The following is a 268,278-nucleotide window of genomic DNA, read 5'->3' as shown; positions in this document are numbered from 1 at the left end:
CAAGCTCGTCTCCAACACCCTATGCATCCTTGAACTCCTGAGCCTCCTGCCTCCACCTCCCCAGTACTGAGATTACTGGAGTTGTACCACCATGCCTGGCATGGCATTAGCTTCATTAAAGCTCAACACAGCAAAGTAAGAGTTATTTTTTAATAGTTTTAGATTTATTTTATATGTGTGAGCTTTATGCCTGCGTGTATGCCTGTGCACCACACATGTGCCTGGTGTCTGCTGAGGTCGGAAGATGGCGTCAGGAGACTCGGACTGTAGTTACAAATGGTTGTGAAGCACCTTAGGGATGCTGGAAAGTGAGCTCCATGCCCTTTAGAAGAGCAGCCAGTGCTCTTTTTCTTTCTTTTCTTTCTCCCCAACCTCCTGAAGTTGTTTGAGACAGATATCTCACGCTATAGCTTTGGCTAGCCTGAATTCCACTATGTAGATCAGGTTGTCCTCGAAGTCACCGAGATCCCCATGCCTCTGCCTCTACCTCCTGAGTTCTGGGATTAAAGGCACATACACCATGGCATCAGGCTAGAGGAGTTTACTTATTTATTAATATCATCTATAATATCATTTATAATATCATCTAATAAAGATGACACTTTGTGTGTGTGTGTTAGGGTGCATGTGTCACGACCACAGCATCTGTAATCCTATTCCTAACAAAACAAGAACAGGATACCAAGCTTTCATTAGCCAGCCTGCCTAGCCACTCAGTGAGCTCCTGGTTCAATGAGAGATCCTGTTCTCAAAAATTAAGGTGTGAAGACCTTGAGGAAGACTTGCAATATTCACCTCTGATCTGTGCGAGGGCAGACAACGGCTCAGTGGTAGAGCCCCCTGCCTAGAATCCCCCAGTGAGGAGCTGGGGGCGTGGCTCAGTGGTAGAGCCCCTGCCTAGAATCCCCCAGTGAGGGGCTGGGGGCGTGGCTCAGTGGTAGAGCCCCTGCCTAGAATCCCCCAGTGAGGAGCTGGGGAAGTGGCTCAGTGGTAGAGCCCCCTGCCTAGAATCCTCCAGTGAGGGGCTGGGAGTGTGGCTCAGTGGTAGAGCCCCTGCCTAGAATCCCCCAGTGAGGGGCTGGGGCGTGGCTCAGTGGTAGAGCCCCTGCCTAGAATCCCCCAGTGAGGGGCTGGGGTGTGGCTCAGTGGGAGAGCCCCTGCCTAGAATCCCCCAGTGAGGGGCTGGGGGCGTGGCTCAGTGGTGGAGCCCCTGCCTAGAATCCCCCAGTGAGGAGCTGGGGGCGTTTCTCAGTGGTGGAGCCCCTGCCTAGAATCCCCCAGTGAGGGGCTGGGGGCGTGGCTCAGTGGTAGAGCCCCTGCCTAGAATCCCCCAGTGAGGGGCTGGGGGCGTGGCTCAGTGGTAGAGCCCCTGCCTAGAATCCCCCAGTGAGGGGCTGGGGGCGTGGGTCAGTGGTAGAGCCGCTGCCTAGAATCCCCCAGTGAGGGGCTGGGGGCGTGGCTCAGTGGTAGAGCCCCTGCCTAGAATCCCGCAGTGAGGAGCTGGGGGCGTGGCTCAGTGGTAGAGCCCTTGCCTAGAATCCCCCAGTGAGGGGCTGGGGGTGTGGCTCAGTGGTGGAGCCTCTGCCTAGAATCCCCCAGTGAGGGGCTGGGGGTGTGGCTCAGTGGTGGAGCCTCTGCCTAGAACCCCCCAGTGAGGGGCTGGGGCGTGGCTCAGTGGTAGAGCCCCTGCCTAGAACCCCCCAGTGAGGGGCTGGGGGTGTGGCTCAGTAGTAGAGAAAGCTGCAAAGATTCTGACCCCAGACCAGATGCCTGGAAGACACAGAAAGCAGCCAAGCTGCCTGGAAAGGTTTAGACCACAGTCACTTGGAAAGGACACTCTCCAACATGCTGAGCTGCCTACAGGCTGTTCAGCGTGCTCCAGGATCCCAGCTTTGATGACCTGTCACCCATACTGAGGTGGGCTTTTTCGTGATGTAGCTGTCTTTGAGGCTTTTCTGCTCTTATAAGTAACCCTAATTAGATTCATTGTTCACCAAGTTAGACGTGGGTGGTATCGGTACTTTGACCTATCATGGGTTTCCTATCTAGGGTGAGTAGATATGTGTGTTGCATCTCCCTAGGAAAAGTTTTCTCACAGAACATCTTCACATGCACACACTTGTGTACTAATACCACATACATACACACATATACAATATTATTCTTATATTGATGAATATCTTGAATATTGATATGTTATTCTACAGCAATAGAATACTCGCATAACCCAGCAATTCTATCCCCAGGTTTGCACCCAAGAAAACTGAAAACAGACGGACAAATATTGATATATGAATGTTCACCACAGCAATATTTATCGCAGCCACAATATGTAAAGAGCCTGAACAGCCACCAACAGATGAACAAGTGGACAATATGTGATATATCTTTACAATGGAATATTATTCAGTCATAAAAAAGGAATACTGATATATACCTCAGCATGGCTGAATCTTAAACACATGATGCTATGTGAGTGATGTCACACACAGAAAAGGTCACGTGATCTATGAGTCCATTACATGGCATGTCTAGAGCAGGCAAGTCCATAGAGACAATCGGGGGGTTATTGGTGCCAGGTACTACAGGAAGGCAGTGCTAAAAATGCCTTAGAACTAGGTAAAGATTGCGACTGAACAGCATTGTAAATGTGATCCAATGCTTCTGGCTCACGCACTTCAAGATGATTAACTTCATGTTATATAAATTTTACCTCAATAAAACAATTTTAAGCAAAGGGCTAAGGAATAACTCGAATGAGAAGCAATGGTGGCTTTTACAGAGGTGGATGCAGTGGTTAGAATCTGCATGTGTTCTCAAGGTAGCAGTGGCAAAATTCACTGATGGATCGAATGGTGCACGTGGAAGGGAGGGAATGAGGAGAGTCTACAGTGATTCTGGAGGGGTTTTGAATCAGGAAAGTAGCTGTCAAGATGAAATTTCCACTTAGTAAGATGAGAGGAAGCTAGATGGCTGGGCAAAGCAGGGAGACTGGCTGTGGAAATGCTGGGGCTATCTAGTAGACTTCCACTGGAATACCAGGGAGTAAAGTGAGGATTACAGTTCAGGAGTGAGGTCCAGCCAAGAGTGGGGGGTGGGAGAGAAAGAGAGATAATGGGAGATATATTGGCTAGATTACATAGGTGATAGATAATAGACTATAGAGATATTAACATGTGACAGGTGAGACAGACTGATGGTAAATGATAGCTAAGAGAATAGATAGATGATAGATGGTTATAGAAGATCGATAGATGACAGATTATATAGCAGATACAGGAGATAATTGATGGTAGAATATATAATAGATAGAGATAAATAAATAGGCAAGTGTGTAGAAGAGAGAGATTAGAAAGATGGATGGAGACACTAGAATGGAAAGATAGGTGCATGGGTAGGTGGGTGGGTGGATGGATGAATGATACAAAACTGGTACTGGGAAGACATCTCAGTAGATAAAATTTTCTAAAAGATTTATTTGTTTTACTTTATGTATATGAGTATACTGTAGCTGTTGTGAGCCTTCATGTCGTTCTTGGGAAATGAACTTTTAGGACCTCTGCTCGCTCTGGTTGGTCCCGCTTGCTCCAGCCCAGAGATTTATTTTTCAATATACATAAGTACACTGTAGCTGTCTTCAAGCAGAGTCAGATTTCATTACCGGTGGCTGTGAGCCACCACGTGATTGCTAGGATTTCAACTCGGGACCTCTGGAAGAGCAGTCAGTGCTCTAACCTGCTGAGCCATCTCTCTGGCCCCACTTGCAACATTCTTTAGCTCACATAAAACACAACTAAGGTAACACATGGATGATGTCAAAGACTCGAAGACTGGAGAGATAACGATTCAGCACGCTGTGGTTGCAGTGATCCCTACAGGTGTGTACAGGTGAAGGGAGAGAGTTGCTAACATCAAATCCACCAGGGCCAGCAAGAAGGCATAAGTGCTAAAGGTACTTGCTGCCAAGCCTGACAGCCTGAGTTCGATTCCCAGGACCCACAAGGTGGGAAGAAAGAACCAACTCCCAGAAGTAGTCACCAAAGATGATAGCATAGACTAAACACCCACAGTCCTTGACAGTGAGAAAGGGGAGGTCTGCCAAAGAGACAGAAAACTCAGAGGAGTGAAGCTCTCACCCATACAACCAGGAGAAGTCGAAGCCTAATTCTGTACTTGCCTAATACACCAGTGACCCTAAGTTCAATCCCTAGCATTGCAAAAGATAAAAGGAAAGGAGGGAGATGGTGGGGTGTGGCTCAGTTGGTACTGTGCTTCCTAGAACCCACAGAGTCATGGGTTCCGCTCCAGGCACGGTAGAAACCTGGCATCTTTGCTTTCTGTTTCTGTGATAAACACTATGACTCAAAGCAACCTTGGGAGGAAAGGACTTGTTTGGATTATACATCACAGGTCACAGTCTATGGTGAGTCTCTGGTGAGCCTTAGCTTACCAGGGACCCCCTGAATGAACCACACAGAGCCGGGAATCAATGCAAACAGCAAGAGGAATTTATTGTTCCCGTGCACTGGGGCTGTCCCAGACCCAAAGGAGAAACGGTGACCCCTGGCGGGCCCGTTCCTGGAGTTTTTATATGGTTTCCAGGGGTGGAATAGAGCATCAGCAACTAGGCACAATATGATTGGCAGAACAGTGCGCCCTTTAATCTGCTCTGAGCTGACCTCTTAACTATCACAGAGGAAAGTCAGAGCAGGAACCTGGAGACAAGATCTGAAGCAGAGACCATGGCGGAGCAAAAAATGCTCAGTTTGCTCAGCCCGCTTTCTCATGCAAGCCAGGATCCCTTGCCCAGGCAGGGGTGGTACCACTAGGCCCTCTCACATCAATTATTCACTAAGAAAAATGCCCCAAAGACTTGCCCATGGGCTAATGTGATGATGGAGACAATTCCTCAGTTGAGGTTTCCTCTTCCCAGAGAATGCTAGCTCATGTCATGATGACAAACAACCCCCCCCCCAAAAAAAAAACCCAAAAAACAAAAAAGCACTCAGGAGCACACCAGGCATGGTGGCTTTTGCCTATAATTCCAGCATTTTAGAGGTAGAGGCAAGAGGATCAGAAATTCAAACATTCATAGTAAATTCCAGACTAGCCTGGGCTACATGAGACCCTGTCTCAAAATAAACAAACAAAAGCTCCGTTCTGCTTGTGGTGTTTCCTCCTTGTTCCTCATACCTCAGTTTCTCCACATTTGTAGAAGGATACACAGAAAGCCCCTTCCTCCACAAACCCAAGGCTGGAAGTACAGCCACAGACAGAACACCAAAGAGATGCTGCCACCCCCACCCCCATGTGCTGTGATGATTTACAGCAGCAAAGATCAGAGGCAGTGTCTATCTGCACATGGAATGACACAGAAAATATACAATGGAGTACTAGTCAGTATGGTGAGAAGCAAAATGTAGGGCTGAAGAGATAGCTCAGCGATTAAGAACACTCGCTGCTCTTGCAGAGGACCTGGGTTTGGTTCCCAGCACCACATGGTGGCTCCCAAACGCCTGTCACTTCAGTTCCAGGGCATCTGAACGCACATGGCACATGCACAGGCACAGGCACACGCACACACACACACACACACAGGAAAAATAAATAACCCATTAAAGAAAGGAGGTTGAGAAGAAAGGAGGGAGGGAGGGACAGAGGAAGGAAGGAAGGAAGGAAGGAAGGAAGGAAGGAAGGAAGGAAGGAAGGAAGGAAGGAAGGAAGGAAGGAAGGAAGGAAGAAGAGGAAGAAGAAGGAAAGAAAGAGAGAGAGAGATACAGTGGCAGATGCATGTGGTCACAGCATTTGTCAAGTAGACGCAGGGAATCTGGAGGAGGATCAAGTAGTAAGTTCAAGGTCAACTGTGGCTTCCAGAGACTGGGTTTCAAAAACCAAGCAAACAAGAAGAAAAAGATGACCACGGTGGTAGCCTGGGGTGGGTAGGCCAGCACAGTAGCTGTCAACTGAAGGACAAGACTCCTGCAAGTGACTGTGAGGAAAGGTACCAAGGACCTAGAGCTGCTGATTTGAAGTGAGTAAACTTGTAACCTTGTGAGGCGATTTGTAACCTTAAGGCCCCCAAAGAAAGGGTCTGCCGATGGCCTGGCTGGTGCTTGGGAAAGCAGAGGTGTCTAGGGCAACCGCAGGGTTTCTGGCCAGAGCAACTGGCAGAGTTTGGAATTGATCCCAGTGGCAGTTAGAGAGTCCCGGAGAGATGTTAGGACTGGGATGGGGGTGGGGACTCAGTCAGATGCCAAAACAACCAAGGTGGCAGCCAGTGCTGAGAGACAAGAGAAGGACTCTAGCGCTGGCTCTGCCTCTAAATTCCTGTGAGCTCCAGGGCAAAAAAAAAAAAAAAAAAAAAAAATCCTCTCTGCCCATGCCTGTAATCCCAGCATTTGGGAGGTGGAGGCAGGAGGATTAGGAATTCAAAGCCAGCCTTAGCTACACAGCAGGTCCAGGCCAACCAAGGCTATGAGACCTTGTCTCAAAAATGGAAGACTTCTCTTGACCAGTATTTTTCCATCTTACAAAGAAGTCATTAGGAACAAACCCATGGGCTAGGGCCCAGTGTCTATCTACAGTCCACCTCCATAGGAAGGGTGTTTACCTAGTATGTGCAAGTTAGGCGGTGTGTGTGTGGGGGGGTATTCCATACCCACGATGAGTTAAAAGCAGGGAGGGGCTGGAGAGATGGCTCAGCAGTTAAGAACCCTGGCTGTTTTTCCAGAGGACCCAGGTTCAGGTCCTCACACCCACAAGGTGGCTCACAATCATTTGTAACTCCAGTTCTTCAGTTCTGGGTATCCAGCCCTCTCTTCAGGCCTCCTAGGGCACTCCTTGCATTCCATACATAGACATATATGCAGGCAAACACCCATACACATAAAAGACCCTGTCTCAAAAGCACAAGGTAGAGAGTTCCTGAAGAAGAGGCAGTTGGCCTCTGGGCTCCACACACCTGCATAAAGACAATTAGAAAATGAATTTTGGCTTAAGGGTAGGACAGAATTTCCAACCATTTGGGAGCCAACCCTAAACACACTTCCATCACTTCTCTTTGTTTTGCTTCAATATTAGACAAGATCCCACATAGTCTAGACTGGTCCCCAACTCATTACATAGCCAAGGCTAGCCTGGAACTCTTGCTCTTGCTGCCTCAGGCTCCCAAGTACTAGGATTACAGGTCTGTGCCACCACACACAGACAATTATGAGTCTATAGTACATAGGCCAAGCAGTGTTCTGGGCACAGATGACAATAAAGTTAAAGTATCAGCTAAATCTGAAGAATGATGAAGATGCTCTAATGTTCAGCAAAGATTCAGTTCTTTAAAGCATACGAGCATCTATACCTTGTCATCAGTGTGTGAGTTTGCTCTCATCTCTAGCAAGTGGTGAAAGTACACACGGCATCTAAAAATAAATCGTTTTATATTTAGTATTGGTAAATGCTTGATTTGTGTACATGCTGTACGCAAATTTGTGTACTGTTCCTGTATTCCCATGCTCACATGGAAATTCCTCAAACCTTAAGGCACCACTGGTGGAAAAAGTTTGGGAATCTCAAGACTGAGCTGGGCATAGTACTTCATGCTGTAATCCCAGGCCTGGGAGGCAGAGGCAGACTGATCTTTGTGAGTCTGAAGCCAGCGTGGTCTACACAAGGAGACTCTGTAAGAGAGAAGAAGAGGAGGAAGAAGAAAAGGAGAAGGAAGAGGAAAAGGAGAAAGAGGGAGAAGAGAAAGAAAAGCGGAGGAAGGAGGAGGAGGAGCAGGAATAGCAGAAAAAGGTAGAAATGGCTCTAGATAGAACAAGATGCAGTAGAGCATATACATGCAACCCCAGCCAGAGGACCTGGACGCTCACTTGTCAGCCTCAGCTATTTAGGGAGCTCAGGCTAGCCTGGGTTACATAAGGCACTCTCAAAAATCAACACGCGCGCACACACACACATTCTCTCTCTCTCTCTCTCTCTCTCTCTCTCTCTCTCTCTCTCTCTCTCTCTCTCTCTCTCTCTCCCTCTCCCTCTCTCTCCCTTGACTAAGGTAGAGGGAAGAAGGAGACCTATATTTTCATTTAAAAAATATTCGTGTTCAGTTTTATGCTTTACATTACAACAAAAAAATAATTCCTTTTAAATATTTATTCAGGGGCTGGATAGATTGCTCAGCTGTTAGGGGCACCTAGTGCTCTTGCAGAAGACTTGAGTTTGGCTCCCAATACTCAGAGTGGCTCACAACTGTCCCTAAATCCAGTTTCAGGGAGAATCCAACCTCTCTGGGCACCAGACACATATGTGGTGCTCATACATACCTATGAGGTAAAACACTCTATGACTATCATAATTTTTGTTTGTTTGCTTGTTTGTTTGTTTGTTTGTTTGTTTTTGAGACAGGGTCTCTCTGTATAGCATTGGCTGTCCTAGAACTCGCTCTGTAGACTAGAGTGGCCTTGAACAGAGATCTGCCTGCCTCTGCCTCCCTGGGCTGGGATTAAAGGTAGTTAAAAATAAACGTATTTTGGGTGAAGAGTTGGGGTTCGTAGAGATCAAATGACAATCTCAGAACCTGATTTTCTCCTTTCATTATGAGGGTCCCATGAATCGGACTCTGTCACCCGGCTTACCCAGGGCCTTCACACACTGAGTTACCTCTGGAGCCGAGAAACTAAGTCTTTAAAGGGAGTTCAGAAAGTTTGCAAAGCCCTACACCACACAGACCTGCCTCTCCCAAATCCCGAAATGTATGATATTCACTGCAGCTCAAATTGAGCTCTTTGTTTTGCTGGCTTAGGCTGGTGAAATCCTCACCACACCTTCAGCACCGTTATGATTCCCATTTGACAGATGGTGACAGACTAGGAAAGAGCCCAGGCTGGGGAGAGGTCACCCAGCTGGGAGGGAGAGGAAGGGGCGGGGCCAGGCTCTCCCCTGAGCCTGCGCATTTGATACCTGCCCACTTGCCCACTAGTCCCGCCTCTCCAGATCTGCTCCCACCTACACCAAGCGCTCGGAGCCAGCCAGTCCTTAGAGGCCCCTTAGAACTGCTTAGCGCATCCTCCTTACGTCCCAGCCAGCGGTAACATCATCCCCCGTTTTGCAGGCTAGAAAGCTGAAGCCTCTCATCCCAAAACAAAAAGCTGCAAAGTCTCTCCAAGAATCCACCAGGCTGCCCACTCCTCCAAACTCCCTCATTGAGAAGCAGAGGAGAAAGATGGCTAAAAATGGGTCCTTGGCTTCCTGGCTTCAAATGCCATCCTTTAAAAACGGTGCTCGGCTGGGGCCTGGTGGTACAGTCCTGTAATTTCAGCCAGGTACTTGGGACGCAGAAGCAGGGGAGTTGTTAGTTGAAGACCAGCCTGGGTAACTTATTGAGATCCTGGGTCAAAAAACAAAAAGTAAGCCTGGTGTAATGGCTCCTGCCCTTCTGCCGGTAGTCTCTGCACTAAAGAAGCAGAAGCAGGAGGATCTCTGTGAGTTACAGGCCATCCAGGAATACATAAAGAGAATAGAGAGACTTTGTCTCAGAGAGAGAGAGAGAGAGAGAGAGAGAGAGAGAGAGAGAGAGAGAGAGAGAGACTGAGACTGGAAGTATCATTCAACCAAAGAGTACTTGCCTAGAATCCGCCAGTGAGGGGCTGGGGTGTGGCTCAGTGGCAGAGCACCTGCCTAGCATCCCCCAGTGAGGGGCTGGGGGCGTGGCTCAGTGGTAGAGCCCCTGCCTAGAATCCCCCAGTGAGGGGCTGGGGGCGTGGCTCAGTGGTAGAGCCCCTGCCTAGAATCCCCCAGTGAGGGGCTGGGGGCGTGGCTCAGTGGTAGAGCTCCTGCCTAGAATCCCCCAGTGAGGGGCTGGGGGCGTGGCTCAGTGGTAGAGCCCCTGCCTAGAATCTCCCAGTGAGGGGCTGGGGGCATGGCTCAGTGGTAGAGCCCCTGCCCAGAATCCCCCAGTGAGGGGCTGGGGGCATGGCTCAGTGGTAGAGCCCCTGCCTAGAATCCCCCAGTGAGGGGCTGGGGGCGTGGCTCAGTGGTAGAGCCCCTGCCTAGAATCCCCCAGTGAGGGGCTGGGGGCGTGGCTCAGTGGTAGAGCCCCTGCCTAGAATCCCCCAGTGAGGGGCTGGGGGCGTGGCTCAGTGGTAGAGCCCCTGCCTAGAATACCCCAGTGAGGGGCTGGGGGTGTGGCTCAGTGGTAGAGCCCCTGCCTAGAATCCCCCAGTGAGGGGCTGGGGGCGTGGCTCAGTGGTAGAGCCCCTGCCTAGAATCCCCCAGTGAGGGGCTGGGGGTGTGGCTCAGTGGCAGACCACCTACCTAGAGTCCCCCAGTTTGGGTGTGGATCGGCACTAGCTCTCTTGGTTACCATGCACAAGGTCATGGATTCTCTTCCTTAAAAAGCCTTAGTAACTAGGTGGCAGCATTCTCTCCAGGCCTGTTTCCTTTTCTGCAAAAGGAAAATCATAATAATAACCTAACCATATAGCCATAGTTAAGTCTTAAAACAGCAGTCCATCCCCCTCAGTGTTAGGACGTGTTCCCAGCAGCCCTGTGTGATTAGATTGTTTACCCCCAAGTTTGTTTCAGAGAAAGAAAATCCATTGCATTTATTCACATTAAGTTAGAAACTGGGAAGGTTAGACTATGTCTGCCTCCATTTCACTTTTTTTAAAATTATGTTTTATGTGTTGTGTGCATGGATGGGGGATGGGAAGTGGGAGGTCAAAAGACAACCTGCAGTAGCCACTCCTATAATGTGGGTCCCAGGGATCAAATCCAGGTCCTTAAGCAGGCTGGCAAGTGCTGAGCCCTCTCACCAGCCCCAGCACGGACTTCTTGCCACCGAATTACAGTTTGATCCTTTACAGTTAAGCATAAATGGGACATTTTCTGAATTAATAAGACACAGAGAGGGTAAGGTTATAGCCGAGTCACCCAGCATGTCAATGACAGACTCAGGCTCCCGTGTGTCCAGTTTGAAGCCCACCTGTGTACCAATGAACTCCTGCATACAGCAGGTTGAAGCTGTCTTTCTCCAGCATGGTGTGGGTCTCCAGTGGCCCTGGTCCCTGGACCCTGTCCAGATTGGGTAACCATCCCCCTGAAAGCACTGGGGTGGCACAGATGAAGGGAGAGGGTGCAGCCCCCTCCACCTACCTCTGATTGGGGCCTTGCAATCCCCCAGGATTTGGTGCTTGGAAAGCTGACGTTGGGTTGCTATGGTGATGGGTTTGGGGCGGTTGCCATGACAGCAGAACTAGCCTTGGTTTAAAAATATCTAGGAGGAGGTTTGTGTTTGTGTGAGTGTGAGTGCCCGACCAACCATGCTGTTTTGTGTGGGTCCAAACAGGAGTGTTTGGGAGGGCTGGGTGGGACTGGCACTGCAGGCATGACTTGGGGAACGGGGTGGGGGCATCTCAACACACAGCAGCCCAAGTGTGCTGTGTGCACTTGTCGGTGAGTGGTCCTTGAGGTCCAGTCATTGTGTATGCCAGACTTTGCTGGCCCTGTCTCCAGATGTGCACAGCACCCAGCTTATGTTAGGCTATAGCGAAAGCCACTCAGTTTAGACTCCCCATGGCACTGACACGTATACCTTATGTAAGCGAGGTTGTATGTTTCTTGTGGCTTTGATCACGTATGTTTAACTTCTGGGGTGGAGGTTTGGGGGAACAAATTTGGAACAGTGAGTCTGAATACGCCTACATGGGACATATTTGGATATTAGATGTCCCTGCTTTGATATTAAATACACATCTATCTATTTGTGCGTGGGAGCTTGTGCTGTGGCTTTGGTCTGAATGACTGAGTGTGCATTATAGATGTATGTGTGCGCGTGTGTACAGATGTGTTTCGGTAGTCCTCTCCTGTCAGTCTTTCTGAATCAGTATGAAATATGTGCCCTGTGTGACTGAGTACGTATTTTAGTGGAGAACTTCACATTCAATTCTGCAGATGTTGGGAGATGGCATCTGTGTAGTGTGGGTCTGTGAGATTCTAAGGTCCTAAGGTGTGGATCTCAGCCCAACCTCAGTATTTCCCTGCATCCCCTCTTGCCTCTTCTCCGTCTCCATGGCAACCAGCTCCTCGGCTCCCTCCAGGAAGATAGAGGGGGAGGATCCAGTCTGCAGTGGACCACAACCCCCTCCCATCCCCCTTGGCTGAAGTGACAATGGGGGGAGGGGACAGATGGGCGTCCACCTCATCCACCCCAGGCCATCTGCTGCCTCTACTGTCCTGGAGACCTGAGAGCATAGCATGGGAGGGGCAGGTGGGGTGGAGGAGATCCCAGTGCCACAGACTTCGCCCACCCCCAGCTGCCACAGTTAGCCCTTCGTGGACCCCTCTGGGGCTAAACTTGCCTCTGACCAAGCTAGAAAGGAAGGAAGCCTTGGGGACCAGAAATCCAGGGAGCAGAAAATGCATATATCTGAGAACACAGAATATTGGCAACAACCCACTCCGAGAAGAACCTCCTATGGCTTCAGGCTCTGGACTTAGACTTGTCCTCTGTCCAAATCCCAGTTTTCTCTCTGTCTAGCCGTGTGCCCTTGGAAAAGCCTCTCTGCAAGCCTCCATTCTGTCATCTGAAAAAATCAAAATCTTCTAACGAGTGACCAGAATGATAATACTTACTCTACAAAGCACTAAGGCTGTTTTGTTCTGTGCTGTGTCCCAGGGTCTAGGGCAGTATCTGTCACTCAGTGGGTGGGCCATCAGTACTGTAGATAGGACCTAGCGCCAGTCAGGCTTCTGTGGCAGTTACTTGCTTTAACTTGATTTCAGTCGCAGGAGCCCGACAGCAGCCTTAGGTCCACTCTACATGGAGAGATGGACCATCCAAAGGGGGAATTTCCTTGCTGACAGTCAGATGACATGAAGGTACATTTCTTATTTGACCCCTACCCATTGTTTCCTCTTCTTTTCTCTTTTGTTTGTTTTGTTTCTTGTTGATTTGGTTGTTTGTTTTTTTTTTAAACAAAGGGTCTTACATTGTAGCCCAGCTTATCCTTAGATTCAAGGCAATTCTGCCTCATCCTGTCAAGTAGTGGGATACATGAGTGAGTGCCCAAGCTTGGCTGCTTCGGCTTCCTAAGACTCAGTGTCCTCATCTGTAAGAATACTAAAAGTATATCCTATCGTTTTTCCCTGTGGGATTCAAGTAAGAATCTCTTAGAACCACTCCTGGCACATGGCAAGTGCACAAGTGATGCTCATTAGGAGCAAAAAGGTAGCTAGAGATGCCATGCACATCCCTCTAATCCCAGCGCTTGGGGGGCCAGGGAATGGAAGCAGGAGAATCAGGAGGTCAAAGTTAGCCTGAGCTACATAGTGAGTTCAAAGCCAGCTTGGGACATATTACACTCTGTCCAGCCACGCCCCTCCGCAAATAAAAGGGTGAAGGGTAAGGAAGGAAGGCGTGGAGGAGCCTCGCGGTCCTTATTATACCCTGCAGGGGGGGTAGTCAGGTCTGTAGCGTCCAAGCGTGATGGGCGTGGCCCAGGCTTCAAGGGTGGACCAATGGGGGCGATGAAGGGCGTGGCCTTGACTGCCATGGGCGTGACCTTGCGCGGGTGGGAGGGGCCAGGACGCGGTAGGAGCCTAGCTGAGAAGATGCTCGGGCCAGCAACCACCACCAGCAGCCCCGTCTCTGCTGCTGCCCTCGCCCGCCGCCCCCCGGGCCCCCACTAGCGACCGCCTCCGCTTCTTATCTCCGGCCCCCCGCCCTGAGCAGGGCCTTGGGAGGGGGGCTCGGCCCCTCGCATCTGTGGGGAGCCCTCAAGAAAGGGTACAGAGAGGGTGCCCTGTCTACACCTCTGAACCTCACTGGCTCAGCCAAGTGACCGGCTTCGGTGATCTTTGAGAGACCAGGACCCCACCCCTCAGTTCTCCATCCCAGACCACCCCCCATACCCTCTCCACCCTGCTCCCCTCCGTCCTCCAGCTCTGTCAGCGCTTCCCCCCCCAGCCCCCTCCCGCTTCCCTCCCCGCCGCTCCCCTCCCCCTTCCTAGCCACCCCCTCCCCTCCCCCTCCCTCCCCTCCCCCTCCTCCGCCCCCCCACCATGAGGATGATGGCCGCCGGCGCGGTGCACGGCCTCTTCACGGCCTCCGCGGCCCCGCAGCCGCCGCCGCCCCCGCCGCCGCCGCCGCCGCCGCAGCCCCAGCCTCCCCAGCAGCCGTCGCCGCCGCCACAGCAGCCGCCGCCGCCGCCGCAGCCGCCGCAGCAGCAGCAGCCGCCGCCCCAGGCCCCCCCCATGGAGCCCGAGGCCCCGGATTCCCGCAAGAGACCCCTCGAGACGCCCCCCGAGGTGGTCTGCACCAAGCGCAGCAACACGGGAGGTGAGGCAAAGCTGAGGGACCGCGGCGTGGGGCGTGGGGGGGGGGATCGCGCGCCGAAGGGGGCATCGCTGTCCTCCATCATCCCCCCCCAATCCCTGGCTGGCAGGTGCAAGTGCTCCAGGGAGGGGAGGGGCACCCCTCCCCGAGTAGATGGGGACCCGGACGGACCCCTTTCTCTTGTCGCGGAGGCCCCGGGGGCTGAGAGCTTTGTCTGCGACGAGAGGGGCTGGGGGGGGGGGAGGGGGTGGTAAGTGTCCTTGTGGTCTATGAGGGAACCAAGGATGAGGGGCGTGGGTCCCTTCTGGGCCAGTGTGTCCTTGAGGGGTGTGTGATGTGACCCTTTCGGGGCAGGGGTGTTCCCTCGAGCTTGCGTGTCCCGGTTGGGGGAGGGGAAGGAGTAGAGTCAGGCCTGTGGACCGAGAGCTTCTGAGCCTCACTCCCTGGGGATGTCCTGAACAAGGGTTGTCCCGGAAAGGGGCGGGTGTGGACACTATGCAGGACCGTGCATGGAGACAGGCTGGGTGGGTGTGTTGGGTGACATGGAAGAAAGGGTGGGTGTGTAAAACTGGAGGGGAAAAAGATGGAAGGCTAGGACAGGTGTGTATCCGTGGTGGGTCGTGTAGGGCCTGGATATGTGACATTAAGGGACCATGGATGTGACGGGGTAGGGGGTGTGAGTATGTGTGTAAAAGAGAGCCGGATGTGAGGTCCTCCAAGGGAAGGTGCTTACCAGCCCGGAGGGGGCTCTTGTCCTGTGACATACCAGTGAGAGGGGGTGTGTAACATGCAGGGGGGTGTGTAGGGAGGCAGAAAGGATGGACTCTGGGTGTGAACCGTGAGAACATTTGTGGACCGGGGAAAGGGGTTCTGTGTGGGGGATACCGCTGTGTATAGGGTGGAGTGGAACCAGGAGAAGCTGGTGCTAGGATGTGACATGGAAAAGGGTGTAGGTGTGACTCTAGAGAGGCTGGGTGTGACACATGGAGGTGTGCAATAGTGACATCAGAGGGGGGTGTGTAACTGGGGGGGGGGATGGGGGATGAAAAGGGAGAGCTGGGGCTTGTGGTTCAGTGAAACCCATGGAGGGTGTGTTCCCAAGGAAATCGAAAAAAAAAAAAATGGAGTTCCAAGCGACTGGGGACGTATGATTAAAACACCCTGGAGCTTGGAGATGTGTGACACCCAAAAGTGTGTAGATGTGTATAAGACAGAGAGCTCTGTGTAGAATAACTGGGTGTGTCACGCTAGAGATGTGGGGGAGATGCAGGGTGTACAAGAGCGGAGGACATGTGTGTGTGCACACGTGTATGAGGCAGCTCAGTGTTAGACGCCTCGGAGATGTGTTAGCTGCACAAAACGGGCCCTCTACGTGTGCCATCCGGGAGAGGTGTGCACAGCAGAAAAACACAAGCCAAGCACAGGACTCCACTTACTACCCTCGATGTTAGGGAACAAGTAGGGCATGGGAGAAGAGGGATCCTCGGGGCACTTCGGATCTCTGATAAGGAGACCCAAAAATATAATATACAGATTGATTCTCCCTCATGAGTGCCCTGTACAAAATCCCCTCCTAATCTCGTTCTTGTCTTCAACAAACAGTATAATACCCTCCAGCCTGGCTTAGGTGCCCACTTCCCACCCAGGCATATGCACAGGCTCCCACTTCTTGCTCTCACCCCCTCACCTCAAGCCAGGTGGGACAGGATCCCAAGTTCCCTTGGATACATGGGAGGGTGCTCAGCAGAAATTGAAGGAAAGGGAAGTTGGGGGAGGGGTGGAAGAGAATTTCCTGCCTATCTTCCTGCACCCACCCCCAACACACGTATGAAAATGTCCAAAGCCGACTTCCTTTCTTCCTTCCTGCCCTGCTGCAGTTGCCAGTCCCAGTAAGGCTCAGGGACCCAGATTTGGCTAGGCTAGGCGGCACATTACAGCAAGCAGCTGCTAAGGAAGGCCCCTTCAAGTGCTGCCCTGTGGCGCTTACTGCCATCGGGCAGGCACCGAGATCTGGGTGAATTTCCCAATACAACCCTCAGAAGACATTATTTGAGGTGCGTTTCTACCGGTGAGGGAAACTGAGGCTCTGCGAGATGAAACATCTTGTCCAAGGTCGAAGGCTCCTAAGTGGCAGGGTCCAGAATTTGTTGAACCCTGGACTGGCTGGTCTGCTGGGATTTCAAGGCTTCCTTCTACATTGCTGAAACTAAGGGACCATGACTGCAGACCCTTCCTCACCTCCAAACCATGTATGAGGAAGCAGGCCAGGAGATACAAAAGGGCAGTCCTCTATTGAAAGGGATGGCCTGGGGCAGGGCAAGCGGTAATGACTTTGATCTCGAATTTTCTGGTTCCTTTCAATGGGGGACGGTGGTGGCTGTGGGACACTTGATCCACCCCTGCCCCTTTCCAAGCTTCTGTGTCCCCTACTTTCCAATACAGACATGGCAATAACTACATTGATAATGTCATAATGGCTGGCAATATCAATGCTTAATGCCTGACATACAATTGCATCTCCTTCTCCCAATGTGCTATGATGTTTAAAAAAAATAAATTATAATAGTGGCTAACATTTATGGTGCCGGGAAGTATTATGGAAAGTGCTGAACATGGGTCATTGAGTACTTCCAATTCTGTTAACCATCTTTCAAATGAACAACTGAAGCACAGAACTGGAAACTTGGGCATGATTCTTCCATTCAGCTAAGAGGAAGCAGGATTTGAACTCGGACACTGACTCTGCCATGTGGACAGATTCTATGGTGAATGTCCTGTTGAGAGAAGGACTCTGAGTGATGAGGGCCTCACAAGTGAGAGCAATGCATACAGACCTGACTCTTGCCCCCCTCCTTGTTCTTAGGGGCAGTGGAAGACCAGGAGATAGTGATCCCTCTGGCTGGTGTCTGGACACCTGGCTGACAGGTGCCATTGGGAGGTAAAAGAAATATTCAGGGCAAGAGGATTCCAGTAGAGAGACTGGGAGAAAATATGACTCAGGGAGTTATTTGAAGAAATAAAAGAAACTACATGTAATCCCAGCTATGTAGAGGCTAAGGCAGGATGATTTCAAGGCCATCCTGGGCTACATAGCCAGACCCTCTCTCTCAAAAAATAATGATAAATAAATAAAGTGAATGAACAAATAAAAAATGAGGCTGGGGATGTAGTTCAGCTAGGGAGCCTTTACCTAGAATCCCCTAGTGGGGGCCTGGCCTAGAATCCTCCAGTGAGGGGCTGGGAGCGTGGCTCAGTGGTAGAGCCCCTGCCTAGAATCTCCCAGTGAGGGGCTGGGGGCGTGGCTCAGTGGTAGAGCCCCTGCCCAGAATCCCCCAGTGAGGGGCTGGGGGCATGGCTCAGTGGTAGAGCCCCTGCCTAGAATCCCCCAGTGAGGGGCTGGGGGCGTGGCTTAGTGGTAGAGCCCCTACCTAGAATCCCCCAGTGAGGGGCTGGGGGCGTGGCTCTGTGGTAGAGCCCCTGCCTAGAATCCCCCAGTGAGGGGCTGGGGGCGTGGCTCAGTGGTAGAGCCGCTGCCTAGAAACCCCCAGTGAGGGGCTGGGGGCGTGGCTCAGTGGTAGAGCCCCTGCCTAGAATCCCCCAGTGAGGGGCTGGGGGCGTGGCTCAGTGGTAGAGCCCCTGCCTAGAATCCTCCCACCCCCTGTGAAGGGTTGAAGTATAGCTCAACAATCAAATACTTGCCCAGTGTGCACAAGGCACTGAGTTGCATATCCAGTACCAAGGTCTGGGGAGGAAACCTGCCTGGTAAACTTAAGAATGTCCCCAGGAGAGCCCGCCTCAAGGTGGCTCAGCTGGAATAGGTGCTCACTGCATAAGCCTGGTCATGTGGCTGGGATCCCCGGATCCCGTGTAAAGTGAGAGGAGATGTCCACATGGCACATGAGCCCACACTTGCATCATGTACACACACACACAATAATAAAAAAATAAATTTAAAGGAGTGGCACCTATAGTGCAGACCATAATATTACCTATATTCCCACCTCTACTGCCTCACCACCTGCAGGCAAAGGTGTACCTCACACCCCAGGAGCTCCCCACCCAGATCTCAACCCCAGTAGCCCTTACCCACAGCACAAAGAAAAGGTCACCAGGACAAGAGCCCTGGCGAAATGAGGCTGCAGAGATGGATGGCTCAGCAGTTAGGAGCACATGTTCTTGCAGATGACTCTGGTTCAATTCTCAGCACTTACATAGTGGCTCACAAGCGATTGTAACTACAGTTCCAGGGACCCAGTGCCACCTTCTGCCTCCCAAGAGCACTAGGCCCACATGCGGTGCACATACCATGTTGGCAAACATTGCTTTAAGATTTATCTTATGTCTCTGAGTGTTTTGCTCACCTGGATGTCTGTGCACACTGTGCTTAAGCAAAGCACTTACTTATACACGTTTTTTAAAAAAAAGAGTCTCGGAAGGAAACCTTGCTAGGTCCAAAGCATATCACTGCCATGTGCTTGGTATGGGACTCACAGCAAGTGGTGCCAAAGGTCCAAGCCTCTGTCTTCCCTCTGGAAAATGGGGACAGTAAATGGTTTGAGTCTCAGTCTTCCCTCTGGACAATGGGGAAAGTTAGTTTCTGCTCTGGATAAAGTGACTGGTCTGGGTGGTTCTGTCTAGTTACTGAAATTCCCTGTGAGAGCTAGACATGGTGACCCATGCTGGACATCCCTCCCAGCATCCATGTGGATTCTGGAGATCCAACTCCAGGCCCTTGCTGGCATACACTGGCACTGAGGGGCCCTTTCTTCACCCCATCATAACTCCCGACTCGGCCACCAAGAATCTGGAAAACTAATCAATCCTTTATTTATTTATTTATTTATTTATTTATTTATTTATTTATTTATTTGTGGTGTTTCTTTTGAGACAGGGTCTCTCTGTGTAGCCCTGGCTGTCCTGGAACTCATTCTGTAGACCAAGCTAGCCTTGAACTCGAGATTCACCTGCCCCTGCCTCTGCCTTCCAAGTACTGAGATTAAAGGCATGAGCCACCATGGCCTGGTAGACTAGTTCTTTTTTGAAAATTATTTTTTATTATTTTAAAGTGTGTGTGTGAGTGTGTGTGTGTGTGTGCACATGGTCACGTGTGTGGATGCCCTTAGAGCCGTGGCACTCCCCTGGACCTGGAGTTACTTTGTATGTGCTCTTAACAGCCTTGCCATCTCTTCAGTCCCAGTTTTTGAGTTTTTTGTTTTGTTTTTGTTATGGTTTGGTTTGGTTTTTGGACATTTAAGAGGGAGTTGCCCTAAGGGGGCTTTACCCTGATTTTTGTTTGGTTTGGTTTGTTTACAATCGCATTGCATTTATTCATTCAAGCTGAGGGCATGTCAGGTCAGCTTGTAGAAATTGGTTCCCTCCTCATTGTGGGTCCCAGGCACCAAATGCAGGTCATTGTACTTGGTGACAGGTACCTCCATTTAATAGCCATCCTGCCAGCCCCACCTTAACCCCCTCCTTTCTTCTTCTATTTTGGAATGCTAGGGAATTGAACCCAGCACTTTCAGGCAAGTGCTCTACCCCTGTGCTCCAGGCTCACTGTGCACCAGTCTCTCAGTCCCTCTAACAGCATCACACCTTCAGAATGTTACCCTGAACAAGCACAATCCAGATAGGCTGCTTTTCTGCACAAACTGACACATGATCATTCATGGAGGGACCCCAAATGCCTGATATCCCACCCCTCCCCAGCACATGCTACCACACCATACCCTCGATGTCCAACAACACCACCCATGCTTCCGGTGACATTCTCCATCCTATACCCTGGTCTCCGCTTACTTTCATACAACATGTCAACTCTCCCATCGCAACTCCCACAAGAACAGGTACCATAAGGACGACACCCCAACTTTGATTCTCTCTAGGTATGGTAGAGGGAAAAAACAACCTCTCTACGACGTGTGCATCTTTGACTCCGTGTGCATATGAGTATGGGCATGTTGTGTGTATGTGCATGTGTATGTGTGCGTATGTGTGTGTGTGTGCATGTGTGTGGTGTGCCCATTCATTTGTGTCTGTGCATGTGTTTGTGCATGTATGTGCATGTTTGTATACATCCATGTATGTTCCATGTGTGTGCATGTGTGTGTCTTGTGTGGTGTGTGCCTGTGCATGTACACATGCATGCATGTGTGTGTGTGCATGCATGATGTTTCTGTGCATGCATGTGTTGCATGTGTGTTTGTGTGTGTGCATGTGTGTGTGCGCATGTGTGCATGTACATAAGTGTTTATGCGTCTGTGTGTGGTGTGCATGTGTGTATGTATGTGTGTGTATATGCGTGGTGTGTCTGTGCATGGATGTGTTGCATGTGTATCTGTAGGTGTGTATGTGCACCTGCGTGTATGCATGAAGGCCAGAAGAAGATCTCCCATGTCCTCTGTTGTCAGTTTCTGTCTAATTCCTTTGAGTTGGGGTCTCTACTTAAATATGGATCTCATTTATTTTTGGTGAGGCTGACAGCAGGCAAGTGCTAGTGAGCCTCCCATCTCTACCCAGCGCAGCGCTGGGCTAAAGGCATACTTGAGTGTAAGACTTTGTGTGTAGGTGCTAGAATGCAGACTCCAGTCCCCATGGCTGCACAGCAGATACTTTTAACCACTGAGCTATCTCTCCAGCCCGAAAGGTTATTTGGCTTATATGTGTGTGCATGTGCGTGTGCATGTGCCTGTGTGTGTGTGTGTGTGTGTGTGTGTGTGTGCATGTGCGTGTGCATGTGCCTGTGCCTGTGCCTGTGTGTGTGCATGTGCCTGTGCCTGTGCGTGTGCATGTGCCTGTGCCTGTGCCTGTGCCTGTGCCTGTGCGTGTGCATGTGCCTGTGCCTGTGCCTGTGCCTGTGCCTGTGCGTGTGCATGTGCCTGTGCCTGTGCGTGTGCATGTGCCTGTGCCTGTGCCTGTGCGTGTGCATGTGCCTGTGTGTGTGCGTGTGCCTGTGCCTGTGCCTGTGCCTGTGCCTGTGCGAGTGCGTGTGCGTGTGCGTGTGCGTGTGCCTGTGCGTGTGCCTGTGCCTGTGCCTGTGCGTGTGCCTGTGCCTGTGCCTGTGTGTGTGCATGTGCCTGTGTGTGTGTGTGTGCATGTGCGTATGCATGTGCCTGTGCCTGTGCCTCTGTGTGTGTGTGTGCATGTGCGTGTGCATGTGCCTGTGTGTGTGTGTGTGTGCATGTGCGTGTGCATGTGCCTGTGCCTGTGCGTGTGCCTGTGCCTGTGCGTGTGCATGTGCCTGTGTGTGTGTGCCTCTGTGTGTGTGTGTGTGCCTGTGTGTGTGCCTGTGTGTGTGCCTGTGTGTGTGTGTGCCTCTGTGTGTGTGTGTGCCTGTGTGTGTGTGTGTGTGTGTGTGTGTGTGTGTGTGGTGTTTTGTAGTAAGATAAGAGTTTTGCTATGTAGCCCTGGCTGACTTTGAACTTGAAGCAAACCTCCTGCCTCTACCTCTTTAGTACTGGGATTACAGATATGTGCCACTGTGACAGGCTGGGCTCTAATTTTATCACTGGTGATCCCCAGAGAACTAAGCCACCTTACAGGACTCTGGGACAGTGTCCCTTTCTTACCTTGAGAGTCCAGATCCCTTGGGTAAACAAAGCCTTATCTGCAAGGCAGGGCACTCACTGGTTGAGTGTGCATCATTAAGAGAGGCAGGCATAAGAGGGAGAGTTGGCCAGGGGCACGGTAAGCAGAAGGAGCCAGCCAACCCAGATTCGCCTTGAGATGGACGCTCTTGATACTGTCGCCCTGGGGGAGACAGGCAAGAGGGGCATGGTAGCTTTCCTCATGGACTTCTCTGTCGCTGTCACTGGGAGCTGTGGAAACCTCAAAGGAGCTACTAAGAGTAGGCTGGGAGTGGACGAGTGTGAGTTCTGGCCTCCGGCCTCTCTTCTTCACGGGCACAGAAAATTTGACATTAGCTATTGAGACAGGGAAAGGTTTGCAAGTCTAGGGGTTCCAGGTTCAGCTAAGGTCAATGTCTCTGCCTTTGCTATAGGAAACAGAAGCATGGCTTCCTCCTAGAAGAGGCGGGGTTCTCTGGTGTGACATGCCCCAGACAGGAAGGATAGAGCACAGTAGAGAACTCCAGAAGTTAAGAGTTTTGAGTTTCTACAGGCAGAAGGGCTATGACTGTTGGTTTTTTTCTTGACTATCATAAATTTACATTGATACACCTGCCAAATTATAATTTACTGGCAATGGTATTTAAATCTCATCGCCCCTCTTTTGGGTCAGGGGGTTGTTTTCTCTCGGTTCATTTTTTGGTGTGTAAAACAATGAGTTTTAGCCGGGCGTGGTGGCGCACGCCTTTAATCCCAGCACTCGGGAGGCAGAGGCAGGCGGATTTCTGAGTTCGAGGCCAGCCTGGTCTACAGAGTGAGTTCCAGTACAGCCAGGGCTACACAGAGAAACCCTGTCTCAAAAAACCTAAAGCAAAACAAAACAAACAAAACCTGCAATGAGTTGGGGTTTAACGGTTTAAATTATATGTAGTCATTCAGTGTGTGTGTCTGTGTCTGTGTGTGTGTCTGTGTTCCTGCATACTCGAATGTGTGCGGTTATATGTGGAGGTCTGAAAACAGTGGTTCTCTCCTTCCACCATGTGGGCCTCAGAGGTCAAACTCAAGGTTTAGGCTTGTTGGCAGATGCCTTTACATGCCAAAGCATCTTGCAGGCCCCTCATCATGACATTTTTGTAAGTAAATCATGGTAATTTGTTCATGCTTCCCCCTCAGTTACCTTCCCTTGTTCCTCCCTTCCCCAATACCAATGATCCTTTTGATTTCATATCATACATGGAGGATACAGGATGGATGGATGGATGAATGGATGAACAGATGTTACATACAAACATATATACATACATACTTAATACATAGATAAATATTTTTTAAAACAGGGTCTTACATAGTCTACATTCTCCTTGTGCTCTGTAAGTGGCCTGGCATGACCTTGCTCCTGATCCTCCTGCCTCCAATTCCCAAATGCTGACATTACAAGTGTGTGTGACCATGCCCAGGCTATGTAGTCCTAGGGACCAAAACTTAGGACATTATGCATGCTAGACAAACAAACTACCATTGAGCTACATCCCCAGCCCCAATAATCAGAGTCTACATCTCAGAGAAGCTCACTATCTTTTGCTTTCTTTGGGGTTTTTGTCTCTTGCATTTCTTCTTAGAAACAGCCTCACTCACATTGGGTAGGCTGTCCTGTCCTGTCACTCTTTCTGTAGTCCAGGCTTGCTTTAAACTCCTGATCCTCCTGCTGATGCCTCACTAGTGCTGGGATTAGACGTGTGCCCTGTTGTGGTTTCTGTCTCCTTTCCACCACAGTTGTTTGTTTTAATTACATTTATTTAGTTAATTAGTTGTTCACTGTGTGTGTGTGTGTGTGTGTGTGTGTGTGTGTGTATGTGTGTGTGTGTTCAAATGTGCGCATGCACACCCATGCCGTGGTGCACGGTAGAGATCAAAGAACAGCTTGAGAAGTTGAGGAACTTCCACTATGAGGAAGATCAAGGGTTCGAACTCCCATGGTCAGACTTGGAGACAAGCACCCTTACCCACTGCACCTTCTCCACAGTCCAGGTTTCTTTGGATGGTTTGTTTGTTTGCTTTTTGTTTTTGTTGTTGTTGTTGTTTTAGCAGAAACTCTGCAATTCAGGCAGGGCTGGACATTCCAAATACTTCAGCTTCCCGAGTGCTAGGATACAGGACATGCACAGTCATGCCTGGCTTGAAATTTTTTGAGCCACCTCACCAGCCCAGAATTTCCCCCCTTTAAATAAATGTGTAATGTGTCTTAAAAGTAGTTTAGGGGAAAAGGTACCGACTGTGTGGACTGGACTATATTCCCACCATCTAATGCAAGCATGGTCACTGAGCAGGTGTTCAAGGAGGGCTTGTTGCAGAAAGGGAAGGAAGAAGAAAAAGAGAAGGAAAGATATCATGATTCAGAGGCACATAGTAGGGCAGAAATCAAGTACATGGCAGAAAAAAAAGCTAAAGAAAGCTAGCAAGATGAATCAACGGGTTAAAAAATACTTCCTGTCAAGTCTGATGACCTGAATTCACTCTCCAGGACCTGTACAGTAGAAAGGAGAGAATCAACTCTCCAGAGTTTTTCTCTGACCTCCACACTCACGCGATGACATCCATGAGTGGCACACACACACACACACACACACACACACACACACACACACACGTACGTCAGGGGACATGAACAAAATACAGTGACAACACTTTACAAAGGAAGAGATTCCAGACAGGAGCTCAAGCACAGGGTGGCCTTCATGTCACAAGGCCTTCTCTAGACAGGATGAGAGAGTGCAATGCTGGCCTGTATATAATTCCAGGCACTCTGGACACTGAGGCAAAGAGGATCTTGAGCTGAAGGTCATTCTGGGCATCTTAGATCTTAGCTCAAAATCAAAAACTAAAAAAAGAGCTGGAAATGGAGCTCTCTGGTAGAGTACTTGCTTCAAATATACCCATTCTGGGGTCTGGGGGCGTGGCTCAGTGGGAGAGCCCCTGCCCAGAACCCCCCAGTGAGGGGCTGGGGGCGTGGCTCAGTGGTAGAGCCCCTGCCCAGAACCCCCCAGTGAGGGGCTGGGGGCGTGGCTCAGTGGTAGAGCCCCTGCCTAGAATCCCCCAGTGAGAGGCTGGGGGCGTAGCTCAGTGGTAGAGCCCCTGCCTAGAATCCCCCAGTGAGGGGCTGGGGGTGTGGCTCAGTGGTGGAGCCCCTGCCTAGAATCCCCCAGTGAGGGGCTGGGGGTGTGGCTCAGTGGTAGAGCCCTGCCTAGAATCCCCCAGTGAGGGGCTGGGGGCGTGGCTCAGTGGTAGAGCCCCTGCCTAGAATCCCCCAGTGAGGGGCTGGGGGCGTGGCTCAGTGGTAGAGCCCCTGCCCAGAATCCCCCAGTGAGGGGCTGGGGGCGTGGCTCAGTGTTGGAGCCCCTGCCTAGAATCCCCCAGTGAGAGGCTGAGGGCGTGGCTCAGTGGTAGAGCCCCTGCCTAGAATCCCCCAGTGAGAGGCTGGGGGCGTAGCTCAGTGGTAGAGCCCCTGCCTAGAATCCCCCAGTGAGGGGCTGGGGGCGTGGCTCAGTGGTAGAGCCCCTGCCTAGAATCCCCCAGTGAGGGGCTGGGAGTGTGGCTCAGTGGTAGAGCCCTTGTCTAATATATAGGAGGCTCTGAGTTCAATCCAATGAATAGTACCACAAAAAAAAAAAAAAAACAGGTGAGATTGCTCAGCTAGTAATACACTACTATGTGTGATGATTTAAGTAGAAGGAAAGAACTGGCAACCACAAATTATTCTCTGACCTACACATGTGCTACACACATGCATTCACACAGAGGGTGACCTACACATGTGCTACACACATACATTCACACAGAGGGTGGGCTAAAAGACAGTTCAAAGAGAATGTTCCTCTTCCATAAAGTAGGGCACAGCACTGGGCAGCCCAGGGACATAGAGTTCCCCTCTTTCTCCTTCCTCCCAACAGAATGCCCAAACCTTAAGCACTGTTTCCACTCACCAAGCCTAGAGCACCCATTAAGTGCTGGGCACTGAGCTGCATTTTACTACAAGCTCTTCAGAGGCTAAGGCAGGGAGATCAGGCGTTCAAGCCCTCCCTGAACTAGATAAAGACAACTTGTCTCAAAACAAAGAAAAGAACAAAAACAAGTCCCAGTGCAATTGGTGGTGCGCGTCTTTGATCCCAGCAGTCAGGCGGCAGAGGCAGAGAGGCAGAGAGGCAGAGGCGGGAGAATCTCTGAGAGTCTGACACCAGCTGGTTTACATAGTGAGTTCCAGAACAGCCAATCTCAAAAACAAACGGTGGATTGTGGGGGTCACAGTGACATATGGCATGTATAAATGCTATGTTCACAGAACATCCGAGCTACTTTCCAGTTTATCCTTGAATGATTCCATCCCTCAGAAGTCAGTGCAACTGTTTCCCCAATTTTACTGTTAGGATATTAAGTCCCAAAGAAGCAGGACAACATATGCAAAGCCATCCAGATTTTATTTTCTTTCTTTCCCTTCCTTTTTCCTTTTAACTTTTTTTTCTTCCTTTCGTTCGTTTGTTTGTTTGTTGTTTTTCAAGACAAGGTTTCTACGTGTAGCCATGACTGTCCTGGAACTCACTCTGTAGACCAGGCTGGCCTCAAACTCAGAGATCCACCTGCCTCTGCCTCCGAGTGCTGGGATTAAAGGTGTGCGCCACGACCGCTCTGCTCCAGTAATAAGATTGACACTACATTTGGGATTGTCTGCCTGCTCCATACGGAACTCCCCAGCTAGAGCCTCAGGGGACAGAGGGCAGAGGGAAGGAGGTGTGGATGTCCCCTGCTTTCAGAGACAATAGATAATTTTGAGCCTCAGAAAGGAAGCGGGGAAGCATAGTTGTCATGGTGTAGCCTGTCATTCCAACACTTGAATGACTGAGGCAGGAAGATTATAAATTTGAGGACAGCCTAGGATACATGGCTAAGCTGCATCAACAAAGAGGGGAGTGGGGAGAGAAGGAAAGTGAATTGAGCAGGGGTCCAGATGATGGATGAGAAGGCTCCCTGGGGGAGTCAGGGGAGGTTAATTACCTAATAGGCTTAATGGTCTGATTAGGCCATTTTAAGAGGATTGCTGTGGGCTCAATAAAACCCTTTTATTCTTGACTTCCTCTTAGTGCTTAGAAGGACAGGTCCAGCCACTGTGCCCCGCACTACCCTATAAAACATATTAGGGGCCCAGAACCCTCACTCTGAAGGACCTGTGCTGAGGTGGGGAGAACACCTACCCATCCAGATCAACTTTGTTTACTTTATGAAGTGCTAGGGGAGGAGCTAAGGACCTGGAACACAGTAGGCAGGGCTCTACCCCTGAGCCACGCCCCCAGACCCTCCCTGGGGGATCCTAGGCAGGGGCTCTACCACTGAGCCACGCCCCCAGCCCCTCACTGGGGGATTTTAGGCAGGGGCTCTACCCCTGAGCCATGCCCCCAGCCCCTCACTGGGGGATTCTAGGCAGGAGCTCTACCCCTGAGCCACGCCCCCAGCCCCTCACTGGGGGATTCTAGGCAGGGCTCTACCACTGAGCCACACCTCCTTCCTGGTGGATTCTAAGCAGGGGCTCTACCCCTGAGCCACGCCCCCAGCCCCTCACTGGGGATTCTAGGCAGGGGCTCTACCACTGAGCCACGCCCCCAGCCCCTCACTGGGGATTCTAGGCAGGGGCTCTACCACTGAGCCACGCCCCCAGCCCCTCACTGGGGGATTCTAGGCAGGGGCTCTACCACTGAGCCACGCCCCCAGCCCCTCACTGGGGGATTCTAGGCAGGGGCTCTACCCCTGAGTTACGCCCCCGGCCCCTCACTGGGGGATTCTAGGCAGGGGCTCTCCCACTGAGCCACGCCCCCGGCCCCTCACTGGGGGATTCTAGGCAGGGGCTCTCCCACTGAGCCACGCCCCCGGCCCCTCACTGGGGGATTCTAGGCAGGGGCTCTACCACTGAGCCACGCCCCCAGCCCCTCACTGGTGGATTCTAGGCAGGGGCTCTACCACTGAGCCACGCCCCCAGCCCCTCACTGGGGGATTCTAGGCAGGGGCTCTACCACTGAGCCACGCCCCCAGCCCCTCACTGGGGGATTCTAGGCAGGGGCTCTACCACTGAGCCACGCCCCCAGCCCCTCACTGGGGGATTCTAGGCAGGGGCTCTACCACTGAGCCACACCCCTAGCCCCTCACTGGGGGATTCTAGGCAGGGTCTCCACCACTTAGCCACACCTCCCAAACTACAAATAACACTTCTCTTTTATCTGCTCTGGGAGGCAGCTTTGTTCATCATGCTGCCAGTTGGAGAGTCTGTGTTTGATGGTAAAAATAGATATACTATATCTGTCTTAGTCAGGGTTTGTATTCCTGCACAAAACATCATGACCAAGAAGCAAGTTGGGGAGGAAAGGGTTTATTCAGCTTACACCTCCAAACCGCTGTTCATCACCAAAGGAAATCAGGACTGGAACTCTTACAGGGCAGTAGGAACTTGGAGGCAGGAGCTGATACACAGGACATGCAGGGGTGCTATTTACTGGATTGCTTCCCCCTGGCTTGCTCAGCTTGCTTTCTTATAGAACCCAGGACCACCCGCCCAGGGATGGCACCTTCCACAATGGGCTGGGCCCTCCCCCTTTGATCACTAATTGAAAAAATGCCTTACAGCTGGATCTCATGGAGGCATTTTCTCAACGGATGCTCCTTTCTCCGTGATAACTTCAGCTTGTGTCAGGTTGATACACAAAACCAGCCAGTACAACATCTGAAAGGAAAAGTTGAAATTTCTGGGGGACAAGAAAAGCCCTTAAGCCTTGGGAAGCAGATTGGCCCAACCCCCTTTCTTTTCCCACTTTGTCCCAAGCCTAATGTACACTGTCACATGGTGTAAGGGACACAGATGTGCTCTCTGCTGATGTGGTCCATATTGGCCCTATGTGATAAATTGCTCCGGATAGATTAAGCTAGGTGTGGGGGAGGGGGCTCTTCAGTCTTCAGCATTCCAGGGAAGGTTTTGAGGATAGGTGGAGATCCTGAAATGAGGCGATAGAAGAGGAAATGCCAGGCCAAGAGTATCAGCCGGGCCCTGACGTGGGTCGGGGCAGGGAGTATTTGAAGAAATAAAAGGACAGTGAATCTCAAGCCCACAGGCGATGAGGAAGTGAGGCCAAGTAACCGATCCACATCACTAAAGGCCTTGAGAGAAGCTTGCAGAGCTTCCATCCTGGGAACACCTGGGGCTAACAATTTGTTTAGGAGTGACCTTAAAGATATACCTCAAGGTTGCATTAGCTAAGTGGTTTCCGCATGACTGCATTGCCGAGGACATTGGTCTATAAGAAATAATGCCTAGGGGTCAGCAGGATGGCTCAGCAGGTAAAGATGCTTGCTGTCAAGCCTGATGACTTGAGTTTAATCCTTGGGATCCACACAGCAGAAGGCGAGAACTGAATTCTACAAGTTGTCTCCTCTGAGTAAAGCCTAGCCCAGTCAGTGAGTTCCAAACCAATAAGAGATTCTGTCTCGAAAGCCAACAACGACATCCCATCTTGTCCTCTGGCCTCCACCCATATGCAAACATGCCTGCATACATGGATGCAGCCCCCAACCGTGCACACAGGGAAAATCTCCAATCCAGCCCTCGCCCACTGTCCCCCACCTTGTGCTTCTAATGCCCGTCTCCTTCACCTTTGCCCTACATTCTGCTCCTGTCACAGGCATCTCAAAAACATGTCTTGTTTTTGAGATTGGGTCTCACATAGCCTCAGACTCACTGTGTAGCTGAACATAACCCTGAACTCCTGCCTCTGTCTCCCAAGTGCCGGGATTGCAGATGCGCACCATCATACTTGATTTATATGGCATCGAGGATGGAACGCAGGGCTTTATGAATTCTGGGCAAACACTTGGTTGTATCCCCAGCCTAGAAGAATATTCTTTAAAGAAAACAAAACAACAACAACAAAAATGAAAAAAAAACAAGCCACTTAAAAATATTTCAAAAAGGTGGGCATGGTGGTACACACTTTAATCCCAGCACTTGGGAGATAGATGTCTATGAGCCTGGTCTATATAGTGAGTTCCAGGACAGCCAGAGCTACATAATAGAGAGACCCTGTCTCGAAACAAATGTAGTGTTTTAGCTTATTTTTGTATCTGTGTGTGTATTCACATGCACCCACATGTGCCATGGCACACTTTTACAGATCAGAAGACAGCTGACAGGAGTCCATTCTCTCCTTCTGCAATGTGTGTCCTGAGTATTGAACTGAAGTCACGTCACGTCAGGCTTGGCCGTAGACTCCTTGCACCACTGAGCCATCTTGCTGGCTCCAGAGAAATATTCCCAAATCTTAAATTACTTCACACCCCATCGATCCCTAGTTCCCACTTGCAGTAAGAGTCAAAGGCATCCCTGTGGCCCACAAGCCTCACCAGTCCACCATCACCACCGACTGCCTTCTCTCCTTCTTCCTTCCCCTCACTAACACACACGCTGTCTCCTTGACTTTCTCAACAGCTCACATACCATCCCACTCGGAGACCTTCACTCCTGCCAAGGTGGCTCAGCTCCTCCTCCAAACCTCAATGACAGTAGCCCAGGATATGACCTCCAGAGCAAGGCTGAGGCCACATTTCAGCTCTGTACTCTGTCAGCTCCGTGACTCTGAGATGATTCCTTAGTCTTATTTCTTCATCTGTAGAATGGGTTTCTTTGCACGAACAGTGTGAAAATTAAAACAACCAATGTCTGTAAAGAACTTCCAGTGGAATCAAGTGTTTATCAGGTGCTGCAGTTGAATGGTGAATAAATATGCCTACTCAGAGCTGGGCCTGATGGCCAGAGAGAGAGGCATGCTGCCACCTCATGCTCTGAAGGATGAGGCAAAAGAGTCCCCAAGTTCAATGCCTGCTTGGGATACAGAGTGAGTCAAAGCCAGCCTTGGGCAACCTGGTGAGATTCTGTCCCTAAATTAAGAAAAGGGCCTGGGTAAAGCCCCTGCTGAGAATCCCTAGTGAGGGGCTGGGGGCGTGGCTCAGTGGTAGAGTCCCTGCCTAGAATCCCCCAGGGAGGGGCTGGGGTGTAGTTTGCTGATAAAGTATTTGCAAGAAAGCCTTGGTTCAATACCCAGTACCCCAAAATAGTAAACAAAGGTGTTGGCCTTTCCTGGCCCTTGCATCTGGCCTCACACTCAACTGCCCCTCCCCACCCCTTTTCCTGCTTTTTTTGCTCTCATACTATTCTGCTTCCTCCCATCTTGCATGAACTATAACATGGCTCCTTTCTAAAAGAATGTCATTGTCTGAGCTCTAGCTTAGGTTCCTCAAATTCTCATGGCCTTATTTGCACACAAAATGAAGAGACGCTTTTGCTGTTTCCTTCATGGCTGTTTCCCCCACGCTGATGCCAAGGATGTACACAGTAGTTGTTTGTTGAATGAATGAATGAATGAATGAATGAACCAACCAACCAATCCTGGGGATTCGGCTTAGCTGACTAGAGTGCTTGCCTAGCAAGCGTGCAATCCTGGGTTCCATCCCTGGCACCACGTTAAAAACAACAACAAAAGAAGCATGGTTAGGAATTCCTGTGATCCCAGCATTGGGAGATGGAGAGTGGTAGATCAGGAATTCAAGGCCATCCTCAGCTATATAACTTGAAGCTAGCATGGGCTATGTGAGAGCCTGCCTCAGATAGATAGATAGATAGATAGATAGATAGATAGATAGATAGATAGATAGATAGATAGATAGAATGTAAGTCAGGCATGGTGATGTACACCTTTGGTCCCATCACCAGGGATACTGGGGCAGATGGTTATCTGTGATCTTGAGATGAGCTTCCTCTATAGAGTGTGTTCCAGACCTGCAGAGCTACATAGTGAGACTTTGTTACAAAAGGGGAAAGAAAAAGAAGTGAATGAATGATGGTCTTATGCTATCTTTCTAACTGCTGTTGCCATAGTAACAAGCCTTCCTAAAGTGGGACCCCTCCCTCGCTCATTCCCTCCCACCCTGTATGCCCTGCAGAGGAAGGCGAGTACTTCCTGAAGGTGCTCATCCCCAGCTACGCAGCCGGCTCAATCATCGGCAAAGGTGGCCAGACCATCGTGCAGCTCCAGAAGGAGACGGGAGCCACCATCAAGCTGTCTAAGTCCAAAGACTTCTACCCAGGTAAGCCTCAGACCGGCCAGGTCCCTGAGCTGGACTTCTCTCTTCTCCTTTCCTCTTTCCTGAGCCCTAGGTGTGAAGAAGGATTGCGTTAGGGACAGTTAAAGTGATGGAGGAGGGCTACTTTCTCTCCCCTTAAAGAGCCTGAGCTGCCTGCTGCCCAAGGGGCCTGGCCTGAGCAGATGGGGGTGGGGGCAGGGCCAGACAATGAGCTGTTGCATATTCATGGAATCATTTGCATTATGCCAGGCAGTTGTGTTCCTTCCCACACACCTGCCGCCTCCGGACAGTCAGTTGGAGCAGCCAGGGTGGGGAGGATGGCAGGTGTCAGGGCTGGGTGGGGGCAGCCCTCTGAATTACTCACACCCCTCTGTCCATTTGGATGTATTAATCTAACTTGCATCCAATATACTCTGCTCTGAGTTATTTGGGAAAGGGGGCATTTTAAAATATTTTTCTTTCATTTTTTTCCCCTTTGAGTTAGGGCTTCACGTAGCTGAGAGTGATCTTGAACTCGTCATTCTGCCTCCGCCTCCCAAGTGCTGGGGTTATAGATGCGTGCCCCATGCCCGCTCTGTTTTCTTGGGGGCGTTTCGAAACAGAGATGATCTTACCCTGTAGCCCATTCTTGCCTATAGTTTCCAGTTCTTCCCCTGCCTCCCAGTGCTGGGATCACAGACTCGAGCCACTGTGTCCTGCCTGATGCTTCTCACACAGCTGTTTCTGCCCGGCTCATCTTTTGTGCCCTTCTGCCTCTCTCTGCTCTTGTCTCTAGGGACTTGTCTGGGTATCTGCATCCCCTGTCTTCTGAGGCTCTCTCTCATTCAGTCCATCTGTCTGTCCTTGTGTCTGCCATCCCTTTCTGTCCTCCCATCTACCCCCTGCTTCCCACCACCACCCCTGCCTTAGAACTTCATTTGACCCAATTTAACATCGGCCCTGAGGTCAAGGAGAGGGAGTCAAGCCATTGCAGGTGTTTGCTCCCCTCTTTGGCTTCTGCCTCTGTTCACTTGTCTCTGCTTCCCTTTAGGTATCTCTCTTGGAAAAGTCTCAGCTTCCCACGACTTTTCCTTTCTTACTCAGCTCAGCCCAACCCATTCTCTGTCTCCTCCTAGACTCCATCTCCTTCCTTTTTTTTTTTTTTTTTTTTTTTTGGATAAAGTCTTATGAAGCACAGGCTAGCCTCGTATGTACCATATAGCCAAGGATGACCTTGAACTCCTCCTGCTTCCACATCCAACACGTTAGCATTACAGGCTTTGGCTTCTTGTATGCTAGGCACTCCTCTACCACTGAGCTACATCTTTAAACTACTCTCTGCTCTAAGAGCCTTTCAACTCTCTCACTCCCAAGAGCAAAGCCTGAGTTTTGGCCTCTAGGAATCCTGGCCAGGCACCAGAACTGCGTCCAGCACACAGTCCACCACCAGGGCTACAGCATCCTTAATCCTCTTGGATTTTTAAAAAAAATTTTAGGTCAGATACCAGAGATGTAGCACAGGGTTTGGATTCTCTCTCTCTCTCTCTCTCTCTCTCCTCTTTCCCTTCTTCCCTCTCTCCTCAACCTTCCCTTTCTTTCTCTTCCCTACCTCCATTCCCCCTTCCTTCCCTCTTGTAGTCCTCCCTTCTATTTTCTTCCCCATCTTCCCTTCCCTTCTCTTTCCTCCCTCCTCCCTCTCTCTTCCCTCCCTTTTGTCCTATTCCTTCTCTCTCCTTCTCCCCCTCTTCTACTTTTCCCTCCCTCCCTTTCCCTCTCTTCTCTCTCCTTTTCCCTCTCCACACCCCTGTCTCTTCCCTCTTCCCTTCTCCCCTCTTTCCCTGCCCTCCTCTATATTTCTGTCCTCCTCCCTTCCCTCCCTGCCCTCTCCCTGCCCTCCTTCCTTCCCTGCCCTCCTTCTCTCTTTCCCTGCCCTCCTTCCCTCTTTCCTGCCCTCCTTCCTTCCCTCCCTGCCCTCCTCCCTTCCCTCTTTTTCTGCCCTCCTCCCCTCTTTCCCTGTCCTATACCCTTCCCTCCCTGCCTCTCATCTCACTAAGCTGCTTTGACCAAGAGTTTAGAGAAAAATCTAGTAACCCAGGCGCCCCACCTCCTTTTCTCGGCCATCCTGGCCCAGTTTCCTCTTTGCCATTCTAGCCCACACCGTGTGGGTGAGACCTCTCTACCCAGGACATCTGTCTGAGGACACTTAGCTCTATGCCTCTGCATCACATTCTGTGCTATGAGAGGGTGACATTCCCTCTCCCCAGCTCAGTGCCTCACCCAGGGCCAGGCTACTGGGACACCCACAGTCTTTGATGCTCTTACACTACCACATATCGTGTCCATGAGCAAACCAATGTGAGCCACTTCTCTGTGCATCTCACAGCCAGACAACCAGCACCTGACATGGACCATGCAGGACCTAGAGAGCCTGGTGCCTCAGTCAGGGACACGGGGTGTGGCTTCTTCTAACCCGACCCTACATCCATCCCTAGAACTCCAGATCACACAGTTGTTATGGCTGCGTGTCTGTGAGGTGTATTTCCTTGGGCCCCTGATTGATGACCTTTCATTAAGTCACCCAACACACATTCATTCTCTATGTCCCCAGTTGGACAGACGTGGACATAGCAATAAGAGAAGTCGATTTGTTCTTATGGATCTCAAGCTAAGGAGAGAGACCCAGAGTCACTGATGATAACCCAGAATGCCCAGGGCTAGAATAGGAAGGTCAGAGAAAGATGGGAGCTGAGACAAAGTGTTTGGCCCAGACTAGAGAGGACAGAGTTGCCCAGAGGGGAAGCCTACAACGGTGACCAGAAGGTGAGCTAAGGAAGGATAAAGAAGAGACTCGAGCCACACAACAAAAGCTGGGAGATGGTTTGCTGGAAGGTGAGGCTGACATGTTGAAAACAGAAGAGAAAGGACAGCAGAGAAACTAAGTGACAGTATCAGGCCTTGGCTAGGCATCATGGCGTGGGCCTGTGTTCCCAACAACTCAGAAGGCTGGACTTGGAGGGATCACAGGTTGAAGGCCTGCTCTGGTAACTTAGCAAGACCCTGTATTAAAGGAGGGGGCGGGGCATGGCTTAGAGCCAGAGTATTTATTTGCCTAACTTAGAATCCCCCAGTGAGGGGCTGGGGGCGTGGCTCAGTGGTAGAGCCCCTGCCTAGAATCCCCCAGTGAGGGGCTGGGGGTGTGGCTCAGTGGGAGAGCCCCTGCCTAGAATCCCCCAGTGAGGGGCTAGGGGCGTGGCTCAATGGGAGAGCCCCTGCCTAGAATCCCCCAGTGAGGGGCTGGGGGCGTGGCTCAGTGGGAGAGCCCTGCCTAGAATCCCCCAGTGAGGGGCTGGGGGCGTGGCTCAGTGGGAGAGCCCCTGCCTAGAATCCCCCAGTGAGGGGCTAGGGATGTGGCTCAGTGGCAGAGCCCCTGCCTAGAATCCCCCAGTGAAGGGCTGGGGGCGTGGCTCAGTGGCAGAGCCCCTGCCTAGAATCCCCCAGTGAGGGGCTGGGGGCGTGGCTCAGTGGTAGAGCCCCTGCCTAGAATCCCCCACTGTGTGGCTCAGTGGTAAATTCACTTGCCCAGCACATGCAAGGGCTCAGTCCCCAGTAACAAAAACCAAAGAACCAGTGTTGGGCTAAGGATTCAGTACATGCACTTGTCTGTTTCACAAAGCTAAACCTACCCAGCCTTTAGCCCCAGAGGGAAGGCGTCAGAGCATGAAAAAAAAAGTGCCTTATCTTGGTAATGAAGCCCAAAAGCTCAGGTTCAATCTTCCGGATCTTTCATGATTAAGTGAAGAACTGAAAGGCAGTAAGTACTGACGCAAGCCACAAACACTCCTGACCACTTCCCTCATAAAGCTAAAATGCCACCAGAGCTGGGGCATGTGTAAAAAGCTCTGGGCCTGACTCCCATAGGCAAAACACAAGGTGTGTATGGCGATCTTCATAACCGTTACTGATTTATAACATAGCTGCACCAAAGTGCAGCCTCTTAAGCATCTACCTAACGACTTTATTCATGTTCCTTCTTAACTGTCAGAGCCTCAAAGCTGGAGAGGCGGCTGAGTGACCAAGAGCACTGGCTGTTTGTCCAGAAGAACCAGGTTCAGTTCCCAGCCCCCCCCCCCCACATGGTAACTTACAGCCATCTCTCAGCTCCAGTCCCATGGGATCCAACAGCCCCTTCTGGCCTCCATCCAGGCAAACGCTCACACGCTTACAAAATCTTCAAAAGCAAAGCTGCAGGGCTGGGGAGATGGCTGAGCAGTTAAAACCACTTACTGCTCTTTCAGAGGACTTGAGTTCAATTCCCAGCACCCACATCAGATAGCTCACAGACACACACCTGCAACTCCAGTTCTAGGGCATATGGTACTCTCTTCTGGTACACACACTCTCTCTCTCTTCTGGTACACACACTCACACACACACACACACACAGGCACCCCAAAACAAGTCTAAACCAAGCACAACATTTAAAAAAATAAAATAAATAAAAAGTAAAAGCAAAGGCTTTGCTGTGCATGATGCCCCCCATGGTTGTTCATTCACGTGTGCGCATGTACACACGTGCACTCATACACTCACACATGCATAGGGCTAACAACTCAGTCTCAAATTTAACACGGAATGAACTGAGATTTAGAGCACAGAACCCACACCAGGTATGGTGGTGTATATGTGTCATCAAAATATTTGGTAAGCTGGGGCAGGGGGATAGCAGGTTCAAGACCAATCTAGGCTACCTAGCAAGTCATTGCTTCAAAGCAAAAACAAAACACAAAAAATAAAACGGCGGAAACTTGGCAAATATGGGTACCTGAGTTCGAATCCTAGACCCCATGGCAGCCGGGTGGGGTAGGGTATGTAATGCCTAACGCTTCTGTGACTACATGGGAGGCAGGTAGAGGAGAATCTCCAAGTGTTTGTGGGAGAGTTAGTCTGTCCTACTGTGTACTGGGGAAGAAGACACCCTACCTCAAATGAAGTGAAAGGCAAAGGCCAACAGGTGAGGTTGTCCCCTGAACCACACATACACACACACACTCTGTCTCTGATGATTCTGTACCATAGGTGATCTGGGACAAGACCAGAGTTCTCCATGTCCTTAGCTGGACATCAAGGCAGCTGAGCCATGGCCTACCTCCTGTGTCAGCGAACAAACTGAAACCAAGTCCTCAGAACAGTGCCCAGCGTTGAGTGTTATGTAACCCCCGGCTGTTATTACAGGTCACTTCTTAAGGATTTAACAGTCCCCTTACCGAGCTCTTGTGGACCCCAGGGAAAGAACTACATGGGGGTGGGTATACACAGACTTCCTGAGTTAGAAGGAAGCCCTACAGAAATGACGACCCTGGCCACTTCTCCCATGCTATCCTCTGGGTTGCCCTTCTCCCCCACCACCATCCCCACCCTCATTCCTAGCCCGATCCACACCCTTTCCTATTTACACCCAGACAGAGGCAGCCTACAGCTGACTCACCCTTGGCCCAGACCGAGCTATTGTTCTTGGGTGGAGTGGGGCATAAAAGTGAGGACCATGTTGCCGAGGGCAAGGGCAGGAGCTGTTAGCATCACGGTTGGCCAACAGACAGGGACACCCCAGACCCATGACAGCGTCGTCAAAGGGCCAGACTGAGAGATAACAAGGGCAGGCCAGGATTGTACACCTGGCACACCGCTCTGAAGTGCTCCACAGACAAAGACACTCAGCACTAAGTGTCCCAGACACACAGGCACAGGACCTGGCACACATTCAAAACCTTTTACAGACCCAGGGAGCTGACCATACAAGCTGAGTCCCTCCTGGGGACAGAGGTGCTCACACATCACATTAAAGAAGCTCAGGCACCCCAAGGCTCCCATATTCACACACAGGTCAGGTGCAATTGAGGGTTCCTTGTCTCTAAAGTGTACAGGCTTGGAAATGTGCACATGCCATCTGAGCAGCCTCATACAGACATTTACGTCTGTCTGTATCCTCATCAATCCAGTAAAAGGATGGTGACTGAGTCCTCTGTGTGTGCGTGTGTGGATGCAAACCCACACTGCCAGTGGACAGGGTTCAGTCACTCCACAGCCTCTGTGGCTTACATGCTAATAATGTCTTCCCACTTCAAGCCTTGTTACTCCAGTCGTTGTACTATATTACCTGTTTTGGTGTGTGTGTTGCTGGGGATTGAATCCAGGAACTTATACAAACTAGGCAAGTACCTGACTGAGTTATACCCATAACCCCTATTGGGAGATTCTGGGCAAGTGTTGGTATTAGGAGTCTACTTCTGAGTCACGCCCCCAGCCCCTCACTGGGTATTCTAGACAGGTGCTGTACCACTGTTGAGCCACATCCCTAGCACCACATTGCAGAATTCTAGGCAAGGGCTCTACCACTGAGTCACGCCCCTAGACTTACCCTCGCTGGGGGATTCTAGGCAGGGGCTAAACCATAATCCAGGACACAGTGTGTTTCTATTGCAATCTCTTCTGGACTTTCTCTTAGACACACACCCAGAATGGTCATCTCTCCAACCCTGCCCAAGTACACAGAGCTACTCTCACAGCTCCCTGAAGGCAGCTCACAGGTACACACACAGATTGAAATGTCACCCATCATCGTTTCCCTCCGGTGCATATATTTCAGCATCACCCAGCTACTCTTATCCCCTTCCCCAGTACACACATACAGAGAATGCCAGGTCAGACCTGCCGCCAGTACCTGGAAGAGCTCCAGAAAGGGCAGCTGGCAACCCCACCCTCCATTTCTAGTCTCTTGGTCCCTATTTTTTAAAGAGTTGCCTTTGACCTAACCTGCTCTTTCCCTAGCCACACCCCTGCCCTCCCCCACACCCAGCCCTCCATCTGGTGGCTCTAGGCTTGCACTCTGGCCTCTCTTCTGCCTCCCCCATCCCCCCACCTTTCCCCCATCCTCTCCAAAAGCCCAGAGGCCAGGCGCTGTAGGCTTTCAGTGGTTGCCATAGCAACCTAGCCTCATCCCTCATCCCCCTGGGGGTGGGCTGAGGACCCGGCCAGCCAGACCGATAAGGGGGTTCCAGTTACTGTGGCAACCGTTTCGGGCCTAAGCTCTCTGCTTCTGGAAGGGGGGTGAGCAGCGAGTGAATGGTTACCACAGCAACCAGGGGGAGCCCATAAGAACTGGGAAGAGGCAGCTGAGCCCTACCTCCCGTGCCCAGGGCTGCTGTGGGCACTTAAGCATCATTCTTCCATCCCCCCGGGTTGTTCTCCGGGAGGGAGATAAAGTACAGATTATAAAACAGGGATTCCATTCATTCTCTGAGCTAGCTACCCAGCATGGACCAGTCGCCCACATCAGCTGGCCCAGGCCTTGGCCTTTCCATTCCATGAAATGGAGCCAGTCTGTCAGGAATGTCTCCATTGCTGTCTGATGTGTGCCCTCTGTCCCTTCCTTAACAGGAACTACAGAACGGGTATGCCTAGTACAGGGCACGGCAGAGGCCTTGAATGCTGTCCACAGCTTTATCGCAGAAAAGGTCCGAGAAATCCCTCAAGCGATGACCAAGCCTGAGGTGGTCAACATCCTTCAACCCCAAACCACGATGAACCCCGACAGAGCCAAGCAGGTCAGCTGGGAACTGACAGTGGGTTTCTGTAAAGCTGGTGAGGTTCTGTGAGAGTTGTGATTCTTTCGGCAAATGCCTGCAAGTGGTTGATATTCGGAAATCAGCTCTAACAGTCTAGAAAGGGCTCCACACTGCTGGTAGTGGGCTGGATTCAGAAGAACTGGAGACCAAGGCTGGCACTCTCCCATTCACCCATCCTTCCGGAGGTGCCCTACCTCCTTTCCTTTTCACTCTTATCTCTCAAAGCAACCTGCCTCCTACTTCCTGTGTTCACCGGAAGTGATTTCACTGACAGCCCAACCCCTCCAGAATTTTAGAAGCAGACTTTTTATCTCCCTCCTCCCTAGTACCCATTATGGGGATAGAGATAAGTGTTTTGCGTGGAGAAAGAGAGGCTGGTCCCCATTTTATCCAACCCTGTCTAGAAAGGATGGAGAAGGGAAGGCTGCCTCTCCGTTGCCTTAGTTACCAGAAAGCAGTGGTGTAAGTGGGCGTGGCAGAGAGCGGACCAATGGCTTACCGAGCCTTTCTGGTTTCCTTGACAATGTCGCGCCTGGGACAGGTGGGCTCTTAGGGAAAGTCCCTGGATTTGGCGGTCTTGGGCTTTTTGGTTTGGTTTGGGTTTTTGTTTTGTTTTGTTGTTGAGGTCCCGATCCACTGGGGGTTGCGGGGAGAGAGGAACGCAGGGATGGTTACAAGCTCTTCCGGTTCCCTATTCACTCCCAAATATTTATGAGCTCTGGACACAAAAGGAGAAAAGTCCTGTGCGGGCTAGCAGGGCGTCTAAGAGAGCTCCTTAAAGCCAGACTAGAAAGCAAAGGCTTGGTACTAAGCTGAGAATCTTAAGCCCTGGCATTGAGGAGACCATAAGCCTGAATTCTCCCAAACTTTTGGGGACACGATGGGTGGAGAGCCCTGGAGGAACGCGTTCCTTGTAACTGCTCCCCACCAAAAAACCATTACAGCTTTGAGGCTCGGTGCGCGCGGCTGCTGTCCTTGGTGCTGAAGAGGCTGTGCTCCTAGAGCCCAGCTAGGCCTCTCCAAAATGCCTGCACACCCATCGGGCGTAGATTCCACGCAGGTCAGAGAGACTGTACGTGGCCCCTTCCCTCCGCTTTGGTGTGACCACAAAGGAGTGAGGGTTCATAGAATGTGGACGTTGCGTGGGAAATGGGGTCAGTACCATTTAGGCCCTACACCCAGAACCAGGATCTATTATTCTTTATCTTATCATTCCAAGGCTTCATTCAAAAAAAAAAAGTGTGTGTGGCTGGAGGCCCTAGCTGTGGAGTCACATTTCAGCTGGATCTTCGGCTCTTTCTTCCTACCTTTTGGCCTTGAGCAGTGACAAGATTGTGATTGCTTGTTACCTGGTTTTTCTCATTTGTAAAATGAGATTATTATGGTATAGATTCGTGGATGGTGGTTAGTTCAGTAGTGTTTGCAAAAAGTATTTAGCTTGGATACCTAGTGCATAGACAGTTCTAACAACATGCACCGGGCATGGTGGTATATTGTAATCCAGCATGGGGTGTTGGAGGCAGGAGGATGGAGAACATTTCAGGCTATCCTGGACTGCATAGCAAGACTCTTCTCTCCCCCTCAGAAACACAGTGTCAGCTGTTCTGGATTTTGGTTTTGAGACAGGGTCTATACTATATCCAAAACTGGCCTTGAAGTCACAATGATCTACCTGCCACAGGCTTCTGTGTGCTGGGATTAAAGGCATGAGCTATCATATGTGGCTTTCTTTCCCTTTTTTCCCTTTGCCGTGCACATGCATGCGTGCACATGTGTGTGTGTGTGCGCTTGTGTATATGAATGAGGGTTTGTATGTGTACAGGTGCACAGCATGTGTGCACAGGTATATATGGGGATGTTCAAGGATAATGTCAGGTGTCTTCCTCCGTCTTTCTCCACTTTATTTGTAGAGGTGGGGTCTTTTGCTGAGTGACCAGACTAACTAGCCACCTTGCCCTGAGGATGCCCAGTCTCTGCCTCCTCAGTGCTGTGATTACTCACGGTTCCCACACCTGCCTGGCTTTTGCCAAGATGCTAGCAATTCAACCTCTGTCTTTGGTACTTTAATTAACTGAGTCATTTCACAAACCTTTTTTACTTTTTCTCTCTCTTATCTTTGGACCTAGGGCTTTTTTTTTTTTTTTTTTTTGGAAATTAAGGCTGGCCTTAGATTCATGAAGTAGCCAGCGCTAACACTACCCACCTCCTAAGTGGTGAGATTACAGATCTGCAGCCCCATATCCTGTCTATGAGGTGCTGGACATCTGTCCTAGAGCTTTGTGCATGCTAAGCTCAAAATCAACCCATTGATATACCACCTCAGACAAGCTACAGAGCTTTCTCACATTGTGGGGTATGGGAGGGCTAGAGAACAACTAGAGGGAAGTGGTTTTCTCCCACTACCAAGGGTTTCGAGGACGACGTCAACCTTAGAGCAGCAAGTGCCTTAGCCCATTGAGCCTCCTCAGTGGCTATTACAGGACTTGTCTTTAAAAAAAAAAAAAAGGATTTATTTGTTTTTATTTTATGTGAGAACACTGTCGCTATCTTCAGACACACCAGAAGAGAGCAGCAGATCCCATTACAGATGGCTGTGAGCCACCATGTGATTGCTGGGAATTAAACTCAGGACCTCTGGAAGAGCAGTCAGTGCTCTTAACCTCTGAGTCATCTCACCAGCCCCTACAGGACTTATCTTAATCCAGACTGCCATCCACTTTTCTTCTTTGGACTTGCTGTATTTAGGCATGTTTGCCTCCTTTTCTTTTCTTTTTTTTTTTTCTTAAGGTACAGCATCAACAGCCAAATGTTTTCAAGATTTAGGCAGTAAGGGCAGTGGCTCTCTGAAGGACCAGTATTTTAACACAGACAGGACAGCCCTTGATCAGCCTCATCCAATTCTTCTCCTAGGGAGCACAAACCGTTTCCACATCATGCAGGCATCTCAACAAAAGAAGCTATAACCCTCTGGAAGCTGTTGGCTTTCGAAGGTGGATCCCGTTCTTAGTTTATTCTTTTTATTTTATTCTATTTTGTTTGACACAAGGCCTCTCTCTGTAGCCCAGGCTGACCTGGAAGCCTCCACGTAGCTCCAGGTGGCCTCAATCCCAAGGCCACCCTCCTGTCTTAGCTCTGAAAGTCCTAGGTTACAGGCATGAGCCACTGTGCTACCTGCTATACAAAAACTTTTTAGAAAATTCCTGGCAAGTGCTGGCTGCCACCACCAGGCTGACTGTCCTTGATAGTTCCGCTTTGGAATTTTCCATGAGCTTGTAAATCCCCAAGGCAGATAATGGAGTTCCTCTGGCCTCTCAGAACTGCTTCCAGGGCTGTGCTCTGCGACTCCAAGGTTCTAGGCACATCAGGTACACACCTGTAATCCCATCACCTGGAAGGCTGAGGCAGGAGAATCTCAAGTAGTAAGACCCCTTTAGTCCCAGCACTCAGGAGGTAGAGGCAGGCAGATTTCTGAGTTCGAGGCCAGCCTGGTCTACAAAGTGAGTTCCAGGACAGACAGGGCTACACAGAGAAACCCTGTCTTGGAAAACAAAACTCAAATCGGTTCTTCTGTAAGCATAGATTGTTATTTTGAGATCTGGCTCCTCTCCTTTTTAAATATCCTTTCTCACATTTATTTACTTGTGTGTATGCACGCATATACCATGGCCAAAGGTAGAGGTCAGGGAACAACTTAAGGTATCGGTTTTCTTCCTACCACGTGGGTTCTGGAGATCTAACTCGGGCTTGGGCTTTCAGGCTCCATTCCTGTGGATGCATCTCATCATCTCATAGGCCCAGGTTTGACTCTGGTCACTGCGCTTCCACTGTGACCAGGAAATGAAAAACCTTATAAAAGGTTCAAATATGTTTTTAAATGATTTATTGGTTTCACTCAGGTTTTGCTCAGGATTCTATTTCTGGGATAAAACATTGACCAAAAACAATTTAGGGAAGAAAGGGTTTACCTGGCATCAGAGAAAGCCAAGGCATGAATTTGACAGGAGAAATTAAAGTAGAAACCATGGTTCCAGCTGATGATAAGATGTAACCATAGGAATATGGATTGCACTAACCATGACACGTAGAAATATAGTTTGCACCGTGACAATTTACTCACATCTGCAGTTAGCCAGGGCTGCTGGCCCACGCCTGTAATTCCTGTTACTCGGGAGGCTGAGGCAGGAAGGGGCTGAGGCTCAGCACCATCTACATAGTGTGCTGGCCAAATTAGGGAGACACTACCTTGTAAGAGTAAAGAGGAAGGCTAGGGGTGTAGCTCGGTGGGAGAGCATCCGCCTAGCATGCCCTAGTGAAGCCCTGGCTTGAGTGCCCACTACCAGGCAAATCAGGGACATGTGCAGCCCAGAGGCTTTAGTGTGTGCACAGAATTTATTTTAAACACAGAGTATCACTCTTGTGGACCAGGCTGGCCGTGAACTCTTAGAGATCCACATTCCTCTGCCTCCCAAGTCCTGGCATTATAAACACGTGTGCCATCATGCCCAGTTACAATGATTTATTGTTTATTTTTTGTTTACTTATTTACATCCAAAATGCCACCTCCCCTCCGGGGCTCCCCCCTCAGAGTCTCTCCCCCATCCCCCATCCCCTTTTCCTCTGAGAGGGTCCACCCCTCAGGTATCCCCGACCTTGTTGCATCAAGTCTCTGCAAGATTAGGCACATCCTCTCCCACTGAGGCCAAACAAGGCAGCCCTGTTGGGGAATGGATCCCATGGGCAGGCTACATTGGGGGACCCACATGGAGACTGAGCTACATATGTGCTAGGGCCTCAGTCCAGCCCGTCTATGCTATTTGCTTGGTGGCTCAGTCTCTGACAGCTCCCAGAGGTCCAAGTTATTTTTCTGTTTGTTTGTTTGTTTCTTTTCTTTCTTTCTTTCTTTTTAATTTTTGTTTGTGCTCATTAAGTTTTGTTTCATTTTATTTCCTTTTGAGATGAGGGTTCACTATGTAGCCCAGGCTACCCTTGAGCTCATGAGCCAACCACTGAAGTTCCTGAATGTTAGGATTACAGTCATCTGCCACTCTTGGCTTCCAAAAGAAATCCTTCAAAACATTTTTCTACACTCATCAGGGGAAAGTGTGTGTGTGCTTGTACTGGCGTTGGTTCTCTCCTTCCACCACGTGGGTCCCAGGGGTGGGACTCAGCTCCTCAGGCTCAGTGACAAATCCACTGACCCTCCAAAGAAACCTTGATCCCCTTAGCCGTTGCCCCCAATCCCTCCCCCAGCTAATTCCTTTCCTTCTCCCTAAGCCATCACTAGTCGTCTGTGTCTACAGATTTTCCTGTTCTGGACACTTTAGAAATGCTTAAGTAATAGAATATAAAATCAATCAGGGTGTGGTGGTGTAAACCTACAATCCCAGAACTCAGGAAGAGGCAGGAGGATCAGAAATCCTTAGCTACATAGTGAGTTCCAGGACAGCCTGGACTATATGAAACCACGCCTTTTCAAACAAAACAAACCTAAAGAGCTGGAGAGATGGCTGAACAGTTAAGAGCAGTGGCTGCTTTTCTAGAGGACTCAGATTTGATTCCCAGCACCCACATGGCTATTCACAGCCATCTGTGACAACAGTCCCAGGGGATCTGATGCCGCCTTCTGACCTCTGCAGGCACCAGGGCATGCACATGGTACTCATATATACATGAAAGCAAAATACCCACACACATAAAATATCAATATATTTTAAAGTAGAAGATTCTGTGGCCAGCCAGAGCTACCATTGAATTCTAGGATATTTCTACTATTCCTGCGAGCAGTCACCCCAAGCCCTGCCTCCCATCCCTGGCATCCACTAACCTACTTTTCCTTTGATGTGAGGTGAGAAGCATGCGAAGGCCATAGCAGAAAAAGTGCCCCCCCCCATTGCTCTCCATTTCACTGACTTTAGGATGTCTTACCAAAGCCGGCAGCTCAGTGGCTAGGACGACTGTCCAGGAAGTTCCTGGGGTCTGTCAGTCGGCCTCAGTGCTAGGATTGCAGCACACATAGCCATGTCTGGCTTTTTACGTAAGTGCTGGAAATTCAAACATACCTCCTTCGGCCTAGACAGTTGGCTCAGCTCTTCAGAGCTCAGTCTCTGTTCTGGAGGACCTGGGTTCAGTTCCTAGCACCCGCCTGGCATCTATCAGCTGCCTCCAACACCAGTTCAATATCCCAGTACTAGAAAGTAATGATGTTATCACAGTTCACACCCAGACTCCACAAAGCAATAAAGCTAGAGTGATTCCCCAGACTATTTTTGGTTTGGAGCTTTTTTTTAAAAAAATTAAGTATTACAGTGCAGGCTAGGCTAGCCCAGAACTCACTGTGTTGTGCAGTCTGGTCTTGAACTTACGATCTTCCAGCCTCAGCCTGAAGCCAGCCTGGGCTGAGAGGGGGGAGAAATGGAAGGAAAGAGGAGGAGAGAGAATTGTGTAAAGTAAGATTTGGAGTTTTGAGGGAGGTACTGGGAGGCGGGGGGCTAGGAGCCAGAGCTCACACAGGCAGAAGTTGGGAGGAATGGTGCAAGCTTGGGACAGTCACAAGATGGGCTTCCAGTAAGCCGACAGGACGTTATTCATAAACGTTTACCTGCCGTAGAAGAGGAGACATCGGAGGTCCCAGAGATATGGGCCAGGCTTTCTGAGGGACCGTTTCTGACAAAGTTTTCCCCGAGACAGGGTCTTGCTTATGCATTATGTATATTATTATATATGTGTGTGTGTATAAATATATACACAGAGAGAGAGAGAGCGCTCAGGCTGACCTCAAATTTGACATCCTTCTACCTCCACCCAGTAGGATGCTTGGAATGCAATCATGGAACACACTACGCCCCGCCAAGTATTTCCAAATTTTCTTTTAGGAACTAGTAAGGCTGTCATGGCGTTCATCAGAGGACCGCAGTGGGCCTGCTGATGGACCCTAGAGGAAAGACAAAACAAAAAACAAACAAACAAAAAACGCTGAAGTGATTTGAGACGGCTGCGCGCCCCGTTCTCCCCCGCGCAGACTCTGTCCCTTTCTCCCCCCCTCCCCACGCAGGCCAAGCTCATCGTCCCCAACAGCACGGCAGGACTGATCATCGGTAAGGGAGGAGCGACCGTGAAGGCGGTGATGGAACAGTCCGGCGCGTGGGTGCAGCTGTCGCAGAAGCCCGAGGGCATCAACCTGCAAGAGCGCGTGGTGACCGTGAGCGGCGAGCCGGAGCAGGTGCACAAGGCCGTGAGCGCCATCGTGCAGAAGGTACAGGAAGACCCGCAGAGCAGCAGCTGCCTCAACATCAGCTACGCCAACGTGGCGGGGCCCGTGGCCAACTCCAACCCCACCGGCTCGCCCTACGCCAGCCCGGCCGACGTGCTGCCCGCCGCGGCCGCCGCCTCTGCCGCCGCCGCCTCGGGTCTGCTAGGCCCCGCGGGGCTGGCGGGCGTGGGCGCCTTCCCCGCCGCGCTGCCCGCCTTCTCGGGCACCGACCTGCTGGCCATCAGTACGGCGCTCAACACGTTGGCCAGCTACGGCTACAACACCAACTCGCTCAGCCTGGGCCTCAACTCGGCCGCCGCCTCCGGCGTCCTGGCCGCCGTAGCCGCAGGCGCCAACCCCGCCGCCGCCGCAGCAGCCAACCTCCTGGCGTCCTACGCGGGGGACGCCGGGGCGGGGCCGGGGGCGGGGGCAGCACCGCCACCGCCACCGCCCCCCGGAGCGCTGGGTTCCTTCGCTCTGGCCGCCGCTGCCAATGGCTACCTCGGTGCGGGCGCGGGGGGCGCGGCTGGAGCGGGGGGCGCGCCCCTGGTGGCCGCCGCGGCTGCGGCCGGGGCTGCCGGCGGCTTCCTGACGGCCGAGAAGCTGGCGGCCGAGAGCGCCAAGGAGCTGGTGGAGATCGCGGTGCCCGAGAACCTGGTGGGGGCCATCCTGGGCAAAGGGGGCAAGACGCTGGTGGAGTACCAGGAGCTGACGGGCGCGCGCATCCAGATCTCCAAGAAGGGCGAGTTCCTGCCCGGCACGCGGAACCGGCGGGTCACCATCACGGGCAGCCCCGCGGCCACGCAAGCCGCTCAATACCTCATCAGCCAGCGGGTCACCTACGAGCAGGGGGTGAGGGCTTCAAACCCACAGAAAGTGGGATGAGGCCTGTGGTGTGCGTCCCCACCCCCTCCCGCTCCTCTTCCCTCCTCTTCCTCCTCTCCCAACTCCCGCCAGACTTCAGCTTGGTGTGACTCCTGCTTGGCTTGGGATGGGGCTGGGGTAGGCCTGGCTGCACCCTCCCTTCTGGTAGTCATAGGCAGGATTGAGTGACGGCTGAGGAGGGGGCTTTTGAGCCCCCTCCCCAGCCTTGAATTGACCCCCCTCCTCCCTCCCTCCCTGTGCTTGACTGGGCCTGACCCACCTCTCCCGGGGTCCAGGTCTATGTGATATCTGTATATATTGCATTTTGTTGATTTTAATAGAAAACAAAGCGTTATTTTCTCTTTCTTTCCCTCCTTTTTTTTTCTTTTTAACTTTTTCTTCTTCTTTTTTTTTGATAAGGACCCCCCCTCTCCTTTATAAGATTTTTTGTTGTTGTTGTTAACATATGGGAGGAGGGGAGGGAGCCTTCAGGTCACCTGGAATGAGGTGCCTCTCCCAAACACAACATCCTGCCTCTCTGATTGCAGTTCCAGAACCTGGGGAAGAGACCCAAGTAGGAGTAGAGGTAGCCACCCAGGAGTCAGAGCTGAAGTGAGGGGTTTCAAACATAGACGCTCACCCCGGTCCGAGCCCCCAGGATCCCCACATTTCCTCAGCTCCTCTCTCCCCCTGCAGTATTCCCTGGAATGGAAGTGTAACTTTCTTCGTTGAGCAGAGATATTCCTGCTGGGAATGACTCCAGCTCTGGGATGCTTCAGGTCCTGTGAGCCACACTGTTGTGAGAGGCCCAGAAGCAGCTGGCTGTAGCTTCTTAGGGCTCTTCCTAGAGGAACAAGGGTCCCTGTTGTGATGTCACTGAATCAAGTATTTACCGGGTGCTTCCAGTAACTCCCTATGATGTCATAGGAAATATTTCCTCAGAGGCTGCTTCCGGTACTGGTTAGAGAAATCGGTACTGGTTAGAGAAAATCATTTCCTGTGAGGTCCCAACAAAAGGCCTCAAAGGTCACTTCTGTGATGGCAGAGGCATGTACTTCCTGTGGAATCTCGAGGTCACTTCCAATGGCATCATAGGGATGATGTTGCTTCCGGTGTTGGACAGTGGCCAGTCCCTAAGATCCCCCCCCTCCCTCTACACTCCTCTTTGGTGGGTGTTGGCCCTGGGTGAGGGGGAATCCTTAGGAAGAAATGAGACTTGGGTTTAACATGGAAGATTCTAAGGGGGGAAAAAAAAATCCTGTCAGGGTTATCTCTGTCCAGACACGCTATCTGTGAACTTGCCTTGACAGGCACGAATGGGAGACGAAGCTAGTGAAATATGAATGATTGCTAAAGATCCCCCCTTCCCCACCCCTGCCTTTTGTGTGCATGCCTGTGTCTACGTGGTTTCATTTCATTGATGGATGAGCCAAATGTATGGTGGCTCTGTCAGGCCAGTATGATCTGGTGTAGAGTTCAGTGAGCCTTGCAAAGTTTAGGGTATCTCGGGCTGAAATGCCTTGCGCGGTCTGCCAAATTTGAAGCTTGGCGGCTTCCAGGGAGCTGGTGTATGTTGACGATCTTGATCGGTCAGAAATGTTCCGGTGTGCTCAGCCTTATTAGACTCAGAGGAGCTAGGAGATTCTCTGGAAGTAGGACAAACCAGGCTACCCTGGGAGTTGTCTTGGGAGTGGCTCACTTGGCATGGTGGCTCTGGTCAGCTCTGAAGAGTCAGGGCCTGAAAAACCTATAGACTAGGATTGCTGAGACATCCCCCTGTCCCCTAACATCGCCTCCTCTCTGTTGGAGAGCACCTTCAATTTCCTCCAACCCCAAGCAGGGTCCTCAGAGCCCTGGCTCCATCATCAGCATCTCTGGGGGAGGGACACCCCATGCCCGCTCCCTCCTCCATCCATTCCTAGGTCTTCCAGACCCTGCTCTTCTCCATGGCTTTGGGGATATCTGGCCTCCTTGTTTCTATCCCTACAAAGGAGCTGGGAGGAGAGAGACCACCCAGATGATGCCTACTACAGCCCTCAAGCCTGGGAGGGCCCCTACCCCGTGCTAGAGAGCCACCCCAAAATCAAAATGTGAAAATCCCTAGAAAGCAATAGCCTTCGAGGTACCTCGCACTGACTCCCCTTCCCCCAGCCCTTCCACAGGAATGGGAGGCTATGGCTTGAGCACTGGGGTGACTTTTTTTCCACGTCCTCATCTCCCCAGTGAGGGGCAGGCCCCATTTCCTTGACACGCCCCCATCTCCCACCTCCTATCGCTGCTGCCCCTTTATCCCTAATCTCCACCCTGAGCCCAGATGGAGATTTTAGTGCCAAAACAATTCTTGATACCACTTTGTACATATCTTCTACAGTTGGGGCTGCTGAGATTGGAGGTGGGGGCCGGCCCACAGGGCCATTGCTCCCCTCCACCTCTTAAATGACCTTACAGTATTTCATGTAGCTCCACCTGCATGTGGGTAGTAAAGTATCTAGCTGGAATCCCCCCCCCGCGCCCGTAAAACCCTCAGGCCCCATGAGGAGGGGAAGGAATAGGGGTGAAGCAATGTCCAGGATGGGTAGGTGGGATAAAGACACTATTTGTAAATCATCTGTGCCCTCTCTTGGGCAGCCTGCTTTCCATAAGCCCATTGGCTGGAGTCTGGGTCCATTCCCTGTGTGACATGCCCGTGTTCTCAGGGATCCATTCCCCCACCAGCCAGGGCTATCTGAAAAGTAGTTTGCTAGCTTAGTAAGCTGGTCCACTCACCATGTTGGTGAGGAGTGGCACACCTCCCCACCCGCATAGTACCCTGGGAAATTCCATCATCTTCCCTATCCCTTGAAAATCCCTTCTGAAATCCAACCTCAGTCTTTCTGTGCTGTAGTTGGTCCAGAAGGGATACATAATGCAGGTCAGGGATGAGAATTACTTTTAAAATAATAGTAATAACAAAGCTCATTCCCCGCCCCTTCTGCCTGTTAGCCAATCAGATCGCAAAGGATCTGACCGGCCTCCTTGCATCCCACTCTTCAGCACCAGTAGGTGCTTAGTTAGTAAGTGTTGCCTGCATTGAACTGTCTCATCTGCCCTCCTGCTTCCGATACCCCCGCCCCCAGCATTCTCCTCTGCCTCCCTAAGGCCCACTGGGTTTTCCTCTTGTGGTTGCCCCTCCCCCACGGTTCTCTGTCCTGTCTCTACCTTTGTCTGTATTCTTCCCCTCCTGAATTCTCGACTCTCATTTCCCCTTTAAAAGCAAAAAGTGCCAAACTTCCTCGGAACTGAGCCGATCTGGGGTGGGGGGATGAGGATCTTAGATGGAGGGAGGAAACCGCCTCTCTTAGAGGGGGGGGCCTTAAGAGGCAAAGAAAACACTTTAGGATGCTGAGCTAAATTGGATCCCCTTCCTCGTTCCTCTCACCCTGAGTTTTTTCTTAGAATCTTTATAAGAAAAAAAGAAAAAGAAAAAAAAAAACATTTTCAACTAACCCCTACTTTTTTGGATTCCTCTCCCCCAAATTCCACCAGCCAAGGAGAACCCCCTTTGCCTTTTTCTGGGCAAATCCATTGAAACTGGGGATGGAGAGACAGACTCCACCCTCTTTTGCTAGCCCAACGGGGTGGTTGCTGGGGAGGGACCTCAAAGCATTTATGACAAGAGGGGTTCGAAAGTGCCAAATTTCACCTTCTTCATCCTGTCTTGGGCAGGGCTCTGAGCCAGCCTGCCCGGTCATCAGCTTTGCCCTCTCCCAGCCATCTCTCCGTGGGCGGGAAAATTTTGCCGCAATAATTAGCAGGGCAGGGATCGGAAGGCAGGGATTTTGCAGTCTCTGTCTGTACTGGACTTGGAGGTGGGAATTATGGGAGCGTGGCAAGAGTCTTTAAAATGGTTGGGGACCTATACTCGGAATATTACGGTACCACTTGTTTTCCCACGGTATTTTTTTTTTTCTCTCCACTCTTGACCAACCAAATCCCTTGGAATATCGGACCTCCGTTCCCACCTCAGTTCTGTTTCTTCAGCCCGTCCCTGTGGCCAGCACCATCCTTATTACTTAATGGCTAGCTGGTCTCCAGCTACTTGAAAAAGGAGGTTCTCCCTTGCATGGACTCTTGCTGTTTCGAGTCTAACAGGTTAATTTGCAAAAGCGCTCACCAGAGCAGCGGTGAAGGTGGCGATCTAGGCGTCCAGGATGCTCCACTAGGTTGTACACCTGTCGGACAGCCAGACAGGCCTTCTGCCCAGGGCATCAGCCCCAAGCGCCATCCGGAATTGAGGCCGGCGTCGTCAAAGCCTGAACTGGTTGTCACCATGGGGGAGCACAGAATCGCAATACCCTGGTCGGGCGGGGGGGGGGGGCAGAGAAGCCTGGTTTACGCTTTGTGGAGTGTGGACACCGAGCCTTGCGGTCCGAGCCCTCTCTCCACCACAGTCAGCGGTCTCGATGCCCCAGCTGGTGTGTCCGTTCCATCGGGTCCCCAAGGCTATCACCGGAGGCATAGACAACCTCCCGCTTAGTGGCAGGAGGGAGGGAAAGTCTCTGGAGGGTGGTGGTGGTGAAGACTGCTGGTTTTTAACCCTTCTCAGACAGTCTAGGACACTGGTCTCCTTAGAATTAATATAGGGAGACCCTCCTCCTTCCTCCCTTCCCCCCTCCCCCTCCCACCCCCCACAAAACCACCAACCTCTCATCTTCTAAGTGACTCCATCACCACCGGCCACCACGGGAACCTGCGGCCTCATTGCTCCAGCCCGCCCCACTCGACCGTCAGACTCGCTCCATCGAACTCTTTTAATTAACCCTTTCTGTGTTCATCCCACGGAAAACCTGTGTGTCTGGCAGGGAGGCCGGGGGGTGGATGCTAAGGGCAGTTGCTACCTTCCCTCCATCTCCTCCCAGCGCCCATGCCTCCCCATGCCATGCCCCAATCCCTATCCCTCACCCCTTAGGATCCGCCTCCCCTGGGGGCACAGGGATCTTCTAGAAATACCTTTGCAGTTTGGCTTTGCAAAGGCCGGCCTAGGGGGCGTGGCCTCCCCATCGGAGCGCTCACTCTGTCCTCCCCGTTGCCCCCACCCACTCCCCACGCCTTCATTGTAAATAGTCACTTTTGTACTTGGTTTGAGCCAGGCGACGTGGGGAGTCTCTCTCTCTCTCTCTCTCTCTCTCTCTCTCTCTCTCTCTCTCTCTCTCTCTCTCTCTCTCTCTTATTTGTGTTGGCATCTCAATTCCTGGAGGCATGGTCCACATCCCGGTTCGATTTGGGAGAAACCCAAGGTGTGCCCCGCCAAAATGTTAAGGATCTCGAGAGAACAGTATTAACTCGATAGAACAGTATTAACTGGTGGGGTGCACAGGTCCTCCGACCGGGAGGAGGGAGAGGAAGCCTTTGTTCTTGAGATCCTGTGAAATGGGTTCGTCCTCCGAGCTCTCTGAAGAACCTTGGTGGAGCTGAGAATTGAATCTCTCCTCTGCTTCCTCTGTTGGAGGCTGGCTCAAAAACAATGGCTTTGGGATGGGGCAGTCTTTGGAGAATTGACTGCTGAATTCTTCCTGGGACCTGAAGCTAACCTCTGGTAGGCTTGTTTTCTTGCAAAGAGGTAGATGAACATCCCTCTCCAACCATTAGAGGAAAGGTCCAAGCCCCGTGGCTGGCCCTGCCTGCTGCCACTCTGCCGCATTATAGTTTGCGGGTGGGATGGGCAGTGAAGTGGCCATGCCTCCAGTTTCTCCATTCAAACCCCTCTTAACTGATTTCCTTCCATCCTCTTTGACCAGCGCCGCCGCCCACTTCCTCTCTGCCACCTCCAGAAGCTCTTGGCTGGGGTCACCGCACTCTCTTCCCTATCCCCCCATCGCCATGCCTGGGCCATGCCCACATCTCCCACCCACCCACTCACCCACCCCCAGTGTCCGTTGTGTGACCTAGTGCACCATGTATTAGCTTCCATGGACCCCCCCCCACCTACCCACTCCCCGCTCCCACCACACCCCTCCCCCACCCCTTCTCCCTCGGCGACTTCACCTTTTTTTGCCGCGATAAACGTCATCTCAGCATCTGTGTCTAATGTTGTCTTTTTTGCTTGGCATCACACACGCCTTCTTAACCCATCCCCTTCCCTCTCCCTCCTCCCTGACACCTCCACCCTCATCCTCAACTCTTTTCCCCTTTGTCCCCCATCCCCCACCCAGGGCTCTGGGCATTTAAGGGAGGGGGGACCTTTAAGGATGGTCTCAGAGGAGGGAGGGGTGTGTTCTCTGATTTGGGCGAACAAATGAGAGTAAGCATGGCCAAAGAAAGTAAGTGTTTCAAGGCTGAACTTGTCCATCCAATATCCAATCCTGGGAACCAGGGTCACCAGCAGCCACACATACACAGAACCCACAGACAGCTCCTGGACACCCGTGTCCACAGGGAGCAGCTCCTCGACTCCAGTAGCACCAGAATAGCCCCGGGGCCAGGTGCTTGGAGCGATGCAAGACCCCACCTCAGACCCCTGAGATTTTGCCCGTCTGAGCCACCAACCTTGCCAACTGTAGAATGAAAAGGTTTTTTTTTAAATGTTATTTCTACATCAATTGTTTATGCTTGAATTTAATACATCATTCACTTTTTAAAGGGTTTATTAAGCACCTATGTGTAAGGCACTGTTCTAAGTGCCAAAGTTAGAAAATGAACTAAACAGACCCAAACATGTCTGCCTTCAGGGAATGTGTGTTCTACTGGAATCCAAATTCTTTCTTAACCTAAAGCCTGGCACACAACACACACACACACAGAACACATCTGGGGGTTTCAGCCATCAGCCAGAGGGGTAAGTCTGGCAAACAGAGAACCAGTTCCCAACCCCTGAACAGCATTTGCGTGGGAAACTCTGGCTTGAGAAAATCCAAGATGGCACCAGGCGTGGCAGTGCAGGTTTGTCATCACAGCACAGGAAGAGAAAGGGGAGAGGATTGAATAGCAAGAGCTGGAAGTCAGCTTGGGGATTCCTGAGGGCTGGTGGCCAACCTGAGCCGTAGCTAATGAGTTCCCAGCCGGGCTGAGTTACATAGCAAGACCCAGTCTCAAAAAAGCTAAAGAAAAAGAAGAAAAGAAACCCAAGATAGGGTCTGGTTGCTATCGCAAGCAAGCCTCCATGGGCATGGGGTAGCCACAGCCAATTCCCAACATGCACTGCTCCTTTGTGTTAACTGCCTCTCCCCCTGGATGGGTTGAAAGATGCAGCCCCGGAGAAGATGCTTAACAAAAATGACCTGCATTTTAAAAGTTAACCATGAAGCTCGGCAGGTGAGGTGCCAAACAAGGAAACCTGACATGGAGACAGATTGTTGGAAGTGTGTAGGCTGCATGTTCTACAGGGGGTAGAGATGGGGGATACGGCCCAGAACACCTCCTATCCTCTCTGGGTCTGAGTCTCCACAAATAGAAAGCATCCTTCATAGGTGTACTTACCTTCTGGAATATCCTATAAGGATGTGTCAATCACTTCATCAGCGTCTAACAACACTGCTTAACAGGCAGTGGTTACCTGGAAGCTCCCCAGCTATAAAAAGCAAAAACCAAGAGAGGAGAGGGTGGGAGGAGAGAGGCTGGAGACTCCGACAAAGTAAGAGATCCCGATGGGGCTGAAGAGAAGTGCAGACCTGAAAATGAGTATCAACTGCTTAAGGAGGTTTCATTCATGCATGTGTTTATCCATTCATCCCACAAATGTTTGTAACCAGAGTGCAATGGTACAGATTTATAATCTCAGCTACTTGGGAGGCTGAAAGAAGAGGTTTGGAAGAAAGCTCAAGGCTTGTCTGGGCTATAAAGCAAGTTTAAGAATGGCTTGAATGCTGGGCAGTGGTGGCACACACCTTTAAGCCCAGCACTTGGGAGGCAGAAGCAGGTGGACTTCTGAGTTCGAGGCCAACCTGGTCTACAGAGTGAGTTCCAGGACAGCCAGGGCTACAGAGAAACCCTGTCTTGGAAAAAAAAAAAAAAAAAGAAAGAAAGAAAGAAAGAAAGAAAGAAAGAAAGAAAGAAAGAAAGAAAGAAAAGAATGGCTTGAACAATTCAGTGAGAGCCTATTTCAAAATTATAAATACAAATTTGGCTGGTATATAACTTAGTGGTAGAGCCCCTGCCTAGAATCCCCCAGTGAGGGGCTGGGGGCGTGGCTCAGTGGTAGAGCCCCTGCCTAGAATCCCCCAGTGAGGGGCTGGGGGCGTGGCTCAGTGGTAGAGCCCCTGCCTAGAATCCCCCAAGTGAGGGGCTGGGGGTGTGGCTCAGTAGTAGAGGCTGCAACTATCAAGCTTCAGTTCCCAGGTTCAATCCTCAGTGCAGCTTTGAGAAGCCAGGCATGGAGGCTGTGCTCAATGGTACACACAAGCAGATCTCTGAATTTGAGGCCAGCATAGTCTAATTATCGAGTTCCAGACCAGACACAGCTGCACAGCATAGTGTGGGAGAAGGGGGGAAGTATAAGCAGGATGTGTGGGTGGTAAACACCTGTAATCTCAGCATTTTCCCGGTAAAACAAAGAGGATTTTCAGTTCAAGGGCAGCCTCAGCAAGGTCAAGGCTAACCTAGTCTACAAAAGACTTTGCAGGGGTGGATGCACTAAACACATAACCATCAGAACTGTATGTATCAGTTCTGATACATACAGCAATCTATATCTGCTCAACTCCCAGCACACAGTAGGTCCTCAAACCAGGAATCACGGGTTCCTATGGTCCTGGCCTGACACTGTCAAGAAGGTATTTGGAGGCAGGGCTACTTTAGAAAGAATGATTTCCCACCTAGAAGTGGGTGGGGCACTATGGGGTTGGTTCCTCTTCTGCCTTTGGGCAGCTCTGCTGACCTTTCTGGCCTTGGAGATGGAAAGAGGAGGTCAGGGCCAATGTGAGTTGATAGTTGATGGGCGTAGAACAGCAGAGGCAGGTGATGTTCCTGAAGTGAGATGGAGGAAAATTGCAGAGAAGTTGCCTGGAGCAAAAGAAAGAATGCAGGGATGGCAGCAGGAGGGAAAGAGATTGTCCAGGTGAGTGTGTAAAGGGCACAGTAGTGTCAGGCCATCCTGGGCAGTACACTGGGTACAACCCCAGCAACACTGTAAGACCCTGGAGGGGGCGGTGGGGATGACAGGTGACAAGAAAAGAAAAAGGTGAGCTTCTACTTGCCTTAGGTGACAGGAAGTGCTGGCTGTCAGCATGACAAGGGCCCACACTACACTGACTGGAGCAGCAGGACTTCCAAGCTGCCTTTCTCGCTAGTCAAGCTTCCCGCTAAGGCGTCTGATTGATGGGGCCAAACTCAGACCACACAGCTTCCTGGGAAATGTAGTTTTAGCCTTCTGCCTCAGCAGCCCCTGCCAGTGTACTAGCCCTTCGAAAAGAGCTCCAGTTTCGCCACATTTCTGCACGCACTCTCCCTATCCATCCATTTACACCTGTCTCTCACTTTCAGTCTTTCTGTGAATCTCTCTCTGGTTTTAGGTTGGGTTTTCTCTCTCTCTTTCTCTTTTCTTTCAGAATATACTTTATTCTTTGGCAATTCCATACTTATATACAATGTATCTTCATCATACCATTCCCTTGCCTCCCTCTTCTCCCACAACGCCCTGGACAGGATCCCTCTCACCTTAATGCCCTCTCCTTTTGGTTTTGGGGTTTTTGAGACGTGGTCTCACTCTCTAGCCTAGGTTAGCCTCAAGCCATCCTTCTGTCTCAGCCTCTCCATGGTTAGAATTACAGACTTGGGCCTCTTCTCTGAGCTGTTTTTGTTTGTTTCTATTATTTACAGATTTAAAGACTATTTTTAAAAATTATTTTTCATTGTTTTTAATTAGGTGTCTTTTAGGTGTCTGTGGGTGAGTGTGTGCATGTGAGTGGAGGTGCCCGGTGAAGAACAGGAAGTTCTCCTAACTGCCGAGCCACTCCCTTCAGCGCCACCACCTCCTTTTTGAAACAGGGTCTCAGTTCTCTTTCTGAATCCCTGGCTGGTCTAGAGCTAGCTCTCTCTGTAGACCAGGCTGGTCTGGAAGTTGCAGGGATCTTCCAGCCTCTGCCTCCAAAAAACAGACATCAGCCGCTGCACCAGGCCCTGACTCCAGCTCCATTACTGAGTGAGTCTCCCTCTTCATCTTCATCCCATTTTTAGGTGAACCCCAATCTCAGAGCTCTCAGAAGAAGATAAGGGACAGGGCCAGGGGAGGGAGAGGATTGATAAGGGGTGCTCTGGGCTGGGTTTCCCAGCTGAACTCCCTCTACCTGGGGGATAATCAAGACTCGGTCCCAGAAGGAGAACCAGAGTCCAGTGAGCGCCTAGCCTGGACTAGAGTGGCTAATGGAGTGAAGAGCTTTGGGTCAGAGCCAGACCCTTAGTCAGCAAAGTATATGTGAACACTAAGCCCGCCTTATGAAGCCTACGACCACCTCCATCCTATGCCCTTCACTCAATTAAACTTAAATATTAAGTATTTAGTAAGCACCTGCTGGATACTGGTACTGTTGTAGATAGTCAGTGTGCAGCAAAGATGGAGGGGGGAGCTAGGGAAGAGGAACAACAGACTAGCAGGATGTAGTACCTCACACCTGTAATTCTAACACTGAGAAGGCTGAGGCAGGAGGATGGCCTTGAACTCAAGACCAAGCTAGGCTACCTGTTGAATTCAAAGCATGCAGGGGATCTGACACCTGTTGGCCCCCACAGCACCAAATGTGAAGACTTCAGTCCAGATCCCTAGCACCCATGTACATTCCAGGCAGGAAGGGGGACCTACCTGTGATCCTGCACTTGAGAGATGGAGGCGGGACTGCTGGGGTAAAAGGGCTAGCTAGACTAGCCGGATTGGTGAGCTCAACATCCACCCAGAGACTCTGCCTTAGCAATCCAGAATACCTGCCGTTGACTTCTGATGGCCACAGGCATGCATAAATGCTTGCCCACACACACCTGCACGCATGTTGCGCTCATACACAGGTTTAGACACATAGGCACATCCATACACAAACGCAAAGGAGAAAAAGTACAGGAGGGAGGGCAGGTGGCCTCCCTGGTCTGAGGTTATAGGTATGAGACCCCAGACCTAGCTGGTTTTCCTTTGGAAGGAAGAAAGAGGGTGTCAAAGACTGAAGGAAAAAAGGAAGGGATACAGAGTGGGGAGAAGGAAAGATGGAGGGAGGAGGGACACAGCTATGAAGTGGAGATAAATAAACACATGGAAGGACATCGGGATGTCTGGTGGTAAAGCTGGAGATGCTTTCCCCAAAGCCAGAATTTGATCCCTTTAAAGGAAGAAACAGACTCCATACAGTTGTCAGCTGACCTCCGCGTGTACACTGTGACACGCGTGCGCACGCACACACACACACACACACATGAACACACGTAATTTACTCAAACACAATGCACACACCCATATGCAATACATACATACACACAATGCACAATGCAATGTATAGACACAATGCACACACATGCAGTGCACACACATGATGCACACATACACACATGCAATGCACACAATAATAATAAATACATTTTTTTGAAAAAGATGAGACCTAGAGTCAAGACCCTGGTTGCAGCTAGACTTAGAATCAAGAGGGAGGCTAAAAGTACGTCCAAGGTCAGGGCCAAATTTTGATTGAGGCCTGGACTAAGAGTAGAGCCAGGGTCAAGGTCAAGTTGAAATGATGGTCAGGGCCTAGGTTAAGGTTTCAGCTTAGGGTATAGCTAGGTTAGGTCCATCAGATAAGAGTGGGAATGGAGGAGCTGGAGAGGTGGCTCAGCGATTAAGAGCACTGGTTGCTCTTCTAGAGGTCCCAAGTTCAATTCCCAGCACCTACATAGTGGCTGAGAGCCATCAGTAATAGGATCTGACTCCTTCTGGCATGCATTAACTGAGCAAGCAGTGGACATCACTCCTCCATAGTCAAGGCAGGGGGACGCCTGTTCCAGGCCAGCCAGGGCTAAATAGTGGGACCCTGTCTTTAAAAAAATATAGAGAGAGAGGGGCTGGAGAGATGGCTCAGCAGTTAAAGCACTGACTACTTTTCCACAGGTCCTGAGTTCAAATCCCAGCAACCACAACCATCTGTAAAGGGATCAGATACCGATTTCTGGTGTGTCTGAAGAAAGTGACAGTGTACTCACATACATTAAATAAATAAATAAATAAATAAATAAATAAATAAATAAATAAATCTTTTTTAAAAATAGAATAAAATAAACAAAGAGGATGTGAAGCTAGGACTAATGTAGGGTAGGGAGAGATGTCTGTAGAAGGTTAGGGCTGCCCTCTTCCTTTGGCCTTTTGAGTCGGAGTCTCGCTCAGCTCTGAAGCCCAGGCTATCCTAGAAGACCAGGCTATCCTAGAACTCTGTAATGCAAGCTGGCCTCAAAGTCCCATCAGACTGTCCTGCCTTCATACTGCTGGAACTACAAGAGTGAGGGAGCATGCTTAGCTTTTAAATACAACTTATTACCAGAAAGTGCCAGGTAGCCGGAGCTGGCCCGGAACTCACTCTGTAGAGCACGCCGGCCTCGAACTCATACAAGATTCACCTGCCTCTGCCTCCCGAGTGCTGGGGTTGAAGGTGCACCACTGTGCCTGACTTTTATTGTTATTCTTTCTAGTCTTGTATTTTTGAGATTTATTTATTTTTAGTTTATGTGTATGGGTGTTTTGCTTACACATAAGTCTGTGCATCATGTGTCTGCAGTGCCCACAGAGGTCAGAAGAGGGCACTGGACCCCCTGGAACTGGAATCATAGACAGTTATAAACCACCAAACTTCTCAACAGCTGAGATAGCTTTTTGTTTTCTCTTCTTTCTCTCTTTCTGTCCTTCCTTCCTTCCTTCTGTCCTGTTTTGTTTTGTTTTTTAAAGGGTATCACTATAAAGCCCTGGCTAGCCTGACTCACTATGTAGACCAGGGTAGCCTGCCTCTGCCTCCTGAATATTGAGATTAAAGATGTGCCAATATGCCCAATTCTCCTTAAAAAAAAAAAACAAAAAAACAAAAAAAAACCCAAAACCTAAAACCAATAGGTTAAGTGTAATTTTCCTCTTTTTAAACTTTTTTTTTTTTTTGAGACAGGATCTCACACTGTAGCCCAGCTCATACACTGGTCTCAGATTCATAATTCTCCTGCCTCAGGCCCTTGAGTGCTGGGATTATAGGTGTGCCTCACAAGACATCATTTATTTTATCACTTTATTTACTTTAAGCTTTTGCATCCTAAAGACAAGGCCAAAGACTTGCCTGAACCTTAAAGCCTACTCGACAAACAGCAGCAAACTCATAGAAAACTCAAACCTCCAGTCGCCTGCTCGATCCCACGGCCTAGGGAAACTCTAAGAGTAGACAAGAAACCCAACCAGTGGACAGGGTGATCTTCTACAGCGCTCCAGAAGCACTTTGCCTCCAGGATGTGGCTCTCCAGAGATGCTGTCAAAAGACAGATCACAGGGCCTGCCAAGATGGCTCACTGGGTGGGTAAAGGCAATTGTCACCAGCCATGATGACTAGAGCTTGAATCCTGGCACCCACAAAGTCAGAACAAACTCCCCCCTCCAAGTGTTCTCTGACCACCATGGTTTACACACACACACACACACACACACACACACACGGAGAGACACAGAGACAGAGAGAGACAGAGAAACAGCAACAGAGAGAGGGAGGGAAAAGGGAGAGAAAAAGAGAAAGAGAATTAAATACAGTTTTTCTAAAAGAAAAAGAAAGAAAGAGAGAGAGAGAGAGAGAAAGAAAGAAAGAAAGAAAGAAAGAAAGAAAGAAAGAAAGAAAGAAAGAAAGAGGGAAAGGAAAGGAAGGAAGAAAGAAAGAAAGGAAGGAAGGAAGGAAGGAAGGAAGGAAGGAAGAAAGAAAGAAAGAAAGAAAGAAGGAAAGAAAGAAAGAAAGAAAGAAAGAAAGAAAGAAAGAAGAAAGAAGGAAAGAAAGAAAGAAAGAAAGAAAGAAAGAAAGAAAGAAAGAAAGAAAGAAAGAAAGAAAGGAAGGAAGGAAGGAAGGAAGAAAGGAAGGAAGAAAGGAAGAAGGAAGAAAGAAGGAAAGAAAGACAGACAGTTTAGGGCCAGAGACACAGCTCAGCCATTAAGAACACTGCTCTTCCAGAGGAACTGGGTTTGATTCCCAGCACCAAAATGGTGGCTCACAACCATCTGTAACTCCAGTTCCAGGGGACCTTCTTCTAGCCTCCTCAGGAACATACGTGGTACACAGACATGCATGCAGGCAAAACACCCATGCCCATAAAATGATGAAATGAAAAACATTGTAAAATTGTTTGTAAAAGAATGCCAATTCACGTAGAAAGCAAGGGCAGACAGGAAGAGTTCTGCAGTGGTCTCAAGACATTACCCTCACGGCTTCTGCTTTGCTGCTGCAGATCCCAGCCTGGAGATTCAGAAGGCCCTGGTACAAAGTATACCGTGTCAGCCTTTACTCCTCTAAAATTTAGCAGCTCCTCAAAACCTAGGGTATCTGAACCCAGAGGTATGGCCTGTAGCTGCTCGAGGAAACTGAGCCAGAGGATCTCAAGTCCAAGTCTCACGTGGGTCACAGAGGGAATTCAAGGTTAGCCTGGTCAACTCACTGGAAACTTGTCTCAGAATTAAAAATCAAAGGTGGTCTGGGGGCGTGGCTTAGTGGTAGAGCCCCTGCCTAGAATCCCCCAGTGAGGGGCTGGGGGCGTGGCTCAGTGGTAGAGCCCCTGCCTAGAATCCCCCAGTGAAGCTGGGCAGTGGTGGCACACGCCATTAATCCCAGCATTTGGGAGGCAGAGACAGGAGGATTTCTGCGTTTAAAGCCAGCCTGGTCTACAGAGTGAGTTCCAAGACAGCCAGGGATACACAGAGAAACCCTGTCTTCAAAACAAAACAAAACAAAAAAACAAAAAAGAATCCCCCAGTGAGGGGCTGGGGGTGTGGCTCAGTGGTAGCATACTTCCCTAGACATTAGCAAGGCCTCGGGCTCCATCCCCAGCGTTGAATACAAACATTCAACATTAAGGAGACTAGGCTGATAGGAAGCACAGTAGCCAAATCACACTGGAGAAAGAGGGGTGGTGTTTTGTGAACAGATTTCTGTGGACCCAGACCTGGAATTGACCGGAAGGCATTGCTTTGTGCTGGGGGATTGGAGGCCTGAGACCGTAGGTCTATGGGCACAACTAAAGGACCCTGGAACAGGAGAAAGGACACCAGTGCTGTTTAGCTCAGGGATTGAAGGACTGGATCGAGGACCTGGTTGAGGAGCCCAAGACCTACAGCAGAGGTTACCTTGGGCCTAATCCTGAGCACTAAACAGGACTGAAGACTTCAGGATAGCTTCTCCATTCTTTGAAGCCCAGAGGTCATATTAGCTAGCTAGCTTGCCCCTTGTACCCAGTCTGTACCTTCCAAACACCCAAATTACAAATGAGTTGTCACACCCACCTAGAATTCACATGGATGTTGCGGAACTGAACTCAAGTCATCACACATGGGTGGTTTCTTAGGGTTTCATTGCTGTGAAGGGACATGATCAAAGTAACTCTTCTGAAGGGAAACATTTAACCAGGCCTGGCTTACAGTTTCAGAGGTTTAGTCCGTTATCAGTGTCCAGGCAGACATAGTGCTTGAGGAATTGTTCTACATCTTGATCCGCTGGCAGACAGAAGGGGACTGTCCTCTGCAGGCAGCCAGGAGGAGGGTCTGGATCAGAGACTTGAGCATATATATGAGACCTCAAAGCCACCTCCACAGTGACACACTTCCTCTAACATGGCCACACCTCCATCAATAAGGCCGGACTACCTAATAGTACCACTTCCCATGTGCCCAGCATATTCAGACCACCACTCGTGGCAAGCACTTGATCCACCGAGCCTCTCCCCAGACCCCATGGAGAGCTTTATGGAATTTAACGCACCCTGTGTCCTTATATCCTCACAGAATCCAATGAACTGGGAGGTGGAAAGGAAGAGACAAAGATGTTAAGATACTTCTAGGTGCACCACTTGGGAGGCAGAGGCAGGTAGATCTCTGTGAGTTCAAGGTCAGCCTGGTCTACAGAACAAATTCATGGACAGCCAGGGCTACTCGGAGAAACCCTGTCTCAAAAAATAAATTTTTTTTTTAAAAAAAGGAAGAAAAAAAGAAAGGGGAAAGAAAGAAAGAAAGAAAGAAAGAAAGAAAGAGAGAGAGAGAGAGAGAGAGAGAGAGAGAGAGAGAGAAAGAAAGAAAGAAAGAAAGAAAGAAAGAAAGAAAGAAAGAAAGAAAGAAAGAAAGAAAGAAAAGAAACTTCTCCAAGCCACACAGCTAGTGCTACAGGTGCCTGGGCCTGAAGTCATGCAAATTCCACCCAAACGCTATATTTGATTGCCAGACCAAGGGAGTAGACATATTAACGCCTTAGAAATACTCTGAGCAGCCGCAGATACTCGACTACTTATCCCTCTGGGCTTTGGTTTTTTGTTTTTGTTTTGTTTTGTAACAGAGTCTCATGTATACTGGGCTGGCCTCCAACTCATTATATAATTGAGGCTGACCTTGAACCCCTGATCCTCCTGCCTCCACCTGTCAAAAACAAGGATTGCAGGTTCGAGTGATGGCACCCAATTTTCTCACTCCTGTCTTGCCAGCTAAGGGGATCCATCCCAGCACCACTCCGAGATGTGGGGGTCTCAGCGGACCCTACAATGGTCACTTTGGTTCTGCCCACCTTCCCTGAACAGCCAGGATCAAAACCTGAGCTGAGGTTCTGGCAGCTGAGAGGACAAAGAACTTGGCTGTGCCACCTTGCCTCTATTTCAAGCTCTGTGTGTGACCACAGGTTCTGAGGACTGAGACGGAGGTATTTCTTGTAAGGGATTCAGAAACAAGCCTGTCACAGATTGAGTGCTAATTATTATTACCAGACATGGCTCACTTTACCTAAGAGGTAGAGGCTCAACATCTCGGCATCAACGTTCAGTTCGCCCAAATTTCTTTTCTTTTTTTTTCTTTTTTTTTTTTTTTTTGGTTTTTCGAGACAGGGTTTCTCTGTGTAGCCCTGGCTGTCCTGGCACTCACTTTGTAGACCAGGCTGGCCTCGAACTCAGAAATCCGCCTGCCTCTGCCTCCCGAGTGCTGGGATTAAAGGCGTGCGCCACCACGCCCGGCCATTCGCCCAAATTTCTATGTGTTCACAATACAATTTTAGGGTCCCCTGAGGAATCCCCAGATAGTGGGGAAAAGACAATGTTCACACTCTTCAAGAGGCATGGTAGAACACCACTGTAACCCCAACACTATGGAAGTAGAAACAGGAGGATCAGGGGTTCAAGGTCATCCTTGGCTCTGAGAGTTCGAGACCAGATGCAGGCACATACACCATAGTGTCAAAGAGAGGAAGGAAAACAGGAGACGGACTGGAGAGACCGCTCAGTGGTTAAGAGCTTTGCTGCTCTTGCAGAGGCCCGAGTTTGGTTCCCAGCACCCACATCAGGCAACTTCTGTAACTTCACTTTCTGGAGACTCTGATGCCATCCCCTGGGATTCTCAGATACTGGGCATGCCCTTGATACACACACAGACATACAGTCAAACACATCACATACAAATAAATAGATCTTTAAAGAGAGGGGTGTTGTAAAGGCCTTCTTGCAGAGGAACTGGGCAGCTGACAACTACCTTTAACTCAAATTCTGGGCGATCCAGTGCACATATGCGCACACAGATGTGTATACATACACATAAATATGAATAAAACAAGTCTTTTTTTAAAAGCAGAGAGAGAGAGGTACATATTGATCTACCACAAAGGGAGAAGGCATTCCCTGATGTCAGTCCCTGCTGCCAAGCTGAGGACCTCAGTTCCATTTTGGGACTCACAGAACTAACTGACAAGTTGTCCTCTGACATCCACACATGAGCTGTGGCATGTGTGCATACAGGCATGCAAACATGTACAGACATATTCAGAGAGTTTTGTTTTATGAGACAGGATTTTTCTGTGTGGCCCTGGCTGTCCTGGAATTCGCTCTGTAGACCAGGCTGGCCTTGAACTCACAGACATCTGCCTGCCTCTGCTTCCCAAGTGCTGGGATTAAAGGCATACATCACCACCTCCTAGGGTTAATTATTTATGTATAAAGAGTTCTCAACTATAATAACACACCCCACTTTATTCCATCCCAGAAACTTTTCTGCTTTTACATTTTATCACTATATTGTGTGTGCACAGTGTGCAAGTGCCACATACACATGTGGAAGTCAAGAGCAGATTCGTAGAAGTAATCTTTTTCCTTCTACCACGTTCATTCCAGGCATCAGACTCAGGTTCTGAGGCTTGTAGGACGCCTCTGGCCTCTGGCCTTGTTTGGTATGGTTAAGACAAAACTCTCATTCTATAGCCCATGATGTGTTTGAACTGAAAGTCTTCCTGACTCAGAGGGTAAACAGCTCTTGCTCACAAGCTTGGATAGCCTGTGTTCCGGCCCCAGATCCCACAAGCGGGAGAAACTGACTCTTGGCTCTGAAGAGTGGTCTGCAGACACTGGTACCATCATACATTTCCCACGCCACGCACTCCCATAGCGATGTGGGCAACGTTTTCCTGCTTAATTCTGCTCGTACACTCATTTCCATTTCCATCATGAAATCTGTGACCAGGTGCTGTGGGCTGTAAACAGGGAAAAAATAACCCCCAGGAGCTCCAGCTGACCCTCTAGCCATCCCTTCCCTTCTGCTCTCCCGTTTTCCTCCCATGCCCAGCCTCCCACCTGAAGCTTTTCAAAATTATTCAAATGTATCCTCAGCAAGATCCTTCTATGGTCTCAAGATACTGCTATGCTGATTATTTCATTTTCTGTCCTGCTTTGTGTGCTCTGGTGTTGGGAATCCAACCTAGGGCCTCAAACATGCTGGAAGAATATGCTATAGCTTAGTCACGCCCCCAGCCCTTCACCGGGGGATTCTAGGCAAGGCTCTACCACTGAGCCACGCCCCCAGCCCCTCACTGGGGGATTCTAGGCAGGGGCTCTACCACTGAGCCACGCCCCCAGCCCCTCACTGGGGGATTCTAGGCAGGGGCTCTACCACTGAGCCACGCCCCCAGCCCCTCACTGGGGGGATTCTAGGCAGGGGCTCTACCACTGAGCCACGCCCCCAGCCCCTCACTGGGGGATTCTAGGCAGGGCTTCTACCACTGAGCCACACCCCAAGCCCCTCAATGGGGGGACTCTAGGAAGGGGCTCTCCCCTTGAGCCATGCCCCCAACCCAGAATCTCCTGAAGCTGTCTACAAGAGTCCTGGAAGGACCTAGCATGGTGTCACAAGCCTTTTATCTCAGCTCTCAGGAGGCAGAAGCAAAGGGATCTCTGAGTTAAAGTTCAACATGGCCTACATAGCAAATTTCAGGTGCAACTCTATTTCAAAACAAAACAAAGCATAAATAAATAAATAAATAAATAAATAAATAAATAAATAAAATGAGTAGCACAGATAAGGCCCTGGGTTTCTAGCACAAAGAAAAAGAACATGGTTTTAAATGAATGAATGAATGAATGAATGAATGAATGAATGAATGAATAAAATGAGTAGCACGGATAAGGCCCTGGGTTTCTAGCACAAAGAAACAGAACATGGTTTTCTGTTAATTATTTAAGTGTGTCTCTCCAAAATTCATGTTGGAATTAAATCCCCAGTATATAGAGGTGGGGCCTCTAAGAGACACCATGAGGGGCTGCCCTGACGGCCCTCATAGAAACAGAGATGTGTGTGTGTCTGTTTTCCATTCTGCCGTCTACTGTGGAGGACACAGCGCCTGAGGCACCATCTTCGAAACAGAAACAGACCCTTCACCATGCCACCCTGGACTTCCTGACCACCCTGGACTTCCTGGACTTCAGCACTGTGAACAATAAATTTCTGGGTTTTATAAATTACCTGGTCTCTGGGGTTTGGTTATAGCAGCAAAAATGGCCCAATGTATGTCCATGAATACTTCTGGGATGTCTATCCATAGCCCTCCATGAAAATTCTGAATATTCTGAGATATGCTCATCCTCGCCCTATGAAAGCAACACACCAACTACAGGCAGCACTGTGCACGGCGACCCAGAAGAAGGCTGGCAGAAAAATCGGAGAATTTGGTATCCGGTTGTTTGCTTTTTATTTTATTAATTTATTTGCTTACTTATTTGGAACTTGGTATATAAATAGAGAAGGCCTCGAGCTCCCGGAGTGCCACTTACTTCTGCCCTCAATTGTGCTGAGGGTAAAGATCTCCACCACCCCCAGCCCTACTTCTTCGTTTTATTTATTATACGTATTGGAGATTGCATCCCAGAGTGTGAGTATGAGGTCAAAGGTCCACTCCTTTACCTTCACACGTGTTCCAAGGATTGAATTCAGGGCCCTAGAGTTGGGTACTGAGAGACTTTAAACCATCGTGCCTGGTTTCTGGGTTTTTGGGTTTGTTTGTTTGTTTTTGCACCCCCCCCCCCCGCCCCAGTCCTTTTACATTTCTAGGTTTGCAGCCAGAGAGATGGTACAGTGGGTAAAGGCTTCTGCCACCAGTCCTGATGACCTGTGTCCTATCCCAGGTACTTACTTGGTGGGAAGAGAGATCTGACTCCCTGGACCTGGGGCATGGGCTAGCCTCCACTACCACGCAAGCATCTTCACAGTTTCTGGCCTGTCTCTAATGGAAGTGGTGGGGGGTGGGGGGAGGCGAACAGGGATCCAGCTGAATGTGTACTGCTTTCCCACCATTGTACAGTCAAAATACCATGAGTCAGCCATCCTTCCGCACAAGACCATCTGTATTTATGGTTGAAATGACGGTGCGGCTGGGGTTTGTTTGGGAGAATCTGGCAGCGATCAGAGAAATGAAAGAGAAGATAAGTACTAGTTGGAGCCGTGCCTAAATGGTGGTGTACAGCTGTCACCAGCATGCAAGAGATGGGGCAAGAGGCTAGAAAGCTCCAGGACAGCCTGGGTTACTTTGAGACCCTGTTACAGTATGTGTGTGTGTGTGTGTGTGTGTGTGTGTGCGCGCGCGTGTGTGCGCACTTATCTGTGCTTGTGTGTGCACGTGCACATGTGAGCACGTTCCTGAGTTTGTGTGCGTGCGCGAGTATAGTGTAACAGGAATGTCTGTATGTCAGTGTGGGTTTCATATTTGTGGCTTTTTTCCTTCCACCTTATGAGTCCTAGGGATTGAAACTCAGGGCTTCATGATTGGCAACAGCAAACTTTCCTGCTAAGCCATCTCCACGATACAATGTATTCAGACTCACTCTCTCTCTCTCTCTCTCTCTCTCTCTCAGTTTTATGAGACAGGGTAGTGTTTGGCTTGGTCTGGAGTTCACTATGCTGCTAAACTGGCTGTGAACATGTGGTCTTCTGCCTGGACTCCTCAGTGTTGCTAAACTGCAGGCTTGAACCACCAAATCCATACTAACTTTTGTAGAATACTGTGAAAACATCATGACCAAAAGCAACTTGGGGAGGAAAGGGTTTATCTGCCTTGTACTTCCACAGCCCTGTGCATCATCAAAGGAAGTCAAGACAAGAACTCAAGTTGAGTCAGAAACTGATGCAGAGAGCATGGAGGGGTGCTGCTTCCCTGGCCTGCTCAGTCTGGACCACCAGACCAAAGATTGCCACGCCCACAACGGGATGGGCTCTCCCACGTCAATCACTGATTTATAAAATTCTCTACAGTCTTGCCTGCAGCCTGATCTTATGGAGGATGCATTTTCTTAATTGTGGTTCCCTCCTCTCAGATTCTTTCAAGGCAGTTGTGTGTGTGTGTGTGTGTGTGTGTGTGTGTGTGTGTGTGTGTATGTGTGTGTGTGTGTGTATGTGTGTGTGTGTGTGCGTGTCCCTTGGTGTCCTAGAACTCACTATGCAGACCAGGCTGGCCTTAAACACAGATTTGCCTACCTCTGCCTTTTGAGTGATGGGATTCAGGCTAAATTCTGGTTTTCTTCAAACTATATTGGCGTGCACCCCCCACCTCCCAGCGCCTGTGAAGTTTTCAGTGGAATATGCTGAGAAAGATAGGCATTGGAAGCCGGACGTGGTGGCGCACGCCTTTAATCCCAGCACTTGGGAGGCGGAGGCAGGCAGATTTCTGAGTTTGAGGCCAGCCTGGCCTACAAAGTGAGTTCCAGGACAGCCAGGGCTATACAGAGAAACCCTGTCTTGAAAAACAAAAAAAAAAAAAAAAAGAAGAGAGAGAGAGAGAGAATATCAGGTATGTATAAGAAAGGAGCTAGTTGATTTCACTGCTGTGAGTAGGGCATGCTGGTTCATGGCTTTGATCCTAGCACTAGGGAGGTAGAGGCTGGAACAGTAACCATAGTGGGAGACCTTGTCTCAAAATGAAACAAAACAAGTTTTATTTATGGATATAACTATGGCCACAGAATGCACCCGAGACCAGCCTTCATCTCTAACCAGTCAGGCCTGGAGAACCCATATACAGTTTGAAGGTGAGCCCAGGCAAAATAACAAGGTCACAAGGAGAAACAGACAAGGAGTTGGAGAGATGGCTCAGAGTTAAGAGCTCCAGCTGCTCTTCCAGAGGTCCTGGGTTCCATTCCCAGCGCCCACATGGCACCTCGTAGCCATCTCTAACTCCAGGTCCAGGGAATCCTATGCCTGCCCTTCCGACCTCCTCCAGTTCAGATACTGCAGAGACATCCATGAGGGAAAGATAATCTCAGCACCTATAGTCAGGAGGCAGAGGCAGGTCGACTGACCTCTGTGAGTTCGAGGCCAGTCTGGTCTACTTTGTCCTCTATCAAACAAAGAAAAGAAGAAGAAAGGAGTCCACAGGCAGCTGTTTACAGACTCTCTGAGGCTACAACAGTGACACACGAGTGTCCGGAGTATTGATCTGTCTTGCCTTAGCTGGGATCAAATCTGGTGTCTCTGAAGGCTAAACAAGTGCTCTGCCCCTGATCTTTGAGCTCAAACCTCCAGCCCAACGGATTCTAGTGCATGAACACACAATCACTCACACACACACACACACACACTCACACACACACACACACAAAGGAGTGAGATGGAGAGAGAGATTCCAGCAAGCCGACCTTGGTCCCTATGTAGTAACCAAGGATAACAATTATGATGGGATTGAGTAAGAATGGCCGGCACAGGCTCATCTATCCGAATGCTTCTTCACCAGGGAGTGGCCTCTTTTATGGTATTAGAAGGATTAGGAGGTGTGGCCTTGTTGAAGGAAGTGTGTCACTGAGGGTCACCTAGAGGTTTCAAAAGCCAATGCCAGGAGCAATGTCTGCCCATCCTTACAGATCTGGGTGTAGCTCTGAGCTGCTACTCCATGCCTGCCCTCCCGCCACACTCCCCACCATGACAACGGACTAAACCTCTGAAGCTGTAAGCAAGTCCCCAGCTAAACGCTTTCTTACGTAAGCATTGCCTTAAACACAGCAATCAATAGAGACTAAACACTCAAATATAGCCTTTAAGGGCCTTTCCGCACACCACTCACCCCCACCCCACCCCCCACCCCCGACACAATGTCTCTCTGTATAGCCTGGGCTGTCCAAGATTCACTCTGTAGACCAGGCTGGCCTCAAACTCAGAGATCCACCTGTCTCTGCCTCCCAAGTGCTGGCATTAAAGGCGTGCGCCACCGCGCCCGGCGCCCGGCTATGGGGGCTATTCTTACCCAAACCACTGCAGCCAGTCTGCTAGGCTTCCCTCGTCCTAGGCCGCCTTTCTCCAATGGAGTTACACCCCATCACCTGTAACCCAGAGTGTCCTTGAACTCACATAAGTAGCAGAGGATGACCCCTGATTCTCTTGTTCCCCCCACTCTTCGTACTGGGATTTTTGAGTTGTGTGCCACCAAATCTGGCTTAATCACACTTTTTCAAAAATTTAAAATCTCATTTATTTACTTATGTATTTATTTGGGCATGGGGCACATGCAAGTAAGTGTGCTGTAGAGGTCTGAGGTCAAATTTCAGGAGCTGGTTCTCTCATTCCATCCTGTGGAAGAACCAGATAGCTGGATATAGTGGTATACAGCTGTAGTCTAGGAGCTTGAGAGATGGAGGCAGGCAGGGGGATCACCAATTAATTCCAGCATGGGCTATACAATAAAACCCAGCCTCTGGGGGAAAAAAAAAGATTAATTACAGTAAATGAATAACCTTTAGTTGTAGTTTGATGATTCTGTGGAACATGAGCCTCAGTTTCTCCATCTGGAAAGTGGGGGTAAATCTCCTAACTTTTCCTTGGTGCCTGCCTGCCTTTCTGAAGGTCTGCAATCCTCACCCATCCACCTATTTGAAACCCCTTGTCTGTTTTCTAGCCAGGGGCGGGTCAGACAGAAGAGGAAACTCAGAAGTAAACAGGGCCATGGACCCCTGCAGGGCCAGGGCGTGGGTAGCGTAAGTCTGCACAGTAAACACCAGGTTGGGCCTTGTCTCATCAATTTCACCTCTGGTTTGTTTGTGGTTTTTTTTTTTTCTACCTGTCTACACCACCTACAGAGTGGGCTTAAAGAAGTAATTGCAAACATCCAAAAAAAACACCTTCAGACCTAGGAGGAAGAGGGCCATAGCTAAGTAACTATGTAAGACTAGAAACAAAAGAAAACAAATAAGGCAGGAGTGGGGGGGGGGAGGTAGGGGGCGCTGGAGAGACAAATGGTCGAATCAGGAATCCGCCAATAGCACAGTCTTCCAAGCAGGCCTTCCCTTACAGGGCTCTCACTTAAAGTGACCACTGTCAGACGTAAGCTCCACCAGGCACGCGAGGGGGGGGGGGGGGGGCTCACTAGCTCACCAACAATATAAACACTAAAAATCAGCATCCTGTTTTTTTGAGACCCCCCCTCGCTGCCCTCCCCAGTCTGATACTTTGCCGACCAGCCTAATGTCAAAGTTACAGAGATCCACTTGCCTCTCCCTCATATCCATCTGCATATGTAGTCTAAGATGGATTAGAACTCATGACCTTCCTGCTTCAACCTTCCACACACTCAAAGTACAGACGTAAGCCACTAATCCCACCTCTGCTGCTGTATTACATAAAATACTTAGCAAAAAGATCTGATGCCTGTCTGTCGGGGGTGGGGTGGGGGGGGCCCTTTCAGTGGCCTTGCTTTCCTATACAGCAGTCTATCTCCCCTACCTGAAAGGCTGTCTCTGGTTGAAATATCAGTGATGGCATTATTCTGTGGGAACCACTGGCTCCTATCTCATCTTGTATCCTGTATGACAGTGTGCACCTACACTAGGCAAACCTTACCAGGCTTCCCTGGCTCCCTTGACTTCTGAGATAAGCCTCACTCTGCAGCCCAGGCTGGATTTGAACTTGCAGCAATCCTCCTGCCTCTGTTGTGATTACACTACCTTCTTGCTCATCTCTCGTGACTGCATTCCATACGCAGGTTCATGAGACTGGAAAATAAACCCGAGATAGATCACTGTGGGTTCGGGTCCCAGCTCACCTCGACTATCCACAAAGCTCTGACCATACTGTTCCTCAGGCTCTCTGGAGCCTCTCTGCTCATTTTGCATGGTAGAACCACAACTTTCTTGTTTGGTCTGTTTTGGTTTTTTCAAGACAGGGTTTCTCCATGTGGCTCTGGCTGTCGTGAATCTTGCTCTGTAGACCAGGCTGGCCTGGAACTCACAGAGATCCACTGGCCTCTGCCTCCCAAGTGCACCACCACTGCTGGGCTGTGTTTTCTTGAGTCAGGGTCTCATGGAGCCCAGCCTGGTCTGGAACCCCCTATGATCCTATGTCTCTACCACCCCAGTTCTGGGTTGACAGGCATGTGCTGCCATGTGAGGTGCCCTGGCAGACTCTTGGTGAGCACACGTATCTTAGGCAAAGCTCTGGATTTACACGGTGGCAGAGCCTGCTCTGGGCTGGTGCTGAGGTCATCCTAAAATGACACATGAGGGGAGCTGGGTGTTTAGCTCAGTTCTTAGGAGACTAACCTAGCATGCATGAAGACCCGAGCTGCATACCCAGCAGCGTAAAAATCCACCATGGTGGGGAAGACCTGTAACCCCAGTACTGGGTAAGCACGGGTGGGAAGAGCAGAAGCTTAGGCTCATCCTCTGTCACACCGAGAGTTCAAGGCCAGCCTGGGCTCCATGAGACCTTAACTCAAAATTAAACACATTGAGAGTCTTTTATAGCTGCTCAGTGGTAGAGTGCTTGCCTAGCTGGCAAGCTCAAGGGCCTGGTTTTGGTCCTTATCTGGGGGTGTGGTGTGGGATGGGAACAAAAATATTCACATGCACACACACACATCACATACACACACACACATCACACAATGATTAGTGATCACCCAACTTGTGACCTTGTGTATGCTTCCTGACTCTGAGCCTCACATTCTCTGTGACACGAAAGGAACCGAGTCCTCACCCCCTTGCCTGATAACAGCCTTCAAAGAGTCATGCTTGGAAAGCACCAGACACCTTAACAACTTCTTAGCACTTCCCGGGATCCCAGCTCTTTGACTCCCATGCTGTGTGACTCCAGGCCAATGAATTGCCCTCTCTGAACCTAAGCTGCTCATCTGTAACATGGGATCATAGCTGTGTTCCTCTCATGAGCTTGTAAGGGTGAAATCAGAGCATGTAGGAAACCGTGTTACAGAGTCTGCCTCGTACTAAGGGCTATTGAGACGATTAACGCTGGGCCAGCATGATGGCTCAGGGGGTGAAGGTGCTCGCCTTAAGTCAGCAATCCTCAAGCCCCATGTGATGGAAGGACAGAACTGATTTCCGGAAGCTAGCCTCTGCTGCAGTACTTGCACTCACACACACAATGCAGACACAAATGCACAACCCATGCACACACACATATGTAAAAAAAAAAAAAAAAAAAAAAGGATAGTAAGTCCGTGAGCCCAGCCAACATTCATGCCTGTCACTCCATCATAGAAGTGAGACAGGCATTCCAGGCCAGCCCAGGCTACATCTCAAAAACAAAAACAAACAAACAGGGCTGATGAGATGGCTCAATGGGTAAGAGCACTAACTGCTCTTCCAAAGGTCCTGAGTTCAAATCCCAGCAACCACATTGTGGCTCACAAACACCCGTAATGAGGTCTGACACCCTCTTCTGGTGCATCTGAAGACAGCTACAGTGTACTTAAATATAATGATAAATAAATCTTTAAAACAAACAAACAAACAACAAAAATTTTTTTGAAGAATACTCAGAATTTGTTCTAGAGTGTGGTGTATTTGTTTACTATTTCTAATTTTTTAAAACATGTGGGTGTGGGTGTGTTGGGGGTGTATGTGTGGGTGGGTGGGTGCCTTCTTGATTTTTTGTGCACCCCATACATACAGTTGCCCAGGACATCCAAAAGAGGATGTCAGATCCCCTGGGGTGGGAGTTACAGACAGCCTGAAGTTGCCCAGTGTGGGTGCTGGATGCTGAACCTAGATCCTTTGTAAGAGCAGCAAGTGTTGTTAACAGCTCAGCCATTCCTCCAGCCTCATTTATTATTTTTATTTATGTATGCCTATATGCACATGAGGGTGGTCATCCTTAGTGGTCAGAGTCCCCTGCAGCTGGATGTACAGGTGGTTGTGTGCCTCCTGAACTTGGTGCTGAGAACCAAACCTGTATCATATGCAAGAGCATAAAGCACTCTTAACAGCTGCGCCCTCACCTTTAGTCCCAGCACTCAGGAGGCAGAGGCAGGAGGATTTCTGAGTTCGAGGCCAGCCTGGTCTACAAAGTGAGTTCCAGGACAGCCAGGGCTATACAGAGAAACCCTGTCTGGACAAAAAAAAAAAAAAAAGGGGGGGGGGTGCTGGTAAGGTGGCTCAGCGGGTAAGAGCACTGACTGTTCTTTCGAAGATCCTGAGTTCAAATCCCAGCAACCACATGGTGGCTCACAACCATCTATAATGAGATCTGATGCCCTCTTCTAGTGTGTCTGAAGACAGTTACAGTGTATTTACATATAATAATTAAATAAATTAAAAAAAAAAAACCAAAAAACAAAGCCGGGCGTGGTGGCGCACGCCTTTAATCCCAGCACTCGGGAGGCAGAGGCAGGTGGATTTCTAAGTTCGAGGCCAGCCTGGTCTACAAAGTGAGTGCCAGGACAGCCAGGGCTATACAGAGAAACCCTGTCTCGAAAAACCAAAAAAAAAAAAAAAAAAACCAAAAAAAAAAAAAAAAAAAACAAACAAAAACCAAAAAAACAGCTGCGTCCTCTCTGGCCCATACTAGGACAGAATCTTAGGTGAGGCTAGCCTGGAACTTCTGATCCTTACTTTTCCACCTCCCGGGCGTGGGGATGACAGGCTTATGGTACCAGGCTCATGCAAACAACCCAGGGGTTCCAGTGCGCCAGGTAAGACCTCTACCACTGAGCTTCAAGCCCAACTGCCCAACCCTGGGTGTTATCTCAGCTTTCTCAAGGCTGAAACGTGGCACAGAGCCAAAAGCTTCAGGTAAAGGGGGCTGAGGAGCCCTTAAGGGAAGGATGGAGAGTCAGGGCCATGGGCTATGTAACAAGATGCAACCCTGTTTCAAAAAACAAAACAAAAAAGCTATACCAAACAACAAAACCCACATCGAGTCAGTGAGATGGCTCAGCTGGCAAAGTGCCCAGCACCAAGCCTGATGACCTGCCTTTTATCTGTGGAATCCACATGGTGGGAGGAGCTGCCGCCTCCAAGTTGCCCTCGGAAATCCATGCAAGCTACTGCAGCATGTTTCCTCACCCCACGGTTAAGTAAATAAACAAAATTAAAAAAAAAAAAAATTGAGCCAGGTGCAGTGGTGCACGCCTTTCTTTAATCCCAGCACTTGGGAGTCAGAGGCAGGCAGATTTCTGAGTTCGAGGCCAGCCTGGTCTACAGAGTGAGTTCCAGGACAGTCAGTGATACATACTGACAACCCAGTCTCAGAAAACAAAACAAAACAAAACAAAAACCAAGTTAAATCTTAAATTCTGGATGATTAAAAGAAAGGAGGAAGAGAAGAGGGAGGGAGAGAGGAAGGGAGGGAAGGTCTGAGGTGAGCAAGAGACACAGGCAAAGCCCTAAAGTGAAGAGAAGGGAAACAGAGGCCCATGGACTTGAAGGTCCCTCCCAGGAAATACACAGTACCTTGGAGGAGGGGCAACGTGGGGAATAACCTGCTTCCAATCTCCCTGGGAGATTGGAGCCAGCCAAGAATCTTTAGTGGAAGTGGGCCCTTTAAATCTAAGCTCCACCTTTGCTTAGAATGGTCTCTAGGAGAGTATTTATAAGGGGGTGTGCCTCCTCTCTGCTCCACAAAACTCCTGCTCCTGCCCTCTGACCTCACAGCCCCTGCTCCCCAGTCTGTCTCCAGTGCCCACAGCCACATTTAAGTGCCATGGACCTACCGCCCTTTGACCTATGGAAAGACTACTTTAACCTGAGCCAGGTGGTGATGGATATAATTCAGAGCCGGAAGCAAAGACAGGAGGGTGAGGTAGCTGAGAAGCCCAACTCCAGGCCCCAGGAGAAGAGTGAGCAGGGCCTGGAGGTCTACCTTGGATGTCTGCCTACCATATGCAACTTCTGCAAGCACAACGGGGAGTCTCGTCACGTCTACACCTCACACCAGCTGAAGACGCCTGAAGGGGTGGTTGTGTGTCCCATCCTGAGGCACTATGTGTGTCCTCTATGTGGAGCCACCGGCGACCAGGCTCATACACTCAAGTATTGTCCACTCAACAGCAGTCAGCAGTCTCTCTACCGACGCAGTGGACGAAACTCAGCTGGTCGCAGAGTCAAGCGATAATTGAGACCCTGTGAAGTACCTGTCACCCACAACCCACACCCTCCTGCTTCTGACCCTAGTCCCCTCTGCTCTGCTCACCCAGCCCGCTGGAGGTCCCTCGATCTCAACGTTCTCTGTGCCTTCAGGATCCTGAAACACTGGGAAATGCTGGCAGCCCAGACTGTGTGTCTCAGACATTCCTGGTACTGTGAGAACCTTCTCCATGGACCGTGTGAGTCTTGGTGGTTTCTTTTGGATTGTGAGGGCCTGGTGATGACTTCTCGGTTCCTCTCTAAAGATCCCTGGGGGTAGGGGGCTGCCCTTGGATTTGCTATCCTATAGAGTCCCAGTCAGTGTGCTCTGACAGGCCAGTCTTCAGGACCTGGGGACAGTGCCAGAGACTGATCCTCGTTGTCACTGCCAAGAAGTGGATGTCGGTACTGACTATGAGACCATCCATCTTCACCTTTTTCAGCATCTGCAGACTCAAACTTCTCCATGGACCATTCACGTTCAGCTCCTCAGTTCCTTGAATGTGGCCATGCCCATCAGGAATAAGAGGAAGGTTACAGGAACTAGAGGAGGGTTGGGACCCTCTGGGAAGGCTGCCAGACCTTTGTAACTTCACAGACTGCCTCGGGTGAGCGGAAGCCCACAGATTTCACTTCATCACTAACCGCGGTTCACTCTATTCCTGCCCCCAGCCCCAGTTGTTGATGGATCCCTTTCTCCCGGTGGGTGATTATCTCTCTTCCACTCATCCAATATTGTTGAGTGTGTTTCATCAGTGTGTGTCCCATGGTGAGAAGAGTCTGAGACCTCATGGGACTGATGACTGCTTAGATTTTAATTTTAGGGTCAGAGAAGAATGCCAGTTGGGTTTTATGCTATCTAGGAGGTTGGCTTGGAAATGGGATGAGGGTGGAGGAGGGGTGTCTGCTGCTGAATAAAGCGTTGTTAGTCTACTGTCTTTGAATTCCATTGCCCAAGTTAGTGGGCGGGTGCCTTTGGGTGCTGGGAGAGAAAAGCGCAAGAGGGAACTGAAGGGCTGCCTAAAACCCTGGGAACCATAAGAGGGGCAAGAGGGGGTCCAGAACTGCTGCCCAGACCTATCTCATATGTCTTCCAACACAAGTCGTCGGACTGGGAACAGGTTCCCAAATAATTCTCAACCTCCACCTAGACACTTTTTAAATTAAAAATAGGAAAAAAAAAGTGTGGAAAGGCAAGTTGTGGGTGTATGCCTTTAATCCCAGCATTCCGGAGGCAGAGACAGGTGAATCTCTCTTATCAATTCGAGGCCAGCCTGGTCTACAGAGTTGCAGGACAGTCAGGGCTACACAGAGAAACCCTGTCTTAAAAAGAGGGAGGAGGGCTGGAGGGAGGGGGTACAACATCCAGACAATAGTCAAATAATTCAAGGGAGTCCACTTTCTACCATGTGGGGACTGAACTCAGGTCACAAGCGCCCTTCACCCATTGGGCCATCTCAACAGTCCCTTGAGTCCTCCCTCCCTCCCTTCTCCTTTTTTTCCTCTTCACTGGAGATTGAACCTAGGGCTCTATAGCTCTGGACACCCATGGGTTCCCTTCCATCTTTTTTGGGGGAGGGGGGTTTTGAGACAGGGTTTCTCTGTGTAGCCCTGGCTGTCCTGGAACTCACTCTGTAGACCAGGCTGGCCTCGAACTCAGAAATCCACCTGCTTCTGCCTCCACCTCCATAGTGCTGGGATTAAAGGCGTGCGCCACCACGCCGGGGGGGTTCCCTTCCATTTTGTGAGACTAGGAACTACTAGGTCTGAGTTTTGATAGATTTTAAACTTTGGGTTCCCTATCACAAAACGGTTAGGGGAAAAAAAGTGTAAGTCAGCATCAGGGAGTAGCGGCACCCCTTTAATCCCAGCATTCGGGCATCAGAAGCAGGTGGACCCAGCTGCAAGATTCTCTCAACCACGGCACCAGCACCCACATGCATATACATAATTAAAACCCAATCTTAGGCCGGTGGTGATGTGGCTGGCCTTTAATCAGTCCCCAAACTCTTGAGGCAGGCCGATCTCCGTTGAGTTCGGGGTCATCCTCGACCACAGCGCTAGTTCCAGGACAATCAAGGTTACAAAAACAAAACCAAAAAAAAAAACAAAAACAAAAAACAAAAAACCCGTAACTCAAAAAGAAAAAGGAACCAACCACACACAAAAAACAGAATTTTTCTCCCTTTTATGTGTATGAGTGTTTTGCCTGCTTGTATGTTTGTCCACCACGTCCATGCCTGGTGCCAGCAGAGGGCACCAGGCTGGAGCTAAGGATGGTTATGAGCCCCGGCGTTTGGATACAGAGATCCTAACTCTGGTGTTCCCGGGAAAGATGGTAACTGCTGAGCTCCAGCCCTCCCTCTCTGCTTCGGGTCTTAATACAAATGTCATCTTTTCCTTATGTGTAATGTCCGCACATATCATGTCTTTTTTCTAGCCTCGCTGGTGGCTGCAGAGATATTATTGCTGCAAGTTCAATGCCAGCCTGGGATACTTAGTAAAATGCCCTCAGAAACAATTTTTTGGTATTGAACACAATTTGCCTTTTATGTGAGAGCTCATATGTAACTGTCGGAAAGATGAACGAAGTGCCGTTTACCCAATGACCTTGAAACTGCCGGCACTGAAAATTTTCACTCGGCCATCCGGCCATCCTGTTCATTCAAGCGGTGCTCGCGAATCACTCCTGCTCTGCGCTTTTCTAGGATCGCCATCCCCACCCTTCAAGAAATTCCTGCCTTTGAACTCCCTCTCCGAGCCATGACGTCAAATTGTGGACAGGGGGCCTCCCAGGCACCATTGGGAGGTTGCTGGGTTGCTATGGTTACCGCCTCTGCATGGGCGGGGAATATTTCCATGGTGCCCCGCCTCAATCCGTAGGAGGTAGTTTCCGAGTGGTCCTGCGCAGAGGAGGGATTGGGCGTGGGCAAGGTTTCCTAACACCCCCAGACCCCACCCACGCAGTTGTCATGGAAATGAAGCTCTTCTCCTCCCCTTTCTCAAAATAAGACTTTGCTTAGTAGGCTAGAGGACTACTCAAAGGGAAGAAACTCCGCTTGGTCCTAGCGCTCTCTCCAGCATCTCTATCTCTCTACTGCGCCCGCACTGGGATTTAGTCCTGGGTACCATCGCGGGCAAGTTGCCAGTGACACGCATGCGCGCTGTAGGTGTGCACATGCGCAATTGGGCACCAGAGCCCAGGGAACCTACTTCAGCGCTAAATGTGCGGCTGCGCAGCTGTGTCCTTCTGGTAAAGCAAGGCGACGGGAAGTTCTGCGCTTGCGCCGTGCTGGGAGGCACGGCTCGGAGAACGCAGCTCTGTCAGGGTATCTGGAGACCGCGTTCGCCCGGCGCGCATGCGTCTTGGCTCTCAATGCTACTGGGGGCGGGGCCCAGAGGGGGAGGGAGAAGTAGGGGGGAGGGAAGAGGCCGCAGAAGCCGAAGCCCTGACCCACCGGCAGGCAGGGGCTGCGGCGGCACGGTGAGTGACCCGCGGCCCAACTGGGGTCCCCATCCTCTGTGCTCCATCACTCTTCCTGGAGTCCAAAAAAGCCTCGGGGGTCCCCCCTCTTATCTCGGACCCCCGTTATCTCCACAACTCCCCTCCTTTCCCCGGCAATCCCAGCACCCCCATAATCCCTGCAGACCCTCAGCTTTAATATTTTGCCGTCTTAACTAGAAGGTTCCATTTCATCTTTATTCTTGGACATTCTCTCTCAGGAACCCTAGAACTGACACCCACTGCCCTGGGAGCCCCCAGCGCTCCCCTCTGATCTGGATGCCCCCTGTCTGCTGCATTGCCCAGTTGGCATCACTTCCCAGCATCATGCATGTTCGACCCCCTGGGCATCCCCGTTACTCTTGCCCTGTCCTGTTCTACTGCGCCCCCGTTCTCCTCTAACTCCTGCGGTGGCACCCTTTTCCCTTCCACTTTTGCTCATTTCCCTCCATCCTTCCAGACCGTCCGTCCCCCCAGTACCCATCAACTCCTCCGCGAGGCACTAGCGGCCGCGTGAAGCACAAGATGGGCACTGGGCGGGTGTCACCTACGAGGAAGCACCTCTGATTGCACTCAGCACCTCGCCGCTCCCATCACCACTTTTGCACAGGGGACCAGAGGAGCCCGTGTCGGGGCGACACGGGGACACCGAGCCACCGCCAGCGCTGTTCGCCCTTTGCCCGCAGAGCCGGCGCCCCCCATGCGCCAGGCAGCCGATCGGTGGCGTCTGGGGGCGCCATGGCCTCAGCGACCGCGGCGGCGGCGCCGGGCGAAGCGGAGGAGACCACCCGACTCCGCAAGCCGCGCTTCTCCTTCGAGGAGAACCAGATCCTGATCCGAGAGGTGCGCGCCCACTACCCTCAGCTCTACGGCGCGCAGAGCCGTCGGGTGAGCGTGGCCGAGCGGCGGCGAGTGTGGGACAGCATCGCCACCAAAATCAACGGCATCACCAGCTGGAAGCGCACGGGCCAGGAGGTTCAGAAGCGTTGGAACGACTTCAAGCGCCGCACCAAGGAGAAGCTGGCCCGCGTGCCGCATTCCACGCAGGGCGCGGGGCCCGCCGCTGAGGACGCCTTCTCTGCGGAGGAGGAGACTATTTTCGCCATCCTGGGACCGGGTGTGGCGGGGCCGGGGGCTGGCGCTGGGGCTGAGGAGTCCCGGGGAGCCGCCTCTTCACAGCCGCAGGCTTCGACCGCTAGTACACAACGGTATGTGTTGTCAGAGGACCGCAGGCAGGATCGACGGGCAGGTGAGTCCCAAAGCCAGTTTCTTTAACAACTACAAACAGTCCTGAAGCCTACAGTGCGTAGTTCACGCCCAGATCGGCCAGGCATGTTCACCACATCGGTGCTGTCAGTACCATTATGGAGCTGGGGCTTTAAGGTCAGAGAAAGGAAAGACTTAGATGTGGTGCCAACAGGCCTGTAATTCTCCTGCTTGGGAGTTGAAGGCAGAAGAAATGGGAGTTCAAGGCTAGCCTGAGCTAGAGGAGGCTTGGCTCAAAAGGGTGAGGAAGGGCCGGCTGGGGGATGCCCTGGTGGTTGAGTACTTCCCCAGCTTTCAGGGGTTCCAGGGTCAGATTTTGACTGCATAGACCCATATGGTAGCACATGATTTGGAGTCTCAACACCTGTGTTATCCTTAGGTGCATAGTGTGTTAGAGGCAAATCTGAGCTCTGTGAGATCCTGCCTTCCAAAAATAATATTGTAAAAAAAACAGAAAAGGAAGTGGATTGCCTCTGGTGGTTCTACAGCCACTTGGTGACCATCAGAGTCGTAGACATGGAACCGGTCCTGGGATGCCTGGCTCAGCTGGAATTGCAATTTCAGTAGGTGGGTGGGACTGGTAATTCCTCCCAGCTACTGTGGAATTCTGAGGTAGGAGAATCTGGGAGCCCAGTGCCTACCTTGGGCTGTATGCACTAAGTACCAGTGTCAGTTTTTTGGAGACCTTGCCGCAAACCAATGGTGAAAGGGCAGGTTAATAATGCTAGTAGGTCACTTGACCAGCGTGCCTGGGGCTCTAGAGTTTGTTCCAGACCTGAAAGTAAATGAACAGAGAGCTGGGGTGCGGGAAGAGTTCTGTGCAAGGCAGCGCCTAGAGGCAGAGTCCAGTCTGAGTGTTAGCCACATTATTGTCATCTCAGTAAATTCATGTATACTCACTTCTGAAAAGTGGGTTTCCCCCTAGGAGAGATCCTGTGAACACTGGGTGAAGTGACCCAGGCAAACTGCTTGCTCCAGCCTCTTGAGTGCATGGCTAGTTTAAGTAATGGTCACCAGTGGGCGGTCCATACTGCTTCACCACTGTAAACCAAGGCTTGGAGAAGTCTGGTGACTTCCTCAAGGTCATGCCGGCAGAGCTGCTGTGGAGACATCCCTCTCTTCAGCCTTCACTCTGGATTTCTTTGAGACGGGGTCTTACTATGTGCCCTAGGCTGGCTTTGAACCCACTGTGGAGGTGAGGATGACCTTGAACTTAAACTCCTCCTGCCTCCACCTCCTTAGTGTTGGCATTGCAAGAATGTTCTACCTTGCCTGGTTTATGCAGCACTGGGGATAGAACCCAGAGCTGCCCGCATGCTAGGCAAGCCTTCTTCCCACTAAGCTATGGTGATTTTCTCCATAGCTCTTCCCTTAGATGCCTGCCCTCTGCTGACACAAGTCAGGACTTGACACAGTTCTCTGGTGGAGAAAGAGTGACTCAGCCAGGCAGTGGTGGCAGTGCACGCCTTTAATCCCAGCACTTGGGAGGCAGAGGCAGGCAGAGTTCGAGGCCAGCCTGGTCTACAGAGTGAGTGCCAGGACGGCCAGGGCTACACAGAAAAACCCTGTCCAAAAAAAAAAAAAAAAAAAAGTGACTCAAGGTAATACGCCTAGGGTGGTGAAGTCAGGGCCTGAGGGAGCCAGAAGGATATATATGACCCAGTCTTGGGGATGTGTAGAGGGCTGGCTTCTGGAAGGGGATGGTGTCAGAGCTGACACACACAGTATGGAGGAGGAAAGGCATGATGGCAGGAGACTCAAGGAAGTTTTGGTGAGGTTGGATTGGAACCAAAAGATTACAAGGAGAACTTTTTAAAATTATTTTAAGAGGTGATCAGAGAGATAAGCAGGAGCCAGACACGTGTTGTTATTGGGTAAAGGTGAAAGGCTTAGAGTGTGTGAGCCTTGGGTGGTGGTACATGCCACTAGTGAGGTAGAGGCGAGATCAGGACCTCACTGGGCCAGCCTGGGCTATATGAGAGCCAGTATCAAAAAATCTGTGTGCATGGAGAAGAAAGACATGCTCCGGGAGGCACTGAGAAAGGGGGGGGGGAGTGCCATAGGCATGATTCCAACAAGTGGTCTTCTTCTTTTTTATTTTAAGTAAAGTCTGAAGGTTTTTTAAAGTATAGAATAGAGTTTTATTCAGGGCATGGGGAAAGGAGTCAAGAGGGTAGTGGAGGTAGAGAAAGGCAGAGAGAAAGAGAGAGAGAGAGAGAGAGAGAGAGAGAAGAGTAGAAGAGGCCAGCCATGAGCACGTGGAGAAAGAGTGGGGAAGGGAATGGGGAAGGCACGGGAGGAGGAAAGCAAGAGAGGAACAACATGTCTGAAGTGTTTACTTACTGTGTGTGTGTGTGTGTGTGTGTGAGTGTGAGCGCACGTGAGCATGGGATCATAAGGAAAGTTTCAGTCCGAAGTCTCTCCACCATGGGTTCTCAGGAACGAAGTCAGTTTATCAGGTTTCCGCAGCAGCCATCTGTACATACGGAGCCACCTTAACCGGCCCCTTCGCTAGGGAGTTTATAGGATTCAGAAAGGTTCGTTTCCCTACCTGAAGTCACACAGCAAGCACACAGGGAGATGTTGAACAGAATCAGACGCCCAACTTCTAGTTGACTTGCACTTGCTGCCCATTAACTGCCCGGTTAATGGGGAGGACAGGATGCAGTCAACGGCCAGAAGCCCAACCTACATTCTCAATTTGATCTCTTTCTCTGAATCCAGAGCAATACATTGTCTGTTACATGTTCGTGTGTTGTGTGCATGCGTATAGGCATGCAGGCTTTCATGCATGTGTGGGTGTGCGAGCACACTTGCGGCACCCAGAGTCGCTGTTCAGAGTTGTTGGGAGCTGCTCTGTCTTACAGTCTCTTTTGAGGCAGGTTCGTTCAATCAAACCCAGAGCTCATTGATCTGGCTCCACCCCCAACCCCCACCCTCACCCCCAGTCAGCTGGCCGTGGGGATTTCCATATCTGCCTTCCAGGGCTGGAATTACAGACTTGCTGCCATTCCTGCCTATCTCATATGTGGCTTAAGTTCTGGCCCTCACGGTTCCATTGACTTACCCCCTGAACTCCAACTTGCTTACTTAGAAGTTGTTACGAAGTGTTTTAATGTCTATTGAGATCCTCTTCCTGGGGATGGATACAGAGATACAGTGGAGGACGAGACAAATTCCTTCCCCTTAGGGAGCTGATGCAGTTGGGGGATACATGCCACAAATAGTCAGAACACTACACATAATGCCATATAGATAATAACTATTAACAGGAGAAACAATGCCTACTGAAAGGGACACCAGGCAAAGGCAGCTCACACTGAAAGCTTAGTGCTCATGAGGTTGAAGAAAGCAGCTCTTGAGTTTGAGGCTAGCCCGGGATGCATAGAGAGCCCCTGTGCCCAGGGTAGTTATGAGTGATAATGTTTTGTACAGTGAGGAGAGTCAGGGAGGGCTTTCCTGGAGGTGGTGAATTCAAGCTGCAGCTTACATTCAGAGGTTGAGCCTAGTGGATATCTGAGGGGAGCTTGAGCGTGGCAGTTAGAGAGAACCACAAGGTAAAGGCCCTGAGGCAAGCTTGTCCTCAACCACCTGGTCTCTCTATGTAGGCCTGGCTGTCCTGGAACGCACTATGTAAACCAGGCTGGCCTTGAACTCGCAGAGATCCACTGCCTCTGACTCTTGAGTGCTGAGATTAAGCCTGTCCCATAGCACCCAGCCTACCTGACCACTTAATACTGAGTAAAACTTACAAAACGGAAGTTGTTGTCATCAAAGGAGAGGAGCGGCTGGCTTGCATCTTTGCTGGCACTGGGAACTGAACTAAGGGGTCACTTATTTCTGACGCAATATTTAAAGGATATGACAGCCACACACGGTGGCACATAGCCATAGTTCCCTGAGTCTTTTTTTTTTTTTTTTTTTTTTTTTTTTTGGTTTTTTCGAGACAGGGTTTCTCTGTATAGCCCTGGCTGTCCTGGAACTCACTTTGTATACCAGGCTGGCCTCGAACTCAGAAATCCGCCTGCCTCTGCCTCCCGAGTACTGGGATTAAAGGCGTGCGCCACCACGCCCGGCTCCATAGTTCCAACACTCAGGAGGCAGATGTAAAGGAATCGCCCCAAGTCTGAGGCTGGCTGTTCCACACAGTGAGTTCTAGGCCAGCCAGAGCTACGCAGCAGAACCCTGACCACCCCCCCCCCAACACAAAAGACACCTCCCCAACCAAAAAAGCTAAGGGTGGCGATAAACACCTTTAATCTTCACTTGGGAGGCAGAGGCAGGTGGATCTCTGCGCTCTGGTTTACAGAGCGAGTTCCAAGACAGCCAAGGCTACATAAAAAAACTGTCTTAAACAACAACAAAGGATTCCCCCCAAAATGGAGGGAAAAAAACACCTATGATGTGGCTTAGTGGGTAAAGGTGCTACCAAGGCTGATAATTTGAGGTCAAATGCTGGGACTGACATGGTGGACAGAGAAACATGATGTCCTGTGACCACTACATGCACAACACAGCATGTGTATCTGGACACCCCCATAAATACAAATAGATTTTGTAAAAACAAAAAAGAAGGAAAATAGGCCTAAGCCAATAGCTTAGTGGTAGAGCCTCTGCCTAGAATCCCCCAGTGAGGGGCTGGGGGCGTGGCTCAGTGGTAGAGCCCCTGCCTAGAATCCCCCAGTGAGGGGCTGGGGGCGTGGCTCAGTGGGAGAGCCCCTGCCTAGAATCCCCCAGTGAGGGGCTGGGGGCGTGGCTCAGTGGTAGAGCCCCTGCCTAGAATCCCCCAGTGAGGGGCTGGGGGCGTGGCTCAGTGGTAGAGCCCCTGCCTAGAATTCCCCAGTGAGGGGCTGGGGGCGTGGCTCAGTGGTAGAGCCCCTGCCTAGAATCCCCCAGTGAGGGGCTGGGGGCGTGGCTCAGTGGTAGAGCCCCTGCCTAGAATTCCCCAGTGAGGGGCTGGGGGCGTGGCTCAGTGGGAGAGCCCCTGCCTAGAATCCCCCAGTGAGGGGCTGGGGGCATGGATCAGTGGTAGAGCCCCTGCCTAGAATCCCCCAGAGAGGGGCTGAGGGCATGGCTCAGTGGAGAACCTGCCTATGTATAAGGCCTGGAGTCCCATCCCTGGGCTGGGAAAACGACAGGCAGCACAATGACTCCTTAGCTGGTAGAGCTTACCTAGAATAATTAGACAGACATGGGTTGCATGCCCAGGAGAAATGAGTTCTGAGAGAAACCACTTAGGGTTGAAACCAGAGCCAAGAAAAGGACTGGCAGCCACTTTAGATAACAGCCAGGACATTTCTCCTTGAGGAGGAAGGTCTATAGCCTCCAGGTACCCCAGACACCACACCAGTTGCCCTATAATCCTAGGCAGTCACTGACTTACTGTCTGCCTCTACAGATCATCCTGGTCAAGATACCTTGGTAAGTGGAAGCAGATAGCAGGCAGTCATCTGTGTCATTGTGGCTTTCTGGAGTTTTAATGTAACCACACGACGCTGGAGAAGGGACTGAGAGTGTGCTGGACAAGGCTGGAGGGAGAAGCACCTAGAGTGGATGTTGGATTTATTTATGTTTATGTGGGATTGCATCTGTTTGGGGATAGTGTCTTAAGAAAAAAGTGCCAGGTGTGGAGGTACAGGGCTGTGATCTCAGCTACTAAGGAGGCTGAAGTAGCAGGGTTGGAAGTTCAAGGCCAGCCTGGACAGTTTAGCAAATGCCTGTCTCAGCAAGCAGGGGAGCTAGAGAGATGGCTCAACAGTTAAGAGCATGTACTGAGTTGGGCAGTGACAGTGCACACTTCTAATCCCAGCACTCAAGAGGAGGATCTCGGCGAGTCTGCGGTCAGCCTCGTTTACAAAGAGTGTCTAGGACAGTCAGGACTCTATTATACAGAGAAGCCCTGTCTCAAAACAATAACAACAAAAACAAAATAAATAAATGGACTGGGGGGGGAGAGAGAGAAAGCTCAGTTGGTAACATGCTGGCCACACAAGTAGGAAGTCCTGAATTCAACCCAAGAACCCAGCCAGGCTCACAATCCTGGTGTAGTTCACATGGATGAAATCCCAGCACTGAAAGAATGGGGACAAGAAGCCCCTGGGGCACACTGGCCAGGCAGCCAAACCAAATCAGCAAACTCCTGGTCAGGAGTTGTTCAAAACTAAGTTGGGACAGTTCACATACACATGCATGTACATACCCTCCCTACATATACATATACATGTATGCACACACAGAGAATACTACTAAGAAAAGGTACACTTAATGGTAGATGTGCTTATGGTAGAAGACATACATAACCTGAATGAATCTTTGGTCCAACTCCAGGATGGGAAAAGAATGAGGGATTACAGAGTTTTATTTCAGCCCCAGCAACTGGAAGATGGAGCTGCCATCTTCTGAGGCAGGGTTGGATGAGGAACTCATGCAGGAGTGAGTTTGAGGTGTCTAGACAATGCACAGACTGTGAGCACTGCCCCCTAGAGATACCTAAGAGCCACTGGAACTCAGGAGAGAGGTTCAGCTCACCCAGGACACGGTCTCTCAGCAGACAGTTTAAGCCCCAAGAGTTTGAAGGACGCCTCAGGTTGTGACGACCAGCAAGCTGGGATAGAACTAGGAAATCCTGCCATCCTGGCTGGAAAGAGCATGCAAGAGTTAGGATCAGTATACCAGCCACTCTGCTTCTTTCCATGGACTCCAACTGAGTCCATGCGTGAGTGTCCAGATGGTTCTCTGCTTTATGGAGCCCACAAAGCCTCTTACTACCATGGGGTCTGTAAGACTTGTAAGGCTTTTGTCCACTAAAGCTGGCCACCAAGTTGCTCAGTCGGTAAGAGCATAAAACTCTCAGGGTGGTGGATTCATGCCTCACCCTGGGCGCCATGCATAACCATGAGGACTTTCTCTGCTTGTCCCAGATTTGAATACTGACACGCAGACTTAGATTTATTTATAATAGCATTAGGCCTCAGCTTACTCTTGTTCCCAACCAGGTCTTACAACCTACATTCTGCCACGTGGCTTGTTACCGCGAAGTCTCACAGCCTGGCCCTGCTTCTTCCTTCAATGTCTGGCTGGCAGATTCTCCCACGCCTGACCGTTTTCCCAGAGTTCCTATCTCTGCCAGATGTCCCGCCTCTTCTCCCCTCCTTTGCTGTAAGCTGTTAGTTTTTTCTTAAACCAATAGGAAGGTGAGAGAGATAGGATGCAGGCAATGAGCAATTGGACAGGATGTCGGGCCTGTAATGAGATGCCCACCTGGTACAGAGATGAGCAGATGAATAGTACACCACCAGGCTTTACACAGTGCATAAAAGGATCACCCCCAGCACAGTGTGATGCATCCACTCCTCGGCATTCAAAGCTTGACTTCATGGGCGTTCCCTGACGTGCTCTAACTTAGGTGGTATTACTAGTGTGTTCCTTTTTGAGATATGGTCTTGCTCTATAGCCTAGGTTCCCCTGCAGCTCCAAAATACAAGTATTTCAAGCAAAAGCCTCGATGGTGGCCTAGCTTGTGTGTGTGTGTGTGTGTCTGTGTGTGTGTTTCTGGTGGGAGAGGTCTTAAAGTGTTTTTATTCCTTCTTTTTGATATGGTCTAATGTAGTCAAAGCTGGCCTTTAATCTGGGTATATAGTGGATGTAGGCCTTAAATGTCTCAAACCTCCTGCCTTGGCTTCCTAAGTACTAGGGTGCCAGCATACCTGGAGGGTGGTGTTCTTAGGAAAGCCTAAATCAAGCCAGGCATGGTAGTGCCACCTGCAATACCTGCACTTAGGAATCGGAAGCAGGAGAATCCGGAGTTGCAGGCTAGCCTGTATCACCTAGAGAGACCCTGTTTCCTTGAAGGAGGGACTGCGAGGTTGTACTAGGGATAGGAGGCCAAAACAGGAAAGGAAGACTTGCAGGCTCTTTGTGACTTACCCAAGGTCTCTATCTTTACAGATACATCAGCCCAGAGCAAGGGAGGCTCCAGCAGCCCAGAGTCCTGGGCCCGGCCCTCTTGCAATCCCCAGGAAGCCAAGGAGCGTGAGTCCGCGTCCCCTGCAGCCATGCAGCCTGTCCAGCTGCCCCGCCTGGCCTTGTCTCCACCGCTCCCTGCCCCTCCACCACCACCCACGGCGCTGGCCCAAGTGGCACCCACATCTCCTAGCCCAACTCCTCCTCGGCCCACCTCAGCCCCAGAGCAGTCCCTGGACTTCCTGCGGGCTCAGCAGGAGACTGCCAATGCTATCAGGGAGCTGGCTGGCACCCTTCGGCAGGGACTGGCCAAACTGAGCGAGGCCCTCAGTGCCCTGTTACCCCTTTTGCCGGGAACCCCAGCTGACCCGCTGCCCCCGCCCCCACCGCCACCTCCGCCCCCACCTCCCAAACCAGTCCTGCCCCCCCCTGCCCCCAAGGTGGAGCTCGCCCCAGAGCCTGTGTCTGTGGTAGCTGCTGTTGTGGATGGGGCTGTAGTGGCAGCGAGGGGAGTGATCATCTCCCCCAGGAGCGAGGAAGGGGTGCCCAAACCACTACCCCCAGCCCCACCACTTCCCCTCCACGACTCACCCCCACACAAGAGGAGGAAAGGTTTCCCTACACGAAAGAGGCGGGGCCGCTGGAAGTCTCCGTGAAATTTACCCTTGTCCACACTCCTGCCTGCAACCCCTCTCCCTGCTTGGCGCAGGCGCAGTCGAGGAGGAAGATGCTCTTTGCCTATCCCAGCTGCACCCTGGCTTCCTGCTCTAGGGGAGTGAGCACCCCACTTCCTGTGCTAGTTAGTGCCTGATTCTCTGGGCGAGTCCCCAGGTGGACTCCCTCAGCCCCTTTCTCTGGTACAGTGGTGTCCGCCTGACTGCCTCCTGTAACCCTAACTTCTAAGCCATCAATTTTATGTTACTATATTGCCCTTTGTGGGGTGGGAGGGGGACCTCCTGGCTCTGCGACATGCTCCTTTGCCTAATAGTTGCTGTTCATGACTTAAGGAGAAGCAACGTGTGGGGACCTCCCTACTTCCCCAGCCCAGACTTCTTCGGAAGGGTTGGCAGTTGCTAGACAAATCAGAATGTAGAAGGCAGAGGACTCCGAGGAGGAGGCAGAATTCTGACTGGGGGAGGTATAGGTTGGGTCCTCTGCCTCTCATTGCTGCGAGGTGTGTCTGACCTCCGGAGCTCAGCCCCTCCCTCCCTTTCTCCTCAGTGCTGACAAGATGTCAATAAACTTATTTTCATACAATTAACTTGAGGCTCTGAGACAGGCCTTGGGAGTCCAGCACTTAGGGACTGCCCCACCCCGCCCCAGAGGCCATGCCTCCTGAACCTGAGGCAGGTGATTGCCCCTCTAAAAGCCTTAACTAACTAACCCTGGTGCAGAAGCACACACTGAAGGTTGTAACAAACGGAGTTTATCTAGGTCTGTTAAGAGCAGTTCAATAAAGTAATTGGGTGGTTACGGGGCAGAACGAGAAATAGGCTTTTACAGCCTTAAAGAGCCTAGCAAGGGATCATGGCTCACACTTGGCGATTCCTGTTAGGGAGGCTTGCTGTGAGTTCAAGGCTAACCTGTGCTTCAGAGACCTATCTTTAGAAAAAGGAAAAATAAAATAAATAAAGCCAGGCATGGTTAATGTATTTTTGAAATCTCAGCCCCCAGGAGGTTAAGGAAGGAGGATCCAGAGCCTCAGGCCAGCCAGCCTGGACCACCTAGTGAGGCCCAGTTTCAAAATAAAAAATACAGGCTGGTAGTACATCTCAGCAGTAGAGCACTTAGCATAAGGCCCTGGATTCCATCCCAGCACCACGTATAAGCAGGAGAAAGTAAATAAACAGTAGTACAGGAAACCTATGGTTGTGAACATAGTATCTCCCAGGAAACGACAAAAATAGGCAATTTGTTTAAGGGAGAAGTGTTAAAATAGTAATGCAGGTGGTAAAATTGTAACGCTGAAATAGAAAGCCAGGGCTGCTGTGACTACTCTGGGGTGGGGGTGAGAAAACCGCCAAGCCTCCACTAAGTGCAAACCTGGAAGGATGCAAGGAAGACATTCAGGGGGAGAAAAATTGAGACCACCAGCGGGGCCCCAGGCCAAGTGAGGGGAAAGGGCGGACGTGAGCTAGGTCCTGGAGACAAACGTCGCTTCTCCTCGCTCCCCCCACCCGCCATAAAAACTAAAAACATGAGGTGCCCACAGCCGATTGGGCCCACCAGGCCATTAAGCACTTGGAGGTTTGGGGTTGCCCTTCCCAGCAATCTCCTCTTGGCTTCCTCATTCCAAATATAAGAGTAATAAGAGCCCCCTACCCCCGGGGGTGGGGGGTGGGGGGAGAGGGCGAGATTCCCTGCTAGCAGTAAGGGGGGGCAAGAATCGGGAAGGCCTCCCCCCGCCCAAGCTTCCAAGCAGAGGAAGTACGTCAGTGCGTCCATCTCGCAGAGCATTTTGGGAATTGTAGTGAGATTGGGGATGTGCCGAGAAGCCAACTCTGTAACCCTTTAGAGACCAAATACGTGCACAGATGGAGCAGAATTGGCAGGCTCAGAGAACGTTCTTTAGCAGATGAGGAAACTAAGGCAGGCGCCTGGCTCGGAAGCCTACAGTCTTATCCTGTAGCCTCTGGGCCGCCCTTGAGGCTAGTACTTAAGACACTGGGGGAGGACAAACTGCCAAGTAGACACTACTCTCCAAGAGTTGCCTGAAACCATCCCCTTGAAACTGTCCAATCAGAGCCTCTCCGCCCCAATTCCCCCAAAGCTGCTGCCTTCCTAACCGGTTATTGGCCCTTCTTGAAGGGGCGGGATTCTAAGAGAGGGCAAGACTCTTCTAGAACTGCTCAGCAAATCAGAGCAGAAACTGCTTTCCGGGTTCTGGGTATGGTCTCGGGACTGTAAACCCACAAGGAGGCTGAAGCAGGGAGATTGCAGCAAGTTTGAGGCCAGCCTAGGCTACATAGGCTAGCCTTCTAGGCCAACCTGAGCTAAATAATAAATCCAAGTCTTAAGAAAGAAAGGGGGGGAGGGGGAATTGCATCCACAGCAACTTGGCCACCCCGAGCATTTATGAAACCATTACCCACTCCTTGGACCTTGTGTGCGAAGCCCGGTTTCCTGGCGAGGCACAGTGAAAATTAAGCACCCAGACCAGCGCGCGCCCTCTTTTCCCGCCACTGCTTTCTGCCCAGTCCCCTTTAAGAAGCAGCCCCGACGGGACTACATTTCCCAGAAGGCTTTGCCCGCGCGTTATGTAACTTTCCCTGCGAAGCGGCCTCTGGGGCAGAAGAAGGAGGTGGAGGCGACGGCGGCCGTTGCAGCGGCGTCGGCGGCGCGAGCGGAGCGGCGGGAGCCTGGGGCGGCGGCGCCCGAGGCCCATCGAGGAGCTGGAGCTGTGCATCGCGGCTCACGGCGCGGACCGGACGGGGGCGCCGACGTGCGTGCTCGTGGCTTGCCTTTTCCACCGGAGGCGGGAGTGAGAGAGAGAGGAAAAAAAAAAAAAGGCTGAGGGCCCAGGGGGCGGGGAAGGGGGGCCGGGCCTGAATCCGGCGGGGAGGCCGAGCCCGAGGCCGGATTGAGCGGCTCGCGCGCCCGTCCCCGGGCACGGCGGAGCGAACGTGGGCGGCGGGTGCACAGCGGGGGCACCTGGCGGCGTTCCGGGGGGCGCCATGGCGTCCGTGCAAGCGTCCCGCCGCCAGTGGTGCTACCTGTGCGACCTGCCCAAGATGCCGTGGGCCATGGTGTGGGACTTCAGCGAGGCTGTGTGCCGCGGGTGCGTGAATTTCGAGGGCGCGGACCGCATCGAGCTGCTCATCGACGCCGCCCGCCAGCTCAAGCGCAGCCACGTGCTCCCCGAGGGCCGCTCGCCCGGACCCCCGGCTCTCAAGCACCCGACCTCCAAGGACCTAGCCTCCACGGGCTCCCAGGGCTCCCAGTTGCCACCCCCGCAGGCCCAGGCGCAGCCATCGGGGACCGGAGGTAGCGTCTCAGGCCCGGACCGCTATGACAGAGCTACTTCATCCAGCCGCCTGGCGCTGCCTTCGCCGGCTTTGGAGTACACCCTGGGGTCCCGCTTGGCCAACGGGCTGGGCCGCGAGGAGGCCGTGGCGGAAGGGGCACGCAGGGCTTTGCTTGGCTCCATCCCCAGCTTGATGCCCCCCGGGCTGCTGGCAGCTGCAGTGTCTGGCCTCGGAGGCCGAGCTCTGACGCTGGCACCTGGCTTAAGCCCCGCTCGTCCACTTTTCGGCTCCGATTTCGAGAAGGAGAAGCAGCAGAGGAATGCGGACTGCTTGGCAGAACTGAACGAGGCCATGCGGGGCCGGGCGGAGGAGTGGCATGGGCGTCCCAAGGCTGTAAGGGAACAGCTACTGGCTCTGTCCGCCTGTGCCCCTTTCAATGTCCGATTCAAGAAGGACCACGGGCTGGTGGGTCGGGTGTTCGCCTTTGATGCCACTGCCCGCCCTCCGGGCTATGAGTTCGAGCTGAAGCTCTTCACCGAATACCCCTGTGGTTCTGGCAATGTGTACGCGGGGGTCCTTGCAGTGGCTCGCCAGATGTTTCATGATGCTCTTCGAGAGCCAGGGAAGGCCCTGGCCTCATCGGGCTTCAAGTACCTCGAGTATGAACGGCGCCATGGTTCAGGGGAATGGCGCCAGTTAGGAGAGCTGCTTACGGATGGGGTCCGCAGCTTCCGAGAGCCTGCTCCTGCGGAGGCCCTGCCCCAGCAGTACCCAGAACCGGCCCCTGCTGCTCTGTGTGGCCCACCTCCAAGAGCCCCATCCCGAAACCTGGCGCCCACTCCACGCCGTCGCAAAGCATCCCCTGAGCCCGAGGGTGAGACAGCTGGGAAGATGACCACGGAGGAGCAGCAACAGCGGCACTGGGTGGCACCAGGCGGTCCATACTCTACAGAGACCCCTGGTGTGCCCTCACCTATTGCTGCCCTCAAGAATGTGGCTGAGGCTCTGGGCCACTCACCCAAGGACCCTGGTGGGGGTGGAGGCTCTGTCCGCGCAGGGGGTGCTAGCCCCGCAGCTTCCTCCACAAGCCAACCACCGGCCCAGCATCGTCTGGTGGCACGCAATGGAGAGGCAGAAGTCAGTCCCACTGCCGGGGCAGAAGCTGTCAGCGGGGGTGGTAGCGGCACAGGGGCGACCCCTGGAGCCCCCTTGTGCTGTACCCTGTGCAGAGAAAGGCTGGAAGACACCCACTTCGTGCAGTGTCCCTCGGTACCCGGACACAAGTTCTGCTTTCCTTGCTCCCGAGAGTTTATCAAGGCACAGGGCCCAGCCGGAGAGGTGTACTGCCCCAGTGGAGACAAATGTCCACTGGTGGGTTCCTCTGTCCCCTGGGCCTTCATGCAGGGCGAGATCGCTACTATTCTTGCTGGTGACATCAAGGTCAAGAAAGAAAGGGACCCCTAGGCTGCCACTGCCAGGCTTCTTTCCCCTCCCCCTTAACCATCACCGCATCTGCGGATAAATTATTCCCTACCGCACCCAATCCTGTACCACCCTAACCTATGTATATACCCTTTCCTCTGCCCAGATGGGTCCCCTGGGGTAGATACATTGTGGGTGGGGGGAGAGAGCTTGTGGCTCCTGTCAGAGCGGGTGTTTGGGGTTCCTGGGCCCCTCCTTTCTTTTTCCTTTCTTGGCTTGGCTTTCCTGCTGTTGGTAGTTGGGTGAGAGGTACCCCGCTTGTCCTTGAGAAGGGACCTCCTGAGAACTCGCTCTTTATAAACGAAGCAAAAGCATTTTATTGTTCCCCCTCTCCCACCCTTTTCCTCCTTCAATAAACTGAGAGATGGGTTGTTCTTTTTTCCCCCTTGTTCCCTTTAGTTTTTATGAGATGCTGCGCCCCCTTCGGGATTGGACTTGTCCTGCGCGCGAGAGGACTTCTGCGTTGTGACCACTAGGTGGTGCCTTTTGTCCAGTGGGCTGCTGTTTGTAGTAGTGTACGTTTGCTGTGCTCTGATTAAAGGTGTAGTCGAGGCCGGTTTTGCAGACGATGGTACTGAGATTCTGACAGGGCTCGGCTCCTGCACGGCGATCACAAACAAACTTGAGAATAGGTTTGCACTACAGCTGGCCCTCTGAATGCAGAGACATCAGAGGAGGGAAAGGAAGTAGGAGGCTTTCTAGAGGTAGTTTACTTGAAGATATTTCTAGAGTTGAACCTTCCTGGGTAAATGTGTATGGAAGCAGGATGGTACCTTCTTGCTTCATATAGTGCCCGAGTGATGGACACACCTAAGAAACCTGAACTGGGCTCACGCCCTTCATCTGGGGACAGTGGCTATCACCCTAAAACACTTAGGAGCTAAGTAAAAGGCTCCCGCCCACCGCGGCTGCTTCTGATGTGTGTGCGGCCTTGTCCCGCACCTGTCCTGGGTGACTGATCATTAACCAGGATTTCCTGCCCGCTGGCGTCATGGGGGCGGGGTCTGGGGCCTAGGCAGACTATGGCAAAACAGGGGTTAAAAAGAGGGGGTGGCCCCAGCAGTCACGCCCTGGCCCCCACTTGAGACCCTGACATGGAGATTCCGGGAAGGGATACAATGGTAAGCCAATGAGACAGTGTCCAGTGAGGACCAGCGACCCAAGGATAACCCTGATCTCCCCAGGTGTCTCCTCACTGCCTTGTGCCCCTCCTTCACCTGAAGACAGACATAGCCCCAGCTCTCTGCAGGACCCTGAGTAATGTTTCCCCCAGCCCGGTAGGGAGCACATACCTGCTCAGGCAACCCAACCCAAGCACCACCAGCCTCGGCTCAGGGCAGGGCTGGGAAAACTATCCCTGATTAAATACACCAGGTGATAAACAGGAGCTGGGGTGGTGCTGGAGAGAGCACCCCTCCCTCAGAGGACTCCCTGTTTGATCCAGGGCTGCAGACCCAAGCACCCTCTCTTCCCCCCTCCCCCTAAATCCTCAGGACTAGAGGCCTCCTCACACCTGGCCACCGTGCTCCAGGAAGGGCTCACAGCTGTGGAAGACACCTGGTCCTTTAAGAGCAGCTGGTAGGTGGGGGCGGGGGGCAGGGGAGTCACCCCCAGCCTGGCTGCTGTGTATTTTAGATAGAGGTTGGGTTAACTATTAACAGAACAGACAGCCTGACCTGTGTGGGGGGTGGGGGGAACTGGGTCAGTTCCCCTTCCCCCAGTGCCCAGGTGGGGTTAGGGTGGAAGGATTTGGGGACCAGAGAGTAGGCCGAAAGACTAAGGAATATGCTGCAGAGACATCCTGAAAAATGTGGGAAACCACAGAAGTAGGGAAGAGAGGAGCAAGTGGCTAGTTGGTGAGGACTGGGAGTGGGGCTCAGTGGTAGAACCCTGGCCTAGAGGCCAGTTGAAGGCCTGAGTGTGTGACTCAGTGGCAGAGGGTTTGCCTAAGGTCTACAGTAAAGAGCTGGGGGTGTGGTTCAGTGGTAGAGCCCCTGCCTAAGCATCTGGGAGGGCGTGGGTTCCATCCCCAACACCACAAAAAGCCTTTTTAAAATTCTATGTCCAGTGCTGTTTTATCTACATGTGTGTCTGTATGATCCCCTGCCATGTAGGTACTGGGAACTGAACCTGGGTCCTCTGGAAGAGAAGCCAGTGCTCTTAACCCCTAAGCCATCTCTCCAGCCCCACAAACACTTTTCCAGAGAGACATGGAAAACAGAGAAGCTCGAAAGTGAGGCAAAAACTGAGGAAAACAGAGGAGGAGTGAGTTTAATGGAGGCATGTCCAGAAAGGTTGAGGAAGGGGATGTACAAGCGGGGAGACAGAATGATGCCCACAGTCCTGGCACTCAGGACACCGAGGAAGAAAGTGGGCACAAGTTCCTGGCTGGACTGGGCAGCATGGAACAGCCCATCTCAGAAAGCAAACAAAGATGGAAAAGAAAAGAAAGCAGGTGAGGACAAAGGAAGATTTAATGACTGCCTCACTCCTGCACTGTGAGCCCCCAGAGGGGAAGGCCCGGGCTGCTACACTGTACCCTCTGCATCACCCAGCCCAGAGTTAGTAGTCTAAGGGATGCATAAACAAACAGGATCCTTAACCCTCAGTAAAAATGGCTCAGCCACCATGGGGTGACAAGTCCCGGGTCAGATGCTTCAGTTTATAGAGTTGTGAATGCAGCCTCTGTTCCCAGAAATGACTGTTCAATTGAGAGACACGGACCCTTAAACCATGGCAGCCACAGGAGCTCAAGTCATAAGAAAAGACAGGCCAGGGAAAGGCACGTTGCTATTTTAGAAAGGGTTCGCTGAGGACCAAAGGAAAGAAAGGAGCATGTCAAGAGAGATGAGTGTGGTTCACATGTGCAAAGGTCCTGTGGTAGTAACCTGCTTGCTTCTTCACCAAAGCAGCCATGAGCCAGAGCAAGTCCTATGGGGAAAGGCCACCTAAGGATCTTAGGACAACCAGGAACAACAGATGCAGACAGACAGCAACGTGGAGAAGTCCTGTCCTACAACTCTCTCCACCAGGAAAGCCCCTCAGACCCTGGAAAAAGGATTCTAGGTGCCCCTGTATGCCTGCCCATGCCCTGCCCACTCACACCTTGGGCAGAGGAAGCTGGCAGGCCCCCACAGGAACTTTTGTGTGTGTGTGGGGGGGGGGTGTCAGTGAATAGAGGCGAGGCGGGTAAGCAGGAACGAAAAGAGGAGTGTCGAGCAGGCAGGCCTCGGGCTGCGGCTACACAAAGGCCCTAGTGTCTGCCCCTCCTGCCCCCATACAGATATAAATAAGATGTACATATACCTTTTTATATATACCAGCGGGCTGGGGCAGAGGCTGGGGGCCCACTCTATCCCTGAAGGGCCAAGGCACAGCACAGTCTGCCACTGTGGCCAAGACTTGAACCAACTGAGAAGGTGGGAGAAGATTCCATGGTAAAAAGCAGCTTGAGAGCCCAGAGTTGGGAAATAACACAATAAAGTGATTCTGAAGTTGCAGACACAAACTGGGCTGGCAAGAAGGAAAGGATGGAGAAAGACCGACAGCAGAATCAAGAGATGGCAGGGAAAGCCAGAGCCATGGAAACACAGGCAAAAGGAAGTTTGTACAGAAAGACACCAAGAGATTAAAATACAGGGAGCACAGGTGTGGCGGCCTGTCACCCCAGCACCTGGGAGGTGACGTTAGGAGGAACAAGATAGAGTTCAGCGTCATCCCCGGCAACAAAGGGAGTTTGTGTCCAGCCTGAGCTATATAGCTCAGAAAAACAAAAGAATGCCCCCCCAACTCCACTAAAATAGATGAATTTAAAAAAAAAAAAAAGACTAGGGCTAGGCACATAGTTCCCTTGGCAGAGTGTTTGTCTAGTGTGCAAGAAGCACTGGGTTCAATACACAACACCTCATGAGCTGGACATGGTGGCTCATGCCAGTAATGGCAGCAATGTAGAGGTAGAAACAGGAGAATGGGTCATGCAAGGCCATCCTCAGCTACAGAGGGAACTGGAGGCTAGCACAGGCTCCATGAGATCCTAGAGCAATGGTTCTCAACCTATGAGTTGTGACCTCTTGTGGGGGAGGGTCGAATAACCCTTTCACAGGAGTTACCTAAGGTCATCTGCACAACAGATATTTCCATTACATCTGCATCTAACTATCAGATATTTACATGACAGTAGTAAAATTATAGTTATGAAGTAACATTGAGATTATTAATGTTGGGGGTCACCAAAATATAAGGGGTCACAGCATTAGAAAGGTTGAGAACCACTACCCCAGAAAGAGACAGACAGACAGACATAGAGACAGACAGACAAACAGAGATAAAGGGACAGACCAGGCTGAGGCCAAGACTGGGTCTGTGAGTGCAGGGTGGCTGGGGGCATGTCAGTGGGCTGTGATCCAGCTGGGCTGGGAGCAGTCCTAAGAGAAGGGAGCAGAGGTGAGGGAGGTGCCCTGGGCCTCCGGAGCCTCCTGTTTACCTGAGGCAGGCATGGCAAACAGGCGTCCAGCTTGGACCACAGCAGCCAGGGTAGGCTGGGCTGGGCCGCAGTTCTGGCACTGGTGGGCCAGACACGCCCACCTGTGGCCTGAGTGGTGAGTAACACACACACACTGGCACCAGGGTAGATGGTGACACATTCGTGGACAGACACAGTGACGCACAGTGACCAATATAGGCAGATGTGCAAGTTGGAGGGACAGAGACACATAATGTGATACACAGAAGAGTGACACGTAAAGGTGCCCAGTGACAGACACAATGACAAGTGACAGACAGTGACCAAGATACGGAAGCACACATGTATGCTAAAAGACACCCGTCACAGAACAGCAGAGAAACATCAAAATGACACTAAGAAAGGTAAAGAGCTATATGACAAGCATGACCAGAACACATACATACATACACATACACACATATACATACATACATGCATACATACACACACACATATATATATATATTCACACACATACATATACTCACATGCATATATTTACACAATACACACACACACATACATACACACACACACACCTGTAAACTTTTATAGGTGAGGCTGCTCCCATTCCAAACTGTGGCAGGAAGTGGGGGGCTATTCTCTAGAACAGTGGAGGTCCAGGGCACTAAGTCAGAGCCAGTGGGCCTTCCTGGGACCCTCACCCCCACCCCAGTTGTGTGACCTTAATCGTCAAGCTAGCTCCATGCTTCAGTTTTTGCCTGTAATAAAGTGAGGGTCCCTAAAAAGGAATTATTCAATTACTTATTACTTATCAAGTTTTCTTGTTTGTTTAAGAGACAGACACACTATGTAGCTATGTAGCCTAGGTTGGCCCCCAAACAGTCCTGCCTACAGATGTGGGTTACTAGGCCCAACAGCTGGGGCCACTTCTATAGTCATCACCTCATCTCAAAGCGTCCCGAGTATATAGCTCCATGCTCAAGCTGGGACCCAGGCCCCTAGCCTCGGTTTCCTGCCCACAGGTCTTTTCCTTAATGTCATGTCAACCCCACAACCCAGCCCTCTCTCTATTCCCATGCTTACCCCCACCCCAGTGACCCATCCCTCATCGCGTCCTCCTGTCTGTCCACACGTCCCACGTCTGATGGTGGTACTTTTCCACGTTGGACACCAGCCGGCTGTCCCTGGGGGGGGTGGGGGGGTCACACCTGCCCACGCCAGGCGAGGCCAGGCGAGCTGGTGGCCACCAGAAACCCCGACAGATGGCCCCACCCTCCCCTAAGGACCCTACAACAACACCCCGCCTCTCAGGCCACCTGAGGTCCCCAGTGGGGCAGCCTGAGGCCCGAGCCTGGGGACAGGAAGCCCCAGGCCTGGCTACCCTGAAAGCCTCTTTCAACCCGGGCCTCCTCCCGCCGCCACCGACTCCTCCTGCGGAATAATATTTGGGCTGTTGGCCCGGTGGGGGGGGGGGGGGGCGGCGGGGGCCAGATCCGGAGGCCGCCGGGGAGAAGCCAGAAACCGCAGGGCTTCCTGCCTCGGGCCGGCGACCCCCAGGCCCGGGGGAGGGACAGGGCCCGGGGAGACTGAGGGCCTTTCTCTCGGCCCCAGTTGTTTTTTCCAGGAACCGGGAGGAATTCCCCAGGACAGCCAGCCTGGTGGGACGGCTGACAACTGGGAGCCAGCAAGGCAGGGGGCGGGGGTGACACGCGGCCCGGGCAAGGCGGGACTGCGACAGAAATAGAGGGACCCGCCTGCCAGGCGGCAGGTAGAGGCGGAAACTCTGAACTGGAAGAGGGAGGCCAAAGAAGAGAGCCAAGGAGGGGCCAGAGTGTGGGTGACTAGAAAGACTGACAGAGTGGACCTAGCTAGCTCCATAGGTAAGTGATTGCTCAGAATAAATCAGTATAGACCAGGTGTACATCCCTGTAATCTTCACAAGGAGAAGACAGAGGCAGGGGGATTGCCGTGAGTTTGAGCACCCCAGAGTATGAGACCTTCTTTCAAAAATAAATAAAATAAAGGTTTCTCTCTCTCTCCCCCCCTCTCTCCCCCCTCTCCCCCCCACCTTCAAGTCTTGCATTCTTTTCCCTTCTTCCCCCAAATTGAATAGCCTATAGTTTCTGTAGGTTTCTATAGTCCTAAAGCTTCAGGTGTGTGTATGTGTGTGTGTCTGCAAGGTGGGGGAGGGGCGATGGCCTTGGTCACTGCAAAGCCACCTCCCCCCTGGCTGCTCTGGCCCCACTACTGTGCGGGGGCTGCTATCTATGAACAAACTGTCCTTGGGGTCAGGGACAACAAAGAGCCAAAGGTCACATTGCTGCTTCCCCCCCCCCCAGCCCTTCCCCCACAGAGGCCACCAGCTCCCTAGGATAGGAAGAAGGGCACAGAGGAACACACATTTAGGTGTTTGAGCCTCACAGGGTCCACCAAGAAAAAGACACTAAGAGATGGACATGGTGCCTTTTTAATGGCCAAACACAGGCAGTATTCCCAAGCCCCAGACAAGAACTTGACCTCAGTAGCAACTCCCTACACCCACACTAACCCTTTCTCACAGACAGGGTGGGGATGGGCTTCAGAGAAAAGTCACAGGGTCTGCTCACCTCTCCCCCAAACCCAACCCCCACCAAGGAGATGGTGACGGCAGGCCTGTGGTAACCATCTATCTTGGTGCATAGCAGCATGCTGAGATGTCACCTTGCCAATACGGTGACCTTCCATGCATCCAGAATGTCAAAAAAGACACCATGTGATATGGTGGCCAACTTGCCGTCTGCTGTACCAAGAAGTCTGCCAAAAAAAAAAAGAAAGAAAGAAAAGAAAAAAAAGAAAAAAAAGGCGATCCCAGGATAAAATGGGCCAAAGAAGATGTGTTCTGTCACATACTCAAAAGGTCAATCAAGATGTCCAACACAGCATCCAAAGGGCCAGATATGTGTCATTCAACATCACGACCATCAGGCGCCCAGTGGATCAATCACCCAATGGCTTCACTTAATATGACAGCTTTCAGAGTACACCAGTCTAACTGCCTTCACAATATGTTCAACATGACCACCTTCGCAGCACTTCCAAACGCATCTGCCTTCCTAATACCCCAACCCTAGGCCCACCACAGAGTCCATGGCAGTTACCACAGTAGCCAATGGGTCATATCACAGTAATAGACCAAATAAGATGTTAATTAATGGGACAAGCAAAGTGTAACCAGAAAGATCAGAGCCCAAGAACGTCGCAGCTCACGCCCATCGTGGCCCACGTTCCCAATTGCGCTGCTAGGATGCATTAAGCAGAGAGCGGGAATAGAGGCTCTGGTAGTAGACTCCAGGCTCCCCACTCTCAGCCCCGTAGCCCCCAAACCCCACATCCAGTTTGGAAGGTGTCGATGTCTGTTCTGACATCAGGTTGTTGATAGAGAAAGGGTGGTTGAAGTTGTAGGGCGCATCCAACTTTAGTTCCCCCGGGAGCTCCAGGCCGCTGAAATAAGGTGTGGACGAAGGAGGTGAGGCGCAGTTCAGACCCCCCACATCATCCCCACTCTGGGCCTCGGGCTCAGATGGCGTAGGCTGGGGCTGAGCTGGGGAGGTGACTGCAGTGGCAGCTGTAGTGGTGGCAGAGGTAGCTGACCCCGCAGTACCATTCCTGCTGGCCGATGTGGAGCTGTTTCCTTTCTTTGCCTTCTCCTCCAGCTTGAAGCGCTTCTGACGGCGGAGATAGCAGCCGTTCTCAAACATATTCCCAGAGCTGGGATGCAACGCCCAGTAGGAGCCTTTGCCTGGCTTGTCTGGGGAGCGTGCCACCTTGACGAAGCAGTCATTGAAGGACAGCGAATGCCGGATGGAGTTCTGCCAACGTTGCTGGTTCTCCCGGTAGTACGGGAAGAGGTCCATGATCCATTGGTAGATTTCACTCAGGGTCAGCATCTTGCCTGGCGCCTGCTGAATAGCCATGGTTATGAGAGAGATATAGGAATATGGTGGTTTGGCGTGGGCCAGTGGCCGCCGGTACCCCTTTGCCATTTCCTTTCCATGTACAAGCCCGGGCCCTGGGGCTACATACCCGGAAGCACTGCCTCCGGTGCTGCCACCAGTGCCCAAGCTTGGGAAGGTGGGCCCCAAGGGCGCGGTGGGGGCTGGGGGTGCCAGGGGTCCTGTAGGCAGTGGGGAGGCCTGAAGCCCTCCGGGAGGGTAGGGAGAGCTGAGTGGGTTCAAGGTCATGTAGGAGTTGAGAGGGGCCATGGTGGGCACAGGATTCACTGGAGAATACACCTGGAGGGAGAGAGACAGGGGTACATCGATGGATTCACACTCTACTCAGCAAAAGAGCTCTCCAATCAGGTCTACCCATGTTTTTAGAGGTAGTCTCATCTAGCCCAGGCTAGCCTCAACCTTGCTATGTGATCCAAGGATGACTTTGAATTCCTGATTTGTCTCCAGCTTCCAGTAGCTGGGTATGAAGGTGTGGGCTGGCGTGCCCAGCTCACCTTCCTGTCCAACCTTTTCCATGAATCCTGTCCATCATTACGTCTCTCCAGAGGTAGCTACTTTCCCAAGTCCTGTCTCCTGCTTGCACTCCTGGGCTCTGTCCCCTTCCATACCTTCAAGGCCATGTTTTAACACTGTTTCTAGTGTCTCAGACTTTCTGAAACCTTTTTAGGGTATCCACTAGGTTAATGACATTTCCTTTTTTTTTCTTGACTTTTTGACTTTTTGTATTTTCAAGTCAGACAGGATCTTACCATGTAGACCAGGCTGGCCTCGAACTCATAGATGTGTCTGCTTCTGCCTCCTGAGTGCTGGGATTAAAAGCTGTGCTACCAGTGCCCAGCAAGAGCATTTTCTTTTTTTTAATTTTTTTTAAAGATTTATTTATTTATTTATTACATATAAGTACACTGTAGCTGTCTTCAGACACACCAGAAGAAGGAGTCAGATCTTGTTACGGATGGTTGTGAGCCACCATGTGGTTGCTGGGATTTGAACTTCGGACCTCTGGAAGCAGTCGGGTGCTCTTACCTGCTGAGCCATCTCACCAGCCCCAAGAGCATTTTCAAAATCACACAGAAGTATCAGTTCTACCAGGTATGGTGGTACAGGCCTGTAATCCCAACTATGTGGGATGCTAATGATTACAAGTTCAAGGCCAGCCTGGGTTTCAGAGACTTCTAGGACATCCTGAACTTATTAGGATAGTGTCACAAAATAATAAAAAAGAAGGGCTAGGGAGTGTCGCTCAGTGGTTGAGCCCCTGCCTAGAATCCCCCAGTGAGGGGCCGGGGGCGTGGCTAAATGGTAGAGCCCCTGCCTAGAATCCCCCAGTGAGGGGCTGGGGGCGTGGCTCAGTGGTAGAGCCCCTGCCTAGAATCCCCCAGTGAGGGGCCGGGGGCGTGGCTCAGTGGTAGAGCCCCTGCCTAGAATCCCCCAGTGAGGGGCTGGGGGCGTGGCTCAGTGGTAGAGCCCCTGCCTAGAATCCCCCAGTGAGGGGCTGGGGGCGTGGCTCAGTGGTAGAGCCCCTGCCTAGAATCCCCCAGTGAGGGGCCGGGGGCGTGGCTAAATGGTAGACTGCTTACCTAGCATACAGTAAGCCCCTGATTCACTCTCCAGTAAACCAAAAGAGAAAGATTTTCATCAACCTTTTGTACCCTCTTATGAGAGTACTACAAGTTTCTTATTGATCTGCAACATCTGCTATTGCAATCGGCCAAAGGTCTACCACCTGCTCATGTCCTGCCTGTTGTGTGGCAAAAGTGGAAGACGGTGCCCCTCTTCCCTCTTCCCATTAAGCCCTATTTATTCGTTTGTTTGTGTTTGAGATGAAGCGTTACTGTGTAGCTCAGGCTGCTCTCAGACTCACTTTAGACAGCTTCTGAAACGCCGCCGTAGTTACACTAGTAAATGAGCGCTTCTTTAAATTAGGGGCCAGCAAGTGGCTTGGTGGGTAAAGACACTTGGCGCCAAGCCTAACAACACAAGTTCGATCCTCAGAACCCCACCTGGTGGAAGGAGACAACTGGCTCTTGACACTTGCCCTCACTGTGGCGCTGTGTGATCATATTTATTTATTTATTTATTTATTTATTTATTTATTTATTTTTGGTTTTTCGAGACAGGGTTTCTCTGTATAGTCCTGGCTGTCCTGGAACTCACTTTGTAGACCAGGCTGGCCTCGAACTCAGAAATCCGCCTGCCTCTGCCTCCCAAGTGCTGGTATTAAAGGCATGTGCCACCACGCCCGGCTTAATCATATATATTTATGCAATAAATAATAAGTGTAAATAAATAAGGTTTTAAACTACATTAATGAATTTTTAAATTTTAAGTTTTACTTTTGAATACAATAATTATCAACAGACATATCCCAGATCAAAAGAAACTGGTACAGGACTGGTGGCATGGATTGTAGTCCCAACAGTGGGCAAGGAAAGGAAGGGGACTACTGAGCAAGACTATCTCCAAAAAACCCCCCCAAAACAAAAAATCCAAACAAACAAACAAACAAAATACTGAAAAAAAAAACAACAACATGAAACTGGGGTCTGTAATAATTTTTATCTTTTTTGTTTTTTTCAGACAGGGTCCCTCTGTGTAACCCTGGCTGTCCTTGAATTTGCACTGTAGATCAGGCTGGCCTTGAAATCATGGAGATCTGACTGTCTCTGCCTCTTGAGTGCTGGGATTAAAGACATGCACTAGCACTGCTCAGCTTCTTCAATACATTTTGTTTTTGTTTTGTTTTTCAAGACAGGGTTTCTCTGTATAGCCCTGGCTGTCCTGGAACTCACTTTGTAGACCAGGCTGGCCTCCAACTCAGAAATCCACCTGCCTCTGCCTCCCAAGTGCTGGGATTAAAGATGTGCGCCACCATGCCCGGCAACGCTAGCCTTTTAAGCACCTGCCCTGATGTGCTCATAATCACACTCATATGCATATTAGAAATAATTTTTTAAATGTAATAATTGGTTTTAAATGTCTCATTGCACAGTGGTGCCTGGCTAGAATGCTGACATTCAGGAAGCTGACACAGGCATTTAAGGCCAGCCTGATCTACATACCAAATTCCAGACTAGCCAGGGCTACACACTGAGACACTGCCTTTAAAAAGAGAAAAAGCCGGACAGTGGTGGTGCACGCCTTTCATCCTTGTACTCAGGAGGCAGAGGTAAAAGTATCTCTGAGTTTGAGCCCAGCCTGGTCTACAGAGCTAGTTCCAGGATAGCCAGGGCTACACAGAAAACCTGTCTCAACAAAAATAAAAAATTAAAAAATTAAAAAAAAATTTAAAAAGGGAAAGAAGTTCTGAGAAGAAATTGAGAAATTAATTATTTGATTTGAAAATAATTGACAAATCAATCAAAATTAGCCAAGTCAGCTAAAATTTTGATTTACATAACAAAATCAATGGTTTTCCTTTTTTTCCTTGCTCTTCCTTTTAGATTTATATGATGTGTATTATTGCTTTGCCTGCATCTATGTGTATACACCATGTGAGTGCCTGATGGCCACAGAGGCCAGAAGAGGGCGCCAGATCTCGTTTCCTGGAAGTTGTCTTCCAATCTCCAATTGCGTTTGCCTGGGATACTCCCCCGCCTTGCCCCCCATACAAATACTCAAGCACACACACATGCACACAAACCCATGCACAAATGTGCACACGCACACCCAGAGAAACATACACATATACACACACATACAAGCCTATGCAGACACACTTTCCCTCATAAATAAATGGAACAAAATTTAAAGACCTTGAAAAACATTTACAGATGTACCCCAGTTTCAGAAATGTTCACAGAGGGGAACACGTGCCTCTTAGCTCAGTGAGACATGGTACACACTCCTGTGCCTTCTAGAATCACCCTCAGGCTCACCGTGGAGGCTCATACCTGTGATCCTGCTGCCCTAGACCCCAGGGCAGGAGGACCCACAGGCACTGAGAAGCAATCTGGTTATACATTGAAATAGTTTTTCTGATAATAAGTCAGCAACTGTATAAGTTTCAGCTGGTCTAGAGGGTTTTGTTTAACTCCCCTTTTTAAGGCAGGGTCTTGCAATGGCGCTCATGTTGGCCTGTAGTCCTTCTGTAGAAGCCTCAGCCTCCCTAGCACTTGGATTACAGATATGGACCAACATACCGAACCTTAACAGGCCTCTATTCACCAGCCACACTGTGCCAGGAACTGACCCAAGCATTTCACAGGTTCTGTCTCTAATCCTTACCAGCCTACGTGTGTGTGCTGTAATTACTGTGATACTGTTTTGCGCTTGATGCTGAGGCTTGAATTCCAGAATCACACATACTAGGCAGGGACCACTAGACCACGCCCCCAGCCCCTCCCTGGGGCATTCTAGGCAGGGGCTCTACAACTATTACCCCTTGCTTGAGAGGTGTTAGGATACTCCTTTTACAGCTGAGTCAGCTATGGCCCAGAGAAGTTGTCAGGAGAAGAGGAAGAATTTTGATACTCTAAAACCTGAGCCCTACCAGTGTCCTGGACCATAAGATGAAAGCTGTGGTCAAGATAGCCAGACATTCCACCCTTGTAGAGCTGAGCATCTAGTCGGGAGCCAGTTATCCCGAGGACAATGGAAAACACCAAGCCTATCAGATGGTTCTTCTCTTTCTAGATATACTTGCTGTCTACCCACTTTCCTCCCTCCTCCCTGCCCCCTCCCAGATGGGGTCTCAGGGCACTGGAAGGGACCTTAGACTTGGTGGTGACTGACTGGAAACCACCTAATTCCTGGTTTTCTGCCACTGCAAGCATTAGCTGGACTCGAGGTCCAGAAAACAAAGGAACCTGCCAGAACAGCGTAGAGTCACAGGCAGGTTACAACCACCTTCACCAGACTCTCCAGGTAGCTCTTTTTGTTTTGTTTTGTTTTTTTGGTTTTGTTTTTTTTCGAGACAGGGTTTCTCTGTGTAGCCCTGGCTGTCCTGGAAATCACTCTGTAGACCAGGCTGGCCTCAAACTCAGAAATCCGCCTGCCTCTGCCTCCCGAGTGCTGGTATTAAAGGCGTGCGCTACCACGCCCGGCTCCAGGTAGCTCATTTCTCCTTCCCTTTGACAAGAGCGTCAGGCAGCCCAAGCTAGCCTTGAGCTAACATAGGATAACCTCCAACTTCTGCCGCTACCTCCCAAAAGCAGAGATTACAAGCATGGGTCAGCAGGACCAGCACAGTTGGTTTCTACCATGCTGGGGACCAAAGCCAGGGCTGCCTGCACGCCAAGCAAGCGTTTTACTAACGTGCTCCAGCCTACACCCCAGATAGCTTTTTTTTTCTTCACATTTTTCATTATATGTATGTATCTGTATGTGGATATCTGCAAGTGAGTGTGGGTGCTGGGGGTGGGGGCAGAAGAGGGTTTCAGCCTCTGGATTGGGAGTTACAGGCAGTTGTGAGCTGCCCAATGGGGATGCTGGGAATTGAACTCAGGTCCCCTACAAGAGCAGCCCTACTATTAACACCTGAGCGCCAGCTCTCTTCTCCTCTCTGTAGCAGCCACAGGAAGCTCCTTCTAGCCGACTGAGGAGGGCCAGCCCCTACTGCCCCCACCTCTCAGTGCAGACTTTACAGGTGTTGCCACCACACAGGGCTCTGTAAGCAGTTTTCTGTTTGTTCTCTCACTGTCTTCTTCCCTCTCCCTCCCTCCTTCTGATCTTACTATACTGCCCTGGCTGCCTTCAACTGTGTGGCAATTCCCCTGCCCCCCCCCTCCCTTGTGCTGGGATTAAAGGTGTTTACCACCACCCCTGGCTCTCTCGCTGGCCAGTCCTGTGTCTGGACCCTAACTGTAACTCTCCCCTTCTCCCCGTCTATCTCCCCAGTCTTCTCTCTTCTCACCTAGCGCTTGCTTGTCACTCACCGCCTCAGTCTCCCCTCCTTGGTATTCTCTTTCTCCCTTTCCCCACTCCCCTTGTCAGTAGCACAGCTCAGTAATTCTTTGTATTGCCATCGCTCCAGGAGCCCAGTTCCTCCGCTCCTCCATGCTGTGGTCTTCCCACCCTGGTAGGCTGTTTCTGTCCCCACCTCCTGTCTTCGAGGGTAAAGTGTTGGCATCAGGGGGATCCACAGTCTCTTAATCCCTTGGCACCTCACTCCACTTCTCCAACTTTAGGACACCAGGGCTTTCCTTTTCTGGCTCCCCACCCACCCGGAAGTCCTTCTTGAGGTCTGACCTCAAGCACTCCAGCTGCTCTCATCCACCCTAGGCTTTCCCACGCCCCATGGCTGGGATGAACCCCTGACGTCCGGGTCTGAACCGGATCTCCCCTCCCTCAGGGTGCGGCTGAGAGTGTGTGTGTGTGTGTGGGGGGGGGGAGCCCTCGGGAGACCTGCCTCCTCACCTGGGAGTCTGGAATTTCTATTTGTTTCCTTATTATTTCTGGAGAAGTGTGTGCTAGTGAGCAAAGCCTGGTGACTTACCAGTTCCAGAACCAACCTGTGGACCCGACCCCAGCACACTGCAAGATGCCTTACTGCCCTTCTCTGCAATTGGGGGTAGGGGCAGAGGGGAGCTGTCGGGGTAGCTGATGTGTATCTAAGGTCCCATGGGGTTACTCCAGGATGCTCAGTTTCTGAGAGGGGGCTAGCCAGAGTAAGACACAAGGTATCCACTTGCCCCCCACTAGCAGTTGGTTTTTTTGTTTTATTTTTTTGTGGGGTGGGCGGCCTTGTCCATTCTTAGTTCCAGAGGAATGTACCCCACCCACACTGTTCTTAAGAGGGAGGTGGGCTCTTCTGCTGTGCAGGTGCTGTTGGTGCCCTGCAGAAGGAAGTCGGGGGCACCTTCAGACTTAGCTCCAAACCTTTCCATTAGTTCGTTTTGTGGATTCTTACAAAATGACATCTAAGCTGGCCCTCACCTAACTCTCCCTCCCCTAAGGTCTCATTCTGTAGATTAAGCTTGCTATGTAGTCGACCTTAGTCATCCTCCTGCCTCAGCTTTCCAAATGCTAGGTTTACAGGCATGCAGATCCACAACTGGTCTGTCAATTTCCGTCAGCCTCTACATACACTGTCTCCTCAACTGAGGGTTGGGAGCATTCACACAGTACCCCCAAATTTTAGTTTTTCTTCTCTAGAACCCTCAACTAACTTCTTCAGATGTGTCCCCAGAAGGACAGACTTGTCGTTGGCTCTCTTAAATCCAATGCTCAAACTCCCAATTACCTGAGAACCTTCACATACCACCCTGGCCTCTGCCTTCCTACAAAGTCACCAACACCTCAGGCCCCCTCCCTTTCCACTTCTCCACACTCCCAATTCCTTCCCGGTCAGCTCTGCCCCACCTCACACCTCCCCAGACCTAGGACAGGCCCCTCCCGGGCACCTCGCCAACTCCAAGACCAGCTACCCCTAGGGATCCAGGAGTCCAATTCCACAACTTGGAAATACAGACCCTAGCCACCTCCCTCAGCCGCTGAAGCTTGACTTGTTCGAGAGCCCAACACCGCCCCCCCCCCCTTAAGCCGTCTATGTTAGGAGCCCATGGGTCCAGAACCTCGGCCCTTCTCCCCACCATCACAATATGGACTACAGGGTGCAGAAGCACTCGGACAAACGGTAGTTAGACGTGAAGAGGGACTTTCTGTTTGTTGGGGTGAAGGAATTAATGTAAGTCTAGCAATGCCTAGATGGTGTACATTCTGGAGAGAGCCCCTGCTGAGGGTCGGGGTAAGGATGGCTGACTCCTGCCACACAGATGTGGATCCTCTTGTCTTTTGATCTTCCAAGGCTGACGTCATCTGAGGACTAGTCTACCTAAGCCACCTGTTACATTAGATTCCTCAGAAGGACCCCCGACCATCCTATTTGTGCCCCTACCTTAGCTCCTCAGCTGATCTTTATCCCGGAACCTCAATTCTGACCCCCGACTGCCCGAAGTCCTCCCACCCCCGTCTTCAACCCTGAATTCCGGCACAAACTTTTCCTTACTGCGGACTCCCAATGCCTCTTAGTCTCTGTATTTCTCCTCTCTACTACGGAATTCATTTCTCGAGGTCCTCCAGCTCTATCGCTCTACCCTAGAGCTCCGGTTCCCACCTTCAATTTGTTCATTCGACTCAGGGGCTCGACACCTTTCAAGTATAACCTCGAGGTTTCATTGCTAACATTTTCTTCCGTTGGAAGCAAGCCTTCGCATGGATCTGCAGTCTAAATCGTTCTCCCAAGCCTTGTCCCCCTGTCCCCCGACTCCCACACCTAGAATCTGTGTCCTCAGGTCTGTGGCTCCCACCTGGGCCCACACCACAGCCCCTGCTTGCATTTAAGCACGCAGCCCCACACCTGCCCCCCATTTCCCGCTCCGCCATCCCCGAGGACACACCTCGCCCGCCTCCGGGTAGTAGCTCCACTCGGCCAGGTCATGAGCCTCCATCTTCACTGAACCCAGCATCCCCGGGGCCTGCGCCCCCACACGCCCAGGCTGCGGCCCCCCTGGGGGAACCGATGCTTCGGTCTCTCTACAGGCACTAGCCCCGAATTCCGACCTGAGGCACACAGCCCGGGAGTCCCGCTGGCCCAGGCGCCTTGGGAGGCAGCCACTTTTTATAGCCGGGACACCCCCTCCCGGGCCCGCCCCGGGCTCCCCGCCCGCCTCCCCGAGCGCGGGGCGCTCGGATTGGGGCGCCCCCTGCGGGATCGCAAGAAGAGAGACCTCAGGCACTGGGAGCCTCGGTCCTGGCACCTGGAAGCTTGCGATGGATGAAGAGTGGGGGACTACAAGGCGTGGGGTAGAGAGCCACAACCTGCTGATCCCAAAAGCCCTATAGCAACAGAGCAGGAGCCGGGGAATCTTTCTGCCTCCAGGTGTTTCATCATCTCCAGCTAAAAGAGGGAAACTCTAGAGCCCCGCATCTCTTCCACGAAAGAAAGGAAGCTGACAGAGCTCAGGGCTCCACAAGTCCCTATACAACACTGTTTAAGTAGCCCGCAGAGATTCCTGAAACAGCATTTCCCATTGGACAGACGGGAAGACTGAGGCTTTTGACGTCTGCAAATGTTGCAGGCTCCGTACGGGGTCAGGGTCGGCGGTGGAAAGGCTCAGGGCTTCTGCTCAGACCCCATTAAGGCAACAGATCTCCTCCAAGACCCAGAAACACCACTCACAGCACTCTCCACTCTAACGTCAGCCAGCCGTCTAGGGAGAGGGACTCCGGACCGCTGGGAACTCCATTTCCCAGAAGCCTTCGTTCCCATTTCCGTCCGGCGCCTGCGCAGCGCGGACTACATTTCCCAGAAGGCATGGCGCTCGAAGGCCGGAAATGGCGGCCGCTTCGATGGACTCCCGGGGAGGGTGGGCGGCTGCCGACGCGGCACGCCTTAGGGGCGGGGACCGGCCGCGGTGCCGGACTCCATTTCCCGGCGGCCCTACTAGTGCAGCGCCTGCGCTGTGTCGCGGCGGCGGGCGGAAGATGGCGGCGGCGGCAGCGTCTGCGGAGAGGCGCTGCTGAGTGGGCGCGAGGGGGACGGAGGCCGGAGTCACGGTGAGCGGGTGGCGGCGTGAGGTCCTGGGGTGGGGGGGAGGAGGGGCGCTGACAAGGCCGGGGCGCGAGCGGTGGGGAGGGCCTGGGCGAGGGCCGGGAGCAGCGGGGTCTCGGGGCCCCCGCTTCTTCCCACACTGCTCGGGACCCATCCTTGCCTTCTTTGGCTTCCCGGTCCCTCGGGGCCAAAGTTCCACGGTGGCCGCGCAGACCTCCTCGGCCACCAGCCTGGCCCTGGCTCGCCCCCCGCTCCGCACACTGCTGCACTGGGCCCTTCACTTCCCCAGACTGGCCGTGTGCGAAGCTTCCCACCACCGGGCCTTTGCACAGGCTGTTCCTCCCCAGGCCCCCCGCCCTGGAAACGTGCTTTTATCCTTCGGTCTAACTCCCTTTCATCCTCGGGGTTGGGGGGCTCGGCACCCCACGTCACTGCCCCTGCAAAACCTCCGTTTCCCTCCCTTCTTCCCCAAATCCGCCTGCTGAAGGTTCTCCTAGGACCCCGTGCCTTGCCTTCTCGTCACGTGTGGTCGAACTTGTTATTAGGATTTTATTTGTGTGCTGCTTGAGGAGGTCCCTGACCCTGGGCTCTGTATAAGAGAGGGCAGAGTGGGTCCTGGTGCCTGCTTCCCAGCACAGCTCGCGCCCAACACACACTGGTGTTGCTTAGGCGATGCTCGTTGAATGAATACAGAAAATACAACAAACAAACAAACAACACTCGGAGATCCACTCTTTAGGATAACGGGAGAGTCGTCGTACTTCCTGGTGGGAGGGGCAGTTCACTGCTGAGAACAGGACAAGAGAGGGGAGACAGTGTTAATGTTTCTGATAGCCAGACTGCAAACATCCCGGCTGTTCTTCAGTGGGAAGTCTGGCAGAAATCACTATATTTACGTAATAAAATGATTTGCAACTGTGGAAAGGAAGGAAGGAGAAAAATAGGCTGAGCTCCAGTATTTACTAAGAGAAAAAAAAAAGTGAAATAGAAAATAGTTTCTATAAAGTTGACAGCTTGTCTTGGAAGTTCACATGCGAGGATTCAGCCGATCTTAGATTGAAATAGTCAGGAAAATGGTTTACAGTGACCATTTGTAGGCTTTAAAAGTTTACATCCTCCCTCAACAATACAATGTAACAACGTTGTTTACATTGTATGTTGAATTAGGCCATCTGGAGGTGATTTAAGCCAGGCTTGAGGACACAGACCTAGTTAAGAGACTGGGGCAGGAGGATTACAAAGTTACTTGGCACACAAGTGCTCTTACTATACAAGCCCTGAGTTCCCCAGCTAGCACAGCCCGAGATGATGTTAACAGTATGCTAGAAGGTCTGTGTAGCATTTGAACACGCTGGGAATGGAGCATGGGGCTTTGTGCATAGTAAAAAACTGTGCCCAGCCCAACAGTGCCTCATCTATCATCTCCTCCTCCACGGCCACTACCTCCAGGTTTCTCTTTGTAGCATTGGTTGTCCTGGAACTCACTTGGCAGACCAAGCTGGTCTTGAATTTGTAGAGCTACGTCTGCCTCTGCCTCCCAAGTAACTGGTATTAAAGGTGTGTACCAGCACCTGGCTTTCTTTCTCTCTCTCCCCCCTTTCTCTTTCTCTCTTTCTCTTTCTCTCTTTCTATTTCTCTCTTTCTCTCTTTCTCTCTTTCTCTCTTTCTCTCTTTCTTTCTTTCTTTCTTTCTTTCTTTCTTTCTTTTTCTTTCTTTCTTTCTTTCTTTCTGACAGCGACTCCAGATGGGTTTCAAACTGAGAGCGTCTTACCTCTGCCCAGAGTGCTGGGATTAAAGGGGTATGTCACCCTATCTGGCCAAACAGTGCAGTTTTAATTTCCGGACTGATTTTTGATATGAAGGGAGTCCTGGGGTCAACTTCTGATACGGATAGGCAGCTGAACATCCATTTTACTAATTAAAAAAAAAAAAGAAAAACAAAAAAGAGAAATAGGAATATATACTCAAGACAAAACAAATCCCAGAAGATTAAAGAGGAAGGGGAGTTTTGCTGGTTCTTGGTGTATCATCCGGAAGGAGGGTGCAGTTCCTTATGTTCTGGTTCCAGCAGCAGTGTGGTATGTCATGTCAGGTGGCCATTTCCCTTGGCTTAATGAACAGACATGTGGCATGGCAATGGTCAGAAGCATGGAACAAAAGGAATGCATTGGATGTGGTGTGTGTGTGTGTGTGTGTGTGTGTGTAAATTTGGAGTAGGGAAGGCCTCACTAAGGAGGCCCTCTTCTGGGGGCAGAAGAGGCCAGCTGACAGCAGGGTGGCCAGAGGGAGGTGGAGGCCTTGAGGACAGGGCTGTGGCTATGGCTCTGACTCTAAGCAATATGTGGAACTGACTGGCAGCCTTCACATCTTTAAAAAGATAAAACTTAGCTAGGCTAGTGGCTCATGCCATTAGTCAGCACTGGGAGGCAGAGGTAGGCAGATCTCTGAGTTTGATGCCAGCCTGGTCTACATAGGGTTTATAATCCACCTAGACCTACCAAATTACTTCCACTCCATAGCTTTAAAGAAAAAGATCCTGGCAATAAACTTATTTATTTGCATGTGCTGTCTAGCAGGGGTGTTACTATTTAGTTTATAGGTTAATCCCATTTAAAATTAGTTACCTCCACCAGAGGTGGTAGCACGTGCCTTTAATCCAAGCGATGAACCACTGTTCCAGGCTAGCCTTGTCTACAGAACAAGTTCTAGAACAGGGTTATACAAAGAATCCTTGTCTTGAAAAACAAACAAAACAAAAGGATAACGAAACCTTAGTTACCAGCAATATTGTCTTCTAGATTTTCACTTGCCCCATTTATATTTAGGAGTAATCTAGGCTGCTTTTTTAAATTTAAGTTTTATGTTTATTTTACATATATGGACTATTGCTTCTATTTATGTCTCTGCACCAAGTGTATGTGGAGGCCAGGGTCTCACATCCCCTAGGACTAGAGTTACAGTTGTGAGCTGTCCTGTGGGTGCTGGGGATCAACAAACTCGGGTTCTCTGGAGGAGCGGCCAGTGGCTTTCACCAGCTGAGCTGACTCTCTAGCCTCCGTTCTATCTTTTAAAACACTTAGTTTAGCCTTTTTCTCTTCTTCACACTGTAATCCCTTCAGTGTAATCCTCCTGCCTCAGCTTTGGTTTTCTTCATATAATAGATTCATTCATTCTCTCTCTCTCTCTCTCTCTCTCTCTCTCTCTCTCTCTCTCTCTCTCTCGTGCTCACAGAACCCCTGCATTCCTTCTTACAGCTGTGCCATCTGTAGGCTTGTTTATCCCAGTGTCAGGCCTGGACCCCTCAGGGCCTTGCACATGCTGTGCAAAGCTCACAAAGAGTCCTTTAGCATGTAGCGTGTGATAGTCTTTGTAGCCTGTCTCCCTATGTAAGAACGCTTAGTTGGATTATGCTGCTTGCTGGTAAAAGTAATGCCAGATGTGGTGCCTTGTCTGTGAGTCATTTCATGATTTTGTCAGAATGATTTTGTGATAATTGTGTAGAAGTTCCTCTTTCTCTCTTTTCACAGAAGGAATAGCTTAAGAATGCGGTATTGTAATGAGTCTCTCCTTCCTTCCTTCCTTCCTTCCTTCCTTCCTTCCTTTCTTTTTGAGACAGTATTATGTAGCACTGTCTAGTTTTGAACTCACTGTATAACTGAGGCTGGCCTTGAACTACTGATGTTTCTACCTACCTGCATCTTGAAAATGTTGAGATGAAAGACATGTAGCACCACACCTGGTTATAGAGGTGGCCTTTTTTTTTTTCTTTTTGAGATTGGGGGTGGGGGTCTTGACTATGCAGCCCTAGCTGGTCTGCAACTATGTGTGGCTGTGCACACCTTTCATTCCAGCTCTTGGAAGGCACATACAGAAGGACAGAAGGACTAGGAGCTAATGGCCACCTTTGGCTACCTAGTCAGAGACCAACCCAACCCTGAATTAAAGGAAAAAAAAAAAAACCATAGTAGACATGAAGCACTGTATCTCCTGTACATGGACATAAACCCATACCCACCCTAGAGGAGGGACGAGGGCTTTACAGGGAAAGTCACTAGCTTCTTTTCCAGGGAGAACCTGACAGCAGTCATGGCAAGCAGCAGCGGGGACAGTGTCACCCGCCGGAGTGTGGCATCACAGTTTTTCACACAAGAAGAAGGACCAAGCATCGATGGCATGACTACTTCTGAGAGGGTGAGTGTAGCACAGGGCTGGGAGTGGGGAAGTGTGACTCCTGCCAGACAGCAGAGCACAGGAGGACTGCAGGGATTGACCTGGCCAGCAAGACCAGCCATGACACCTGGTTCTTCTGTCCTTCTAGGTGGTAGATCTTCTGAACCAGGCTGCATTGATCACCAATGACTCCAAGATCACAGTGCTCAAACAGGTGAGGTGGGGGTAAGGGACAGGGAGGTCAGGACAAAAGCCAGGACAGAGCCACTGAGGGAGGACCGTTAGTCCCTGCACGTGTGACTCATACACACTCATACACTCACACCTGTGCTGCATTCATACATGCCTGCGCTCACATACACCTGTGCCGTACATCATGCCTCGCACATGCACACTTGTACACAACCTGTGCCCCGTAGTGCAGTGCTGTGCAGCCTGCTCCTTCAAGTGTTTCTCAAGATCCAGGACTGGGTAGAGCGCGAAGGCGCCACCTGGAGTTTCTGCATGGCACAGCAGACCTCAGACCTGTAGACTACTCTATGACCTCCAGCAGACCTATGCCTGTCATTGTTGCCTCCCAGTGGCTTGTGAGAACCTTTATCTGTGAGGGTCTCAACAGTGTAGCTTTGAGATTCAGGGCCGCCAGTGCTGATTGCTCCCTAGTCCTGCCTGCATAGACTGCATCTGATAGATTTATTTCTATTTGAGGTTTGTTGTTTGTTTTCTCTTTTTTATGTTTTGCCTGCATGTGTGTAAGTGCACCATGTGCATACAACCCTGACAAAGGCCAGACAAGGGCATTGGATTCCCCTGGAGCTCGAGTTATAGATGGTTGAAGCTGGGTGCTGGGAACCAAACCTACTCCTCTGGAAGAACAGCCAGGCTCTTACCTGTTGAGCCATCGCCCCAGTTACTTTCGCTGTCTGGTGTGAGTTCTTGTTCACATGGTTAGGAGCTTGGTTGCTTGGTCTGAGATGCATATGCAGTCTTGTAGAGGCCCAAAGCTGAGGTGTTTTTCCGTCACTCTCTGGTCTCTCAGTAGAATCCAGCACTTGCTGATCCATTAGTCTAGCTAGCCGGGTTCCTGGGAGTCTGTCTTTGCCTCCAAAGAGCTGCGGCTGCGGCAGTGCTCTGAGAGCTGAGCTCTGTCCTCATGCATGTGGAGGTAGTGTTCTACCCCGAGCCAGCTGTGGGCCTTATTCTTGTTTTCGCTGTGTCCTGTAGAGCTGGACAGGCACATTGAGGTCAGAGGACAACTTTACACCAAGTGGCTCCCAGAGATGCTATTCAGTTCTTCAAGTGGGAGTGGCAAGTGTCTTTTACCCTCTGAGCCATCTTGCTAGCCCTTATTTTTAGTGTTTTAGATAAAGTCCATAGTCTAGACGGCCTTGAGAGCATGACAGTCCTGCCTCAGCCTGCCTTGTACTGGAATTATGAGAACCACCACACCTGCCTTTGGGGCCTGGGTTTATGTCTGTTCCTCCTTTCTTCAACTCAGGTCCAAGAGCTGATCATCAACAAGGACCCCACCCTGCTTGACAACTTCCTGGATGTGAGTGACCAGCCTGGGGATAAGGTGAAGGGAAGGTGACACTCCCCGATGTGCCCTGATCCATCTTCCTCTGACGTTACAGGAGATCATCGCTTTCCAAGCAGACAAATCAATTGAAGTGCGCAAGTTTGTCATTGGCTTCATTGAGGAGGCATGGTATGGGGCATCATTAGAGGTGCCTAGTTGTCATGGCTTGTGTCCTCCAGATTTCCCCAGCATACACCCAATGGAATTGCAGCCCTGAATGCGCCCAGCCAATACTTCTTAGAGGGGGGCAGTCTTCCTTGAGAATACAGGCAGCAGCTCGCGTTTCTCAGCCGCTGACTGCAAGGCTTCTTTCTCTCCACTGGGCTGACATGACGTGGGTACTGGGGATTGAGCTCAGAGTGTCTTCCAGAGCAGTATGCATTTCTTAACTGCTAAGTCATCTCTCTAGCCCACTTCACCCCTCATGCCCCCTTACTGTTTTAAAGTGACTAATCAGTCTAATTTTTGTTTTGCTTTTAGACAAAGTCTGATGTGGCTCAGACTATCCTGGAGCCCACTCTGTAGCAGATGATGAATTTTTGGTCCTCTTGTCTTTGCCTCCTTGTTTCTGGAACAAGAGTTTTGCCCACAATTCCTGGAATATTACACATAAGTTCACTGTAGCTGTCTTCAGATGCACCAGAAGAGGGAGTCAGATCTCATTATGGGTGGTTGTGAGCCACCATGTGGTTGCTGGGAATTGAACTCAGGACCTTTAGAAGAGCAGTCAGTGCCCTTACCCGCTGAGCCATCTCTCCAGTTCTTAAGCATCTGTCTTCCTGGGGGAAATCACAGCCCTCACCTGTTTGTCACATAGCTAGATGATCTGCTGCTGAGAGATCATGGGATCTTTCTGAGCACTCGCCTGACCCCTTCTCCCTCTGGTCCTTTATCTGTTCTTCTGCTCCTCACAAAACACCAGAGGCCTTTATAGCTAGTCTGCTTCTGCTTGATCTGTGACCCCACTTGGCCATTCCGTCACTTCTGCAGGGTAGCTGAGATGACTCTTCCTGAGCATTGACTTTGGCTCCTGCCCTTTGTGCTGTTGTGCACTCCTTGAAATTCCGGGGGAATTCTCCACAAGAGAATGTCAGCCTCACAGCAGGCCTCTGTGTCTTGCTGGCTCCTTGTCCTGGTGTCTGCCTTAAACAAGGTTGGTTCTAATAGTGATGTTGAACAAGCAAAGGCATCTAATCCAGGCTCGCTGTCCTTGCCTGTGATCTCAGCAGCCTCAGATGTGCCAGTTAGTCACCCTGGCTGAGACTTGGGAGACAGCTCACTTTCTCCTCATTTTTGGCTCTGTGAGGGGAGGAGATAAAACTGCTCTTTGTTATCCTCCTAGCCAGCCGGGAGCTTGAGTCCTGATTGCTCTGTTGTTTAGCCTTCAGTACAAGGCATTTTTTTTTTTTTTTTTTTGTTTTTTTTTGGTTTTTTGAGACAGGGTTTCTCTGTGTAGCCCTGGCTGTCCTGGAACTCACTTTGCCGACCAGGCTGGCCTCGAACTCAGAAATCCGCCTGCGTCTGCCTCCTGAGTGCTGGGACTAAAGGCATGTGCCACCATGCCCGGCAAGGCATGTTTTTAAATTGTTTTTATTAGATATTTTCTTTATTTACATTTCAAATGTTATCCCCTTTCCTAGTTTCCCCTCCAAAAATCCCCTATCCCCCTCCCCCTACTCACCAACCCACTCACTCCTGCTTCCTGGCCCTGGCATTCCCCTATACTGGGGCATAAGAGCCTTCACAGGACCAAGGGCCTCTCCTCCCATTGCTGACCAACTAGGCCATCCTCTGCTACATATGCAGCTAGAGCCATGAGTCGCACCATGTGTTTTCTTTGGTTGGTGGGTTAGTCCCAGGGAGCTCTGGAGATACTGGTTAGTTCGTATTGTTGTTCCTCCTAGGGGGCAGCACAAAGCTTTGAGGCATTTCTTGATTTGTTTAATAGAGAAAGTAGGCTTGGAGGATCAAGTGGATTTTCCTGAGTTGACTTGGTTAACCTAGGATATTTTATCCTGTATGTCTGACCCCAGTGTGCACATAGTCACAGTTGCTGCTTTACTGGGAAAATGGACAGAGACAGGTTCCCACTATGACCTTGAACTTGGAGCAGTACAAACACACACACACACCTCACACTCCCTGGTCTCAGTCTTCCCAGGGCTGGGATTGTAACATGTGTCCCCATACCCGGCTGTGCTAAATTTTCTGGGTTCACAAAACAATAGTGTGTGTAGCAAATACATCCCAGTATACGAATACACAGTGTGGAGCAAAGTCTACTGCCCTGCCTTCTGGCATCTCACAGTCAAGTTTGTCTGTTTGAGACAGTGTCTCATGTAGCTTAGGCTTGCAGCCAGTGCTCCTGACCACTGTGCCATCTCTTCAGCTCCTGTTTTGGATATTTTTTGTTTAGTAGTTTTGTTTTTCCAACAGGTTTGGCTGTCCTGGAACTTGTTCGGTAGACCAGGCTAGCCTTCAACTCAGAGATCTGCCTGCCTCTGCCTCTGCCTCTGCCTCTGCCTATGCCTCTGCCTCCTGAGTGCTGGGATTAAAGGTGTGTGTGTGTGTGTGTGTGCGCGTCACCACCACCCAGCATAATGTTTCATATTTTTTAAATGGTGCAACTGATGTTTAGAATAGGATTAGAATTTTATGTTGTGAAAAAATCCCATTAATGTGCTGAGTTCTGGGCTGGCCTTTGTTCCTCAACCAGACATCATTGGAGGCCTTACATGCTTTCTGGCAACTAAAGGGACCCTTTCAGTTCTCAGTGCTACAGAAGGGTCCCTACTGTGGAAGCTCCAGGCTGGAGTAAACAACCCTCGGTGTTTTTACTAAGTCCTTTTGCTAACCGGGCAAAAGGAGGTGGCGCATGCCTTTAATCCCAGCACTTGTGAGGCAGAGGCAGGCGGATTTCTAAGTTCGAGGCCAGCCTGGTCTACAGAGTGAGTTCCGGGACAGCCAGGGCTACACAGAGAAACCCTGTCTCGAAAAACCAAAAAAAAAAACCTAAGTCCTTTTGCCAAGCCCTTGATGTCCTTGTGGCTGTTTTTACTACCTCTGCAGTAGGTGTTCCTGCAAGTAAGGTGAGGCCGGCACAGAGCTGGGTGTGTGGCTTAGGCCGTGTGGCTCCATCCCCAGCACCGTGTAAATCTGCACAGTGCTGCACACATGTAAATCCTAGCACACAGTGTGTGGAGACAGGAGGACCTGGAGTGCAAGGTTCTCCTTAGCTACCTAGGTAGTAGATAGAGGCCAGGCTGGGGCTGGAACGGAGACTGTCTCTGGTCACACTCTGATGGTCGCTGGCTGTCACTCATGTAGATGGTACCAGGGGCTGAGGGCTGCTCCACGATGTAGGGAGGCATCAGCATCAGCCCCCACTACTGTATGTACTGGTGACAAAGAATCTCATGCCTCCACCTCAGTTTCTTGATTTGTGGGCCCTGTGACCCCACCTCCTACCTCGGGCCCACATGACCAGATCCCTTCTCTACCCCCCACCCCCACCCCACCCCCAGCAAGCGGGACATTGAGCTGCTGCTAAAACTGATCGCCAACCTCAACATGCTATTGCGGGATGAAAATGTGAACGTGGTTAAGAAGGCCATCCTCACCATGACCCAGCTCTACAAGGTAGCCCTGCAGGTGAGGACCAGCTGGGCCTTCCAAAAACAGTTAAAGCCTCATCAGAGTTGGGTTTGGTTTGTTGCCGGCTGCTGAGGTTAGGGCTGGGCATATATTAGGCTGGCACTGCTCTTCTGAGCTATACTCAAGCCCCATTTTGTGCTTGTCTTGAGCCATGGTCCATCTGAGTTGTCCAGGGAAACCTTGAATTTCTCTCTCCCTGTCTGTGCCTCTTCCCTTAGCTGCATTTTGGCTTGTACTGCCAGTCCTGGCTAGTGCAAGCTTGTCACAAGTGAGGTTTGCTGTCCTGAGAGTAGTCAAAGCATCTACTGTTGTCTTCTGGGTACACTCATTTATGCATTCAACAAACATTCCCTGAGAATTTCTATTCTCAAGTCCTTTGCCAGGTGATGCAGGGGACATTCAGGACTAGGACTCTAGTAGCCTTCACAGAGCTCCTAGCCCAGTGAGGGACATAGACCTCACCTCAGCCAGGCATGGGTTGCTCACCCCGTGCATATCACCCCAGCATGTAGGAGGCTGAGGCAGAGAGAGTTCAAGGCCACTTTGGGCTACCTTGGAAGACTCTGTCTCAAAAAATAATAGCAATTTTTTTTTAAAAAAAGATCATGAATCTTTAGAGATGGCTGAGCTGTTGGAAGGGGGAACCCAGGTTCACTTTCCACCACTCACATGATGTCTCAGAACCATCTATAATGCCAGTCTCAGGATATCTAATGCCCTCTTTTGACCTCCTCTGACCTGAACTATGTACAGGTGTTGCACAGATAGGCATAGATAAAACACCCATACACATAAACATATCTTAAAGTGGTAAGGGCTCACGAGTCTTCCTCGACTGCTGTTTGACATGGAATGAGGTCATTGGTCATCACAGTGAGGTCATTCACTGTTAGCAAGTGAAAGCCCGTTAATCACTGCCTTTTTTTTTTTTAAATGTATATGAGTGTTTTGCTTGCACGTATTCTGCAGTGTGAGTGCAAAGCCTGTGGAGGCCAGAAGAGAGCATCAGCTGTAGAGCTACGGTTATAGAAAATTAAGAGCTGCTGTATAGGTATGGGAATCCAACCTGGGCTCTCTGGAAGAGCAGCTAGTCTTTAGCTGCTGAGCTATCTCTCCAGCCTGAGGTGACTACCCCAGCGTCTTAGGCACCCTTGTCCTAGCCTCACCCAGCACTGAGCATAGCTGTTGGTTTAATCAAGTGAACGTGCGCATCATCATTCAGTCCGCAGGTTGGGGCAGAGTCTCCTGACAGTTGATGTGTTGTCTTGTCTGTCTGTCCCTACTTCTGGTCTTTCGAAGTGGATGGTGAAGTCTCGGGTCATCAGTGATCTCCAGGAGGCCTGCTGGGACATGGTGTCCTCCATGGCTGGGGAAATCATCCTGCTTCTGGATTCTGACAACGATGGCATCCGTACACATGCCATCAAGTTTGTGGAGGGCCTCATTGTCACCCTGTCACCCCGCATGGCTGACTCAGAGGTCCCACGACGCCAGGAGCACGACATCAGTCTGGACCGCATTCCTCGAGACCACCCCTACATCCAGTACAGTGAGTGCGGTAGTGCCCTGTGTGCAGTCACCAGCCCTCCTCTCAGCCCTGTCTTCCCACCTGCCCTTTTTCTGTTTTGTTTCAGACAGTTTCATGTATCCCTTGGGTAGCTAAGAGTACTTGAACTTTAGACCCTCTGACCTGAACCTTCCAAGTTGGGTGAGATTACAGGCCTGGGCTGTATAGATGAATTGGTAAAGTGCTTGCCTGCCGTAAAGCCCCAGAATTTCCCCAGCCCTGCATACACTGGGCATTATAAGCCTGAAAACCCCAGCACTTGGGTGGAGGCAGGATGATCATGAGTTCGAGGCCAGCCCAGCTTACATAATAAGACCCTGTCTTTAAAAAAAACATGCCAGGCAGCATCCCACAATGCTGTTGCCTGTAGATACAGTGTAGATACAGATGGAGTGTAGTTTACTTAATTTCCTATAATGTGAGTCAGTGACTTCACATTCAAAGTGTTAGGTGCTGACTCTGGAGGACTAGACTGAGAACAGTGCTGTCCCAGGGCCTGTGGGCTGTGTGTGTGAGTCTGCATCCAGTCAGGTTGACAGAAGGGCCCCCGTGACTGCTCCTCTCTTACCTCATTAGATGTCCTATGGGAAGAAGGCAAGGCAGCTCTGGAGCAGCTGCTGAAGTTCATGGTGCACCCCGCCATCTCCTCCATCAACCTGACCACAGCGCTCGGCTCCCTTGCCAACATCGCCCGCCAGAGACCCATGTTCATGTCTGAGGTGATCCAGGCCTATGAGACTCTGCATGGTAGGTTGGGTGCCCCACACTGTCCTGGCCTGCTTGCTGATTCCTAAGAAACTGTTAAACTCTGCTCACTGTGAGCTCCACGTTAGATAAAGTTGTAGTGTGGGTACTGCAAAGCTAGCTCGGGATGCTGGTCCCACAGGATCCCGACACAGCCTGATCCCTCAGGAAAGGAGGCTGGTGATAATTCTCACATTAGAACCTGCATAGGACTCCAAAGAGTCTGGTGTTGAGACATGAGTGAATGCTGTCATGGATCTAGTCTCTCCATCTCTGGACTCTTGTGTTGGCTTTGTTTTCTGGCTGTTTGCTGAAGCAGTAAAGATGGCCCCAGAGCCCAAGGCTCCCATCCTATCCACTTAGCAACAGAGGGAGAGTGTGCGACTCTTACCCCATCATTCCAGCAAAAGTCAAATGCTGATGCTCATTGTTTATGATTGGCTGAGCAGACACTGTGGGCCTTCTGCTGAACCAATCACAGTGGCCAGGGAAACACAGTGTTCTCATTGGCCCCAGGCTCTTGCACACTTGGACAGAGGATGAAGGCAGGGTGGTTCCCTCAGGGGAAAGAGTGGCGCTAGCTGAGGAGTGGGTGCTGGGTACTGCAAAGGCCAAGTTAGAGGCCTCTTTCCATGTGGGGCAGGGACAGCTTGTTCACCGAGGTCACTGAGACTGGGCTGGTCATGTCAGTGGCAGGAGGATTGGGCTGAGCTGTGGCAGCAGTTGAGCGGCTTGTGGAAAAGGTAGCAGTTACAGCTCTCTCTCCAGGGTTAGCACATAACTGCTGATCTGAGACCTGAGGTGTGGTGTGCAGAGAAATAACATTTAGGTTTTCTTGCACCTAAAAGGACTAATGTGGTAGAGGTCTCTTGGGATTTTAATCTTAGCTTGAGAGGAGGAAGGCTACAAGTCCTGTGAGTTCTTCTGGGAGCCTAGGAACTTCCCAGGGTATGTCAGCAAACACCCCACCCAAATTTGGGGCTGAGTATTGAGAACTGTCCACAGCCCTGAGCTCCTGCCTCTGTCCTCACAGCCAACCTGCCCCCAACGCTGGCCAAGTCCCAGGTGAGCAGTGTGCGGAAGAACCTTAAGCTGCACTTGCTGAGCGTGCTGAAGCACCCTGCCTCCTTGGAGTTCCAGGCCCAGATCACCACCCTGCTGGTGGATCTGGGCACGCCCCAGGCTGAGATCGCCCGAAACATGCCTAGCAGCAAGGACTCCCGCAAGCGGCCCCGGGACGATACAGATTCCACGCTCAAGAAGATGAAGCTGGGTGAGCTGGGGCATAAGGCCTGGGCTTGTGGTAGCTAGTGGCTTTCTTAAACTGTCTCTGTCACGTTGCTTTAATATACATTACAGTGTGCTTCAGTAAGCATGGTTAAGTAAAATAACTGTGGTATATAATACAGTTAGTAAATGCTTGAGAATAGTCTAGGAGCAAATGACCTTGGTCTTTCTGCCTCCACCTCTGGACTGCTGGGAGGTGTGTGTAGCCAATTAGGATTTATCTAAACCTTAAAGAAAGGAATGAGTGATGGCTGAGTGTGTCCTGCCTTTCAAGGTTTCATTTCTGTTATACACATGTGTAGAAGGCACTTATCCTTTACTCAGTGTGTGTGTGTGCGTGTGCGTGTACATGTACGTATATATGTAAAATTGGATTTTTCTTTTTTAACTTTGTAATTCTTACCATTTTTGGTTTTTGTGGAGACATAGTCACAGCCTTAGTTCAGCCTCCCAGTGTGGGGATGGCAGGCGTGTGTCACCACCCCAGCTTTGAAGTGACTTCTGTGGTATTTAACAGTAGTATGGGCCATAGCTGCCTAAGTACCAATAGGCTTTTAAAATGTCATCTGTGTTTGTTTATAGAACATTTCTGGGGACTAGTGAGATGGCTCAGGGTTAAGAGCACTGGCTGCTCTTCCAGAGGTCCTGAGTTCAGTTCCCAACAACCACATGGTGGCTCACAACCATCTGTAATGGGATCTGATGCCCTCTTCTGTCATGTAGATATAGGTGCAGCAGACCACTCATAGAATAAATGAAATTATATGTGCGTGTGTGATATAGATATATATGTGTGTGTGCATATATATGTGTGTGTGTGTACATATATGTATATACACACACACACACACACACACACGCACTCACATACACCCCATTTCTGAAATTCTTGGGCGGGTTGTTTTGTTTTTGAGGTTTCAGGTTTGTGCAGAAAGTACCTTTCCCTACTGAAATATGTCACTAACCCTACATCTTTTTATTTTAATTTTTTCTTTAGATTCATTTTATTTTATGAGTGATATTCTGCCTGCATACATATGTATGTTTATCACATGTATACTTGGTATCTTTAGAAGACACAAAAGGGCATTGAATCCCCTGGAACTGGAATTGCAGATGGTTGTGAACTACTATTTGGGTATTTTTTTTTAAAGGCTAATCTAAATCTACCCCTGTCCCAGCTCTTTGTAATGGAGGCTAAGCGCTCTGTAATGTGTCCCTGCTGTAGGACGACTCTACACATCTAACCATAGAGCACTCAAAGGGACATCTCCCTAAAGGATTTCTGTGTTTGGAGTTGGTCTAAAATCAATTTTCTTTTTTAAAAGATTTTATTTTTTCTAAGAATTATTTATTTCATGTGTATAAGTACACTGTAGCTGTCTTCAGACACACCAGAACAGGGCATCAGATCCCATTACAGATGGTTGTGAGCCACCATGTGGTTGCTGGGAATTAAACTCAGGACCTCTGGAAGAACAGCTAGTGCTCTTAACCTCTGAGCCATCCTCCAGCCCTGTTTATTTTTAAATACTTTTTTTGTTTTTTTAAGATTCTATGTAGCCCTGGCTGTCCTGTGATTCATTCTGTAGACCAGGCTGGCCTCAGACTCACAGAGATCTGCCTGCCTCTGCCTCCTGCAGTAACAGCAGAACTGTCTCCCACTGGGGCACCTGCCTGATGAGTGCGAGCCTCTGCGTTCCACCAATCTTCAGTATGGGATGTATCGATGATATCATTGTCCTGGAACCTAATGGGATCAGTGAGAGGTTTTTGAATTTTTGCCATGTCCCTAGTGAGAACTGAGAACGGGAAAGAGTTGTTGCTGCCTGGAGACCTGTGGCACTTTTCAACCTAGGTCCTTGGCTGCTATGTGGCTGCTCCTTGCAGTGACTTGCTAGAGCTTCCTGAGCACAGGTCCTGCTGCAGGCTGGGAGCCAGCCTCTGATTCCCCTCCCCTCTCAGAGCCCAACTTGGGAGAAGACGATGAGGACAAAGACTTGGAGCCTGGCCCATCAGGGACGTCAAAGGCTTCAGCCCAGATCTCAGGCCAGTCAGACACGGACATCACTGCTGAGTTCTTGCAGCCTCTGCTGACACCTGACAATGTGGCCAATCTGGTGAGGAGGGTGAAGTCATCCAGGGACCGGAGGCCTGATCCCAGTGTTTTCTCTGCCTACCCTACACTATGGCTGCCTCTGTAGCATCAGCCAGGGGTTCCCTCCTACCCTTAGATGCACCTTTTCTCGATCACCATCCTTCTAGAGGCTATTTATTCTCAATATGCCACTTCCCATACACTTACTTTGTTCTTGGGGCTGGGGACTCTCCCAGGTGACAGTGTGACAGTCATTGGCTCCCTAGAAAGCTAGAGCAAGAAGAGCAGCCCCAGCCCCGACCTCAGTTTCTGCTGCATCTCCTGTGCTATTGTAAGGATGAGCTAGCTAAGGTTCTCCTTCCTGGGCATCCACAGGTCCTCATCAGCATGGTGTACCTGCCTGAGACCATGCCTGCCTCCTTCCAAGCCATCTACACCCCTGTGGAGTCAGCAGGCACTGAAGCCCAGATCAAGCACCTGGCTCGACTCATGGCCACACAGATGACAGCTGCGGGACTGGGTCCTGGTGAGTTTGTGCTGAACTGGGCCATGCTGTGGTGGCAAACTACTTACTGGGAAAGCTGTGGAGATGGTCATGTGCCATCTAAGGTGTCACCTGTCTTGGGTTTGTCATTATGCAGAGTACTTGGTGTCTTCAGGTCCTGGGCTTTGAAATTCAACTGACCTTACCTTGAGTCCGGGCTGACTTGTATCACGTTTCTGAGCCTTTGAGCTTTGGAGTCTGTCCCTCTTTCATCAGAACGTTTTGTCACATAAAGAGAGGGTGTCAGTTTCCTTGCAGATGGAAGAATTACAAGAGGTTGTGGGTGCTGGGAATGTAGCTCAAGCCCTCTGCAAGAGCAGCACATGCCCTTCATCACTGAGCCATCTCTCAAGCCCAGGCTTTGGTCTTCCATAAGACAGGGTCTTGCTCTACAGCCTGTGCTGGCCTAGCCTCATGAGTGCTGCGATTACAGGTGTGAGCTGCTCTCAGCACCGCATGGTCTTGAAGTATAACTATGACCCGTGAGTGGCGCATGCACAACTGCAGTGCCAACATGGCTGTGAGCTTCACAAGGCTTGCTCTCTCCTTCCACCTTGGTGTGGGTCCCAAAGCTTGAACTCAGGCTCCTTTATCCACTGAGCCATTTTGCCAGCCCTGGTTCAGACATAGCTGCTCTGAGCAGTGGCTACGTATGGGTCTTTGATGCACTCAGGTTTTCCCCTGAGCCTGTTGTCAAGTCACATGCCCTCTGCTGCTAAAGACTGTTTATAATTAGCATGCCTCAGTGGCATACGCCTGTCATCCCAGGAGGCAGCGGTAGGAAGTCAGAGGGTCAGGGTCATCCTTGGATGCATAATGAGTTTGAGGACAGCCTGCGGTGCATGAGACCCTGACCTGCAAACCTCAAATGGGCCAGTGAGACAGCTCAGGGGTGAACGTGTTTGCTGTCAAACCCAAAGTGTGATCCCTGGAAGGAGAAAACTGCACACATGCGCCCTGGCATATGCATGTGTATCCCCATACAGATAAATAAGATGTAACCATGAGGACGTGTGTTCCAGTCTGTAATGTCCATAGAGAAGCCAAGGTGATGTGCACCTGTAACCACAGCATTGGATAGGGCAGGCACGTGTAGGTTCTGGGGATTTTCCTGGTCAACCAGTCTTGCTGAAACAGCCAGCTCTGGGTTCCATGGATAATCTGTTTTAGAAAGTAATGTGGGTCTGGCTAAATGGCCCTCAGCTGGTAAAGGTACTTGCTGCCTCTCCCAAAGACCTGAGTTTTTAGTCCCTGGGACCCATTAGAAAGAACCAACTCCACAAAAGGGGCCTCTGACCTCTGTACACACATACACGCACAACACATAAATAAAATGTAAAAAAAGAAAACAGGGCAGGGTGGGAGCACACACATCGAGTCCAGGCCAACCAGGGTTACCCAGTGATACTCTTGTCTCATTAAAAAATAAAGTGAGGGCTGGTGAGATGGCTCAGTGGGTAAGAGCACCCGACTGCTCTTCCGAAGGTCCAGAGTTCAAATCCCAGCAACCACATGGTGGCTCATAACCATCTGTAACGAGATCTGGCTCCCTCTTCTGGAGTGTCTGAAGACAGCTACAGTGTACTTACATATAATCAATAAATAAATCTTTAAAAATAAATAAATAAATAAATAAAGTGAGCCCTGCAGTGGTGGCGCACTTTAGGAGGCAGAGGCAGTCGGATTTCTGTGTTCAAGGCCAGCCTGGTCTACACAGAGAAACCCTGCCTCAAAAGAAAAAATAAACAAACAAATAAATAGAGAAGTGAAGATACAAGTCTGCCTTCCATGTGTGTATGTAGTCTAGCACACCAGCACACACACCGCACAAGCACACTCATGCATGCCACACAGACATTAAGAGAACCTGCCTGTGATACATACCTTGAGGCTGTGACAACGGCTGTGCCTCTGGAATGAAGTAGTTTGGCTCCATCCGTGGATCATTTGTTAGGTGGGCTACATAGTGCAGTAGGTGCTGTGCGTGTACAGCAGAGCCTGGGGTCAGGTGATGGTGCTGATATGGTGGGCCCTGTGACTGCCTCCATTCAGGTGTGGAACAGACGAAACAGTGCAAGGAGGAGCCCAAGGAGGAGAAGGTGGTAAAGCCAGAGAGCGTCCTGATCAAGCGGCGCCTGTCGGTGCAGGGCCAGGCCATCTCTGTGGTAGGCTCTCAGAGCACCATGTCTCCCTTGGAGGAGGAGGTACCCCAGGCCAAGAGGAGGCCAGAACCCATCATCCCTGTCACGCAGCCACGGTGAGTCCTCTTGTAGCTGGCATGTGGGCCCTGTGAATGTAAGGCAGGCTGAGGGCTGGACCAGCTTTTCCTCTGCCTCAAAGTCAGTGCAGGAACCACCAAGCTTTGATGGCTTTCTGCAGCCACACCTTTTTCTGTCCTAACTTCGGAGAATGGTGGTAGAGACACTAAGAGAATCGGGAGGCACAGCCATAGTGGCAGTGAGGCAGTTAGTCAGCTTCCTGACGTGCAGTAGGGGCTCCTGTTTAGTTAGCATTACCATCTTCATTTCCCCATCACTTTTATCATGAAATCAGATGGGGTTAACATCTGAGCGTCACTTGAATGTTACTTGCTTCCTTTCTGTCTCTTGCTCTGCTCCCCATTCCGTCTGCAGCCCATATACTACAAGCCCTGTTCAGGATCTTTCTGCTTACTCTTCTCTACCTGAGCCCCTTCTGGTCCTGGCCTGTTCTCACAGGGAGACACACTCCATGGCAGAAATAATCACAATTTCTTCCTGAGTCTGATCTCCCAGCCCACTGAGCCTCTCTCGGAGTTCAGAGGTGTGGAGGGGGCTGTGTGTCTCCGTGTCCCAGTTCCAGAGCGGGAACCACCAGGCTGACTGGGCTGTCGAAAACATGCCTTCCTTGTCCCTGCCCTCATGTAGGCTGGCAGGTGCAGGTGGGCGCAAGAAGATCTTCCGTCTGAGCGATGTGCTGAAGCCCCTGACAGATGCCCAGGTGGAAGCCATGAAGCTAGGAGCTGTGAAGCGGATCCTGAGGGCTGAGAAGGCTGTAGCCTGCAGTGGGGCAGCCCAGGTATGCTCCTCACTCAGCCTAGGGAAAAGTTCCTGTGGTACTAGCCCTTAGCTCAGCTGCTCCGAGCTCCTCCAGGCTTGACTCCACCCACTGCAAAATCAGAGCTACGGCCTTCTAGGCAGTAGGACCTACACAGACAGGATTGTACTGAGGGCGGCTCTGATTTCAGATATCCCTGCCTTCAAGGGTTTTGCTTTATTTTATTTTGCTTTATTTTATTTGCTTTATTTTATTTTATTTTTAAAGATTTATTTATTAATTATATTTATTTAATTTGTTACATTATTTATTACTCATATATGAGTACACTGTAGCTGTCTTCAGACACACCAGAAGAGGGCATCAGATTCTATTACAGATGGTTGTGAGCCACCATGTGGTGGCTGGGAATTGAACTCTGAAAGAGCAGTCTGTGATCTTAACTGCTGAGCCATCTCTCCAGCCCTGCTTTATTTTTTTAAATGTGTCTATTTGATTAATTTATGTATATGTGTGTGGCCTGCATGAGTTTATGTGCACTGTGTGTATGCAGAGAGGCCGGAAGAGGATGTCAGGTCCCCTACTGAAGTTACAGGGAATGTGAGCCACCATGTGGGTGTTAGAAACCAAACTGAAGTGATCTTAACCACTGAGCCGTCTCTCCAACCTTTATTTTCTGATGTTTTGTTTTGTTGTGCTGGTTCTTTGAAGCAGAGCTTTTCTGTGTAGCCTTAACAGTCTTAGGACTCACTCTGTAGACCAGTCTGACCTTGAACTCAGATCTGCCTACTTCTGCCTCCCAAGTGCTAGGACTAAAGGCATGTGCTGTCATTCCAAGCTTTTTTTTTTTTTTTTTTTTGGTTTTTCGAGACAGGGTTTCTCTGTATAGCCCTGGCTGTCCTGGAACTCACTTTGTAGACCAGGCCGGCCTCGAACTCAGAAATCCGCCTGCCTCTGCCTCCCAAGTGCTGGGATTAAAGGCATGCGCCACCACGCCCGGCTCATTCCAAGCTTTTTATTACATTTTAAACATTTACTTGTTGTTGTGTGTGGACACTGTAGTCTCTGTACCAGCATGAGTAGGGCCTGGGTTTTATGTCCAGTTCCACAAGAATGTTCTGGGTGTTAAAGATACCGTGTAGTCTTTCTCTCTTGGTTTTCATCACATTCTCTTCATGCCTACAGGTGGCAAAAGAGAGTCTTCTCGAGCCTTTCCCTATGCAGTGAAGTGCCTGGTTACTTACTGCCTCCTTACCTAGGAGCCTGGGGTGGCTTGCTGATACTGATTTTTTGTTTCTTCTTTGTCCACTGACACATGATGTGAGACTGCTATGCTTATGCTTCTTCATGCTGCCTCCCTTGATTGGTTGGTTGACTGATGATTCATTGATTGATTTGGTTGTTTTGAGAGAATGTCTCACCAGGCTGGCCTTCAACTTGAGTGCTCTGGGTACTGGGATTATAGATGTTAGCCACTGTACCCAATTTGTATGGTGTTTGCACTGGGCATTCCTGACCCTGGCTGCAGGAGTGCAAGGCACGATTGAAGTCTACCCCAGTGGCCAGCCACACTGCCACACGTGTTCACCTTCTTACTTCTAGGTGCGCATCAAGATCCTGGCCAGCCTCGTAACACAGTTCGACTCTGGATTCAAGGCAGAGGTGCTGTCCTTTATCCTGGAAGATGTCCGGGCCCGTCTGGACCTGGCTTTTGCCTGGCTCTACCAGGAATATAATGCCTACCTGGCAGCCGGGGCCTCAGGCACTCTGGACAAATATGAGGACTGCCTCATCTGCCTGCTCTCTGGACTACAAGAGAAACCAGACCAGAAAGATGGGTAAGGGGTTGGCCATAAGCCCGATGTCCCCTTCTGTGTCTCATTTCTCTTTTCTCCTTGGTGCCACCCAAGCTTGCCCTCTCCATGTCCCTCTCTGTGAACTGTGTGCAGACTCTGCTAATGCTCTGAGTGACCTGTCACCCTCTGGGCTTCTTATTCCCATGTGTACTGAGAGTCCCCAGGGATGGGACAGTGGCTCAGTGGTGAGCACCACCCTGGCATGGAGCCCTTAGTTGCATCCCTGCTCTAGCAAAAGGAAGAGAGTGTCAGAGAGGGCGCACCTGCGCTCTGTCTGCCAGTCAGCAGCTTTCAGGCACCAGACTCTAATCTGTCTAAAGCTGGGCCCCAGGGTCAGGGAAGCTGGTGTGAGCTTGGGGCCACAACATGTGGCTGCCTTGCAAGACCTGGTCTTTCTTGGGCAGGATCTTTACCAAGGTGGTTTTGGAGGCCCCACTGATCACTGAGAGTGCCTTGGAGGTGATACGGAAGTACTGTGAGGATGAGGTGAGCTGGCTGCTGCTCTGTCATCTAGACATGGAGGCAGATGTGGCATAAAGGTCCTGGGGACATGGTTTGAGAGAGGGAGCAGGACAAGAGTAAGATGGCACAGCAGCCTGAGCATCGCCCCCCCTCTGCAGAGTCGTGCCTACCTGGGTATGTCGACACTTGGAGACCTGATCTTCAAGCGCCCTTCTCGCCAGTTCCAGTATCTGCATGTTCTTCTTGACCTCAGCTCTCACGAGAAGGACAGGGTGAGCTTGTGTCTGTAGCTGGCCAGCTTGGCTTTCCTTTTTCTTCAAACTCTTGTTTTCATTTCATTTGCCATGGTGTGACAAAGTGTGTATATATGCTGTCAGAGGATGCCATGCCCACTTCCTCTGTTCTCACTCATGTTGCTGACCTGTAACCTGGGCAGCAGCTAGTAGAGGAGCCCATGTGACCACAGGCGAGGTAATGTCACAGTATGCAGTGGCCAGGTAGGGCACTGAGTCGACTAGGGATGGGGTTCAAGAAGCTTCCTGGAGGAGGAGATGTGTGTTACTGTAACATACAGTAGCTGTGTTCTAGGTGAGACCTGTCCCTACTGTACCCTGTCACCAGCCTCCTGGTGGCTCAGGTTCAGTCATCGTACCATTAGCACAGCACCTCTGGCCCTGGCCCTGTGCTGTCATTTGGTACAAACTCGTGTTTCAGACCAGACTCTGCCCCTGTGGCTCCCAGCAGATGGTGTCTGAGTGAAATGAAGCTTGGCCAGTGACATGTCTTCCAGGCACTGGGCTGCCTGTCTTGCCAAGTTCCAAAGCCAAGGCCACTTGGCAGGGAAAGTCACTCTTGAGGAATGAGGAGCAAGCAAGGAGGGAGTAGCAAGATGGGATTGAGAAGTGCAGCAGCCGCAGCTTGGGATACAGGGCGCTGCTGTCCTGGGCCTCAGGCTGAGCTTCTCCCCAGCAGCCCCTCCGTTATCATGATCCCATTGCCCACTTCCTTCTCACCCATCCTGCCTGCCCTCAGGTGCGCTCCCAGGCCTTGCTCTTCATTAAGCGAATGTATGAGAAGGAGCAGCTTCGAGAATATGTGGAGAAATTTGCCCTCAACTACCTGCAGCTCCTGGTCCACCCCAACCCACCCTCAGTGCTGTTTGGAGCCGACAAGGACACAGGTTTGATGCAGGTTCATCTGATCTGTGTCGAGCCCCACCCACTCCAGCCACTCTACTAGAATAGCTGCCGGGTGACAGACAAGGGACTGCAGGGGTAGGAAACTAGAGCACCAGGAGAGCAACCTGTGGGTTCCAGGGCCATCTCAGGCCAAGTCCCTTAGCATAGTCCCAGATCCTGCCAAACAGACAGAAGGTTCAGCAGGGATGATGAAAGCCCCTCCCAAGAGAGGTGTGAGGTCCAGGGAGGATGTGAACAGAGGTGTTTCCCTGTAGTGGAGATATGGTGGCACCAAGGGTCAGCAGTGAGGGTCTTTCTGCTGAAGTATATAGGGACTGGCATGGAGGGTAGCAGGACTACAGGTAGCTGGGCTGGCCCTTGTGCCTGACAGATAGCCATTGTTTATGTTGAGGCTGTAGTCAGTCGTGACAGGACTCGGAGGATGCAGGGTTAGCTTCGCACAGTAGAATGACCTAGCTTCCTTAGGGCTTGGTGGCGGGAGGACGTCCTACCCTGACTGCACCTACTCTCTTCTTCCCACTGACTTCACTGAGAAGCACAGACACTGGGGATAGGGCTTTGGGAAGGGAATAGAGGCTTCTGTTGATACATGGCTCCATCCTGTCCTGTCCTGTCAGAGGTGGCCGCACCCTGGACAGAGGAAACAGTGAAGCAGTGTTTGTATCTGTATCTGGCTCTCCTGCCTCAGAACCACAAGCTGATCCATGAGCTGGCAGCCGTGTACACTGAAGCCATCGCTGACATCAAGCGGACAGTGCTGAGGGTCATTGAGCAGCCGGTGAGGCTCCTGGCCCACTTGGGCAAAAATGATTCCCAATTTTAGCTGTTCCTCTGGATTCATGGCTTTAGCCTGTGGGTGGTCCTTATATTCTTCAACATGTAAGGAGGCATAGGGCTGCTCAGGTACAGAACGTGAAGTGGACACACCTAGCTTCATGTTCTGCTGTTGATCTCGCTGCCCTGACATGTGGGGGTGCAGCCCACTCCCTCAGGCAGTGGCCACATTAGCATCTGAGCTTCTGTTTTGATTTCTGCTGGACTGTCCTCATGCTGTTACCAAAGGTCCTGAGCCACAGGGTCACCGCCTGAGATGCCGTTCAGATGGGTGCCCTGTTTGCTTCTGGGTTTAGAACTCTGAGTTTGACATGTCAGTTCTGTCCCCAACTTTGCTTTGTTTTTGAGCGGATCTCATTAGAGTCCTCCTGCCCTTGTGACATCTTTATTGTGGAAATTTTCAGTACACCTGGAGAAGGGCAGGGTCGGGTTCTTCCTGGGATGAGAAGTGCTAGGCAAGTTCGCTCACTCAGCAGTGCCTCGGCTCCACAGATGGAGATGCCAAGGGCAGCAGCCAGCATGCTTCCTGTTCACGGAAGCACGTGCCTGTGCCCTCAGCCACAACGGAGTGACAGTGGTTGCAGGAGGCTGGGCATGGGAGGTGTGAGATGGTAGGGCATATCAAGGCTCTAGGCTGACAGTAGGAGAGACCGGGAGCCCAGTAACCTTAACCACCCCAACTTCTGCAGCCTCTTGAAATCCTCATCCTAAGCTGGTCTTGCTCACCTCTGCATCTAGATCCGAGGGATGGGCATGAACTCTCCAGAGCTGCTGCTGCTGGTAGAAAACTGTCCCAAGGGGGCAGAGACGCTGGTCACCCGCTGCCTGCACAGCCTCACCGACAAAGGTACCTGGGGGCCCTGCCTTCTACCATCTATCCCACCTGCTCTTGCCCTGTAGGGGCTAGAGCTGCTGTGTCTCTAGTGCCTGTGCCCCTCGAGTTCTTCTGTCCTTGGGCCTCACTCTGTAGTGAAAATCTATGAGCTCCATTTAGGGAAGGAGAGGCTGGGGATTCTGCTTTAGGACTGTCCTGCCCCTCCCACAAACTTAACTCTGTCCCCTAATCGGTGCTTATCTCCCCTGCCCTCCCTGTCATCTCAACTCAGCTTTTCTCTGTCTTCCCTAAAGTGCCACCATCCCCAGAACTGGTGAAGCGGGTCCGAGACCTGTACCACAAACGGCTGCCTGATGTGCGCTTCCTCATCCCCGTGCTCAATGGGTTGGAGAAGGTAGGGAAGGAGGAGAGGGACAGGTGGTCAGCCCACTTCATGGCAAATGGGCTGGAATTGCACACCTAGTTTTGGAGTAGGTCCCCAGACCCATCTCAGCCTCCTCAGTCACTGTTCAAGTGTCACAGTGGGGTGTGGCTCTGTGTGTGTGTGTATTATATACATACACACACACACATACTATAGTTCCTGTCCTATGGGTAACACCCCAGCTTATGTCCCTGGTAAATTTTGGAGCCAAGGATGGTTCATCCCCATGTGGGTGTGAATGGGATGACACTATCCACCAGAAGTAGCCAACAGCTTTGGGGAGAGGGGGACTAAGTGTCATGACACTTAGAGTCCGCTGTGAAGTGGGTGGATGTGGGGCCACCTAGCCCATCATCACTCTCGTCCCCCACTCCCTTAGAAAGAGGTGATCCAGGCGCTGCCCAAGCTCATCAAACTCAACCCCATTGTGGTGAAGGAAGTCTTCAACCGCCTGCTAGGCACCCAGCACGGTAGGTGCCCTCCCTCCTCTCCAACTTACCTCCCAGCTGCACTGGGGCTCTCATGGGAACGGCCTTAGAGACCAGAGTCTCTGTTGTCCACCATGGTGAGAAACAAAGAAAAGTATTTGAGGTGGAAAAATAGCCAGAGATGTATATGACTTCCTCATCCCTGGTCCCTGTGGTCACATACGGACATAATAGCAGGGAATGTGGCTTCATGGCACATTGGGTCTCCCCTCCTACAGCAGGAGGCCACCTCTGCTAAATGCCTTTTTTTCTACTCTGTCCCAACACAGCACAAAGTTCAAGCCACTTTATTGTTCAGTGAGACCCTGGCCTGGCCCTGCCCTGCCCTGCCCTGTCCTAACCCAGCTTGTAGCTACCAAGTTCATGTGCTTATGTAGAGTTAGTCCTAGGCTGGTGGGCCTTCCCTGCCTTTTGGGTGCACAGCCCAGTGCACTGAGGGGACAGAGGGGCCACAGCAAGGAAGCTCTAAAAAGGTGGTGAAGACTTGCAACCACTTCATTCAGTCTCCTGTCCCCAGCCCAAGAAGCAAGAGGGTACCTCATTTGTATTTACCCAGAGCTGGCCTGAGACCCAGCTCTTTGCTGAGGCCCCTGTCCTGTCTCCTTTCCCCCTATTGCCACTCATTTCAGGTGAGGGGAACTCGGCCCTGTCCCCCCTGAATCCAGGAGAGCTGCTGATTGCATTGCACAATATTGACTCTGTGAAGTGTGACATGAAGTCCATCATCAAAGGTGAGGCACCCCTGTTTCCCCAGGACCCAGCTCCCACAGACAGGCAGGGCCTCAGTCACCCACATGGTTCTACTGCATCAAAGCCTATGGCCTGACGCCTGACCTGTCCCTTCCCGGTCTCCACCCATAACACATACACACATGTGCCTGCCTGGGCACCAGGTAGTCCTTGGGAGTACAGGACATCCCTCTTCCTACCTACCCCGAGGAACTCAGGAAGCAGGGCCCACGGAGGCACAGGGCTTCTGCAGACGAGCAGATGGCAGGCCTGAGCTGAGGCGTCAGAGACGTCCGTAGTTGGGGCTTGGTGATGCTCTGGCAGGCTTCCTCTGCCCAGGCATCCCCTCCCAGCCAGGCTCTCCCTTCATGCCACAAACCCTGCCACCCACATCTCCTGGTAAGTATGCTCTAGATAGGGCACAAAATTCACAGAAGCTAAATCAGTTGCCAGGGTCACACAGTCTGAGCCAAACTAGAGCCAAACCAAGAAGGGCTCTGCTCACGAGCCTCCCCTGGGAGGAAACCATCATTTCCCTCTTTCTTTCCTCCTCTAGAGACTTGGGCCAGAATCAGCTCTGTCCCAGGAGGGCCCTGCCTGTCATCCTGTCATTTAACCTCTCTGCTGACTTTAGGGTAGCTTCTTCTCTGTCCCTACCTTCCTTGTTCTGCCTGAAGTGGCTTCTTCAGGGACCACTTCCCTAGCCTTCCTCAGCAGCCCTGATAGCGGGCTTGTGAAGACAGGCAGAGGAGGCTGCAGGGAAAGGGGAGGGGTATAAGCTGGAATTGTGGGCTACACACACACACACACACACACACACACACACACACACACACTTTTTACCATGCTGGGAATGAACCTAGAGCAGCCTCCCATGTGCTAGGTAAGTGTTCTATCTCTATCCACACACTTGCTTCTTGGTCCTTAAATGCAATGAAAATAACCTTGACTCTATAGCAGCCTATTCCCAAGGGCAGTTTATACATAATTTGAAGGGATTTGGAAACACAGCCATCTTGGATCCAGAATAGAAATCTAGTCACAAAGAGAGAAGGGCCCTGTCAAAAGTCACGCAGATGGCTGAAGACAGGCTTCTACCTTGCACAGTCTGGCAGTTTCTTTGGGATTTCTTGTCAGTTCACAGCCTCTAGGCTTCCTAGGTACCCCACAGCTCTCACCACATCTCCCTTGTCCCATCAGGTGAGAAGCCCTGGCCTCCCTGGGCCCCAACACAGTGCTGGGGACATACTGGGACACTGACAGCTGACTCAGGAAGGGCTTTCTCAAGTGGGATAACCTTCAGCGAGCAGACCCAACAGACATGAGCCTGTCAGATCTAGGGCTGAGCAGAGGTTTCCAAGTGAGGGAGGGAACCGACTTGGCCTCATGCAGCCTCTGGGGTGGAGGACGGGCTGACCTTTTGGAAGAGTCTGAGTGGGAAACACAAGAGGCTGGGTAGACAGAAACTGGTGTCAGGCCCATGTGAGCAGCAGTGGAACACGCCTCCACAGCAACAGGCACCTCAAGTTCTGCCAGTCCTTTCTCCTCTGCCCTTCAGCCTATGTGTTTGCTGCAAGGTCCCTCCTCTCCCTTTGGGCCTCCTCTTTACAGGATCATCCTTCCCTGCATTGGCCTCTCAGGGATTGGGAGGGCAGGTGGGCTTTCTTCTTGCTCAATAAAGACTTCCTGATTGACACACTCACATGGCCAGTGGTGTTTGGGGAAGGACTTCAGAGGCAGCTCCTGGGATCGCCTCTCAGCCCAGTTGACCCTGATACTGACACCCACTCCCAGGAGCTAGACCTCAAGCAAGGCCTGCTCCATGCTTTCTTCAGTGTGACATCTTTCCACAACCTGTGGACACTTGGCTTGGGTTGGCCCTCGCCCCACTTTACCCCTCCCTTCCCTGTTACTGTCATGAGTGTCCCTCATGGTATCTGCTCTGCACCATCAGACCCCAGTGACTGGTCAGCTCTCTGGCAGACCTGCCTCCCTCTCCTGGGGATTCTAGGGGTACTGGTAGCACTTCCTCCCTCACCTTAGTGGGTTATAGCCATTCTTAGGTTAGGGCGGCCCCAGGGTGTGCAGCATACTCTGCCAGGAGAGCCTATGTCCTCCAGATTGGTCCACCGTGCATTATCCTGGGGTTGGATACACCTATCTCAGTCTTCTAGGGGCAGAGTTGTTGAGTAGCCTCATAAAGGGCCTTTTGTGATAAAGATGGAGAAGCTTGGGGGGGGAGGTTCCCACTTAATGGGGGACATCAAGGCAGAGAGGATAGGCCACTCTCCGCCTCCTCACAGCCACCAACCTGTGTTTTGCGGAGCGGAATGTGTACACATCGGAAGTGCTAGCTGTGGTGATGCAGCAGCTGATGGAGCAAAGTCCTCTGCCCATGCTGCTCATGCGGACCGTCATCCAGTCCCTCACCATGTACCCCCGCCTGGGGGGCTTCGTCATGAACATCCTGGCCCGGCTCATCATGAAACAGGTAACCTGCCCTGGCCCCAGCAGTCAGCCACCGCGGGGCAGATCTCAGGGGCCTGGAAGGCAGGGTCCATCAGCGGAGCACCTGCACTGCTTGCAGTGTGCCCTCACCACTCCCTCCAGCTGGTTACAGGGTGACACTGAGAACAGTTGGGGACGTGAGAGGTGTGTATGCCTCTCTTTACCCCACTCCTGGGCACTGCAGGACACACAGCTCAGCTGAAAGCATCCTGTCTTTAACAAGACTAGAATTAGGAATGAGTTGTTTTGGTAAGAGTCTTGCTATGTAGCCCAGAATAACCATGACTCAAATTTGTAATGATCCTCTTGCCTGCGTCCTCCGAGTGCTGGGATTGCAAGCCTGCTGCACCAACTCTTAGACTGGAAATGGTAATTGAATCCGTCCTCCATGCCAAAGCTGGAGTCAGAGCACAGGCTGTCCCTAAGCCGCATGTGACTAAGGTCCCATCCTCCAACCTATTGAGTGTGGCTAATGGCAGCTGTGAAGCACGAAGTGGTGCTGTCCTAGCATGTGATGATGTGCTAACCTAGGGATTGGAGGCGGGGCCCCTTTCCTGTATCTTGTCCTGGTAGTTTGCTGTGAGAAACTCAAATTCCTGGGTAGGCAGGTGTATGAAGCCTGGAGTAAGATTTCAAGTGACAGCATATGGGTCCTGGGTCATGGCGGTGTCTTCAGGAAGGAGGTGGCTGGTTGGACCTGTGCCTAACGGCCCCCTCCTGCCCCACAGGTATGGAAGTACCCCAAGGTATGGGAGGGCTTCATCAAGTGCTGCCAGCGCACCAAGCCACAGAGTTTCCAGGTCATCCTGCAGCTACCTCCACAGCAGCTTGGCGCAGTCTTTGACAAGTGCCCTGAGCTCCGGGAGCCACTATTGGCCCATGTGCGCTCCTTCACTCCCCACCAGGTACCTGGGTGTGGTAGAGTAGAGCCAAGTGAGCAGGAAAGCTCTGGAAGGTTTGGTTCTATGTTACGGGGTTCTGAGAGGTGCCTTTCCCTTCACCTAGCAAGCACACATCCCCAACTCCATCATGACCATCCTGGAGGCCACTGGAAAGCAGGAGCCCGAAGTCAAGGAAGCACCTTCAGGGCCCCTGGAAGAGGTGAGCGCAATGACGCCCACCTACCTGTGCCTCTCACCCCAAGACGTCTGCTCATTAAACCCACAGCCTCCCAAGATTTTGTCCCTGGTAAAGGAGAATGGCCGCCCACCCCATACACCTTTGCACCAGGATGGAAAGTCTATGCGACGTGCGCTCTTTGCTTTCAGCAGCGCTGAGTGCTCTGCTTTCTCTACTCGGATGCGTGGGTGGGGGTGGGATGCGGGTGTGTGTTAGGTGTACCCTTCCTGAGCTGAGTACCTCTCCCACCCCAGGATGACCTGGAGCCCTTGGCTCTGGCTTTGGCCCCGGCCCCTGCCCCTGCCCCTGCCCCACGGCCCCCTCAGGACCTCATCGGCCTGCGATTGGCTCAGGAGAAGGCCCTGAAGCGGCAGCTGGAGGAGGAACAGAAGCAGAAGCCCACAGGCATCGGAGCGCCCGCTGCCTCTATGTCCTCAACGCCCTCGGTGCCAGCAGCAGCCCGAGCTGGTCCCACCCCAGCTGAGGAGGTCATGGAATACCGGGAGGAGGGTCCCGAATGCGAGACCCCCGCCATCTTCATCAGCATGGACGACGACTCGGGGCTGGCTGAAACCACACTCCTGGACTCTAGTCTCGAGGGGCCCCTGCCTAAGGTAGGAACAGATTGCAGCAGAGCCCTGGGAATGGATCTGAGTGGGTAACTAGCTCTTGACCCAGTGCTTCTTGCCCTCTCCCGCCACCAGGAGGCAGCAGCAGTCGGGTCCAGCTCCAAGGATGAGCGGAGCCCCCAGAACCTCAGCCATGCTGTGGAAGAAGCCTTGAAGACCTCCAGCCCAGAAACCAGGGAACCCGAGAGCAAGGGGAACAGCTGACAGCTGCGGGAGTTTGGGGGGAGGGGAGGGGCGGGACGGGGCCTCCTGGAGCTTTGCCTTAACACAAATAAAGAGGTGGCGCTGAGGGCGTAGCTGCTGCGCCAGGTTAGAAATCCTGAGGATGTGCCTGTGTTAGACTGCGCCTGCGCACACCGTTTCTCACCCTGAAGGCGCCCCGCGCTGGTAAAGTAACGGTAGGCAGGCAGGGTCCTGGCTAGGGCAGCACACTTTTGAGGCATGGGGGAGCCACCGCCCAATCCTGACCCTTCTCAAACCCGGAGGGCTTCCCAAGGCTCAGAAAGGGCACGGAGTCAAGAGTACTCTCAGCCTCTGTTAACCATCCCAGAGGATGGGTTGAACCGACCGCCTCCGCAGCGGGGCAGTCGGAGCAGTCAGGGCAGTCAGGACCTGCAGGGAACTGGTCTACCCCACTGGCCACAGAGGTCCAGCCTGGTCCCAGATGTTCAAGGTGACGAAGGCACCGAGTACCACCAGTCCATGCCCTTAGGCTATACACCAGGCTTTCCCATGGAGTTCTCGCAACAGGGTTACCTGGATGATAGCACGATGATGGAGCAGTTCCCACAGGGCCAGGGCCTCTTAGAACAACTGGAGTCTACCTACCAAGGCTCGGCTTCCGGAATCCTGGGCCAGCTCAACTTGTATCCAAGAGAGGACGAGATATTCAGCCAGGACACACAGCACGGACCCTACCTGAGAGACGACCCCTCCCTCCACTTAAGGCCCTCTGACCTGGGCTTCATGCCCATTGTTGGAGAGGTACCTGACCCCGAGCCTCGTGAGCTGGCAATACAGAACGCCAAGGCCTACCTGCTGCAGACCAGCGTGAGCTGCAACCTCAGCCTGTGAGAGGAGGTGGAGGGTGGAGAAGGCGGGCAGCTGACTGGGAAGGGCTCTAGCCAAGGCTGCTTCAGGTGTGGGGTCTCTGGATGTCTAACCTAGCAGAGAGTTGGGGAAGGAATAGCAACTGGAGCAGACGCAGTGCCAACCCCCACCCCCACCCCCACCCCCGACCAACATCTAGTCCCAGCCACTAAGCCTATTTTTGCAGGAGACTGAACCAGAGAGGCTGGGTTATTTAAAATCACAAGCTAAGAAGGGGGAGGGCCAGTATTCTAGAGCAAGGCCTCTGGTTCCCAGGACCCTCTACTTGTCAGAGTCAATGAGCTGCAGCCACTGTCCCCCTCCTTCCATTCAGTGTGTTATAAAGAATGAAATATGGATGTCAGATGTGGCATGGTCAGTGAAAAGGACTTAGGTGGCCAGGCAGGGGCAGGGACCTGGGATAGCACCTTGCGCATAACAAGAGGTACAGTGATTCAGACTCAGGGCACAGCAAGGCCTTGGAAGGGCGCTGCTGTCTGGGACCACAGTGGGAAAGGAAGTTAGTGACGCAAGGCTGGCTAAAGCATATGGCCGATTCCATCCCTCCCCTGCTAAGAACCTGCTATGGCTCCCTAGTGCCTGGAAGAGAATATTCAGGAGGTGCAGCCCTGCCCGCTGTCAATATGCAATTTCCACTCATTACTTAGTTGTCTCTACCTCAGGCCCCAGACCCGGTCAAAATTAACCCATAGCATTTTGTCAACACATTCCCAGTCTTGAGAGCTTCAAGGTTCCTTTCTGAAGCACCCTGGCTAGTCTCACTTTTTTCTCCTGTTCTCACCTCTTTTAAGTATCTGAGAGTTACATACATGTGTGTATGTGAATGTGTGTGCATGTGTGTGAGTGTGTGTGTGTGAGCACACTGCCTGCGGAGGCCAGAAGAAGGCGTTCCTTCTGCATCTGAGGTCAGAGGCCGTCGTGGGCTGCCAGATATTGGTGCTGGCAGCTGAGCTCTGGTTTTCTGCAAGAGTAGTATGTGCTCTTAGCCTCAGAGCTATCTTTCTAGCCTTTTACCTTTTTTAGTTAGTGTGGATGAGTATTTTGCCTACATGGTTGTAAATTCACCACAGGCTTGCAGTGCCTTCAGAGGTTAGAGCATGGCCTTGCCTCCCCCAGGTCCTCTGCATTCTTCTCCAAGATATGTACATCCATAATTTATTGTACAGTATTGGAGCTTAAACCTAGGGCACCCTGCAAGTTAGGTAAGTGCCTTAAAACCATTGAGCTACCCAGCCAGTCCCATCTCCTTACCTCTCCTACACTTGAGACCATTCACAGAGTTGGCTTGGATGCAACAGAAAGCCTCATGTAAATGCTTTGCAGTGAGACCAGCCTGGTTTCAAAGGTGCAGAGTCCTGACCACAGGTTTCCTAAGCAGTAGCTCCCTCTTGTGGAGGTGTGTGTGCATGCACGTGGGTAAAACGGTTGCAAGGATTCAGCAGTGCTCGCTAATAATCACTGTGGTGCCTGAACTAAGTGGGTGGAAGCCCGTGGGACTATGACTCTTGTTTCCTTTCCATCCTCAGTCCTCCCTTTCCCCACTCCAGCTACACTAAACCTCCATCTTTTCCCAGTATACCAGGCACACCCCCATCCTCGGACTTCCTGCAACCCCAAGCATTGTCTGTGAGCCTCAACAATGTTGCTTCTTCTATTCTAATACATTTTCTCAATCTTGTGCCTAATTGCATTGGCTGTGGCCACTTAAACAATATTACGTAGAAGTCATAAAGTCAGCGTTCTTGTTGAAGGCTGGCTTGGGCTACACAGTGAGACCCTGTCACAGGGAAGGAAGGAAGTGAAGGCTTAGTTCTCATTCCTGGCTATAGGCAGCCAGTTGTATCTGTCACCGGAATGTCACTTGCACCAGATCAGGGACATTGTCTGTTCCCACCTGTGTGTCCCGAGCACTAGAAAAAGGGACAGGCACAACATGTCAGGCTCAGTGCACTGACTGAGTGGTGTCCCCAACCTCCCACTCCTTTGGGAGGCAGGTATGAGCACCTGGTGAACCTGCTGACCAAGATCCTGAACCAGCGCCCTGAGGACCCCTTGTCCATCCTGGAGTCTCTGAACCGCACCACGCAGTGGGAGTGGTTTCACCCGAAGCTGGACACGCTGCGGGACGACCCCGAGATGCAGCCCACCTACGAGATGGCCGAAAAACAAAAGGCTCTGTTTATCAGGGGTGGAGGAGAAGGCGAACAGGAAATGGAAGAGGAGGTGGTGAGTGAGCTGGTGTGGGCAGGTGGGAGGCAAGACTGGGGGTGGGGGTAGGGGGGCCAGCCTATGCCAAAGCCAGTGCTAAGGTGTGAACAGAAGTGTGTGAACAGTAGTTCCTGGGGCATCACACAAGGTTTAGGAGCGAAGGACAAGCACTCGTGCCCTGTAGGAGCTGCCCCTGGCTGTCGTGTGAGGAAGCGCGTTCTCTCATCTCACCAGACCTCCAAAAACATTTCCTACCACCTCCCAGAGTCTCTCAACTCAGAATCTATTCCTTCCTATCCTGCCTCAGTTTCCCCATTAGTTAAACCTGCTAAGAACTCTTCCACACACCATCCGAGAACATCCTACCATCCTCGGCGTGTTTTAAGTCCACAGTCCTATGCTCCTGCCTTGACTGATCCATACAACTTAGGGGAGGGGCTGGGAGCATGGCTCAGTTAGTAGAGCGCTTGCCCAGCATGCACAAGGCCCTGGCTTCCCAGCCCCAGCTCTGCACACACTGGGTTTGGTGGTGTACACCTGTGAGGCCAGCTCCCTAGGAGGAACGGAAGTGCAGCTACATGGTGAGCGAGCGCCAGGCCAACCAGCCTGCGAATCTTTGAGGCCCTGTTTTGAACTTTGGGCTTGGGGGGCTTGGGGCGGCTTGGGGTTTTTTTGGGGGGGTGTTTTAAAGTGGAAAAGCCGAGGAGAGCTGAGGGAAGAGGGTTGTGAGTTGTGGCTAATGTGGGCTACACAGATGGGTTACAGACCTTCCGGGGCTCACAGTAAAGTATTATCTCAATAGTAATTTTTTTAACGGGGGAGGGCTGGAGAGATGGCTCAGTGATTAGGAACGCTGGCTGCTCTTCCTGAAGATCTGGGTTCAATTCTCAGCATCCATATGCCACAGTTCACACCTGTCTATAAATCCAAGATCCAACACCCTCTCACAGACATACGTGTAGGCCAAGCACCAATGCCCAGGAAAATAAAAATAAATTACTTTTTTTAATTGGGTGAAATAGATTAGTGAGATGATTCAGTGGGTGAAAGTTTTTTGCCACCAAATGTGACAACCTAAGTCTCCAGGTGGAAGGAGAGAGCAAGCTTCCACAAGGTGTCCTCCCATCCCCACACAAACGAGTAACTATAGCATTTCTTGTTAAAGAATTATTCATTTATTTTATTTATATGAGTACACTGTAGCTGCCTTCATGCATGCCAGAAAAGGACATCAGGTCCCATTACAGATGGTTGTGAGCCACCATGTGGTTGCTGGGATTTGAACTCGGGACTTCTGGAAGAGCAGTCAGTGCTCTTAACTGCTGAGCCCTCTCTCCTGTCTAACTGTAGTATTTTTTTAAAGGTCTAACCTGGTGCGGGAGTCATGGCAGCTCAGAATCATCTGGTCAAACAGCTTGGGATCCATAAGACCCCATTTGAAAGAAAAAATTGGATAGAAAGATTCCAGAAGGGCCGGGCGTGGTGGCGCACGCCTTTAATCCCAGCACTTGGGAGGCAGAGGCAGGCGGATTTCTGAGTTCGAGGCCAGCCTGGTCTACAGAGTGAGTTCCAGGACAGCCAGGACTACACAGAGAAACCCTGTCTCGAAAAAACCAAAAAAAAAAAAAAAAAAAAGAAAGAAAGATTCCAGAAGATCTCTGAGCTCTGAGAGCATCAGACACACACAAGGTTCATGGACATAGATGTAGACAAAACACTCATACACAAAACAAAAACAAAAACAAAATGTTTTGCCGGGCATGGTGGCGCATGCCTTTAATCCCAGCACTTGGGGAGGCAGAGGCAGGCGGATTTCTGAGTTCGAGGCCAGCCTGTTCTACAAAGTGAGTTCCAGGACAGCCAGGGCTATACAGAGAAACACTATCTCGAAAAACCAAAAAAAAAAAAAAAAAAAAGTTTTTTGTTTTTTGTTTTTCTAGACAGGATTTCTCTGTGCAGCCTTGGCTGTCCTGGAATTTACTCTGTCTGTAGACCAGGCTGGCCTCGAGCCACCACTACCCAGCTAGGAAATCTCGTCCTAACATCCCTATATCCCTCAAAATCCAATCTGAAAGTATAGCTCAGTGGTAAAGCAGTTGCCTAGAATCCTCTTGTGAGGGACTGGGGGCGTAGCTAAGTGATAGGAAGACTGCCCAATATGCAGAAGGCCATGAGATTGATTTCCAGCACTGGGGACACAACTCAGTGGGACAATGCTTAGCTAGGATGCATTAAGGATTGACGTCAGCGGCCAGCACCACACTGACTGGCCGTGGTAGCACATACCTGCAAGCCAAGCACTTAGGACATAGAACAGGAGGGTTGGAAGTTCAAGTCCACCCTTGGGCTATGTACCTGAGTTGAAGGGTGCCATGGATACAAGAGACCTTGTCTCACAATAAACAGCAGATAGGACTTTCCTAATAGCAGAAACAGGATGAGAGAAAGAAGCAGCGAGATTTTTTTTTTAACTCCAGCAAGTCAAGGCTTGTCATAGAATAAAACATGTTCATGTGGCCTCTGAGTGTCACACCAGCCTGTGCTGAAATACAGCTATACCAGAAAATGATCTCTGGGGACCAGGAAAATAGCTTTTCCTTCTTTCCATCCAACCACACCAAGCAGATTCAGGACCAGTCACGGTGTCACATGTCCTCAATCTCAGCACTCAGGAGGCAGAGGCAGGTGGCTCTCTGAATTCCAGGCTAGCCTCATCTACATAGGGAATTCCAGGCTAGCAAAACGCATATACCCTTTTCCCTTTCCCAGTAAAAAGAAGGGGGGATTGGCTCTGTCATCCTGTCACTGGGGGTGTTCTGTTGTGGAGTAGTCACACTTCTGTCAGTCATTGGGGATATTCACACTTGAGTCCATTAACAGCAGCCAGAAGGGCAGGGCAGTACTGACATCCCTCCACCGTAGTATGTTTCTACACCACTGTCACATGGATACAGGATTCTAAGAAAAATAACAGCTATTATTGCATGGACAAGAGATCCTAAAATTCCTGTATTTGCTCCCTAATCTTCCCTCCTGGCTACAGAATAGTGAGTTTGAGGAGTGTGTATGTATATCACTCTTGCCAGTTAACTAGCCTTTCTGACCAGTGTACCCAGGAATCCTCCTGTCTTTGTCCCCAGTGCTGGAATTATATACCTGTACCAGCACACCTGGCTGTTAACAGGGTTCTAGGGATTGCACTGGGACCTTGTGCTTACATAGCAAGCACTTTACACAGAGTCACCTCCATGATGCTAACATCAGTGACAACAGGCAAACCAGCTATAATCATGCCTAAAGACCGACAGAGGTGGCATATAGCGGTGCATGTCTGTAATCCCAGCACTTGGGAGGCAGAGGCAGAGGCAGAGGCAGAGGAGGCAGAGGCAGAGGCAGAGGAGAGGCGAGAGGCGAGAGGCGAGAGGCGAGAGAGGCAGAGGCGAGGCAGAGGCAGAGGCAGAGGCGAGGCAGAGAGGCAGAGGCAGAGAGGCAGAGGCAGAGGCAGAGAGGCAGAGAGAGAGGCAGAGAGGCAGAGAGGCAGAGGCAGAGAGGCAGAGGCAGAGAGAGGCAGAGGCAGGCGGATTTCTGAGTTTGAGGCCAGCCTGGTGTACAAAGTGGGTTCCAGGACAGCCAGGGCTACACAGAGAAACCTTGTCTCTAAAAACGAATGAACGAACGAACGAACGAAAGAAAGAAAGAAAGAAAAGGGAAGGGAAAGGGAAGAAAAAAGGGAAGGGGAAGGGAAAGGGAAAGGGAAGGGAAAGGGAAGAGAAAGGGAAGAAGGGGAAGGAAAAGGGAAGGGGAAAGGGAAAAGGGGAAGGGGAAAGGGGAAGAAGGGGAAAAGGAGAAGGGGAAGGGGAAAGAGTTATTAGGATGGGGGCGAGCTCAGTCTTCCTTGGAGGCCGTTCAGTCCCACACCAAATGTGACTCCGCAGGCAGACACCACACAGGAGCCAGCAGCTGTAGTTCAATCTTGAAGAAACCACAAGACTCACCAACCAGCCAGAGGTGGGGCCATGCAAACAGCAAGCTGCTGCAGGAAGCTCACAAGCAATAATTCTTGGGCAAGTTTCTCTCAGTGACAGGGTTACCACTCTGTTAAACTCGATGATGCTATGTAAGACAAACCGATAGATGCATGTAGTTAGTGAAGACCAGGGAGGCAGAACAAACCAAGCCAGCGTTCACTGCTTGTCTCCCGCTGTCTGTGGGGTCATGTTTATATTCATTCATTTCAGGTCCTTTCACGTGCTCGCCATATCAAAACGTCCTTTTACCTGGACGCCCTACCAAAACACCATTGGACATAACTAACTTTCCAAAGAAACTAGAAGTTTCCACTTCACGGTGGTTAGAATTTTTTCAGAAATGTATTTTATTTTTATTTGTGTATATGTGCCTGTGTGGAATATACCCTTCTGTGCAGGGGACCTTGAAGGCCAGATGTGGGTGTCTGATGGCATGGACACAAAGTCAGATAACTGCCAGCAGCTCAGCATGGCTCCTGGGAGTCAAGCTCCAGGGTCTGGCAAGTGCTCTTAACCATGTGCTGTCCTCCAGCCCCAGCAACAAATGCCCTGCTCTCAAATTTACCTGGGTCTTCCAAACCAAAAAGCAAAGAAATTTGAGAGTTCAAGTCTACTGTGGATGGGCTGGACTTTAACAGATATATACAGAATATTCCACCCAACAGATTTTTTGGTTTTGGCAGTATATGGAACTCACATCAGAGGGGACACAAGTCAAGCCTCAAACGACAGAGAAGTCTTTGAAGATTATGGTAAATAAAAGTGGAAGTCAACAGTAGACACTACAAAAACCTTTGCAATCTAAACATGTTTGGATGAACTGTGTGCCAGTAACAAAGTCAGAAAGCAGATGAAGAAATCCCTGGAGGCAAGTGTAAAGGAACCACATCCTGTCAGAAGGCAGGGCACTCTCCACGGGAAAGCTAACAGCAGTAAACGCTAAAGAAGCCTGGAGTCGGGCTGGACGGATGGATAGCTCAGTGGTTAAGAGCACAGATTGCTCCTCCAGAGGTCCTGAGTTCAATTCCCAGCAACCACGTGGTGGCTCACAACCATCTGTAATGGGATCTGATGCCCTCTTCTGGTGTGTCTGAAGACAGCTACAGTGGATATAATAAATAAGCAAATAAACAAATAAATAAGCTGAGAGATATCACACAAGCAAAAGCAGCAGCATGAAGTAAGAAGGGAAGAGGGAGACACTGAGACTGAAAGAACAGCACAGAGTCAGCCCGACAAAAAGGGAGATGCAAGCAGGCCTTAGCTCCTCTGACAAAAGAAAGGTGAAGCTGCAAATTGTAACATTACAGACCATACTTCATTAGAGGTCACAGTGAAGGCTTACACTCTGAAAAGCTCTCTCTATCTCTAGTTCAGTTTTGTTTTGTTTTGTTTGTTTGGAGATAGGTTCCTCTGTGTTGCCTTCGCTGTCCTGGAATTCGCTCTATAGAGCAGGCTGGCCTCCAACTCAAAAAACAGACACATGCCTGCTTCTGCCTCCCGAGTGCTAGGATTAAAGGCGTGCACTACCACCACCTCAGCGTTAAATCAAATCCTTTTCCAATATTAATTTTTTAAAAAAGGTTTATTTATTTATTATAAGTAAGTACACTGTAGCTGTCTTCAGACACTCCAGAAGAGGGCTTCAGATCCCATTACGGATGGTTGTGAGCCACCATGTGGTTTCTGGGAATTGAACTCAGGACCTTCGGAAGAATAGTCAGTGCTCTTACCCACTGATCCATCTTGCCAGCCCCCCAATATTAAATTTTAAAAAAATGATGTATTATTTTATATTTGTTCGTGTTTTGACTGCATTTCTGTCTGTGTGAGGATGTCAAGTCCCCTAGAACTGGAGTTATAGGCAGTTGTGAATGGCCGTGTGGTTGCTGGGAATTGAACTCAGGTCCTCTGAAAGAGCAGGCAGTGTTCTTAACCACTGTGCCATCTCCCCAGCCATGCAGGACTTTCTAAAAGAATACTATCTACCAAAATTAAGCCCTAAAGAGATACATATGCATGTGTATGCATACTTTCATACTAGCACAATTGCACACTTGCACGCTTGCACTCGCACACTTGCACACAATCTTCATCAGACCTAAAACAAGCAATGAGATTGAAGCTGTCAGTAAAAAATGTCTCGAGGAAACCCCAGGACTATGCAAGTTCAATGCTGAATTCTATCAAACCTCCAAGGAAGACCTCACACCAGTAGTTGTTGTTGTCCTCCTCCTTCTCATCCCACTCCTCCTCATCCCACTCCTCCTCCTCCTCATCCCACTCCTCCTCATCCCACTCCTCATCCCACTCCTCCTCCTCATCCCAATCCTCCTCCTTCTCCTCCTCATCCCACTCCTCCTCCCACTCCTCCTCCCACTCCTCCTCCTCATCCCACTCCTCCTCCTCCTCCTTCTCTTTCTCATCTCACTCCTCCTCCTCCTCATCCCACTCCTCCTCCTCCTCCTCCTTCTTCTTCTTTTTGATTTTTGAGACAGGGTTTCTCTGTGTAGCTCTGGCTGTCCTGGAACTCACTCTGTAGACCAGGCTGGCCTCGAACTCAGAAATCTGCCTGCCTCTGCCTCCTGAGTGCTGAGATTAAAGGCATGCGCCACCACCGCCCACACCAGTTCTTCTTAACCCATTCCATAAAATGGAAATGAAAAGAACACTCCTAAACTCATTGTATAAAGCCGGTTTTAGGGCTGGTGAGATGGCTCAGTGGGTAAGAGCACCCGACTGCTCTTCCGAAGGTCCAGAGTTCAAATCCCAGCAACCACATGGTGGCTCACAACCATCCGTAATGAGATCTGGCGCCCTCTTCTGGAGTATCTGAGGACAGCTACAGTGTACTTACATATAACAATAAATAAATCTTTAAAAAAAAAAAAAAAAAGCCGGTTTTATCTTGATACCTCCCAAACAGGTAAACAACCTACAAAAAAAGACAACTACAGGCCGGGCGTGGTGGCTCACGCCTTTAATCCCAGCACTCGGGAGGCAGAGGCAGGCGGATTTCTGAGTTCGAGGCCAGCCTGGTCTACAAAGTGAGTTCCAGGACAGCCAGGGCTATACAGAGAAACCCTGTCTCGAAAAACCAAAAAAAAAAAAAAAAAAAAAAAAAAGACAACTACAGACCAGTTTCTTTGATGAACATAGGTGCCAACATTCTTCACAAAATGTTTGCAAACTGAATTCATGAACTCCTGCAGAGCCCACGTGGGCTCCATCCCAGAGTGGCAAGAGCTTTAAAAAGTCAACACTAGGTGAAGAGGTGGAGCAAGCCACCAGCTGGTGGGCGTGAACAGATGTGAACATAAGTGAACATACGTGAACATACATGAACAGATGTGAACAGAAAGGACGGCTGCCGAGTTGGAAGGTACCTAAGACGGCATGAAAAAAGAGAAAAAGCCTTCTCCTTCTGGGGCATCAGGAGAGTAGGAAGGTCAGCTAGGTGCTTTCTTTCTTTCTTTCTTTTTTTCTTTCTTTCTTTCTTTCTTTCTTTTTCTTTCTTCCTTCCTTCCTTCCTTCCTTTCTTTCTTTCTCTTTCTTTCTTTCTTTCTTTCTTTCTTTCTTTCTTTCTTTCTTTCTTTCTTCCTTTCTTTCGACAGGGTTTCTCTGTGTAGCCCTGGCTGTCCTGAAACTCACTTTGTACATCAGACTGGCCTCAAACTCAGAAATCTGCCTACCTCTGCCTCCCAAGTGCTGGGATTAAAGGCGTGCACCACCACACCTGGCTCCCTAGGTGCTTTCTATGCCTCTCTGAACTAGCAGACTGTCACTACAGCATCGGGCTCCTGAGTCTTTGTTGGTCAAATTGAACAGCTGGGATTTACATAGAAAAGGATGAAGTCAAACTCTCTCTTTTTGTAGATGGAATGAGTCTTTATTTAGAAGTCCCTATAGAGTAGACTAGAACATTCTTGGACCTAATAAACACAAGCAAGTTTCAGTATGCAAAAATCAACAGGTTTTAAAAAAAATGAAAAAGCGACAGCTGGGCCATGGTCCACCTTTAACCCCAGCACTCGGGAGGCAGAGGCAGGCTGATCTCTTGTGAGTTCGAGGCCAGCCTGTTCTACAGAGTGAGTTCCAGGACAGCCAGGGCTACACAGAGAAAAACCAAGCAAACAAAGCAAAACCATTCACATGAAAGCACAGAGCATCACTGACAGTCAACACAGTTTCAAGGAGTACGTGCTCTTCCAGAGAGGTTACCACGCCTGTGCTGACCATACACAGCAGATGAGAGAGAGAACGTGATGCTGGGCTTGTAGGGAGGAGAGGTTACCACGCCTGTGCTGACCATACACAGCAGATGAGAGAGAGAACGTGATGTTGGGCTTGTAGGGAGGAGAGGTTACCACGCCTGTGCTGACCATACACCGCAGATGAGAGAGAGAACGTGATGCTGGGCTTGTAGGGAGGAGAGGTTACCACGCCTGTGCTGACCATACACCGCAGATGAGAGAGAGAACGTGATGCTGGGCTTGTAGGGAGGTGGGAGGCGAAAGGGTCTGATCAAATACATTGTATGAAAAAGCTTAAAGTCATACTACAGCAGCACTGTGGGAACAAGGTCAGCCTAGTATCGGCATAGAAAGACAGGCCAACCAATGGAACAGAATGGAAGACCTTGACATCAAACAGCAAAGTGACAGTCACTTAATTTTTTACAAAGGAGGCAAAGATGTAGTTTGGACAAAAGCCTAGTCAATAAATGGGTTCTGGAAAATGAGATTTCTGCCTGCATAAGAACAAAATTAGGTTCACATTCCCCTTGTATAAGAACCAACTCAATCAGGAACAAAAGCCAGGTGGTGGTGGTGGTGGTGGTGGCGGCACACACCTTTTAATCCCAGCAATTGAATTGGGAAGCAGAGGCAGGCAGATTTCTGAGTTCAAGGCAGATCACTTGTGAGTCAGAGGCCAGCCTGGTCTACAGAGCGAGTTCCAGGACAGCCAGGGCTACACAGAGAAACCCTGTGTCAGAAACTAACTAAATAAAAATTATATGTGAGAGAGAAAGTGTGGGGGGGGGGGTGGGGAGAAGGCAAGAACTTTTTTTTTTTTTTTTTGGTTTTTCGAGACAGGGTTTCTCTGTGTAGCCCTGGCTGTCCTGGCACTCACTTTGTAGACCAGGCTGGCCTCGAACTCAGAAATCCGCCTGCCTCTGCCTCCCGAGTGCTGGGATTAAAGGCATGCGCCACCACGCCCGGCTAAGAACTTTTAAATCAGAACACCAACTGCCCAGGAGCTAACCCCAGTTATCAACAGAAAAAAACAAAAGGTTTCTGCACAGCAAAGGATTCAGCACAGCGCACAGCATGGGCGAAAACCATCCTAGCTATGCTTCAGACTCAGGGCTGATGGCAGACAGAGGACTGCAAGAAGCTGCCACTCAACATGTGGGCAAGTGAGCTCAATGGGCAGTTTCCAAAAAGGGAAAGACAAATGGCCAATTGCTGTCATACAAAGTGTTCCATATCCTGAGCCATAGGGAGATTCCAATTTAAACTCCTGAAACACCATGCCTCCCGCCCCCATCAGAATGGCTCTCACCAGCAAATATGACAAATGTTGGAGGGATGTGGACAGTAACCCTTATTTACTGTTGGTCAGGCTAAGATATAATACAGCTGGGGCTGGAGAGATAGCTCAGTAGTTAAGAGCACTGGCTGCTCTTCCAGAGGTTTTGAGTTCAAATCCCAGCAACCACGTGGTGGCTCACAACCATCTGTAATGGGATCTGATGCCCTCTTCTGGTGTGGCTGAAGACAGCAATAGTGTACTCATGTACACATAATAAATAATAAATCTTAAAAAAAATAATTAATACAGCCACTGTGGAAATCAGCTTGGGGATTTCTCAAACACTGAAAGTAGACCTACCATAGGACTGAGCCACTGTTGGTTGCTGTTTTATTCAGCACAGCAAAGAATTGGAATCAACCTAGTTTTGTTCACCAACATATGAATGGATGATGAAGTGTGTGTGTGTGTGTGTGTGTGTGTGTGTGTGTGTGTGTGTGTGATGGAATACTACTTGGCTCTGAAGAAAATGAGGTTAAGGAGTTTGCAGGGAAATGGGTGGACTTGGGATATACGATACTGTGAGGCCACAATCTCAGACACGCCACATGCTTTGGTTTGGTGGTAGATAACCTGCATGAGATATATTGGGTATATTAGATAATAGTGCAAAGCATCTATTCCGAGAGAGAGAGAGAGAGAGAGAGAGAGAGAGAGAGAGAGAGAGAGGAAGATGCCATACAAAGCTGCAGTCAGAGACTCCAAAGATGGCTAGAAAGTAGCCAGAGGTTCAGAATGTGGCTGCTTCATTCCGTGCTTAGCTCAGGCAGAGGCAGGCTATCTCAGTCTTGCTGAAGGCTGTTGAGCTTTATGGCCCGCGGGGTCACAGCTGGGCAAATGATGGGCAATCCCCAGAGGAGGGCATGAGCCTTGGTGGGTAACCTGCAGAGGTCACAGGGCACAGTTGCACAGTTCGGTTTTTGCCTACTTCTGTTCCCCTCCCCCACCCCCCAGGATTCTTGTCTCCACATTACCTTTCTGCACACCCCCACCCCCGCCCCTACTCTATTCTCCCCCGGACTCCATGTTCATGGACACAGTCGAAAGGGGTGTAATCCGAGCTGGATAGAACTTGCTATGTAGACCAGGCTGGCTTCGAACTCACAGAGATCCATCGGCATCTGCCTTTTAAGGACATGAGCTACCATGCCTGGCAACAATGGCATTTTTGTCCAGTAGAACAAGACAGCAAGGGTAGTAAGGCAATCCAGCTATGCCCCTATGGGCTAATTCTATTGTCACGCCATTACTATTAGGGCGCAGAGCATGGCCGCCCATGCACTGTTGCCTGTTGGTACCCAAAGAGCTACCGTTGGCTGCAGGCTTCACATCCTACGTTTTGGTCAGGTTAAAGAGAAAAGGATTCTTTTTTGGTGTGGTTTCTTTCTTCTTCCTTTTTTCCCCCCTTCTTCTTCATCAGGGGACACTCTCCCCAGGACATTTCCAAACTGGTGAAGTCGCCCAAGTCTGTTGACTCTGGTGGAGGAGTTGGGCTAGATGACTGGCTCGGGTCTTGCTGCTGGCCCAGTTCTGTTCCCAGGACCCGAGCGATGGCAGGAGGATCAGGCTAGGAAGCCTTGAGCCTTCCTTATACCCATTTCTCCATCCCCGTTGCAGACTGACAGCCCGGTGCCCAACATCATGGAGACCGCCTTCTACTTCGAGCAGGCGGGCGTGGGGCTGAGCTCTGACGAAAGCTTCCGAATCTTCCTGGCCCTGAAGCAGCTGGTGGAGCAGCAGCCCATCCACATGTGCCGCTTCTGGGGCAAGATCCTGGGCCTGAGCCGCAACTACCTGGTGGCTGAGGTGGAGTTCCGCGAGGGCGAGGAGGAGGGAGAGGAGGAGGAGGTGGAGGAGATGATGGAGGGAGGCGAGGTCTTGGAGACGCACGGTGAGGAGGAGGGAGAGGAGGATGAGGAGAAGGTGGTGGACGCCGTGCCCAAGCCACAGTGGAAGCCGCCGCCCATCATCCCCAAGGAGGAGAGCCGCAGTGGCACCAACAAATACCTGTACTTCGTGTGCAACGAGCCAGGCCGCCCGTGGACGCGCCTGCCGCACGTGACGCCCGCGCAGATCGTGTGCGCGCGCAAGATCAAAAAGTTCTTCACTGGCTTTCTGGACACGCCGGTCATCAGCTACCCGCCCTTCCCGGGCAACGAGGCCAACTATCTCCGCGCGCAAATTGCGCGCATCTCCGCCGCCACACACATCAGCCCGCTGGGCTTCTACCAGTTCGGCGAGGAGGAGGGCGATGAGGAGGAGGAGGGCGGCGCGGGACGCGATTCCTTTGAGGAGAACCCCGACTTTGAGGGCATCCCAGTGTTGGAGCTCGTGGACTCCATGGCCAACTGGGTACATCACACTCAGCACATCCTGCCTCAGGTGAGGATGGAGCTAGGATAGAGCTTTCCGCCCTGTACACTGCCTAGGACCCGCCCCAATCCAGCCCAGCATCCATCCATCCATCCATCCATCCATCCATCCATCCATCCATCCATCCATTCATCCGCCTACCTACCCACCTACCTACCCATCCATCCACTCACCCATTCATCTAACCATGACCCAAAGCAACTTGGAAAGGAAAAGGTTTATTTGGCTACATATCCACTGAGGAAAGTCTGGGCAGGAACCTGGATACAGGACAGAAGCATAGGCCATGGAGGAATGCTGCTTACCGGCTTGCTCCCCATGGTTTGAATCAGCCTACTTTCTTATACAGCCTCAGACCACTTGCCCAGGGATGGCATCGCCCACAGTGAGTTGAGCCCTCTCACACCAACCGTCAATCAAGAATATTCCCCCACAGACTTGCTTGCAGGCCAATCTGACGGAGGCTTTTTCTCAGCTGGGGTTCCATCTTCCCAGATGGCTTTGCAGCAGCGGCAGCAGCAGCAGCAGACCAGTGCCACAGGCTGAAGCTACCACACTTGTGACCAAGGACTGATCCCCATTTATGGCTGAGAAAACGTGAAGTAGCTTTATGCTGTGTACCTGCCTCCATTTTCATTCAAAGAGCCATCATTGATCAGAGGGAGTTCAAGGGCATACACACGCATACCTACACACACACCAATAAGAGTGTTAATTGGCTTGACAGAGTACAACACCAATCCAATGAGGGAGGCACAGGTGACTCTACCACTGTTGAATGACAGTCCCTGAGCAGAAATACTGAGATATATATCCTTTATCAACAATGTGTCCAGTCATAGAAGCCGCTGTCCCAAGGCGGTTGCTAGCGCATAACTAGGGCAGCCTTTTGAGCCACAGGGACAAGCCCACTGTTCTAGGGGCCCATCTGGCCCCTCAGCTTCTCCCACAGTAGGCTAGGCTCTGTCTTAGGGCGCCACCTGACGTTGCTGTTGCATCCACAGGGGCGCTGTACATGGGTGAACCCACTGCAGAAGACAGAAGAGGAAGAAGAGCTAGGGGAGGAGGAAGAGAAGGCAGACGAGGCGATGGAGGAGGTGGAGCAGGAGGTGGGTCCTCCACTGCTGACTCCGCTCTCAGAAGATGCAGGTAAGTCCCTTCCTTTTTGGGCAGGCGCAGTGCCAGCCTTGGCGGGGTTGGTAGAGCAGGGAGAGAAACACACCTGGAAACACTGATGTCAAGCATCCTCTGAGCCTCAGTGGGGATTGCTTATATACAGCGGGCATGGGGTCAGCCCTGGGAGCACAAGCCCGCCATCCGAGCATCGGGGAAGGAAGAAGCAGAGGCCCATCCATGAGCAGTCCTCAGCTCTACCAGGAGGTTGAGACTCCAGGCTGGGCCATGTGACACCGTGTTTTGTATATGTTTGCATGTATGCCTGCACGACAAAAGAGGTCATCAGATCCCATTACAGATGGCTGTGAGCCACCATGTGGGTGCTGGGAATTGAACTCAGGACCTCTGGAAGAGCAGCCAGTGCTCTTAACGGCTAAGCCATCTTTCCAGCTTAAGACCCTGTTTGATTTTTGTGTTTGTTCGTTTTTGTTTGTTTTTAAATATTGATTGATTGATTGATTGATTTTGTGTTTAAAAGAAACCCTTATGGGTCTGGGGGAACGTGTTCATCTTTTATCTAAGCGTGGCATGTGACAGTGACCATGGCCTTGAGACAAAGACTCTTTCTTGGTTTTCTCTTTTTTTGGAGGGGGGGATCAGGCTCTGAGAGAGGCCAGAGCCAGGGATCTCGGTGTGAGTCCTAGCTCTTGCACAGGGGTGGGGGGGTGGGTAGGGGGATCCATCCCTTCTCTCCTGTCTCTCCGCCCACATGATAAGGCAGGTCGTGGCGAGCCCTGACCACCCCACCCCACCCTGCCTCTTTCCTTCTCCTACAGAAATCATGCACCTGTCGCCCTGGACCACCCGCCTCTCCTGCAGCCTCAGCCCTCAGTACTCGGTGGCCGTCGTGCGCTCCAACCTCTGGCCAGGGGCCTATGCCTACGCCACTGGCAAGTACGCCGCTGCCCTGACTCAAGGGTCTGCCTATGGTAAAGAAATCTTATCTGCCAGGATCCATGATAGTTTCTCTCAAAAGATTGACAAGTCCCGCCAGGCATAGTGGCACAGGTCCTTAATCTCAAAAGCTGGGAGGAAGAGGCAGGCAGATCTCTGTGAGTTCAAGGGCAGCCTGGGCTACACAGAGAGAGCCTGTCTCAAAAAAATACATATAGGGGTTGGAGAGATGACTCGGCAGTTAAGAGCACTGACTGATCTTCCAGAGGTCCAGAGTTCAAATCCCAGCAACCACATGATGTCTTACAACCATCTGTAATAAGATCTGCTGCCCTCTTCCGGTGTGTCTGAAGACAGCTACAATGTACTCACGTAAATAAAATACATATAAAAGTGATATATAGCCAGGCGTGGTGGCTCACGCCTTTAATCTCAGCACTTGGGAGGCAGAGGCAGGTGGATTTCTGAGTTCGAGGCCAGCCTGGTCTACAAAGTGAGATCCAGGACAGCCAGGGCTACACAGAGAAACCCTGTCTCAAAAAACCAAAAAAAAAACAAAAACAAAAACCCAAAAAACCAAAAAACTTTCTCGAAAAAGCCAAAAAAACAAAAAAGTTACATATACATAATATATGTCATATGCAATGTATTATATATAATATATAATAACACACATATATCACCTCCACTCCCCTTCCCGTCTTACATTCATTCATTCATTCAGTTAGTTAGTTAGTTAGTTTTTGTTTTTGTTTTTGTTTTTTTTTTTCTTGAGCCCTTCTTACCTTTAAATTGTCTCTAAATCCCTAAACCAGCTTGGCTGCAATCCCTGCTCTGCCCACCAGAGGGCAGAACTTTTCTGCTCTGAACTTGAACTTGCTCTGGGTTTTGTACAGAAGGAATTTCATGCAAACTTTAACCATATTCTTGTCGATTATTATTATTATTATTGTTGTTGTTGTTGTTGTTATTGTTATTGTCCAGAATCTGAGAGTAGAGTTTTTCTAACCCTCCTATTCTATGCCAACACCACACATTATTTCTCTGTGTGGCCTTGGCTGTCCTGTAACATGCTTTGCCTCAGAGGCCTGCCTGCCTCTGCCTCCCCAATGGAGGAATTAAAGGGCAACATTAATTTTTAAATTAATGAAATTCATATAGGGTTCTCCTGGTCCATACATCCTCCCTCCCATCCATTCGCCCATTCCTTTGTCACAGATTTGTTCATCCATCCACGTACCCATCCATCCATCTTTTGTGACTTGTTTGTTTGTTTGTTTGTTTTTGTTTGTTTGTTTTTTGGGTTTCTCAGACAGGGTTTCTCTGTGTAGCCCTGGCTGTCCTGGAACTCACTCTGTAGACCAGGCTGCCCTCGAACTCAGAAATCCGCCTGCCTCTGCCTCCCAAGTGCTGGGATTAAAGGCGTGTGCCACCACCGCCTGGCTCATCTTCTGCCTTTTTATAGAAGAATATACTAAACAAAGTCATGCATATTATCTACGTGTATTCCCCCCCCCCCCCCCGCACTTGCGTGCCCAGGTTACTTTTTGTGCACCACATCATGCAGGCACCTTTGACAGCCAGAAGAGGGCGCTGCTGGGCCTCCAGGACTTGAGTTGTAGGTGGTTGTGAGCCTCCTGGTTTTGGTGCCAAAAACCAAACCAGTGGGTGCTCCTAGCAGCAGAGCCATCACTCCAGCTAAAGAGAAATTTTGTTTTGTTTTATGTGGGATTCTTCTTCTGTTTTTTGAGACATGATCATCTGGAACTCACAATGTAGACCAGGCTGGCCTCAAACTCACAGAGATCTACCTGCCTTTGGCCCCAAATGCTGGGTTGAAGGCATGCACCACTGTCAGTGTGGAAGAATTGTTTAACATTAACTAAGTGTGGCTGAGCACACACGTGCCCTCATTTCAGCAGGGTCTCTGTGGCTGTGCTGTGCTGTGTACTCCAGGCTAGCTCCTTGAACTTCCACACAAGATTGTCCTCCCATATCTCCATCTGACTTTTTATGTGGGTTCCAGAATGAAACCTGAGCTCACCAGCTTGTGCTGCCGTCTCTCTGCCCCCAAAGGGCCTTTTTGTTGTTGATGCAGTGTTTCACTATGCTGCCCTGGCTGGCCTTGAACTCTCAATCCTTCTGCCCTAGCTTCTGGAGTACTGGGATTACGGGTGCTTATCATCACACGAGGCTCTATATATGAGCCTTGACATGGTGGCACACACCTTTAGACTCAGGGCAGAAGCAGGGGCCGGGGCAGGGGGCAGACCTCTGAGTTCAAAGTCAGCCTGTTCTAGAGTTCCAGGAAAGCCAGGGCTACCTTGGGTAGCTGCATGAGGGACCAACCCCAGACCCTTGTGGGGAAGGTAGCCATGGATGTGACCATGGGAACACAAGTACAGTCATCAGTTGTACAACACCAGTTACAAAGCAGATAAGCTCCTGATTGCATGCCTGAGTGCTCCGGGATTCTGTAGAACAGCAACCTTCATTCTGCAATCCACAGGGAAAGAAAGTACCAGTGAGGGACAGACAGAAGGAATAGTCTAGACCAGGGTTACATATGAAATGTATAGGACTCACTGAGAATCTGGCAGAGATGAAAATTCTAGTTCTAACATCTAGTAAAAAGCCTGGGGTTCAGGCTGAGTTTTTGTATTGTGGTGCTGGGATTGAATGCAGGGTTTAAGCCTGTTCTAGGCAAGTGCCCTATTGCTGAGCCACGCCCCCAGCTCCTCGCTGGAGGATTCTAGGCAGGGGCTCTACTACTGAGCCACATTCCCAACCTTTCATTTTACTTTTTTTTGTTTGGTTTTTTTTGTTGTTGTTGTTGTTTGTTTTGTTTTTTTGTTTTTTGTTTTTCGTTTTTCGAGACAGGGTTTCTCTGTGTAGCCCTGGCTGTCCTGGAACTCACTTTGTAGACCAGGCTGGCCTCGAACTCAGAAATCCGCCTGCCTCTGCCTCCCGAGTGCTGGGATTAAAGGCGTGCACCACCACGCCCGGCTCTCATTTTACTTTAAAAAATGTTTTTTATATTATTTATTTTATATATATGACAAGTACACTGTAACTGTCTTCAGACTCACCAGAAGAGGGCATCGGATCCCATTACAAATGGTTCTGAGCCACCACCATGTGGTTGCTGGGATTTGAACTCAGAACCTCTAGAAGAGCAGTCAGTGCTCTTAACCGCTGAGTCATCTCTTCAGCACTCATTTCACTTTTTGAGAAAAGATTTATCTATTTTTATTTAATGTGCATTGGTGTTTGGCTGTATGTATGTCTGGGTGAGGGTGCTAGATCCCCTAAAACTGTAGTTACAGACAGCTGTGGGCTGCTGTGTGGATTGAACCTGGGTCTTCGAGAAGAGCAACCAATGTTCTTAACTGTTGAGGCATCTCTCCAGCTGCCACCGCCCCTCCTCGCCCCCTGCCCCCTGCCCACTCCCACATTTTTTTAAAATTTTATTTTATGTATATGCGTACACTGGCACACTGTAGCTGTTTCCAGACACACCAGAAGAGGGCATCAGATCTCCTTACAGGTGGTTGTGAGCCACCCTGTGGTTGCTGGGAATTGAACTCAGGACCTCTGGAAGAGCAAGCAGCCAGTGCTCTTATCCATTGAACCATCTCTCCAGCCCCGCCACTCCCACATTTTTACACAAAGCATTTGCATGTAGCCAGGAACCCTGAATGTCTTGGAACTTGCTTTATAGACCAGGCTGGCCTTGAACACAGAAATCAGCCTGCCTCTGCCTCCTGAGTGCTGGGATTAAAGGCGTGCACCACCACTGCCCAGGTCTATTTTTCACTTTTTATTTCATAACAAGTCTTTGGAGTCTGGAACGTGTTTTCCATTAAAATGAATCTCAGCTTCGTTTTGAAGTTTTCATCAGAAAGTCTTCCTCAGCTGATGGTATTGGGCTCATGATTCCAGTAAGCCCAGAGTATCAGGAAGTCAATGCAGGAAGAAGATGGGGTGTTCCAAGGCCAGCTTTGGCTGCAGAGTGAGCTTAAGGCCAGGTTGAGCAACTTAGAATTTATTTCAAGATTAAAAAAAGAGCGTAGACCACCACTTTATGGTAAATCACTGGCCTAAAACTTCCCAGTGAGGGACTTGGATGTGACTCAGTGGTAGAGCCCCTGCCTAGAATCCCCCAGTGAGGGGCTGGGGGCGTGGCTCAGTGGTAGAGCCCCTACCTAGAATCCCCCAGTGAGGGGCTGGGGGTGTGGCTCAGTGGTAGAGCCCCTGCCTAGAATCCCCCAGTGAAGGTCCTAAGGGCGTGGCTCAGCAGTTAAGTGCTTGTCTAGCTAGTAGGAGACCCTGGCTTCAATCTCCATTACCACTGGGAAAAAGAAATTAACCTTAGCCAGGCTACTGATACACATCAATTATCCAAGTAGGAACAAAGCTGAGGTAGAAAGATCTCCCGTTTATGGCCAGCCTGGGATACATAGTGACACACTCCCCTAAAGAGAGAGAGGAAAAAAAAAAAGAAGCAGATTCATGCACCCAGTCATTCCAGGGCTTCTTGGAGGTTTTCCAATAACCAAATTAAGTATCTGCTTTATTTTTAGAATTAAAATTAACTAAAATTAATTCAAAGCCACTCTACACTCCCTCCCCCCAAATAAGCCCCAGCAGAACAGGCATTCTTCTCTAAGTGTCCACGGAAACACTCCAAGACAGAGTGTAAACTGAGTCCTTGAACAGGGCTCAGTCGACGTGAGGTGCTTGCAATCAGACCAGACGAGCTCCGTGACTCTCTGAACTTCGAATCAGTAAAGAAAGGGCGTCAGGGACGCGGACAACTCTAGACCAGTAACCAATAGACCGAGAAATGATTACTAATGGGAGAAGGGACTGCGGAGATGGCTCACTGGGTAAAGTACTTTCGGCCCAAGCCAGAAGCACCTGAATTCGAGCTCCAAAACCCATGAAAAAGCCAGGGGCAGCACCATGCATGTTTCACCTCAGTGCTGAGAGGAAACAGGCAAAGGCAGATGGATCCCTGGAGTTTCTAGTGAGCCAGGTTAGCAGACTTGATGAGCGCCAGACTCGGTGAAGAGACTGTCTCAAAATATAAGAGCTGAGCTTGGTGGCACATGCCATTTCATCTCCACACTCAGGAGGCAGAGGCCAGCCTTGTCTACGTACTATGTTCCGCACCAACCAGAGATGTGAAGTGAGAGCCTGTCTCAAAAAATAAACAGGTCCAGTCGTTACGAGCATGTACTGCTTTTGCTGAGACCTGAAACCAGTTGTTGGCGGCACCGGGGTTTGGCAGCTTCATGGGAGGATCTGCCTTAAGATCTGAGGACCTTCACCTGTACCACCAACACCAGGGGCATCTGCTGCTCCCTTCTGGCCACTGTGGGTACTGCATGCATGTGCACAAACCCAGACTGACAGACTGACAGACAGACGGGCGCGCGCGCGCGCGCACACACACACACACACACACACACACACACACACACACACACAAATTCAGTTTCCCTGTCCCTTTGCCACTTGTTGGCATGGCCACTTCAGATCCGGTGAACACAGAACAGTGCTCAGTATAACTTTTGTGGGATGGACAGATGGACAGAGAAACCCAGTGCGTACCTTTCACCAGTGCACTGGTGAGTGGACAATGATGCTGTGCCACCCTTAGGCTCACCCTCAAAAAGGATGTCTCTCTCGTTTCTCTAGGAAGTTTGAGAACATATATATTGGCTGGGGTCACAAGTATAGCCCCGAGAACTTCAACCCAATGCTGCCAGCTCTGATTCAGCAAGAGTACCCCAGCGGCCCCGAAATCATGGAGATGAGTGACCCCACAGTGGAGGAGGAGCAGGCCCTGAAGGCTGCGCAGGAGCAGGCCCTGGCAGCTGCTGAGGAAGAGGAGGAGGATGAGGAAGAGGAGGAGGACGAAGACCTGGAGGACTGAGGCCCCCAAGCTCCTTCCCACAGCCTTTCCCCTTATTTGTAGCAACAGATTGTATTTTTCCTATTGGTTTTGTTCCCTGTCCTTGAAGGACACAGGTAGGAAACCACCCAGTGCTCCAAATAAAACTGCCCAAGCACAGCTGCTTAGTCACATAGTCATTCGGTATCCTGGGCAGCTGGCTCATTCATTCCTTCTCCATATTTGTTTTGTTTTATTTTTGGTTTTTCAAGACAGGGTTTCTCTGTATAGCCCTGGCTGTCCTGGAACTCACTCTGTAGACTAGGCTGGCCTCGAACTCACAGAGATCCACCTGCCTCTGCCCCCCAACCCCCACCCCAAGCGCTGGGATTTAATGCCGATTTGTTTTAAAAAGATTTAAAATGTTGTGTGTTTGAGTGTTTGCACGTGTGTGTGCAGATGCCCTCAGAGACCAGAAGAGGGGGCCAGATCCCATGTCACTGGAGTTAGAGGTAGTTGTGAGCCACCCATCCAGATGTGGGTGTTGGGAACTGAAGTTATGTCATTCCACCCATTTGTTTTTTATTTTTAAATTTTATTTGCGGGGGCAGGGGGCTGGTGTGATGGCTCAGTGTTCAGAGCACTGCCTGCTCTTCCAAAAGACCAGGGACTGATTCCCAAGCACCTCCCTGGGACATGGCAGTCTACGGCCAGTTGGTCACGTGATGGCCTAGCAATGCACAAAATCCTGGGTTCAAGCCCCGTCAATGCACATGGTGTAGCCCCAACCTGGAAGACATAGATAGAGTCAGGAAGATCTGGAGTTTGTGGTATTTGTGTTGTTTTGTTTGTTTGTTTTCAGCTACAAGGTAAGATGGAGGTCAGCCTGAACTAGAGACCTTATCTCACAAAGGGGGGGGGGAGCAAAACAAAACACAATTTTCTTCTGTCAATGTGATAAAACAAAAAATACCTTGACAAAGGGCCGTTTAGGGGAGAAAGGACTATTTCAGCTTGCAATTCCAGGTCACAGTACATCATAGCAGGGAAGTCAAGGCAGGGCTGTCTCCAGAATAGAGCAGGAAGAAGGGCATGTGTGCTTGTTTCCCTGTGCTCAGCCTGGGTCTCCACTCTTACACAGTTCCGGACTCCCTGACTAGGGAATGGCGCCTCCCACAACGGACTGAGTCTTCCTGTGTCAATTAAGGCAATCTCCCTCAGACTGGTCTACAGGCCAACCCCATGTAGACTGTCCCTCATTGTGATTCTAGGTAGCCTCAAATTGACAAGGTAACAACCATCATCACCAAACCGAAACCAAAAAAGGTAGGTAAGGTCAGATAGGCGACAGATGGCTACACTTCACTCTGACAGCAGCAGGGGACCACAGGTGGTCAGCGAGGAAGGGAAGAGCTGGGCGTGGTGTCTCAGGCCTGAGACTCCAGAGGTTGGGTCAAGTTTGAAAACTGCCTGGGCTACAAGTATGAGACCAAACAAAGGTCAGTGAGATGGATCGGCAGGTAAATGGCACTTGCTGCCAGGTAGCTTGACGACCTAAGCTCCATCTTTAGGATCCACATGGAGGAAGGGCACTTGGTTCCCTCTGACCTCTACATGCTCGTTCATGCACAAATACACGCAAAAATAAATGCATTTTTTTTTAATTTATAAAACAAAACCAAGAATCGCCCGGAGTCAGCTGTAACAACACGAGGCTTCTGAATAAGCTTTGAGGCTTCTCCGTTGCTGGGCAAACGGTTCCCAGGGCGCTGTTGTTAGGGTCTAGGGGCGTTTCCAACAGTCACGCCTCGTAGCCAACCACACGCCAGCGTCTGTCGCGTTGACCACACCCACATCTTGCCTCCGCCCACAGCCCCAGAACCGTTACCTCAGCAACTGTCCCGGCTTCTCCCGCCTCCGGCTCTGGGTGCCAATCGTAGAAGCGTCGCCCGGACGACGACCCTACCCCTTCCGGTGCTAGCCCCTCAACTTCCGGCTGGGGGGTCCGGCGGTGGGCGGTCGGGCTGCGGTGCGGCCCGGGGGGCGGCCAAGATGGCGGCGGGCGGCGCGGAGGGCGGCCCGGGCCCCAGCGCCGCCATGGGCGACTGCGCGGAGATCAAGTCGCAGTTCCGCACCCGTGAGGGCTTCTACAAGCTGCTTCCCGGCGACGCGACGCGCAGGTCGGGCCCGACCTCCGCTCAGACCCCGGCGCCGCCTCAGCCCACTCAGCCCCCGCCCGGGCCCGCCGCAGCCTCCGGGCCCGGCGCCGCGGGTCCAGCGTCGTCCCCGCCGCCCGCCGGCCCCGGGCCCGGGCCCGCGCTGCCCGCCGTCCGCCTCAGCCTGGTGCGCCTAGGCGACCCTGATGGCGCTGGGGAGCCGCCCTCCACGCCCTCGGGACTGGGCGCGGGAGGAGACCGCGTCTGCTTCAACCTGGGCCGGGAGCTTTACTTCTACCCCGGCTGCTGCCGCAGCGGGAGCCAGCGGGTGAGTGCTCTGCTTGCTGGGGACTCGGGTGCCGAGAGCTCTGGGGTCCCAGAGTGACAGAAGGCCCCGAGGTTGGGCGTCCCAGGGGAGTCTGGATCCTGGAGCTAATGGAGTCCTGAGAGGTTGCAGGGGAATCTTTGCGTGGGGAGGTTCTCCGGGGTGGTGAGTGTACAGGACGTGATGGGGCTTCTGGGAGGAAATGGGGGAGGGGGTCACGGTTTCCGAGGTGACAGGCATTCTGCGGGCATTGGGGAATCCTAAGGGGATGGAGAAGGGAGAGATGCATCCTGCCTTCTGGGCGTGTTGGAGGGAGTCTTAAGACATGCCATACCCAGGGCTGACGGGATTTGTAAGGAGCCGAGGTGTGGCTTAGGGGTCGACGAGCAAAGCAACAGGTGAGGGAGCTCCTAAAGAATATGGTGTCTAATGGCTTTGGAAGAAACGAAGGGGGTTTGGAAAAACCGAGGGGAGCTCTGAATTGATGGGGGTTCCTGGCAGGGGACATCCCCAGGTGTGACGGATACCTGTAAAGCAATCCTAGAAGAGGGGTGACGTGAGGAAGTGGGGGAGACAGAGAGAGATGGGGATCCTGAGAATCCAGTGGTGATAATGAGGGACTGTAGTGACTGATGGCTGGCTGAACCACAACAGACGTCCTGGAGTTTAGGGACTCCAGACCGAAGGAAATGAGGCTTTGGAGATGGCTCTGTGGGTGGAATGTGTGTTTTGAAAGCACGAGGACCTGACTTTGGATCCCAGGATCCCATGTAAAGACTGCCGCTGTGTGAGCCTACAGCCCCACTCAGGGAGCACAGCGGCAGGAGGATCCTCTGGCATCATGGCAGCCAGTCTAGCTGAACTGGTGAGCTCCGGGTTCACTGAGAGACCCTGTGTCAAATGTAAGATGCAAAGCCAGGGAGAGAGATGCCCGATGTTGACCTCTGACCTCTACACCTCTGCATAACACACAGAAACCACGCAGGCGTATACTATGTGTACATACAGGGAAAAAATGACGGAAATCCTAAATTTTGGGATTTTTGCGTCCTTGGGTCTGGGAGGCCTTAGACTTTTGTCCTACTGGAGTTGCTACTGTGATGGAGGCTGGGAAAACTGGGGGAGAGTCAGCTCCAGGCCCAGGGGACTCTGATCCCTGATGCTGTGGGCAAGTGTCCCCGAATTACAGCTGGAAAGGCAGGCTCTGTGGTCTTCACTGGGTGCTGTGTGATCGTGTGCATGTGAGCATGGGTGTGCCGTCCTGGGTTTGAGTCCCTCCCTCCCTCCCGGCTTGTGGTTGCCTGCTCTCTCCACCCCACTCCCCACTTCCCTCGAGGTTAACCCTGCTTCCTCTTAGTGGTTTCCCCTGACCTCAGCTCCTCTTCCTTCCTCTCCGGCTCTAACCGGTTAACTCGTCTCCTCCCACGGTTCAAGTCCATTGATCTCAACAAGCCCATCGACAAGCGGATCTACAAGGGGACCCAGCCCACCTGCCACGACTTCAACCAGTTCACAGCTGCCACAGAGACCATTTCCCTGCTGGTGGGCTTCTCTGCCGGCCAGGTGCAGTATCTGGACCTCATCAAGAAAGACACCAGCAAGCTCTTCAATGAAGAGGTGACTCAGGACGTGAGCTCTCCCCTTCTCACTTACCTACCCACCCCTACCTGCACTAAGCTGCCTGGAGTGACAGACAGCTGTGACAGACAGCTACTGAGGTCCCATTGTGCTTACTATTTCCCAGTTTTCTGCTGTGCCAGCCCTATGCTGGAAGAATGCTTTACTGCTTGGGTTCTCATCCACTGATGGATAAGAAAATATGGTGCCCATCTCACAGATGAGAAGACTGAGGATCATAGCCACTTGGGATGATTTTTTATATTCCTGCTAGCTTCAAATTCTGGGCTCTTTGGACTCACTATGTGGTTTTGGGAAAGTGATTTGTTCACTGAGCCTTAGTTTTCTTCTGCATAGTAGGACTTGTGTCCCCTTCTCACAGGGCTTTAAACTCATTCACAAGGATTTGCTAGCCTGGCTTCAAAGGAGCCAGGACAGCTCAGCAAGCAGTAGGGCCTTGTGCTCTGTCTACTGTCACTGGTCCAGGGGAGGTGACCCACAAATGTTCTCAAAATAAGCAAGTGGCTGAAGGGAGTGGAGAAGCAGAGCAGTGAGTGTATTAGAAACTCAGGCACCCGTTCACAGCAGTGGTCCCTCCTTGCAGACCAGTGATAGCTCAGTGAGCAGGCAGAAGGCCTGCCCCTGCCACTCTCTTGAGGCAGGCAGCATGTCACACAGATTCACCAGGTGTCCTGCTTGCGGCCCACCAGCCATGGAGGGGCTGGCGTTTGAAGTGAAGCCAAAAGGAGGCAAAGAAACCTCCAGGGAAGGACATTCAAGGGGAGAAAGGGCTGAGTCTCAGATCACTGGTCTGTTATCACAACTATTTGGGAGGCTGAGGCAGGAGGACCAAAAGTTCAAGGTCTGCCTGGGCTACAGAATAGAAGGAACATCTTAGATAAATTCCAGGAAACAGGACAGCCGTTGGGCCGTGTTGCCAGGGTAGCAGTTGAGGGAGAGAAGACAGAAGATGTATTCTGAGAAAGCAGGAGGTGCTGGCTCTGATTGTCCTGGAAAGCTGTAGGAAGGACGGTGCCCTCCTCCTCAGCAGCAATCTGAGGAGGAGCCTTGCACACCCGGCTGTGACTGTGCCTGAGCCGTAGGGTAGAGACGACTGGAGGCCTGGTGGTTTTATCAGCTTTGAGCAGTAAGCAGCTTGGTCCCAGGAGAGAAGTTGGGCCATCACAGTGGCTGCCTCAAGCCGACTCTCAGGCTGCGGACAGGGAGGCAGCTGTAGGTGTCTGGGGCCAGCAGCGAGGCATTGTGGGTGGTGAGAGTGGCCTGGGCTGTGAGCACTTGGCTCTGGAAGTCCATGGCTTTTGTTGAAAGCTTTGACTTCATTGTGGGCAGAGGAGAGAGGCTTGGAGGGTTTTGACGTGTGGCTGATAGGGTGAGGTTGCCATCAATTTGTGCAGGGACATTGCTTGGGCATGTCCTCTGGGTGCTGTTTCAGCTGCTGGGGGCCAGACTAGTGATGAGGCTCCTTCCCTCAGGGGACCCTGGTGTTCCGGAGTTGAAGTTCTTTTTTTTTTTTTTTTGTGGTTTTTCTTTTTTTTTTTTTTTTTTTTTTTTTTTTGGTTTTTCGAGACAGGGTTTCTCTGTGTAGCCCTGGCTGTCCTGGAACTCACTTTGTAGACCAGGCTGGCCTCGAACTCAGAAATCCGCCTGCCTCTGCCTCCCGAGTGCTGGGATTAAAGGTGTGCGCCACCACGCCCGGCTGGAGTTGAAGTTCTTGTCTTTCAGCTGGCAGTGAAGACAGAGCCACAGCTAAGTGGGTGGAGGATAATGGAGCTCTTCACTGGCAGCCCTTCCCAGTGTCCCTGTGCCACCTGCCTTCTGTCTCAGTCAGTGGGAGAGCTGGGGTCCAGGATAAGATGTGGCCTGTCAGGGGCACTCACCACTTCCCAACCCCACCCTGCTGTTCCCTTTGCAGCGGCTGATTGACAAGACCAAGGTGACATATTTGAAGTGGCTGCCTGAGTCAGAGAGTCTGTTCCTTGCTTCTCACGCCAGTGGCCACCTGTACCTCTACAACGTCAGCCACCCCTGCACCTCCACCCCACCCCAGTATAGTCTGCTGAAACAGGGTGAGGGCTTTGCTGTCTATGCAGCCAAAAGCAAGGCACCCCGCAATCCACTAGCCAAGTGGGCAGTGGGTGAGGGGCCCCTCAACGAGTTTGCATTCTCACCTGATGGCCGACACCTAGCCTGTGTCAGCCAGGATGGCTGCCTGCGTGTCTTCCACTTTGACAGCATGCTTCTACGTGGGCTCATGAAGAGCTACTTTGGGGGTCTGCTGTGTGTGTGCTGGAGCCCTGATGGCCGCTACGTGGTGACAGGAGGGGAAGATGACTTAGTCACTGTGTGGTCCTTCACGGAGGGTCGTGTGGTGGCTCGAGGCCATGGCCACAAGTCCTGGGTCAATGCTGTAGCCTTTGATCCCTACACCACTCGCTCAGAGGAGGCAGCGTCAGCCAGTGCTGATGGAGATCCTAGTGGTGAAGAGGAGGAGCCTGAAGTCGCCAGCTCAGACACAGGAGCCCCAGTGTCCCCACTGCCCAAGGCTGGCTCCATCACATACCGCTTTGGCTCAGCTGGCCAGGACACACAGTTCTGCCTGTGGGACCTCACAGAAGATGTGCTCTCCCCTCATCCATCTCTGGCCCGTACCCGCACCCTTCCAGGCACACCTGGTGCCACCCCACCAGCTTCTGGTAGTTCTCGGGCCGGAGAGACAGGTGCAGGTCCCCTGCCCCGCTCCCTGTCTCGTTCCAACAGTCTCCCACACCCAGCTGGTGGTGGCAAGGCTGGTGGGCCTAGTGCAGCGATGGAGCCTGGCATACCATTCAGCATTGGCCGCTTTGCCACACTGACCCTGCAGGAGCGGCGGGACCGGGGAGCTGAGAAGGAACACAAGCGCTACCATAGCCTGGGGAACATCAGCCGCGGTGGCAGTGGGGGCAATAGCAGCAATGACAAGCTCAGCGGTCCTGCCCCCCGCAGCCGATTGGACCCAGCTAAGGTGCTGGGCACGGCACTGTGCCCTCGGATCCATGAGGTGCCACTGCTGGAGCCTCTCGTGTGCAAGAAGATTGCTCAGGAACGCCTGACCGTGCTACTGTTCCTGGAGGATTGTATCATTACTGCCTGCCAAGAGGGCCTCATCTGCACCTGGGCCCGGCCAGGCAAGGCGGTGAGTCTGCACCTGCCCAAGCGCTGAGGGGCACCAGTTCTGTCCCTACCGGATGCCAGTTATTCGTCAGCAGAAAGGTCAGGTCTAGGAGACAGAATGAGACAGAATGGGGGGGACCATAGCTAACGTCTTTAGAGCCTCTGCTGGCCCATATGGCTCATCCTTAGGACTTCACACTCAAGGCAGAACCTGTGTTTATAGGAAATCTGAAGTGTAGGTGGTGAAACTTTATTTAGGTCTAGGGATGTGATTGAGCTGGGGGCCCACCTCTGGCCTGCCTCTTAGACACTGTTTCTGAGCCAGCTGCTGAAGGCCTGGATGGGAATTAGCCAGGGTCCAGGCCTGCACTTCCTCTTGCTGCTGTGTGGTCCTGGTCACTGGGTCTCACAGATGGGCTGTGCAGTGGCTGTGCTCTTAGTTGGTGAGGCCTGTCACCTGGTCAGGCTTGAGCATGTGGTCACAGTGTCTAGGACCCTACTCTGCCCTTAGTCCCTCAGACCCTTGCTTTGGAAGGCTAGAGTCCAGAGGCCTTAGGACGCCAGGCAGTTGCAGAGCCACTGCCAGGCTAGTAGGGCTGTGGGAGTTGACTGAGTTCTCACAGACACCCCTCTGTCTCCCTAGTTCACAGACGAGGAGACCGAGGCCCAGGCAGGGCAAGCAAGTTGGCCCAGGTCACCCAGCAAGTCAGTTGTAGAGGTAGGACAACCCCCGAAGCTGCAAGTGGACCCCAGTTTCTCTCTTTGCTCTCCACTGTCTTCCCCTGTCTGCCCAGGACACCTGGGGCCACATTACTGTGGAAGTGCTATTCTGGGTCAGCGGAGACGGCTCAGCTGTTTGTTCCTAGCTAGGACAGCAGCTTTAGGCCTGGGGGGGCAGATCCCAGCTGGGGCAGCAGCTCCAAGGCCTTTGGGTGACTCCTTCTCTGGGTTCTGGCAGAAGCCTAGGTGCTGTCTAATCCACCTTTCTTCTCTTGTCCTCCCCAGGGCATCTCCTCCCAACCAGGCAGCTCCCCCAGTGGCACTGTGGTGTGAAATGTGGATGTCCCATGTTCCCGGCCTCCTAGCCATAACCCTCCCCGCTGACCTCAAGGATCACTGTATTAACAAGACTAATCATGATGGAAGGACTGCTCCAAGCCCCACACTGCACAAATACTGGGGGTCCCCTAGGTTGGCCCAGCCATGGGGATGTAGTGTCCTGTGTGGCCTTGGCCCTGTCCTCCACCCACTGCCAAGTACAATGACCTGTTCTCTGAAACATCAGTGTTAACCACATCCCTGTCCCAGCATGTGACTGTTCACTCCTGGGAGAGACTTAGCCCACAGTACCCCTGGGTGAGAGGGCAGGGCAGGGGCCATCCCCACTCCTGCCCAAACCCCACCCCTTGCTATCCTCTGTGCTTTTGAAAGTGTTAAATTATGGAAGCCCCGAGGGCCCTCCTTGTTCCCCTGGACCTCTTATTTATACTAAAGTCCTTGTTTGCACAGTGTTTCTGTTCCCTGGGGCAGGGTAGGGTGGGGGTTGCAGTACTTGGCCTCCAAGCTGTGCTCTGACCAAAGGAAGCCCAATCTTAGCTGTCTCCCCATCCCTAGCCCTGAGCAGAGAGCCCTCTGAAAGATGAGTCTCGACCCCCAAAGTCAAGAGGCTGAGATGGCCTTCCTACTAGGTCCTTGGAGATGTTTGAAACTTGTTTTAAACACCAGGACTATCCAAGCATGCTCTCCTTGGGGAGAGGAGGATGCTGGAATTGATTGCACTCCCTGCCTCCTCTGAACATGCCTCTGCAGTCTGCTGCCCCTGGCCCTTTTATGACTGGCCATCTAGTGCCAGCTGGAGGTCATGATTTCCTCCCCAGAGAGAGAACTGGCCACCCTAGAAAGAAGCTAACTTGTCTCCTGGCCGGCCAGGCAGCTCCGCCCTCAACCCCTAAAATGTTTCTGTCTCTAATCCTAGCCCAGGCAGGAATGTGGCTGCCCCGGCTTGTGGCCAAGGAGCTATTTTGGGGTTCTCTTTTGCTTAAGGAGGGCCTGGATCCACCACTTGCCTCCCCCAGGCTGGGGCCAGCAGGTCACCCCTGGCCCTGGCGGCTGAGCAAGCTCTCTCCTGATCTTCCTTCTACCTCCTGCCAAAAGGGGGGGGGGGTAATACAGCAGGCACAGGGGCTAAATTTAACTGTCCCAAAGTCGGAATCCATTGCTGAGTCACGAAGAAGCTGCCCCTGGCCTCTGCTCCCCCTCCACCACCACCCCCTCACCCCCTGTTGCCCAGGCATAAGCCCTTTTCCCCCACCCCTCCCAGCTCTGAGTCTATAGACTGGCTCTCCTGGGCACTGACACCTCCCACCTGTAACTCCTTGTGCTCTCTTTATGGGTGGGTAGAGGCAATGGGGGGGAGGGGCAACCCTGGAGTATTACTCTGTCCCCTGACATTGAGCTCTGAAGAGTTTTGAGGGGCCCTGGAAGAAGGGAGTTGGGGTGTTGGCTCAGGAGGGGTTAAAAACTGGGAGGCGGGAGGGGGGCTGGGCCAAGGGGTGGAGAAAGGAGGAGGCCTTAAGCATAGAACTGGCCAGAGAGACCCAAGGGATAGTCAGGGACGGGCAGACATGCAGCTAGGGTTCTGGGTCCTGGACAGGGGCAGCCAGGCCCTGTGACGGGAAGACCCCGAGCTCCGGCCCGGGGAGGGGCCATGGTGTTGCCTGTCCAACATGTCAGCCGAAGTGCGGCTGAGGCAGCTCCAGCAGCTGGTGCTGGACCCAGGCTTCCTGGGACTGGAGCCCCTGCTCGACCTTCTCCTGGGCGTCCACCAGGAGCTGGGTGCCTCTCACCTAGCCCAGGACAAGTATGTGGCCGACTTCTTGCAGTGGGGTGAGTATGGAGAGGAAGCCTGGGGTTGGGTGCAAGGCAGAGGTGGGTCTATAGGGCAAGAATGGGCTGTGGAGGGGCAGGAGGGCCTGGAAAGGGCTTTTTGTAAGGGAGCCAAGCAGAGCTCACGACCTGATCCCAACAAGCTCCCCTGGTGGGGCACCAGGGTCAGTGAGGCACCTATGACTCAGCCAGTGCAGGCTGGGGTGGGCATAGCCTCCTGCTATCTCTGCACTCACACTAGGACCTGGCAGCTTTCTCTTTTAGGACCCTTGGCTCCTCAAACTGGCTTCATAGCCCTCCCCAGTTTCCCAGAGTGTGGGGAGGGACAGCGTGGGGCAGCTGCCAGGGTGTGGCCCATAGGCAGGTGTTTGGCGTCTGCCTCCCCAGCTGCCCTGACAGGTGTCCAGGAGCTATGAGGGCACTGTGACTCACAGAGGCCCTGGGGGAGAACCAGCCCGGCAGACAGGCGCCACCGAGCACCCTTTCTGTTCCCCAAATTAAGAGGAAGGAACAACTTCAGCGTCTGAGTGTGCCCATCCCTGGTACCCTGATCCGGCCCAGCCTTTGTGGGCCAGATTGGTCATCCCTCCTGGCTTCTCATCTGCTTTCGTGGTCCTAGCTCAAGACCTCTAATTCCCCTGCAGACTTAAATGCCGTTCCCCAAAGGTCTTCTCAGGCCTAGTGGACAAGCTTGGAGCCTTACAAAGCTCCAGCTTACCCCAGCTTCCTTACAAGTAGCGACCTGTTCTGTTGCTCTCTGCCTATCATTAAGGGTCCAGGTCTTGACTCTTGGCTGTCTGCCCATGTGTGTGACCCTAGTTCATTCTCCCTCCTCCCCCCGTTTCACAGATGGAAAGGTTGAGGCCATCGGTTAGACCGCTAAGCCTGTGAAAGACTTTTTCTCCTCTCCAGCCTTCAGTGTCTTCCCTCAACCTTTCTTTTGAAGGATGGGGTTTGGGCTGGCAGGGTAAACTGAGAACTGGGGTGGGGGCAGGGGGTCTGACCCTCTGGGAAGGAGCAGTCCTTTTGTGGCCTGAGCAGCATCCTGTGGGCCCCTCCCCTGCCAGGCCTGGGCGGGGGAGGGGGCCTGGGTTCCCGCTGCCTTAAAAGGGCTCAACGCCTTGGCTCTCTCCTCCTCCCCACCCCCCAGCCTTGGCCTTAGCTGTATCTTCCCTGTCTGCCCACTTTCCCAAACCCCTTTCTTCTCCATGACCCCATCTCCCCACTTCCCCACACGTTCCTCCTCCATCCTTACTCCCAGGCCTTAGAACTTCCCTAAGGGAGATCTGACCTCCCTCTGCCCACCCCGCACCCCTAGTCGCCAGCCTCAGACCTAGCTGCCCTCCCCTCCGGCTGAGCCACCCTAGCACAGGACCTTATACCCTGGAGCTTTGGTTATAAGAAGACTCTCCTTCACCCTTTGGAAACCAAGAAAGCCCTTCCAACAGTGTCCAGGATGCCTGAGGGCAGTGACCCTCCCCCACTTCATCTTCGTGCTGGCTGTGCTGACACGGCTCCAGTTCGAGGCTGTGGCCCGAGACATGAAGTGAGAGCCCTGGGTGACCTGACTTAGCACCCTGATCATCACATGGGAGTGAAAGGCCTTATGCTCCAGCTTCTCCCTCTGCCTCCCTTTCTGCCCTGCAACCCTGTGGAAACAGGCAGTTCTGGGTCCCACAAACATCACAGAGGTTTTGAAAGCAGAATCCTAAAGCCGATTTAAGGGGCAGAAGGAAGGAGACTATAAAGTCACTACCTTTACCGCTAGTGTTCTGATGACCCTTGGTTCTTCTCCCCCCACCCCCACCCAGTGGAGCCCATTGCAGCAAGGCTTAAGGAGGTCCGACTGCAGAGGGATGACTTTGAGATTTTGAAGGTGATCGGGCGTGGGGCGTTCAGCGAGGTGAGTCTTCAGTGGCCTGGGAATGGAACTTTACTTGATGTGGGTGGGGCATAACAGCTGGGGCAGAGCCTTAAAAATTGATGAATGAGCTTGAATTTAAGGCTGGAGGGGTGGGGGCGGGGCTTGTGGCCAGTGGGCGGTGTGCACGTGGGGGCAGGGCTAAGGTTGGGTGGAGATAAGGGTGGAGTCCTGTCTGGGTGAGTGAGCCTTGCTGGTTTTCCCTGCCACCTCTGCTGTCATCTCGGTTCCGTATTTAGGTAGCGGTGGTGAAGATGAAACAGACGGGCCAAGTGTATGCCATGAAGATTATGAATAAGTGGGACATGCTGAAGAGAGGCGAGGTGAGGGCCAGGGATGAGGGCAGCGCCCTCATCTCTACAACTCACCTCCTGTAGCTTCTCTCCTACCTCACAGGTGTCGTGCTTCCGGGAAGAAAGGGATGTATTAGTGAAAGGGGACCGGCGCTGGATCACACAGCTGCACTTTGCCTTCCAGGATGAGAACTACCTGGTGAGCTCCGGGTTCAGGTGACTAGGAAAGAGTGACGGTTACATCGTCCCAAATCAAGAAGGCTGGAGAAGGGGGAAGCAGCTGTAGACCGGGGTGTGGGGGTGTGGGGGGGGAACACAGGGGACGGGAGCGGGTAGGATTGTGTCTTAAGTATAGGAGGGACCTTCCTTAAGACAGGAGTGATATCTGGTTTGGCCTTTGGATGGGGCGCTCTCTCACTGTGCGGGGGGGGGGGGGAGTACTCAGTGCTTGGGAACGGGGTGTCTTTGGGAGTCTTGGGGGCTACCAAACCCCTGTGACACACCTGCTCCCAGTACCTGGTCATGGAATACTACGTGGGCGGGGACCTGCTAACGCTGCTGAGCAAGTTTGGGGAGCGGATCCCCGCTGAGATGGCGCGCTTCTACCTGGCCGAGATTGTCATGGCCATAGACTCGGTGCACCGGCTGGGCTACGTGCACAGGTGGGCGTGGCTGGGCCCTTGGAGGGTTAGTAGAGTTTGTGTGGGAAGGAAGGGTACCTGAAGGTCAGATCCCATTGGAGACAGAACGGGGTCTAGAATTGTAGAATCCTGGGTGGGGTGGAAGCGGATCGAGCTGATAGGACCTAAGAGGGAAGGTTTTCAAGAAAGCACACTTCCCCTCTTCTCTCTATGCACAGGGACATCAAACCAGATAACATTCTGCTGGACCGATGTGGGCACATTCGCCTGGCAGACTTCGGCTCCTGCCTCAAACTGCAGCCTGATGGAATGGTAAGAAGAGCCTGGCGAAACTCTCCTCATTGGTGAAGGACCAGATTAGGGGGCGGGGCTGGATTGAGGAGCAGGAGGGGAGCTTGTTCGGGGATGTCCTGTGCACCATGTTTGGACAGTGAAGGGAAAGGTTTTAAGCATTCAGGTCTGGTTGGCACAGGTGAGGTCGCTGGTGGCTGTGGGCACCCCGGACTACCTGTCTCCTGAGATTCTGCAGGCCGTTGGTGGAGGGCCTGGGGCAGGCAGCTACGGGCCAGAGTGTGACTGGTGGGCACTGGGTGTGTTCGCCTATGAAATGTTCTATGGGCAGACACCCTTCTACGCGGACTCCACAGCCGAGACATATGCCAAGATCGTGCATTACAGGGTGAGCATGGGCACCATGCAGGGAGGCTGACTTTGTGGCTTGTGCTCTCAGACTGTCTTTTTTAAAAAGATATTGATTTATACGTGTGTGTTTTCTGTGCATGTATATCTGTGCACTGAGTAGGTGTGCGCAGGTCAGAGGGCATGGGATCCCCTGGAGCTGGAGTCACAGACTGTTGTGTGCTGCCATGCTGAGTGCTGGGAGACAGAACCTTGAGCGCTCTGCAAGAGCAGCCAGTGCGCTGAAACGACAGAGCCAGCTCTGCAGCCCAGGGCTGACGCTTGCTTTTCTTTCTAAATAGGAACACTTGTCGCTGCCGCTGGCAGACACAGTTGTCCCCGAGGAAGCTCAGGACCTCATTCGTGGGCTGCTGTGTCCTGCTGAGATAAGGCTAGGTCGAGGTGGGGCAGGTGATTTCCAGAAACATCCTTTCTTCTTTGGCCTTGATTGGGAGGGTCTCCGAGACAGTGTACCCCCCTTTACACCAGACTTCGAGGGTGCCACGGACACATGCAATTTCGATGTGGTGGAGGACCGGCTCACTGCCATGGTGAGCGGGGGCGGGGTACGTACCTGCAGTTCCTGATCAGTTGAGGGGACTTCCCTAGCCTCTTCCATAAAATTGGGGTGATTGGCCAGGTGTGGTGGTGCATACCTTTAATCCCAGAACTTCATAGGCAGAGGCAGGTGGCTCTCTGGTAAATCAAGGCCATCTTGGTCTACATAGTGACTTCTAGGCCAGTCAGGATGAGATCCTCCCTTGACAAATAAAAAAGAGGGTGGTGACCTTCCTGGGTCCCAAATTATTATCCTAGAGCACTGCCATGTGTCCACTCAGGTATGAGGACACACAGGTGACCAGTCCCCAAGACAGTGAGTGAGGCCTCACTCTTGGCAGTACTAAAATTGAATGTAGGGGGCTGGGCTCTTGACCCAGCCTGGAAAGTGCTGAGGGCTTCCTGGAGGAGGAGACTTAGCTGAGCCCAGAAGGATGCAGGCGATGCAAGAGATCCCTTCTCAGGTGAGTGCTCTCAGCATTTTAACAAGCTCTAGGCCCTGCCTTGGGCCATGTGCAGAGAGAGAAGTCTGGTGTGGGCAGAGCCCCAATAGAAAGCAACAAGATAGAAGAGAAAATGGTGAAGTTTGTTAGTGGGGGCAGTTATGCCGTGAACATAGAGGGGCGAACGGCCATCTCAGATAACTGCTAGCCACAAGAGCCCTGTATGTCTTCCTAGGAGACACTGTCGGACATGCAGGAAGACATGCCCCTTGGGGTCCGCCTGCCCTTCGTGGGTTACTCCTACTGCTGCATGGCCTTCAGGTGAGCACGACTGCCCTCTGCTGGGGCCTGTGTGCAGGCTCACCACAGCCACTCAATTTAAGGCTCAGTCTTCAAACCAAGTATTCTTAGGAATAAGTTAGGCTTTCTGCTGCTGTGATGAACCATGACTAAACGCAAGCTGGGGAGGAAAAGGTTTATTTGGTTTACATTTCCACATGGGAGCCCATCACTGAAGGAAGTCAGGACAGGAACTCACAACGGGGCAGGAACGTGGAGCTGATGCAGAGGCAATGGAGGGGAGCTGCTTACTGACTTGATCCTTATGTCTTCCTCAGCCTGTTTCCTTGTAGAGCCCAGGACCACCAGGCCAGTGATGGCTCCACTCAATGGGCTGAGCTCCCCTCCATAATCACTAGTTATGAAAATGCCCTACAGGCTTGCCTGCAGCTTCAGCTTTTGAGGCACTTTCCTTTCTTTCTTTCTTTCTTTCTTTCTTTCTTTCTTTCTTTCTTTCTTTCTTTCTTTCTTTCTTTCTTTCTTTCTTAGTCTTTTAGAGACAGGGTCTTTCTATGTAGCTCTGGCTGTCTTGGAATTCATTCTGTAGACCAGGCTGGTCTTATTTATTTATTTTATGTATGTGAGTCCACTATCACTGTCCTCAGACACACAAGAAGAGGGCATCAGATCCCGTTACAGATGGTTGTGAACCACCATGTAGTTGCTGGGATTTGAACTCAGGACCTCTGGAAGAGCAGTCAGTGCTCTTAACCACTGAGCCATTGCTCCTGCCCTATAGAGGCATTTTCTTCATTAAGGCTCTCTCCTCTCTGATGACTTGATGACTCTAGCTTGTTGTGTCAAGTGGACATAAGACTAGGAAAACAGCTACACATGTACTTTGTTTATTTTTGTTTTGCTTTTTGAGACTGGGTCTCTCCATTTCATAGCTCTGGCCATCCTGCCTGGTGACATTCCAGTTCAATCTGAGACTCAGCCTTACAGAATCCTGCTATTAACGGTTCTAGGACACGCCATAGAATCCAGGATCTTAGAAAAGCAAACCTGAAGTGTGACAGTTTATTTTAAGAACACAATTGGAGCACATAACAATAATACAACTTTTAAGTTTTAAAAAGTTTTCTGCCTTGTGTTTGGAGGCAGGAGCTCCTTAATATAGTCTAAGCTGCCCTGTGAGTGCTGTGATTGATGGGCATGCACCACCATGCCTAGTCAATGAAGCCTTTAAAAAGCATCCATTATGCCGGCTGTGGGGGCACAAACCTATAATCCCAGCACTTAGAAGGTAGAGGCAAGATTATCAGAAGTTCAAGGCCATCCTGGCCTATATAGTAATCTAAGGCTATCCTGGTCTACAAGAGACTCTGTCTAAAGAAACAAAAGATAAATAGCACCCACTATTGCTAGACAATATAACCCTATAACCCCACCATTGAGGAGGCTGAGGCTGGAGCATCACTGCAAATTTGAGGCCAGGCTGGTCAACAAATAAGTTCCAGGACAGCCAGGGCTGGCATAGAGAAACCCTGTCTCAACAATAAAGAGAACTTATCTAGCATTTATGAGGGTAAATAAAAATTTACCATTGCCACAAAAAATTTTAAATGAAGAGACTGCTTTTAGGAGTAAACTGGGAAGCAGGGAACACTTAGGATGCTCACACAGGTATCCACCATCAGGCATGCCTCAGGCCTGCACAGGGAAGGACAACTTGTTTCATGATTTGCAAGCAGCATCCCATGCTCCTTAGAGCGGGTTGGGCCCAGCCCACCCTTTGTGGAGTTATCGCTCAGCCAGGCAGCAAGGCAGCCAAGGTGCTGAGGCCCTGGCAGTCTGCTCTCTTCTCTGCTCTGAACCTCCTTTAGCTTTAGCCTAGGAGCCTGGCCTGGTGCCCACAGGCTAGGGAGTCCCTAGCCTCTTCCTCTTCTCAGAGACAATCAGGTCCCGGACCCCACCCCTATGGAACTAGAGGCCCTGCAGTTGCCTGTGTCAGACTTGCAAGGGCTTGACTTGCAGCCCCCAGTGTCCCCACCGGATCAAGTGGTGAGTAGACTGAGAGGGGGGCAAAGCTTCCTGGGTGGGTGTACTTGCAGTGCCAACTGCCAGGCTGTTAATTCAGTAGGACACTGTCCTCAACTGGTCCAACCGCACATCCTGTAACCCTAGCTAGTCAGGAGGCACAGGCAGAAGGATCCCAAATTCAAGGCTTGCTCCGGTTATGTAATGAGATCCTGTCTTGGAATAAAAAACAAAGAAGAGAACTAGGGATAGCTCAGAGGTAGATGCTCTCCTGGCATGGGGGTGGGGTCAGAAAGCAACACCAATCCGGGCCTGGGAGGGAGGGACTGCCCACCATCTGGAGGAGTCTGGGGTAGAAGTTCTTATGGTCACTTGGTGAACAAAGTTCAGAGGCCATCAGGTGGGATGCTGGTTTCTTAAAAGCCACAGATAGGTGGGTAGCATTGGAAAGAGGAGTGGGGGTTGCAGAAAGTGACAAGACACAAACTGGGGAGGCCTAAGGGTAAAGCCAGGGTTGTCTGAAGCACTGTGGAGCTGGGAGGAACATGCTAAACTTCTGACTTCAGCCCTTCAGTTCCCATGTTGACTACACTGTCCCCAGGGACCCAGGGATGGGGAGAGGTGGACGGGAGGGAAGTACGGGACTGATCCAGCTCCAGGTCCCAACGCTGATCCCCACCGACAGGCTGAAGAGGCCGACCTAGTAGTGGCTGTCCCTGTCCCTGTGGCTGAGGCAGAGACCACGGTCACGCTGCAGAAGCTCCAGGAAGCCCTGGAAGAAGAGGTTCTCACCCGGCAGAGCCTGAGCCGCGAGCTGGAGGCCATCCGGACCGCCAACCAGAACTTCTCCAGGTCGGGGTCACGGTGCTGGGGCGAGGGGAGAGGAGAGCAGCAACCCTCGCAGTCTCCTCACCGGATAGGTCGGCTCACTCGCCTATCTTCTTTCCCAGCCAACTACAGGAGGCCGAGGTCCGGAACCGAGACCTGGAGGCGCATGTTAGGCAGCTACAGGAACGCATGGAGATGCTGCAGGCCCCAGGAGCCGCAGGCGAGTCTCTCACCTGCTTCCAGCCAAGGGGGCACTGGGTGGAGATGGGGGGCATGTTGGATGTGTGAACCCTCGGGGCAGGGGAGGAGTCCAGGCTGGGGCACCGCGGCCGCGCCACTGCCTTTCTCCGTCCTCCACACTCCATACACCTCTCTCTTCTCCTTCCAGCCATCACGGGGGTCCCCAGTCCCCGGGCCACGGATCCACCTTCCCATGTAAGACCCCTCTCTCCCCTCCCCGATCCCCATCTTAGATTCTCCCGTCCACATTTAGGGTCCATTCTCCTTGGGGGTTCCAGAAGAAAGCTGCCCTTCACTCATCCATTCAGCATGCACTATCTACCAGCTCTCCCTCGTTTCAGGCTTCTCGCCAAATCCTCCCCAAGGGAACTCCCTAGACTCCCGTTCTGGCCTCGACTAGATTCCCGCACTGCCTCTCGCCCTGCTGCTGGGCTCCGATCGGGTCACCTGTCCCTTCTCTCTCCAGCTAGATGGCCCCCCGGCCGTGGCTGTGGGCCAGTGCCCGCTGGTGGGGCCAGGCCCCATGCACCGCCGTCACCTGCTGCTCCCTGCCAGGGTATGTCCCACGTCCGCCCACCACGGGCCTCTGCCTAGCTCTGCCCACTGAGTGTCACCACTGCTTGCTGTGCCTCTGTGGAGCTCGGCCCACCGCAGGGAGGGGGGTAATCGGGCGGCCAATCAACACAGGCTGCTGCTAAGTAGCCAATGACGAGTTCCAACAGGAGCTCATTCTTACGAGCAGACCAACTTTAGCTGCGGGCTGTGGGGACTAGAGATGCGCTCAGAGGCCCATCTATGGGTATAGGCTGGGCGGCTCCCAGGAGCCAGTGGGCCCCTGTAGCCTAGTGCTAATCCAACCTTCTCGCCTGCAGATCCCTAGGCCTGGCCTATCCGAGGCGCGTTGCCTGCTCCTGTTCGCCGCTGCTCTGGCTGCTGCCGCCACACTGGGCTGCACTGGGTTGGTGGCCTATACCGGCAGTCTCACCCCAGTCTGGTGTTTCCCGGGAGCCACCTTCGCCCCCTGAACCCTAAGACTCCAAGCCATCTTTCATTTAGGCCTCCTAGGAAGATCGAGTGGCCAGGGAACGACCCAAAGCGTCTCTATGCCCACCCCACCCCCCCTCACCGCTCCGCTCCACACTTCTGTGAGCCTGGGTCCCCACCCAGCTCCGCTCCTGTGATCCAGGCCCGCCACCTGGCGGCCGGGGAGGGAGGAACAGGGCTTGTGCCCAGCACCCCTGGTTCCTGCAGAGCTGGTAGCCACTGCTGCTGCAGCAGCCGGGCATTCGCCTACCACGCTTTACTCAGCCCCGACGTGGATGGGCAAACTGCTCAGCTCATCCGATTTCACTTTTTCACTCTCCCAGCCATCAGTTACAAGCCATAAGCATGAGCCCCCTATCTCCAGGGACATCCCATTCCCATAGTGAAGGATCTGCAAGACCTCTGCCAGCACACACGGAGTCTTTGGCTTCGGACAGCCTCACTCCTGGGGGTTGCTGCAACTCCTTCCCCGTGTACACGTCTGCACTCTAACAACGGAGCCACAGCTGCACCCCCCCCCCCCAAGCAGTGTGGGTATTTATTGACCTTGTTATCTGACTCACTGACAGACTCCGGGACCCACGTTTTAGATGCACTGAGACTCGACATTCCTCGGTATTTATTGTCTGTCCCCACCTACAACCTCCACTCCCGTCCCTTGCGAATAAAATACTTCTGGTCTGCCCTAAATCCCGCGCAATATCTCTGTTGTGGAAAGGAAACCGCCCCGCAGGCCAATGGAGAGTCCAGTAGAGACAACCAATGGCTTGAGTGGGAGCTAGAGGGGAGGCAAAGCACACGAATCAGGTTGAAGGGTGGGGCTTAGGCATCCAGCCAGTAGGAGAGAAGCAACAAGCCACCAGAGACACCACCGCCCCCCACCCTCCCCCCAGCTGTGACCCAGCTGTGCCACTCAAGTTTGGAAAAAAGTAGGGGGTTGGGCCAGCAGCGGGCACACCATCTTCCCACTGCGCCTGCGCACGCCACGCGCATCCGCTTTTTGGACCGACACTCCAGAAAAGTTGCTGCAAACTTTCTAGCGCGATTCCCTGCCCCTCCTCCCAGCTAGAGCCACCGCCTACCCGCGGGGCCGGGAATTCCGAGGGGCGGAGCACGGCGCGGAGATGGGAAGGGAGGGGGGCCTTCAAGGGACCCGGGAGATCGGAGCGGCTTCGCGCCCTTAACCCTCCGGACGGCCCATTACCTTCTCCGTTGCTCTGATAGGGAAACTGAGGCCCTGAGTCAGAGGCACACCAGGGGGAAGGCCAAAAGCGCGGCCAGAGACGGAGGGAAAACAAAGAATCCTGACAGCCCGGGAGGGGGGCGGACACACAGGGACAGGGACAGACCCGAGTGCAGAGCTGGGTCTAGTCTTTGGGAGGGGGCCAGAAGACTGCAAGGGGACCGGGGAGGGGGCGGCGAGGAGGACTGGGCGGAGGAGGGGGCTGGGGAAGCCCGCGGGAGGCGGCAGAGGAGGGAGGAACTTTCCAAAGTTGCCAAACATGGCTACCTCGCCTGCGGAGCCGAGCGCGGGGCCCGCGGCTCGGGGGGAGGCGGCGGCGGCGACCGAGGAGCAGGAGGAGGAAGCGCGCCAGCTTCTGCAGACTCTGCAGGCAGCCGAGGGGGAGGCGGCGGCGGCGGCCGGGGCGGGAGATGCGGCGGCGGCGGATTCTGGGTCCCCGAGTGGCCCGGGGTCTCCCCGGGAGACCGTGACCGAGGCGCCCACTGGCCTAAGCTTCTCGCCCGAACAGGTGGCATGCGTGTGCGAGGCGCTGCTGCAGGCGGGCCACGCCGGCCGCTTGAGCCGCTTCCTGGGCGCGCTGCCCCCGGCCGAGCGCCTACGTGGCAGCGATCCGGTGCTGCGCGCGCGGGCCCTAGTGGCCTTCCAGCGGGGTGAATACGCCGAGCTCTACCAACTTCTCGAGAGCCGCCCTTTCCCCGCCGCCCACCACGCCTTCCTGCAGGACCTCTACCTGCGCGCGCGCTACCACGAGGCCGAGCGGGCCCGTGGCCGTGCGCTGGGCGCTGTGGACAAATACCGGCTGCGCAAGAAGTTCCCTCTGCCCAAGACCATCTGGGATGGCGAGGAGACCGTCTATTGCTTCAAGGAGCGCTCGCGAGCGGCGCTCAAGGCCTGCTACCGCGGCAACCGCTATCCCACGCCTGACGAGAAGCGCCGCCTGGCCACGCTCACCGGCCTCTCGCTTACACAGGTCAGCAACTGGTTCAAGAACCGGCGACAGCGCGACCGCACTGGGACCGGCGGTGGAGCGCCTTGCAAAAGGTGAGGGGGGAACCGACCCTCCTTCCTCGGTGGCCGCTGGAGTCTGCGCAAGTGACCCTTCACATCCCTCTTCGGCGGCGTCGGCGAGTGCATAGGCTGAGCGTGGAGAGACCAGGCACAGCCTGGGTTCTCTGGGCATCACTGCCCCAGGGGCAGAGGTTGTTCCAGCTACTTCTAAGCTGGGAACGCAGTGCCAGGAATGGGGGGGGGGGGCGGGACGGGCAGTGAGAAAAGTGAGGTATCCCTGGAGGAGCGGTAGTAAGGAAGGGGAAGGGGCCTTTGTCTAAGGCACCCAGGGTAGGGACCCGCTTTTGGGGCTCTGCAACCTGGCCCCTCGGTAACCATTATTTACACCCACCCCCACGCCCCCTCCAGCCCAAACAGCGTGGTCTGTCGCTTGTCTTTGTTGTGAAACGTGAACCTTCTCCGGCTCCGGTTTCCCTGTAACCCAAGCCCTTCCCCTCCCACCTCAGCGCCAGGCCTCTAGCTCTGGTCTCTGACGCCGTGGGTGTGTGTGTGGGGGGGGGGTGTGGGGGGGGAAGAACTGGAGTAAAAGCTGCTGCCTCACTCCGCAGCCACGCGCCTGCCGACCCAGGGGACTTGGGGCAGCCTGGGTGCTCGGCTGCAGGCCAAGGCGACCGGAAAACTTTCCTCCGGCTTAGCATTCCCGCCGCGCTGTCAACCCCAGCAAGCTTGTAGAGACCCTGGGATTTGGGTGGGTTCTTTGAAGGGCTAAAATAGTTAATCGGAGCTTGGGTTGCCTCTGCCCCCAGGACGATGAAGCCTTCAAACCTAAAAAGGACTTAACCCTTTTTCCTTCCAGCGAGTCTGATGGGAACCCCACTACGGAGGATGAGTCCAGCCGCAGTCCAGAGGACCTGGAGAGGGGTGTGGCCTCCATGGCTGCTGAGGCCCCCGCCCAGAGTTCCATCTTCCTGGCGGGGGCCACCTCTCCTGCGACGTGCCCTGCCTCCTCCTCTATCCTAGTGAATGGGAGCTTCCTGGCCGCCAGCAGTCCCCCAGCAGTGCTCCTCAATGGTAGCCCAGTCATTATCAATAGCTTGGCCCTAGGAGAGAGCTCCAGCTTGGGGCCCTTGCTACTCACAGGAGGAGGTGCCCCTCAACCACAGCCCAGTCTCCAAGGGGTCAGTGAGGCCAAGAATTCTCTGGTCCTGGACCCTCAGACAGGAGAGGTTCGACTGGATGAGGCTCAGCCTGAGGCCCCTGAGACCAAAGGGGTTCATGGGACTACTGGAGAGGAAATCCCAGGAGCCCTGCCCCAAGTAGTCCCAGGCCCCCCACCTGCCTCCACCTTTCCTCTGACCCCGGGAGCTGTGCCTGCTGTGGCTGCTCCTCAGGTTGTACCGCTCTCCCCTTCTTCTGGGTACCCAACAGGCTTGAGCCCCACCTCCCCACGGCTGAACTTGCCCCAGGTGGTGCCCACCTCTCAGGTGGTAACCCTGCCTCAGGCTGTGGGGCCACTCCAGCTGTTGGCAGCTGGGCCAGGCAGTCCTGTGAAGGTGGCAGCTGCAGCGGGGCCTACCAATGTGCACCTGATAAACTCTAGTGTGGGAGTGACTGCGCTGCAACTTCCCTCGTCCACTGCTCCAGGTACCCTTTCTGCTTTCTTGGGGTCTGAGTGGGCTTGGGGAGCAGGTGTCTCCCACCTGATAGTCTCTTGGGGTTAAGCCTACTGGCACCCCTGCCTGCCACACAGCATCTTCCACTCCACCTCTTTTCTCTACAGGAAACTTCCTCCTGGCCAACCCTGTGTCTGGCAGCCCCATTGTCACTGGGGTAGCTGTGCAGCAGGGCAAGATCATCCTCACTGCCACCTTCCCCACCAGCATGCTCGTCTCCCAGGTCCTGCCTCCTGCCCCCAGTCTAGCCCTGCCCCTGAAGCAAGAGCCAGCTATCACAGTGCCTGAAGGAGCTCTCCCAGTGGGCCCCAGCCCCACCCTCCCAGAGGGTCACACTCTGGGGCCAATCTCTACTCAGCCACTGCCACCTGCTTCTGTTGTCACCTCTGGCACCAGCCTGCCTTTCTCCCCGGACTCCTCTGGCCTGCTTTCCAGCTTCCCAGCACCCCTACCCGAAGGTCTGATGTTGTCACCTGCAGCTATGCCAGTCTGGCCAGCAGGGCTGGAACTGAGCACAGGAGTAGAAGGGCTGGGGACACAGGCCACCCACACTGTGCTGAGGCTGCCAGACCCTGACCCCCAGGGACTGCTTCTGGGGGCTACAACAGGGACTGAGGTTGATGAGGGGCTAGAAGCTGAGGCCAAGGTCCTGACCCAGCTGCAGTCGGTACCCGTGGAGGAGCCCTTGGAACTGTGACTGCCTGCATTTAACCACTTCTTCTGACAATGGTGTCAAGGTGCTAGGACAGGAAGAGGAACCCTCAGTAAAGTGGCTGCAGACTGAAGTCCCACACTACAGCTCTCCTACCTGGATAAGCTATAATCCCTACAGGAGCCACAGGGACCACCACAGGTCAGGGAACTGTCCTCCTGATGGCAGATCTTGTTACAGCCCTTTCCTTGCTCTGCCTGCCCAGTATGTGTGGGCACTAGGGGTCTTGGCTTGGGCTTTGCCATCCTCTACATAATACTAGTGCGAGAAGGCCCTGCCAAGTGGCTAATTTCCAGATGGCACCCTCACTATAACACTATTAATAGCCCCACTGATACCCATTTCCCAAAATTTCCTGAGAGACCAGGGTGGCCTAGGGACAGCCCTTCCTGTTGAGGGGGGCTGATGGGTGCACAGGGCCCTTCCCCTGCTTCCCTGGACTTGAGCTCCAGGATCCAGCCCCAGACCAAAGATTTCCCTGTCCCCTAGGGCAACTCTGGCCCCTTTGCCTAGTTTGTATTGTAAATCTTTATTTTTCTAGGATATGTTATGCCTCCATTTCAATTAAAGTCAAGTTAACAGACAACAGAGCTATTGAGGGTAAGGGTTACCTGCCAGACAACCCACCCAAGAGAGAACTGGGGACAAAGCCCAGCCAGAGGCTGTGGCTTGTTTTCTTGTTTGGGTTGTGAGATGGGGATCATGTTTTATATAGCCCACGCTGGTCTCACATCCCATATTTCTGCCTCAGCTTCCTGAATGTTGGAATTATAAACATGGGTCACTACATCCTAAGACTGGATTTCTGAGGTAAAGGGTTTGAGTTCAGACCTGTAGGCTCGGGGTGGGGGGGTCAAAGTATAGAAGCAAAATGCTTATGGATTTGATATGTGGAAAGCCCACCCATGGCCAAGAGATCCTGGACACAACATTCCTTCTCCCCCTGTTGGTGAAACAGTTTCACTTCATTTTACATAGAACAGGGAAGGATGCAGTGAGATTGGGGCTGAGACCATGTGGTTCTGGGGGCAGAGGGAAGCTCTGCATTTCATCTAGAGCGCCCATCCTGTAAGAACAGATGTAGGACAAGCTAGAGGGCGGGGCTGTGTGCAAGGCAGAACACAGAGCCTTGGGTCAGTAAATACATTTCCTCTCTGGTGCTGAAGCTGGAGCACTGGGCAGGGGACCCACAGCAGTGGGTCTGAGGTCCAGGGGAAACAAATGTTAGAGGACCTGAATGCTAAGCAGGTGGCAGAGCCCAGCAGGACTGCCCCTCTCACTGGCAGTGAGGGGTGGGCAGTGAGGTGAGGCCCAAAGACACTTGGGCCTTCTCAGCTAATAGCTGGTAGAAGGGCTTGGGGGTCTCCCCATCGTCGTCCTCACTGCTGGAGTTCTCCTGCTTCACAATGCGGTTGTTCTGGCGGCTGAACCTGCGTGCCTTAGTGCTGGGGACAGATGGAGGTTCCTCACATTCAGCTCCCAGGTTCCCCCACTATTTCTCTGCCCCCCAGCAGTGACCAATCCTGGGCTTGAGGGAGCCAGAACTCTCTTTGGTCCCATTGGGGCCAATCTCTCCTTTGGGCCTCCAGGGGCAAATAATCTAGACTGGGCCCTGCCAGGTGCTCCTCACACAGCTGTGAGGGGTTTGGCTAGTCTAGAAATGAGCAGGGATGAGCTCTTGATGTTGATGGAGGTCAGAATTTGGGGAGGATGAATAAGGTAAGAGACAGAAGAGACCAAGCAACAGGAAAATAACTGAGATGCTCTGTGTGTCCAAGCAGAAGTGGAGGCAGCAGGTCCAGGACCCAGGAAAGCTCATTCTTACCTGCTGCAGATGGCACTCTTTACCTGTAACCTCCCAAGTTGTAAAACTTGTGACCTGGGGCCTGGGGAGATACTCAGTGAATAAGAGCATGTGCTCTGGGCTGTGAGTTTGAGTCACCAGTACCCATTTAAAGAACTGTGTCTGGCTGTGTGAACCTACTTTGAAGCACTGGGAATGAAGGCAGGTGGATCCCAAGAACTCACTGTCCAGTCATCTGGCTGTTAGGCCAGTTTCCCATTCCATGGGAGACCTTGCCTCAAGGCCATGAGGCAAAAAGCAAAAGGAAGACATCTGATGCCCTGTTCTGGCCTCTGCATGCATGTGCATGCAACACACATATACAGAGAAAAAAAAAATTGTGTTTTACAAGTCCTCAACCCAGCAAAGCCCCAACCTGTTAGCAAAGTCATGAGGTTCTGAGTGAGGGATTGGGGTTACAGGTTGGGGCCCATAGTCTTCCCATGCCTTCTAGAAGGCACTTCTCACCAGTATGGTTTCTTTTCCTCCACAGTCATCCCTCGCCACAGTTGAGCCAGATCCTTGGTGGCAGCTGTGGATGCAGTTCCAGGACAGGCTCTGGTACAGGAAGGAAGAGGTCACAATGGCCACACCATGGTCCTTTGCCATTGTTCCTCTTCCACCAGCTTTCCAGTACCCTGTTACACTCTAGACTGATGCAAGGAAGATACACATATATCTCCCAGAGAATGAATGACCTGCAGTCACCACTTCCCAGGCTCCGGAACCCGCTCCCCGCTCACCCCCCCCCATCCCCACTCCATATGCACAGGCACACACCCGTCCTTCCAGTGAAGGCAACCAGCTCCTGGTGCTGGTACTCATCCCACAGTGACAGGTCCAGGGCTGGCACCTGGCCTAAGTCAACCGCATGGAAATGAGACTTCTAGGGCAACTGGCAGGACTGAGCCTGTACCTCCTGAGGACAACCTGCTATCAATGTGGCCTGTATGCAGGAGGTGACAGCTCAAGAGAGAGAGGCAGGACTGATTCAGCCCAGATTCAACCTCCTGATGGCAGTTTCCTTGAAGATGATAAAGGCCAAGTAATTTCCTTTACCCTGATGTCTCAAGTTGGCAGGAGGGTCTGCCTTATAGGATGGGAAGGCTCAGCAGTGAGGCCACATGGCCTTGGGGTACACACACACACACACACACATATATATATATATGCCTTTAAAAACCTGGGTAGCCTCACCCACCGGATGTACTGCTTCCGGTTCATCCTGCAGAACATGATGAAGCCATTAACACACTTTTTCTTCACCTGGCCAGGGCAGGCTTTTCTGCTGTCTTTGGGCTTTACGGGGCCCTGGCTTGCCTGGACCTTCTTGATCTTCTTGCTGGCTACCGGCAGGCCAGAAGACTGCCCGGTAGGTGTCCATGTGTAGTCTCTGTCCTCATCACTTGAGGTCTGCAATCCCTCAGGGTTGGCCTGCTGCAGGACAGAAGGCTGAGCAAAGGAGAAGACCCCTGTCCTCCTTGGGTAGGTGGCCACCCCTCTCACCTCCTCCTGTCCCCACAGAGACTCTGTGTCTGTGGACTCTGAGCTGGAGCCACAGTTAGACAGCACCTTGACATTCTCACTCAGCGACGGGTAGCAGTGGTCCAGTGAGACAGAGGACTGGAAGTTAGGTGGACCTGTGGGGCCTTCAGAGGATACTTCCTGGATCACATAAGGAAGAAGACACTGACTATAAGATACACAGGACATTAGAAACAGCTTAGGTTAGGCGCCCTAGTCTGTCTCCACACCCCTGGAAACTCAGGAACCTTGGCTCTAATGTCCCAAGCAAGGGCCTTGTGGTATCAATGAAGAAATGGGACTAGAGCAGAGTGCCTTAGCTGGAAGACACAGGTGCTCCCTCCCATCTGCACGGCCACAGCCTCAGCACCAGTCCCAGGCGATTCGTCTCCCTCTCTCCTGCTCCCTCCTATGGCTAAGCTGGAAGCCAAAACAAAGTTGGAGGACACCAGTGGATTCTGTCTTTATGAGTTTCAGGCATCGTGAGGTCCAAGATGCAACGCAACTACCCACTTTGGGTAAACCCCATGCTCAGGGAATTGAGACTTATTTGCTCAGCTAAATTGATACACTCCTGTAATCCAAGCTCTCTGAAGGCTGAGGCAGGAGGATTGAGAGTTTGATGCCAGCCTAGGATCCAAGAAACCCTGGGTCAAACACACGGACACTGAGGAAATCATGGGAGGTGAGAGAACCCGCCCCCCCACCCCACTTGAAGAGCAGCTGTGATCTTAGGCAGGCCTTTCCCAGGCCCCTCATGGGCAACAGTGAGCTCAAAGGTGGGTGGTGAGGACAGAGGTTGTAACTCTGGGAAAGATGAAGGTGTGGGGTGCACAGTCAGGGAGACAAGCCAGGAAGACAGAACCTACCTTCTCTTGTGGGCCCTCCACTTCACAGGCAGCAGGTGAAGACTCCAAGAGACCTGTGAGCAGAGCATTGGCAGGACTAGGCTTTCTGACTGCACCCAGACAGCCCCTGCCCTGCATTTCCATTGTCTCCCCTTTAGAATTTCCTAGCCTGTGTCCAAGTCTCATTCATAGGCCAGCTAAGGGCACAGTGACAGGTTTTTGGAGCCTCCCCCTCACTACATGACTTAGTAGTCCCTGCATTGTGAAGAGCTGTAGGCCCCTCAAGGCCCTCTGGGAGTCCACTGAGCTCAACTCAGGCCCAAGTATTTTTGGTGGGTGAGTATCCCCACCAAAAATTCATTCATGTTTTATGAATGAATGAGGCTCCTCCCACTCCAGTAGCCCACCTTCAGTCAGAAAGTAGGTGTCATCTTCTAGGACATGATCCGGCAGGATTTTGCTTGGGGAGCTGAAGAGGGAAGAGCTGACTCCTAAGATCTCATTCAGGTAGTTTGCCACATGCCAAGTATTGATCTGGGAAGACCCCAAAGCCAGTGGGCTCCCTGCAAAGGATCATGGCACTCAGGTATGCAGTCAACCCCCAATGTAGCAGCAAGCTTTGAGGAGATAGCGTTAGACACTGGGGAAAGGAGATTGCCATTCGGAGTCAAGGTGGTATAGAAAATTAAAAGGCACATTGCCTGGCAACACATCAACAACAAAAGAGGAAAAATCATCACAGTATGCCAGGGCCAGCAGATTAACCGTAGTGACCCAAAGCTCCATGTTTAAAAGGTTCTGCAGTAGCTGCCTCAAGGAAAAGCAGGGATTGATTAGCAATGCCTGGCATAGCAACCAGGGGCAAAATGACGCTAGGCATAGTGTTTTCCATCCCTGTGCTTAGCAGTTCCCCAGTCTTCTTCCTGCTTTTTCTGCCATAGAAATCCTCTGGCGAGGATGTTCAGAAGGCTCAAAACCTACGAGGAGAGGACTTGTAATCACCATTGGGGCTGTCCTCGGAGGTCCAAACAGGAAGCCAGGGGTCAGAGTCTGGGGCTTCTTTGTCTGCCTCACTGGAAGTACACAAGAATAGCTTCTGCCTGCAAGAATTGGAATCAGAGGAAGACACAGAGCGCTGGACTGAGCTCACATGGCTAATTGCATGAAACTCCAGGGAATTCAATCAGCTTAGCTTCTGCCCCCAAGGAGCTTCAAGTCTTGTGTGGAAAATGAACTGGTAAACAGATGCTGACAACAGAAGGGAGCCTGTTGGGAAGATTCTAAGGAAGACAAGAGGGCGAGTAGGAGAGAAGGTAGTTTCCCAAGTAAATCAGAAAGGCAGATACTCCAATGAATGTGACATGGTGAGACAGGGTCACATTCTCCAATGCCAAGGAAGAGGTTTGGGCTCTACCTTGGGTCAGGGGTTTTCTAGCCCTACTCATCAGTCAAAGTCTATATTAGAGACACACTCAGTGGATAAGAACAGGCTGGGAGGGGACAAGAAGTGTGGAAGATCAGCAGGTGACAACCACCAGTTTAGAAGGTGGGAAGCCAGACCTTCCCAGGAGCCTGCACCAGTCAGCATGAAGCTGGGCCCAGAGTGCCATTCAGGGAGCCCTGACAGAGAATGTGAAGCCACTTCTCATAGTCCGCTGATACAGTCCCAGCCAATGACACCCTGGGGTTTCCTTACCTGACACAGGGCTGTGCCCTGGTGAGGAAATAGGACCTCTGAACCTTGATGTCAGCATTGGGCTCTCCACCCTGGACTTCTACAGCATGCTCACCTGGAGGAGGGGGTGTCAGAGTAAGGTAACTATGCCTGAATGTGGGCCAGATTCCAGGGCTCCAAGACAGGGGGGAAGGAGAGGGACCAGGCATGGTGCCTGGGTAAAGCTGGAGTGCATGAGTCACCCCAACATTGACTCATATCTCTATCAGAAGCTGCCAGCAGATCAGATCTTTAACATGGTGTCACAATGCCATGACAATAAGATTTCATGATGGCACATAACAGTTCTGGCCCTGTCCCCAGCCCTCTAAGTCTTTTACTGACTTACAACACCACTAGGCCAATGGGTTAGCCCAGTCACTGGCATATGAAATGGCATGTTTAGTGACAAGTCACATAGCTAGCAGGAGTATGCTGCCTCTTCTGGGACCAGGGTATTCTAGCACCCCAGAAAGTCTGGATGGTCCTGGAGAAGTGGGGAATTGTATCACTGGAGTGAGAATTTAGTCACTACTGTGTCACAAGCACCAATAACTCATGGCCTGGCCTAGAGGGGTTACATGAATAACAGGGAAGCATGATGGAGAGGAACTGGGTGCTTGGCAGCCTTAGAGGGAGTTCAAAGCCAGGACTTACATTCCTGCCTGTTCTCCTGTCCTTGTGAGGCATTTCAACCCCTTCTCACCTCTGATACAGTGACATGGACAAGGGACAGTCTGGCTTCAGAGAAGTCCAGTAGACATATGCTGCTCCATCCCCAGATTTGAGACCTGAGGTGTATACACAAAGGTGACCCCAATCTTGTCCCTTTCTTACAGAGCCTGACACAAGAAAGGGAAGCTGGGAATGAAAGCCCCATGATGTGATAGGCAGTGCCATCCCATTTGGTGATATACGCCTAGGTGATAGGACTGTCCAGAGCAGTCTGTGAAAGACACACATAGACACACACGTGTACACACATAGACACACACGTGTACACACATAGACACACATGTGTACACACATAGACACACATGTGTACACACATAGACACACACGTGTACACACATAGACACACATGTGTACACACATAGACACACATGTGTACACACATAGACACACATGTGTACACACATAGACACACACGTGTACACACATAGACACACATGTGTACACACATAGACACACACGTGAACACACATAGACACACACGTGTACACACATAGACACACATGTGTACACACATAGACACACACGTGTACACACATAGACACACACGTGTACACACGAGTTGGGGGTGGGGAGCAGAGAAAGAACACATGCAAATAAAAAAGGAACTTCCTTCTAAGGAAAGGCACCAACTTGGGATGTCATAGGCAATGATGTTCTGAGCCATGTCCAAGAACACCAACTGGGCCCCTTGTCCATCGCCTTCAGACACAGATGGTTCAGTTGTGGGGTAGGTGCTAGGGCTGAGGACTCCTGGATAGGTGGCACATTCCTCATTTTCTTCCTTTAGGCCTGGATGTATGGTGATAGGATTTTCAGCCTGGTCCAGAGCTAGAGAGCGTCGAGGATTATAGGGCCAGGATGGATGCTCTGAGAGAATAGAGACAGGAGTCAGGGGGCTTGGTAGAGGCACTGCAATGCCTCAGAATTTGGCTCAGATAGGGAATTCTTCTGCTCTGGGATGACACATTCCAGAGCATTGTTTGTCCTGGTGCTCCCAGAATCCCAGGTGTGCCCAGCTCTTCAAATAGAGCTCACTGAGCCAACCCTGTATACAAAATTCTGAGGCTTTAACAGCAAAGTGCAGTTGGTATGACATGCCACACCATGCCACTTCCAAACACTTAGGAAGTCTCTAAGCACCTCAAATAATTGCAATGTACAGTTGTGACTAGAGACTAGTGGTTAGGCAGGCCATAGTCCCACTTCACAGGTATGTGCACTGAGGGCCTCAAGGGGTTGGGAAGCGAGGGTGTGGTGAGGCTGGGCTAGAGCCAGGACTCTCAGCCTCGACACCCCAATCCTGCTACCACCCTGCCTCCCTATGCCCTAGCTCAGGGAAAATAAATGATGACAGCAGCATCCTACTTGGGCCTTGCCAGTCCTTCTGATATAAGCACTGCTTGGCAGTATCTGCTCAGGCTTTTCTGTAACCTTGAGAGGGGCTGGACTGCCGCCTGTCCCAATGAGGAAGAAATGACAGCCCATGAAGGCCTGGGAGTGGACTCAGACATAGACTGGTGGGGTCTGACGCAGTGTGTTTCTAGAGAAGGAGCCTGCTCTGTAACAGTGGTTCCTGTGCTTCCACAGACCACACGTACCTGACACTCGGGTAAACTTCTTCTTTCGAGGTTTTGAAGAGGTGCTCCAAAGGCATGGCTTCTGAGAGCTGGAGGGAGTGGAGTGTTGCTGCTGTGTCTGGCCAACAGATGGGTTCGAACCTGGCCCTAGGAGCGGAGAGTCACAGATTAGACCCCACTCCTGGTCTTGCACATCCTCCTCCTCCAAGACAAGGCTTTCCTACCCTGGCTAGGAGGGAAGGTTTTCAGGCAGACGTTACCAACAAGGGAACTGAGGTCTATTGCTGCACAGCCAAAAAGTCAAAGGATAGGGCAGGTGGCACTTAAAGGGCTAAGGCAGAAAGATTGCTGCAAGTTTGACACCTGTCTGGGCTATAAAGTAGGATTCTGCCTCAAAAGTAAAATAAATAAGGAAAAAATAAAAACAAAAGCAAATTAACGTGAAGGATGTTCCCAGGTCGAATCTTCCTGTACTTCTCATGTCCACCCCTCTGCTTTGCCCTACAGACCTCATGTTTCTGCTCTGGCCTCTGTGCCCACAGCCACTCACCATCTGAGTGTTTCACACCAGTCACTGTATAGTGCTGCGTAGCTGTGAGCTGCAGCCCCCATGTTGTTTGTGTTAACATCTCTGATTCCCATGACAAACACAGAAGGAAATTGCTGGTGGGGTCCTAAATTACAGATTTCAGGGCTGAAGCCTGAGAGGCTATGGTCACAGCAGAGTCTGAATCAGGATCTGGCTTGGGAAGGGCATGCATCAACCCACTCAGTGCAGCATCTCCTCTAGTCACATCTGCTGTTTGCATATGCCTAAACACTCTGTGTTTCCTCACACCCACATGCTCTTGCTCAGGGTGGTTCTGCAGTCTGGCAGGGTTCCCTTATGCTGTCCTTGAAGGCCAACCTTCTAGGCTTCCTCCTCCAAATTCCAAAACACAGTGTCTGTATTTTGCTTTGTTTCATTGAGACTGGGTCTTGCGCTGTAGGTTAGACTGGGTTGGATCTCATTGTGTAGCCTAGGCTGACCTTGAGCTCGATGCCTGCCCCAGCCTCTGAATGCTGAAGTAGCAGGTATGAGCCATTACGTCTGGCTCTCCTACAACACCTCTCTCCTGTACACCTCTCTGATGTAAATCCCCTTCCCCAGGAAGGGGAAGGTAGCCAATTGGTTTCCCTGACAGTCAGGAAAATGTGGTATAAAGGCATTGGAAGTGGAACTGCTTACCCACAAATCTACCTTTGCCATTGCTGCTGTGGAGCTTGAGCAAGGCCTTGGTCATGTCAATGTTTCTCTGGAGGTACTGGATGTAGTGCAGGACACGCAGCAGGATCTCCTTCTGTACAGAGACAGGGTTGAAAGTGGGACACATTGCCCACCTGTCATCCCAGCCCCTCCAGAGGCAGAGGTAGCAGGATTATGAGTTGGAAGCCAGCCAGGATGCATACTGTTAGATCCTGACTCGCACAAGGGTCAGGGCCCAGGACAGTGTGAGGCTCCTGGGGAACTGAGACAGGAAGTCTCAAACCCCACTCTCCACACATAACCAGCAATGCAGCATCTGGCAGAGCTTCAGCTATTCTGCTGTCTAGCCCCTAACTTGTCCTAGAGAGCCAGCTGAAGACTGAGGGTGAATACAATGGGGTTGAGAGACCTAAGGAGGCAGAGCTGGAGCTCAGGGTCACTAGCCTCCTGATCCCGGTTGTTAGCATATACAGTTCGGCTTCTGGCTTTTTGCTTATACTTAATTCCTGTCTGGCCCTCCTTTTTTCATAAGCCCCCTCACCTGCCCATCCTTCCCCTGAGCTTCAGCATGGACACCTCCTCTTCTGACTAGCTGGCCCATGCTGGGTCAGCTTCTCAGCACTCTGAAACACCCTGGACTTCTTTCCACCTTGACATTTGCCACACCGCTTTCTGTTATCTGTTGCCATGTTGATCTCTCCCTTTGACCTTGAGCTAGCTGAATCATGACTTTAGCTAACTCATTTCTGTATTTTAAAGGCAGAGGATGTTGGTGTGGCTCGATTTCTCACAGCACCCAACAGGCTGGCCAGTAGCCAGATATCACCTACCCCACTACTACCGTTAAATACTTCCTGGGCTGCTACTGGAAACAAAGCTAAAAGCAGTACAGGCAATATGCCTTCATGGATACACAGCTCAGCAAGGACAACAGACACTAAACAATTCAAAAATAACCAGCCAGTCATTTTTGAAGCACACCTGTCATTTCTGTAGCACACCTGTAATCCGAGCTCAGGAAGCTGACACAGGAGAATTGTAAATTCTAGGACAATACCAAGACCCCATATAAAGAGAGAGTCAAAAGACAGACTGAGAGACACCTCCCCAACACAAACACACACACACTGTGTGTGTATGTTTTAAAAGCCTTTAAAAAAGGCCTAGTCAATGTTTGAATGAGATTGTCTTCAAGGGGGTCTTAAGGAATTGAAAGAGAAGAAAGTGTCACTCAGAGAGAAGGACTGAGCTGTCTTTCTTAGATTGGCAGGTCTAATGCCAGGCTTGGAGCGCAGTTTCAATGAAGCCTATGTTGCTGTGAAGAGATACATACAATTGTTCCATGTAAAGGTGCTTAGATTCCCATCCTTGATTTCAAAAAGACTGTTTTTGTTTTTTTGGTTTGGTTTGGTTTGGTTTTGAAAAAGGATCTCACTGTGTACCTCAGGCTGGCTTGCAACTGGTGACCCTCCTGCTTCAGTCTCCCAAGTGCTGGAATTACAGAAATTAGCTCCATACCCAGCTAGAAGGCTCAGTCTTGATGCTTTAGAAACATGACCTGGCAGCTCAAAAGGAAGGTGTAACCCCAGAGACCATCTCAAGTTATATAGGTCTTAAAACTGCTACAACAGAGATATTTTGATCAACAGACATGCTGAACACAGAGTGACCGGGTGACTGAAGGACTGAAGGCACAGGCCTTTGGTAATCTGCTCTTTTTTCTTTTTCTTTTTCTTTTTCTTTTGAGGCAGGGTTTCTCTGTGTAGCCCTGGCTGTCCTAGAACTCACTCTGTAGACCAGGCTGATCTCGAACTCAGAAATCCGCCTGCCTCTGCCTCCCAAGTGCTGTAATTAAAGGCGTGCGCCACCACGCCTGGCATGGCACAGGCCTTTGAATGATGTGTTCTCAGTCATCCTTACTTTCACTCTGCCTGAAACCCCCCCTTCCCACTCCCCTCAGGTACTTACACACAATCCATTCCTTCAGGAATTTCTTCCTTTTTGTTTTGTTTTTATTTTTTTTTTTAAAGATTTATTTATTTATTATATGTAAGTACACTGTAGCAGTCTTCAGACACTCCAGAAGAGGGCGCCAGATCTCATTACGGATGGTTGTGAGCCACCATGTGGTTGCTGGGATTTGAACTCTGGACCTTCGGAAGAGCAGTCGGGTGCTCTTACCCACTGAGCCATCTCACCAGCCCTTGTTTTGTTTTTAAATGCATGGATTTTTGTTGTTGTAGTGTCTTTGTACAGGATCTTACTATGTAGCTCTGGCTATCTCTGCATCAGGCTAGCTTTGAACTCAAAGAGATCCACCTGCTTCTGCCTCTGCCTGTTGGGTTTAAAGGTATGCACCAACACACCCAGCCTTCTTCATGAATTTCTTAAACTAAAATGTGAGCATATCCAGGGCTGAAAAGTCAGTTCAGCAGTTAAGAGCAGTTCCCAGTACTGGCATGGGGGCTCATAACTCCCTGTAACTCTAATTCCAGGAGATCTGACACCCTCTTCTGAACTTTACAGGCACCAGGCATGCCCATGGTATACACGTGTGCATTCAGGCAAACATTTATACACCTAAAATAAGCATATAATTCTTTTTAAGTGAGCATGTTGCCAGGTGTGGAGCTGCACACCTTTAATCCCAGAAGTAGGACATAGACATGAACAGATCTCTGAGTTCTAGCCAGATCTACACAGAGAAACCCTGTCTCAAAAACAAAAGCTATTATTTTCCTTTTTAATTTTTTTGAGACAGGTCTATTATATAACTCTGTCCCAAAACTCACTCTAGACCAGGCTGGCCTTGAACTCAGAGATCTGTCTGCATCAGATATTCTGCCTCCCTAGACAGGCCTAGAGATAATTCAAAGTGGACATCTTGTCAGTTGTGAAATGCTAGACTCATTCCTTGAGGGCAGGAACTGTGTCCTTCTCTTCTCTGGCTTCTCAGGATCCTATGACATCACCTATACATACCAAATATACAAATGCTTGAGGACATGGAAAAATTTCCCCATAGTCAGCATCCCAGTTCCAAAGGCAGCCACATCCTAGTCCCATGCCTGTGAATAGGCTGCCTTATATGGTAAGGAACTTTACAGAGGTCACTGAACTAAGGACATGGAGATGGAGAGGTTACTTGAGTTATCCACATGAGCCCAAGGTAATCATGATCTTTGTAGGCAAGAGGGAGGCAGGAGGGTCAAAGGGAGAGAAGACCATATGAGAACAGAGTAGAAGAGACCTTGTTGATGGTTTTCAAGGAGTGTGAAGCCTTTGAAAGTTGCCAAAGGAAAAGATAATGTGCTTTCTCCTGAGAAGAGAGAGAGAGGAGAGAGGGGGGAGGGAGAGAGAGAGAGAGAGAGAGAGAACCCTGTCTCTTTGAACCTAGGGTCTTGTGTGTCTAAGGCAAGTGCTTTACCACCGAGCTACCATCCCCAGTCCACTGCTTACATTTTATTTTGAAACAAGGCTTTAAAAGTTGCCTATGCTATTTTAAACTCACTCTGTAGCCCAGGCAGGCCCTGCACTTTCAATTCTCCTGCCTCAGCCTCCTGGATGCTAGAACGAAGCACATGTACCACTAGGCCACACTTTTGTCTTCCCTCTGCACCTTTTTATCTTTCCTCTAGAGCTTGTACAGGCCAAGCAAGAGCTCTGTTAGGGCTAAACTACATGCCAGGACATCATTTCTGTCTTGAAGTATCACTTAGGAGCAAGAGTTATCTTTGCTGTTTTTAACAACTGAGGAAACCCCCGGGGCTGAAAAAGAACTAAGTAGAGTCTCAGGCTGCAGCTGTGAGGGCTCCAGTGTTGATGTGTGACCTCTGCCTCTCCTTTTTCCACTACCAGTTCCCTTTGCCTCTTTCTGTGTGTGTACACGCATGCTTATGTGGGTGTGCACATACATGTAGAAGTCAGAGGTGAGTTTAAGTGTCATTCCTCAGGGGTTTGGAGACAAAACAAACTGTTGGTTTGTTTTGGTTTTGAAACAGGGTCTCTCAATGTGACCTGAGCTTACTGGCAAATTTAAGCTAGACTGGCTAACCAGTACAAGCATGTACTGAGGTACCTACCTCATGATACATGGCTTTCTGTGGGTTCTGGGATGGTGTACTGGCTAGTTTTGTGTCAACTTGACACAGCTGGAGTTATCACAGAGAAAGGAGCTTCAGTTGAGGAAATGCCTCCATGAGATCCAACTGTAAGGCATTTTCTCAACTAGTGATCAAGGGGGAAAGGCCCCTTGTGGGTGATGCCATCTCTGGGCTGGTAGTCTTGGGTTCTATAAGAGAGCAGGCTGAGCAAGCCAGGGGAAACCAGCCAGTAAGGAACATCCCTACATGGCCTCTGCATCAGCTCCTGCTTCCTGACCTGTTTGAGTTCCAGTCCTGACTTCCTTGGTGATGAACAGCAGTATGGAAGTGTAAGCCAAATAAACCCTTTCCTCCCCAATTTGCTTCTTGGTCATGATGTTTGTGCAGGAATAGAAACCCTGTCTAAGACAGATGGGGGACACAGGGACCCATGCTTTTGTAACAAGTTGTGACTGAACTGTCTCCAGCTCCTGCTCTACCCACCCCACCTCTTATTCTGAAAGAATCCCACAGGGCTAGGGGTATAGTTTAGTGGTAAAGCACTTGCTGACCCTGAGTGAGGAACTTGGCTTCTAAAAAAAAGAATCCCCCATGGGATCATGGACTCCCAGAAATTCCTGTTCAGAGCATCATGGTTACTCATATTTCCAAGTTCATCTCTGAGATGGTCTGTGTGGATTTCCCAGGAGAGGCCCCCACTCATTGCTCTGGCACCCTGCCTGCCACCCAACTCCTCTCTTTCAGTTCCCACACCTTGGTGTACTTCTTGTCTCTGGTTTTCATGGTCACAGGGATCAGCAAAGCCAGCTCTCGAAGCTTGTTCGTGTGGTTTTTCTTATCCTTCCTGTTTGGGGATAAGAGCCAATTTTGGTTAAGACATCTAGAATTAAACTTAGTTTCTTTGGAGACAAGGTGATCATACTGCCTCAGCCTCTCAAGTGCTAAGATTACAGGCATGAGCTACCACATCTGGTTTTTAAGGTACACCACCTGCCCCCAAACCTTCAGTCTCATGCCAAGACTGTCCCCTGCCTCCATTCCGGGACAGGCAAGACAGGGCCTTAGGCATCATGAGAACCTATCATTCTCCTATATTATATTCCGTGGATCAATGAGTCCCCAAATCTTGCCCATCTTCCACCTCCCTCCAGCTTTTGTTAAACCCATAATCCCTGCATGGCTGTCTTCACACCCTTACAAGGCTCTCAGCCTCCCATCTGGCCTCCTTCATCCATGTTTTCTGAGGCAGCAGCTTTCCTGAAACATAAATCTGACCTTGCTGCCCCCTTGTTTCACACCTTGAAGGTAATGCCATTGAGATAAAGCAACTTTCTTTCTTTCTTTTTTTTCTTTTTCTCTGTTTCTTTTTTAAATAGGATCTTGCTATGTAGACCAAGAGGGACTCAAATTCAGCAATCCTCCTGCTTTAGTCTTCCAAGTGTTGGGATTACATGGGTACACTGTAATCCAGGGAGGGTCAAGTTTAAAGGCTCTGTGTGGCTCACAGTGCCATTCCTTTTCTGACTCTTTCATACTCATTGAGTATCACTACACAGGGTAGGTGAGCTCAATGTTCCTGTAGTCTCTCACTGTGTCCAATGGGCTATGCCACTCTGGAAAGTCAGTGTGTGCTTGCTCAAGACCTCTCAATACAGGCATGAAAGCAGTTGACTTGTGACAACCAAATGCATAATTCACGAGATACCCACAACAGAACATACACTGCTCCACCCAGGTGAAACCATAAAGATGATATCCTCTCCCACATTACACACCACCTCACTGCTCCTGCGGTGCTTGTAGTGCCCTAGATCTGCATTACCACCAATTCTCCTCATGCGGTCCTCAGGCCCTTCAGTTGCTAGCTCTTGTACCCTGCTCCCCCCAAAATGGTTACCCTGTCCACACCAAAACAACCCTCTGTTCCAGGTTTAACTCCACTCGGCAGTGCTGGAAATCCAATCTCAGGTCCTCAACCTTGCACACCAAGAACTGTACCGATCTAGCTACTAACCACTCCATCTTTGACATTTTAAACCTAGGCCTGCTATGAATGACTGTACAAGTCAAACAGCCATAAGGCTGGTTCTCATGAAGGTAAGGAGAAGTGTTGCTTGGTTATAGATGCTGTAATAGCAGGCTTTGACCTACAAAATGAGTGGCTTGTTACCTGGAACTACAGCCTAACCAATGAAGTCTTTCCTCAGGAACTAAATCTGGCCAGAATCTAGTCTAGAGGATAAGAGAGGGTGAGAAGGAACAGATAAAGCTCCAGACAGAGGGAACGTGTGGAAAGGCCCTGTGTCATAAAGGAGCAAAGAGAACTCAAGGAAAGTAAAACCTAAGCATGGGAGCTAAGCAAGCAAAGGAGACAAGACTGGAAGAGACAACTTGGGTGAAGCAAGGTCCTACAGGATCACAGTACAAGCCATGCCCTGATATCCCTGAGTTCTTGTTTAAATGATCCAGCAAGTGCCTTATTATGTATAAGCTAGTTTTAGCGAGGTTTCTACCCATCAAAACCAAGAGTCTATTATTAGAAAGATTCCTTATCTAGAAAGGGGAAAACAAGAGACTGAACTGTTGACCACAAAGGTTCTAAGAAGCGATAGGCTTCAGGACACATGCATTTTCATTTCCTTCATGACCTTCCTTCTGAGTGAGCACAGTACTTGCATAGAGGACCACAGCAAAGAAGGTGCTTAACTGTAATGTTAATAATGAATAAGGAGGGGTGTATTGACATCTAATATAGTACAAGGCAAGATGACTTCGAATATTTTAAATGTGTCCAAACTGGATAGATGGAGAGGGAATCCAATCCCTCTGTATGAATTCCCCGTTCAGATTCCTACAGCTGAGGATATAGATCAGTAGTAGACGGTTGCCTGGCATGCATGTGGTACCTACAACACACAAAAGATTCCTAACATTTGGTGTTCAATGGATAAATGAATACATATCGTGAATGAAAGAAAGGAAGAAAGGGCATTTAAGAACCTTAGATTGCTGCTCTTACAGGGGATCCAGGTTGCAATCCCAGCACTTAAAGGTGATTCACAACTCTTTACAACTCCAATTCCAGGAGGCACCGCATGAACATGGTGCATGCACAGATATACATTCAAGCAAAACATGGGCATACATAAAATAAAGAAAAGAATGTCATATGGGAGATGTAGTGTAGGTATAAAGAAGTTCCTTAGCATTTTGACATCAGAAAGCCCAGGTTCATACCCAGCACTCAAACAAACCAAACAACAAACAAAAACCAAAGCACATTAGAGTTTGAAATCACCTCAGCACCGTCTCTGGAAATGCAGGACTATTCCCACCTACTTCCTTGTCTGGTGGTTGTAATGGTTATTAGATACAATGGAAGGACTAAGCAAACAGTCTAGAAACAGTGTTTAGTAACATCTTGTTGCTACTATTGTTCAGAGTGGGTAGAGCTGCACTGAAGGTAGAGAACAATTACCTGTCGGTAGGACTCAGAGATCTAGCTCTGTGCTGATCAGAGAAACATGAGAATTTGTCTGAACCCAACATCTGCAAAGAGGGAAAAAAAATTATTAGTGACCTTTGGGACTCCAAAGTGAATCAGCCAAATAATGTACGACCTTCCCTACCCCCATGGTACATTTTTAAAAGCACCTAGAGTTCCTAAAATAGGACATAACTATGGGTTCAGGAACCTAAATTAAAACCCTAAACTCTAAATAGAAAATCATAAATCCCAAATGGTAAATTTAAGCTCCTAATAATTGAATCTAAAAAAAAAAAAATCAGCAAATTTCCAGACATTGATCTCAGAATTCAGATATCAATAATGGGATGCCAGTGGGCTGGAGAGGTGGCTCAGTGGTTAAGAGCACTGACTGCTCTTCCCAAAGGTCCTGAGTTCAAATCCCAGCAACCACATGGTGGCTCACAATCATCTATAATGAGATCTAGCGCCCTCTTCTGGAGTGTCTGAAGACAGCTACAGTGTACTTACATATAATAAATAAATAAATCTTAAAAAAAAAAATAATGGGATGCCAAAGGCTGAAAAACAGACTGTCTAGCTTGAAAAGTGTGGCTTAAGACCTCTAGAAAGGAGTATGGGGGTGTTTGAGACAGGGTCTCTCTGTATAGCTCTGGCTGTCCTAGAACTCACTATGTAGATCAGACTGCACTTGAACTCAGAGAATTCACCTGGCACTGCCTCGCCAGTGCTGGAATTAAAGGAATGTGTCACCACACCCAGTAGATGATGATATTAATAGATGAAATGTGACTTTAAAAATTCCAAGTGAGGGCTGAAGAGAGATGGCTCAGCAGTTACAAACACTGACTGCTCTTCCAGAGATCTGAGTTCAATTCCAAGCAACCACATGGTGGTTCACAACCATTTGTGATGGAATCTGATGCCCTCTTGTGGTGTCTGAAGACAAGCTACTGTGCACTTATATTAAATAAATAAATAAATAAATAAATAAATAAACATTTTTAAAAATCCCAAGTGAGAACTGGGCACAGAAGTTGATGCCTTTAATCCCAGCACTCTGGAGGCAGAGGCAGGCAGAGCTCTGAGTTTAAGGCCAGCCTGATCTACAGAGTGAGTACTAGGACTGCCAAGGCTACATAGAGAAATCCTATCTTGAATGCCCCCACCCCCCCAAAAAAACTCCAAAACAAACAAAAAAGCGATGGCTCAGAGATTAAGAGCAGTGGCTGCTCTTCCAGAGGTCCCAGGTTCAATTCCCAGCACCTATATGGTCGCTCACAACAGTTTGTAGCTCCAATTCCACAAGATCTGGCACCTTCACAAACATACATGCAGGCAAAATGCTAATCCACATAAAATAAATAAATATTTCTTTAAAAAGCCTAAAGTAAGAGGAGAAGGAGAGCGGCACTGGGGGAGAACCTACCAGAGGGGTAGGAGGGACCGAGAGGAGGGCTGATATTGGGATGTAAAGTGAAAAAAAAATTTTGGGCAGTGAATGCTCTTACCACTGAGCCATCTCTCCAGCCTCGAAAAAATATTTTTTAAAAATGCGTTTCATGTCCTACAATAAATATCTCTAAACTCTAAAACTGTCCCTTCAGATCCTCACATTGTGATTTCATTCCTAGAAAACTTAGGTCTCACGCATGCATCCCACTGAGACCCGGAACCCTAAATTAACACCTATACGCAATGAGTAGCACGACGACTCCAGGCTTTAAAATTAATTCTCAAAGACCCAAGTCGTGCCCACCCAGAGCCTATTTTCCTGCCTCGATGGTCTCCACTGATACCGAAAACCCCCAACCTGTCAAATTAGACCTCTGACCCTCCGAGCGTAACCTCTGGAACCCCAAACTTAGATTTCCAGATCTCCCGTCTTCAGCTTCCAAAAGCCGAGCCTCGAACAGGAGACCCCATGTCTCGAACGCCACTAGTAACTTTCCAGAAACCCAGCCTGGATTCCCTCAAGCACAAAGTCTACTCTCAAACCGGTCTCGAGCTCTGGGGTCCCTCTCCATCCGTCCTAGAGCTCCCTAGGGGGTCACGGCCGCAGGGTGTGACTCTGACGACTCCCATCTCCTCACCATCTCCCCGCTACCTCAAGCCAGCTAGAGCCAGGGCGTCCGCCGCCCCACACCCGTTGGTCACCAGCACTCACCTCAAGATTTGCAATATGGCGTTAAGCCTCGACTTCTGCTTTGGCACTGGGCTCACGCTTCGACAGTCTGAAGGCTCCGGCAGCGGCTCGCGCGGCTCGCGCGGCTCGCGGGGTCCCAGGGATGCAGACCGCGTGCCTCCCGAGGCGCGGACCGAGCGAAGAATGGCAGGGCGCGAGGCTGTCGCGCGAAGGCACCAGAGCGCCTGAGGCGAGGCCACGCCCCCTCCACGTTCCCGCCACGCGGTGCCAGGCACGAGCAGAGGAGCGTTGGAAAAGGGCAGTGCGGCCCTGCGCACGCGCACCCGGGGCAGGGCACCGGCCACAGCTCCGACACGTGCTCCCGCTCCCGCGCTCTCAGCGTCAGCCAATCAGCTCTTGCTCCATTACCCGCCCTTTCCTCAGGCCACTCCCCCGGTTTTGCCCCGCCCCCTGACCTATTCACCTCAGACCCCAGCAGGATTTGCCAGGTGTCCGCAAGCGCGAGGTGTCAGCACTCCCCCTGCTGGCCCTCCTGTGTCCCCATCCCGCCCTTTCGCTTTAGTGCGCATCTGCTTAAAGACCACTGTGTGTCAAGCACCTTGTTCAGGCGGCTAACTTCGCCACCTTTCCCTTTGTAGACCCCATGGAAATGCCAGTTCCTGTAGCTGCAAACAAAGTAACCTTTAGTGTCTGAGTGTGGATCTGGTCTTGCTATGTAGCCCAGGCTTGCCTACTACTTGTAACGGTTTTGTCTCAGGTCTGTCTGGAACGCAAGGAATGCACTACCTTGTAACTCAGATTACAAACTATACAATTTATTTTTAAAAAGCATTTTAGTTTTAACCAGGTAGACATGTTGCAGGAGTGGGGGGGGGGTGGGAATACTGCACGCAGGTGTCCCCAGATGCCAGAGGCATCAGATGCCCCTAGAGCTGGAGTTTTAGACAGGGGCTAGAAGCAAATGCAAATTCTCTGCAAGAGCGATGTCCTCTTAACCTCTGAGTAGTCTTTCCAGCTTTATCTTTATTTTTTGACACAGCGTCTCATAGCCTTGACCAGGCTAGTCTCAAACTCACAGAGGTACACTAACCTCAGCATCCAGAATGGTGCGATTAAAAGTGTGTGCCACCACGGCAGATTCAAACCGTACATTTTAGAAATGCTGCCAAGATTCCTGCCCTTCTGGAGGCTCTGTTCTACCTGTGATGTGAACATAGTGCCTCATTTCAATATCTTGGTTTTTTTTATTTGCCAATTAGGAGGTGGTGGTAGGCAAGTGTGGGGTGTGAGATGAAGGTGAGAAATGGGAGAGAAAGTTTAGGAAAACTCATATATTATTAATTATTTGTCAACTAAAATGATAAATCAATAAAGTTGTTCTTCCTAAACTCTTCATCCCTCGCTAACGTCCCTTTCAAGTAGCCTCGATTCCCTTTTCAAGGGCCTCGGGCCAAAATGGAGGCGGCTGGACTCTATTTCCCAGAAACCCTCGCGGGAGAATTTTCTGCGCCTGCGTATTTTAGCGTGCCCTTAGCCTCCTGGTAATTAGAGTTTCTATTTCTCAGCCCGCCTAGTTTGTTTCCTACTCCACCTCCAAGTCACCGTATTGCATCTTGGGAGCTGTAGTCCATGGCCGCCCGTACTCTAATTCCCAGTGGGCTTCGGGGCCAGAACCCGGAAGGGGAGGCTGGAGAGGAGCGAGTGGGGGAAACCCGCGTAGTCGGGAGAGCTGCAGCGCGGGGAGATGGTGAGAGCCCCAAGCTGGGTCCTGCGGGTGCTTGAGAGTATGAGCGGGGTGTTCAGGACTTGGGTTCGAGAGGAAGCAAACTGAGGCTAAAGAAAGGGCTGGGTGTGGGGAGATCACTGTGGGTGGGGATTGAGAGGAACGGGAGCCCGAGGAAGTAGAAGAATGGGGGCTAGGGAGGGGTCTTGGAGGTGGAGAGAGTCGAGCTTTGGAATCAGCTATCAAGGGGATTGGGAGCTGGGGGAGTGAGGCTCGGAGTTGGAGTCCTGGCTGAATAGATCAGAGACCCTGAGTGGGTAATTTCGAGAGAGGTTAGTTAGCCTGGTTATGTGGAAAGGCATAGGAGTCCGGGATAAATGAGTGAAGGGAGAGGCTAACCACTGATGCATTGGGTTGGGTTGCGGGATTGCGAGGTGGGGCGGCAAGGCCAGTTGAAGAGATGGGAGGTAGAAGTCATCGATGGTTCAGGTTAGCTTCTAGGACCAGGAGGCGTTGTAGGGTGCGTGAGTTAGGAGCGTGGCTGTCAATATCGTGTCTTAATCCAACCAAAAACTACCAATAAACTGGACAGCCACAGAACTCTGGGTTGATATGACCAGATGGGGTCCATAGAGACAACCTTTAGCACCCTTCTAGCCCCGGTCGTATCTAGATACAGTGTTTTGTGGGGGCAGTCCAGCTTTCAGGTTCCTTATCCTCTTTTGTGACCTGTGCAGGTCTCTCTGTAACCTTCTTGTGACCTTATTTGTATGGTGAGAACAAGCAGGCCATTCTGAAGATAGCTAAAGGGAGGTTCCATAAAAATTGATATTTTCGGTAGGAAAGTTAAGTCCCAGCATCAAAGCTGTCGGTGGAAAGCTCCCGTCCCAGGAATGTTGACTGGGTTCAAGTTGTTAAAAGATTTCCTATTCTTCAGTCCAGCCCCCAGACATTTTCTCAAAGCCTGACAATAGTCTATGTACACCACAGTTTATGCAGGGGACACCCCCGTCCCCAGCCCTACCCCTTTATTGCTAGCATCTTTTTCTAAGAAATGCCCAGGTTCGGCTTCAGCTGTGTGTGTATTAACTCACTGGATTCAGGCGGTGCCTTAAGTGTAGATCTTCATTTCACAGGAAGCAAGTAGAGGCACGGAGAGTTTAAGCAATCTTCTCCATGTCAGCCAACATTAAATGGTAAATATACAATTGCAGTCTGGGTCAGAATCTGCTTTGGTGGAGACACCCAGCCAGAACAACTGTCAGATAGGATTTAATTCTTTTCTGTGACCTGAGCAACTCTTGGAACTCTGTCCAGCTATTAAATGAGATCCATAACCTTGGTAGGCTAGAGAGTTTAGGGAGCTAATGTTTGGAAAGTGCTTAGAGTAAGTGCATAGTACACAGGTGTTGTCTTGGGACTTGCTGTGTAGCTCAGGCTGGCCTCTTAACTCTTGCTCTTCCCGCCTCAGGAGCCAGAGTGCTGAGGTTTATCACTACTGGTGCCCAGATATGATTTGTTGTTGTTTTGAGACAGGGACTCATGTGTTCCAGCCTGGCTAAGAACTGTGTAGCTGAGGGTGGCCTTGAACTTCTGATCCTCCTGTCTCCATATCCTGATTTCTGGGATTATAGGTGTGCACTACCATGCCTGGTTTATGCTGTACTGGGGATCAAACTCAGGGTGTTGTGCATGCTAGGCTACCAGCTAAACTACAACATTGGGTCATGTTTTTGTTTCTGAAGTGAATGGGCAAAACCAGATAAAGGAGGTAGGAGAGGACCCAGTGAGGGGGCACGGGACATGCTGTCCCTTGCTCTCAAGTTGCCTCCCCCTTTTTCCTGATTTTTCTAGTTCTACCTTTCCTGTCCTCCCCATTCCTGAGTTACTAAGTCTAAGCAAAACTCCTAGAAAGGTGCTCAGAAACTTAATCTGTCTCCAGCCAAATATTAATAATTCACTTGTCCCGGTCTGGCCCATTGCCCAAGTCTTCCAGTGAGTTAGAAATACTGCTGCTGGCAAGTGGGTTGGGGTTTTGTTTGGTTACTTTGACTTTTGGTTTTCTTGATGTTGTTGTGGTTGTGCCTATAAGTGTGCCCTCTAACATTTTAGTCAGGGCAGGCAGGGGATGTCTTCTCTGGGAAGTTTAGCAACTTTGTAATTCAATTTGAAACAATTTGGTCTTAGTATATAATTGGCATGGGGTTCTTTCTTGTGGGTTCTTCTTGAGGCAGTGGAGGAGGAAGAGGGTCAGCAGAGGGTAAGACTGTTTTAGGATTCCGGGGTAAGACTTGGTATTATGGGATGTTTAGGGTCGCTGTATAATCAGAAGTTCACTTATCTAAGTTACTCTGCTAACTGTAGCCGCCCTGTCTTCTGTGATGCACTTAGCACATCTTCCTCAAACAGCAAAGGGTTAAGTGAATAGCCTTTGTACTATCTCAACAGGAGCTGCTCGGCTCGAACTTTCAGCCTGCTAGTCCTAGTCCGGAGTTAAAGGAAGAAAAAGGGGACACTTAGAAAAATGATTATAGCATTTATTACTAAGTTGTAAAAAGTTTCCTATGAGCTGGACATGGTAGTGCACGCCTTTAATCCCAGCACTCGGGAGGCAGAAGCAGGCGGATTTCTGAGTTTGAGGCCAGCCTGGTCTACAGAGTGAGTTCCAGGACAGCCAGGGCTACACAGAGAAACCCTGTCTCGAAAAAAAACAAAAAAACAAAACAAAACTTTAAGAATTCTCACGTCATTAAGACTTAAATCGTCTATTTGTCTATATAGTATCACTACAAGACAGTACATCTTCGTGGATCTGCAGAGATCTGCTCCAAAGGGGTGTGCTACTACTTAGTGATTGTTATGTTTAATAATAACAGGAAAAGCATATTAATAGCAGGACTCTTTCCTAAAATGAATTCCCTTACAGCCTTGCTTAATAAGGGCGAACCTGTCGCAGATTATATAATAATCCGAAGCAGGCCATCTCAGGATGATCACCTGCTAGTTATTAGCTTGTCCCATCATGGCTCCTGACATATAATTGTGTGTATGGTGTGGATTGTTTGAACACGTGCCTCCCTGGAGAGGGCAGTTAGATCAGGAGCTGGAGGCTGAGGACAGCCTGGTGTATGTGTGCTGGGCCCCGAACCTGCAACCTCAGGAAGGAGAGTAGCATTTTTAACCACTCAGCCGTTGCAGCAACCCAGTATGGGTCTTTTAGGCCACTTGCTTGGAGTCTTTCTTCTTTGTTTCTTTTTTAGAACAGCGTTTCTCTATGTAGCCCTGTCTAACCTGGAACTCTATGTGGACCAGGCTGGCCTTGAACTCACAAAGATCCACCTGCCTTCCAAGTGTGGGAGTTGAAGGCATGCTCTACCATTTTTAAGATGGGGCCATACTTAGCCCATGATGTCCTCCTAAGGAATTGATAATAAGGCCATGTATTTAAAATGCTCAGTAAGGATGACAGCCTTCTGGGGTTTTCATTCTTTCAAGAAAATAACACTAAAGCTGTTTGTGGTGGCACAAGCCTGTCATCACAGCCCAATGGTGGTGGAAATAGGAAGATCTGGAGTTCAGGCTAGCCTGGACTTCATGTTTTCTAGAAAGAGAGAATGGGCGCAGGGAGGGAAGGGGAAGAAAGGCTGTCATCTGAAAAATGGGGTTTCACTTAAACCCTTCGTCTATTTATTGAATAGCATGTTGTATGGGGTGCCTGTGGAGGTCAGCAGGAGCCAGTTTTCTCCTTCCATCCTGTGGATTCAGGTTGGTTAGGCTTGGCGGCAAGGGCCATAGTCACCTTACTGGCTGGATTCACTTCCTAAGAGCCTCTGCTAGGTGCCAGGGCCTGGACTGCAGGCAGACTGGCCTCTGCCCTCTGGGGCTCCCTGTTTTCAAGATGCCAGAGTACTGTTCTCTGGCACAAGCAGCTTTGCGTTCAGTTTTCAGGCGCCCTTCATGCCCACGTTGCCTTGCCTGCACCGCATTGTTGTGGCACACAGGGATGTGGCCCCTGTCTTCCCACCCCACCCCCTGAGAACTTTTAACATCGTCTCTTCACTCTTTCTTAAATTACCTAAACACCTATTGGTTTAAGGTAAAGCGGAACATCTCTCACTTGTCCCTGTGTGTCACAGCTGGGTGAGCTGACACTGCCCCCATCCCCCCATCCCACCCTCGTGCCCTCCCCCCATACCCCTATCCCACCCTCATGCCCTCCCCCCATCTCCCCCCACCCCGTGCCCTCCATTTGTTTGTCTTAGGGAGAAAGAAAGAGGAATCAGATTTCCAGATTATTCTGCATTCACTCTCCTTTGTGTCTCCGTTGTGTCTGTTTTGTGTGTTGCACATTCTAACTGTGTAGCTCCAGTGCTCTGAGACGCAACGTGTTAAGTATGCCAGGCTAGCCCAGGACTCACAGAGATCTGCCTACCTCTACCCACTGAGTGTTGAAATTAAAAGGCAGGAGCCACCAAGTGTTTGCTTCACTATGTAGTGTAGGCTGGCCCCAACCTTTGGTCATTTTGTCCCAACTATATGGTGCTGGAATTATAAGTCTGTGCCACCACAGGGAAGTGTTGTTTTTCTTTCCTCTTCTAAGAGGAGGAGTCTTACATATAGCACAGGCTGGTGTTGAACTCACAGTGTAGCCAACAATGACCTTGACTCTCCTGCTTCCACTTCCCAAGTTCTGGGATCACAGACTCCAAGTACTGTGTTCTTTTAACTTTTATTTTAAAAATCCCAAAAAACTGAAATTGGATTTCAGTTTGCTTGGCTGAGGCTTGATCATATAGTATGCCTGTGTGTCTGTGTGTGTGTGTGTGTGTGTGTGTGTGTGTCTGCAAGCTCCAGGGATCTTCCTATTTCTGTATGCCACCTTACTCTGCTTTTTACATGGTGGTATGATGAAGCCCAGGTCCTCATGCTTGCCTGGCTAGCACTTTTTATGCAGATTGACGTTACCTATGTTTTGAGTGTTGTATGTACCTATGTCTATACCATGTGCATGCCGTGCCCGTGAAGGCCAGAAGAGGGCATGCGATCCCCTGGAACAGACAGTTGTGAGCCACCACATGGGTGCTGGGAATTGATGGGGATCTTCTGCAAGAGCTGCCAGTGCTCGTAACCCCTAAGCCAGCTCTCCAGCCCTGACCCTCCCTCAAAGCACAGCTTTCCTGAAGAGTTTGCCTCTGGCACCTGCCTTCTTACAGAAAAGGGCATGGCTTCTCTGTATCCTTACTGACTCCTTAATTTGAAATCATAAAGTCAACTTCCATACAGCCCAGCCTCTCACCTGTGTATTTGTTTATTTCTGCCTGGAAACTGCCAGCAAGTTTATTTTCCCTTTATCCAATTAGTATGTCAGCCCCTTGAGGACAAGGATTTCTGTCTTCTGTTCCCTGTGTGTCCCCAATGCCTGGAACTGCACTTGTCACAGTGTAGGTTTTTCTTTTGTTTTGCCTTTGGCAGTGTCTCACTGGGTAGCCCCGGCTGGCCTGAATTCACTGTGTAGACCAGGCTGGCCCTGAATGCAGAGATCTGCCCACCTCAGTCTGGCCCAAAGTACCGGGATTAAAGGATACACCACCACAGCTAGCTACAGAATAGGTTTGTGGCTTTATTGTTTGTTTGGTTTGTTTTTTTCCAAGATAGGGTTACTCTGTATAATATACCCCTGGCTGTCCTGGTACTCTTTTTAGACCAGGCTGGCCTTGAACTCACAGAGGTCTGTCTGCCTTTGCATCCCAAGCGCTGGGATTATAAAGTTGAGCACTGCCATGCTTGGCCTTGTTTTTGTTGTTGTTGTTGGGTTTTTTTTTTTTTTCAAATACGTGTATTTTTATGTGTATGGATATTTTGCCTGCATGCATGTTTGTGGACTATATGTGTACAGTGCCCTCAGAGGCCAGAAGAGGACATTAGATCCTCTGGAACTGGAGTTACGGACAGTTGTGAACTATCATGTGGGTGCTGGAAACTGAGTCCGACTCCTCTTCAAGAGCAGCCAGTGCTTCTTCCTTTCTGAGCCATTTCTCCAGCCTCCCTATTATTTGCTTCTGTATCTGGGGGAGAGTTCAGGGCCCTCTGCTTGCCAGGCAAGCACTCAAACACTGAGCATTGAGCAGCACAGCACCTGCAGCTCCTCGTTGGTGGATTCGAGACACACGCTGTACTCCTGAGCCATGCCCTCAGACTCCTCTTAGGAGGCAGGGCTCCCTGAAAGTTGCTCAGGCTGGCTTTGAACCTGTGATATCCTCCATCCTCAACCTCCCACAGAGCTAGAATTACAGATGTGGCCATCAGGCTTGCTTTGAAGTTGTTTCTGACCAATAATCCTCAGGGCAGAACCATCTAAACATTTGGACATCTAAAGATCCTGAAAGCAGACAGAAACCAGGCAAGGTTTCTTCCCTGTGTCCCAGTTTTCCCACCTTAGGCTGTCAAACAAGCTGCTTAACCCTCCATACCTTAGTTCTTAACACTGTAGAACAAGATTGAGGATGGCATAGTAGCTGAACTTTAGAGAGCTAGATAATCTGATGCCCAGGTTAAATTAAATAGCCATGGGTGGCTCAGGGGAGCCATGGATGAGCAAGGGCTTGTGGACCCCCAAGGTATCAGTGAGCCACTCAAGGATCCAGGGTAGCTACAAAGAGAGACCTCCTGAAACAAATGCATAGCCAGGAGGGGAGAGAGCCTCTCACCTACCCAACTCACTGCCACTGAGCAGTGACAGAGGACAAGTGTTCCAAGCAGAATCGAGGTGAGGAAGAGGTCAAGGATAGCCCGGGAAGGTAGTAGGGGCCGCCCAGGAGAGAGGTGCTGGGATTTTCTTGGGCAGCTGGCTGCAGTGGCCAGCTATGCAGATGTCTCCAACAGTAGATGTACAAAAGTTGGCCAGCAGTCAGGCCACCTGCTCATTCACTCGTTCAGACCGCATGTATTACACACCTCCCACATGCTAGGGGCTGCTTCTCCAGCTTTCAGTGGGCATGGTAACCTGGGCTGTTTAAAGAAATGCACATTTGGATTCAACCACCCTGAGGTTGGGACCTAGAGCCTGTGCTTGTTCCCAGGGGCTGACGCGTGGGCACTGTGTCTCAAGAAGGCAAACTTGAGACAAAGAACAGACATGCATGCCAGCCAAGCTAGCCATGGTAGTGCACATCTGTCATTTGCCGGCCTGAGAAAACCGAGGCAGGAGGTTCCCCAGTTTGAGACAAGCTTGTACTACATAGTGAGACACAGGGAAATGTCTGCCTTCGAGCTTTCACATCAATAAGGAGAGGCAGACAGCACACTTAATAAGCAAAATGGTTAGTACAGTGGGCAGCGTGATATGTGCTAAGGAGAAAAACTAATGAGGGTTGAGAGTTTGTGTTCTGTTGGGTAGAAGCTGTGGGCTTGTATCAAAGGCCTCCTAGAGGCAATTTCTGAGCCAAGCCTGAAGGAGATAAAGGGTGAGTCCTGGAGGTAGGTGGGGGACAGTAGTTTAGGCAGCCAGCAGTGACTGTAATGGCTCGGACAACTGAGTGGTGTAGTCCATGCCCAGCAAGCATGGGTAATCTGGACAGAATTGCCTCAGTTCAGTGTGAGCAAAGGCTGCTGCCTAGCCCTGCCTAGCCCGTCCCTGCCTGAGCTTCCTTCCTAGTCTTTGACATGACTCGGACCGGCTGGATGGGGTGGCTCAAACATTAAGAGCTCTTGCTGCTCTTGCAAAGGGCCTGACTTTGGTTCCCATCTCCCATGTCAGGTGACTCACAACCATCTGTGACTGTAGCTCCAGGGAATCTGACACCCTTTCCTGGCCTCCAACACCTTTAGCTGTGCACAGACACACAGACTTTAAAATAGAGGATCTTTGATCCATTTAAAAAATAATAATAATAACAACAAGAACACTATAGGAAGATGGCTTAGTCCAGTGGTTCCTAATGCTGTGACCCTTTAATACAGTTCGTCATGTTGTGGTGACCCCCAACCATAAAATTATTTCCTTGCTACTTCATTACTGTAATTTTGTTACTGTTATGAATCGTAATGTAAATATCTGATAGGCAGGATATGTTATAAGATCCCAAGGGGTCGTGACCCGCAGGTTGGGAACTGCTGGTTTAGTTGGCAAAATGCCTGCTCTGCAAACATGCCGACCTGAGCTCAGATCCCCAGCACCCACCTCAGAAGCCAGGCAGAGGTGTGCAGCACCCACCTCAAAAGCCAGACAGAGATGTGCAGCACCCACCTCAGAAGCCAGGCAGAGGTGTGCAGCACCCACCTCAGAAGCCAGGCAGAGGTGTGCAGCACCCACCTCAGAAGCCAGACAGAGATGTGCAGCACCCACCTCAGAAGCCAGGCAGAGATGTGCAGCACCCACCTCAGAAGCCAGGCAGAGGTGTGCAGCACCCACCTCAGAAGCCAGACAGAGATGTGCAGCACCCACCTCAGAAGCCAGGCAGAGGTGTGCAGCACCCACCTCAGAAGCCAGGCAGAGGTGTGCAGCACCCACCTCAGAAGCCAGGCAGAGGTGTGCAGCACCCACCTCAGAAGCCAGGCAGAGATGTGCAGCACCCACCTCAGAAGCCAGGCAGAGGTGTGCAGCACCCACCTCAGAAGCCAGGCAGAGGTGTGCAGCACCCACCTCAGAAGCCAGGCAGAGGTGTGCAGCACCCACCTCAGAAGCCAGGCAGAGGTGTGCAGCACCCACCTCAGAAGCCAGGCAGAGGTGTGCAGCACCCACCTCAGAAGCCAGGCAGAGATGTGCAGCACCCACCTCAGAAGCCAGACAGAGATGTGCAGCACCCACCTCAGAAGCCAGGCAGGGCTGTGTGTCTGGAACCAGAACCTAGAGGGCAGTGGGTAGAGACACTTGAATTCCTCTGCTTATTGGCCACCTAGTCAAGCCACTACCAGAGGTAGGGGACAAACCATGTGCAGTCTGTCATGGTGGTACACTCAACTTTAATCCCACCACTGGGGAGGCAGAGGCTGGCAGATCTATGAATTCAAGGCAAGCTCTAGGCTAGCCAGGGCTACATAGATGAGACCCTGTCTCAAAAGAAAAAACAATAGACATGCCAAATGATTGAGGAAGACACTTGTTGTTGACCTCTGGCCACTACACACTCATGTGCATTCACAGGCTCTTATATACTCCCATCCAAGCTCATTCGTATGCCATACGTAGACGGGAAATAGAGACATGAAAATGAGGCATGGAAGTTGAGGAGCATGCGTGGGCTCCCAGTGCTCAGAGGCAGGATTAAGAGTTTGAGGCTAGGCTGGAGTACACACTGAGACCCTAGAGAGAGATGTAGGGATTATTTTTTTATGATTTATTTATTGTGTATATGAGTACACTATCACTGTCTTCAGACACACCAGAAGAGGGTATCAGATGGTTGTGAGCCACCATGTGGTTGCTGGGAATTGAGCTCAGGTCCCTAGGAAGAGCAGTCCCTGCTCTTAACCTCTGAGCCCTCTCTCCTGCCCTAGGTGAGTTAATTTGAAGTGCTTTGGTGGTAACTGCTATTGTGATTAACATGTTTATGCTGCCTGTGAGTGGATGTCTTTCCCTTGCCTGAGAGCCCAGTGTCATCAGTGCATGCACTCTGGAGGAGCCCACAGTGCGTGTATCTCAGGGTGTGGGAATGTGCATTCTCTAATTACTAGGAGCACTTGATGAGGGTGTGGAGTGTAGCCCTGCTCTATCAGCTTCACTCTCAGGCAGTCTGGGATCGCCGAGTTAATGGTTCTCATTAAAACTGTGGATGACAGGTCTAGAGAAATGGCTTTGCAGAAAAGAGCATTTGCTGCTCTTTCAGAGGACTGGAGCTTGTTTCCCAGCACCACATCAGGTGGGTCACAGGTGCCTATAACTCCAGTGCCCTCATCTGGAGTATGGGCACCTAGATTCACATGTACTTACCCACACTCAGACACACAAGAGGCACATACACACACTCGAAAGGTAATAAAAACAAATCCTTAAAACTGTAGATTTGTGGAATTCTTGGCTCCTGTGGAAAAGCCATACACATCTTTAGCTGATAAACCATCTCTCCAGCCACCAGCACTGCACTGAAAGCCACCGTTGAGTTTCGCTTGAATCAGCCTGACATAGGCCAGAAACACAAGGTGTTTTAATTTTAGGATAAAGTAAAAGTCATTATTGAGTGATTTCCTGTTGTTTCCCTATAGGGGGTGTAAGACAGGAAAGAATGGACATGTCCTTCAAGGCCAAGGCCATGATTGTGGGGACCAGTACAGGGTTAGTAATTGATTTTGGCTGTTCAAATGAGATCTGATGTAGTCTAGGCTGGCCTTGAACTCCTGATCCTCCTACTTTGTTTCCTAATTCGCCTCCTTCTTTATATTCAATATTTTAAATATATTTTGCCCACACTTAGTCTGTGTACCCCATGCATGCAGTGCCCATAGTGGTCAAAAGAGGGTGTCAGTCCTCTGGAACTGGATTTACAGTCCATTGTGATCTGCCTGCCATATAGGTGCTGAAACTGAACCTGGGTCCTCTGCAAGAGCAGCCAGAACTTTTAACGCTGAGCCATTCCTTTAGCCCCTCGTTTGCCTATTTGTGTGTTTGTGTGTGTGTGTGTGTGTATGGGGGGGGGGCGTCGTCGTAGTTTTGCTCATTCCATTTTTATGATTTTAATTTTTATATTACAACAGTCTCACACTATATAACCCAGATTGGCTTAAAACTCTTCCTGCTTCAGCCTCCCAGACTACTGGAATTACAGGCATGAGATGCCATTCCTGCTTGCCTATTTGTTTTAAAGGCAAGGTAACTAAGGCTCTGGGCGTCCCACCGAGAAATTTCTCTATCCCTACCACAACTGGTAAACAAAGCCAGGGTCTCCGACCTCTCTCCCATACTCTTCTTTCTGCCCCAGTCCTCAATCTCCTGGCGCTGTGTCCCTTTAAATCTTTAACGTCAATCAGGGCTCTGGTTTTAAGGGAACATCGAGTAATATACCTCCCCTTGAGTGCATCTGCCTGTGTCCGGACCGGGTTACCGGGTTTCCGGTTCGGCAGTGTTGGGCTTTGGGAATTTGTCCCTACTCCCGTACATCTGTTTCCATCCCGCCCACCTCCTCCCTGTCACCTCCCGCCTACTCGTCCAGTCTTGCTCCTCCTGGTCCCTTTGCCAGGGCCTTCCTTATTTGGGCACGGCTCTGAACCCCGGTCGCTCATTGGCTCAGGCCGTCACGCGCGCGTCTGTCAACAAAGGGGCGGGTCGGAGTGCGCAGCGTGCCAGCCCGCGCGAGGGGGGCGGGCCCACAAGGCTAGAGTGCGCATGCTTGTGGGTCGCCCTTCTCCCTACCGCCTGGAGGAGGCGCTGCGGGTGAGGGCGCCTGGGGGGCGTGTCCGGGTGTTTGGCGGGGGTCACCGGAGGGGCTCCAAAGGAGGCGGGTCCAAGATCTGGGGGATTCGTTTGCTTCTAAGCGATATTTGAGCTCTTGGGGGAAGTTGTGGATGTGGAGGGGATACTTTAGGGTTCCCTGGGGCTTAAGAAACCTTGGGTTCATTTATTTTGTAATGTGGAAGGCTTGGTTGCATTTTATGAGTGTCCTTTGTGACTGTGACTGGGGGTGTATGGTGGGCACAAGATGAGAATATTTCGGGGCCAGAATCCTTGGGCTTGAATACTTCCTACCTTTGTCACCAAGGGCAGGAGGACACTTTCCTTTCAGTGGCTCATCTGCAAACAGCTGCGGGATTCGGGACATATGTCTGCTATTGTACCTCTCCTGGTACCACTGGGGGCTATTGAAATTTATTTGGTTTGGGATTCGTTTTAAATGGGGTTTTATTATGTCTGGGTTCTTTCATGGTTCCTGAACTTCGGGGGAATGACGGGGTAGAGTCAGGACTGGTGTTTGGAATGAGCTGAGGCCCACTGAGTCACTTGTGATCTCAAATACTTGAGATTCAGGTATTTTGTGTGTCTTCAGATATATGAAAAGTTATTGATGGTTGGACTTTTCTGTGCTGGACAACATACTGGTTTGTTTGTTTTTTTTAATTTTAATGTATATGGTTGTTTTGCATGCATGTGTATCTATGCATCACATACGTACCTGGTGCCGTTGGAAACCAGATCCTCTGGAACTGGAGTTACAGAGAGCCTTCCTGTGGGTGCTGGGAACCAAACTTGAGCCCTCTGTAAGAGCAGCAAGTGCTTTTAACTGCTGAGCCATCTCTTCAGCCCTCTATTCTTATTTTATTTATTTATGAGACAAGGTCTCTCGGTAGCACTAGTTGGCCTAGGACTAGATATATAGAACAGGCTGGCCTTAAGCTCACAGAGATCCACTAGCTTCTACCTCCCAAGTGCTGGAATTGAAGGTGTGCACCACTTTGGGTTTGTTTAGACAGGGTCTGGAACTCCTTAGCCTCCTGTCTCATGTCATAGCCTCCCAAGTGCTGGGACTACAGGCATGCTCCACCAGGCTTTGTAGGGGAGGAGATTGAGTTTTTAAAGGAGAATTTGAAAAAGTCTGGACATTGGTGGGACATTAAGATACTGGAAGTGAGGGTAGGAGGTTTGGGGGAGGATTCTTAAGATCGGGGTCCTGTCACTGGTGATGCGTTTGGAGGCTGAGGTTTGAATGGCACCTGCAGGACCATGAAGTGCTAATTTATCAGAATTGTCTGGATTTAGAGTGGGCAGTCTATCCTACAGCATCAGCTAACTTTTTCTGTGACGGACTAGGTAATGAATTATTTCCAGCCAAACAGTTATTGATGCAGCCCTGTTCTTTTTGCGTGAAAACAGCCATAATTTGTTTCCATAGAACTTAATTTACAAAGACACGCAGTGGACTGGACCTAATTCTTGGCATGTAGTTTTACTTTAGTTCTGTTCCATTGGCATGATCAGGGCTTAAAAGTATGAAGGGTTATCCTCTTCATTTTTGTTTGTTTGTTTGGTGGTTTATTTTTAGACAGGGTCTGACAGTGTAGCCCAGGTTGATCTGGAACGCTGCATCTTTTTGCCTCAGCCCCTCCAGTTCTGAGATTACAGGCAGCGTACATCACCATGCCCTGCCGGAGGGTTATTTGCATGTGGAGATGTCTGGAAGGGATGGGCCAAAGATGGAGACAAGGGGTCTGCTACTCACTGGTAAGTAGAAAGTGGGACAGAAAATGTTGCCATCAGACTCATTGACAAAACTGCTTCCAGATTAGTTGATGTATGCAAAGCCATGGGAAAACAGAAAAGAGTCATTATTAAGGATACCCTCAATAGATGCTGTGACTGGGGCCTGTGGTCCCACATACCTGGGAGGCTGAGGCAAGGTGATTGCTAGGAACCTGACGAGAGCCTGTCTTACCTAGTGAGTTTCAAGGCAGCTGGGGGCTAAAGAGTGAGATCATGCCTCCAAAAATAAAGAATCTCAAAAAAACTTGAGTATAGTGTTTTACATTTGTAATCCCAGAATGAGGAATCCCAGAGGATTGGATTGCTGTGAGTTCAAGACTAGCCTGAGCTACCATGAGGCCCTGTCTTCAAAAGGAGATAAAGACCCATCGCCATCATATTTAAGTACCCCATGGCCAGGCTGGAGAAATGGCTCTGCAGTTAATAGCACTAACTTCTCTTCCAGAGGTCCTGAGTTCTAATCCCAGCAACCACATGATGGCTCACAGCCATCTGTAATGAGGTCTGATGCCCTCCAGTGTGTCTGAATACAGCTACTGTGTATGTGTACATATATATAAAATAAATCCTTTTTTAAAAAAGAAGAAGAAGAACCCTATGGCCCAAAACAAGTGGAGAGTGAAGTCCTTTTTTTCTTTCTATTTTTATTTACTTTATGTCTATGAGTGCTCGGCTGCATGTACACCTGCATGCCAGAAAAGGGCATCAAATCCCTTTATAGATGGTCATGAGCCACCATGTGGGTGCTGGGAATTGAACTTAGGACCTCTGAAAGAGCAGACAGTGCTCTTAACCGAGAGCCATCTCTCCAATCCTAAGAGTGAGTTTCTTAAGGGCCTGTCTAGTTCTGGCTTCATATTTTCCTCCCCTGCCTAATCACTTCATCCCTGTGTGTGCTCCAGCAGCCGAGACTATGGAGAAGGCTGGACCTGGCTGCTGGAGGGCACATGTAAGGAGGAGGAGCTTGGTCAGCCTGGTACTTTCCCTTAAAGGTCAAGCCAGGCGTGGTATTGCACTCCTTTAATTCCGGTACTTGGGAGACAGAAGCAGGTGGGTCTCTGAGTTGAAGGTCTATGTAATGAGTTTTAGGACAGCCAGGGCTACACACAGAGAGACCCTGTCTCAAAAAAAAAAAAAAAAAAAACCCAAAAGCAAAAACAAAAACCAGTTTTAGGAGACCAGGAAATTTGGGGGGCATCCCTCTGCTTACCTGGTGTGGGGCTGGAAGAGTTTTGTTCTCTTGGCCATGCTAGGGACACAATCTAGCCTAGTAAGTAGGCTACCACTGAGCCACAGCCCAAGTCCCTCACTGGGTAAAGTCATGCGAGTGCTGTTGCTGTACCACAGAACCACATTCCCAGCCCTTTTCTGGGGGATTCCAGACAGTGGCTCTTACCAGTGAGCCACGTCCCTAGCCAAAGAGAGAAAGTGTGTGTGTGTGTGTGTGTGTGTGTGTGTGTGTGTGTGTGTGTGTGTGTGTAATAGGTCTCATTCTTCCTCCCACATGCAGTGGTTAGGCTTGCACCCCTCCACTGTCTGGGGCACACAGTTCTCAGTGCCTTAATTTGGCCTGTCCCCTGGGCAGAAGTTTAAGTGTGGGTGGTGTTGGGAAGAAAGGCCACGAGCTCACTGTTGCAGCCTTCTGTGTCTGCAGGTGGCCTGGAGAGCTCCCCACTACCAACCTGGCCCTGAGACTGAGTGACTACCTGCTGCTGCTTGTCATTGCTGCCCAGCATGGACAGGGGCAGCCTCCTGCCCTTCCAACTCTGGTGCCCCCGGCCCTTCAGCAAGTATTCCCAGAACCAGCCGCGCCCGCCTTCCACAGCCCTCAAGCCGCCAGTCTGCCCTGACACAAGCAGCGGGACTGAGCCCGACCACAGGCCAGCGCGCTTGGAGAGCAGGCCACCTGCCGTGGCTGCAGAAGCCCCCGCCTCCCAGCATGCTCCACTCCTCTCTACAGCAGCTTCCGGCGATGAGGGTCGGGTCCTGCTGGACACGTGGTATGTTATCAAGCCTGGAAATACAAAGGAGAAGGTGGCCTTCTTTGTGGCCCACCAGTGTGGTGGAGGTAGCCGGGCCAGCTCTATGAAGGTCAAAGGGCACTGGGGCAGTGACAGCTCCAAAGCCAAGAGGAGGAGGCGCTGCCTTGAGCCCACCAAGGCTCCTCCAGACCATGGGGGCCGAGAAGGAACCCCTGCCACTGAGGTGACCCCCACTTCATCCGGGGATGATGTAGACCTGGTCTCTGTAGCAGAAATGGTGGCCCTGGTTGAACAGAGAGCTGCCCTGGCCCTGCAGAGTTATCCGCGCCCCAGTACCCCAGCTCCCGTGGTCTTTGTGTCAGCTGATCAGGGGGGACCAGCCAAGGGGCTAGGGTCAGAAAGGCGGTCTGGTGGTGGTGACTGCAGCCGAGTTGCTGAGGCAGTGGCCCACTTTGAGGCCCAGCGGGACAGCCCTCCTACCAAGGGTCTCCGCAAGGAGGAACGGCCGGGCCCTGGGCCCGGCGAGGTGCGTATAGCTTTCCGAATCTCCAATGTCCGAGAGCCCCATTCACCAGATGGCAACTTACCCAATGGGGGTGGAGGCCGGCCTGGTTGTGCCTACCCTGGTAGTCCTGGACCTGGGACTCGAGCCAAAGACAAAATCACCTGCGACTTGTACCAGCTTATCAGCCCCTCCAGGGATGCCCTTCCCAGCAATGTGGAGTTCCTATTGGCCAGGGCTGATGAAGCCAGTGAGGGTGAGACACCAGCCCCCGCCAGGCCTGAGGACACTCCACCAGCACCGCCTCCACCCCCTGCCCGGGACTGTGGTGCGTCAGGATTCCATGTAGATGTGGTGGTGACAGGTGTAGTGGATGCGTGCATCTTCTTTGGCAAAGATGGCACCAAGAACGTGAAGGAAGAGACTGTGTGCCTGACAGTGAGCCCTGAGGAGCCACCCCCACCTGGCCAGCTCTTCTTCCTGCAGTCCCGCGGTCCAGAAGGGCCTCCTGAGCCACCCCCAGCTGATATACCAAGCACAGTGCCAGGCCCCGATGATTCTGAGGGCACAACGGACACCTCCCTATGCCGCCTGTACCGGCATGTGTCACATGACTTCCTGGAGATTCGCTTCAAAATCCAGCGTCTTCTGGAGCCACGGCAGTACATGCTGCTGCTGCCTGAGCACGTGCTCGTCAAGATATTCAGCTTCCTGCCCACACGGGCCCTGGCAGCCCTCAAGTGCACCTGCCACCACTTCAAGGGGATCATCGAGGCTTTCGGCGTTCGTGCCACGGACTCTCGCTGGAGCCGAGACCCGCTCTACCGAGATGACCCTTGTAAGCAGTGCCGCAAGAGATACGAGAAGGGTGATGTGTCACTCTGCCGCTGGCACCCCAAACCCTACCACCATGACCTGCCTTACGGACGTTCCTACTGGATGTGCTGCCGCAGAGCCGATCGCGAGACACCAGGCTGCCGCCTGGGCTTGCATGACAACAACTGGGTACTGCCGTGCAATGGAGTGGGTGGAGGCCGTGCTGGCCGGGAAGAGGGGAGGTGAAGCCTGTGGATGAGGGGACACCTGCGATACCTAGCCCCTCCCCACTTTGCCGGGAGCTGGGGACCAGGACTAAGTCACCAGCCAACACCTACCAGTCCATGCAGCGTCCATCTCCCACCAGAACTGGGACCAGGTTTGGGATCAACAGGGTAAATACCTTGTTTGACCTCTGTTGGTTTTTTATTCTTCAGAGCCAGGGCCATGGACCCTCAGAGAGGGATGTGGTTTTTTGCCTTTTTTTTTTTTTTAAATCAGCATCTCAATTTCACCTCCATCCATCCCCGAGTCTCTCCACCCTAAGGACCCACCAGCAGGGGGCAGACGGCAGCTAATTTTGGTACCACCTGAGGCTTTCCTCAAGCTGGCCCTCCGTTCTGTGCCTCCCCCAGTTGTCTTTGGAGCTGTGCTTACCAAGGCGCTGCATGCTCTGAGGGTGGCCCATCCAGGCCCTTAGCTCACAACTCAAGTTGGCACTTTTTTGAGGCAGCCCAGCATTTCTAGATGTTTCCTCATTAAATAAAAAAAAAAGTTTTCTTCTGAACCTCAAACTACCAGAGTCTCTAGGGGAAGGAGGGTTGAAGTCCCCTCAAGCGTAGGAGAACCCCTTAGGCTCTTGTCACTGACTCTTTCCTCAGTAAAGCTGTGAAGCCCCTCGCCTCACTCCTGGATGACAAGCCAGCCAGAGGGACAGGCCAGCGGGTCTGGATTTCGCCGGGATTCTTCTTCCACTTTGGGGTCCTCTCTGAGGCATTAGGGTCTCTGCACCTACCCCACCCCAGCCACAAGTTTCTTTAGAATCTCTTGGTTAACCTGGGACCTTAATTTTGAGGCAGTTTGGTCCAAAATATTTTTGTCTGGGGTTTTTCCTCGTTTGGGGGTTTCATTTTATTTTCTCCTTCATTGTGGTCCCGGGAGCTTCTCGTGTGTGGCGTCTGACCAGTTTTGAATTGGTCCTTTCTATAAAATCAATATTTATAACGCTGTGCCCAGCCTGGTGTGTGTGATGTTAAGAGGGGATGGTAACGGAGAGACCCATAGGTTTGCTTAGCAGAGAGAACTGGAAAGGGAGAAGGCACCCATCCCTAGCTGAGTCCCTAAGCCTCAGAAAGACTTAGTTGTTTTAAATGTCTCACAACAGTGGTAGCTTCAACAGGGTCATTTTTTATTTCTCTCAAGAACCTATCCCTGGGAGCCCTCATCGCTGTGGTCTGTGACTGCAAGGGAGTCCTGCTGTGACAGAAAGGGAAGTAAGTCCCTTGGTGGCAGAGGAGCTCCACACACTGTGAATACCTCTCATCCATCAGAACTCAGATGTGCGCTGTCATGCTCAGCTTATGTGGAGGGTGAGGTTTGGATTTCAGATCTTCATGCCTGCACTCCACTACTGAACTGTCTCCACAGCCTCTCATTTTTATATACGTGAGACACGCTGGGGGTAGGTGCCAGGCAGTGGTGGCCCACGACTTTGGTCCCAGCATTTGGACGGCAGAGGCAGGCAGATCTCTGAGTTCATATCCTTTTGTGCATGTACGTGTGATGTGTGAGTAGCACAGGTGCACATGTGGGACTGCACATGTGCGTAGGTCTCTTCCCACAGTAGGTTTCAGGAATCAAACTAAAATCATCAGGCTTAGGCAACAAGCATTTCTATCCACTGAAACTTTTTCACAGACCCAAAAAATTCGTTTTCTATCCCATTTACAAATAACCAGATGGTGAGTGTGTGTGTGTGTGCGTGTATGTATATGTGTATGTGTGTCGCTGAGAATGGAACCCAGAGCCACACGTGCTAGGCAGGGGCTCTACCACTGAGCCACGCCCCCAGCCCCTCACTGGGGGATTCTAGGCAGGGGCTCTACCACTGAGCCACACCCCTAGCCCCTCACTGGGGGATTCTAGGCACTAAGCTACATTTTCAGTCCACTTTTAGATAGGGCCTCACTAAATTGCCAAGCACGTTTGGAATTCATTCTATCCCAGGCAGGCCTTGAACTTAATGAGCAAAGATGAACAGACCTGTGTCATCATTCCTGGCTCTTCTGTGAGTTATGGCTCAGGTTCCCAGGAACTGTGCTGAAGTTGACTAGGAAGCTCGTGGACACCCTTCATCTTACTTAGATGGATGGTTTTGCACATACTGAGCAAGTCCTAGGTGACTGACAGGGTTCATCCTGGAGTATGTTTTCTAAGCAACTGTGCATTCACCAAACTGGCCTTAAGAATAAGGTGGTCTAACTGAGACAGGATTCATTGTGTAGCCCTGGCTGTCCCCGAAATCTACTTACTTCTGTCTCGCGGGTACTGAGATGGAAGGTGCAGTCATGACCCACTATGATGATGATGCCCTGTTGGTACTGTAGTAGGTTTGGTGTGGATCTTGGAAGCCTGTTTTATTTTCATTTTATTTTTTTATTTTTGGTTGGTTGGAAGGGATATTTTTGGTTTTTAATTTTTTGGTTTTGTTTTGGCTTTTTAAAGCAGAGTTTCTGTGTGGCCCTGGCTGTCCTGAAACTTACTCTGTAGACCAGGCTGGCATGGAACTCAGAGATCCACCTGCCTCTACTGCCTGAGTGCTGGGATTAAAGGCGTGCAGCACCACCACCCAGCTAGGGAGCCTGGTTTGGTTTTGTTTGTTTACTGGGCTTGAGAACCTCCGGCTGGCTATGGCATGGTATAAGCCTGTTATCCCAGCACTCAGGACCGAGTAGGAGGATTCTGAGCTTGTGGCTAACCTGGACACCATAACTCCAGAGAAGTCAGGGCTATATGTACCTCATTTGGAGAGATGGCTCAGTGGTTAAGAGCAAAGGCTACTCTTCCAGAGGATCCAGGTTCAATTCCCAGTGTCAGTATATGACAGTACACACATGGCTTTAACTCCAGTTCTAGAGGATCTAACACTCTCACAAAATACAATTGCACATGAAATAAAATTATAAAAAAAAGAAAGCAGTAGGGCTGGGTGTGGTGGCTTTTCCTTTCAATTCCAGTGACGGTGGAGTCATGGCTCTTATGTTCAAGATCTACATAGAAAGTTCCAGGCCAGCCAGGCATTGGGGGCACAGGCCTTTAATCCCAGCAGTCTAGAGGTAGAGGAAGGTGAATCTAAATTTGAGGCCAGCTGGTCTATAGATTGAGTTTCAGATCAGGCAGGGCTACACAGAGAAACAAAGTCTCAAGAGAAAAGAAACTCTTCACTAGAGTTGCACACACAACAAAAGGAAAGGGTAGCTTCGTCCAGGTGGACCTCTGCCTGTTCAGTCCATTCCTACTCTCAACCTGTCAAAGGCAGTATTTCCCAAAGAATCCTGGAGGCAGCTTCACTTGAAATACCTTCCTGCAAAGAGGTCCCACTGTGGAGTATGAACCTTTCATCCTCTTGCTCTGGAAGATCTCACCTTTGCAGTGAGGAAGTTCATTTAGTGACACTTTTCATGAGCGCTGTGGCCTTCAGTTCCCCTTAACCCTCGAGGTTGTCACCCCTGAGCCAAGCAGACCGTAGACCACCGAACTAGGCTTCGTCTCTGTCCTAAGTTATGAGCCCATGCCCACGTGGAGTACGGTAGCAAATGAACTGACATCAAACATTAGCCACAGAGGATTCATTTGGTTGGTGGTGCTGGTCCAAGTGCCAGCCCGTGACACATCATTTGGTCCCTTGGAACCTTCCAGTTATTTACTTCAGGACAGAAGCCAAAGGATTCCTTATTTCTTTTGGCTCTTTCGTGCCCTCAGTGTTCCTTGCATCCTTGAAACACGGTGGCTTCACATGGTTGTAGCATACATCTGAGGTGAGACTGGCCACCCTGCACTGGCTCAAGGTGCCCCTGTCCAGTCCACAGCTAAGTGTAAGATTCCTTCAAGGTATCAGTCTGCAGGCTAGAGTCCCAGGTACTCGGCCAGGAACACAGCAAGGATGCGGCTCAGGTTATGCACAGTGGGTGGGTGGAGGTTGGCCTCGGTGTCAGCAGGTGTGTGCCACACAGCAGGGAAGGGCGTGGCAATGAGGTGGAGCACCGGGACCCCTGAGGGGACAGGATATTTCATCCATCAGATGCAACCCGAAGACGAGTGCTTGCTGACCTCTCAACCCAAGACCTTGGGTATGCTAAGCAAACACGCGACCTCTGAGTTACATCCTCAAGCCCTGAGGAAAGATTTTAAATATAAGAAGGTACATGCTGTTTAAGAAAAGTTAGTGATGGGGCTGGTGAGATGGCTCAGCAAGTAAGAGCTCTCTCTGACTGCTCTTCGAAGGTCCTGAGTTCAAATCCCAGCAACTACATGGTGGCTCACAACCATCCGTAATGAGATCTGACTCCCTCTTCTGGTGTGTCTGAAGTCAGCTACAATACAGTGTACTTATGTATAATAATAAATCTTTGGGTCAGAGCGAGCAGAGGTCCTAAAAATTCCATTCCCAACAACCACATGAAGGCTTACAACCATCTGTACAGCTACAATGTACTCACATACATTAAATAAATAAATAAATAAAAAGAAAAGTTAGTGATGCAGCAGGCTACCACCAAGCCTGTTGACCAGAGTTCAATCTGGCACATTGTAAAAGAAGACAACAGGTTCCCACGAGCTGACCTCTAACCTCTGACCTCCACCGGCACCTCCATGCACCTGCATGCTCACAATAATGTTTTAATTGCTGGGTGGTGGTGGTGCACGCCTTCCTTTAATCCCAGTAGTCGGGAGGCAGAACATGTGGGCCGTGGTGAGTTTAAAGAGGCTAGCCTGGTCTACGTAAGTGAGTTCCAGAACAGCCCATACTACATAATAAAACCCAGTCTTATAAATAAATAAATAAGGACTGTTGTTTACATAACAAATCCAAGAACCTCAAAACTGAAGGACCTGTAGAGGCAGAGAAGGAGGCCCTTGTTCCTCACTGGACATATCTGATGCTTGCTATGGGGCTGCAGTGACCATCTCACCTACTTGGCTCCACCTCCCCAATGCTGGGACTACAGATCTGCACCACCAAACCCAGGCTACTGACTGCTGGGGATGCAGCCCAGGATTCATGCACAAGAAGCAAGAGCTTTACCAAAGGAGCCACATATCCTAGGTTCGTCTAAGGTAGGCATCTACTGCCATTACCCTTATTTAGTTAATCATGCTTAACTATTTGGTTAGAAACAGGGTCTCACTATAGTAAGTTGTCCAGGCTGGTCTCATTTTCTTTTTTTTTTCTTTTTTTTTTTTTTTTGGTTTTTCGAGACAGGGTTTTTCTGTGTAGCCCTGGCTGTCCTGGCACTCACTTTGTAGACCAGGCTGGCCTCGAACTCAGAAATCCGCCTGCCTCTGCCTCCCGAGTGCTGGGATTAAAGGCGTGCGCCACCACGCCCGGCCTGGTCTCATTTTCTTTGCAGGTTTTAGGATGGCTTTCTATTGTTGGCCAGGGGGATGGGGTTTAACAGATGTGGGGATGTGGGTGGGATGGTGTTGGTTGGGTGGTGCTAAGATAACTTAGGCAGGGGCTCTACCACTGAGCCTCGCCCTGACCCCTCACTAGGGGATTCTAGGCAGAGGCCCTACCATTGAACTATACTCTCAAAATTTATAGGCTCATATAATTCTCCTGCTAAGACTGTAGTCCTGTCCAGTACTACTGTCTTTTACTCCCATTTTATAGCTATGGAAATTGAAGCAGAGAAACAGACATACTGATTTGCCTGAGTTCTAGCCCTAGTAAACAGTACAGTAAGATTTGAACCAAAGTCCTTCCTTCCTTGTGTGTTCACAGAGGCAGCTGGCCTGGGGAGTAGCTCTGACACCTCATTCCTCACCCACCTGGAGAGGCACTCACTGAAGGAATCAGTGAGGAAAAGGATGCTCTCCTGGCATGCAAGAGGCAGCACTGTGCGCTTTCTGTATACTGGGCTCAGCTCCAAGTCAAATCTTGACCCTTATTTGCATATTTAATGCCCTCCATACTCCCCATTTTACAGATGAAGAGATCAGGACTGAGCCACTTGCCAGCAGTCCCTAGCCTTGGGAAGGAGGCTTCCTTGTACCCCTCACCCCAGCAAGTACCTCTGCGAAGGAAGGGGATGTGGTCATCTTCCACAGGGCCGGGGGGCTCCCCGGGTTGGAAGTACATCACTTCCTGGGGGTGAGACTGGAGTAGGTTCAGCCGGTGAAGGCGCTTCTCTGGCGAGGAGTGGGATTAGAGAGCAAGATCATAGTCAGCAGTCAGATAGATATGCCACCCCAATACCAGTGCATGTATATGTGCTCCATGTGCGTACAGTGCCTGCGGGGCCAAAGGAGAGTACATCAGGTCCCCAGAACTGGAGTTATACATGGGTGCTGGGACTCGAACCCATATCCTCTGAAAGGGCAGCCAGTGCTCTTCCCCACTGAGACAGCTCTCCAGCTCCATGTGTTTCTTTTTATTGCACGTTGCCTACTCTGGTCCCATGTACTCCTTCTCTGTGTAGGAGGAGGTGGATGCCTCCGTTTCTTTTTCGTACTCGTCCTTGTGTGGTTTGGGGAGTGGAGTCAGTTCTCTCCCTCCAACTTTACAAGAGTTCTGGGGAATTGACGGGCTGCCAGGCTTTTAAGGCAAGCACCTTTACTCACTGAGCCATGCTGCTGACCCCCATGTCCCTCTTCTAGTCTATTTATTTATTTAGACATTTTCAGAGACAGGATCTTCAGGTGCTGCAGCCAGCCTCATACTCTATATGTGGCTGAGGATGACCACGAGCCCTCCTTAATCCTCCTGCCCTACAACTACCTCCCAAGTGCTGTGTCACCACCAATATCAGTTGTTATTTTAGATAAGACCTTGCTTCATAGCCCAGACTTGCCTAGAATTCACACTCCTCTTGCCTCAGCCTTACAAGTTCTGGGATATAGGTGAACACCACCAGGCAGCTTATCCTAGACTGAAACTCATTATGTAGCCCAGAATAGCCTTGAACCTGCAATCCCTGTGCCTCAGCTTCCTGCGTGTTGGTATTACAGGCATGCACACCATGATGGCTAGTTCACAGCGATGCCCCCTTAGCAGTGTCACCATGCTTGTTTTCCATAAAAGAAGTAGAGGTTTGAGAGACCAGTGTCTTGTCCAGGCAGACCCAGGGTTTGAAATCAGGTCTGTCTCACACAGGAATTCTACTGTTGCCCAGCTGTGGCAGCGCACACCTTTAATCCTAGCACTTAGAAGGCAGAGGCAGGTGGATCTCTGAGTTTAAGGCCAGCCAGGTCTATAGAGTTCCAGGACGGCCTGGGGCTACACACACACACACACACACACACACACACACAATCTTTCTCAAAAAAAAAAAAATCAAAACTAAACAAAAGAATTCTCAGAATCACTACACTTGACCTTCATAGGGTCAGCTTGTTTCTTTCCTAGTTTCTTAGCCCAGGGATGGGAGGGAAGGCTAGAGGATACACAGGGGTCAGGTGCCTGTCCACCCCAGCCTTGGCCTGCCCTCCTTACCGATGCTCCTCAGTCGCTGGAACCAGCGGGCTGTGCGAGGGAAGTGACTGAAGAAGATCGGACTGGATGCTCCCAGAAGGTCGAGGAGGACAAAGAGCTCCTAGGGGAAGGAGTCCAGTGCTACTGACCCACCCCTCCTCCCCCCTCCCCACCTCCTGCTCCAGAGCCCAGAGGAATGAATCTTACAATAGCCTGGATCCTGGTGGGGCCAGGGCTGTGCGGTATAGACTCCATGATCTGAGCTAGGTGCCGGGAGCCATACAGGGAGTCCTTTGGTCCCCACTCCTTCAGTGCCTCCTCCCCATCCAAGAAAAGCAGCTGCAGAGTCACCGGTGCTGCCTATAGGAGCAAGCCACCAAATCAGCACCAACCCTTGGCATCGGCCCACCCGTGGCCTTGCCTATTTATTTGCACATCTGGGGTGGAACAAACCAAGTGTCCTCATTCATGCAGTGTGGTGACAGAAGTCACAGGTTAAGCCAGAGGCCTGGGTTCAAGTCCACGCTGTAGGTGGTTGTTAGACAAAGTAGCTACCTTTTTGTTGTTGTTGTTTTGTCTTGAGATAAAGTTAGGACAGCCCAAGCTGGACTGCACCTTTCCAGCCCTCCTGGGATCACAGGTGTGCAGCATAATGCCCATTTTATTTTGTCTTGTTTGTTTCTGTTTTTGTGCTGCTGGAGAATGCTCTAGGGATGCCCATATGCTAGACATGCAGGGTTTCATCCAATTGCCCAAGCTACCCTTGAGCTCACTCTGTAGCCCAGGCTGGCCTTGAACTTCTCTGCTCCTCAGGCCTCCATGTCTGGAGGAGCTGGGATTACAGGCCTTAGCCACCAGGGTTGGCTCAATGTCTTCATCTATGAATGGGGTTAGCAACAGTTCTGTTCACAGGATCACATTTGAATTCAGGTCTGTAAGAACTGAAAACGAGTCAGCTCTGGTTATTATTACTTAAGTCTAGCTGGGGCAGACAGACAGACAGACAGACTGATGGACAGACCCACTGCACAAACAGCAAAACACAATTAGGACAAATGCTTCCCAGATCACCAGCTTCTGAGGGTCCAGGAGGCTGCAGGCTGATCTGGCCAGCAGAGGCCACTGGGTCACTGGACAGGAGCATTTGCACTGAGAGTGAGTTGATGGGACTTGACCTAGCAAAGAGCAAACAGTATTCCCAGGCAAGGGGACGGCCTGGACCAGAGCTGGGGCCAGGGGGCTGTGAGAGGAAGGAGAGGCGTTAGGAAGATCAACAGTTTTCCAGGCTTGGTTTGTAACAGAAGCACTGGGGAACCAGAGAAAGGGTCTGAGGAGGACAGAGACTTGATGAAATGTGTGTTTTCATTCCACAGATTTCTACTAATGTCGGACTTTATTCTCACTCAGGGAGACATAACAGGAAGGAGAAGCCAGGTTCGTATCATTGAACATACTGAGCTTAGAGAAAAGTCATCGGCAGTGACCCAAAAGTTACTTGGGGTGGGGGTGGGGGGGACGAGAGCCTGCCAGGAGGGGGTTGCGGGGGGGGGGGGGGGGGGGTGCGGATGACCCATAGTGAGAAGTGAGCTTTACAAGGCAAATAGCAAATGCTAATGAGGTGGAAATGAAGCCTTTGGATTGGAGGGACACTGAAAGGGGTGTGGCTAGAGTGGAGTGCACCTCAGGTCTATCCTCAGGACTCTGGCTTAGGGTTAGGATGTGACAGGGGTCCATGGGAAAAGTCTCCAGACACAGGAAGACAGGATGTGCCATTTAGGATGTAGATCCCTGTGGAAGACTGACTGTGGATGTAGCGCAGCTGACAAAACCTTACTGGACACGCGTGACACCCTGGGCTCGGTGTCCAGAACAGCATAAATAAGGCACAGTGGTACATGTATGACTGTGATGATAGCACTTGGGAGATGGAAGCAAGAGGGTCACTGGCTCAAAAGCATTCTTTTTTTTTTTTTTTTTTTTTTTTTTTGGTTTTTCGAGACAGGGTTTCTCTGTGTAGCCCTGGCTGTCCTGGCACTCACTTTGTAGACCAGGCTGGCCTCGAACTCAGAAATCCGCCTGCCTCTGCCTCCCGAGTGCTGGGATTAAAGGCGTGCGCTACCACGCCCGGCTCAAAAGCATTCTTGAGTTTGATGTTAGTACGGCCCACCTGAGACACAGCTGGGACTTGAAGAAAGCAAGGATGGCAGTGGGTCTAGTGGCCCAGACCTGCCGTGTCATGGCTTGGAAGGGTGGTGCAGAATGACTGAGTTCAAGGCTAGCTTGGGCTACATACTAGTGAAACCCTCTATCAAAAAGGGAAAGCATAGCAGACAGAAACGAGGATGTGGGCCAGAGACAGACCACCCGCCCCTTCTCCTCACCTGCTGCTTAATTCTGCTCAGCATAACATCAAGGGCCTGGACCAACTCCAGAAGCAGGGCACAGGGCACAGCTGAATCTGTGGCCCCCACAAAGGGGGGCAACCCCGGAGGGAAGAACTTAGAGTCATAATGGCAGGCGAGGGTGAGGTGACGGGCAGCTCCTGGGTCAAGTGTGGCCACCACGTTCCCGAAGTCCAGTGGCCCCAAGGGGGTTGAGGCCGTGAATGGGTCCAGTTCAATGTGCCAGCCTGCCGACAGGGACTGCAACGTAGCCTCCAGGAACTAGTGGCAAGAGAGAGGTAGGAGGGTGGACAGGGACTGGGGAGGAGGTGGGGAGAAGGGCCTTGTGACTGGAGCCATGCAAAGCAGTTTGGGTGACTAGAAAGTCCCACTTTGGTTTAGGTTTTTCCCTCGACATTGACTTCTGCTGGGTGCCAGATGTAGAACCACCATACTTCTCAGTAGCAACACAACTTGCCATGGCTTATTTTGAGATAGAATCTCACTGTGTAGTCCAGGCTAGCCTCCAACTTGCTGTGTAGTCTAGGCTGGAACTCCAGATAATGCTTCTGCTTCCAGAATGATAGGATTATAGACCCAGACCACCACCACACTCAGGTGTGGGGAGTGAGTTTCTCTCCCCACCTTCTCTTTTCCTCCCCCTCTCCCTCTCTCTTCTCCCGCTTCTCTCTCCCTCTCTCCCCTCATGTTGATTTTTCCAAAATCATGTAGGCCAGCTTTCAACTAACTCACATCCACTCTTTCCCTCTTCCTGTCTCTCTCCATGGTGCTGAGGGTCGGCCCCAGGGTTTCCTGCACGATGCTTATGCAGCCACAGCCACAGTTCCCCACTGGTGAATACTCGGCAAACTTTCTACCATTGAGCCATACCCCCATCCTCACATTGCATGGTTCTAAGCATGTGGCGACATGCTCTGACTTCCTCTTAAAACGTTCTCACTACGTGCCAAGGCTGTTTTAGGATCCCTATGAAATCAGCGATATCAGTGACTGTCCCCATTTTGAAGATGAGGAAACTGAGTCCCAAAGAGGTTAAGAAGTTAGTCCAACTAAGGTGGATCCTAAACACAGTATCTGAATGGCACCACACCACTAATTCCGAAGCCAACCTTCTTGGATTTTAATTCTAATTAGCTGTGGGATTTGGACAAAATGTAAAAACTTCAGTTTCCTCATCTGTATAGTGGAGATTATATTAGTTCCGACCTCACCAGAGAGTACACTGCTTCTGACTAATATAGGGTAATATTTAGTGGGGGGTCGTATAGTGTGGGATTTGTGTACCACCAAGAGAATCTAGTCAGGTTCACCCGTCGCTGCCACCACCACCATCACCACTCCCCTTACCCACCTACTCCCCATCTCTGCCCCCGACCCCCATCAGATCCCATCTGCCTCCTGGCTGTTTTGGGATCTTCGGAGCCTGAGTTCCATTTCCTGACAAACTGGGGAAAGGAAGTTGGGGGTTGAAAATAAAACCCTTTACCTTCCTCACTTGGAGATTGCCAGAACTACCCGGGGGTCGCACAATCAATAAGGGACGCAGGAAAGTTCCCCAGAGACGCTGAGGATCCAGCTGCCCTACCACCAGCCGCAGCTTGGCTTCTGAAAGGCTTCCGATCAGCGGGACCTTGGTTGGGAAATGGGATGGGGAAAAGAAAAATGAAAACAACCCCATTCCCACCTTATCCTGGGCGCCGTCGCCTACTAGGAGTCCTGGCTATTCCTGGTAATGCAATCTCCAGCATCAAAGATTTCCTAGACTGGGAGAAAACTTCAAAGCAAATCTGGTCCAGCCTACCGCAGTCCTAACGAGGAAATTGCAATCGGGTGATGGAAATTTCTAAATAGATGGCTTGGGCATAGAACTCAGTTCTACCAGTGTTGCTATGCGGACTCGTCATCTTCAGAGGGGTCTATCACAAAACAAGTCTGAAGCCTTATTTTGTTGGGTAGGGGCACGCGCTCAAGTCATGGATAAATGGCACAGGCGGCAAAGGCCAAATGATAAGACCACGCTAACCTGAGACTCAATACGAAGGGAAAGAGGGAAATGACGCTGGCTGGGCACCAGCCAGGGCTCACCCGCAGATCCCGGCTCCGTGACATCTCCTCAACCCCAGGGTGCCAGCTGTTCCAGACGATATAGAAAGCCAAGCCCATAGCCAGCGCCAGCAGCAGCAGGGGCAGGAACTGCACTCGCGGCAGAAGACGGCGCTTGGAAAGTGAGGGTGGTTTCATGAGGCCGCGATCCTCGAGCCGCTGCCGGGGCCGCCCGCGGCTCCCGGGACTCATGGCAGCTTTGCTCTGAAACCAATCCCGGTATGGTGGTTTGAGTTTTAGGCCAAGATCCGCCACGCTGAGGTTACAAAACCCAATAAAGAAGCAGAGTAACTGCGTCCTCCCCCCCAGACGATTGCGATTGGCTGTACTAAGCACCGCTCCACCCAAAAGGGAGGGCGGAAACCTTAAAGCCCGCCTCCACGGAAGAGGACCAGTCAATGAGCTGCGTCCGAATGTGCGAAACCTTCCACGGCGCGGGGCCACGCCCCTCACGGAAGTCGATCAAGAAACTGTCCTTCAAGGAAAAAAGGGGCGGCATACAAGGAGCCGATTGGTTTACCCGAAGCCATGCCCTCAAGAAAAGTGTCCGAGGGTATTTGGAAATGGGGTTGTGTTTTCCATCTTCCAACTGAACGGTTAGACGGGAAAATAATTCTAGTCAGACCCTGTTTTATTTTCCTCATGAGCAGACACCCTATTGTGATCCTCAGAAGCTTCAAATCCTCCTTATAGGCATTTTCTACAGGAGAGCGCAGCCTGAGGGGTCGCTATGGTAACAGGCCACGCCCACACCCGCTGGCGTTTGGTTGCGCAGGCGCCGACGGAAGTGAGCCGCAGGAGACGGAAGTCCCGCCCTTCTCGCCCTGTACGCCAAAAGCTGGAGCAACGCGCTTGGAGGCGGGAGTGATCTGCGAGCGAAACCTACACCATGTGAGGCCGGGCTGGGCTTCGGCGGGGCCGTAGAGATGGAGGTGGACAGTTTAGCTGAATAACGGTCGAAATGGGGTGCTTTTATAGCTGAGGGTAGAGTTCCTCGGGCAAAAGTAATGTTTTTCCTTCTGGGGTATTTGAGAACGGGCGTGTGGCCTCGCTCGGATCTTGAGTTCCGGAGAGGGGACAGCTTTATTCCATAACGGGCGTAAGACTCTCCGAGGACCTGAGTCTTGTGGAAAGGAACCATAAAGGGAAAGCTGAGTCTGATGGCACATGCCTGGAATCCCAGGCCTCGAGAGGCTGAGGCAGGAGGTTCTCTAGTTGGCCTTGGCCAGCTTCATAGCGAGACCGCTTCCAAAAGTAATAGTAATTTTAAATGGAAGTGGTCTTATGGATAAAGAGCTTGGCGGGGAAGGAAGAACTGTTAGAAATAGTGAAAAGTATGGGACGTAACCAGGATAAATTAGAGAACCTAACTAGAGACTGTCAGACAGGCAGGGTACTACAGTGGTTTGGCTTGTTTATTCATTGAGCATATATTATGTAGACTGCTTGTAAGTTAAGACACATGGTAAATAAAAGGTCCTTGCCTCCAAGGGGGTGGGGGGAATCTCCCTGGTGCTTGTAAAAAGAGTGGAGTAGGAAAGCCATAGAGTAATAAATAGGTACATACAGTATGCCTTAGATAATCAGGTGTGGATGGAGAATTGAGCAGGAAAGATATAATGCCAGTAGGTAGCACAGTAGGACACATTGAAAGCCCAGTACTTGGGATGCAGATTTAGCTCAGTAGACAGAGTACTTACCTACTGTGGGTACTGGGTTTGGTCCTTAGCTACACACAAACTAGACATAGTGGCACATTGCCTGTACTCCCAGTACCCAGGAGGCAGAGACAAGTCTGAGTTCTGAGGCAGCCAGGCTTCTACAGTAAGATATTGTGGGGTGGGGCGGAGGTCCATGGAGAGGGATGATTGAAGTTTAGGTTGTGGATAGAAAGGGCCAAGTTTGGATGTATCATGGTGGCAGATGATAAGATATGAGGATAGAGTAAGGTTTGAAAGAAGAATTAACTTCCAGGCATGATGGTGAGCCTCTGTCATCTCGGACCTTAGGCAGTGGAGTCAGGAGAATTGAGAATTCAAGGTCAGCGGTGGGTGGAAGAGGTTAGGTAGATGAGCTAGAGCAGGCTAAATTGGAAATGTCTCTCCTGCCTCCAGAAAAGACTGCACCAGAAAGGGTGTTTGGGGGCCAGACTGGGGAGACACTGGACAGTGTGGCTTTGATCACTTATATTTCCAACTTGAACCCATCTCACCCCTGGGTTCTCTATCCAGGAGTCTCCTCAATAAACCCAAGAGTGAGATGACCCCAGAGGAGCTGCAGAAGCGGGAGGAGGAGGAATTCAACACAGGTCCCCTCTCAGTGCTCACGCAGTCAGTCAAGAACAACACACAAGTGCTCATTAACTGTCGCAACAACAAGAAGCTGCTGGGCCGGGTGAAGGCCTTTGACAGGTGAGTGCTGTCTTGGGGAGGGCTGGGTCTGGGTCTGAGGGGCCTGAAGGAAAGGTCATTCCAGAAGGATAATAAGGTGGGCACACATGGTGACAAAGCACCTTTAGCACTTTTCAGCACTCAGGGGGAATCACCATCAGTTGGAGGTCAACCAGTGTCACATGGCAAGACCTAGCTCAAAAATGTAGAAAGTGGCGATGCTTAGGCTTTTTATATACTTATCTTGTGAGTCTATGTGCTATGGACATGTCTAGTAGTTATCAGAATCCCCTGGCAGGAAATTGGACTGGAATTGCGATATTTAATTTGTTCATCTGTAGACCAGACATCAGTGTCAAATATCTTGTATTGCTTTGTAGTTTGTTTTGAGGCAGGGTCTTTATATGTAGCTTGAACTGGCTACAGATGTGGCAGAGGCTAACCTTACACTTCTAATCCTCCTGCTCCCATCTCCCAAGCGCTGGGATTACAGGATTGCATGAAGCATGCCGTCCTGCTTTATTGTTTTAGTTAGCATGGGACTTGCCTTGTGACTTAGTCATACACATCTGGCACTGTACTTTGCTCTTATTCACTGTCCTCAAGCAAGCATTTGTGGAATGAACTGATCCAAGTGTGAACACATGGCCACCTGGCCCCATGAGGACAGGACTGTGCAGCACTGGAGTGCACATGTTGGGAGCCGTGTCTAACCCCAGCGCTCTAAGACCCTCTGGTTTGGAGGGAGCAAGTGCTTCTCTCAGTTAGAGTTAATGCCAGAGCCAGGGCCATTTTGGTAGGCTTTACTCTGCTGGGGTCCTAAGTGCTTCATTCATCCAATCTTCACACCAGCCCTATGAAATAGACTGTCTCCATTTCATGAAGGGGAAACTGAGGCACAGAAGGAACAGTTAAGAAGGGACACTACAAAGTGATATCACACTTTGCAGCCTGCCCATCCCCACTGTGGAGCCTGAGCTTTCCTTATGCCTGCTGCTGGAGAGTTCACACAGTGCCAGGCAAAGGTGGGCACTCGGAATGCCCTCCCTTACTCCAGTGTTTTTCCCCCACCCCTACCCCATCAGGCACTGCAACATGGTGCTGGAAAATGTGAAGGAGATGTGGACTGAGGTCCCCAAGAGCGGCAAGGGCAAGAAGAAGTCCAAGCCTGTCAACAAGGACCGCTATATCTCCAAGATGTTCCTGCGTGGGGACTCGGTCATCGTGGTGCTGCGGAACCCGCTCATCGCTGGCAAGTAGAGCCTGCTCCCTGCCCTGCGAAGGCCTGCAGAACCCTGCCCAAAGGGCGAGAAATAAAACCCTGTGCTTTTTGTTTTTTATGTTTTCCAGTGGTCTTCTCTGCTCTTGGGTCTTAGAGTGTGTTGGGCTGAGCGCTAGGACAGGGCCTGTGGGTGCTGCGATATATAGCAGCCCTGTCTGCAAAGGAGACAGTTTAGACAGAAAGGACCTTAATTGGACTTTTGTGTATTGTGGACAGAGGGATTCTCTGACAATGTGCAAGTGGGAAAGGGAGGCCTATTTAAGAGGTTTGTGGAAGGACCCAGGGCCTTCTGTCCTACCCACAGCTCTGTCCATCTGGTATCTCTGTGCCCTCCCAGGTAATTCCAAACACAAAATTTAGGCGATCATGGGCTGGAGGTCAGGAGTCTCTGCCCTCTTTAAATATATATAAAACATGTATGGGTGTTTTGCCTGGATGTGTCTGTTCTTGGTACCCATAGGAGCCAGAAAAGGAGGGTTGGATGCCCCTAGAGGTAGTTACATGTGGTGGTGAGCAGCCATGTGGGTGCTGGGAACAAAACCTGGGTCCTCTACAAGAGCAACGAGAGCTCTTAACCGTTAAGCCGTCTCCGGCTTAGCTGTCCTCTTTCTTCTTTCTTTTCAAGACAGGATTTCTTTCTATAGTCCTGGCAGGCTTGGAGCTCATTTTATAGACCAGGCTGTCCTCAAACTCAGAGATTCCCCCTGCTTCTGCCTCGTGAGTGCTGGGATTAAAGGTATGAACTACCACCATTCAGCCTAGCTGTCCTCCTGAACTGTGGAAGTCACAGCTAATGTTACCCTGTGTGTCCCTGTACAGAACTTCGAAGCCTGCAGCCGAGAAAACTGCAGTGCATGTGTTCCCTGAGCTGCTGCCAGAAAGAACAGCTTTGTTGTGTACTTTAGAGCTCTCTTTTGTTCTTTTGTGGTCCTGAGAATTGGACCTAGGGTCTCATATGCTTAGCAAGCTCTCCCCCATGAGCTAAATCCCCAGCCCTCCATTCACTTATATATATATGCCCAAGTACAATATTAGGTGTCCTCTGACACTGCCCTTGATTCCCTTGAGACAGAGTCTCATTGAACAGAACTAGGCTGATACCCAGCAAACTCCAGCAATTCTGTCTCCACCCCATGCTACAGATTGTAATTGAGGGTCTCATGCTTATATCGCAAATGCTCCTAACCACTGAACCATCTCCCCAGTTCTTCCATTACGACAGGAAGTTGCCCAGGCTGGCCTTGAGCTTGTAATCCCCCAGCCATATCTTCCAAGCAACTAGGATAAGAGGCCTATGCCACCACAGCTCTCCAGCTCATTCCGCTGAAATCACGGAGATTCAGGAAAAGCATTGACATGTCCCAAAGTCACCCATGTAAGAGATAATGAAGCTACATCCAGATAGGCAGCCAGGGCTGGTGAAATGGCTCAGTGGCTACCAAGTTTAATGCCTAGCACCCATATCTGGCAACTCCAAACCACCTGTAACAGAACCTGAGGGATCCAACATTCTACCTTCCTTGAGCACCTGCCCACAAATACACATAGATTAAAATTAGATACAAAAACAGGCCAGACAGTGCTGGCATATGCCTTTCATCCTAGCACTTGGGAGGCAGAGGGAGGCAGATAGGCAGATTTCTGAGTTCCAGGATAGCCTGGTCTACAGAGAATTCCAGGGCTACACAGAGGAACCTGGTCTCAAAAAACCAATAAACTAGAATTAGATCTATATGCCAGGCATAGTAGTGCATGCATTTGATCCAAGCTCTCAGGAAGCAGAGGCAGGGAAATCTTTGTGAGGCCAGTCTGATCTACAGAGCAAGTTCCAGTACAGCCAGGCCACACAGAGAAACCCCGCCTCAAAAACAAGTAAAATCCCAGCACTTGGGAGGCAGAGGCAGGCGGATTTCTGAGTTCGAAGCCAGCCTGGTCTTAAAAGTGAGTTCCAGAACAGTCAGGGCTATACAGAGAAACCCTGTCTTGAAAAAAAAACAAGTAAAATGAAAGCAAACATGAGTGTACCCATGATCCCTACAGCTTTAAGAGGCTGAGGCAGAATTGGCTGCAAGTTCAAGGCTAGCCTGGATCAAATGGTAAATTCCTGGTGAGCCAGGCATAGTGAGATCATCTCAAAAAGAAAAGACTGTTGAAAATACATTTGGAAAAGTACAGCGGGGGCTGGGCGCCCCCTCCATCTCCTCCCACTTAATGGTCACCCACGATGCTAAGCCAGTGAACCTGCCCTCCCCTGCTCCTCAAGGCTCTCTAGTGCTAAGGAGAAGCAGGGCCAGGCAGGGAGGCACCTCTGCTCCCCACTGAGCTTTGTCAGTTTGCACTGAGAATCTAGGATCCGAGCCTCCCTGCTCACAAAAGCTGCAACCCTCCCTCTGCATTCTGGGAAGGAAAAGAAAGGGAGTTGGTCTCTTGCCAGGGAAGTGGGCGACAGTGCCAGTGTGGCTGCTGGGCCTTTATAGCTATGTATTCTCAATAGCCAGGACTACACTGAGACACCCTGTCTCAAAAAGCCCAAATAAATAATAAAAGTAAAATTGTAAGCTTTGCAGCCAAGCTGGTGGGCAATGTCAGTCCAGTGAGCTGCCCCGAAGCCCACTTATTTCACCCAGGAGCAGGACTGGATTGAGTCTTCAGGTCACAGGCTCAAAGCTGCAGTTCCTGCCCCGTCACCCTGAACACTCCTCACCAGACTTGGAAACTTCCTTGCCTCTCTGAATGTCAGGGTTACAGTCCTGGACACCTGGCTGTCCAAATGGTGCTTTTTTTCTAGCTTTTTTTTTTTTCTTAATTGCATGTGACAGGGGTAGTGTGTGTGTGTGCATATGTGTATATGTGTTCACATGTGAATGGGTACATGTGCACACATTTGTATGTATGGAGATCTGGGGTCACATGGGAAATCTTCCTCACTCTTCCCCGTATGTGGGCACTGTGGGCCAGAGCTCTGGTCCCAAGACTGTCGTGGCATCACTTTGCCCACTGAGCCATCTCCCCTGGCCCTTTCTGTTTTGACAGGGTCTTGTCATAGCCTAGGCTGGCCTCAGATTGGAGCAACACTTCTGCCTCAGCTTCGTGGATGATGGGATTGGGGAAAGGGTAGCTCTAACTGGTTTGAGACTAGGCAAGTAAGTAAGGCTGGTTTTGAACATGCAACAGTTCAGCCTCTGCCTTTGCTTGCTTTCAGATAATCCTTTCCAGAGATAAAGCCAAGTGGAGGGCCTCAGACAGAGTTGAGTGCCAGCTAATACAGTAGCCCAGTTAAGAATTGAACTAGGCTGGTTCCCGCTGCTTTTGCTGTTTGAGACGATCTCCATGGTTCAGATAGCCAACCTGCGTTCTTTCAGGGTGAATGACCTTCAGCTAAACCTCCCAGATGCTGGGGTTACAGCGCCACCCCTTGCCTGGGTCTGATATTTCTGTGTTGCCTTCCAAACGGCATGCTCACACGCAGGACTTTGTACATATGTCTTAGTTTTCATTAGAGATTAGCTCAGGGCAGGGTACAGTAGCAGTGTGGTGTTCGTGGGGTTTTTGTGCCAACACATTGCTCCAGTTGAGCCTCGCTCATCTACAGCAGACGACCTCACACACACCCTAGTCATCTCCCTTTCTAGCCTGGCCTCCTCCCGCCCGGTAAAGAAGCTTGATTTACTACAGTCTTCACTCCACCAGAAGCCAAAGCCTTAAATCGTGGAGTGTGAGTCAGCTATGAAACACATCTTTCTGGGAACCTTGGGGGAAAAAATCCAGCAGCCAGTACTAATAAAGGAGGGGTGTGGTGCGGATGGATGTGGGGTAGGGGTGGATGTGTCTGGGAGGCGGAAGGATCTGGCTACCTCACTGACGCCAGGCCCTCTTGCTTGGCTGCCAGCCCTCACTCATATAGCTCTGTGCCCAGCTGCTCAGCTTCTCCCACAGCTGAACACAGGCAAAGAGCCTCCCACCCCAGAGCCTTTGAACCGCTCTCCTTTGGTCATGGCAGTCTCCTTTGATCCTGGGACCCCTCAACAAAAACTTCGCACCTCTCTGTGGCCTCCATTCTGGTCCAGCCGCCTACATTCCTCTCACTGGGCTTCCAACTCACTGCCCCTAATAACGAACAGAGAGCCATGGAAAACGGCCCAGGAGACACTGCTGCTAAGAATCTGGGGGGCGGGGCCTGGAGAGATGGAGCGCTGTTAACTACATGGGGGCTGACAACCATCCAGTCCCCGGGATCTCCTGCCCTTCAGGCACATGCAGGGGCTGCATGCCTGCGGCGTACATCCGTACACACAGACAAAACAATCGTACACATAAAATAAAAATAATCAAATCTTCAGTGAGCCTGGGATGAAATTCCAGTTTCTGCACCCCCTGCCCACTTCTTCCCATCTGGAGGCCCTCGCTTTTTCCAGTGGAGCCACGGAAGCCTTTCTCCATTCTTCCTGTTCCCAGGACCTTTTTGAATGCTGTTCCATCTGCCAGCAATCTTGTCCTCCAACCCTTCAAGAGGCCTCCATTTCTTTCAAACATGACCCATGACCCATCATGTCTATGCAAATGGCCTTCCAGTTGATTGTCCTAGACACCTCAATTCTTTTCATAAACGATTCCTCCAGAAATATATACACGTGGGGACCTTGTTTTCCGGTTCCTTCGCCTCCATTTCCCCAGCATTCCTCCACTTGGGGCTGGTACACAGTAGGCTCTGAATACATGCTAACTGTACAGACACGGGGGTCCCTTTACCTAGCAGTAACTTTCCGAGACCTCATCCCCAGGCAGATGCAGCATCCCAGAGGGCAAGGCGTTGCCAATGGCAGCTTCTCGGCACGCAGAGCTCAAAGGCACAGCCCGGGGGGCGAGTTCCTGGTGCGGACGTGGACGCTGCTCTTGAAGGCTGAGACGCAGGCGGCGGTGGCGCCAACCCTGGCGGATTTCCGACTGCACCTGCAACGCCGGGCGCTCAGGGTGATGCTGTTCCCAGGGTGGCCGCCAGGGGGCACGGGCGGGCTAGCCTCTCCTACCTCTTTGTTGATGAAGCAGTAGAGCACGCTCACCAGGAAACCCTATCAGAGGAGGAGCGAGATCAGATCGCTGCTGTGGACTCATTGTTTCCAGCCTCAAAGTACTGTGGCTGTTACCGGCCTAGTCCTAGGTACTGAGGGCACCTGCTCACTGGCTACCAGCTCTCTGTAATGCTCCCCGAACCCCCAAAGGCCGAGAACAAGTGTTGGAAGTTGAATGTCCTGAGTGTAGAAAGCTATTCCCTGCTTTCCACATTTGAGGCAAGCAGTCTAACCACTCTGTGCCTCCCTTTCCTCGTCTGGAAAAATGAAGGCGGTGGTTGGAAGAAGTGCAGTATTAATGTGTAAAACGACGTAGTACTTAGCCGTGTGTGGTGGCGCATGCCTTAAATTCCAGCACTCTGGTGGCAGAGGGAGACAGTTCTCCATGAGTTGGAGTATATCCTTGTCCACACAGACTTCTATGTCCAATCAGAACTGCATGGTGAGACTCAACCTCAAAAATAATAATTAGGGCTGGAGAGGTACCTCAGGGGTTAAGAGCACTGGCTGCTCTTCCAGAGGTCTTGAGTTCAATTCTTAGCAACCACGTGGTGGCTCACAATCATCTGTAATGGGATCTGATGCCCTCTGCTGGTGTATCTGAAGACAATGACGGTGTACTTATATTAAATAAATAAATCTTTTAAAATAATAATTATTAATTAATTATGGAGCTTGAGGTCTTCTCAGCATTGGAGCACATGCTTAGCGAACTAGAGACAGATTACAGGTATGAGCCCCAATACCTGGCTTAATTTGATTCATGAAGTCAACTATGAACATGGGCTATTATTAAGATATTCCTAGGATTTTCTACAATCCCATTAATATCGAATTCAGATCACACATCTCCCTTTCCAGAAGAGGAAAAAGACAAAATTGAAGTTGCACATGGAGTCCTGGCCCCTCTCTCGCTTTTCTGCCCCTGTTGTTCAGCTCTGGCCTCTCCCTCGCCCCACTTGCTCTGTAGTTGCAGGCGCCCTCACCGCCCCCCAGCACACTAGCTACCCTCTTGCCTCGGGGATCTTCATTCTGGGACACTGCCCTAGTTGTGTGACTGGCTGTTTACATAGAGTGTTCCCTCCGTCTCTCACAGGATAGGGGGCTGACCATTTGGCTCCTGGCTGTTGCTAGGTACATATGTGCTCCATCTGTTCTTGCTTCCTTTAACGAATCCACAGTCTCGCCGGGGAGGCTGGTGCTATCCCCACTTTAGGGAGAAGACTGAGGCTCAGTTGGGTCCAGCAGGGTAGGGACTAGGGAAGGCAAGCACATTAGTGTTGGCCTCACGTTTTGGAACTTCCTACGTCCTTCAATTCTGCACCTTGGGCTGGAGAGATGGCTCAGCGGTTAAGAGCACTGACTGCTCTTCCAGAGGTCCTGAGTTCAATTCCCAGCAACCATATAGTGGCTCACAACCATCTGTAATGGGATCCTCTCCTGGTGTGTGTGAAGATAGCTACAGTGCACTCATATACATAAAATAAATAAATAAATATTTAAAAGAAAAAATCTGTACCTTGTGGGTAAAGGAAACCAGAAACTAAGCCCTAGCTCAGTCCACCCCACAGCCCTTCCTCCTCGTCCGGAGGCAATGCTAGGAAAGACTGTGTGGTCCTCTACAACCATCCCCACCACTCCACCCCCACCCCCACCCCCACAGCTCAGGATAGCCTCAGTTAGGTATTTTCCTTGTGCATGCACGATGAACGAATGAATGAAATCCCTGGGCACACTCCAGTCAATAGTGGCTACTCTGGGGAATGACGATATCGCTGTATACTAATGGAGAGAAAGGTCTAAGGTAGGAGGGCGGAGCCCCTGCACCCAGTATGAGCACCTGGAAGGAACTTAGGAAGATTTCAAAGGCCAGTTTGGCGAAGCGCAGGGAGCCTTCAACCTGTTCCTCCGTCACAGGCGCAAACACCACCTCGTGGACACCCAGCAGGGGCACCAGTGTCAGCGTGGAGCGAGCCAGCCTGGAAAGAGACGGATGTCAGTGGCCCGCATGTCCTCGCCCCTGATTCCGGCTCCATCTGCTTCCCATATTGGGTCCTCAGCCTGCCCTCACCTTAGTCGGTAGTCGGGGAAGCGCATCTGCCGTGTCCTCAGCTTTGAAACAAGGATGCCAAGGATGCGGATGAAGATGAAGAAATTGATCTGTGAGGAGAGAGAGACTGAGCCAGAAGCCATTCAGTTTCTGGGGTGGGACAGGGGGTTGGCGCTCCTCTTCCCCAGAATGAGAAATCCCTGAGCACAGCCTGGAGGAGGCGAGACTGGCCCTACCAAGATGGTTATCAGGATGGGAGTGCGAATGATCCACCAAATGGCTTTGACTTCGTTGCGCTCCCAGCACCTAGAGGAGGCAAAGTAGAACTGAGACGCGAAATGCCCCGGCAAACCTCCAGTTACCCCCTAATCAGGCACGTTCTCTCACCAGGGCCTGCCCACCCTCTTTAAAGCCCACCTACATTCATTTAAGACCCATCCCATCCTGCTTTTCAGAAAGTCTCCTCCTACTCCACCTTTCCCAGCCCATAATTCCTTTATACCCCGCCCACCCTCTGCGCACCACCTCTTTTCCACCCTTCCCCGCCTCCTGTGCCATGTAGCTCCGCCCCCAGCCCGGCCCCGCCCCCCAGACCCTGCCACTCACTGTGTGTTCTCGCGCAGGTACCTGACGATCACCCAGGGGATGACGAAAAGCGCGGGGGCCCCTGTGCAGACCCCGATCCCCGCCCCCCACCCCGCCGCAGCTGTCAGTGTGCACACGAGCCCCTTCCAGGCCCAAGACCCGCGGAATTCTTCAGCAAGGGAGTGGGAGGGGAGGAAAGGCGGATCGGCTGGGTAGTGGGGGGAGCCAAGATGCGCTGGGCTGGGCGGAGGGGTGGGGGGTTGGAAGTCACAGAGTCAGGGCTCACCCCAGCCAAGAAGCAGGTAGCAGCGGAAGTGGCCCTTTTCTGAGCGTCCCACGATCACCAGCAGATGGTGTAGATACACACCCTCCACCAGCAGCCAGGTGTAATTGGCTCCCACACAATATTGGGTCATGATCTGGGCCGTGCGGCAGGCAGCTAGGGCCTATGAAGCCATCAGACAAGGGTAATCTCTTTGTTTTATTATTTGTATGTATTCCTTTGTGTATGTGGTAGTAAGTCTTGAACCCAGGACTTCCTGCTTGTTAGGCAGGTGCTCTACCACTGAGCCACGCCCCCAGCCCCTCACTGGGGAGTCTAGGCAGGGGCTCTACCACTGAGTTACATTCCATTTCTCTTCTCTTTGAGTCAGGGTCTCAATAAATTGTACAGGCTGTCCTTGAACTTGTTCTGCAGCCCAAGCCGGTTTTAATATATCAATTGTGCTCAGCTTACCAACCTAACTGGGACTAAGGGACTTCCTGGCCAAACAGGGCTCATCTCCATCTCTTACCCTCAACTGTTTTACTCTGGGTTTACAGTAAATGGCTTATCTTATCTCAACTTACCCACTTTCACTTGAGGACTCTTTCACATTGACACCCTATTGGTATCAATATTTGGCATTTTCTTGGCATTTTCTATTCTGTTACCACAGTGAGGTACCCTTAGAATCCCACGACGTAGCCTTTGCCACGCTAGCTCATTTATTTATTTATTTATTTATTTATTTTTTGGTTTTTCGAGACAGGGTTTCTCTGTGTAGCCCTGGCTGTCCTGGCACTCACTTTGTAGACCAGGCTGGCCTCGAACTCAGAAATCCGCCTGCCTCTGCCTCCCGAGTGCTGGGATTAAAGGCGTGCACCACCACGCCCGGCTTCATTTTTTTTTTTTTTTTTTAAATCTTAAGTTCGGAGCTGTGATGAAAGGATGGACCATTTAGAGACTGCCGTATCCAGGGATCCATCCCATAATCAGCTTCTAAACGCTGACACCATTGCATACACTAGCAAGATTTTGCTGAAAGGACCCAGATATAGCGGTCTCTTGTGAGACTATGCTGGGGCCTAGCAAACACAGAGGTGGATGAGCACAGTCAGCTATTGGATGGATCACAGGGCTCCCAATGGAGAAGCTAGAGAAAGTACCCAAGGAGCTAAAGGGATCTGCAACCCTATTGTTGGAACAACATGATGTACTAAGCAGTACCCCGGAGCTCTTGTCTCTAGCTGCATATGTATTGAAAGATGGCCTAGTCGGCCATCACTGGAAAGAGAGGCCCATTGGACTTGCAAACTTTATATGCCCCAATATAGGGGAATGCCAGGGCCAAAAGAATGGGAATGGGTGGGTAGGGAAGTGGGGGGCGCTATGGGGGACTTTTGGGATAGCATTGGAAATGTAATTGAGGAAAATATGTAATAAAAATATTAAAAATTTAAAAAAAATCTTATATTTTGTAGGGGTTGTTCTTGTTTTGTTTTGCTTTGCTGTGTATCCCTGGCTGTCCTGGAACTCACTCTGTAGACCAGGCTGGCCTAGAACTCAGAAATCTGCCTGCCTCTGCCTCCCAAGTGCTAGGATTAAATGCATGTACTGGGCCAGAGAGATGGCTCAGAGGTTAAGAGCACTGGCTGCTCTTCCAGAAGTCCTGAGTTCAATTTCCAGCATGCATATTGCAGCTCACAATTGCTTGTAACTCCGGCTCCAGGGAATCTGATACCCTCTTCTGACCTCTGAGGGCACCAGGCATGGACATGGAATACATCATACATACATACATACATACATACATACATACATACATACAGGCAAATACTCACACATGAAATACAAATTTAAAAAAAGTAAATGCCAAGCTACGCGCCCAGCAGTGTGTGAAGGTCAGAGATCTTTCAGGAGTGTGCCACCATGCAGGTTCTGGGGTTGAATGCAAATCATCAGGCTCATAAACCAATGCCTCTAAGTTCTGAGCCATCTTTTTCCCCCCTCTATTTTATGTGTAGAGACATTTTGCCTGCCTGCATGTCTGTGCATCATATGCAGGTCAGAGGGAAGCACCAGACCCCCTAGAACTGGAGTCACAGATGGTTGTGAGTTGCTGTGTGCGTGCTGGGAATCAATCCAGGGTCCTCTGCAAGAGCAGCCAGTGCTCTTAACCACTGAGCCATCCCTTCAGCCTGGGTGGCTTCTTAATCTTTCTTTTCATTTCCCCAGGACTGAATCAGGTACTCTATTAGTGAACTTCACCCCAAGACCATCACCTCACACACACAATTATTATATAAAGTCCTCTGTTCACAGTCCTGAGTTTCATCTCCCTGCCTCAAGGAACGAACTGGTTCCTTCCAAATCCCTATTGGCTTCTTCCTCCCATCCTGTCCCCACGCTTTCACTGTGCAGTGATGAGGAAAGGTACGGAAATAGATGGGAAACGTCTTGGTCCCACCAGGAAGGAGGCGGGGGAGTACCTGGTTCCACGGAGTAGGGGCCTGGTCTCCAGTGTAGGGACCCAGTGGAGGCAGCAGCTGATCTCGGGTGAGGATGGCTGCTGCCCGCAGCATGAAAGACGTGAACAGGTTCATGTGAATGTAATTACGAGTGCAATGCAGCCGCCTGGGGGATTTGAGAGACGAAAAGGGCTGGGAACCACTGAAGAGCTGTCCTCAGGCATCCAACATCCCTTGAAACAGCCCCCCATTCTTTCCCCTAGAGCCACACCATCTCCCATCTTAGCGTATAAACCCAGGCCCAGTCTCCACCACACCACGCAGAACTGGTGGGTCACACCTGAACAAACTTAAGATGAGCAGGGCTAGCAGCAGAGTCGTCAGGGACAGGGAGTAGCCTACGGTATACATGATCTGCAGGCGCTCCAGGATCAGCGTCTGGTCCTGGTGGAGACAAGGAAAGCGACTCTTTTAGCTGGTCCGGAGAAGGGGCGGGGCTGTCCACCACCCCTCCCCTCACACCCCGGTCTCTTCTGGGAAAAATGTTCCTTCTCTCCGAACAGGTGCTACAAATTGTCTGTTTTCTCCTTGAAGCTCCACTTGTACTTCTTTAAGTGCCCTTCACCTCCAAGCTGTGTGGGCACATTCATATATTCATATATATATATATATGCTTTGTTTTTTCAAGACAGGGTTTCATTGTACAGTCCTGGCTCTCCTGGAACTCACTCTGGAGACCAGGCTGACCTCAAACTCAGAGATCTGCCTGTCTCTGCCTCCCGAGTGCTGGGATTAAGACGTGAGCCACCACTGCAGCCACCATCACGTTGCCTGAGTTGGATTTTAATTACCTACAACCCAGAGTTCTACTCCCTGTACAATGGGTGTCAGTTGGGCCTGAAACTCATGAGGTCTTTTTTTGAAACTCTCCCCAGATACCCTAGCCTGAATCCTTCACCCCCCTCACCTGAAAAGCCCCATTCTTCTCTGGATTCTCACACTGAGTGTGGTCTCTCCAAGATCCCCACTGGCCATCACTGCCACACTGGCGGAAGACAAAGCCTGCAGACACTATGAGAGCATAAGAGATGGGGTGGGGGTGGGGGGAGAGGGGGTCAGAGGTGTAGCAGTTCACCACTGTAAACTGTTGTACACATTTGGGGGGCCGAGGCAAAAGGATTGCCATGAGCTCAAGGCCAGTCTGGGCCCCCATGTTGGCTCAACAGGCAGAGACGCTGGCAGCCAAGGCAAAGAGATCCGAGTTTGATCCCCGAGACCCACATGGTGAAAGGATTCCTGTAAGTTGACCTCTGATCGCCACACCCCTGCCATAGCTCATTCATCCACACATACATGCAATAAATAAAGACAAGGATAAGTAAATCATGTGACAGAGCCCAGGGGACACAGGCATTGGGAGACACCTAGCTTGACAGACAGGGTCAGCTGAGCAGGAGAGGCTAAGTGAGGATGGAGTCCCGGATGAGGGGTGTGGGGAGCACCTCACCCTGATGGTACCAGGGCAGATACCAGGGGCAAGACACCTGGGCAGTGGTGTTGGCGGCCGTGTAGTTCCAGCAGGCATACATATCAAAGGAACCGTTACAGGCCAGGCCTAAGGGAGAGGGAAACAGAGCCCAAGGCTGAAGGAGAGGGGCAGTCTGACTTTTCATTCTTTCACACCTCCAAGTTGCACTAGCTTGGCCACAAGCTTCTCCCATCAAACCTCAAGATGCCACCCATTCATCGTCCTAGCCCCACTGCAGGATCCTCCCACCAAGTAAATCCCAAATCCTTATTATTCTCTAGAAAGTTCAATTATCAAGCTCCACCTCCCCAAACCCGCCCATTGCAGGTCAGGTCCCGCCCAAAACTCCTTCCACCTCCTCTGCTACCTTCCAGGATTCTTCTGTCTTCAGACTCCAACCCTGGTCCTCACAGCCTACCTGAGCCAAGCCCCACCCACATCTCCCAAGCCCTCCAGTCACACCTGAGGGAGGTTCTGTGGTCTCCAACATCTTTTGGCACTTCTGGCTGTAGAGCTCCCAGCGCTGGTACAGCTCCCCCGTGGTGGTCTGCCCCTCAGAGTCTGTCTAAGAGAAGAAAGAAGGGAGGACCCCCACAGGGTAACCTCCTCCCAGGCAGCAAGCTCAGCTGGGAAAGGCCAGAACTCCTAGATATGGAGGAGCTGTCCAGTTTTTTACAGAGGAGTTCTGGGTGGCTCAGAAACCTCTTAGATGGAATTGGGGTGCCTAGAAAATCGCCCAAAGGAAGGGGTAGCTTGTCCCCACCTGGAGGACTTGTGAGGGAAACTGTGTGAAGAGAAACTACCAGTTTATACAGGGAGGGGGCGAGCAGCCTTAAAACTCTCCCTAATGTAGGGAAAGGCTTAAAACCACCCCAGAGCGCCTATATCTCTCGAGGTCCTCACCTCTGCCCTCTGGAGTCCCCACAACCACAGCAGCAGAAGCAGCAGCCGCAGGGGCATCCTTGAAAGGTGATGGAGACTCTGGCCACTCGGAGGCAGTTGGGCTGGAGGGTCCCAAGGCAGAACCAACTCTTGGGCTTCAGTCCAAGTCAGTGCTCACCTGCCAGAAGCACATGGCATCTGAGGCCACGCCCCCCATTTCCGCACGTGAGGATTCGGGGCTGAGCAGGACTAGGCGCAGCCTCCAGTAGATAAGTGAGGCTGGGATCAGCTAAGCGATTCCCAGGCCCTCCTAAGTGTTGCTGAGGCAGCCAAGGTGGAAGGGAGGGGTGTTTGCTGAGGGGCCTGTTGCCCTAGAGCTGTGACAGGCAGAAGCGTCAGTGTCACCAAGAGGCTAGACCGGAGGGACTCTTGGGAACTTGAGACCTCCTTAGAGAGGAGAGACTAGAAACTATCAGTCAAGCCTTGAAGGGAATTTGAACCGATCATTTGAGTTCGCATCAATTTATATAGAAGATAAAAGCCCAATCTTCTAACACTTCCCTGGCTTCAAGAAGTCAGAGGGACAGCGCTCTCCCAGCATCTAAATATTTAGGGAACAGAGAGATATTAGACCCTGGGTTTCTGACTTTTGGACGTTAGATGCTCTGAAAATCCTTCTAACCCAACTATCACCCCCGCCCAGACAATGTGAATGCAGGGTTTCAAGAGGGAATCCCAGAGCTACAGAAAAGAAAAAATATACGACAAACAAACAAAAACACCAAAAAAACAAAAAAACAAACAAAAAAATCACGGACTCAGTTATAAGGTATAAGAACAGAAAGACTTGGGGACAATGAGACACAAGGGAGAGATCAGAGCCTAAAGGGCAAAAAAGGAGATAAAGACAAAACTGTGGCTCAGAGACAGAGGAAGTGACTAGGGGAGAGACAGAGAAGGGGAAAGAGTAGAAATAAACCCATTTAGAAAGTAAAAGAGGTGAAGAGATGACAGGGCAGAGAGGCAGAAAAAGACAAAGATTGAGATAGGGGGACAGTCAAGGGAGAGATGGGCCCAGGGCAAGGGCTTGATGGAGACCCCTTACCTGTACGGAGTCCTGTTCGCAATCTCCACTGACACAGCTGCCCTGCCTCGCCTGCCAGAGAGCTCTGGAAGAGGTGACAGGCGCTGGCAGCCTGGGGTGTTGGGAGGGGGCGGGGCCAGGGCGGACCAGAGAACAGGAGGGGGAGCTCTGGGGAAGAGTGGGAACCGTGGAGCAGGCACGTTTATCACAGCCATTGTGTCACGTAGAGGGAGCAGTCACACAGTTATGGTTCCCCCCTCCCCCAGGCCACAGAACACACTATGCCAGCCAGCCACTTACACAGCTTCTCACGCTGCCTCTCACAGGATCCCAAATGCTGAGCAGAAGAGCGACAGAGACTCACAGAGTGAGAATCTGTGAGTAACAAGTTCATTCATAACTCTACAACTAAGACTATGCTGAGAGAGCCAGTCTTTCACCCACAGCTTCCCAATCACTTGCAGGGACAAGCAGCTGTGTGCCCTGGGACGTGGACACTTCACATATGTGTAAACACAGCCTATAATCTTAATTACCACTGCCTTTCTGTTGTCATTGTTTGGTGTATATGTATGTCATTGTATATGTGTGTACGTATGTGTACATGGGTATGCGTGAAGGACCAGAGGACAACCTCTGATGTGATTCTTAAGTGTTGTCTACTTCCTTTGATTTGGTCTTTCAAGACAAGATGTCTCTGTGTAGCCCTGGCTGTCCTTGAACTCATTATATAAACCTGGCTGCCCTTGAATGCAGAGATCTGCCTGCCTCCGACTCCCTGGTACTGCGATTACAAGCGTACACTACCCAGCTTAATTTATCTTGCTGCATGCATAACAAGCACTTTACCAAGTGAACCATTGCTCCAATCCCTGATTTGTCTTTCTTTGTTTTAATTTTATGTGTATGCATGGAGGTGTGTGTGTACCATATTCATGCAGTGCCTGAGGAGGCCAGTAGAGGGCACTGGATCCCCTAGAATTGGAGTTACCCATGGTTGTGAGTCTCCCCATGGGTGCTGAGAACTGAATTCTGGGTCCTCCTGAAGTGTTCTTAACTGCCATTTCTCCAGTCCTGTTTCGTTTGTGGTTTTGGGGTGTGTGTGTGTGTGTGTGTTTTAAGAAAACAGAGTCTCATTATATAACCGAAGTGATCTCCAACGTTGGATCTCCTGCCTCAGCTTTTCAAGTGCTGAGATTCAGATTTCAACGGCACAGGCTTATGCAATGACCACATCTGGCTCCACATTTGGCAGCACTATCAATCACTCGATAGCCGCAACTGGTCTGTGTCCCTCAGGAGGACTGGACATCCGGAGCAGGGCCTCAAGCAATGAGTGTCCAGAACATAAATGTGCCTGTCTGTGTGGTGATGCACACACTCATTCAATCCTCTCACAACCCAAGCTGAAACACACACACACACACACACACACACACACACACACACACACACTGTGCTGAGTGACCACATCTGAAAATACTGTCCCTTGTGACATACATCACAATCCCCCAGAGACTATACTGTGTGTAACAGCATAAACTCCTCAGGGAACACCAAGATGCCCATTCTCTCATTGTCACACCCAGTTTTGTATGGGCAGACAACCATACCATTGTTCCGTCTACACTTACAAACCACGCACATTCTACAGGGAATCCAGGGATGGAATTTAGATCTTCAGACTTGATGGCGGTCACCTTTAACCACTGAACCACCTTGTCGGCTAATGTCTCCATTTGTCCCAAGCTAGATTTGAACTCATCATCCTGTTTTGATGCTGAAATGAAACCCTGGTTCTTGTGCATGGTAGGCAAGCACTCTAACGGTGCACTGTGCTCCCAGCCCCTCACTGGGGGATTCTAGGCAGGGGCTCTACCACTGAGCCACGCCCCCAGCCCTTACTGGGGGATTCTAGGCAGGGGCTCTACCACTGAGCCACGCCCCCAGCCCCTCACTGGGGGATTCTAGACAGGGGCTCTACCACTGAGCCACGCCCCCAGCCCCTCACTGGGGGATTCTAGGCAGGGCTCTACCACTGAGCCACGCCCCCAGCCCCTCACTGGGGGATTCTAGGCAGGGGCTCTACCACTGAGCCACGCCCCAGCCCCTCACTGGGGGATTCTAAGCAGGGGCTCTACCACTGAGCCACGCCCCCAGCCCCTCACTGGGGGATTCTAGGCAGGGGCTCTACCACTGAGCCACGCCCCCAGCCCCTCACTGGGGGATTCTAGGCAGGGGCTCTACCACTGAGCCACGCCCCCAGCCCCTCACTGGGGGATTCTAGGCAGGGGCTCTACCACTGAGCCACGCCCCCAGCCCCTCACTGGGGGATTCTAGGCAGGGGCTCTACCACTGAGCCACGCCCCCAGCTGCTCACTTTGGGGAGTCTCTTGCCTCACTTCACAAGAGATTAACTTACACTTGGGGGCCACCACTCCCATCTTTAGTGTGACCCTTCCCGGCCCCACAGCCGACACAGTCACATATCCACACATTGTGAACCCTACTGTCACACATTAACATCCAGTCTTGAAATGGTCCCATAGTTATAGGAACCTATATATCACCCACATCTTTACAACCTCTACTTCCAGGATCTTCCTTCACCCCAGATATAGGGAACATCTGCCCGTGGAATGTAGGATGGGGAAATTTGGAGCCCAGCAGTGTCTCCTGCTCAATACACATAGCCAGTTCAAGCTGCTTGCTTGCTCCCGTGGGACTTGTGTGATAAGTGGGCCAGAGGCAAGCCTGCCCATTTTGCAGAGGACAAGCTGAGGCCCAGAGGCCCCAGGAAGGGCAGGGAATGGCCTGAGGTCCACATCAGAAGCAGGGAGCAGAGAGAATGGGGGGCGGGGTGAGGGTCCTTACCGCCTGGCCCCTGGGGACCTCTCTGCTCTCTGCTCCACATTCCTGGCGTCCTGTGGATCCTGGGAAAGTATCTGTCCCTGAAGTGGAGCTTGAAGAGGGTCTGAAATTGAAGAGCACCTCGTGGACAGCTGGGGCTGGATCCTGCCGGGCTTCAAGAAGGCATGAAGGTCACTGGACTGGAGAGGGAGGAAGGGGATGGGACTGGGGTGGTAAGAGGGTAGGAAAAGAACTTGAGACCCGGAAAGATAAGAAGCAGAGAGAGGCCAGGCGATGGTAGTGCCTTTGATCCCAGCACTCAAGAGGCAGAGGCAGGAGGATCTCTGTGAGTTCGAGGCCAGCCTGGTCTTCAGAGGGAGTTCCAGAACAGCCAGGGCTACACAGAAACTCTGTTTCGAAAAACAAAATAAGGGAGCTGGAGAGATGGCTCAGCAGTTAAGAGCACTGGATGCTCCTCCAGAGGTCCTGAGTTCAAATCCCAGCAACCACATGGTGGCTCACAACCATCTGTAATGGGATCCAATGCCCTCTTTGATGTGTCTGAAGTCAGCTATAGTGTACTCATAAATTAAGTAAATAAAATTAAAAAAAAAGAAAAACAAAATAAATCACAAACACAAAGAAGACAAGAAGGAGGAGGAAGAGGAAGGGGAGGGGGAGGAGGAAGAGGAAAAGATGGAGGACAGAAAGGAAAGAGTGAGAATAGACTCAGGCCTGTCATCCCAACGTTGGGGAAGGTTAAGGCAGGAAGATACTGAGCTTGATGCCAGCCTCCACTCCATGGTGAAACACAATTTCAGAGGGAGGGGAAGAGAGAAAGGATGGAGAAGAGGGAGGGGAAGGAAGGGAAAGAGGATGGGAGAGAGAGGGGAGGGTGAGAGAGGGTGAGCCTGAAGGATGATCTTGAGGGGAAGGGAAAGACAAGGCTCTGCCCTGTCCTTGGAATCTATAGACTAGTTAAAGGTTTCTGGGGGCAGCAGAGCCCTTTTCCTCTGTGGTGAAAACCATGCTCCTTCCAGTCAGCCCTTACCCATGATCCTCTGAGCAACACAAAGGAAACGCACTGAATCACAAAAAAGAAACCCACAGGAACATGCAAGCAGAGGGAGGATGCATCGAGAAAGAACAGGATGGCAGTGAGCAAGAGGGGGTGGATACAATCCAGACACAGAATGTATACATGCATATATTGTACACATTTATATGTGAAAATGTCTCCGTGAAACACAGTGTGTATAATTCATATATGCTAATTAAAATCTTCAAAGGAGGCCTGCAAGGTGGCTCAGTTGGTGAAGGTGCTTGTCAGCAAAGCTCTCTGATCGCCACTCTTACACAGCGGCACACAGGCACACACGGACAAATAAATACATAGATATATAATGTATATTAAAGTTTAAAAGATGCTCCTGAAGATGGAGAGGCACCCTTGTCCCTTCCCTGCCGTAGTCCACTCTAGGTGAACACAGGGCAGGAGTGTAGGACAGACATGAAGACAGAAGAAGAGAGGTCACGGTCTAGGTCTCTGACTGGCTCCCGCCCTCTGTCTAGGGTCCTTGGCAGTCTCTGGAACAGCAGCCTGGAGCCTCCCTGGCTACTGAGCTACTCCCAGGCTGCACCATGCTGCAGCCCACCCTTCACCCACCCCAGGAGACTCAGCCCCTGACAGCACTCTGGCTGCTTTTCCAGCATACTTGGCTCATCCGGTCTCTAAATATAGCCTGTCTCTCCCGGCCGCCAGCCTATCTTCTCTCTGTGGAGTCTCCCCACTCCTTGTATGTGCTCTCTCCCCTCCCTCTCTCTTCTTTTCCCCCTCTCCTCCAAATCTCTCCCGTCTAGCAGAACATGACAGAGTGTTAATCCCAGCACTTGGAGGCAGAGACTAGTAGAGCCCCGTGAGTTCAAGGCCAGCCTGGATGGCGTAGCAGGTTCCAGGTCGGCCAGGGAGACATAGTGAGATCCTGTCAGGAGGACCAAGCCAACAAAACCATCAAATCTCTCCTTTCCTCCTTTTCTCTAATGCTACACTCGGTGTTTCTGTCTTTCTGTCTTAGGTCCTTTTCTTTTCCTTCTGTCTCATTCAGCTTCTCAGGTCTTTCCTATCTGCCTTCCTCTTCTTTTGAGTCAGTCACTTTTTGCTTGTTTTCTTATTGTATTTATTACTACTATTATTGTTGCTCTTGCTAATATTTTGGTGCTGGGATGGGAACCCTGGTTCTTGTGCACGTAGGCAAGCACTCTAACAGTGATCAAGACCCCAGCCCCTCACTAGGGAATTCTAGACAGGGCTCTACCACTGAGCCACACCCCCAGCCCTTCACTGGGGGATTCTAGGCAGGGGCTCTACCACTGAGCCACGCCCCCAGCCCCTCACTGGGGGATTCTAAGCAAGGGCTCTACCACTGAGCCACGCCCCCAGCCCCTCACTGGGGGATTCTAGGCAGGGGCTCTACCATTGAGCCACACCCCCAGCCCCTCACTGGGGGATTCTAGGCAGGGGCTCTACCACTGAGCCACGCCCCCAGCCCCCCACTGGGGGATTCTAGGCAGGGGCTCTACCACTGAGCCACGCCCCCAGCCCCTCACTGGGGGATTCTAGGCAGGGGCTCTACCACTGAGCCACGCCCCCAGCCCTTCACTGGGGGATTCTAGGCAGGGGCTCTACCACTGAGCCACGCCCCCAGCCCCTCACTGGGGGATTCTAGGCAGGGGCTCTACCATTGAGCCACATCCCCAGCCCCTTACTGGAGGATTCTAAGTAGGTGCTCTAACAATGAGGCACACCCCTTCCCCCTCACTGGGGGATTCTAGGCAAGGACTGTCCAGATAAGCTACAACTCTTACCTTCTCCTCTAACACACATCTAGCCCAAACTAACCTCAAAATCACCTCATTCCTCAGCCCCCTCTCCTAGTACAAGATTGATTACTGGCATGAGCACAACTCATTTGTCTGTTTTTAAATTTGCTTTATTTAATTTTGCATCCTGGGAATGGAGCCCAGGGTCCCACACATGCTAGACAAGCTTTCTATTACTGAGCTCTACCCCAGTCCTATTCCCATCTTCTAACGTCTCTCTTTCTCTCCCTCCTTTCCTTGCTTGTCTCTGGCTGGCTGTCGGCTTCTCTCCATTGTTCCTGGTCCTGGCTTTTCCTAGCTCTTATCTCCTACCCTCTGGCCCAGAGCGGAGTCAGACAATGCCCCCAACTTTAGAAGTCACAGGAAAGGAGAGCTGGAAAATCTGCGTCTCCTCCCATGGGGCTGCCCAGCCAAGCAAGGCTGGAGGGGAGCGGGCAGAAGCCTGGGGCGCTAGCAGATGGTACAGAAGAAATGAGGCAGAGAGAGATGGGGAAGGAGACGCCCCACGGGGCCTGAGGCCAGAGATGGGAGGGAGAGATGGCCCATAAGTGTCAAGCTACAAAGAAAAGAGGCTTGAAGGACAGAGACCTAGTGGCAGAGCTCATTAGTAATAGGTGCACAGAGAGGGCCTCAGGGAAGCATGAAAGCATGACCCCCTAACCTGAGGAGACCCGAGAGGCAATGCCTCCAAGAGAGGAAGTCAGAGCCAGAAAAGCAGGCTCACAGATAGATTCTGGGAGTCAAAGAAGCGGGAGGCAGCCTGCACACACAGCAGCACACATGGGATCCACGGGAGGAATCCACAGCAAGGAAAAGGTGGAAGTCAGAAGGAAGAGGCCTGCAAGACAAACACAAATAATCTAGAGAGCTGCGGGATGTGGTTCAGTGAAGAGCGGGAACTTGCCTAGCTTGGACGAAGCTCTGGGGTCGGTCCTCTGCCACCCCATAAACCAGATGTGGTATACATGCCTGTAGTTCCAACACCAGGAGGGTGGAGACAAGAGGGTAGGAAGTTCAAGGTCACCTTTGGCTACACAGAGAGTTTGAAGACAGCCTGGCCTAGTTGAGACCCTGCCTCGCGGAAAAAAATTGAAGGTTTGAGTGAGTTTCAATGAGACAGGAAACCCAGGGAAATGGGAATCAGGCAAGACAGAAACACAGAAAGACAGCACGCACAGTGAGTGAAGAACAGAGAAAGCGATGAGCGATAGGATACCTAACTTAATGACTGTTCCCAGAGAGGAAGACAGAGACAGAGTCCAGAATGAAAAGACTGTATCAAACTGCCTCAAAGACAAAATCCGAGGGAGATGAGGCAGATGCAGTTGGCTCTCCTCAGCCTCTTCCGGTCCTGGGGGGGTGCTGGTATCCATAGCGACCGACCCAGATCCCCAAGGCAAATATTGTTCAGGCCAGAAGCAACCGTAGGGCTGTGTTGACATAATGTCGCACTGGGTGGGGTGGGGGCTCTAGAGGCCAGGACGGAGGGCAGAAGAGCGACTCCCTGGCTGAGGCTCTGCAGACAGCGCCAGCCTTCCTCCACCTCCAAATCCTCTGCAAACTTCCCTTCACCCCACGCCAGCGGCCGAGTCCAACTACGGGGGTCCCCGACTGCCCCCTGGTGGTTGTAGATTGGTTTGGATGGTCCTTACTAAGCAAGGAAAGTGAAAGGCTGGGCTGAGGGTGTAGCCCAGATCGAGCCTCAGGGAAGTTCAGGCAGGAGGATTTGTAGTGAAGATATATAACCCCCATATTCTAGATGAAGTTGAGGCCCAGAGAGTTCCCTCAACTTGCCCCAGGAAACATAGCTCATGTTCAAAGCACCCTTTATGGCGAGTTTCAAAATGTGATTTCCAGACTGTGGAAAAGCCTTGCTCACCTGGAGAAGGGAGAAAAGAAAGAGAAGCGGGCAGCCGGGCGTGGTGGCACACGCCTTTAATCCCAGCACTCGGGAGGCAGAGGCAGGTGGATTTCTGAGTTCGAGGCCAGCCTGGTCTACAAAGTGAGTGCCAGGACAGCTAGGGCTACACAGAGAAACCCTGTCTCGAAAAACCAAAAAAAAAAAAAAAAAAAAAAAAAAAGAAAGAAAGAAAGAAAGAGAAGCGGGGAGAGGGGGATTCTATCTACCCTACTCCCTCCTCCAGCTCAGCGACCCCTCCCATGCCTGTCTTCAAGGTCCTTGACATCTTTCTGCAAAAGCACTCAGAAGAGAAGAGAACAAACTCCATTAGCTGTACCCAGAGCCAGCACACGGAACACTTCACACCCAAACGCCCATCCAAACTGCCCTCCTCTTCTGGGAAGTGGGTGCCCACCTCAAGCCATGTGTCCTAAGAAAAGCCAAAGTCACATAGCTTGTGGCTCGTGGGTCCTATTTGAGTCCAGTCCTGTGCTCAGTTAGCCGTTTCAGGTCGAGGACTGAGTATGACATCTTTGTATGTCATCTCCCTCTCTCTGCCATAACCCACCAGCCTGTTATGAGCCTTGCTCCATTCTCTATGCCCTCAACTTGCTCGCTTCCCCCACAACAAGGAGGCCAGGATTGGAACCGTATTCCTTAGCACACGACAGTCACATTCCATTATGTTTTGCTATAATTGTTTTTAAAGCTTTTATTAAATGTATATCTAGCTGATTAGTTATTTAGTTATTGGTTTTTTGAGACAGGGTTTCTCTGTCTATGACTGTCTTGGAACTCACTCTGTAGACTAGGCTAGCCTCGAGGTCAAAGATCTGCCTGCCTCTGTCTCCAAAGTGCTGGGATTAAAGGCGTGAGCCGCCACTGCTTGGCTTATTTTTAAGTGTAATCATGTGTGTACAATGTGTGTGCATGAGCCCCAAAAGTCCAAAGGTGTGGGATCTTTATGGAGGTCGGTACCTAATAAGGATGCTGGGAGCTAAATTCAGGTCCTCTGGAAGAGCAGCAAGTGCTCTTAGCCACTGAGCCATTTCTGTAGGTCTGGGTATGTCTCTCCTTCCTGAGCTCCAACTATACTAGCCTTCTCCTTGCTGAGGACTAAGCCAAACCCTATCTCGGGACTTTTTATTTTTATTTTCTATTATTTTATTTTTCTTGTCCAGAAACCATTCAGCTCTGTGCATAAATACTTCTTCCCTTTTTTTTTTCCTTTTTTTTTTTTTTTTTTTTTTTTTCGTTTTTCGAGACAGGGTTTCTCTGTGTAGCCCTGGCTGTCCTGGCACTCACTTTGTAGACCAGGCTGGCCTCGAACTCAGAAATCCGCCTGCCTCTGCCTCCCGAGTGCTGGGATTAAAGGCGTGCGCCACCACGCCCGGCTTTCCTTTTTTAAAATATGTGTTTGTTTGTTTGTTTAATGTATATAAGTACATTGTTGCTATCTTCAGACACACCAGAAGAGGGCATCCAATCCCATTACAGATGGTTGTGAGCCACCATGTGTTTACTGGGAATTGAACTCAGGACCTTTGGACTACTGGTATGTCTGAAGATAGCTACTGTGTACTCATATAACATAAATAAATCTTTTAAAAAACAAAAGAACAAGCCGGGCGTGGTGGCGCACGCCTTTAATCCCAGCACTCAGGAGGCAGAGGCAGGCGGATTTCTGAGTTCGAGGCCAGCCTGGTCTACAAAGTGAGTTCCAGGACAGCCAGGGCTATACAGAGAAACCCTGTCTCAAAAAAACCAAAAAAAAAAAAAAAAAAAACCCAAAAAAAAAAAAAGAACAAGAACAAATCAGGAACAAGCATATTTTCTGAAATTGGGCCTTGTGGTATATGCCTATTAATCCCAGTACCAGAGGGTTTGGAGCAGGAATATTAGAGACTCATCAGCCACCATTCTCTTAGCTATGTAATGAGTTGGAGGCCAGCCTCAGGAACGTGAGACCTGCATCAAAACAAACCATAGGTAGACTAGGAGTGAACCTAACGTTTTCCCAGTACTTGGAAGGCTGAGGCAGAAGGATCACAAGTCTGAGGCGACTTGGCTACTTAGTTTTTTGCTAGACTGGACAACAGAGAGGAATACATAAAAACAAACAAACAAACAAACAAACAAACAAAACAGAGCCAGAGGTCTGGCTATGGTGACACTTAACTCCAGGAGTCCTGAGGCAGAGGCAGGAGGCTCTACTGAGTTGGAGACTAGTCTGGACTATATATCAAGTTCCAGGACAGCCAAGGTTACATAGTGAGACCCAGTCTTTTTTTTTTTAAAGATTTATTTATTTATTATATGTAAGTATACTGTAGCTGTCCTCAGAACTCCAGAAGAGGGCATTAGATTCCATTACGGATGGTTGTGAGCCACCATGTGGTTGCTGGGATTTGAACTCGGGACCTTCGAAAGAGCAATCGGCGCTCTTAACCACTGAGCCATCTCGCCAGCCCCGACCCAATCTTTAAAAAGAAAGAAAGAAAGAAAGGAAGGAAGAAAGAGAGAGAGAGAGAGAGAGAGAGAGAGAGAGAGAGAGAGAGAGAGAGAGAGAGAGAGAGAGAAAGACAGGAGAGGGGAGGGAAGGGGAGGGGAGGGGAGGGGAGAGGAGAGGAAAAGAGAAGAGAAGAGGAGAGAAGAGAAAAAGAGAAGAAGAAGAAGAAGAAGAAGAAGAAGAAGAAGAAGAAGAAGAAGAAGAAGAAGAAGAAGAAGAAGAAGAAGAAGAAGAAGAAGAAGAAGAAGAAGAAACTAACACAGGTAGGGATGGAGTCACTGGCCTGTAACTCCAGATTTTGGGAAATGGAGACAGCATGAAGATAAGGAGTTCAAAACTGGCCTAGGCTATATAAGACCCTTCTTCAAACAACAACAAAAAACCCAGGTATGGCAGAGCGGGAGCAGGGTAGG

General features: G+C 51.1%; 15 protein-coding genes across 34 annotated transcripts; 11 read left to right on the top strand and 4 right to left on the bottom strand.

The window, feature by feature from the left end:
- The first annotated feature begins 14,052 nt into the window (after positions 1 to 14,052).
- On the top strand, positions 14,053 to 52,096 carry Nova2 (NOVA alternative splicing regulator 2). The gene is made up of 4 exons (XM_085842103.1): positions 14,053 to 14,329; positions 31,918 to 32,061; positions 39,472 to 39,638; positions 46,711 to 52,096. The coding sequence occupies exons 1-4, from the start codon at positions 14,053 to 14,055 to the stop codon at positions 47,791 to 47,793; spliced, it is 1,671 nt and encodes a 556-aa protein (XP_085698229.1). The 3' UTR covers positions 47,794 to 52,096.
- A 24,725-nt stretch (positions 52,097 to 76,821) lies between these two features.
- On the top strand, positions 76,822 to 77,676 carry Nanos2 (nanos C2HC-type zinc finger 2). The gene has a single exon (XM_085841022.1). The coding sequence runs from the start codon at positions 77,144 to 77,146 to the stop codon at positions 77,552 to 77,554; it is 411 nt and encodes a 136-aa protein (XP_085697148.1). The 5' UTR covers positions 76,822 to 77,143; the 3' UTR covers positions 77,555 to 77,676.
- Positions 77,677 to 80,946: 3,270 nt separating this feature from the next.
- Mypop (Myb related transcription factor, partner of profilin) lies at positions 80,947 to 91,556 on the top strand. Of its 2 annotated transcripts, none has more exons than XM_021167835.2 (3): positions 80,947 to 81,049; positions 81,528 to 82,316; positions 90,281 to 91,556. In XM_021167835.2, exons 2-3 carry the CDS (start codon positions 81,806 to 81,808, stop codon positions 90,949 to 90,951), a joined length of 1,182 nt encoding a protein of 393 aa, XP_021023494.1. In that variant the 5' UTR covers positions 80,947 to 81,049; positions 81,528 to 81,805; the 3' UTR covers positions 90,952 to 91,556. The 2 variants fall into 2 exon arrangements, with proteins under 2 accessions (XP_021023494.1, XP_085698228.1); XM_085842102.1 differs by having other exon boundaries at positions 80,991 to 81,049; positions 81,678 to 82,316.
- A 2,019-nt stretch (positions 91,557 to 93,575) lies between these two features.
- On the top strand, positions 93,576 to 96,124 carry Irf2bp1 (interferon regulatory factor 2 binding protein 1). Its single transcript, XM_021167105.3, has one exon. It carries the CDS (start codon positions 93,970 to 93,972, stop codon positions 95,722 to 95,724), a length of 1,755 nt encoding a protein of 584 aa, XP_021022764.1. The 5' UTR covers positions 93,576 to 93,969; the 3' UTR covers positions 95,725 to 96,124.
- Positions 96,125 to 102,659: 6,535 nt separating this feature from the next.
- On the bottom strand, positions 102,660 to 113,413 carry Foxa3 (forkhead box A3). Of its 2 annotated transcripts, none has more exons than XM_085842101.1 (2): positions 113,324 to 113,413; positions 102,660 to 104,481 (listed from the first exon to the last, which is right to left on the bottom strand). In XM_085842101.1, the coding sequence occupies exons 1-2, from the start codon at positions 113,411 to 113,413 to the stop codon at positions 103,489 to 103,491; spliced, it is 1,083 nt and encodes a 360-aa protein (XP_085698227.1). In that variant the 3' UTR covers positions 102,660 to 103,488. The 2 variants fall into 2 exon arrangements, with proteins under 2 accessions (XP_085698227.1, XP_021023112.1); XM_021167453.1 differs by lacking the exon at positions 113,324 to 113,413 and adding an exon at positions 112,542 to 112,725.
- Positions 113,414 to 113,588: 175 nt separating this feature from the next.
- Sympk (symplekin scaffold protein) lies at positions 113,589 to 143,780 on the top strand. Of its 4 annotated transcripts, none has more exons than XM_021169219.2 (27): positions 113,589 to 113,700; positions 117,763 to 117,886; positions 118,014 to 118,079; positions 119,364 to 119,417; positions 119,500 to 119,573; positions 122,969 to 123,095; positions 124,398 to 124,647; positions 125,242 to 125,412; positions 126,443 to 126,682; positions 128,662 to 128,816; positions 129,170 to 129,320; positions 131,391 to 131,595; positions 132,245 to 132,395; positions 133,977 to 134,212; positions 134,635 to 134,716; positions 134,851 to 134,964; positions 135,725 to 135,872; positions 136,509 to 136,669; positions 137,464 to 137,572; positions 137,854 to 137,954; positions 138,364 to 138,454; positions 139,102 to 139,203; positions 141,505 to 141,692; positions 142,438 to 142,614; positions 142,715 to 142,810; positions 143,083 to 143,442; positions 143,533 to 143,780. In XM_021169219.2, exons 2-27 carry the CDS (start codon positions 117,782 to 117,784, stop codon positions 143,659 to 143,661), a joined length of 3,843 nt encoding a protein of 1,280 aa, XP_021024878.1. In that variant the 5' UTR covers positions 113,589 to 113,700; positions 117,763 to 117,781; the 3' UTR covers positions 143,662 to 143,780. The 4 variants fall into 4 exon arrangements, with proteins under 4 accessions (XP_021024878.1, XP_021024879.1, XP_085698225.1 ...); XM_021169220.3 differs by having other exon boundaries at positions 113,607 to 113,700; positions 143,182 to 143,442; XM_085842099.1 differs by lacking the exons at positions 113,589 to 113,700; positions 117,763 to 117,886; positions 118,014 to 118,079 and adding an exon at positions 118,680 to 118,791 and having other exon boundaries at positions 119,500 to 119,592.
- A 45-nt stretch (positions 143,781 to 143,825) lies between these two features.
- Positions 143,826 to 166,964, top strand: Rsph6a (radial spoke head 6 homolog A). Of its 2 annotated transcripts, none has more exons than XM_021169221.3 (6): positions 143,826 to 144,527; positions 146,562 to 146,793; positions 158,016 to 158,780; positions 159,776 to 159,920; positions 160,724 to 160,841; positions 166,545 to 166,964. In XM_021169221.3, exons 1-6 carry the CDS (start codon positions 143,899 to 143,901, stop codon positions 166,780 to 166,782), a joined length of 2,127 nt encoding a protein of 708 aa, XP_021024880.1. In that variant the 5' UTR covers positions 143,826 to 143,898; the 3' UTR covers positions 166,783 to 166,964. The 2 variants fall into 2 exon arrangements, with proteins under 2 accessions (XP_021024880.1, XP_021024881.1); XM_021169222.3 differs by having other exon boundaries at positions 160,724 to 160,876; positions 166,545 to 166,692.
- A 1,339-nt stretch (positions 166,965 to 168,303) lies between these two features.
- Dmwd (DM1 locus, WD repeat containing) lies at positions 168,304 to 175,515 on the top strand. Of its 2 annotated transcripts, XM_021168884.3 has the most exons (5): positions 168,304 to 169,224; positions 170,656 to 170,838; positions 172,772 to 174,031; positions 174,653 to 174,727; positions 175,015 to 175,515. In XM_021168884.3, the coding sequence occupies exons 1-5, from the start codon at positions 168,793 to 168,795 to the stop codon at positions 175,060 to 175,062; spliced, it is 1,998 nt and encodes a 665-aa protein (XP_021024543.2). In that variant the 5' UTR covers positions 168,304 to 168,792; the 3' UTR covers positions 175,063 to 175,515. The 2 variants fall into 2 exon arrangements, with proteins under 2 accessions (XP_021024543.2, XP_085698224.1); XM_085842098.1 differs by lacking the exon at positions 174,653 to 174,727 and having other exon boundaries at positions 168,306 to 169,224.
- A 1,089-nt stretch (positions 175,516 to 176,604) lies between these two features.
- On the top strand, positions 176,605 to 186,550 carry Dmpk (DM1 protein kinase). Of its 6 annotated transcripts, none has more exons than XM_029479995.2 (15): positions 176,605 to 176,895; positions 178,707 to 178,798; positions 179,056 to 179,139; positions 179,213 to 179,308; positions 179,623 to 179,771; positions 179,969 to 180,062; positions 180,223 to 180,429; positions 180,731 to 180,979; positions 181,665 to 181,750; positions 183,661 to 183,772; positions 184,434 to 184,600; positions 184,699 to 184,796; positions 184,965 to 185,011; positions 185,287 to 185,372; positions 185,689 to 186,550. In XM_029479995.2, the coding sequence occupies exons 1-15, from the start codon at positions 176,736 to 176,738 to the stop codon at positions 185,846 to 185,848; spliced, it is 1,887 nt and encodes a 628-aa protein (XP_029335855.1). In that variant the 5' UTR covers positions 176,605 to 176,735; the 3' UTR covers positions 185,849 to 186,550. The 6 variants fall into 6 exon arrangements, with proteins under 6 accessions (XP_029335855.1, XP_021024110.1, XP_029335854.1 ...); XM_021168451.3 differs by having other exon boundaries at positions 185,283 to 185,372; XM_029479994.2 differs by having other exon boundaries at positions 180,731 to 180,994.
- A 763-nt stretch (positions 186,551 to 187,313) lies between these two features.
- Positions 187,314 to 191,215, top strand: Six5 (SIX homeobox 5). The gene is made up of 3 exons (XM_021169102.3): positions 187,314 to 188,144; positions 188,968 to 189,755; positions 189,892 to 191,215. The coding sequence occupies exons 1-3, from the start codon at positions 187,363 to 187,365 to the stop codon at positions 190,479 to 190,481; spliced, it is 2,160 nt and encodes a 719-aa protein (XP_021024761.1). The 5' UTR covers positions 187,314 to 187,362; the 3' UTR covers positions 190,482 to 191,215.
- A 229-nt stretch (positions 191,216 to 191,444) lies between these two features.
- Positions 191,445 to 209,804, bottom strand: Meiosin (meiosis initiator). Of its 4 annotated transcripts, none has more exons than XM_021169103.3 (14): positions 209,741 to 209,804; positions 207,565 to 207,635; positions 204,840 to 204,930; positions 199,966 to 200,077; positions 198,759 to 198,884; positions 197,791 to 198,027; positions 196,408 to 196,501; positions 195,714 to 195,811; positions 195,119 to 195,274; positions 194,733 to 194,785; positions 193,846 to 194,004; positions 193,541 to 193,776; positions 192,808 to 192,897; positions 191,445 to 191,941 (listed from the first exon to the last, which is right to left on the bottom strand). In XM_021169103.3, the coding sequence occupies exons 2-14, from the start codon at positions 207,633 to 207,635 to the stop codon at positions 191,773 to 191,775; spliced, it is 1,692 nt and encodes a 563-aa protein (XP_021024762.1). In that variant the 5' UTR covers positions 209,741 to 209,804; the 3' UTR covers positions 191,445 to 191,772. The 4 variants fall into 4 exon arrangements, with proteins under 4 accessions (XP_021024762.1, XP_085698222.1, XP_085698223.1 ...); XM_085842096.1 differs by having other exon boundaries at positions 193,541 to 193,773; XM_085842097.1 differs by having other exon boundaries at positions 195,714 to 195,784.
- A 1,580-nt stretch (positions 209,805 to 211,384) lies between these two features.
- On the top strand, positions 211,385 to 229,157 carry Fbxo46 (F-box protein 46). Of its 4 annotated transcripts, none has more exons than XM_021167248.3 (3): positions 211,385 to 211,466; positions 224,468 to 224,589; positions 226,283 to 229,157. In XM_021167248.3, the coding sequence occupies exon 3, from the start codon at positions 226,363 to 226,365 to the stop codon at positions 228,172 to 228,174; it is 1,812 nt and encodes a 603-aa protein (XP_021022907.1). In that variant the 5' UTR covers positions 211,385 to 211,466; positions 224,468 to 224,589; positions 226,283 to 226,362; the 3' UTR covers positions 228,175 to 229,157. The 4 variants fall into 4 exon arrangements, with proteins under 4 accessions (XP_021022907.1, XP_085698219.1, XP_021022908.1 ...); XM_085842093.1 differs by having other exon boundaries at positions 211,386 to 211,466; positions 224,411 to 224,589; XM_021167247.3 differs by lacking the exon at positions 211,385 to 211,466 and adding an exon at positions 219,288 to 222,807.
- A 2,604-nt stretch (positions 229,158 to 231,761) lies between these two features.
- Positions 231,762 to 240,428, bottom strand: Qpctl (glutaminyl-peptide cyclotransferase like). 2 transcript variants are annotated; one of them, XM_021167251.3, is made up of 7 exons: positions 240,109 to 240,373; positions 239,510 to 239,653; positions 238,003 to 238,284; positions 235,829 to 235,981; positions 235,643 to 235,742; positions 234,223 to 234,339; positions 231,762 to 232,199 (listed from the first exon to the last, which is right to left on the bottom strand). In XM_021167251.3, exons 1-7 carry the CDS (start codon positions 240,316 to 240,318, stop codon positions 232,054 to 232,056), a joined length of 1,152 nt encoding a protein of 383 aa, XP_021022910.1. In that variant the 5' UTR covers positions 240,319 to 240,373; the 3' UTR covers positions 231,762 to 232,053. The 2 variants fall into 2 exon arrangements, with proteins under 2 accessions (XP_021022910.1, XP_085698220.1); XM_085842094.1 differs by lacking the exon at positions 231,762 to 232,199 and having other exon boundaries at positions 234,317 to 234,442; positions 240,109 to 240,428.
- Positions 240,429 to 240,883: 455 nt separating this feature from the next.
- Snrpd2 (small nuclear ribonucleoprotein D2 polypeptide) lies at positions 240,884 to 243,861 on the top strand. Its single transcript, XM_021168075.3, has 3 exons — positions 240,884 to 241,017; positions 242,358 to 242,537; positions 243,602 to 243,861. Coding segments are annotated over exons 1-3 (357 nt in total). The 5' UTR covers positions 240,884 to 241,015; the 3' UTR covers positions 243,777 to 243,861.
- Positions 243,862 to 248,117: 4,256 nt separating this feature from the next.
- On the bottom strand, positions 248,118 to 256,720 carry Gipr (gastric inhibitory polypeptide receptor). Its single transcript, XM_021168412.3, has 13 exons — positions 256,664 to 256,720; positions 256,223 to 256,325; positions 255,740 to 255,847; positions 255,200 to 255,303; positions 254,573 to 254,676; positions 254,254 to 254,398; positions 251,789 to 251,948; positions 251,524 to 251,584; positions 251,154 to 251,223; positions 250,939 to 251,027; positions 250,708 to 250,846; positions 248,826 to 248,867; positions 248,118 to 248,748 (listed from the first exon to the last, which is right to left on the bottom strand). Exons 1-13 carry the CDS (start codon positions 256,718 to 256,720, stop codon positions 248,548 to 248,550), a joined length of 1,383 nt encoding a protein of 460 aa, XP_021024071.1. The 3' UTR covers positions 248,118 to 248,547.
- Between the last annotated feature and the right edge of the window lie 11,558 nt (positions 256,721 to 268,278).

Source organism: Mus caroli, unplaced genomic scaffold, assembly GCF_978045245.1.
Source record: "Mus caroli unplaced genomic scaffold, Mus_caroli_1 scaffold_8, whole genome shotgun sequence".
Taxonomy (NCBI): Eukaryota; Metazoa; Chordata; class Mammalia; order Rodentia; family Muridae; genus Mus; species Mus caroli.
The sequence above is the reverse complement of the archived record's forward strand: the minus strand, read 5'-3'. Positions and strand labels throughout refer to the sequence as shown.

Coding starts and splice junctions, on each gene's coding strand:
- Nova2 (XM_085842103.1), top strand. CDS start 14,053: ATGAGGATGATGGCCGCCGGCGCGGTGCACGGCCTCTTCACGGCCTCC. Junction 14,330..31,917: donor CAAGCGCAGCAACACGGGAG/GTGAGGCAAAGC, acceptor TATGCCCTGCAG/AGGAAGGCGAGTACTTCCTG. Junction 32,062..39,471: donor GTCCAAAGACTTCTACCCAG/GTAAGCCTCAGA, acceptor CTTCCTTAACAG/GAACTACAGAACGGGTATGC.
- Nanos2 (XM_085841022.1), top strand. CDS start 77,144: ATGGACCTACCGCCCTTTGACCTATGGAAAGACTACTTTAACCTGAGC.
- Mypop (XM_021167835.2), top strand. CDS start 81,806: ATGGCCTCAGCGACCGCGGCGGCGGCGCCGGGCGAAGCGGAGGAGACC. Junction 82,317..90,280: donor CAGGCAGGATCGACGGGCAG/GTGAGTCCCAAA, acceptor CTATCTTTACAG/ATACATCAGCCCAGAGCAAG.
- Irf2bp1 (XM_021167105.3), top strand. CDS start 93,970: ATGGCGTCCGTGCAAGCGTCCCGCCGCCAGTGGTGCTACCTGTGCGAC.
- Foxa3 (XM_085842101.1), bottom strand. CDS start 113,413: ATGGGAACGAAGGCTTCTGGGAAATGGAGTTCCCAGCGGTCCGGAGTC. Junction 104,482..113,323: donor ACGTTAGAGTGGAGAGTGCT/GTGAGTGGTGTT, acceptor CTCTCCCTCCAG/GTGTATTCTCCAGTGAATCC.
- Sympk (XM_021169219.2), top strand. CDS start 117,782: ATGGCAAGCAGCAGCGGGGACAGTGTCACCCGCCGGAGTGTGGCATCA. Junction 118,080..119,363: donor AGATCACAGTGCTCAAACAG/GTGAGGTGGGGG, acceptor TCTTCAACTCAG/GTCCAAGAGCTGATCATCAA. Junction 126,683..128,661: donor GCTCAAGAAGATGAAGCTGG/GTGAGCTGGGGC, acceptor CTCCCCTCTCAG/AGCCCAACTTGGGAGAAGAC.
- Rsph6a (XM_021169221.3), top strand. CDS start 143,899: ATGGGGGAGCCACCGCCCAATCCTGACCCTTCTCAAACCCGGAGGGCT. Junction 158,781..159,775: donor CTCAGCACATCCTGCCTCAG/GTGAGGATGGAG, acceptor TTGCATCCACAG/GGGCGCTGTACATGGGTGAA. Junction 159,921..160,723: donor TCCGCTCTCAGAAGATGCAG/GTAAGTCCCTTC, acceptor CTTCTCCTACAG/AAATCATGCACCTGTCGCCC.
- Dmwd (XM_021168884.3), top strand. CDS start 168,793: ATGGCGGCGGGCGGCGCGGAGGGCGGCCCGGGCCCCAGCGCCGCCATG. Junction 169,225..170,655: donor GCCGCAGCGGGAGCCAGCGG/GTGAGTGCTCTG, acceptor CCACGGTTCAAG/TCCATTGATCTCAACAAGCC. Junction 170,839..172,771: donor GCAAGCTCTTCAATGAAGAG/GTGACTCAGGAC, acceptor TTCCCTTTGCAG/CGGCTGATTGACAAGACCAA.
- Dmpk (XM_029479994.2), top strand. CDS start 176,736: ATGTCAGCCGAAGTGCGGCTGAGGCAGCTCCAGCAGCTGGTGCTGGAC. Junction 178,799..179,055: donor GGCGTGGGGCGTTCAGCGAG/GTGAGTCTTCAG, acceptor TTCCGTATTTAG/GTAGCGGTGGTGAAGATGAA. Junction 185,012..185,286: donor CCACGGATCCACCTTCCCAT/GTAAGACCCCTC, acceptor CTCTCCAGCTAG/ATGGCCCCCCGGCCGTGGCT.
- Six5 (XM_021169102.3), top strand. CDS start 187,363: ATGGCTACCTCGCCTGCGGAGCCGAGCGCGGGGCCCGCGGCTCGGGGG. Junction 188,145..188,967: donor GGTGGAGCGCCTTGCAAAAG/GTGAGGGGGGAA, acceptor TTTTCCTTCCAG/CGAGTCTGATGGGAACCCCA. Junction 189,756..189,891: donor TCCCTCGTCCACTGCTCCAG/GTACCCTTTCTG, acceptor TTTTCTCTACAG/GAAACTTCCTCCTGGCCAAC.
- Meiosin (XM_029480206.2), bottom strand. CDS start 207,635: ATGTTGGGTTCAGACAAATTCTCATGTTTCTCTGATCAGCACAGAGCT. Junction 204,931..207,564: donor TCTCTGAGTCCTACCGACAG/GTAATTGTTCTC, acceptor ATCCCCAAACAG/GAAGGATAAGAAAAACCACA. Junction 198,885..199,965: donor TGGCAAAGGTAGATTTGTGG/GTAAGCAGTTCC, acceptor CTCCGCTCCTAG/GGCCAGGTTCGAACCCATCT.
- Fbxo46 (XM_021167248.3), top strand. CDS start 226,363: ATGGACAGGGGCAGCCTCCTGCCCTTCCAACTCTGGTGCCCCCGGCCC.
- Qpctl (XM_021167251.3), bottom strand. CDS start 240,318: ATGAGTCCCGGGAGCCGCGGGCGGCCCCGGCAGCGGCTCGAGGATCGC. Junction 235,982..238,002: donor TGAGCAGAATTAAGCAGCAG/GTGAGGAGAAGG, acceptor TTGCTCCTATAG/GCAGCACCGGTGACTCTGCA. Junction 235,743..235,828: donor CCACCAGGATCCAGGCTATT/GTAAGATTCATT, acceptor TCCTTCCCCTAG/GAGCTCTTTGTCCTCCTCGA.
- Snrpd2 (XM_021168075.3), top strand. Junction 242,538..243,601: donor CGGGTGAAGGCCTTTGACAG/GTGAGTGCTGTC, acceptor CTACCCCATCAG/GCACTGCAACATGGTGCTGG.
- Gipr (XM_021168412.3), bottom strand. CDS start 256,720: ATGCCCCTGCGGCTGCTGCTTCTGCTGCTGTGGTTGTGGGGACTCCAG. Junction 254,399..254,572: donor CTCATCTTAAGTTTGTTCAG/GTGTGACCCACC, acceptor CAAATCCCCCAG/GCGGCTGCATTGCACTCGTA. Junction 250,847..250,938: donor TTCCCCGACTACCGACTAAG/GTGAGGGCAGGC, acceptor GTCTCTTTCCAG/GCTGGCTCGCTCCACGCTGA.